Genomic DNA, 244395 nt, shown 5'->3' with positions numbered 1-244395 from the left:
AAGAAAACTTTGGAACTTTAGTAAATTATTCTAAACAGAATTTGGGCTGGGATATTATATTAGTGAATAGTAACTAATATATATTAGTATATAGTAACAAGTGTTGTTTATGAAGCCTCCTGGGCTCTAAATTTCCTCACTGGTGATAGGGAATAAGAGGTTATCTCTCAGCAGGCCAGAGTGTTCTTTTTGCATTGGCCATTTCTTAAGTAACTTTTATTTAAAATAATCAGTATAACAAAGTGGCACATTTGGAGTGGCCTGCCTTTGGCCCCTACATATAAATTGTACTTTTTTGCCCATTTTCAAAACAGTCGCAAAAGTTCTGTTGCTCTTACAGCTAATTAATTTCTTCATACATAAAACGATATTAAATTATCCATGTGTTAACCTATGTTATTTGTAGATCTAAAATGATTTGCGTGTGAAGATCATCAAACATCCGTTGAACACCTATTATCTGCAAACATCCAGGGTTAGAAAAAGTAAAGTATATATGCCAACCTAGTATTTATTGCCTTTAAAATTGAGTCTAAAATAGTTATGGATCGTCTAGTGTATATATGATGAATAAGATAATTTCTAATAAGATAATTTCTAAAAAAGCTTACAATTGTATACAATATTATTAGAAAGTTAAAGAGGGCTCATTTCCTCATTAATAAATATATACTGAAGGCATACATGTTCAGTAGCTGTCCTAGGAGCTATAGACATAGCAATAAAGCAAATAAAAACCATTGTTTCAGTAAAGGTTAAAATCTGAGGTGACAAACATTAAATAAAATATCATTTTGGGTAGCAATTAATGTAAAGGAAAATACAATGGGTTACTGGATAGACATTGACAGAAAAAGATAACGTTGTAGGATCACCTATGGGTTTGCTGAAGGGAATTCTGCAGACACAGGGAATAGCAAGCGCAAAAAACTTGGGGATAGAGCATCCTTGTCAGGCAGATGGATGTGGTTGAGGCCAGTAAGCCATTGGAGAATGTGGACTAGGAGACAGAGATTAGCCATCGTCAGTTTTGCCTTGTGGGCCAAACCTAGGATTTTGGATTTTATAAGTATGACAGGAAGTCATCAGAGGGTTTTAAAAAGAGGGAAGGCTGCGATATTGTGATTTATCATAAGAAATATATATTTGATCTTCCTCCCTGTTTCTGGCACAGAACTCCTAAAACCCTTGGAATTTTCCTAAATGCTACCAGCAATGAACCTTCTTTTGTTATTTTAATGAGGTGACTTTTAGAAAGAATGGAAGGATGGAGGCTGGTCGCCAGTGTAGCCAAGCCTGTGATTCCAGTTATAAATTTCAGTCCCACCCTCAGGCCTCCCAGGAGGTGAAGAGGGACCAGAGGCTGAATTAAATCCATCATGGCCAAGGAGTTACTCAGACATGACTTTTTGGTGATGTCTCCAAAAGTACCTCCAAAGGACAAGGTTCCCAGAGCACTCTGCTTCCAGAGAGCAACATAGAAATTTTGCCCGAGTTTCTAGCCTTCAGACTCAGGACTACATCATCAACTCTTATCTCAATCTTCAACCTGTCAGCTTGCCATACAGATTTTAGGCTTGCCAGCTCCTACAATTGTAGGAGTCAATTTCTTGAAAATCTGTGTGTATGTACCTGTGTGTGTAAAAGGGAGTGGGGTGGGAATTTATGTCTATTCGTTCTGTTTCTCTGGATAACTCTAATACAGAGGGGATAAGAGAAAGAAAGTAATAAGATATAGGATCATGAGGTGACTTAATGACAAAAGATTCCTTCTAATTGGAGGACTTCTCAAAAGGAACTAATGATTGGAGTCTGAAAAGATTCATTAATTTGTTCATCAAATATTGAACTCTTTTGAGATTCTGGGTATACAGGAGTAAAAATAATAATAATAAGCAATCCCTGCCTCATGGGGCTTACGTTCAAATGAAGGGAGAAATGAAAATGTAAATAAATTATATCTGATAGGAGGATAAGGGCTATGGGAAAATATAGGGCAAAAAAAAGGACAATAGGAAGTGATAGGTGTAGGATGGGTAATGTAAAATACCACTCTGAGGTATTTTGAGAAGATGACTTTTGAGCAAATATTTGAAAGAGATGAGAAACTAACAATGTAGTTTTCTGGGGAAAAGAGTTCTAGGCAAAAGAAATGAGCAATGCCCTGAGGTAGCAGCACTGTCACTTTTTTTTTTTTAAAGATTTTATTTATTTATTTGACAGAGAGTGAGAGAGATCACAAGTAGGCAGAGGCAGACAGAGAGAGAGGATGAAGCACACTCCCCAGCAATCAGAGAGCCCAATGCGGGCCAGATCCCAGGACCCGGAGATCATGACCTGAGCCGAAGGCAGAGGCTTAACCCACTGAGCTACCCAGGAGCCCAGGACCTTCACTTTTTAAAAGAACAATAAAGGGGCCAGAGTATCTGGAGGAGAGAAAAGGAAGGGAAGGAAAGTAGATGAGATCAGAAAAGGGTCTCCTTGGTTAGGGTCTTGAAGTTAATAGTGAGGACAGCCTTGGGATTTTGTTTTGACTGCCATGAGAAGCCATCAGTTGGAAGGTTTTGAGCAGAGGAGTGATCTGATTTATATTAAATAGGATCATTTTGGACACTATATTGAGAATTAGTATTCAAATATTTGAATATGAAGATAAATATACATAGAGACAATAGAATGAAGTCGTGGAAATGCTCAAAAAAAATTCTCAATGCTCAAAAAGATATTTTAAAAAATATTTCTTAATAATTATTCTTAAATGTATGCATCACTTAACAAAGTCAAAATTAGGGGCACCTGCGTGGCTCGGTGGGTTAAAGCCTCTGCCTTCAGCTCAGGCCATGATCCCAGAGTCCAGGGATTGAGCCCCACATCAGGCTCTCTGCTTGCTGGGGAGCCTGCTTCCTCCTCTCTCTCTCTACCTGCCTCTCTGTCTACTTGAGATCTCTCTCTGTGTCAAATAAATAAAATCTTTAAGAAAGAAAAAAAAAAAACAACAACCAAAGTCAAAATTATTCCATATTTCTACTCTTCCCCGGAAATCCAAGGACCTTAGAATAGTTCAACTATAATCACTAAGCTCTCCCATCTTCCACATGATTTTGCCAAGTATTATAGTTCCAACCTGTATTTAAACTCCTTCTTCCTTGAACACTCTTTCTCCAGTAGCCACATGCTTCCTTCTTGCATCCCCTTCAAGTATTTGCTAAAAAATCACCTTCTCAAAGACACCCACACTGATCACCCTATTTGAAATCACAGTCTGCCACCCTCACCTCCACACCCACGCCAGGGCTCCCAAACTCCTTAGCCTGATTTATTTTTCCCATAAATATTATCAGTTTATCATGCTATAGAATTTATTTATCGTGTTTACCATTTTTCCTCTCTCTCCTTTCACTAGAATCCCAGAAAGGCAGATTGCTTTGTTTTATTTCTTATGGTAGTAATCCCAAGCATCAGGAAAAATGCCTAAAACATACCAGACACTCAAAGTATTTAAGTGTGCTAAAGATTATGTACAGTCACTCTGACTGCTGTCTTGAGAATAAATTATAGGAGGTTAGGAGCAGGAGCGGGAAACTTCACCAGGAAGCTATTGCAATTAGCCATGAAATCAAGGAGTGCCATTTCAAATGCTGAACAGTGGTCATGTTCTGAAAATGTAAAGACAAAGACAACAGAATTTGCAAAGGGACCAAAGTCTCCAAAGTTCAAGGATTGAGCAATCAAAAGAATGAAGCTGTCATTAACTGAGATAGGGAAATTGTGGAAGGATCCAGATCGGGGTGTGGGACATGAAAACCTCAGTTTGGACTGTGTAAGTAATGTTAAAGTCGCATATATTATAATTCTCCATCAGCAGAGGCAGACAAATATTTTCTCCACTACTCAATAGAATTTCCATTAGGATCCTTGTATTTTCCCCCCATTTTGTAATTTAATTTTCTGCTTTCTTTTTTTTTTTAAGATTTTGTTTTTCAGTAATCTTTACACCCAACATTGGGCTTGAACTCACCAGCCCAAGATCAAGAGGCACATGTTCTACCGACTGAGACAGTGATGCACCCCCTAATTTTCCACTTTCTATTTAAAAATGGTACCTAGTTGCACCAAAGTTGATTTTTAGTAGCAAGATTTATTGACTAGGCTATTCAGTTGATATAAATAAGTATTTACTTAAATTAAATGGCATTGTAAAAAACCTTAAATCGTCAAATAAAAGTATTTATTTGAAACACAGAAATACTGGAAAATATCATTTAATGTCCCACAAAAAATGCTGGTTTATTATTGTTAGGTCCATAATCAAAGGAGCGAGACTGACGCAAAGCTTAGGTCAAGCAAAGCTTTATTTCACGCCAAGCATCGAGAATCAAACTGACCATTCGGGGCCACCTCTTACAGAAAGAGGACTCTGTTGGGGGGGGGGGGAGGGAGGCAGGGTCAGTTTATGTTTTACTGTATAGACAACAAAATGGCTGTTCAACCAGAGATGAAGCCGCTCTGGCTAAAATAGGCCCTTACATTATTAAATAACAACTGTTATAATGGATATAAAATATTAAACCAAATGAAGTTGGTTTGTATTGCAATGTAGGTAAAATAAGATCAAATGTACTCTGCTTTAGTCTTTAGAATGTCCACTAAACTGATCCTTTCTCAGAAGTTTACTTGGTTATAACCAAACCTTAGGTTTGTTCCAAGTTCATATATCAACTATGAAATTTTGTCCAGAGGAGCTACTTGGCTACCCTCTCTATTTTTATCTTTCTAGGCAATCTGTCTCCAAATGAGAAAACAAACACAAACTATTAAATTATTGTTCGGCAAAGTAATAATCACACTATGTGGAATATACAAAATGCCTGCTCTTGCTTTATTACCAGTTTCTGGAGATATGGGCAGTATGATGCTGTAGTTTATTTAAAACAATAAAACTATATATTCAGTCTGTGTAACTAATATATAGAGTTTTGTACAAGCCTGGTCCGTTTTCAGCATATTATATGTTGCTTTTTTACGTAACACTGTGCCCTGCGTCTGATTTGGATAGCAATTTAGGAGCCCACCGCAGTGATTCTGGATTGTCGGCAGAAAGCGCCCTGGATAGTTAAAACTGCACCAGAGGGCGACTCACGTTTTTCTGAAGCCCAGGGCTTTGTGATGGGATAATCCTACTCTTTGTATTGCCTAGGTTCTGGCCCCGCCCTCTCGGGGCAACCTGCGGAGCATCAGCGCCCTGAGCTTGCTGAGCTTGAGCTTGTGCAGGAGGATGGAGCCTGTAGAGAGCGTGGTCCCCAGGGGCCAGGGATGACGGCTGGCCTAGCGGTTACTGTCCACACATTCAGAGCATCCTTTGCATCTCACCATGGTTCTGAGGGAAAAACTGAGTTGCTTGTGGACTTTAGGTCTCTGTCTGGTAGCCAGCAAATCGTCTGCTAAAGTCCCTGCTATCACAGACCAGCATTTCCAAGACCAGTGCGTGGACTCTCATAACGAGCTGCGAGGCAAAGTGTGGCCCCCCGCGGCTGACATGAAACACATGGTGAGAAAGAACGGGTCTGGGATTTTTTTTCTCTGGTTCATCGTAAGGTATCTCTGGGCGATAAATCTGATGGATTCATTTATATGAATTATAAATGAATTCATTAGCTGGGCTATCCTCCCGGATAGTGATAGGAGTGGACGAGAAAGGAAAACCTGAAGCTGTCTATTGCCAAAGCTTAGCCCCCTTTGGGGCCGGGGGTGGGGGAGAAGGATGGAGGTGGGGGAATGGTCCGGGAAGGGTGGTGTCTGGGAGCTGCTTGGATTTCATCACTAAGGCTTAATAAATGTACTTTGCAATTTCTCACAACTTTCCAGAACTCGCCCCCATATTTTGGCTAGCACTTCCCAAGCCACAAAACCAAGATACTTCGTATAAAAGAAATAGCACAGTGATGGAGATTCTCTTGTCCACTTACCTGTTTTTACATTTTATGAACTCTAGGTTGTTGAAACAGTACTACATGTATAGTATTCATTTTTAAGAAATATTCTGCAAGGATGTAAATAATGAAATCAACACTTGAATAATATCAGATTGTTATTTCCATGAAAAATAATAAATATGTGAAGTTCAATTCCAAAAACATTGAACTGATGGTGTCTTTTGCAGACTTCCATCATATAGACATTAAGCCAAAAAGAGTACTCTACTGAAGTATGACCATGAAAACACTGGACTATTAAAATAATCCATAGAATTCATAATTTTTAAATAAATGCTTGACTATAAATTTTAACACAAGAAATTTCCCATGCATTTTTTCTGGCTTGTAGATATATCATTATGAAATTATGAACATAAATGTTGACAGCATAGTTTTGTTTATGTCCTATGCAGATGTTGCTACATTGTAAAACATATCTATTTCAGCTTTCTTCCTCTCTATCCAACAGAAAATAAAATGGAAGTATTATAAAATCACAACCCCGGCACTAAAGTTCAAAACTCCACTCTTCTGCTACATGGGAAAGCATATTTTGAGGGGAAAGAGATTTCAACAATGTTTGGGAAACACTGGATTAAACAAAAATAAACTAATCTCTTTAATGCAGAATTGTTAAAATATTTTAATATGTAATATGTACTTTAAACTCCAATAGGTCAACGTGGTCATTGACATGGATTTGCTATACAACAGTTTCTCTATATTTATTTGAATATCTTTCTTAAGGACTATCTTATGTCATTAAAATGCTATTTAAATATATGTACCCATATATTTGTGTGTATATGTAAATATATACATCCTATATATGTATGTAAATATTCACACATGTACATATGCATATATGTGTGTAAATACATATACACATTCTGTGTAAACACCTATAGATGCTATGTTCTTCAAAGGAAGCAATAAAAGGATATACATAATACTAATTTAAATTTAAATAACTAGCTGAAGGAGAGTGAAGAAAAGACCAGGGTGGAGAAGACATGAATGGAAACAATCCTTGTTTGCATTTACCTTGTTTTATGTTTGTAAATGTGTAGAAGCTTTTGTTATTTTTGTCCTTTAAATTTTCTGGTGCTCCTCATTTCTTTGTGCATATCCATATTTCCACCTGGTATCATTTTCCTTCTGCCTAAATGACTAACTTATACTTTAGTCTGTTGGTTTTAATCCTAGCAATTTTGTATATTATAAAAATCTTTGTTTCTCCTTATTCTTTTCTCTGTCATGTAATTTTATTAACTGTATATTTTTTCCAGTTGAACTGAAAAATAATTGACATACATCATGGTATAAATTTAAGGCATACAGCATGAGGGTTTGCTTTACCTACATTGTGAAATGATTGTCACAGTAGGTTCAGGTAACGTCCATCTTCTCATATAAACAGCTACCAAAAGAAAAGAATGAAAAAAGAATAAAAATTTCTCCTTGTGGGGGCGCCTGGGTGGCTCAGTGGGTTAAAGCCTCTGCCTTCCGCTCAGGTCATGATCCCAGGGTCCTGGGATGGAGGCTCTGCTCAGCGGGGAGCCTGCTTCCTCCTCTCTCTCTGTCTGCCTCTCTGCCTACTTGTGAGCTCTGTCTGTCAAATAAATAAATTAAATATTTAAAAAAAAATTCTCCTTGTGATGAGAACTTCTAGAATTTACTCCATTAACAACTTTACTATATACCATATAGCAGGGTTAGTCATAATCATCATTGATGTGATGTGGGTCAAGAAGGAATGATCAAGAAAGAAATCTTGAAATATTTTCAGTGCAAAAAGGAATTTTTATTAAAGAGCAGGCCAGACCCATGGACAGAAGAAGCTGCACTGGGATTGTGAGGAGCAATAAATTATGTATTTCTAAAGGGCAGGGGGAGGGCTAAAGACAACAGAAGTTTCCACTAGGGTTTGCATATGTTAAAGAGGATTTACAGGATCCTGGAGGTCTGGCTATTGCCAAGTTAAAGTTACTTTTTGCCTCCCTCAAAGCATGACCATTAAAACTGTTGTGAGTGAGGGACGCCTGGGTGGCTCAGTTGGTTAAGCAGCTGCCTTCGCTCAGGTCATGATCCCAGTGTCCTGGGATTGAGTCCCACATCTGGCTCCTTGCTCGGCGGGGAGCCTGCTTCTCCCTCTGCCTCTGCCTGCCATTCTGTCTGCCTGTGCTTGCTCTCTCCCCCTCTCTCTCTGATAAATAAATAAAATCTTAAAAAAAAAAAAAAAAAAAACTGTTGTGAGTGGGGCACCTGAGTGGCTCAGTCTTCTGCCTTCTCTTCAAGTCCTGATCTCAGGGTCATGGGATTGAGCCCCAGGTAGCAGCTCCCTGATCTTCAGGGAGCCTGCTTCTGCCTCTGCCTCTGTTCCTCCCCCAGCTTGTGTGCTCTCTCTCTCTCTCTCTCTCAAATAAATAAAATCTTTAAAAAACAATAAACATAAAACAGTTGAGAGTTTTTTTGAGGAGTGTCATACTCTTTCTCAAATATTCATCAATGGGCTGCAGATTGTATGGAAATTTAATTTTATCTGCATTTCTTTGGTGTTCATTCTCATCAACCATGTTGTACATTATATGGATAGCACTTAATTTATAACTGGAAATTTGTATCTTTAGATACCTTTCAATCTCCTTAATTTTTGCTAGATATTATCATTATGTGTAGAATTCTAAACTGAACTTTAAAAATGTTACCACAGGGTCTTCTATCTTCTCATACATTATTTGTGATGAGAAATCTGCTGGACCATTTTCTTGGTTCCTATGTATATCATATGCATTTTTCCTTTGGTGGCTTTTAAGAATTTCTCTTTATCCTTGATTTGGAGCAATATGATGTGCCCCGGTATCACATTGTTCATGTTTCCTGGGGTCCACTGAATTTTTTAGAATCTGCAGATTTTAACCAAAAGAGAAAAATTTGAGCTGTTTTCTACTAAAATATTAGAGACATGTACATTATACCGTTTGAAGTTTTCCGATTATACCGATTACATGTACATTATACCGTTTGAAGTTTTCCACAGTTCACGGATGCTCTTTTCATTATTTTTTTTTCTCAGTCTTGCTTTCCCCACTAATTTTTTTTTTATTTTTTATAAACATCTATTTTTATCCCCAGGGGTACAGGTCTGTGAAACACCAGGTTTACACACTTCACAGCACTCACCAAAGCACATACTCTCCCCAATGTCCATAATCCCACCCCCTTCTCCCCAACCCCCTCCCCCCCAGCAAGCCTCACTCTGTTTTGTGAGATCAAGAGTCACTTATGGTTTGTCTCCCTCCCAATCCCATCTTGTTTCATTTATTCTTCTCCTACCCACTTAAGCCCCCATGTTGCATCACCACTTCCTCATATCAGGGAGATCATATGATAGTTGTCTTTCTCTGTTCCCCACTAATTTTAACATCTGTGTCAGTCCTGGTTTGATTTTCATTAATTGATTTTTCTTCTCATTTGGAGTTGGTTGTATTTTCTTGCATCTCTGTATGCAGATAATTTCTTCTTTTCTTTTTTTTTTAAGATTTTATTTATTTATTTGACAGACAGAGATCATAAGTAGGCAGAGAGACAGGTGCGGGGGAGCAGGCTCCTGCTGAGCAGAGAGCCCGCTGCAGGAGCTGGATCCCAGGACCCTGGGATCATGACCTGAGCCAAAGGCAGAGGCTTAACCCACTAAGCCACGCAGGTGCAGGTGCTCCTGCAGATAATTTCTCATCAGATGCCAGATACTGCTAATTTTACTTTGTTTAGTGATGGTTATTTTTCTTTTTCTGTAAATACTCTGGACTTTTTTCCTGTCATATATTCATGTTACCTGGCATTTTGATCCATTCAAGTCTTTTTTTAAACATTTGTTGGGCAGGAAAAAATCAATCGTTTAGGGTACGAATAAATATCTCCCACACTGAAGCCAAGTTCTTTCTGAGTGCTCTACACAATTCCCAAAATTATGAGGTTTCCCGTCTGGCTATTGAAAAGAGGCACTATTCCCAAGATTGAGTGAGCATTAGGTAATATTTCTCTTGCCTTTTTGAGCAATTTCCCTGACCATGGATAGGTTCCTCAAATATATGGGCTTATCAGTTCTCTGCTAAATACTCAAGCAGGACCCTCTGAACATCTTTGGAATTCTCTCTCCCATGCAGGTCTCTCTTTCCTGGTAATTCTTTATGGCCTGAAAATTCTCTCACAGCACTAACATGAGGATTTTTTTTTTAGTTTCCCTACTCTCAGGGAGCACTGGCTTTTTTTGCCTGGTGTTATGCCTGCTGACATCTGCTTTTGCACATAGTTTTTTTCAAGTGGGAAGGTAAATCTGGTATTGGTGACTCTATCCTGCAGAAACAGAAGTATTAACTGTGGACTAAATCTTCAACAGGAGATTCTCCTGTCTTCTACTACTGATTACCCAGAAAAATTAAGCACTTCATTTCTCATGTCAATTTCTATATTTATCAGGGGACACCTGGCTGGCTCAGTTGGTAGAACATGTGGCTGTTAATCTTGGGGTTATTAGTTCAAGCCCCACATTGGATACAGAGATTATTACTTAAACTTAAAAAAAATTTTTTTTCTATATTTATCAGAAAATAGTAGACTATGATGTTATGCTAACAAATAAACCCTGAAAGTTTGCAGGCCTTTTTTTTTTTTACTTTTTTATTGATATATAACATTGTATTAAAGTGTACAACATGATTTGATATATGAATATATGGTGAAATGATTACAAGTTTAGTTAACGTCCATTACCTCACATTACAATTTCTTTTTCTTATGATCAGAATGCTTAAGATATAATTTCTTAGCATATTTCAAATATATAATACAGTGTGGTTAGGTATAGTCACATCATTATGCTTTAACATACATCTCCAGAACCTACTTGCCTTAAACCTTGAAGTTCGCACGTTTTGACCTCCTTCACCAACTTCACCCACCCCCATCTCCACCAACCACCAATATGTTCTGTGTATCTATGAGGTTTTTTTATTTAGATTCCACATATAACTGAGGTCATATAGTATTTGTCTTTCACTATCTGACTCATTTCACTTAGCATTAATCTTTAAAGAATACAGGTTTAGTATATCCCTCACATAAAGTCCAATACTGGTTGGACCATTCTTCACTCCCCCTCTTCTTCATGCAGTGCCATAAGCTGTTTATATCTTGGTTCCATCATGCCAACACATGTTTTTCAGAGTCACCATTGAGAAAGCTAGAAAATTATGTAGGTATCTGTATATCAGACCTGAAGGTGATACATGTCGTTCCACTCCTACCCCTCTGGCCAGAATTAGTCTGATAACCCTAACATGGTTGCATTAAATGTCTCAAGCACAGATTGCTTTTATGGTCATCAGATACTTATTTATTTATTTATTTATTTATTTATTTATCCTTCGCTCCCAGAAACAGAACAATTCTAGGCCTTCGCTAAAGGATAAAGTCCAATATCTTGTTCAGTTACTAAAGCAAAGCCTTAATATCTCTGAATGGTAGGCAAAACCCAACAAGGTTGGTTGTGGATACTCTTGGCCTAGTGACTATGTCTGTCCTCCACACAAAGAATATTCAATAGCAACACAAGACAAGACCACTGCACCAAACACATCTATTCAGAATGTGGGAGAATGGGAGCCACACAGTAATCATTGGTTCAGAATGATTCTGCAATCTTTAGATAGAAGAGGGTATGAAGACCTACTATACTGGGGTCCAGAATTTTTTTTTTTTTTTTTTTGATTGGAGGAGGCAGGAGTTCCCTTGTTCGTTATTTTCTGTGGTACCTAGCTTCTCCCTCTAAATTGTTCTTCATCTGTCATCCTCCTTGGCCAACTTGAATTGGGCATGGGAAAATATGCCATCTTTGAGCCAGAGCCTTTTCATGTTGCTTTCTGTCCATGGTCATTTAAAGTACCCAATATTCACAGGTTTTTTTTTTTTTTATAACAGGTTTCCAGTATCTTTGGAAATATATCTGTCTCAAAAACTCTGAAGGTCTGGGGTGCCTGGGTGGCTCAGTGGGTTAAGGCCTCTGCCTTCAGCTCAGGTCATGATCCCAGGGTCCGGGGATCAAGCCCCGCATCGGGCTCTCTGCTCTGTGGGAAGCCTGCTTTCTCCTCTCTCTCTGCCTGCTTGTGATCTCTGTCTGTCAAATAAATAAATAAAATCTTAAAAGAAAAACAAACCTCTCAAGGTCTTTCATCTGTATGTCTCCAGCCAGTTCCAAATACCAATACCCACACTTAGAGACCAGTTAGAGAAATTTTCAAGTCTTTTCTTAGTTTTCCTTAACGTGGTGCTTTTCTTGCTTAGCTTAATGCCAGTTTTCTTGAAACATGAGTTTTGGGGAAATGGACACACTAATCTGTTCTTTTGCTGTGCCACTTTTTAATCAATTAAGAAGATTTCCTTGGAGTCCTATACTTCATCTCTTTGTCCAGAGCTTTTCTAATCACATGAAAGATTTAGGACATGTGTCTCAAAGACTTTTTAATATATCATATCTTATTATATACTACATAGAAGCAGTTTCTTTTCCAAGTCTCAAAAGCCCCACATTTCTTTTTTTTTTTTTAAGACTTTATTTATTTATTTGAGAGATAAGGAGAGAGCACAAGCAGGGGAGCAGCAGGCAGAGGAAGAGGGAGATGAGACTCCTTGCTGAGCAGGGAGCCTGATGAGGGGCTCAATTCCAGAACCCTGGGAACATGACCTGAACTGAAGGCAGACACTTAACTGAGCTACCCAGGTGCCACAAAAGCCCCACATTTCTTGATTCTGGGTTTTATTTCTGCTTCCAAACTGGTATTATTTTACTCATAAAATAATTTTGTTGAACACACACTACAACCAACAAACATGATTGCTTTGTTTCCACTCTCTGCTTTGAGCTTCAAGTTCAATGGACTCGTGGTCTCCCTCCTGAGTTATAGATCACATTTTTTCAGATCTTTTGGCCCTGAATCAGATGGATTCCTGCCCATGACATAAGCTGTGTCAGTGTTTGCCAGCTAACTATTAAATTCCCCATATGATTCAGACAAGCTTACCATCATTTGTGGGCAAAAGGAAGAATAAAAATGGAAGCCTACAGTCTCATTGTTTGCTCAATAATTAAATCTTTACTTAGTAAAAGATTGTGTGGTTTCAGGGATTTCACCTAACTTGTTCACATCTGGATTTGATCAGAATAATTTTGATCATTTTCACTGATGTTAGCAGTAACCAAATTTTCATTTCTTCTGAAATAATTAAAACTCTATTAAAATTAAAAGGCAAAGTTATAATGGGTGAATTACAATTTTAAGTATTTTTTAAAATATTTTTTAGTTTAAGTCTTCTTGTATATTTTCATAAGTAAAACATTATTTACCATTCTGGTGTTCATGTCCATCTAGTGATCATTTTATAATACATCATGTGTGTAGGGGGGAAGTAGGGTAATATGTGATGTCCTATAAAATCTGGGCCCAGAGCAGGGATCCTTCTTACCTAGGTCTCAGGGTGGTTTGAGTTTAGATTTTTATTATGGCTTCACTCTACTTCTAGCACTAAGTTTTATGAGGCTAGGTTAGGCTAGGCTGTGGTATAAAATAAATCCTGAAATGTCAGTGGCTTAACAAAGTTTAATTCTTTACTGGCACAGGTTGTAGAAAAGGTGAATTAGGATTCCACCTCTTTTGGAAGTACAAAGGGGGAGCTCCCTACCCCAGCTAGATCATTGACAGGCGGTATGACAAGAGTTCCCCAAAAAGGATAATTGCTTCACCAATTTGAAGAAAAAATATCTACTGATTCTCTTCGCTATTCTAAAGTAAAAGGTTTAGCATCATCTTATTTTCTTCTCATTTCTTCCCCATATTTTTATTGAATTAATATGACTTTTATATTCAGATTGCTGGATTTTGTTTTTTTTTTTAAGATTTTATTTATTTATTTTGACAGACAGAGATCACAAGTAGCAGAGAGGCAGGCAGAGAGAGGAGGAAGCAGGCTCCATGCTGAGCTGAGAGCAGGATGTGGGGCTCAATCCCAGGACCCGGGATCATGACCTGAGCCAAAGGCAGAGGCTTTAACCCACTAAGCCACCCAGGCGCCCCCAGATTGCTGTTCTTAATTGCAAATGTTTGTTATGCTAGCTGTGACTAATAATAACACAAATAAATTTTAATATAGCAAGTGTTGGTGTGGTTGTAGAGAAACTGGAAACACTGTTCACTGATGGTGGGTATGTAAAATTGTGCTGCAGCTATGGGAAGCAATATGGAGATTACCCAAGAAATTATATTAGAACTACCATAAAATCCAGAAATTCCACTTCTAGGTATGTACCCCAAAAAACTGAAATCAGCATCTTGAAGAGATATCTACACTTTGATGTTCAGTGCAGCACTAGATACAGAAACAATCCAAGGATCCATCAACAAATGACTGGGGAAGGAAAATGTGGCATATACGTGCAATGGGATATTATTTAGCCTTAAGAAAAGGAAATTTTGCCATCTGTGAAATAAGTCAGTCACAGAAGGACAGATGCTGCTGCATGATTCCACATTTGAGATATCTAAAATAGTCAAATTCACAGAAGCAGAAAATTCAATAGTGCTTGTCAGGGGCTGGGAGGTGATACGGTAGGGGTATTGGGGAATGAGGAATTGTTACTCAAAGGGTATAAAGTTTCAGTTATGTAAGATGAATTAAGTTCTAGAGATCTGCTTTATAGAATAGTGCCTATAGTTTACAATATGGTATGGGGCACTTAAAATCTGTCAAGAAGGTAGATCTCATGTTAAATACTCTTAACACAAAAACAACACCAAGTGGACATAAGGAAATTCGAGGAGGTGTTGGTCATATCTATTACCTGGATTATGGTGATGGTATCATGGGTGTTTGCATATGTCCAAACTCATCAACTATACACATTAAATATGTAAAGTTCTTTCTATATCAATGATAACCTCAATAAATCTGATTTCAGTATTATTTTTGTTATTTGCATCATTTCTTATAATCCTTTCAGGAATTTTGAACATAGACAGTTATACTATTTTTATTACTCACCATCATTCTTTTTATATTATCCTTATAGAGCATAAATTCTGCAGTAGCATACTGACATATCCCAGCATCCTCCTGCCCTCAACCTTATGCACAATATACTGCTTCTTGCCTTACATAGCACGTAGAAGCATCATGATTATATAAGGATTTTTTTTAAGATAGTGCAAAAACTCTCAATCACATGAAACCATTACAATTCTCATTGATTTTAGTTTATATTTTGAAGAATTTCTTAGTAGGTTTTCTTATTCCTCCTCATATAGAGGAGCTTTGGTGATATGGGTGTAATTCATAATATAAGGATTTTTTATCAGAAATGCTTGCATAGGGGCACCTGGGTGGCTCAGTGGGTTAAAGTCTCTGCCTTCGATTCAGGTCATGACCCCAGGGTCCTGGGATAGAGCCCCACATTGGGCTCTCTGCTCAACAGGGATCCTCTTCCCCCTCTCTCTCTGCCTGCCTCTCTGCCTACTTGTGATCTCTGTCTGTCAAATAAATAAACAAAATCTTTTAAAAAAAATATTTGCAGAGTGTACTGGAGGTTAGGTCAGGCAGAAGACAAGTGATTGGGTTCTTTAAAAGTTAAGTCTATAAGAATATCAAATTCTTCTATTAACAAGTTAAGGCAGAATATTACTCAATAAAATTTTTCCTGAACTGCTAAAGACTTAATAGCAATTAAGTGTTAGGTGAACGTATTGCCAGATCTAAGGGGATATTAGAATACTTTTTTCTAGAAAGATGTTTAATTTTGTTTTTCAATTAGGGGGGAAATGAGCTTTATATAGTCCCTCGCATTCTAAAATGCAAATAGATTTTTTAAATTATACATACACCTAGATAATTGTACATATCATGTGTGTTTGAACTGGCTTGAAATACATGTTTTAAATGCATATAATTCCTTAGCCATCAGGTATTAATTCCTACTATTTTAAAGCCACTCTGTTTACCATTTGTAATATTAAGACTAAGTCTTAATTAGAATGAGAGTAATTTTCTCTTGTACCATACTTTGGAGAAGGGTTGATTTGGTACAAGCTATTCTACATGAAAACTATGTTTTGTTTTGTTTTATTATATTAGTCACAATACAGTACCTTATTAGTTTTTGATGTTGTGTTCCATGACTCATTATTTGCATATAACACCCTGTGCTCATTACAACACGTGCCCTCCTTAATACCTATCACTGGGCTAATACATTCCCTCATCCCCCTCCCAATTAGAACTATGTTTTAACTAATATACATATTTTTAATATATATCAGATTTAAGGGTGCCTGGGTGCTCAATTGTTTAAGTGTCTGACTTTTGGTTTCAGCTCAAGTCATGATCTCAGGTCATGTGATGGAGCCTTGCATTGGGCTTCACTCTGAGCATGGAGTCAGCTTGAGACTCTCTCCCCCTCTGCCTGCCCCCCACTTTGATATTTAAGCTGGTTTTTTTTTCTTTTAAAATGAAGAAATCTTCCAATGATTCAGATGAAAGACTAGGATTCTTACATGTATTAAGGGGAGTTGGGAAAAAAACAACAAGTTCAATGTCATCAAATTTTTCATCTAAGTCCACAGAAGCCCAACGGAAGTAGCACATTTTCAATTTTAATTTCAAAGAATAATCAACCAAAAATCCTACTCAAAGAAAATATACTTCAGGGATTACGATGAAATTAAATTTTAGTTGAATCTTTAGATTCAACTAAAATAAGTTGTCATGGGGCGCCTGGGTGGCTCAGTGGGTTAAAGCCTCTGCCTTCGGCTTGGGTCATGATCTCAGGGTCCTGGGATTGAGCCCCATATTGGGTTCTCTGCTCATCAGGGAGTCTGCTTCCCCCTCTCTCTCTCTCTCTCTGCCTGCCTCTCTGCCTACTTGTGATCTCGGTCTGTAAATAAATAAAAACTTTTAAAAAATAAAATAAGTTGTCATAAGCAGGCCTACTCTAAAAGATAGCTAAGTTCTTCAAACATTAAGGCAATGATGGAACAAGACTCTCAGAATATCAGGGATGAAGAAAGAACAAGGCAAAAGGTAAAAATATGGGTAAATACAGGGGCACCTGGGTGGGCCAGTGGTTTAAGCCTCTGCTTTCAGCTCAGGTCATGATCTCAGGATCCTGGGATCAAGCCCCGCATCAGGTGCTCTGCTCAGGGGAAGCCTGCTTCCCCCTCTCTCTCTGCCTGCTTCTCTGCCTACTTGTGATCTCTCTCCCTCTGTCAAATAAATAACTAAAATCTTTTTTAAAAAATATATGGGTAAATATAACAAAATGTTCTTCCATTATGTTTTCTAAATTATGTCAAATTTTTTATTTTATAATATTGTTTGACATGGTTCTTAATATATGTATAAGAAATATTTAGAGTAATTAATGTTGGTGGCATGAGTGGTAAAGGAACATAGATGGAAGTAATATTTCTATACTTTAGTCAAACTGGTAAAATGCTGACACCAGTAGTTTGCAACAAGTTACATAAATTATGTACTATGTATAGCAACCACTAAAACACACACACACACACACAAAACACTATGGATAAATCAAAGTAAAATCCTAAATAGTGTTCAAGAAGTTCGCAGGAAGGCAGGAAAAGTGAAATAGGAATGAAAAACAGAGAGAGAGGGGGCCTGGGTGGCTCAGTTGGTTAAGCAACTGCCTTCAGCTCGGGGCATGCTGCTGGAGTCCAGGATAGAGTCCTACATCAGGCTCCCTGCTCAGCAGGGAGTCTGTTTCTCCTGCTGACCTCTCTCCTCTCATGCTCTCTCTCTCTCCAATTCTCTCTCTCTCTTTCAAATGAATAAATAAAATCTTTAAAAAAAAGAAAAAAGGGAAATTAAAAATAAGCAATAAAATGGTAGGATTTTGCTTTAACCTATCAATAAGTACATTAAACGTAAATGGTATAAATCACATCAATTTAAAAACAATATCAGAATAGATGCTCCAGTGGGTTAAAGCCTCTGGCTTCAGCTCAGGTCATGATCCCAGGGTCCTGGCATTGAGCCCCACAGCAGGCTCTCTCTTCAGCAGGGAGCCTGCTTTCCCCTCTCTCTCTGCCTACTTCTCTGCCTACTTGTGATCTGTCTGTCAAATAAATAAAATCTTAAAAAAAAAATCAGAATGAATTTAAAAGAAAAAAAAGGGGGGAGCAAACAATATGCTATAACCAAGAAACTCACTTCAAATATAATGATACAGGTAGATTGAAAGCAAAAGGTTAGAGCTTTCTAACATGTCATACAAAGGTCAATCAAAAGAAAGCAGGAGTGGCTTTATTAATATCAGATACAGTAGATTTCAGAGCAAAGAAAAACAGAACAATATTACATAATGATACAACAATCAACTCATCAAAGAAATTTTAATAAAAAGATCATATGCCCCAAACAACAGACCTTTAGAATATAGGAAGGAAAACCAGTAGAACTGAAAGAAGAAATAAGTAAGTATTCAATTGCAAAGGGATATTTCAACAGTCTGCTCAAGAAGCAGACAGAAAATCAGCAAGAAGAACTTAATACCATTGACCAACTAGAATCTAACTACATTTATGGAACACTCCACTCAGCAACTAAGTAATACACATTTTTATGAAGCACCTGTGAAATATTAACCAAGATTGACCATATCTTGAACTATAAAATGAAAACAACAAATTTAAGACAACTGAAATTATATCAAGTATGTCCTCATACTTTATCAAACTCATACTCAATCAAACCAGAAATCTGTAGCACTGCAAAAATAAATTCTTTAAACACTTGAAAATTAAACACACTTATAAATAATCCATGGGTCAAAGAGGAAATCTCAAGGAAAATTTCAAAATATATACTGAAAATACAATATATACTCAAGAGGATGTAGAAAAACTATATCTGTCATACTTTGCTGGTGGGAATGTAAAATGTTGCAACCACTCTAATTGGTCCTTTTATTCTAAAAAACCACATGTACACTTACCATATGACACAACAATTATCTTCTTATAGCACTTTTTCTTTTTCCTTTTTTCCCAGAAAAAGGAAAACTTAACTGCTACACAAAAACCTGTTCACACATGTTCATTGCAGCTTTATTTGTAATAACCTAAACTGGTAAACATCAAAATTTCCGTCAATAGGTGAAGGTTAAACAAATTGTGGTATATCCATACTGTGAAATACCACTCAGCAATAAGAAGGAATAAAACTACAAAAACATGGAACATTATGGACAGATCTCAATGGAATTATGCTGAGTGAAAAAAAGCCAATCTCAAAATGGTCAGGTCATATCGTGACTGTTTATACAACATTCTTGAAATGACAAAATTATAGAGATGATGAACACATTAGTGATTGCCAGTAATTAGGGATAAGATGGGGGAGTGAGTATGACTTTAAAACATTAGTAAGAAGGATCATCGTGGTGATAGAACAGTTTATTCTGTATCTTGACTGTGATACTTCACAGTGATTACTTCAATTTACACATGTGATAAAACTGCATAAAACTACACACACACACACACGAATGCATGTAAAACTACCGAAATGCTAAGGTCTGTTGATTGTACCAATGTGAATTTCTTCATTTTTTAAAAGATTTTATTTATTTATTTGACAAAGAGAGAGAGACCACAAGTAGGCAGAGAGGCAGATGGGGGTTGGAGGGTGGGGAAGCAGGCCCCCTGCTGAGCAGAGAGCCCAATGCAGGGCTTGATCCCAGGACCCTGAGATCATGACCTGAGCCAAAGGCAAAGGCTTAACCCAATGAGCCACCCAGGTGCCCTAGTTTCTTCACTTTGATATCGTTTTATAGTTACTTAGAACACTATCAGTGGAAAAACCAGACAAAGTTTGCACAGGACCTCTGTGTACTATTTTTGTAAACTCTTGTGTATCTAAAATTAATTTGGAAAAAAAAAAGTATTTAAAAATTCATCTTGTGAGAGGCTGGCCCTGATCCTAGAGTTGTAAGTTTAAGCACCACATTGGGCATAGAGCTTACTTAAATTTGAAAAATTATCTTGCCAATAATACCTACATTAAGACATTGCCACTCTTGTAAAAAACTGATTCTGGACTCTATTCTGTTTCACTGGGATATTTGTCTATCCATATATTGTGCCGATACCACAATGTCTTTATGTAGATTTGTGATGTCTTGATATCTGGTACAGTAAGTCCTCTAGCCTTGCTTTACTTTTGATAGATTGTCTTAGGTATTGATGATTCTTTGAACTTCCATATAAATTTTGAAATCAACTTCCACCCCCCAAAAAAGCTACTTAGATATTTTTTTAGAACTGAATTAAATTATCAATATCCAATCCTTTACCTATATTAAATCTTCTAGTTCATAAATATTTTACATCTAGCCATTTAAGTCTTTACAAATCAATCTTAGTGATATTTTGTACCTTTTTAGGGTAGAGATTTTTTATATAATTTATTGGACTTATCCTTATATATTTGTTAACTTTGAAATTATTTGTTTCTGAAATATATATGGAAACACAATTTTGTATATTTTTCTAATATCTGGAAACTGATAATTTCACTTTTTTCCTGTAGTTTTATTTGTGTGTTCGTTTGAATTTTCTACATACCTAGTCTTGTTATCTATGAATAATGCTAGATTCGTCATTTTGCATTTTATGTCTTTTTCTTATGTATTTATAGCTCACATATTTTATTACACCACCTAACTTCTGTATTATTTTAAATAGAAATAATGAGACATCCTGTTTCCCAATCTTGGGGGAAAGCTTTCAATATTTCATCATTATATTGGTGCCTGTTAATAGCATTTTTTATTTGTGTTCTGGTTTGGGTAGATATTCTCAATCAAATTAAGGAAATTCTATTCCTGTGTGCCAAGAGGCATTTTCCCTTTTTACTTACAAATGGGTACTTACCTTGCACTTATGGTATATTTGCATGACCTGAATTACTAGACTGTGAACCCTTGACTTAATTTAAATCACATTTGAATATATTTGTTGAGTGCCTCTAATGTGCTAGGTCATCTGCAAGGTATTGGAAATTCAGATAAACTGTCATAGAGTGGGTACTAAATGGTTCTGAAGTAGACTAAAAAAATGACTAACTGTAAACATAATACCAAATATATATATATATATATATATATATATCTTATTAAAACAAATTTAAACAAAATCAGATAGCAATCATTAGAATAGCTTTAATCCAAGCAAATATGCATAATTCAATTTAAACTGTTTTATCTTTCAGAGTTGGGATGATGGTTTAGCAAAGGTTGCTAAAGCATGGGCAAACAAGTGCAAATTTGAACACAACTCCTGTTTATCAATACCATATGGATGCTATTCAAATTATAAATTTGTTGGAGAAAATATCTGGTTCGGTGGATTACGCATATTTTCACCAAAATCTGCTATTACTGCTTGGTTTAATGAAACTGAGTTCTATGATTATGATAACCTATCATGTTCCAAAGTTTGTGGCCATTATACACAGGTAAATATTTAACATTTTGTTGATTAGTTCTAATATATTTATGCACCTTTTAACAAAAGACAAATTTTTAAGCATTTTCTTTCGAGCTTCCTTTAAGTATCTAAAAAAGCATTTTCATTTGGAAGATAATTATACTGGGAATAGATTTCTATATACTAGAATTTTGGTTGGTTTGTTTGTCTTGTTTTTCTGGACTTTAAAAATCTTATTCCACAGTCATGTCACAGTGGAGTAAGATTTTTAAAGTCTCATCTCATCTGCATTGTTTCCAACAAGAAACCTACTATAATCTTTTCTTTATTCTTTTGTACTTTATGTGTCTTTGCTCTTTTACAATTCTTCCTTTATTACAAGTCGTGAGCAATTTCATAATAATGCACTGAAGTTTTCTTCATGTTTTCTCTGTTGAAGTTTACTGAGCTTCTTGGGACTGTGGGTCTACAGTTTAAATCAAATGTTGAGAAACGTTTGCCATTATTTCTTCAAATATTTCTGTCATTCTCACTTGCTACCCTCTTCCCAGAGTTGTTACTCATGCAGAAGGCCACTTGAAGTATTCCATAGTTGACTGATGTTCTCTTCTCTCTTTTCCTGATTTTTTTCTTCTGTGACTAAATTCACATTCATTTAAAATAAATGCTTTATTTTTAAGTTCATTAATTAATAAATAATTGTACCCTGTATATCTAATCTTTCATCTAGGATTTTAATCATATAGAATACAGTTATAATCATTATTTTGATTTTTTCCTTCCCAATTCTAGCATCTAGGTTAGTTGTGGGTTAGTTTCAATGGACTGATTTTCCCTCTTCATTATGGTCCATATTTTCTTGCTTCTTATCATGCTTCTGGGTAAATTTATTATATTCCCAAATTTATAAATTTTGCTTTTTTGAATGCTGGATTTATTTATATATCTCTAAATATTCTTGAACTGTCTTCTGGGATACAGTTATATTACCTAAAATTTTTTTAATTTTTTTGGGTTCTTATAAAGCAAGACTCCTGTGCATACTCTACCAATGCCCCAGAAATTGGTATTTTCCAGTGTGGCTAGTAGGAACAGCCTCGAATCCTGGGCCTGTTTAAGTCTTCACATCCTTCCTCTAGTTTTTATAGGTGGTTCTTTCCCAGGCGTCGGGTAATTTCTTCACATACATTCTGATTAATGCTCTGCTGAATTGATGATGATGACTTTCTGTAGATCTCTACAGTTGTATCATGGTGAAATTTTCACCTCCCCACTACTGTATTCTCTAAACTCCTGCCTCCTTGGTCTCCCCAAACTCTCAGCTATGCCTCTCAATTGTGAGAATCCATCAAGCATCTGCTGGTTTTCCCAGATGGTTCCTCCCATCCCACCCCCGCCCCGCCCAGCCATGGCATGAAAACTTTCTCAAAGCAATAATCTGGGACAATTGTACAGCTGGATCCTCTCCCCTGAACTCACAAAAGGCATTATCCTTTTCAAGATACCAGTGTCCAGTAACTTTATTTCACATTATTTTCCCAATTATTCTCATTATTTTGGTGGGAATTTTTGCTGAGAAGTCAAAGTTGTTTTTAAGCTAAACCAGTCTTAAAAATGTCACTGAACTCTTGGAAGCTCAATTTAAGCAATAAAAAAGGACTTTCTTCTCCAAACTTACTCATCTGTATAAGACGTATTAGTATATCGTGACTTAAAGCAAGTCCTTTTTATCAGAGGAGCTCTGACCAAAGAGATTAGCAACTTCCATGCTCCCCTTCTATTCATTCCTTGCCCGACAACAGGACACTATAAATCTGGAAACCCTTCTCAGGACAGATGTCTGCAAAGAATATGGTTTGGCTACTGCTAGGAAAATCAAAAGAATGGAATCCAAATGTTAGGTGTACTGATAACAAGCAGAATGTAATACACCTAATATGCCATCAAGACTAATTCAAGAGCCTTTATATAATCCTTCGTCTCTCTTTTGCTTCAAGTCAAAAGGAACCTGTTTCCAAATACTCCTTCTCTGCTATCATTGCAACATCAAAATTGTAAGCTCATTTCACACTGACTAATTTACACATATGCTTAAATAATTAGAAATGAGCTCCTTCTTTCTACTTGTTCAGCAACTACATCTTGCTTTATGTTCTAAACAAAATGAGTTAAAAATTTCCTGCATTTACTGTTCGCTGACATTCATATTGAAGTTACAATCAGTGTTCATGTTGTCACATCTAATCCCTTTAATGAAAGTAATACATTATAAAATAGAATAATAGAATAATAACTTTGTTATATTAAGCAAATAGAATTTCATGGAGTAGCCATATACTCATGAACCAAGTTTTAAAACAAGGTTTCTTGGAAAATATATATACTTGCGGTTGTATGGCATATTAACTTTTTGAAACATCCTAAAGGAAAAGGATCTTTTAAGAATCAAGCACAACTGATGTCAATCTCTTAAGCTACACACATGGTTAGAAGCAAAACTCATCTCTTCTCTCTTACTCTTCTCTCATCTGTTACCATTATTAAAGAAACAGTAGCCTTCTTCACTCTTTTCTCTCTCTCCCCTGTCTAGTTTTCCATAGGAGTCATCTTCCTTTTGATAACTTTGCTATTCTTTCCAACTAGACAAAAATAAAGATATGCCATCTCTGTGACAAGTATGTTTTGCAGAAGACTCATTACATTCTTAATCTCTATCCTTATCTGTCTCTTGTTTACTTAACAAAGGTAAGAATATGGTTAAGACCACAAAATTTAAAACATGATCATAAATGAAGTAAAATTTTTCTGAGAAAAAGAAGTTTTTATTATTTTCATTTATAGTCTGACTTTAATATCATTTATATAACATGCCCATGGAGGAAATTAAAATACATTTCATAAGTCATCTAGAAAAAAACATAATTTTGTTTTTATGTTATATCCTCCTTTCAATTTATGCAAATTAACAGTGAGGAAAACCTACTTAAATAGACCTCAGGAAAATAGCCTTAACAAAATAATTGTTTTAAAATTAATATTAAAAATTAAGAAAATAAACAGAGAGTAAATAGTTATGTGCATTCATTTTTGGTACCATGACAAAGACTATACCTGCTCACATAATGCATTGTTTGTATAAAGTTGTTTGGCATATTTTATTTTAAAATTCTTTCCTTTGTAGGTAGTTTGGGCCGATTCATATAAAGTTGGTTGTGCGGTAACAGTATGTCCTGGACTTGAGGGATATGAAACTGCAATGTTCATATGCAACTATGCACCTGCGTAAGTTATTTTGCTATTAAAAATATTTTAACTTAAAATACATGTTAAGAATTGTTCCCAAAATAGATTAGAACCTTACACTAAAGTGACAAGTATTTTTTTTAAGATTTTATTTATTTATTTGTCAGAGAGAGTGAGAACAGGCAGAGGGAGAAACAGGCTCTCTGCTGAGCAAGGAGCGCGATGTGGGACTCGATCCAAGGATGTTGGGATCTTGACCTGAGCCGAAGGCAGCTGCTTAACCAACTGAGCCACCCAGGCGTCCTGGGGACAAGTATATTTTTAATAAATTTGAAGTCTCTCTCTGTAGTGCAACTAAAAAAATACATTAAAATAGAAGGTGGTGAGAGAACATTACCTTATATAAAAAATTATTCCTATTATGAAATACTTAAATTTGAGAATGAAAATTATGGAAAATGTTTAACTTAAAATAAGAGAATATAAAATACATTGCCCCAGTAATATCTAAATACTTGGAACACAGAAGAGGTTGGCAGATGCTTCTCTAATATGACATAATTGAGATGAGTAAATGATTGAGAATGACAGTGAAATGCACATTCTTCTAAGAAAAGAATATCATAATTTTTAATAATTGCATATCTAAATGTAAATACAACATGAGCCTAATGGGAGTCCCCAAAAATGAAAATCTGGAACTCTAAGCCCAATAGATCTATACAAGGAAGAAAATAAAAATCAGTTAATAGTCCAACTCTTTTAAGAACCGAAAATTTTTTTTTAAGTACAAAAGTTAAAAACACAGGAAAAGAATAAAATATACATAATTTGCAAAAAGGATCTGAGATATGCCGAAATGGCTATGCAGAAGTACAAATGTGTATATCTCTGTGTTTTCTTTGGTTGCCTCTCAATCAGTAACAAAAACAAAAATGACAAATGCATACTTTAAAATGTCAGGCAAAGTTCAGTTTTTATAAATACCATAGAAATTGCAGAACTACTGAATACTTACTTATTACCATCCAAAATAGAATATATAAGGAAAAAGAATCCTAAAAAGATAAAAAGACACTGTTATCTGTGAGATAATTTAGGCAGAATTGATTTCCTGGAAGAGGCAGGCCAGAAAAATATTTTAAGAAATATGGCCCAAAACTTTCCAAGCTTAAGGAAAATTATAAACTCACAGAACAAGAAGGCTAACAAATCCCAAGACACAAGAAACATCAAGAAAACTGCACCAACTCACCTTATAATAAAATATTTCAGGGGACACCCGGGTGGCTCAGTTGGTTAAGCAACTGCCTTTGGCTCAGGTCATGATCCTGGAGTCCTGGGATTGAGTTCTGCATCAAACTGCCTGCTCAGCGGGGGACTCTGCTTCTCCCTCTGACCCTCGCCCCTCTCATGCTATCTCTCTCAAATAAATAAAATCTTTAAAAAATTTTTTTCAAAAAAAGTAATAATGAGAAAATCTTAAAAGCTGCTGGAGAACTAAGACACATTACATACAGAGGGACAAAGATAAGGATGACAGCAGATTTCTCAGTGGAAGTAATGTCAGAGAGAAAACAGCAATATCTTTAAATACTGAAAGAAAAAAAAACTGTCCACTGAGAATTCTATGTTTTGAAAATATATTTTAAAATTAAAAGAATAGATTTTTTCAAACCATTGGAAATATTAACTACATGAGGAATATATAGGATGTTTTTCTTATTATTTAATTCTCTTCCAAGGATAATTGTTTAATCAAAGATAATAGCAATGCATTGTGAGAGTCACAACTACATAAAATTAAAATATGTGATAACTATAGGATAAAGGCCAAAAGAGAAAAATCTAAGTATATTAAGGTTCTTTTACTCTGTTAAGTGCAGTAATTTAAATTGACTGTGATAAGTAAAAGATGCATACTATAGGCTCCAACTACTTAAATAATAAAATTAGTTATAGCAAAGGCATCAACAAAGCAGGTAAAATTAGATTTTAAAAAATATTCACTTAATCTAAAGAAAGGCAGAAAAAAGAAAAAGGGGAATGGACAAGAACCGAGGAGATGACTAAAATAAATAAGATGATAACCTCAAACCTAACTATATCTATAATCACATGAGGGGTGCCTGCTGACTTTTCCAGACACTTTCAGCTCAGATCATGATATCACATTCATGAGATCAAGACCCACGTTGGGCTCCACATTCAGCATGGAGTCTGCTTGAGATTCTCTCTCTCCCTCTCCCTTTGCTCCTCCGGCCCCACACATGTTCACTATCTCTCTCTCTCTCTTTCAAAATAAATAAATAAAATATTTTTTAAAAATAATCACATCAAATTTAAATGATACAAACACCAATAGAAAAGGCACAGATTCCAAGATTAGATAAGAAATCAAGTACCAATTACATGCTGTCTACAAAAGCACACTTTATTTTTTTGTGTGATTTTATTTTTAAGTAATCTTCATACCCAATGTGGGGCTCAAACTCACAACCCTGAGATCAAGAGTCACAAACTCCACTGACTGAGCCAGCTACATGCCACTACACAAACACAGTTTAAATATAAAGACAGAAGTAATGAAAAATCAACCCAAGAAAAAATATGTAAAGAACATAAGTACATGGAGGTTAAATAACATGCTATTAAACAATGAATTGGTCAACCAAGAAATAAAAGAAGAAATATAAAAAATACATGAAGACAAATGGAAAATGAAAACACAATAGTCCCAAATCTTTGGGATACAGCAAAAGCTATTCTAAGAAGGAAGTTTATAGCAAGACAAGCCTACTTTGAGAAGCAAGAAAAATCTCAAATAAACAACTTAACCTAACACCTAACAAATTAACCTAACACCTAAAAGAGCTCAAAAAGGAAAACACAACTCAAAACCAGCAAAAGAAAGGAAATAATAAAGATTAGAGCAGAAATTAATGAGATAGAAACTAAAAACCAAACCAAAACAAAAAGAACCAATAGAACAAATCAATGAAACCAGAAGCTTGTTCTTTGAAAAGATAAACAAAGTTGATAGACCTTTAACCAGACTCACAAAAAAAAAAAAGAAAGAAAGAAAGAAAGACTCAAATAAATAAAATCATAAATGAAAGAGGAGAAATAACTGATACCACCAAAATACAAAGGATTATAAGACAATATTATGAGAATCATATGCCAACAAATTAGACAACCTAGAAGAAATGGATAAATTCCTAGAAACACATAACCCACCAAAACTGAAGCAGAAAAAAATAGAAAATTTGAACAGACTGATTGCCAGTCATGAAATTCAACCAATAATCAAAAACTCCCAACCAACAAAAGTTCAGAACCAGATAGCTTCACAGGCAAATTCTACCAAACATTCAAAGAAGAGTTAATACCTAGTCTTCTCAAACTATTCCCCCAAAAAAGAAGGAAAACTTCCAAATGCATTCTATGAGACTATTACCTTGATACCAAAACCAGATAACAAAACCAAAAAAAAAAAAAAAGAGAACCATGAGCCAATAACTCTGATGAACATAGATTAAAAAATTCTCAACAAAATATTAGGAAACGGAATCTAACAATACATTTAAAAAATCATTCATCACAATCAAGTGGGATTTATTCCTGAGATACAAAGGTGATTTGGTATTCACAGATCAATATACTTGTGTCACATGAGTAAGAGAAAAGATTAAAAAAAAGGTTGTATCAATAGATGCAGAAAAAGTACTTGACAAAGTACAACATCTATTCATAATTTTAAAAAAAGACCCCTCAACAAAGTTGGTTCAGAGGGAACATACCTCAACATAATAAAGGCCATATATGAAAAACTCACAGCAAACATCATACTCGATGGTAAAAAGAAAACTGTGAGTTTTTCTCCTAAAATCAGGAATAAGACAAGGATATCCCCTCTCAGCACTTTATTCAACATAATACTGGAAGTCCTAGACACAGCAATCAGATAAGAAAAAGAAATAAAAGGCTTTCAAATAGGTGAGGAAAAAGTAAAACTTTCACTATTTTCAGATATGACACAATACATAGAAAACCCTAAACTCCACCAAAAAACTACTAGAACTTATAAATGAATTCAGTAAGGTTGCAGGATACCAAACCAAATACAAAAATCTGTTGCATTTCTATACACTAATAATGAAGTAGCAGAAAAAGGAATCAACATTGACAAAAATCTTATTTACAGAAACACCAAAAATAATAAGGGGAACCTAGGTGGCTCAGTTGGTTAAACATCTAACTCTTGATCTCAGCTCTGGACTTATTCTCAGGGTCATATGTTCAACACCATGTTGAGCTTAAAAATAATACAATAATAATAAAAGCATCCAGGAACTTAACCAAGGAGATGAAAGACTATAAAACATTGATTAAAGAAACAGAGGACACAAAGAAATGGAAAGACATTCCATTTCATGGATTGGAAGAACAAATATTGTTAAAATGACTATGCTACCCAAATCAATCTACAGATCTGATGTAGTCATTATCCAATACCAACAGCATTTTTTACAGAGCTAGAACAAATATCCCTAAAGTTTGTACAGAATTACAGAAGACCTCAAGTGGCCAAAGCAATCTTGAAAAAGAAGACCAAAACTGGAAGTATCACAATCCCAGATTTTAAGATCTACTACAAAGCTATAGTAATAAAAACAGTATGGTAATGGCACAAAAAGACACAGAAGAGGGAGCCCAAAAGTAAACCCAAAATTATATAGTTAATCTTTGACAACAAAGCAAGAATATGCAATGGGAAAAGTGTCTTCAATAAATGGTGTTGGAAAAACTGGACAGCTACATGTAGATGAATGAAACTGGACCACTTTCTTACACCATACACAAAAATAAACTCAAAATGGATTAGGTACATAAACATGAGACCCAAAAACAAAAATTGTAGAAGGGAGCACAGGTAGTAATTTTTCTGACCTCGGCCATAGCAACATTTTTCTAGATATGTCTCCTAAGGCAAGAGAAACAAAAGTAAAAAACTATTGGGGGACTGTATTAAAATAAACAGCTTCAGCACAGTCAAGGAAACAATAAAACTAAAAGACAACCTAATGAATGAGAGAAGGTATTTGCAAATGATGTATCTAATAAAGGGTTAATATCCAAAATGTATAAAGAACTTACACAATGCAACACACACACAAAACCAAAAATGGGTCAAAGAAAAAAAAATGGGTCAAAGATAGGAACAGGCATTTCTCCAAAGAAGACAGACATGTGGCCAACAGACCCATGAAAAGATGCTTAACATCATTTATAACCAGGAAAATGAAAATCAAAACCATAATGAGATATCACCTCACACTTGTCAGAATGGCTAAAATCAAAAACTCATGAAACATGGGGCACCTGGGTGGCTCAGCATGTTAAAGCCTCTGCCTTTGGCTCATGTCATGATCCCAGGATCCTAGGATCGAGCCCCACATCGGGCTCTCTGCTCAGCAGGGAGCCTGCTTCCTCCTCTCTCTCTGACTGCCTCTCTGCCTACTTGTGATCTCTGTCCATCAAATAAATAAATAAAAATCTTAAAAAGTACTCATGAAACAAATAGTGTTGCTTAGGATGTGGAGAAAAAAAGAACCCTCATATGCTACTGGAGGGAATATAAACTTGTATAGTCACTGTGGAAAACAGCATGGAGGTTCCTCAAAAAATTAAAAATGGAATTACCATATGATCCAATTATTCCAATACTGACTCTTGATTTTGTCTCATGTCATGATCTCAGGGTTGTGAGAGAGACCTGCATCACGTTCCACACTGAGCATGAAATCTGCTTAAGGTTCTCTCACCCTCTCTCTCTGCCCTTCCTCCAATACTCATACATGCAGTCTCATGTGTGTTCTCTCTTTTCTCTTACAAAAAAAAAAAAAAAAAAGACAATAGGGTTAATCAATCAAGAGGCAATCTGGTGAAATGGAAAAATTCCTCCAAGGACACAAATTGCAAAGGATAAATGAAATAAGGAATACCATAGAGCTGTGAATATATGTATAAAAATCCTAAACAAAATTTAGCAATTTGAATCCATCAATATGGTAAAAGGCTAAGAGACCTTTTTAAATGGAATTTATTCCAGGAATATAGAGGTGGCTTAACATTCTAAATACATCAATCAATGTAATTTACTGCATTAATCAACACAAAAATAAAGATCACATGATCATCTCAATAGATTGAGAAAAAGCTAAACATTCATTCCTGATATAAGGTCTTAGAAAACTGGGAATAGAAGGTAACTTCTTAAACCTAATAAAGGACAGCTGTGAAAAATCTATATGTAATATTACACCAATAGTAATAAAAAATTTCTCTGAAGTACCAGTAAGTAAATATATTAAGCTTTGCATGCCATATATATTGTTACCTTCATCTTTGCTTTCATTTTGTTTTAAATAAACCAATAAAAATATTAAAAAAATTAATTTGCTTTCAGACTGCACAGAAGCAGGCCAGACTTGGCCTATGGGTCATAATTTGCTGACTTCTAGTTTGTAAGTCTATGTTAAAAAAAAAAACTGAAAATTTTTCCAAAACTAGTAAGTGAACTTAGTAATTTCAGGATACAAGATCAATATATAAAACTCAGTTACATGTCTGTACACTAGCAATAAATAATCATAAATCAAAAAAACAATACCATTTATAACAGCATCAAAAAAATAAAAATTATCTAGGAATAAACCTGGCAAAAAACATGAAAGACTTCTACACTGAAAACTATACAATATTCATGACAGAAATTAACAAAGATACAAATAATTGGAGATATTATATGCTGTTAATGAATTAAGACTCAATATTGTCAAGACATAATTTTTATGAATTGATCTATAGACTCAATATAATTCAATAAAAATTCCAGATTTTTATGGAAGAAATTGACAAACTGATCACAAATTTCATATGGAAGTGAAAAGGACTTTTAAACCCAAATCAGGGACGCCTGGGTGGCTCAGTTGGTTAAGCGGCTGCCTTCGGCTCAGGTCATGATCCCAGCGTCCTGGGATCGAGTCCCACATCGGGCTCCTTGCTCCGCGGAGAGCCTGCTTCTCCCTCTGCCTCTGCCTGCCATTCTGTCTGCCTGTGCTTGCTCTCTCTCTCTCTCTCTGATAAATAAATAAAATCTTTAAAAAAAAAAAAAACCAAATCAACTCTGAAAAAAATTTTTTTGAAGGGCTGACACTATTTTTTTTTAATTTTTTATTTTTTATTTTTTGAGAGAAGAGAGAAGAAGCATAGGGAGAGGAAGAAGCAGACTCCCTACTGAGCAGGGAGCCCAACGCCAGGCTCCATCCCAATACCCTGAGATCATGACATGAGCTGAAGACAGATGCTTAACTAACTGACCCACCCAGATGCCGTAGAAAGGCTAACACTATTGTTTTCAAGAATTACTAATGCTAGAGTAATCACAACAACTGATATATAGTTAAACAAATAGATCAGTGGAACAGAATGTGGAGTCCAGAAATAAACCTATACATGGTGGTCAACTAATTTTCCCAAAATGCACAAAGGCAACGTAGTGGGAAAACATTTTTTTAATAAATGGTACTGGTACTGTTTGTCATTCATATATAAGAAACAAAAGCAAACTCAGGTCTATACAACATACAACCTATAATAATTAACTCAAAATGGATCATAAACCTAAATGTAAAACCCAAAATTGTAAAACTATTAGAAGAAAACACAGATGAAATCTTTGTGACCTTAAAATAGCCAGATTTTTTTAGCTATCACATCAAAACCATGACCCATAAAAGAAATAATTTGGATTTCATTAAAATTTAAAATTAATGCTATTCAAAGACACTGGTAAGAGAATAAGAAAACAACCTACTGTAGACTAGAAGAAAGTCTTTGTAAAGCTTATCTAAAAAATGGCTTATATCAAGAATATAGGATGAACCCTGACAATTCAATATTAGAAAAACTTAAAACTCAGTTTTTTTTTAATGGACAAAAGATTAACAAAGAAGACATGCAGATGGCAAATAAGCACATGAAAAAATGCTAAACATCATTAATCATTAGGAAAACACAAATTAAAACCACAATGAATGTCATTACACAATTAGAATGGTTAAAGACTGGCCAATCCAAGTCCTGACAAGGAAGTGAAGCAACCAGAATTTTCAACACTCTGGTAGAAATATAAAGTGTTACAGTAACTTTGTATAACCTGTCTGGAAGTTACTTAAGAAGTAAAATATGCATCTACCATATGATCTATTCATTCCTTTTATCCAAGGAAATGTAGGTCCATGTTAGGTCCATGTAAAGACTTATATATGAAAATTCAAAATGTGCATAGTAACTGTATTTGGAATAAACCAAATGTCCATCTACAAATGGATAAATTGACACATATTTTTAATGGAATACTACTCGTGTTATTAATGTTTTTCTTTGTGTACTCTGGGTAATTAACACTTTTTAAAGCCTTCCACAGATACAGAGATGGGGAGGAAAGCAGTTTGTTAAAATGTAGCCACTTATTTTCTTGAAAAGCAGGCATAATAGCTACCAAGTCTTATTGATACATCACCAAGAGAACTAGATAAGAACTATGGTACTGAACATAAAGCATATGTTTCTCCTTGCAATTTAAATTTTTATTGTATTTACAAAATCAAGTGATAATCAGTGTTTACAATAAGAATTTTGTAACTGTCAACATGCATAATTACACGGGGTTCACATCTAATTTGTATTTTACAGAATATTCAAGTATATAACTGCCACATGGATTAGGGACATCCTGTAAACAGTTTTAATTGTTTCCTTTTACCAAAAAAAAGGAGCCTAAAATTGGGACCAAAGTTATTTTTCCTTTCAAACATTCATGAGTGAGTGACCAAAACAACTTGCATAAATTCATGCACAACATTAGAGAAATTAATATCCATTTGGCTAATCAATTATTCTCTTTTTACAGAGGAAATTATCAAAATCGACCTCCTTACACTAAAGGAATATCCTGCTCTTTGTGTGCAGAAGAAGAAACTTGTATAAAGAACCTCTGCGGTAAGCAAAAAGGAAAAAAATAATCATAACATTCTATTTGGAGACCAGTTTCCATAAATTAATTGTATTTTAAAGTTTGGATCCTCAAGTATATAAGGAATTACTGACTATATTCCTCTTTGCTGCTATATGGTGATAGAAATCATTGGTCATAAATTACCATATTTAAACTCAGATGATCCCTCCCTACTTCACTGATTATTTTTCCTCTCAAGCTTAAGGACACACAGGAGTAAGGTATAACTGTGATCCAGTTTGCTACGATACTAAAAATATCTGTTCATCGAAATGTTTCTTATTTGTAATTGCTCTCAATCACTTCCGTTTATTAGTTATTATCAAAATAGTGACTCACGTAGAAATAATACATTAATCAATGTGCAAATTAATTGTGATTTAAAGCTAATATGTTTCTCCTCCATTTTCAATCTTTTGGTTCTCAGAACAAAGATTTTTTTTTTTTAAAGATAAGTGCATAAATTCTTGATTGAAAAAATTTTCAGTGAAACAGCAAAGAGAGGAGATCATCTGAAAACTAAAAAAAAAAACAAAAAAGAAGAAGATGATGATGATGATGATTTGGTGCCATGAGAGAAAATAGACACAAAAATAATGCATATTAAATGATTTCATTTATATAAAGTTCAAATATTGGGCAAAACTAATCTACATTTGGAGTCAGGATAGTGGTTATCTTTAGCGACCAAAAAGGAGTTAATTAAATAGAATAGGTTACAAGAAGGTCTTTCTATAACTATGCTATGTTTACCTACATGTGTTCACTTTGTAATAATTTCCATTTATGAGGCATGTATACTTTCATATTGATATTTACTTCAGTTAAACAATGAATTAGAAGTATTAGAATAATTTTAAATTTCATTCAAAGCAGTTTAAGAAATAAATTCATTGTATATCTCCTATTTGCAAACTAATGTTTTTTAGTTAAAGGGACATAAAGATAACAATGATACACTTTTTTTTTTTACCTTCCCCTTCCTGCCCATTATCCAAGCCACTGTCATTTCTTGCCTGAGTTAGTAATCTCCCACTTCTCTTCCTTCTCCAAACTGTTTCTACAGAAAGAAAATCCAGATCAAATTGTTTTCTTAAAATTCCTCAGTTGCTTCTTACTCCAGTTAAAGAAAAATATGATTCTATTCCAAGGCCAGTAAGTCCAGTTATGATCACTCTGGCTCTTGCTTTTCTCCTCTACTACTTTTGTTGCTGTTGTTGGTATCCTCCCTTTGACACACTAAGTTCCATGATTACCAGCTTCAAACACTCCAAACTCTTTCTGCAATCTCCAGCATCTCGATCACCTGGTCTGTTTCTAGTATCAAGATTGTTTGGTTTTCTCTTCATTTTGGTAACATGCTCTGTTTCTTGGTGTGGAGAATTATCTTTAAAGATGGCGACTAATGATTCCTCCCTTCCTTTACATATATGCCACTCCTCCCAAGAAAGTGGAGAATATTTCTCCTCCTCCTGAAAGAGGTCTTAATATTATTGCCAGTTCTGGCCCTACCCTTTAGAAGATACTTGCAGCTTCTGCTTTTGCTCTGTTGGAATCCTCCCAGAATTTCAGTTCCACACTTTCCTACTGGAGAGGTCTCACGGAGGAAGGCCTTGGAACAGGAGAGGTCAATTTTCTATTTCAACCCCCATCTGAGCTCTAGCTAAATGCAATTATGTCATTAAGTCCTGAAGACACTACATAGAGCAGAGTAATTGTCTTGTAGAGCCAGCCAATCCAGATAATTGTAAGAAATAATAATAAATCTTTATTGTTTTAAGCCGTTGTTCTGGAAGTTTGTGTCACAGCAGTATACTGCAAAAACACTTGGTATATGCCTAATAAGTGCCTATTAAGCAACTAACAATATGTGTAAAACAAAATGTAGGGAGTTCTACCTTTTCCTCTGCTGAACAGAGTCAAGGTTGTTCACCTTAATCCAAACACAGATTAGTCAACCCTGGGTTAGAATTCATGCAAGGCTTGGTCTACCTCTGTCTCTGTTCCAAGGGCATATATTTCCAGAGCTTTCCACTGAGAGACTGATGTGTTCACTGTTGCCTTTCCCTAAGAGGTTCTGAATTCTAATCTGCCTTACTTTAGCATTCTGAGATTACTGAAAAATCTGCTTTGCTTTCCAGAGGCTTTCAGCCTAGGATTTTAGTCCTGTTGCTCATAGCTTCAAAATTAAACAATTTAAGGGCAAAATGACCATCTTGGACTCATTCTTCTACCTTTACCTTTCACCAGGATCTTTTTTTTTTTTTTAAGATTTTATTTATTTATTTGAGAAATGGAGATCACAAGCAGGCAGATAGAGAGGAAGGGAAGTAGGCTCCCCGCTAAGCAGAGAGCCTGATGCAGGGCTCGATCCCAGGACCCTGGGACCATGACCTGAGCCGAAGGCAGAGGCTTTAACCCACTGAGCCATCCAGGTGTCCCTTTCACCAGGATCTTGAACTCGATTCTCCAATATTCTCTATTTAGTCTTAGAAGCCCAGCAAAAGCTCCAATGGTTTCTGTTTATCCAAAATCAGCCTCTGCCCGGGCAAAGCCCAGATTTTCAGCCCTAGACCTGGGCCCAAGATGAAATGAAATGGCTCCTGGGGTGGGAATCAGCTTTCATAATGTCAGTCCATTGTCTGTGGATCTCCAGCGCTGAAATCTTGACCCTCTAGTTTTTGTCGCTTTAGGAAATCTCTGGGTTCTTAAACATCATTTTGTTGTACTCTATTTGGATATTCTACTTTTACTTGAGGACTTTTTCTGTCATGAGCTTCTTCATCCCAAGATTCAAGCAGTTACCGACAATGAATCTCCACGACAGCACCACACAAGCTGCAAAGGTTACAATAAGCTTTGCTACCCGGTAGGAGGTGTTATCCCAACTTGTTTCTCTTCTAATTGTTCAGAAATCACGCAGCTCTTCCTCAACCTTCGCTCTTGCAATTAACCACGAGATAAGTTTATTAGTTCTACAGAGGACCTTGAAATTTTGGTTGGAATTACATATAAATATATTTGTAAAGAATTAACATCTTGGGGATGCCTGGGTGGCTCAGTCAGTTAGGTATCTGCCTTCAGCTTAGGTCATGATCTCAGGGTCCTGGAATCAAGCCCCGCATCAGGTTTCCTGCTCAGTAGTAAGTCTGCATCTTCTTCTTCTCCCTGTTCCTGTTCTTTCTCATTATCTCTGTCTCTGTCTCTGTCTCTCTCCAGTAAATAAATAAGTACATAAATAAATCAATATTAATATCTTTGCTGTGGTATGGTTCCACTTATCTAAGTCCTATGACTGTTGATTTGTGCTTTTTCCTCTTTTTTGTACAAAGAATATATAGCCAATATATAAAAATATATTGGCTATATAAAAATATATTGGCTATATATATATATATATATGTATATATATATATAAAGCTCTCATCATATATATATATATATATATATATATATCTCCAATACAAAAATATAAAGCCAATTTTTAGTTTTGTTGACTTCCTTTTTGAATGATGGGAGCAGATTAACAAGAGACTTTCTCCCCTTACTTTTCTGTAAGGAAACTTTATTTTTTCCTGATAACTATTATATCTAAAGCCTAGAATTATGTTCAATACAGAGTACAAACTCAAAAAGTGAATAAATGAATTAAATTAAATGAATTCTTAATAAACTATAGGATCTTGTTAAATAGAGGAAAAAAATTTAATGACAAAAAGACACAGAGTAAAATTTGGAGCAGGAGCCACACCAGAAACAAATGAGATATTTAATGGAGGGCTCTGGGTACCAAAAAGTCAACATGAGGGAATTACATTCTTTTTCACAGAATTTAAATGGACATGGCAGAATTCTACAAGTAAAGTCAACTACTTTATTTAGTTTTGTCAATTTTAGTGGTTTTTTTCCCTTCAACATGAAAGCTTCTCTAGAAATATCTTATGACATGACTTTCTGGCAGAGGGCATCATATAGATTTTTAAACACTGCAGAATTGGGGGGAGGAAACTTTCATTTTCTTAAGTTAAACTAAGTTTAAAGCCAAACTAAGTTTCCTAAGTTTATCTTATTTAAAAAACCAGAAAAGCAAGTGAATGCCCTTAATTCTATAATTTTTTTTGTCTACCTTAGGTAATAAAGAGCTTGATGAATCTGAAAGTACGTATCAAACTATTTCAATATTGATTCAATTACTTCCTCCCCTTGAAACTAAATGGAGCTTTCAACTGTTGTGTTTTATTGACAGACTATTCAGATTGGAATCCACAAGGGACAGCACCTCAACAGATATCATGTAACCCATTGTGCCTAGTTTCTGTTCTTCTTGATACTATTTTAATGGTCATTTATATATAAGAAAAGTTTCAAATGTGACAATAAATAGTTTATGGCTGAACATAAAACTCTCATCAGTTTAATTCTTTAAAACTTCTACACTCTTGTCTGTTACCTAAATTTAATGTCTGATTTTAACAAAAGATGTATTGAGTATAGAAGGGTAGCAGTAAAAAAAGAAAAAAAATTTTTTTAAATTGTTTTCTCTTTTTTTAAATTCTACATTGCATCAAGAGTCCCACTCTCTAGTTTTCTAGATTTTCATTTTAATTTTTTAATTTTTTTTAAAGATTTTATTTCGTTATTTGACAGAGAGAGATCACAAGTAGGCAGAGAGGCAGGCAGAGAGAGAGAGGAGGAAGTAGGCTCCCTGCTGAGCAGAGAGCCCGATGCGGGGACTCGATCCCAGGACCCTGAGATCATGACCTGAGCCAAAGGCAACGGCTTAACCCACTGAGCCACCCAGGCGCCCCCTAGATTGTCATTTTAATTATAGGACACTTAAAGAACATTTCGGATATCAGGCATTTTCCTTATATTCCAGTAATTTCCTTTAAGAATACCATTAATATTATTCAGAAACAAAATGTTATTAAGGAAAGTTTCAGATAGCATGTAATGTCATAAAATAGTTGGAGAAATGGATGGGAAAAGATTAAATTGATTAGTTTAATTGATTTAATTAATTTAATTGATTAAAGGGAAATCAATTAAATTTTAAACCTCTGAAAAGTAAATGTATGTTCTTTTAGGAGATTTTATTTTAAAATGTGACCTTATAAAATAACAGGATACAGACAGTATAACTTTTAAAACCTACACAACTGTAGTAGAGTTAACACCACCTCTACAAACCAAAGAATCAGTCAATTCTGCCATTTCTTTTGTCTGAAGACAAAAAACAAAAACAAAAAACAAAAGAAACTATTCAATTAATTCAGTTTCAAAAATCAGTTATGTTGAATTGTTGACTTCTATGGGCTAAACTATCTAGATCTTTTTCTTCTCAACTAAAGCAATCACCAACCTCCTCAGATATAAATATTAAAAATCATTTTAAAATTTATTTTTAAACAGACAGTTTTTAGAAAGAGAGATAGAGAGAGCAAGGAGGAGAGGAGCAGAGAGAGAATGTTAAGCAGACTCCTTGCTCAGCATGGGGTCTAACATAGGACTTGATTTCATGACCCTGAAATAATGGCCTGAGAGGAAATTAAGAATTATATGCTAACTCACTAAGCCATCTAGGCACCCCCAAATGTATTTTTAACATGATTGAGAGTTATTTTGTTTATATTGCTAAATACCTAAGTATCTCCACATATGTGGATGATTATTGCTATTCTTTAAAAAAAAAAAAAAAGCCAAATGATTTTATATTTCAAATATGTTTCTATTAGTCAAGGTTCTCCAGAAAAACAGAACCAACAGAGAGAGACAGAGACAAAGAGAGGGGAAAGATTCAATAGAATTGTCTTATATGACCATAAGCTAGCAAGTCTGAAATCTGTAAGGCAAGTTGGCAGGGTGGAAATTCAAGTAAGAGTTGCTGTTGCAGTTTTGTGTCTGAGGTCTTGAAAATCAGGCAGAATTTCTATCATGCAATCTGAAAGCAGAATTCTTTCTTCAGGAAATCTCTTTGCTCTAAATGCCCTCAACTGATTGGATGCAGCCCACCCTCACATGGAGGGTAATCTGTTTTACTTAAGTCAACTGATTGTAAAGTTAATCATATCTAAAAAATAACTTTACAACGATAGCTAGAGTAGTGCTTCACCAAATACTTGCCATCATAGTCTAGCCACACTGACACATAGAGTGTCACCACAGTCTAGCCATACTGATACACTTAAAATTAACTATCACACTGCTATTTGTCATCATCTTTATAGAATCATTATCTTTTCGGTAAACTACTGCTATTTGTTTAACTATTGCATTGTTAAAATTCAGATCCATAATTACTCCTTAACTTGCAGTTTGAAATAAGTGAAAGTTAAGCTGACACATATACATATATTTTGTGTTGTCTTCCTGGATTTTTTGAATTAAATTTTTTCATGAATAATTAAAATATCCTCTGATTTTTAATATAATCATCTCCTTATCTTCTCCAGACACCTTATTCATCCAAAAGCATATTTCCTTAAATCAGATTAACTTAAGTTCTACAGAACACATAAAAAATTAATTTTTATAGATTATATTCTCTGGGGGAGGAGTCAAGATGGCAGAGAAGTAGCAGGCTGAGACTACTTCAGCTAGCAGGAGATCAGCTAGATAGCTTATCTAAAGATTGAAAACACCTACAAATCCAACGGCAGATCGAAGAGAAGAACAGCAATTCTAGAACAGAAAATCAACCACTTTCTGAAAGGTAGGACTGGCGGAGAAGTGAATCCAAAGCAACGGGAAGATAGACCCTGGGGGGAGGGGCCGGCTCCCTGCAAGCGGTGGAGCAACGGAGCACAAAATCAGGACTTTTAAAAGTCTGTTCCACTGAGGGACATTGCTCCAGAGGCTAAACCGGGTGAAGCCCATGCGGGGTCAGCGTGGCCTCAGGTCCCGCAGGGTCACAGAAGGATCAGGGGTGTCTGAGTGTCACAGAGCTTACAGGTATTAGAACGGGGAAGCCAGCTACAGAGACAGAGACAAGGAGTGAGCTCCCAGCTAGGGGTTACCTTGAATGGGTCGCAGGCACGGTGAGCTTGGAGCGCAGCTGGAGGCCACGGAAACAGGAGTAATTGGGCGCGGTTCTCTGAGGGCGCACTGAGGAGTGGGGCCCCGGGCTCTCAGCTCCTCCAGGCCGGAGACCAGGAGGCCGCCATTTGTATTCCCATCCTCCGAAACTCTACAGAAAATGCTCAGGGAACAAAAGCTCCCAAAAGCAAACCCGAGTGGATTATTCAGCCCAGCCCCTGGTAAGGGCGGTGCAATTCACCTGGGGCAAAGACGCTTGAGAATCACTACAACAGGCTCCTCCCCCAGAAGATCAACAAGAAATCCATCCAGGACCAAGTTCACCTACCAAGGAGTGCAGTTTTAATACCAAGGAGAGCAGCAGAATTCCAGAGGAGGAGAAAGCAAAGCACAGAACTCATGGCTTTCTCCCCATGATTCTTTAGTCTTGCAGTTAATTTAATTTTTTTTCTTTTTCAATTTTTTTCTCCTCTTCTGCTAAATTTTTTTTAACTTTTATGCTTTTCTTTTTTAACGTTTTTTAACTAGTTTATCTACTATATATATATTTTTTCTTTTTTATACTTTTTCTTTATTTGTTTTCTTTTTTTAATTGTTTCTTTTCTTTGCTTTTTTTTTTCTTTCCTTCTGAACCTCTTTTTATCCTCTTCCCCCCCTCATGATTTGGGATCTCTTCTGATTTGGTTAAAGCATATTTTCCGGGGGTTGTTGCCACCCTTTGAGTATTTTACTTGCTCCTTCATATACTCTTATCTGGACAAAATGACAAGGCGGAAAAATTCACCACAAAAAAAAAAGAACAAGAGGCAGTACCAAAGGCTATGGAGCTAATCAATACAGACATTGGTAATATGTCAGATCTAGAGTTCAGAATGACGATTCTCAAGGTTCTAGCCAGCCTCAAAAAAGGCATGGAAGATATTAGAGAAACCCTCTCGGGAGATATAAGAGCCCTTTCAGGAGAAATAAAAGAACTAAAATCTAACCAAGTTGAAATAAAAAAAGCTATTAATGAGGTGCAATCAAAAATGGAGGCTCTCACTGCTAGGATAAATGAGGCAGAAGAAAGAATTAGTGATATAGAAGACCAAATGACAGAGAATAAAGAAGCTGAGCAAAAGAGGGACAAACAGCTACTGGACCTCGAGGGGAGAATTCGAGAGATAAGTGACACCATAAGATGAAACAACATTAGAATAACTGGGATTCCAGAAGAAGAAGAAAGAGAGAGGGAGCAGAAGGTATACTGGAGAGAATTATTGGAAAGAATTTCCCCAATATGGCAAAGGAAACAAGCATCAAAATCCAGGAGGTGCAGAGAACCCCCCTCAAAATCAATAATAGGTCCACACACTGTTACCTAATAGTAAAATTTACAAGACTTAGTGACAAAGAGAAAATCCTGAAAGCAGCCCGGGAAAAGAAGTCTGTAACATACAATGGTAAAAATATTAGATTGGCAGCAGACTTATCCACGGAGACCTGGCAGGCCAGAAAGAGCTGGCATGATATATTCAGAGCACTAAACGAGAAGAACATGCAGCCAAGAATACTATATCCAGCTAGGCTATCATTGAAAATAGAAGGAGAAATTAAAAGCTTCCAGGACAAACAAAAACTGAAAGAATTTGCAAACACCAAACCAGTTCTACAGGAAATATTGAAAGGGGTCCTCTAAGCAAAGAGAGAGCCTAAAAGTAGTAGATCAGAAAGGAACAGAGACAATATACAGTAACAGTCACCTTATAGGCAATACAATGGCACTAAATTCATATCTCTCAATAGTTACCCTGAATGTTAATGGGCTAAATGCTCCAATCAAAAGACACAGGGTATCATAATGGATAAAAAAACAAAACCCATCTATATGTTGCCTCCAAGAAACTCATTTTAAGCCTGAAGACACCTCCAGATTTAAAGTGAGGGGGTGGAAAAGAATTTACCATGCTAATGGACATCAGAAGAAAGCAGGAGTGGCAATCCTTATATCAGATCAATTAGATTTTAAGCCAAAGACTATAATAAGAGATGAGGAAGGACACTATATCATACTCAAAGGATCTGTCCAACAAGAAGATCTAACAATTTTAAATATCTATGCCCCCAACATGGGAGCAGCCAACTATATAAACCAATTAATAACAAAATCAAAGAAACACATCAACAATAATACAATAATAGTAGAGGACTTTAACACTTCCCTCACTGAAATGGACAGATCATCCAAGCAAAAGATCAATAAGGAAATAAAGGCCTTAAATGACACACTGGACCAGATGGACATCACAGATATATTCAGAACATTTCATCCCAAAGCAACAGAATACACATTCTTCTCTAGTGCACATGGAACATTCTCCAGAATAGATCCCATCCTGGGTCCTAAATCAGGTCTCAACCGGTATCAAAAGATTGGGATCATTCCCTGCATATTTTCAGACCACAATGCTCTGAAGCCAGATCTCAATCACAAGAGGAAATTTGGAAAGAACCCAAACACATGGAGACTAAACAGCATCCTTCTAAAGAATGAATGGGTCAACCAGGAAATTAAAGAATTGAAAAATTTCATGGAAACAAATGATAATGAAAACTCAACGGTTCAAAATCTGTGGGACACAACAAAGGCAGTCCTGAGAAGAAAATATATAGCAGTACAAGCCTTTCTCAAGAAACAAGAAAGGTCTCAGGTACACAACCTAACCCTACACTTAAAGGAGCTGGAGAAAGAACAAGAAAGAAAGCCTAAACCCAGCAGGAGAAGAGAAATCATAAAGATCAGAGCAGAAATCAATGAAATAGAAACCAAAAAAAACAATAGAACAAATCAACGAAACTAGGAGCTGGTTCTTTGAAAGAATTAATAAGATAGATTATATTCTCTGATTTTGAAGAAATATTTCTCAGAATATTAAATTGGCACTGCTATGGAAACTTGCAAGTAGTGGTATTTCTTAGAAAAGGGGGTCTCTATTTGCAGAGTTCTCTACGCTGAAGTGTGAACAGAAGCTTGGTAGCTGGAGTGCCTCTGCCTTTCTGAGTGGGGCTTCCTCTCATTGCCAAGAAGAAAAATTCTGGGTCAAAGAGTTGTCTTTTCTATTCCTTATGATCATATCCCTAGGCTTTTCAAAGGACATGTTGGGAGGGCTGACATCATTAGCCATTCTTTTACTCTGAGAAAATCTTGTTCTTAATAGTGACCTTAAGTAATTAACCCTCCTATGTCACTCAGTTTGCCATTACTATACAAACTGCTCTGGGTTTGGCCTTTTCAATTTACTGAAGGCACTTAACTCGGAATCTAAACAGTGCATTCTTTTCGGGGGATCCTCTTCTCCTACTAGGGTATCTTTGAAATTCCCACAAATTTGACTAATCACTTGCCGGTAAACTCATCAGACTCATCAGTCGTAGCTGGGCCAGGTTTATCACATTCCTACCCCTTGGGAAGGATCATAAACAGATGGCTTTAAACAGCAGTCTCTATAGTTTTTTGATTATGTATCCTTATCAGTAAAATAGACAGATAGACCGATAGATAGACTGGTCAACAGTCCTGCTTTGCCTGGGACTGAGGAGTTTTCAAGGACACAAAAAAACAGACCAAACCCAGGGCATTCCCTAACAAGTCAGGGAGTTGGTGACTCTATACTGGTGGCTCAGTGGGCTGGGCCTCAGCCTTTGGCTTGGGTCCTGGTCTCAGGGTCCTGGTATTGAGCCCCGCATCGGGCTCTCTGCTTGCCGGGGAGCCTGCTTTCCTCTCTCTCTACCTGCCTTTCTGCCTACTTGTGATCTCTCTCTCTGTCAAATAAATAAAATCTTTTTTAAAAACGTATACATATATCATTTAATTACATGTATTATGTGTAGTTTTATAATAGAGCAATATACATTTTAAATACTCAAAAACTGAACCTGAAAGGGATCACATAATAATGAATTTAAAAATAGGTGCTAAAGAGAGGTTTGTACCAGGACGATGATAAGAATCAACTGATACTCGGGATACCTGGGTGCTTCAGTCAGTTAAGCATCTGTCATAGGCTCAGGTCATGAGCCCAGGGTCCTGGGATTGAGTCCCTCATCAGGCTCCTTGCTTAGCCTATAGCCTGCTTCTCCCTCTGCCTGCCACTCCCCCTGCTTGTTCTCTCTTTTTTTCCTGTCTCTCTGACAAATAATTTAAAAAAAAAAAAAAAAGAATCAATTGATACTGTTTGTTTGCACTTGTGTCTTTACAACTATAATTAACCTGTAATTTCCTTTCAGCAAGACATGTGATCATCTGCTAATGGTTGGCTTAGTTAAAACCAGGTAATATACTCTGTAATTAAATCTACGCAGGTTGATATACTGCACAAAAGAAATAAAAAAAATCCCCAAATCATCACTCCCTGTAGAACTCCCATTTTCCCTCAGGAAAGCTATATACCATTTGCCATTGCTCTCTGTCAAAAAATGCCAAGGACTCACCTGTACACACTGGATTTGCTCCTTATCAAAATAATTCAATAAATATGTATTAAAAATGCATAACGTGCCTGACACCATACTATTGGTTAAAAATTTATTTTAGTTCTTGTCAATATAAGCAAAAATGAGGTACTGTTTATTAATAGTATTAATTTAATAATAGTAATACCTAACACTAAGTAAGGTTTACAACGTGCCAAGTACTAAGTGCTTCACATATAATAATTATATAGTCCTCTTAATCCTGTGAGGTAGATGCTATTACTTTCCATTTCTTGAACTACTAATAGGTTTAAACATATTTTTATAAACTTCATTCAGATTTACAGATATATTTTTTGAGCGTTAAGATGGTGTGAGGGAAGACTTTCCTTTGGTCAAGGAGTCCTAGGAGTCATTGCATATATACAACCACTCTAAATAAATACTGACCTCAAGAATACAAACATAATATAAATTTAGGAGTCAAAATTTCATATAAATATTCCCAGATTTATATTCAATTTTATGCTTTTGACTTTTAGATAGAGGTATACTATATTTTATTTCCTGAGGTCTAAACTCTTCCTGGAAGCTGGTTATATACAGTAAAATTTTATCTATATGTGAGAATGATAGGTGCAACATGAAATTTCCACAGTTTCTGGCCTTTTTTTTTTTTTTTAATCAATTGCCTACTTATCTCCTTTATTTTTCTAATTGTGTTGGTCATTTTCTTAGGAATTTTAAATGATTCTTAAATGTATCTTGATGGCACATCCATGATTTTAATCCTTTGATATTTATCTAGCTGATAAATATCAACTCAGTTGTTTTCTATTTACATTTTAATGAACTAACATCCATCTTTCCATTTGGGAATGTTCATCTTATTTGTGCATCATTTTGGTTTTTCTCTTATAATGGTTCTCATGCACCATTATTATAATTTGAATTTTTGGAATTATAGAACAGATCAATCAAGTGAAGACTGACATAAAAGTGAAAGAATAAGAGTAAAGTAAAAACAGCATGTCTCCTCAATAATATCTCTACGGACAACAAAATAATCTTTGGCCTATTGCATGATCATTCTTCTTAAGTGTACATAAAAAATGTATTTTTAAACTTGTTAGTTTTTATCAAAATCAGAGTGTGAATTAGAGTATTTTTCCCTAAAATTTCAATCACAATGTACAGAAACTGAAAACAATCCTAAAGACATCTGAGATAAGCAAGAGACTTAAAGTCTGTATTCTAAAATTACCCATACTTTTCAAGTGAAGACAATATCTCTGTAGACACAACAGAAAAGTAAATCAGTATTCAAAAAGAACATCTGCAGCAGAACTTTAGTAAAATAAATAATTTAGTGATAATTTATTTTTCACATTGCTTGTAAAGAAATAGATTATTCTGTCAATACACTTTAACAATTCCAATGCCTTCAAGAAATTTAATGAGTTAAATTATATCACCACTTTCAAGATTAAACAAGTTAAAACTCTTTGAGGGCTAGATGAATAGGCTAAAATTTCAAAATTCAAAAAGTCACAAGCTATAAGAACTTATGAGAAAATGAACATCTTTTAGTACCACTGGGGAGAAGAATTTCCTTTCCTATTCATGGTCCTTCTGGCTTGACTAAGAATCAAATTGTCATGAGACAGATTAACAAAAGAAAATCAAACTTGATTTTGTATGTATGGGGAATCCAAACAGACACAGAAATTCCAAAGACAGGCAAAATAAGGTATATATATCATTCTGAACTAGGGAGAAGGGAACAGCAATCTGGATCTCAAAGAGAAAAAGTGCAATTCACAGGAAGATCAAAAAGTAAATGTATAATAAATGTTTGCTGGACCTTTCAAAAACAAGGGGACAAAAAAAAAAAAAAAAAAAAAACCAAGGGGACATAGAAGACTTTGATCAAACAGACCCTGCTAGGTTCCTCCCTGTCTATCAAAACTAGGTCATAGTATAATGTAGTAATCTATGGCAATAACTCTCTTCCTGGAGCAGTCCTCTATCTAAATTCTTCATAGAGACCTCACAGTTGCAGGGAGATAAAGAGCTTTTCCTGAATCTGATGGGTTTTGATTGTTTTTGAACTCAAACTAGTCTTCATGCCAAAGTGTCCCATCTTGGGATGCCCTGCCCAAGTCCTCTGATATAGACTCTGTGATTTTAATACATAAAATGTTAAACAGTGGTTAAATAATCCTCAAATATAACATACCCCTTTAAATTTTTTGAAAAATGTATTTTAGAATCTAATACATTTGAAATGTTTCTTGTATGAAGTACATAATGTGGACCAATTCACTGAAAGACTGAATATTTTGCAAAACATTCTCAGCAAACCCAACCTCTTTCTGCACAAAAAAAAAAAACTACCTGGATTTATGGGCCCTTCCTCTGTACTTCCATTTTAGTCACTTGGGTTTAAAAACTAGCTCTACCATATACTGGCTGGTGACTTTAGACCAATTACGTGACCTCTTTTTCTGAGTTTTCCATCTGTTAATCAGATAATCATAGTGTCTGTTTCTCAAACATTTATGATTTAAATGAATTGATATTTTCCCAGCATTTTAAATAGCCCCAGATAGTTCTGGAAACACTAATGACAATTATACAATACTGTGAATGTAGCTGCCACTGAATTTTACACTAAAAATGGTTAAAATGGTAAATTTTATGGTAATGTGTATTTTACCACAATAAAAAAATTTAAAAAATAAAATAGTGCCTGTAACAAAATAAGAATTTTTAAAATAAACTAAAAGTAGCATTTACTGGGGCACCTAGGTGGCTTAGTTGATTGAGCATCTGATATCAGCTGGAGTCATGATCTCTGGGTCCTGAGATGGAGCCAGCATCAGGCTCCAAACTCAATGGGGAATCTACTTCTTCATCTCCCTCTCCCTTTGCCCCTTCCCCTGCTCATGTTCTCTCTCTCTCTCTTTCTAAAATAAGTAAAATCTTTTTCAAAAATAGCATTTACTACTCTGCATCATAATTATTAGTTTATTTGAATCACCCATAACTAAAAGATTCATATGGATAGACTACATATTTAGTTTGTTCAGACTACATATTTAGTTTGTAACTTTAACACCTATAAGGGACTCAGACATATAGGAGGTCCTAAAGAAATACCTGTGACTGAATGTGGTGTCCAGCAATAGGTTGCCTAAGAGACAGTAACTTCCTTCTTAGTATAACTATTTAAGGAGAAGTATAATGATCTCCTATTAGTGATGTGTCAGAGCGTCTGACCAATACATAGGACTAGTAAAATTGTCTAAAATTTCTTCCTAATCTAAGATTGCATTATACTACTTATCTTGTGCCTTGATACAGCAATTTTCATAATCTAACAACAGTACCAACATAATAAAGGAATTCCATCTTTCACCACATGCCACCTCCATCCCTGTTTTAGTACCTGCTTGTACTAAAACAGTTGTAGTCTTTTCAGATATCCTGGTATAATTACATGCTCTTTTCCCTTTGCTTAGAATGTGCTCTGTCACGTGTATGCTTCATATTCTTGCAGTTACGTTCTCTAGAAAGGCTTCCATGGTCCTCATAAAGGGTGTTAATTGTCCCATACATGCTGCAACAACATTTTGGTTTTATTTTTATCACATGTTAATAGAGTTACCAATTTGCTAGTTCTCTAAACTATAGGCTATTTGGCGGCAGAGTCTGGGTCTTTCTCAATTATCTAACACATTGCCTGGTAATAAACACTTATTAGAAGTATAACAGCATGAATGAAACCATCTTGTGAGGTCTACTGCTTTCAGTTGTATACATCATCATTTTTTAAAAGATTATTTATTTTAGAGAAAAAGAGACACAGAGCAAGACCATGACAGGAGGGGGAGAGGAAGAGAATCTCAAGCTGACTCCCCACTGAAAGGGGAGCCCAAGTTGAGACTTGATCCCACCATCCCAGATCATGACCTGAGCAGAAACCAAGAGTCAGAGGCTTAACCCACTGACCCACCCAGGTGCCCCTGTACACTGTAATTTTTAAAGCACATTTTAAAATATATTTTGACCAGCCAGATGCCAATGCTTTCTTTGTGGCAAACTTCTGTCCCAGTGTCCCTGATTTCAAATACCTCTTCAATGCTATGGAGCACGGTTGGTTATATGCAAATGTGTATCCCAAGCCAAATATGTGCTTTTATTTTGTGCCTAGAACTTATATTCCTCAAAGCAAGTTTTCTTCAGCAAAATGTTTGAACGCAAAGAGACCAAGCCAAAATCTGCTAAGACACTAGCCATTTTGCCTGAAAGAAAGAAATGAAAACAAAAAATGAGTTCTTACCAACTGTGAACAAGACAATTTGTCAGAGATGATGAACTCTGATATTATAGGCTGTCTATACAGATCTGGTGAGATGAAATGAAAATACTTTAACCTTAGGAGAACTTGATGTTTTCTACTCTACCCCCTACAAGCTAAGCTTTCCAGTCTTCCATTTATTCTGTGGTTCCTCACAAAAGATTATTAAAACACTAACAGAAAAATCTCAGTGAGGAAGTCTGAATTAAAGAGGAAATGCCTTTGTCCATGAGGATAAGAAAGGGTGCATCCCGCACTAAATTTTCAACTCAAGAGGCAAGAATGGAAGAAAAAGATCTACTGAATTTTCAACAGTATCAAAGAAGAATGCTCATTTCCCCTTGCATAATTAGAAAGTTCCTCAAACACGTTCATTATTCAGCAACTGGCATTCAGTACAGATGGCTCATTAATAAACGATGACACATCATGTGATATCAGAAATCAACTTTGGATAATATTTAGTTTTAGTTTTTGTTTTTTTAAAGATTTTATTTTTTATTTGACAGAGAGATCACAAGGAGGCAGAGCGGCAGGCAAAGAGAGAGAGAAGGAAACAGGCTCCCCGCTGAGCGGAGGGTGGATGTGGGACTCGATGTGGGGCTCGATGTGGGGCCAGATCCCAGGACCCTCGGATCATGACCCGAGCCAAAGGCAGAGGCTTTAACCCACTGAGCCACCCAGGTGCCCCATATTTAGTTAGCTTAGTTTAGTGAAAAGCCTGTACTCCTTTGACTCAAGCCTTTCTTCGGTTAGTTCTGCAGATTGCTATGACTCTCTGCCCCTAAACCTAGGACTTTGTTACCGCTTCTCCCTAAGCACCTCCAAAAGCAGGCCCAGCTTGCGTAGGTCGGGGTGTGGCTTGGAAGGGGCGGGCTGGCGCGTGCGCACTGGCCTGTCTGCGACGGGTGGGCCATGGAGGGTCCAAGGCCCTTTGCGCGGGAATGGTGCGCCCAATCACTTCCCCTGATGCGAGGAGGCATTTTGAGGCTGTGGCTTCTACTGCTGGATTTCGGTTTGAACGCGACACTTCCTCACGAAGAGGATGTACACTTTATCAATGAGTACGTGAACCTCCACAATGAGCTCCGGGGCAACGTCCTCCCCCGAGGGTCTAACTTGCGCTTCATGGTGAGGCTCTAAGGCGGTTACCCAAACCAACAACCTCCTTGTCACAATGCCACCCCTCAACCTCAGAACCCGGGCACGGTTTCACTGAGGTTGACGGATCGCGGGGAACAGCACTTTTAGTTTGGGTTTAAAAAATACCCTCAGATAAAAAACATGTCACTCTTCACACACGGTTATTGCCAAGATTTTGCACAGTACTGGGATTTGTAGAAGTACTCAGCTGAGGGATTGTCTCAGTCACCCATCCCAGCCCTGGCCTTGATTTTGCATTCCCTTACAATGTTGTTCTTCCTTTTTCCTCCATTTTCCCCTCCTATTTCCATTTTACACCTCATCAACTGTTCTCTTGCTACTAGTCTTTGTGACTGTCATTTAAATAAATATTCTCTTACCAGGCAATTAGGAGCTTCCAATTTATATTATTAAATGATATTACAAGGACTGTTTCCATAGACATAAGTTTTTTCTTCCCTCTGGATTAGTTCCTTAGACAAATTCGAGAAATAGGATAAATAAATTAAGGGTATGGTATTTTAAATTTATATGATATATAGCAATTGCTCTTCTAAAGGACTATGCAAAATTAAGCAAATACCAGCAGTGTATTAAAAAGTATTATCCCATAACACAGCCATGGGAAGCAATGACTAAATGCTTACAAACTTGGACTTGAGAGTTGGACTTCCTGGATTTAAATCCAGGCTCCACAGTTTACTGACTCTAAGTAGCTATAAGTAAACTACTTAACTTTTTTGTGTTTCAGTTACTTCCTTTGTGTGATAAAAGCAATAATTATGCATAAGTCATGGGATTATTGTGAACACTGAGTGAGATAATGCTTAGAAAACACTTAGAATAGGGACTAGTACATAGTAGCATGTGATATATAAACAATATGCAAAACAAAGCAATAGAAGGATAGTCCTTGGAGCATTGTTTGCAGATGGAAAGCTGTCTAAAAGGTCATTAATAGGGGAATGGTAACAGGTGTTATAAAATATCCATATTGGGGAATAATACTGTGCTGACTTTATAAAACTTGGGTAGATCTAGTTATGCTAAAATGGAACAATCTCTCTTAAGTGAAAACTGCGAAGTTGAAGGCCAGTTATATTGTGTATGGCATGATTACAATAGTATAGAAAAAAAATCACCCAATACCTACCTACCACATCCCTGCTTATATCTTATATTTGAATATGTTTGTTTATGTATATATACAGAGATAGAGAAATGTATACATAAGCAATATTTTTTAACAATTTTTACCTTTGGGGAGGAAAGTACGAGGGATATTCTAAAGAAATATTTGTTTTCTATATTTTCTATATGTATAATCTATGAAATTAAGAAAACTCAAAGGAAATCTTGGTATTCGTTTTTAGAAACGTTTATTTTCAGATATATTGGAGCATGTACAAACCATTTTGATTTTACAACTTTTTTGTTGATTTATCTAAATGTACAGTGAACTTAATGAGTCTCAAAATAGTGAAAAAATTACACAATTCTGAATATTTCTAGATAGGTAACAAGGGAACAGTATCTTGTGATATTTTCTTATATTTCTGAGACTATCCACAAAACTTTACATGTGCATCTTTTATAATATTCAGCAAGTACAACTATGTGTTAAAATTTTATATTTATAAAATATAGAAGACAAAATTTATGCCTGACTTTGTATTTTATTCCCCACATTACAATAGTTTGCATATACTCAGTATTCAATAAATAGTTCTTGGATGAATACTTTAAATTATTGTATTATTATGTAGAAAAGGAATGAGATTAAAAGTATATATTCTGAACAGAATACATGTTAGAGTGTATAACCATTTGCATCATCTAACAATATGATTTTTAAATTACAATTAGATAGATAGTCCTTTGCCTCAGGAAATACTTATTTCATTTATGATTAACTCAAGAACATTTTCCCCCATAGAAATTCTACCAACAAGCTCATAAGCACAGTTTTGAATTGTTTTCCTTAAACAGAATATGAGAACTCAAGGAAAATAATTTAGAGAACAAGAAAAAAAATGCTCATTATTATTATTTTTTCTTTGCTTTTTGCATTTTTTCAGACTTGGGATACAGCTTTGTCACGGACTGCTAGAGCATGGGGGAAAAAATGTATCCTTGACCATAATAATCATTTAGAAGAACTAAACATGGCCCATCCTGTATTTAATGGTATTGGTGAAAATATATGGGTCGGACCTGAAAATGAATTCACTGCAAGTATTGCTATCAGAAGTTGGTATGAAGAGAGGAAAAGGTACAATTTTGAAAATGACAGTTGCTCTAGTGACTGTTCTAATTATAAACAGGTATCTAATTTTTATATTAATTCAATAGACTCCTTAATTGCGTTCTATGAAGTTTTTGATTATGTTTCAATTTTATAAATAACCTCAAATGGTAAAGTTACTACTTCTCATAGAATCAAAATTCTAATCAGTCCTAGATCTTCAAAATGTCTGTGATTGCATCTATTATGTGAACCATACAGTTAAAACATTCCTTTAAATGTAGTAAATCTCATTTCCATACCCAAAAATGAAAGGTGCTTTTCTAAAAGTAATACACACTGGAAAAGGAAGAAACTAACAAAAATTATTTTTAAATTATTGACTATAGACATAAGTAAAGAACTTCTTATTTTTTGCACAGATCTGTACACATACTACTATATAGCTGATTGATTAAAACATTTTAAGTGCAAATTAATGATGTTGTTTTCCTGTCTCATCTAACAATCCACCTTTACACTTTATACTCCAGCAATACTGAACCACTTGTTATTTCCTCTATATACACTTGTTATTTCACTGTCACATTATTTATAATCTTTATACTGTGCTGAGTACAGAGAGTTATCTTACACATACATTCTCAACACAACAAGAACATAACATTATTTTGGTTTTCCATAAATATTTATATCAGGAATCAAGAAATAATTGGATTAATTTCCAAGGTGGTTTAAGGGATGATTATTTTAAAAAAAAAAAGAGATGATTATTTTTCAATCAATAGACTATGATGTCATGTTTTATGCAGAACTTAAAATCCTATGATTTTGTCATGTTAAATTCGTATCTAAGTTCCATCGAATGAATCGTGTTTCAAAGCTGTTTGATCCATTCTTTCTTCCAGAAAGTTAGAATGGTTCTCCATTGTTTTGCTCATATCAAAGTCAGACTCCTTAATACGATTTTAATAATCCCAGTAAATTAACCAAGTCTACTCCATGATCTTGTCCTGTTATTTTTTCCTCTTTAATTCTGATATCCTAGAGATTTTTGTTTCCTGTTTTTTACCTGCTTAATTCCATTTCAACTACTGCTGACATTCTCTTCTCTATTCTTTTAATATATCACTCTGTTTCTTTAAGAATTGTTTTTTTAAATTTAATTTTTTTTCAGTGCTCCAAGATTCATTGTTTATGCACCACACCCAGTGCTCCATGCAATATGTGCCCTCCTTAATACCCACCACCAGGCTCACTCAAGCCCCCATCCCCCTCCCCTCCAAAACCCTGGGTTTGTTTCTCAGAGTCCACAGTCTCTCATGGTTCATCGCCCTCTCCAATTTCCCCCAACTCACTTCTCCTCTCCAACTCCCAATGTCCTCCACGTTATTCCTTATGCTCCACAAGTAAGTGAAACCATAAGAATTTTTTTAATTCTTTTTTTAAAAATTCTCATTTTTTTATTCTTTATTCTTTTATTTTTTCTTTATTTTTTAATTCTCATTTTTTAAAACCACTAAAGCTTAGGATAAGGAGAAAAGGATACCAGAAACTGTTTCTCTCTTCCACAGATGTTAACAGACAAAACAAGTACTTTTTTTGTTACGTGGAAGTATTTGAAATACTAAAGTCCTACAGAGAATTTCTGGAATATCTTCAATCATTCTCATATTGTCACTCCAATTCAAGACATGTTTTTCTTTTTATATAAACCAGCTCTTTTATACATTTTTTTAAATTGCAGGTCCAGACTCTATTTTATTTTATAATGGAATTTCCTCAACAAAAGAAGAGAAATGCTGACTGCATTCAGTTACCCTCTTCTCTTATATTGCTTTTCCATCCTTTCTATAATCTTGATGTCATTTTTCTCCTTTCCAGTCACAACTTCCAGTATTCCAAAACTTCTCTTTTCCTTGTTCCTCTCTGTGAATAACCTAGAACTCTCAGATTCAACAGGAGTTTGAAAATTGATTCAAGGTGTAAAACTCTCTGGATCAGTGTTTCTCAAACTCTTTATCCTAAGGCAGAACCTGCTAAAGGTTTCCTAAATAGAGTTTGGGAAATGCTTCCCTAAATTTATGAGAATTCTCTACCTGCATCCAAATAGAGAATACTTCATATTCCTTAAATTGCTTGGTTAACAGTTCCTTGTGAATTGACCATATTATTGTTTATAACATGACAGTAAATGTTTAGAATCAAATTTTGTTTCCTTTGAAAATTTTATTTTAGCTTGTTTGGGACACATCTTACAAAGTTGGTTGTGCTGCTACTTCATGTACAAGAGTTGGACATATTAGATATGGAGTAATTTTCATATGCAACTATGCACCAGGGTAAGTTGTTTTAAATTTTAAAAAGAATATAAAAATAAATCGGGAATTTTTCAAGGTTAAATTTTCCTAACTTTCAAAATATTCTTCTAAATGTCTTTGTGCACTATAAAAGAATTAAATGTAAGATTCTAAAGATTTTAGGGTGCCTGGGTGGCTCAGTGGGTTAGGGCCTCTGTCTTCGGCTCAGGTCATGATCCCAGGGTCCTGGGTTCGAGCCCCACATCGGGCTCTCTGCTCAGCAGGGAGCCTGCTTCCTCCTCTCTCTGCCTGCCTCTCTGCCTACTTGTGATCTCTGTCTGTCAAATAAATAAATAAAATCTTTAAAAAAAAAAAAGATTCTAAAGATTTTAAATTGAAATAGTTTCAATTCTATATTGAAAAAAGTCATATTTTGGGCATATTGATTTAACATACAAATTAGCCAAGGATTACTTCCTTAAAGAATTTTAACTTTGTGAATGGTGCAAGTGAATGGTTGAGTTTCATTCTTCTATACATAGCTGTCCAATTTTCCCAGCACCATTTATTGAAGAGACTGTCTTTTTTCCACTGTATATTTTTTTTCCTGCCCTGTCAAAGATTATTTGACCATAGAGTCGAGGGTCCATATCTGGGCTCTCTACTCTGTTCCACCAGTCTGTGTATCTGTTTTTGTGCCAGTACCATGCTGTCTTGATGATCACAGCTTTGTAGTAAAGCTTGAAATCAGGCAATGTGATGCCCCCAGCTTTGTTTTTCTTTTTCAACATTTCCTTAGTGATTTGAGGTCTTTTCTAGTTCCATACAAATTTTGGGATTATTTGTTCCAGCAGTTTGAAAAATGCTGGTGGAATTTTGGTCGGGATGGCATTGAAAGTATAGATTGCTCTGGGCAGTATAGACATTTTAACAATGTTTATTCTTCCTATCCATGAGCATGGAATGGTCTTCCATCTTTTTGTGTCTTCTTCAATTTCTTTCATGAGTGTTCTGTAGTTCCTCGAGTACAGATCCTTTACCTCTTTGGTTAGGTTTATTCCAAGGTATCTTATGGTTCTTGGTGTTATAGTAAATGGAATAGATTCTCTAATTTCCCTTTCTATATTATCATTGCTAGTGTATAAGAAAGTAACTGATTTCTGTATATTGATTCTGTATCCTGCCACATTACTGAATTGCTATACGAGTTCCAGTAGTTTGGGGGTGAAGTATTTGTGTTTTTCATAAAAAGTTTCATGCCATTGGTGAAGAGAGAGAGTTTGACTTCTTTGCCAATTTGTATTTCTTTGCCAATTTGTATTTGCCAACCTTGTATTTCTCTTCATTGTCTGATTGCTGTTGCTAGGACTTCTAGTACTATATTAAACAACAGTGGCAAGGGTGGGCATTCTTTTCGTGTTCCTGATCTCAAAGGGGAGGCTGTCAGCTTTTCCCCATTGAAAATTATATTCTCTGTGGGTTTTCATAGATAGATTTTATGAAGTTAAAGAATGTTCCCTCTGTCCATACTTGGAAGAATTTTAATCAGGAACAGATGCTATATTTTGTTAAATGTTTTTTTTTTTAATCAGTTGAACCCAAAATGGATGAAAGACCTCAACATGAGTCAGGAATCTATCAAAATCTTAGAGGAGAGAATATAGGTAGTAATCTTTTTGACACGAGGTACAGCAACCTCTTTCAAGACTTGTCTCCAAAAGCAAAGGAAACAAAAGCAAAAATGAACTTTGGGGACTTGATCAAAATAGAAAGCTTCTGCACAACAAAGGGAACAGTCAACAAAACAAAGAGGCAACCCAGGGAATGGGAGAAGATATTCACAAAGGACACTACAGACAAAGGGCTTATATCCAAGATCTATAAAGAACTCCTCAAATACAACACCCAAATAATAGATAATCACGTGAAAAAATGGGCAGAAGATATGAACAGACACTTCTCCAAAGAAGATATACAAATGGCTAACAGACACATGAAAAAATGTTCATCATCATTAGTCATCAGGGAAATTCAAATTAAAACCTCATTGAGATACCACATTACGCCAGTTAGAATGGCCAAAATTAACAAGACAGTAAACAGCAAGTGTTGGAAAGGATGTGGAGAAAGGGGAAGTCTCTTACACTGTTGGTGGGAAGTCTCTTACATGCAAGTTGGTGCAGCCACTTTGCAAAACAGTGTGGAGATTCCATAAGAAATTAAAAATAGAGCTACCCTATGACCCTGCAATTGCACTACTGGTATTTACCCCAAAGATACAGATGTAGTGAAAAGAAGGGCCATATGTACCCCAATGTTCATAGCCGCAATGGCCACAGTCACCAAACCATAGAAAGAACCTAGATGCCCTTCAATGGACAAATGAATAAAGAAGATATGGTCCATATATACAATGGAATATAATGCCTCCATCAGAAAGGATGAATACCCAATTTTTGTATCAACATGGACGGGAAGAGATTATGCTGCATGAAATAAATCAAGCAGAGAAAGTCAATTATAATATGGTTTCACTTACTTGTAGAGCATAAAGAATAACCTGGAGGACAGTAGGAGAAGGAAAGGAAAATTGAATTGGGGTAAATTGAAGGGGGAGATGAAGCATGAGAGATTATGGACTCTGAGAAATAAACCAAGGGTTTTGGAGGGGAGAGGGATGGTGGTTGGGTAAGCCTGGTGGTGGGTATTAAGGAGGGCACAAATTGCTTGGAGCACTAGGTGTGGTGCATAAACAATGAATTCTGGTACACTGAAAAGAAATTTAAATTTGAATTCTTTCTCCTTACTTACCTGAATACCTTCCTATTATGGGAAATAACTACCTTGCAAAATAGCCTCCATCGGCTAGAGAATTTTGTGGGAAAATCTGAAGTTTTGTTATAGGTCAAGATTACATTATAAGTAATACTATTAAAATGTCCAATCAAGTGAGAAAATATCCTAATCAACATGTTAAGAAAACAGTAAAAAGAATGACTACATGCTAGGATTAAGAAAGAATTTCTGCCAGGGCGTCTGGGTGGCTCAGTGGGTTAAGCCTCTGCCTTCGGCTCAGGTCATGATCTCAGGGTTCTGGGATTGAGCCCTGCATTGGGCTCTCTGCTCAGCAGGGACCCTGCTTCTTCCTCTCTCTCTGCCTGCCTCTCTGCCTACTTGTGATCTCTGTCTGTCAAATAAATAAATAAAATCTTTAAAAAAAAAAAGAAAAAATTTCTGCCAAATAAAATGCTCTGATACTAGCCAAAAAGAAAACACAAACAAACAAACAAAAAAACACATCAGTTACTGATTACTGATTGTATTCCTCTGGTTAGGGAAAATAAGAGAACTATGATATAAATCAAATCACACTCAGAAATCCCCTTCCTGACCCTGTTTTGTGACCCTGAACACAGTCATACAAAACAAGTCAAGACATAGCGTCATTTTAAAACCTCTTAGGCTTCCTTTCATTACTACAGAATGAAAGCATTGGGATGATAACTGTTATAGGGAGAAACTTTTGAAAGTTAACTGCTAATTGGTATTGAAAATTTAGGGAACTAGGTACAGATTTAAGGGAGGAAAGAGGTTTCCTCTGAGGCACTAGTCTTCATTAATGCACTCAACACCTCTATACAAGGCACAGATTTGTCTACCAACAAGACCAAAAAAGGCTGACCATATTTAGTTTGTAGTCTTGGATGGGAGACAAACAATATATAAATAAACACATAAATAAATAACATTTAATTAGATAATGAAATATGCCATAAAACACAAGGCAAAATAAGCAGATGGAATATAGGCAAGGTAGTTGTAAGAGAAAGTGGCATTTGGCCTGAAGATGACTAAATATTTCAGATAGAAATAAGAGCATATACAAAACCTTTGAGCTTCGAATGAGTTTAGCATGTCTGAGAAATGCATAACTGGTAAGAGATAGGAGTTCAAGTGGAAAATTAGGTGACAGCTACCAAATAGCATGTTAAGGATTTTGGAACTTATCCTACGTAGTGGCCAAGGCAATGGAAAGTCTTAAACAAGTGAGTGAAATGATCTTTTTTATGTTTTGAAAAGAACCCTTAAAAAAACCAAAACATTATCCTTGCTATTATATACTGAGCACTGAGTATAGGAAAATATGGGTACAAAGAAGAAGTAAACACAATTGGATTTTTTCTATATTACAGGCTATAGACTATGGTATTCTTGTTCTTTAAGTAAGCCCTACAAACATTGTGGGGCCTACACTCATGACCCTGAGATCAAGAGTAGCATGCTATACTGAATGAGCCAGCCAGGTGCCCCTAGTCTATTTTGGATTAGGGTTTTAGAATGTGCATTGGTTTTCTTTTGTTACATAATAAGTTACCACAAATTTAGTGACTTAAAACAGTACATTTTGTTATCAAATTGTTCTATAGGCTGTAAGTTCATGCACAGCTGTGGCTGGATTCTCTGCTCAGAGTCTCAAAGGCCAGTATCAAGAACTTGACTGAGTTCTTATCTCTAAGACTCTAGGGAAGAATCTGCTTCCAAGTACATTACAATTGTTAGGAGAATTCAGTTCAATGTAATTATAGGACTTGGACCACATTTAGCTGCTGGCTCTCAGCCAGAGGTTCCTCTCAGCTTCTAGAGGCTGCCCACATTCCTTAACACAAAACTGCCCCCATCTTTAAGTCAGTAAAACCTTCTCATGCTTCAAGTCTCTGACTTCTTTTCTGTGACCAGCTAGAGAAAACTCTTTGCTTTTAGAGTGCCAAATAATTGAGTCAGGCCCACCTGGATAGTTTTTCTTATTTTAAGGTCAACTGTGCCATATAACATAAGCCATTATTAATAGAAGTAAAGTTCATCATACTCACTGTCCTGGGAATTAAGCAAGACATGTAGATACCAGGGGAAAGGATCTTATGGTCCATCCTAGAATTTTGCCTATCATAGAATGGGAATTGAGAGGAAAGGTCAGTTTCTGCATATATCATGGAGTTAATCTGGAGCTAATAATATTAGTTTATGGATTTGATTGAGGGATACATGGGATCAATAATCCAAGATGATACCTATGTCTTTAGTTTGATAAACTGGATGAATAATGATGCCATCAATTCAATAGGGAAGAACAGGAAATGTGTTTTGGTTTGGACATATTAGGTGGAAATATAAATATGGGAAATGAAATGAATCATGAGAAGTAAAAAGTTCTGCAAAGATCTGGGATAGGTTTCTAAGCAGAGGACACTACTGGCATAAAAGCCCTGAGATAGAAATAAATTACAGTCTTGAATGAAATCACCTTATGTGAGAGTATAGAGATTTATTTTAAGGGTCAAGTCCTGGAACACTACCATATTTCAAATTTAGACAAAGAAGATAAGAGGAAAATCTAAATGGTGCTGGTAAGGGGTACTTGGAAGCCAAGTAAAAAACATGAGTCAATATGCTCAAAGTGGCTAACTGTATGAGATGCCTCTAAAAAAATGAAAAGCATGAGGAAAGAGAGATGACATTTTCATTTGATAAGATGAAGGTATTTGGTGACCTTAATTACAGTAATGAGTGCAAGACTACGCTATAAGTATAGTGATAAGATGAAGCTACAAGGTAGGATTATTATACTTTCCACCCACCTGTCCCATAAGCTTTTCTTGAAATTTCTATCAACCATTTTTCTTTTGATACAAATATTGGCAAGTTTGCCCCATGAAGGATCTAGATTAGAACATACATTAGTCAACTCAGTCCAAATTTTATTTTATATGTACTCAAAGTAGACAGTAATAGCTATCTTTCATAAGAATAGTTAGCAGAAAAATCAATCCATCATAGTATTATGAAATACTGAGTAAAAATTAATATAAGAGAGACAAACTGAAAATTGGAATGTTTAGGGAACTGGATGGTACCACACCCCCAACAAAGATATAACCAGGTCCTAATTAACAGAACTGTCAATATTAACCTATATGACAAGAATGAGTATTGTCTTATATGGCAAAAGATGTGATCAAGATAAGGATCTTAAGAGGAATTGCTTAGCCTAGAATATTTAAGTGGCCCTAAATGCAATCACATATATTCATGTAAGAGAGGGAAAGGGAAATTTGGCACTTAGTTACACAGAAGAGGAAGAAGCAAAGAGATCATAGAAGAGGTTGGAGTGATATATTAATAAACCAAGGAACTTCTGGAGCCACCAGAACCTGGAAGAATCAAGGAAATCCCCCCATGAGCCTTTGGAGGGAATGCAGTCCTGCCAACAACTTGATTTTGGACTACAGGCCCCCAGAACTAGGAGAATAAATTTTTGTTACTTTAATCACTGAATTTATACTAATCTGTTAAAGTAGCCACAGGAAAGTAATACAGAATGGAAGAATAAGACAGATTTGCCATAGAGAAAATATAAATCAATGACAATCTTGAACCTCTTAGAACACAAAGATGAATAATGGAAATCAAAATATGTTTAAAGAAAGAAAGGAACTATATAGGGCAGATAAATCTATAAACTGGTGCTCCTAAGGAACAGAGAAGAATAAATGGAGTGTAAATAATAATCAAAGAAGAGAGAACGTTCCTAGTCTATAAAATACTCATATAAAGATTAAGATCACTCGTAAGGATCAGAAAAAAATGAACTGAAATAATATTTATATATATCATTTTCTAGTGATTATTATTCAGTTTCAAAGACTCAAATATTTCTAAACAAAATAAAGTAAAATTTTAAAAGTATTAATTAGACTAGCCTTGAACTTAGACATTGGAACTGCTACAATCAAATATGACCATGAAAAATTAAGTTTCAGTGATAGGTTATTTTATTAACTAAGCTAGGAAAAGATATAGTGTGGAGAAAAAGCATTTGTTTATTTTTGGACATGTTGTATCTGTAGGTGACTGCAGAGCCTTTTGTTTAATTAAATATATATTTGTGGGAGGTGCACCAAACACTGAATAGGCAAGAGAATTCCATATTTTTTAATACGGTGTCTATCCTAAAAATGCTTGTACTCTTTTGGGAAGGAAATGTGTAAAAATAAACAAATGTATAAGTAAGTAAATAAATTAAAAGGCAACATTAACAAAATGCACACATACGTATACTTTAAATAGAATAGAGTTGTTGTAAAAGCAGGTATGAAATCATAGAAACATTTACCTGAATATAGGTCTAAAGGTAAAGTAAGGGATCTGGGGTTGATGAAAACGACTTGACTCTAATGCCAAAAGAAGTAAATGATAGTATCCAAAAGTATTTAATAAAGAAAATTTTCTTTATTTAATAGTTAAGGAAATAGAGTTTGGCAGGTGGTGCCATTTTCTTTATTTCATAAACAGATAGCTAGAATATATTTTTCCCAGCCTCCCTAGAAATTTGGTGGGGTCCTGTGACAAACTTTAGCCAGTAGAATATAGGCCACTTTCAGGCCTACCCTTTAAAAACTTTCCCCATGTTCCTTCACACTCTGATCTTTTTTCATCTGTTGGCTGGACACAGAGGATCTGGTGGTAGATTCAGTTGTCCTAGAAGGTGGCAGAGCCATGGCTTAAAGTGAGCCAGTGCCCCAGGATGACTGTTCAAAGGAAAGTTCTGCTCTACCACTGTCAATACCTATACTTCTATGACATGAATTCTGCCTACCATTGCATGGAAATGGTGACGGAAGGTCAGATCAGGATGTAGTTTGAAGATGGAGCTAATAATATATGCTGATTGATTTAACTTGAGGAGTGAATGTAATAGAATAATCAAGGATGATATATCTGCCTAATTTGAGCAACTAGATGAGTGGTGATACCATTAAATTAGGTAGGGAAGGCTCATAAATGAGTAAACCTTGGGGGAATAGAAAGTGTTCTGTTTCAGACACATTGGGTAGGCAGACAACTATGGGAAATGTAAATGAATCATGAGACATGAAGGTATAGGATAGGTTCCAAAGTAGTAAGAACTGCAGGTAAAGACTCTGGGGCAGAAATGAGTTGGTCCTTCCTGAGATCACCTTGTGAGAAAGTTAAGTATAGAAAATAGAACAGAAGAAACTTAAGGACGAAGCCCTTCATCACTACAGTATTTTAACTTCAGGCAAAGAGTTATCAGGAGTATAAAGAGAGTCTAGTGAGGTAAGAGAGAAACTAGAACTGTGCTAGCATTTTTAAAAAATAACATTTAGACTTATTTTCCCACCATTTTTTAATTCTATATGAGATTGTTCTTTTTCATGTTTTTCTGCATACATAATAATTTATGATTCGATGATATATCATATTGTAATCATTTCAGACATTCTGAATAACAGTTTAAATACATTAAGGATAAACAATGCATATAACCATTTGAAGCAATGATAATATGAAGAGCTATGACAAGTTCACAAATGTTCAGTGACAACCATATCGCATTCACTGCTTGGCTATGATTTTAAGACATCATCAATGGTAACACGTATCCCATTTACAGAGATGTTAAAATATGAAAAGATATGCATCTTAGAATTATGAAATACAGTATATAACTAAAAGGAAATATCTATAAAACAATATGTATCCTTAAAATAAAAACATGTTATATGAAATAATATTTTGCTTGCAATTTAATACAACTATTTCATATTTTAAAATGTTGGCTATGAAGCACTAAATTTGATTTTATGAACTATTAAGGCTCATGACTTGCAGTTTGAAAAATAATGCCAATTTAGAATACTACTCTGATTAGATGATTGGCAGCAGAGAGAAGAAAAAGAGGTCACTGTGTAGAGTTACATGAAAGCTGTTTTTTATAACCTTGGTTACTAATGCATTTTTATAAGCTAAAGAAAGCCATCAATAAAAGAGAGAGAGGTAGACTATATTAGAACATATGAGGGAAGGGGGAGGTATTGAAGTGCAAGTTCTACACATTTACTTGTGTCTGCAAGTAAATGTAGAGAAAGCTTAGTAATGAATATTTTTCTTCTTTTCTTGTTTAATGAAGCTCATGAGGATTTAATCTATTTCATTGATCTTTCAAAAGAAAAGATTCCAGATTGATTCATACTTTCTAATTTCTTTGTTTACTTTCTATTTTGTAATTTTGAGATATTCAATCTTCCAAGTATCTTTTAGGAACAGAGGTTGTTTTTGTTAAGGTATACAACATTCCTTTATCTTTAATCCTACTCAATATTGAAGATATTTACAGTTATATAGTTTCTTCTGATTGCAACTTCTGCTGGCCCTTAGGATTTTGTGTAGTAAAACCTCTTTCTCATTACTTTCTATGGACTGTAATTCTAGGTCATTTTAATAAAACATGTTTACTACTTAATAGTCATAATAGAAAAATCATGATAGAAAATTGAAAAGAAATTAATGTTCCCATTTCTATCTTCCAGTTACCCTCCCCAATATTTTATCTTAAAAGATATATTCTATGCATATACCAAAGTATATCTGTCTTTGTGAGTGTGTGTGTGTGTGTGTGTGTGTGCGTGCATGTGCGCGTTTCCACAATTCAAACAGAAGTCTACTACACTTCCTGTGGTGTTCTTCAATTTTTTGTTTACTTAGTGATATAAACTGAAAGTCTTTCCATTTGAGTACACAAAGAGTTTCCAGATTCTTTTTAAGGTCTTTACGGTGTTCTGTTTTTCAATGAGTGTGCAAAAGTTCATTTACACAATGCTTTCAGGGTGCCTGGTTGGCACAGCCAGTTAAGTGTCTGGCTCTCAGTTTGGGCTCAGGTCATAATCTTTGCAAATAGAAAAGAACTCAGTGGGAACCCTATATTTGCCTTGGCTTTCTCTGAGAGAATTCTCGAAACCAGAGCCAGAGAAACAGAATCCAAGCAACAAATGTGTTATTTGCTGAACATAGGAAATATCAGTGGTTATTGATGTTAAGATACCTTATATTCAGGATTAGGATTCCGAAGAGGAGAGGATTGCAAAGAAGGACACCCAAAAACCTATAAAAATTCTTTATGGGTCCTTGGTCAACTCCTAAGCTACCCATCCTAAGACAAGATTCTGGAAAGATTAAATAGGAGCAGTTGCTCAGAAGCTGAAAATCCACACAGAAATTTCAGAAGCTGCACAGCACTGAGAAGATACAGTTGCAGTCTGGGCTCAGCCAAAATGGAGAGATCAGCCTGGGGACTTACCAAGCAGAACATAAAAATCCAGAAAATATGAATACATTTGATTACATAAAAATTTAAAATTAATTTATAGCTAAAGAAATACTGTAGCTATAGCCAAAGAAAAAAACAATATACTGTGAAAATATATTTGTGGAATATATGGCAGAATTAGTCTCATTAATTTGCAAAAAATTCATACAAATAATGAAGAAAAAGAGAAAACACAGAAGAATAATTTAAAGAAGATATGAAAAAGGTCATTTACTAAAAAGAAAAAATTAATCATATGAGGAGATATTCAATTTTATTCCTCACTGAAGTAATTCAAATAAAAACAAATACAAGTTACTACTTTTCACTCATCCATCTGAGATGATAGAAAAGCTTGATATTCTGCACATATGATGGGACAGTAAATTGGTATAATCTTCCTGGATTTGGCAGAATAATAAAATTTAAAATATACTTACTTTTTATTCTTGTAATATCCTTATTAGAATTGTATCATTTTAATATCTTCATGAAAATAAGCCTATATATATATGTGTGTGTATATATATATATTAAAACATATATATATATATATATTAAAACATACTGAAATGGGTATATATACACAAGGATACCCATTTCAGTATGTTTTAATAGCATGAAACTGAAATTTAAAAAATAATGACTCAAGTAAGAGCAGACTGAACAATTAATTTACCATGCATTATTGTATAACTATTGAAAATACTGGTGTCTTTATGTACCAATCTCACTTGTTAGATGAAAAAGTAAGATTCAGAACAATAATAAGTAAGACTGGGTCTCTTGTTATAGCAGCTAGCATTATCAGAAAATACACTGATTCAGAAGAGAGAAATGGGAAATTTCAGTTAGGTGTGTAAGTCTGCTCTACTAGTCATTCAGAGACCCAGCTTGCTCCCATCTTGTTTCTTCACCACTCCCTGGAGGCAGAATCTATGTCTACAGATCAAGCCCAAGTCACAGATAAGGGTTTGCTTAATCTCATAGTAAGGCAAAAGAAATGTGTTGTCTGCGTGACCATCTCCTATAGCACAAGTGGGAAGTGATGCACATCACTGCCGTTTGCATTCCATTGGATATAAAACTGATCACATGGCCACATCTAAGTTGCAAGGGAAATTGGGAAACATAACATGGTTAGCCAATAATGTGACAAGCTAAAATATTGTTATTTCTGTATTTTAAGAGATATTTAGATTGATAGCTAGTAGTCTATCACAATATATAAGTACTGAGAATTTTTATGGGGAAAAAAAACACTTGTTTCTGGTAGGAATCATAAGAAGACATTAAACAGAAGTTATCTCTGGGAAGATAGAAAGAAATGTAGAGGAAGGAGACATTTTCCCCTTTAAGTTGCCCTTCTCCCTACTTGATAGAGAGTCAGCTTCTCCCTCTCATGCTCTCCCTTCTCTTTCTCTCAAATGATACATAAAATCATTTAAAAAAAAATAAAAATAAGGTTGCCTTTTCTGCTTCTTCCTTTCCACCATATACTTACAAGTATTATACATGTATTACCTTTACTTATTTATTTACTTTAACATCAATGAAGGATATCTGGATTGAGATCAGAGAATTATTTAAGAAATTTTTAGAAGACAATAATAACAGGATTTGTAGATCATTATACTAAGTAATGAGAAAGAGGAGGGACAGTGTCCAGTCAGTTAAGCATCAGACTCTTGGTTTTGGCTGGGGCCATAATCTCATGGGATTGAGCCTCACATTAGGTGGCTTCCATGCTCAGCAAGGAGTCTGCTTAAAGATTCTCTCCCTCTGCCCCTCCCCTCACTTGCATGTATGCCCTCTCTCTGAAATTAATTAATTAACTAGTTAATTAATTAAATCTGTAAAAAAGGAAGTAAATAAAAGAGGTAACAGTCAAAGAAGATTCTCAGAATTATAATTCAGGCATGACTGGTATTGCCATTAACTGCAATGGGAAGATCATGAAATCCATCTTGAACATAATTAATTTAAGTTGGCTGTGATTTACCTGCATTGAGATGTTCAATAAGCAGTTGGTTATATAGGTCAGAAGCTCATGAGTAAGGCATGGCATAGAACAAATATTTGGAGTGCAAGACTACATAGGGTAATTGAAATCATGTGAGTAAATGGGATTGCCTAGTGAGAGGTATAAAGTAAAAAGAGAACAGGACCTCCAGAATCTTATGCCAACATTTAAGGGCAGTTAAAGGAAGATGAAGTGTGGAGAGGAACCTAAGAATGATCACACAGGTAGGAGAAAAGAAAGAAGAGTATCATAGGAGGCATAGGGGAAAGCATGTTTTTAGAAGGAAGTAGTAGTCCAAAATTTCTAAGAGGTCAAGCAAAGTAAGGACATTAAAATATCAGATTAAAGAGAAGTTCATTGATAAGCATAAGAAGAGCCATTTCTGTGGAATAGAGGAAGATGAATGAATTCTGGGCTCTTTTATTGTTGCTTTTATTTTGTTTTGTTTTGTTTTTAAAGTGGGAAAGATGTAAGCCTATTTAAATATTGATATGAAAGGTCAAATACAGATAAAACCAATTCTTTGTAAAGAACAAAGGCAGAGTGTGAGTGTGAGTGTGTGTGTATATAAATATCCAAAGGTACAAGTTCCTGAGAAAAGGAATGTTATTAAAGAAATTAGCCTTAGAAGGAAGGAGGGGCAGTTCTCCAGTTGTATTAAAAAGGAAGGAAGAGGGTACCTGGGTGGCTCAGTTGGTTAAGCAACTTTGGCTCAGGTCATGATCCCGGAGTCCCAAGACAGAGCCCCACATCGCCATCCCAACTCAGCCAGGAGTCCACTTCTCCCTCTGACCCTCTCCCCTCTCATGCTCTCTCTCACTCTCTCTCAAATGAATAAATAAAATCTTTTTTATTTTTTTTTAAAAAAAAAAGGAAGGAAGAAGGAATATTTGTCATGTTTAGTGAAAAAAAAATTCCCATGTTTCAATCTAAAAGGCTATTATATTTCACTGTGAAGTAGGACAGATAATGTCCTGAGAATAAAGGAGACAGTAAAGCTAGAATTTTGAGGTTTGGGAAGGTTTGAAAGAGTTATGATGGAAAATGAGGGAGGAAGCTGATTAGAGAGAAATAGAAAGATTCTCTACCTCCTAAAATGATTTTTTCCCAGCAACACACCCAGCAGCCTTGAAGCAGACATGGAGCATGCAGACTGTTAAGGTTCTGTCATTTTTTCCAGCACTGGGGTTTTGTCAGGTAGACATAAAGGAAAAGAATAATGGAGTTATAGGGTTTTAGCCAGATAATATGCAAAGCAATAGACCTAGGCTTTATTGAGAAGAGACAATAGGATAGATAGGGATAAATTAGACTTGCAGTACCAATGAACTTAATGAAGAAATATGACAGGAGTAAATGAGTGAGCAAGCTGCAAGGATAGGAGGCTACAGTCAGTGAATGGAATGTATGCTATCGCGAGTTCAGAGGTATAGTTTTAGGGGATAACAAGATCCAGAAGTGGCTCCAACAATTATGGAGTATTATTTGAGATGGTAAAGACATCCAGTAACAGGCCAAGCCTTTGGATGAATCATCCATAAGCACATTGTAATCATCTATGTCCCAAATTTAGGGACGAGAACAATTTTGCCTGAAAAGGGAGATGGTGACCAAGGTACCAAAATGAATGAGGCACTAGATCAGAAGGAAGATGGTATCTTGGGGAGGATTAAAGGATAGTGCAACTAAATAATATCCATATCATAGAATTTAAATAATGATCTTCTAGTGGACTTAGGCTTAGACATGTGTATAGTTACTCATTAGGCCACCCAGGCAACACAGCCTTATCTAGGGCCTGGACACATGTCCTAGAGTAGTAATATCCTAAACGTATGGCCAAATATGAGTCTAAATAGTGTTCCAGAGGATTGTTTTAACTTGATCTCAGCAAACCTCTAGGCTGATTCTTGGAAAAAGCAAATGTCTAAAAATAGAAATTTGTCTGTTTCTTCAAGTACTTCCAGGGAAGCTTTGAAATTTCAATGGAACTTGCTGGTAATAGGTATTTAATTTTCTTTTCTCCTAATCCAGGCCAATAATTCCAATTGCAATTGTGGAATTGTACTGTAGATTCGGACTTAACTTGATTTACGTTAAACTTCTTACAGATTCAGAACAAGAAAAATATTGGCATGGGAGAGTATTAGTCTGACATTTCTGGCTATATAATATAAATAGTGATATGAAATTCAAATCTTTGGAAAAGAAGACCCATTGTATTCTAACATGATGTAAATTTATTTTGGTATATATTTCTAAGTTTTCACCCTTCTTCTGGATGGCCCAGAGTGACCTAACCAGGGTCTTCTGTGCCTAATATTTGTTTTTAAAATTTTCACCTATACACTGAGTAAATAAGTATTCTTGTTAAATATTATTTCTCTGCCTATCTTCCCTCTTGCTCAACCTAAATCCTTCATATAAATTTCCCAATTTGTATCTATTGTGTGGCCTCTTTCTTACCTAGCCCTGGGCAACTGATGTAATAATTTCTCAATTCTTCCCTCTGTTCTAAACAATGAATTAAACCAAATTTGTAAAATCCCATTTAAATTTATTTGCTTGTTTATATATTTACTTATTTTTAAGGCAGACTTTGAGTAAATCATGCAGCTGGTTCTTTAGGACAATAGGCATTTCAGAACTTTACAAACTTTTCAGAAAATTAATATATCATTTCTATAGAAATTTTTATATATTTGTACTAAGCAGAAAGCAATTAATTATAAAACATTCTATAACATCATTTTGAAAGTAAATTTTTGCTACAAACTTAAATTAAAGCAGCTTTTTTTTTTAAGATTTTATTTATTTATTTGACAAGCAGAGATCACAAGTGGGCAGAGAAGCAGGCAGAGAGAGAGAGAGAGGAGGAGAAGCAGGTTCCCTGCTGAGCAGAGAGCCCGATGAGGGAGTCGATCCCAGGACCCTAAGAACATGACCTGAGCTGAAGGCAGCGGCTTAACCGTTCACTGAGCCACCCAGGCACCCCTAAAGCAGCTTTAAAACTCATTCACACTTAAATTACAGTACTTTGTTTTAAGGACATGGGGATTCATTTCAGAAAAGACTATTTTCTTGGGGGGAAAAGGAGAAGATTACATCTCCAACTTCAGTACTTCCTTAAGTCCCTTTTCTTAGTTAAATCACCTTAATAACCTAACTAAAAATTGGTAACCATATTATTTAAATGATGAAATTTGAGACTTTTTTCTAACTAAATGTTTTCTGCTTTTTTGTAGAGGATCTCTGTCGAGAAGGCCTTATAGACCAGGAAAAATTTGTGCTCAATGTAGCAGAGATGACAGATGCACAGATTTTCTATGCAGTAAGATAAAGAAAATAACTTAAACATAAAAAAATCCATAACACATTTGATGACAAGAAAAATGAAGTATTGAACACTAGTTTGTTCTTTGTCATGTTAATATTGTTCTTTTGATCAGAGTGTTGTTATTATATTAACAAAGGAGGGTTGAAACTGTATCATCTCTGGAATTTTCTAGACCACCTTTTTTGCCCTCTATTACCCCTGTTTCTTCCCCTAGCGACCTACCACAATGTCTGAAAGAAGGAATGAGAAAGAATAGTTATCTCCTAAAGAAGCTTGCTAGTTAATTCCTGAAATAGCAGCCTGTTTGAGAATGACTGCTCTAAAGGACAGGATAGTCTAAAATATTTATAAAGAGAAAAGAAGTAAAATACCACACATTTAGTAGCCTTTTCTTTTAGTTTTTATTTCCTCCAAAATATTCAAAAGATAGAAGTAGAAAATATATTTGGGTAAACTTTTCCTTAATTTTTCCAAACATAAGAGCATGTAATCCAAAAGTACAGCCACACCTGAAATATAGGATGCTTACAAGAATGTGTTGGGGGCTAAACTGAGACAGTAAGGGGGCACATTGTAATTTTGTGATAAAGAAACGAATGGACAATTTCATCATAATATCACTGCTGACATGAATCCACTCCAACATTCTTGCCCTTGCTTCTCTTGAATCAAGATGCAAAATCTTGTTCTTCCTCTTCCCCTTTTCTTTCTCCTCCTAAAAGAATTCAATCCTAAAACCATTAAGTAGGTCAGAACAAGGTAGGCATCTACACAGAGGGCCAGAGGATGTGACATATTAGAGCTTAAGCAGAATGATAAGGGATTCATACACAGTGAACATGAGAAGACAGCCTTAAACGGGGAGGACAGTGACCACATGGGGGTATAGTCTTATATAGAAGGTTAGAGTGTCTATGGAGTGAAATGGATGTCCATGAATGAGGTCAGACTTAGGGTATCAGAAACATACCAGAACGAAGAGATCTCCATACCAAGAGGGTTCAGTATGTGGTATCTGAGCCCCAGTAAGTGGAGGAGGGCATCAACATGGGGTAGGATTGAAAGCTTGGCATATAATAGGCTGGACATGTAAGGACTACATCCATGGAGGGACAGTTTGGCACTGGTTGTTTGAACCCAAGCGGAATGTGAAAAGGATTCACATATAGGGATGCCCTGGTAAGAGGTATTAAAATCTATGTAGATAAGAGAGCATCTATGTTTAGAGGCAATTTCACATGATGTATCAAAATTCAAACTAGGTGAGGGAAGCTTTAATGTGGGAGGGAGGTGGCCTGGCATCTGGAAGGGTCAGAGCCCTAGTGGAGAAACAGAGGAATCTACACATTGGAGAAGCCCAAAACTGGGTTTTACAAGTCTGAGCGGGGTGGGAGGGGATCCAAGTGGAGGATCAGCCTATGGGTTGCCAGAGTAAATACAGGATGCCCAGTTAAATTTGGACTTCAGGTTAAAAAAAAAAAAAAATATATATATATATATATATAAGTATATATATATATATATATATTTAGTATAAGTATATTCTGAATATTGCATGAGATATACTTGTCCAAGAGATATACTTGTCCAAGAAATTCTCTGTAGTCATCTGTGATTTGAATTCAACTAGGCATCCTATAAATATTTTTAAGTTTTTATTAAAATTACAGTTAGTTAACATATAGTGTAATATTGGTTTCAGGCATACAATATAGTGATTCAGTACTTCACTTAACACCCAGTGCTCATTACAACCAGTACTCTCTTTAATCCCCATCACCTATTTAACCCATTCCCTACACACTTCCCTTCTGGTAACCATCAGTTTTTTCTCTATAGCTAGGAGTCTGTTTCTTGCTTTGCTTCTCTTTTTCTTTTTTCCCCTTTGTTCATCTGTTTTGTTTCTTAAATTCCACATATGAGTGAAATCATATGGTATTTGTCTTCCTCTGACTTATTTCACTTAGCATAATACTGTCACTCTATCCACATCATTGCAAATGGCAACACCCTATATTTTTATTTGCTAAATCTGGCAACTCTATAGCCTGGTGTGGGGTATAAGAGCTCAAGCAGAATGAGGAGGACACCCATGTAGGGAAGAGAGTAGAGGCAACAATGAAATTGGAAACCTACTAGGAATTGATCAAATAAACAAGTAGATTAAGGATAATGGAAGCCAGCTTTCTCACTGTCAGAGAATGGAGTATTAAAAATGTAAAAGAAGAAAATAAAGATGATTCTTGTGAGGAATTGAAATTAGAGGTATTGAAACTTAGGGGTTTCAATAAATATAAATAACATAGATGTAAATGTTTGTATATGTATGTATCTATACACATATACTCCCTAGCTCAGAGATGGTTTTGGAGCAGTGACCTCCCACCCCCAAAGGAATGAGCAAAACTAGCACCCACATCTTGGTTTCCAAATTTGAGCCTACAGTAAAAGAAATGAGGGCTCATTTGGAGAAAGGTCCCAGGGCTGGGGCAGGGAAAATAGAAGTTAAATCCAGACCATCTGTTCATATCTAAAAGCAAAGAAGTGCTCAAAGAGTGATGGGGACATGTAGCAAAATGGACACACAGGACACAAAAAACATCTTAAAGGGCTCTTAGTGATCAAACCTAGGACAATTTGAGTACCAAAATAAAAATAAAAATTATAACTCCTTGCATATAACAGGAAACTCTGATTCATACTAATGTAAATTAATAAATTAATAAATTAGAAGTTTGATGAGGAACAATATATTACATAGTTCCACAGTAACTCCCTATAAAAATATTTCATTACTAGTGGGAAAAGAGTAATTTCACAATGGAGCAGCCCAGCCGGACACCATCCTAATAAAGTGATCCATGTGAACATCAACAGTAATTGGAAAAATCAAGACCAAAACCCTGCACCACCTGCAATGAGAATAACACAGCATCTCTTCTGTGATACTCCTGCAAAGATACATAACTAGGTCCAATCACAAGGAAGCTCAAATAAGTCCAAATTTCAGGTTTGTTTAAAAAAAATTAAAGATCTGTCTGCAAGATAACTAATGTGTTATTTTCAAAATATGCCAAGATCATTAATGTCAAATAAAGACTGAATCACTGTCCCAGACAGAAGACAATAAAGAGACGTGAAAACTAAATGTAATGCATGAATCTGAATATGATCTTTTGTTACAAAGACACCTTTAGCACAGCTGGCAGAAAAAATGGAAAGAGGTCCAAAGATTAGAAGATAGTAATGTAATAATGTTAATTCCTGATTTTGTTAGTTGTATTACTGTCATGTAGAAAAATATCCTTATTTGTAGGAAATAAATACTCTCAGATATATCAGAATGGCCACTTGCATTAAAATGGTTCAAAATAAGTTATTTGCACTTTATTTTAGCCTTTTTCTAAATGAGGGATTTTCCCCCCATTTTATTTATTTCTTTTCTTCTCAGTGTTCCAGCATTCATTGTTTATGCACCACACCCAGTGCTCCCTGCAATACGTGCCCTCCATAATACCCACCACCAGGCTCACCCAATCCCTCTCTCCCCTCCAAAACCCTCAGTTTGTTTCTCAGGGTCCACAGTCTCTCGTGGTTTGCCTCCCCCTCCAATTTCCCCCAATGCCCTTCTCCACTCCATCTCCCAATGTCCTCCATGTTATTCCTTATGCTCCACAACATTGCTGTAAAACTGATGAATAATAACTTTAGACAGGCGCTCTTGAGAGCAGCTAGGGGGAAGAGATTCCTTACATACAGAGGACAGTCCATCAGAATAACGTCAGATCTGTCCACAGAAACCTGGCAAGCCAGAAAGGGCTGGCTATACATACTAGTAGTTATACATACTCAGGGCACTAAATGAGAAGAACATGCAGCCAAGAATACTTTATCCAGCAAGGCTGACACTCAAAATGGATGGAGAGATAAAGAACTTCCAAGACCATCAAGTTTTAAAAGAGTATGTGATCACCAAGCCAGCACTACAAGAAATATTAAGGGGGGTTCTATAAAAGAAGAAAGAACCCAGGAGTGTCATAGAACAGAAATTTACAGAGACAATCTATAGAAACAAGAACTTCATAGGCAACATGATGTCAATAAAAATATATCTTTCAACAATCACTTTCAATGTGAACGACCTAAATGCTCCCATAAAATGGCACAGGGTTGCAGATTGGATAAAATGAGAGGACCTGTCCACATGCTGTCTACGAGATACCCATTTTGGAGCTTAAGGATACATCCAGACTGAAAGTGAAGGGATGGAGAAGCAACTTTCATGCCAACGGGCCTCAAAAGAAAGTTGGGAGGGGCGCCTGGGTAGCTCAGTGGGTTAAAGCCTTTGCCTTCAGCTCAGGTCATGATCTCAGGGTCCTGAGATCAAGCCCCACATCTGGCTCTCTGCTCGGTGGGGAGCCTGCTTTCTCCTCTCTCTCTGGCTGTCTCTGTCTACTTGTGATTTCTGTCTGTCAAATAAATAAATAAAATCTTTAAAAAAAAGAGAGAGAGAGAGACATTCCTTTAAAAAAATAAAGAAAGAAAGAAAGCTGGCATAGCAATTCTCATATCAGATAAATTAGACTTTAAACTAAAGACTGTAAGCAGAGATAAAGAAGGATACTACATCATTCTTTTTTTTTAAGATTTTATTTATTTATTTGACAGAGAGAGATCACAAGTAGGCAAAGAGGCAGGCAGAGAGAGAGAGAGAGAGAGAGAGAAGCAGGCTCCCTGCTGAGCAGAGAGCCAGATTCGGGACTCGATCCCAGGACCCTGAGATCATGACCTGAGCTGAAGGCAGCAGCTTAACCCACTGAGCCACCCAGGTGCCCGGATGCTACATCATTCTAAAAGGCATATCCACCAAGAAGATCTAACAATAGTAAATATTTATGTCTCCAATATGGGAGCAGCCAACTACATAAGACAACTGTTAATCAAGATAAAGAGTCATACTGATATGAATACATTAATAGAAGAGGATCTTAACACACCACTCTCAGTAATAGATCTTTATACCTTAAAGAACTGGAGAATCAACAACAAATAAAGCCAACCCCACACAGAAGGAGGGATTCTTTTAAATTAAAAAAAAATTGTTAATGCAAAACCTAAGGAAAGCAAATCAATTTGAAATTTTTTGATATAGTCAGGAAGGAGATAAGGTTCATACTGGACTATTTGTAAGAGAAATGAAGGTGATGAGATAAATTTGATTAATATTTATGGGGCAAAATTAGCAAATCTTAAAGAATAATTTGACATAGTGATGAGAAAAAAAGTCTAATATAAATACCAGATTTGGTGCAATGGATTGAGATATGAATTATATGAAGAGAGAAAGCTATGGAAAATAGATGATGGGTTTTGATCATTATTAGCTTTAAATACTATTTGATACCTGAGTAGGTAAGACTCATAAGCTTAGGGTATATTTCAAGGCTCTGTTTCAGAATCAAAAGCATATAGACAAGTCTAAAAATATAAAAAAGGAATAACTTATCCAGGTACAACACACAGAGAAAGAAAAGTAGTATACTAAGAATAGGATCCTAGGGGTGGGGGAAAAAAATGAGAAATACTGAAAGAGAATGGTGGAAACAGTGGAAGAGGGATAAGGAGAAGAGGATACCCCAGTGTTCCCTTTCATTAAAGTGTTCTTACTGACTTGGCAATATGGGAGAACATTGAATCTGGGTTTCAAAATCTGAGCCACGTGGGAGGGATCCAAGTGGAGGAGCAGCCTGTCAGTTGCCAGATCAAATACAGGGTGCTCAATTAAATTTGAAATTCAGGTAAACAAAAATATTTTTAGTATATCTCAAATATACTTATGAAGAACTGAAAAGCCACATTGAAAACAACACAAGGAACCAAAAATACTGGAAAATACAGTAAGGGATAGGGAGGTCAAGTCTAAGAAATTTAAAAGACTAAAGAGAAAATTATAAGAAAGCACTGATAAATCTGATTCCTTATGTGAATAATTGGAGCCCCTGACGACCAGAACAAAAATAATACAGCAGAAAACAAAGCAATAGATAGATATATAGGTATTCAAAGAAATAATTTTTTTAAAAACCAGAAATAGAAATTCTTGAATCCAGACATTGAATACCTACTATGGAATGTAAGCTGGAAAAAGTAAGAGGTTCCTTAAAAAATTAAAAATGAACCACATGATCCAGTAATTTCACTTCTGGGTGTTTATTTGAAGAAAATGAAAACACTAACTCAAAAACATATATGCACCCACATGTTCATTGCAACATTATTTACAATAGCCAAGGTGTGGCAAGAACCTAAGTATCCATTAATGGGTGAATGGGCAAAGAAAATGTGTTATATCTGTATCTATCATTACACACACAAAATGAATAGAATTCAGCCATATTAAAAAAAATGAAATCTTGCCATTTGTGACAAAATGGATGGCCCCTGAGGGCATTTTGCTAAGTGAAATGTCAGAGAAAGAAAGATACCATATGATCTTACTTAAATGTAAAACCAAAAACCAAGCTTATAGATACAGAGGATAGATTGATTGTTGCCAGGGGTCGAGGTGGGCAGTGGGCAAAATGGGTAAAGACAGTCAAAGGTAAAAACTTCAACTTCTAGTTATAAAATAAATAATTCATGAGGATGTAATGTACAGCATAGCAACTATAGTTAATAATAATGTATTGCATATTTGAAAGTTACTAAGAGAGTAGAACTTAAAAATTCTTATCACAAGAAGAAACTTTTATTACTATATATGATGACAGATGTTCACTAGATTTACTGTGGTGATCATTTCAGTAAATACAAATACCAAATCATTTTGTTGTATACCCAAAACTAATATAATGTTATATGTCAATTATAACTCCATTGAAAATAAATAAGTAATAAATAAATAAAATAAAAACAACCATTTAAAGATTCAAAAAAAAAAAAAAGAAAGAAAGAAAATGGATAATAATATGTGCCAGGAAAAAGTGATGCAAATTAGAGGAAAGTAAAGAATCCTTCACGTATCCAAACCAAAACGTAAAATAATTCATTGGAGTTTAATAGTCTGGGTTGAGTCAGGAAAACAGCCACTTTAAATATTCTGATAATACAGTGTTGAACATAGAAAATAGAGCTCACATGAATGGTGTAAACTCTAAGGGAGCAAAGATCACAGAAGTTGCTATGAAAAGGCGGAGAAACTATAGTTAGAAGGTCAAAGAAGCAGAAACAGAAAACCTCTTAGCTTGAAGCACCAAAATAGGTGGTTCTCAAAAACTTACAAGAAAATTGCTGCAATTCTCAAGAATCTTTGAAAAAGCTCCCACCAAACAGTCTCAGTATTTGACAGCAAAGCAGGTAGTTTCCTATTCGACCAAGCAGCCACTGGGAATCTCACATCTGTTCAGGTATCTGGCGAAAAACCACCCATGGAGAATAATAATGGTTTCTTCTTCTCTTTAATCTTCCAAATTTCACATACATCCTGTCATTGGCAAACTCTAACTTGGAGCTATACAGAGGAAGGAATTCACAGAAAGTTAGTTCCTGATTTCAGGTCTGCAACACAGGATCAACTTGACACCAGTGTGATAGAATGCTGCATTGGCAATTGACAATCCTGCATATTTTGGCTGGTATCAAACTTTTCTGTAATAAGAATTAATGCCAAGAGACAGTGGAATAATTCCTATATTGTTCTTAATGCTGTACATAAATTCAACCAAACCTATTATTCAAATACAAGCAGATAAACAAATCTTGTGGAAACACAAAGAAATTTGTGGTACATAGTTCTCACAAGCACTTTCTCAATAAACCCCTAGAAGATGGCTTTCACCAAAAAGAAGAGATGAATGGAAAATGAAAAGCTACACTGGAAAAACTATCTAGAAGCATAGTTTAATCAATAGACAAAGATTGAATTCTTAAGGCTATAATTACAAAACAAATGTAAATATAATAAATGTTGACAATATAAAATGATATAATTAATAAAACTTGGCAGAAGAAGAGAGAGATAGAAAAATGTGCTTAATTTCCCCATCTTTCATAGCAAGGGGCCAAAAGCTATTATTTAAAGCTGATAAATCAAACAATAGAGATGTAAATAGATTTAAATGTATTTAATATATTCAATCAAGTGCAAAAGTAAAAGAAGAATGGAAAATGTAGAATGGAAAATAGTGATGACAAATGAAGGAAAATCCAAGTAAGAATTATGCTAATTACATCATAGCTCAAACTAAGTGATCAACAGCTACACATACACAGAATGAAGTAGAGAAAATATAGACTTTGTGGTAAAAAAAATTTTTTAAAGGAGTGCCAAATAGAAATCATTGTATAAAATATGAAGTAAAATAAGCACAAAAGGCTGAAATAACATCAAAGATCTGATTGGTCAGTTCATCCCTAGGATTTTCTGAAGAGTGATTTCTAAATTTTCTTATAAGGTTAGTGCCAATTACAAGACAAAGCCTCTGATTCCCATTGGGCTCTCTGTGTGAGAACTCATTTATCCTCTTAACTCTTCCTAATGGAATCCAGGAATGATTTTTTGATCTTCTCTGCTCCAGTCAGCAGAGGGAAGAGATTTATTTCCTGAGAAGTATTATGATAGCTTTAGGCTAGATAGCAGAAATAATAAACTCTATACCAGGCTGCATAGTTTACTTTGGGATGAAATGAAGAGCAATGAAAAGCTCCTGAAAATAAGAATTAGATGAGGAAAGTGAGTATATTCAGAAGATTAATTTGGAATGATCTGGGGGAAAAAGAGAGATGCATGTAAGAGATATTATAAAATCCTAGAATGTTGAAGCTGGAAAAATCTTTACAGGACAGAAGTGAAATGATTCATACAAAGTGACAATGATTTAGAGACAGAATTAGTAATAGAATCCACATGTCCTCATTCCCATACCTCTATGTTCCCCCTAGCAGACTCAGCTGACTTTTACTAGAAGAGAATGTAGTACATTTTGTGATGGGCTACTGGTTGGAGGAAGCACATCAAAGATGGCAGCATGATACCTGAGGACTAGGAGAATAATGTCATTATTTTTAGAAAAATTATTTTATTTCTAGAGAAAGAAGGATTTTTATATAATTCTTTATGGACTTTCTTTTTCTTTTTAGGTAATGCAGAACGTGACCAATCCGTATGTATGTATTGTCATCCTTTATTTCTTGGACAATTTAACTACTTTATACGAAATCCAGCTTTCAATTTTATTTCTTTATTTACAGATTACCGATTTTGGTATCCCAGATGGGAAGTTCCCCGGCCAATTGTGTGTGATCCACTGTGCTTATTTATTTTCTTTCTGAGAATGTTGTGTTTTTCAATATGTATCGTAGTTGTTTTGATAATACAGTCTCGGTTTCCAAATATATTATTGGAAGAAGAAATGATGCTTGCCTCTGATCTAACTGAGGTAGGGCCAGAACAGTTACAGGAGAAGGAAGAGGAGATGGAGGAAGGAGACAGGGGAAAGGTGGAGGAAGAGGAAGAATATAAAGAAAAGGAGGAGGAAAAGGAAGGGGATGAAAAGGAGGAAGGGGAGGGAGAGGATGACGAACAGGAAAAGAAAGAGAAGGAGTCAGTGGAGGATGAAGATTTACCACCACAATAAGACAAAAGTGTAATACAAAAAATAAATAAATAAATACAAAAAGTAAAACACTGAGCTTTAATAAAAACGAATATGTACAAACCATTACTGCAATACCTTTTATTCTCTTCTTTTTCATATATTTACTCAACAAATGTAAATTTGAAAAACACAGAAACAAACTAACAAAAACATGTATTTTATAGTAAGTATTGTAAGACAAGTTCTCGGACACTGAGAGAAGGTAAAGACCTGATGACAGAAATACTAAAAAAGATTTGACCAGTCTAATTACTTTTTAAGATTTTACTGTGTTATCCTTATAAAGGAAGGAATTCCCATTTTCTAAATATGTCTATCTCTGTGTTTTAAATATTTCCTAAATGGGTTAATAAGTTTCTCAAGTATTAAGATTATACATGTTACTGTGCTTAGGATCATTGTGACTCAAGATAACCATTTAATAACTTTTGGTTTTGTTATTTTTATCATTACGCTTACAGTTGTTATTTTTTTTTATTTTATTTAAAATCGATTAATTACTATTGTAGTTGTTATTGATAGTGGTGATGATGGTGGTGATAATATTGACCATGTGATATCAAGGCATTGAATATCATTATGTATATTTGTATTGTGTGTGTTTGGGAAATAGTTTAAGTGGTACTGTACATGTTGTTAGGAGACAAATTTTTATTTCTACTTCATGTTTGCTATTTCATTAAAGCCTTGTTGTAATTCTTTATTAGGCTATATAATTTATTGCCACCAAGGACAAATAAATGTCAAAAGTTTAATTATTTGTGATTGAGCAATTTGGCTGCTTCCAAATTTATGTGGTAAAATAAAATAAAAATTTAAAAAGTTATTTGCTTACAGTTATTTAATATGTTCAGTAAAAGTTCACAAATTAGTAATATAAATTAACTACTTACTATTTGTAGTACTAGTAAGTGATCTGAATAAAAATACCTAACATAGCACACATCAAATTATATAAACTCCATATTTTTAACTTTATTATATTAAAAGCCGATTCTTAAATGGGGCAAGATGAGAATTATACAAAAACGCCCTACATTTATGTAATTTCTATGTAGTCAGCCTCTTTTCTAACCAGCTTCCTAAGAAAAAGCCTTAGGTAGTGAAAAGGGCTGGTTCTCTACAATGATTTTATTTATTAGTATTTTCTGATATTTTTATACTATTTCACAGCTTCCAAGGTGGTTTCACATAATTTTTTAATTTCCAAAACCACTCTGTAGAGTTGATATTGCTTCCATTTTTAAAATGAGAAGACTGACCTTGGATTTGTCAAGGTCCTACAACCTAGGACTCAAAACAAGTTAATGTCTGGACATTCTGATGCATTTACAAGTATAAATTCTTCATGATCCCGTGTTCAGTTCCCACTATGATTAACTTATATATTTGTATATCTAACTTCTACCCATCTAACTTTACTCTTCAACATATTCTCCAGGTAATTTCATGGAATATAACTGCTATAAGCCAGTGGTTCTTCTCTGGGGGCAATTTTGTCACCTCTCTTCCAGGGACATTTGGCAAAATCTGGAAACAATGAAGCTGTGACCAGGAAGGTGCTACTGGTATTTAGTGGGAAGAGGCCAGGAATGCTGGTAACAATCTTATAATGCCTAGGACAACCCCCACAGCAAAGAATTATCCTGTCCAAAATATTACCAGTGCCAAGTTTAAAAAATTCCCCTGTTGGCTTATCTCCACCCCCAGATATGTGTAAATAATGAATGTATTGTAGATGTTATTGTACTTCCCTAATTTCTCATTTTTCTAAAAATCGTTCTCTCATTTTCTTTCCTACCCTTCTTGCTTCACCTTTTTATATCCATAAGTTACCATGGGAACCATCATTTTGCTGTTGAGCTTCTGTCTTCTTACTTTGAAGATGGTCTACTAAGCACAGATGGGCGCAATCATAGTTTTTGGCTGGGAGATCCAGACAGACTTTCAAATGAGGTTCTCCTTGATGGCACAAGTTGTAATATGTAAAGCTCTGAAGCTGTTTAGCAGACTGCATGGAAAGAAAGAATGAATACCAACAGAGAAACAGTGAAAGGTTGTTGTCTCTGATGCTTAGTTTTATCCCAACCTTTCACACGTATTATTTTTCCAGAGTATATCCTATTTCCATCCAGTAAGTTTTCCTTAGGTTATTTTGAATAGGATTCTGTAACTGACTCAACTGATAGGACATTCATAGTATAAAGATATTTTCGTTAAAATGTCCTTTATTGGGCACCTGGATGGCTCAGCTGATTAAGCATCTGCTTTTGGTTCAGGTCATGACCCCAGGGTCCTGAGATGTAGCCCCACATCAGGCTTCCTGCTAGCAAGGAGCCTACTTCTTCCTCTGCTTCTACTTGTCACTCCCCCTGCTTATGTGTGCTCTCTCTCTCTGTCAAATAAATAAATAAAAATCTTATAAATAAATAAATAAGTAAATAAATAAATAAATAATATGTCCATTATTCTGAAACAGCATTAGCAATAATGGCACTAAAACTGAATATGTAGAGATTCTTTATAGCATCAAGTGGTCAAAGAATAGGATGTCTTTTAAAGTTTTATTTCCTAAGTCTTGGTTCTTGGTATCATACCATATCTCTCTCCCAGAACCATACACCCTATGTGCTTAGAATGCTTACTTTATTACACAAGTTATAGGTTGACTCCCTACATAAGGGATCATTCGTATGAATCTCAGAGGTATCAGGGAAAATTACCCTTACTCAGTTTCCATGGCACTGCGTTTCAGGAATATACTTTGACCAGGATTTTCTGACCCAAATGGTCTTGAGTGGAGAAAGAGTACTTAAAGTACCATATATTCTATTCTGCATTATAAAACTGTAAGACTGTTAAAATATTCTTGGCCCTAGTAAAGTAATTTCCAGCTACATTATGTGTAGTATATACTTGCCCTTGGTTTGACTAAGGGTTCGAGAAAGTGTCAAAGAGTCAGTAAACTTAGTCAATAAATACTAACAAAATATTAGGTGATCCAATGCTATCCTGAGTCCTTGATTTAAATGGTCAAGGATCAAGTACGTTATTTCTTAAAACTGGATATTAAATGGTCAAGGATCAAGTACGTTATTTCTTAAAACTGGGTAAAGGTAAGATTATTGGGCTTTCTATTGGTTCCTCAACTCCCCACAGCAATGAACTGTAGAACTGGATGGTAATAAATACACAAAGGGAGGCTGGGGAAGAACAAAATGAATACAGAATGTTCACAAGGAACAGCACAGCAATAGCAAAGGAACTAGATAGAGTCATAAGGATCTGGTGACTCTAGAGGGAGTAGGAGGATTTGCAATTATTTAGCATAGCCATGAACCCCGTCCACAACATTCAACATAATGTTGATGGGAAACCAGGTTGGCCAAAAGTGATGGGCTGGGGCAGAGTGGAGGACATCGGACATTTTCTTACCATTCCATAGCAAAAGGAATTGCCAAAAACATATGCCCACTCAATTTCAAAGTACCACCTGAGTGAGGGAACTTGATTATGGGCAGTATTAGACAAGATATCTAAAAATATTTAAATCTGAGAAATACTATTGATACTCCTGTTATTAAACAGATCTGATAGACTTCAACATTGCAGTAAGACATCTGATGGAATGCTAGCTTGTGTAATGTTCTATTCCTGAGGATCAGGACCCTCAGGAAACCCATACATGGTGGTGTTGGCTAAGACTCTTGGGGCAGGAAAGTCACACCTATACCTAGAAAAGATGTCAGAATAGGTGTCTATTTCAGTGAGAATGAACCACTGGCTTTTCCAGAATGAAAGGAGCCCAATGTAGTCAACTTGCCACCAAGTGCCAGTTGGTCTCCTCAAACAATAATGCTATGTTAGAGACCCAGAATTCATCTCCATTGTTGGTAGATTCTATATACAGAGGTACCTGGAACAACACTGATACATGAAAGTCTATGCAACTGGATCTGTATGTGGCATCCATGCATTCCATTTGTCTGCCCATCAAACTAATTCTAGGTGGGCAAAAGACAAAGGCTAACAAATGTAAATTGATGAATTATTTTGTCTACCTTGTCATTTGATGCATATGGTGGGCAATAATCTGTTAAAAAAAAAAATTCCGCCTACCATTCCCACTTCTTATTTCCATTCATATGCCTCTGCCCCAGATCTTCTTATTTCTTACCTTTCAATCCTTTTCCTTCCAAACTCCCAACCTAAGACTAGATATTTGCTATGGTCCATGTGATCATATTGATTCTCATGTCAAACCACTTGTACTTACATACAAAGTGGATACAGGTACCATTCAAAGTTCCACCCTGAAGATTTTCTCTTACTGCTGCCTGTCGAGGCTATAATGCAGTTATTGTCCATTTTCTGCTTGCACCCACATTTTGGACCAACTGATTGATAAATTAACATTTGGCTTTCAAAAATTACCTTTACCTAGAGGTTCAAGACTTCCCCACCCCCCCCATAATAGTCACAAGTGTGAACTGAGTTCTGGTAAAACATTGGTGGGTGAGATGGAGGTCTAGGTTATCTGCTCATGTAGCATACTCTTGCCCTTTGGTTCCACTTGGATTTGATCCCATAATGATGCTTTGGTTCAATGTCAACTCAGATCATGTGTCCAATAGCTCCCAAATGTGTGGATATTCCTCCCTTCAAATAGATATTCATTCAAGTAAATGTCCATGGGTTCCTTTTGGAAAATGCTCAGAAAATCTTTAAAGTGCATACTAGTGGCCTCCTAGGAACTCAGTCACCTCTTCAGTGGTTTCCTGTGTAAAAACTGGCTCAGTTCCAGTAACTAAGCAAGAGATCATGATTTCTTGCCACTTGCTTCATTGGATCACTAGTGAAACCAACTGTGCCTGTTCATGTCCTCCTGAAGCCAATGTCAAGACAGAATTAGAAGTATAAGAGATTTATTAGTTGATGCCTATAAAACTTGAGGTACCAAACTATATAGTACGGGAAAGAGGGGGAAAAAAGAGTAACTTTATAGTGGAGAAACCTGATAAACACTCTGGCAGCCAGGTGATCAAGATCAAGATCAAGATCAACAGTGGTAAGTCATGCTAACAGCATGTATCCTTGATATGATATGATGAAAATGGCATTTTACCTCTGTGGTCGTCTTCTCAAAAATCCAGTCAAATCATGAGAAAAAAATTAGACATCCCAATTAGGGGACAGTCTATAAAACACCAGTACTTCTAAAAACCTTCAAAACCTTCGTTATTTTAAAAAACAAACAACAACAACAACAAACTTCCCTTAATTCATCAAAATAAGAAAAAACCTGAGACACCATCAGTACCAAAAGGATTCTAAACCTAGACATAAGACTACTGAACATAAGATGGTATCTTGGACCAGGATCCTGAGACGTAAGAAGGGCATTAGGTGGAAACTAAGAAAATCTTAATAAGTATGTGCTTAAGCTAACAAACATGCATCAATATTAGTTCATTAATTGTGACAAATCTGCTGTAAGTTGTTAATAATAGGGGAAAGTGGGTGGGAGGTATGTGGGAACACTGTACCATATTCATAATTTTTCTATAAATCTAAAATTGTTCTAAAATATGGTTTTTAAGAAAATTAAAAAATTATGGGACATGAAAATTACATAAAATTCAAATTCCAGTGTCCATAAATGAAGTTTTATTGGAATACAAAAATGCACACAAAGGGTTGGAAGAGAACATTAGTAGATAGGGAAAAACTTCAGACTATAATGCAGATCTGACACCTGTAAAATTCAGTCAGAAAAAGGCTCAGACCACACAGTGCAACTCAGAAAAATGTCATCCCACACAAGGCAGGAAGCTGTGGTGCAAAAACCCCTTATAGAGATCTTTCGTGTTGGGAGAAGTATGTGTTGGGCAGTGTTGTCAGAATTTCAACCTAAAATCAAACCAGAGGGGGGAAAACAAATAAATAAAATCAAACTAGAAGACACAAAATGGAAAATCTCATGTCCCTTCAGGATCACAAAACTTAAGGACTGAGAGACTGGTTTCCCATAAATGGCTGATTTATAGAAAACTTATTCACTGAAAATTTTTTAAATGTATGGAGTTGGTCAGGGTTTGCCTCATATTGACCTTGGGAAATTTTGCTTATAGTTCCCGGAGGAAAAATGTCCCCATTTGGTTGGTCTTGCAAAATAAGCTGAATTGAGCTTTGTTCGTATGACTGGATGGGTTTTATCTGCTCAGGGAATTTTCAAAACTGGTCTCTGTTTTTTATTTTAACAGACTCTAAGTGAACTTTCTAAACTCTTTACATTCCCTGCCCATAAATACAGACCCTCAACAGACTCCCCTGTGGCTTGCCACAGTTTGCATGTTCTGAATTGCAAGTCCTTTGCTAATTCCCAAATAAACCAGTCTTTCTGGAGTTTTGAGTCTGCCTCAAATTACCTCTTTATCTAGGTTGATAGCAGCTATGGATTAGTGCAACTGTCATTCTCAGTCACTGACTATACTCACCCAGGAGAAGTAGAGCCTTGGCTGAGGTGCTGTAGCAAATTCCAAAGTGCTGTGGCTGGAGGCCATCAGCTAACTACACGCCTTGTGACAGGCTCTATCTTGATGAGAGATCTGAGGAACAAGCCTCCGTGTTGCCCAAGTGGGTATTCCCCTACAGTAGCTAACACCTCACATGGGTCAAAGCAGATATGCAACATAACTCGCAGCTTTTAAGATTCCGAGGAGGAGATAAAGGGGAATTAATTGTTAAAAAAAAAAAAAAGTGGGCAGCAATTCTGATTAAAGACTGTGATATTAAACTCTCCTCCATAAGGAAAATAATTCCTGGACTATGATATGAAAATTTCAATGGACAGGCAGGCTAGAAAGGTCTGAAGCTGTGTGATGAGGTCACATTATAATGTCCTGAGAGGATCAATGACAGAACTTTTCCTGGGTTTCTATATACCTGGCTCAATGCCAATGTAACTCAGATTGTAGGACATGAAACATATGTCAATACCGAGGGGAGAAAAGGATATAGCACTAAGAGTGAAAGATGGTAGGATAGCCCATTCTGCTATGAAGAGCAGAGCGCATCTATGGTGAGAATGGTGTGAGTGAGTAGGAAAACCTGCTGCTGTCACTAAGCAAGTAAGGATGGGTTCTTTACATGGGAGCCTTGGAGTAATCAAAGCTGAAAGGCATGGGTGAATTTAATGACTTGGACCCTGAGGGACATAACAGAAAACTGTTCTTCCAGCAGAAGACGGAAGGAGGGCTGCAGGAAAGAACGTTGTACTTTTTGAATTAAGGATACTTGATCCAGTTACTTGCCATTTTCCCTTTGAAAGGCAATTATAGACATTCTACTGGGCTGAATGCCTTGGTTGAGACTTTACTAATAAAGGACCCCATCAGTTTTAAGATCAAAGATGCCAGTAAGAACCTGGGCATTGTCAGAAAAGCATTTAAATAAAAAACATGCAGCTCATCAAAATAACCCAATTAAATGGGAATGATAAATTCAGATATCTGTTTGTAAATAAGGAGAAGCCATCTCCCTGGGGCTAGATGATTTACTTCTGACATTGAAGGTGTGTTCCCCACTATATGAGTCTCTATGTGCAGAAAGAAAAAACAAGATAGCGCTTCATTGCGGATGGCAATGCTTGATTGATGAAGATTATTTTTCTGAAAGAATGCCAGCTAACAGAAAATTTCTAGTAAAAGAAAAGTGGGGTGCCCAGGTGGCTCAGTCGGTTAAGCATCTGCCTTCGACTCAGGTCTTGATCCTGAGGTCCTGGGATAAAGCCTGCATTGGGCTCCTTGCTCAGAGGGGTACCTGCTTCTCCTTCTCCCTCTGCCTGCCACTGTTCTTCCAGCAGAAGACGGAAGGAGGGCTGCAGGAAAGAACGTTGTACTTTTTGAATTAAGGATACTTGATCCAGTTACTTGCCATTTTCCCTTTGAAAGGCAATTATAGACATTCTACTTGTGCTCTCTCCTCTTACTTCTCTCTATGAAATAAATAAAAATTTGGGGAAAAAAATAGGGGGGGTGCGTAATCAGCGATATGGACAGTTATATACAGTATATCTAACACAAACCCTTGCTGGGATAAGCAGATGGGATGGATAGATAGATAGATAGATTGATAAGGATTCAGTCAATGACCAGTGGTCTAACCATTTGTCTTGGCAAGTAGGACACAGGGAACCAGACTTTAAAATACTATCATTTAGATGCTGGACTTAAAGAAAAGCCATGAGCTTTTCATCTTAAAATATGGATCAGTCAGAAAAATGTATGGACGAGTCATGTTGACACCCATCAGTCACATTCAGAGGAGAGAAGTGCTAGTGACTGAGAAAACAAGATATGTTTTATTTGTGCAAGCTGTGACAGGGTTAGGTCCCTGAAATTGCTGTTGTTTTGTGTCCAGCTTATATTTTACTAAAGACATGCTTACATTTTAGTCCATTAACCTATCCCAAAGTTACATGGCTCAGCGTCTGTGGGAGTAAGAAGTTATAACTAGGTTTTCTCTGCTACTGACAATTTTGGGACATTTGATTTCATGACTGAGGCCTTGACAAATGCAAAAAAAGGCTAAAAGACAAGACTATCCATATATACAAAGCCAAACTTAGATACCAAAAGACCAAGGAATAATAGCATTTTATAGACATACGGTATAAGACAGACACAAAGGAGCAAGAAATGTAATATGAAGTGGTGCCCTCAATAATCCATCTCAACCACTAAGCAGAGGAATAAATGAAAATTAAAACAGGCACTTTAAGTAATTGTAGCCTCCTTGATCTTCATAACTGGTATGGTGACCTTTAGCAGGTATTCATTTTACATGATTGAATTACTAACCTTCCTTTCGTAGCTACAAATCTTATTTTTCTTTCCGGAAGAAGCACTGAAAGCCCTTGCCCATCACAGAACAGGAATTGTACAACACAGAAAGCCTGTCTCATGGAAAGCTGTAAATGGGCACCATGAAATCTCCATGAATAAGGAAATGTCACAGGCCACTGCACCTCTCCCCCCACTGATAAATCACACCTTATCCCTTTAAAACCCTCTTGGGGAGGCAGAAAGCCTGGAGTTGGCTTTGGAACCATAGTCTTCCTCCTCCGCAGGTGGCCAGCCTCCTGAATAAAGCTCCTAGTCCTTTTCAATCAATACTGGTCTCTGGAGTATTGAACAATGGAAGAGAAGGGAAAGTGGGTTTCAGCAACAAAATTACTAGGCAAAACATGGCAGGGGAGTTGTGATGGAGCACTAAGGAGGAATATTCCAGGTTAAAAGAATGTGTTTCAACTCACGTTGCAGGTGATAAAGGTAGATCACTAGCTGAATCGTATCAAAGAAAGGGAGTTGGCAATGAGGGGGGAGACATGAATGATGCAGCTTTCTGAATAACTTCTCCAGAGGCAACTTATTTTCATGCCCCCTACACAAAGCAGCATCTGGCTATCTCCATTGTGTCCCCAGTCTGAAATAGAAACCATCCGCCCCCTCCTCCTCTTTGTTCTTTGTACTTGGAGTGTGGACATGAAGCCATGGATGGAGCCGTAGCCCTGTGACCATGAAATAAGCATGAGTACAAAAGCCACATGCTAAGGATGGTGGGATCGGAAAACAGAAAGTGCTGGAAATAAGGGCATCGTTTTGCTACTGCAGCAGCCCTGCACTCTCCGCCTTTGGACTTCTTGCTATTTTAGAAAAATCATACCCCATTGTAGTTAAGTCACTGTGGATGAGTTGTTGTGCAGCTATCTCTCCCTTCAAAACACCACCTCAGGGAGCTCCTCTGTGAATCAGTCAGTTAAACCTCCGACTCCTAATTTTGGTTTCAGGTCCTGATCTCAGGGCTGTAAGATCGAGCCCTGCATGGGGTTCTGTGCTGAGTGTGGAGCCTGCTTGGGATTCTCCCTCTCCCTGTGTCCACCCCCCCACCCCACACTTGTACTTGAGCTCCCACACTCTCTCTTTAAAAAAAAAAAACCAAAAAACTGAAAAGAGTGAAATTTGAAACGCAGAAGACTGTGTGAAATGGACTGCTTGCTTGGAGCTCCCTGCTCATGCAAACCCATGATTTCATACCTGCATATCTTCCAGCTCAACATGAGCAGATAATGTCTTTCATAAAAATAACAAATAATATATATATTTAGTTCTAAGTTTTATGTTATTTTTGGTTTTTTTTTTGTTTTGTTTTGTTTTGTAATTTTTATTTATTTATTTGACAGACAGAGATTACTAGTAGGCAGAGAGGCCAGCCAGGGGGCAGGGGGTGGGGGAAGCAGGATCCCTGCTGAGCAGAGAGCCTGATGCAGGGCTCAATCCCAGGACTCTGGGTTCATGACCTGAGCCGAAGGCAGAGGCTTTAACCCACTGAGCCACCCAGGTGCCCATCCTATTCTTTTTGTTTTAAACGAAAGTGTGACCTACATTCTCTCAACTATTAGGGAAGTTGCAATTTGCTGTCTCATTGATGACAGCTGTTCTCCTCAAAACCCACAAAAGGGTTATTGTTGGGGTCCATTCCACATTAAAACATGTTAAGCCCCTAAGGCCTCCCTGGGCCTACTTAGCCATAGTGACTTCGTGTTACCTAGGTAGACATTTTGTTGTTTAATAAATGCCTCAACAGTTATTGATATCAGTTCCAGGTAACTATTGTTAAAACACACACCTAAAACAAGGCCATTTTGTTTATATGGGTTCTAGGTAACTATTACTAAAACACATACCTAAAACAAGGTCATTTTGTTGTTTAATAAACGCCTCAGCAGTTACTAGTATCGGTTCCAGGTAACCGTTACTAAAACATACAGGTAGGAGACATCCAATCAGCCAAAGCCACATATGTAGATGTCTGCGATTGTGCCCTATAAAAACTAGCCTGTAAGACCAAGGGGCGTCGCTCTCTTGGGAGGCGACCCTGGCCAGTCAGTCTGACTTCTAATGCTTGGCATAAAATAAAGCTTTACATAACTTTCACTTTATCTCAGCCTCATTTCCCTGGCCGGTCAGTCTAACTTCTAATGCTTGGCATAGAATAAGGCTTTGCATAACTATGTCTCAGTCTTGTTCCTTTGGTAACGGACCCAACATATGGGGGCTCATCCAGGATCAAACGACGAGAACTGAGCCAGCATCAGAATTTCTGGGAAAAACCTCCAGAGGTAAGATCTCCATATTCTGTGAGATCTGGTCTGTCTGGCTGTGGAACTCCAGGGTATGGCCCACTGGGGAGAAGCTTGATGCAGCCATGCTCCCCAGGGTTGGAGTGGATGCAAGGGACACCTCATCCTTCTTCTGGTAGATCGTCTGGGGGTCCAAGCCCCCCCCCCAGGCGGTCATCTGGGTCTGTAGGGGGCCAGGAAAACCCCCACCAGTGGGTGAGGGCCGCTGGGTCTGTGTGTCTTTGTCTTGTCTTTTTGTTGTCTGTTGTTGCTAGTTTCTAGGGGAGCAAGAAAATCCCCACCGGCGAATGTTTGTAGGGGACGGAGAAAATCCCCACCAGCAGCAGGTTCTGGGTAAGGGCCGCTGGGTCTGTGGTTGTCTGTGTCTTGTCTTTTTGTTGTCTGTTGTGTTGTTTGTTGTGTTTGAAGAAATGGGACAAGCAGAGAGTAAGGGGACTCTGACTTTCATCTCTCCATTCCTCCTAATAGATGTGGGACTTCTCCCTTGCTTATTTCTTGTGTTAATGGCTATAACTGGAGCCAACTGTGGTTGGTCTAACTCGAGACAGAGACTTTAAGGAATATTCCCAAGCAGCTGCCAAAACTCCTTTTGTTTCTGGGAAGTTCCTTGCCTTCTCTGGCCCGACCTGGACTACCTAGCCCCTCCCCTTTGCTGGTGGAGCCTTCTGGCAGCTCTTCTGTCTCCCCCTTCTGTTTCTGCACCAACTTGGGTGTGGCTTGCATAACTGGCCTCTAGACCATCCTTGGTGCTTCCTGCACCATGGCTCCTTCTCTCTTCACTGTCAAGGAAAAAAAAGAGCACCCTCTGGACCTAACACCCCCCACCCCAGATCTTCCCACCCATGTCTCCGGTAAACATTAAAAGTGGAGTGGTTCCACGTGAAATGTAAATCAGTATTTAAACTAAGTAATGTTTGTTGGTTTAATCAAGGCAGACATGTCTTTAAAGTTACAGCAGTAAATGCAAAACTTCAATCAAAGTTTCCTAAAGGTCAAATAAGCTCATGTTATTTGTTAAAATCTATTAGCAAAGAAATAACTAAACTGATGTTTTACTGTCTGTCTCAAAGTTTTAATGGGTAATTGTTAAAGTAACTTTCAAAGTCTTTCATAACCTGAAACTTTAAAGGTTTGTTTGGATGACAAGTGGAATTAAATTTGCTGGACATCTAGGTCTTAACCAAATAGGATAAAATACTACAGCATTAATTAATGGAACCAAGTTTGTGCTTTTGACTTCTTACTGCAAAAAATTTAAATCTCTTGGTAAACATGTTTTGTGCTTGACTGATTCATAAATTTGCCATCTACAGAATTCTGTTGTAATCATTCACAATTGGTTAATACTTAGCCATCACTAGAGACTAAAGTATTTCTGAGAATAAAAAATTCTGCTAACTATAACTAAGACTGATGAAAGTAAGAGAAAACAACACTATATGTAAAAAGTAGGAGATAAAAAAATAAGAAATAGAAATACATTTTGTTAAAGATAAAAGGTAATTTTTTCCTAAATGAAATAATTGTTTGAAAAAAAAATGGCTTGGGACAAAACCTAGATGCAAAAAAGTTGTAAAAGTTTTATGAAGAAAAATCTTCAAAAAAAGAAATTTTAGGTATGGTCAGAACAGATGAAAATTAAAATGAATTTTAAAATGTAGCACATCAGAATAATAAATCACATGAAATGACTCCATGTATTCTAGAATACCAAAAGAAAAACGCCATTAAGGTTTTTATTAAAAGTTTTAATGCTGTCTAAAAAACCAGAGGAAAGGCAGTTGACTGATGACTGATAGTAAGTTTAGAATAACTGCACACACAAAAAAGAGGGCCTAAGAGAGTAAGTAGTTTTATCTTAAAAATATCTGGTTGCACCAGAACATGAAAGAAAATAATAAAAACTAAACTTGAGGGTATTTAGTAAGTCATTAAAGGCTTGGGGAAAGTGACCTTTATTTGCCTTTGTTTATAGGTTTGAAAGAGAACAATGAAATACGTTGGAAATTTAACCATATTAGATCAGTTTTGCTGGATGCATTCACAGGAAGGAAAAAAAAAGGACAAATAAAACTTTTCCTATAAAATGTTTCTGTTCTTAAAAAAAAAAAAAAAAAAGACTAAAGCCCTGTGTCATGACAAATCTATATTGGTGATCCACTCAAGTATATATTGACTATTATGTAAACTAAGAAAACACTTGTATAAAAAATCTGCTTTCTTTCTGTTCAAAAAACAAAGTTTTCTTAGATTAATTGATCTGCTGTTAAGGAGAGAATATATGGTTTTCTCTTTGCCTGCCCAGAGAAACCAGTTTCTGTATTTTGTTTTATCCGTAATCCTATTTAAGCAGTGCTTTAAAACTTAAATTTTAGCAATTGTCAACAAGATTTAAATTATAAATGAGATCTCTTAGACTCATAAACCTTTTCCTTGGTATGCTAATTACTCAAAAAGTACTGCTAAACCAGTGATAAACCTTGGGTTACATATGGGTAGATGCTATAACTATTATAGAAATTCTATGCATTTCCTAAAGTTTTAACCTTTTGATAAGGTCATCACGTGATATTGTAATTATTAAAATGTTATGTGTCACAGAAGTAACCTGATTTTCTTGCGAGTTAAACTGTAAAACCATATCTATTCTGAATTTTTGTCATTTATAATTATTTTAATTCTCTTATAAAATAAATTCTGCCTTAAAGAAAATTCATATGGGAGACTTCCAGGACAAATATCTTTGATATCTTGAAATCCTGAAACTGAAATGAATAAAAATTTCCAGAACTAACTAAAACTACATTCAAACTAAACCAGAATTAGTAACATGGGACCTCAATCCCCAGTGAATGAAGAACTATTGCCCAAAGGAACCCCCTGACTGGAACCCAAACTCTGATAAAAGTAAGGAGAGTCTACGTTTCTACTGCCAGGCTCTGCTGGGAGACCTCCATGCGACTGCAAGGACACCCATAAATTTATCTAAAGTTAGTACGGTAACTCAAGATAAGGATGATTCTCCAGGGGCTTTTCTAAAAAGGCTTATGGAAACCTATAAAATGTATAGTCCAATGGACCCTGAGGTGCCCGAAAATCAGAGGGCAATAAATCTTGCCTTTGCCGGTCGGTCAGCCCCAGATATAAAGAGAAAACTTCAGAAAATTGAAGGATTTGAAGGGAAGAATTTGACTGAGTTAGTGAGAATATCAGAAAAGGTGTTTAAAAACAGAGATACACAAGAAGATGAAAAATAGACTAGAAAAATGGTTCAAGTTTTGGCATTATATGAGGCGGGGAGGAAACAAAGGAAAAGAGGTCAATGACCAGGAGAAAGGCAGGTAGAAGAGGTCAATGGAAAGAAAAGCCTAAGTACAAAGAAAGCTGGTGGGAAGCCTTAGCTTCAGATCAGTGTGCTTACTGCAAAAACCAGGACACTGGGCCAAGGAGTGTCCCAAAAAAAGATGGCAATGCTGGCCACCAGAGACTGAAGGGGCCATGGTTCAGAGCCCCTCCCCGAACCTCGGGTATAAAAATGGAGGTGGAGGGGAAATCAACTGATTTTTTGATGGATACGGGAGCCCAATTTTCATCATTGCTAGAGCCTATGGGAAAACTATCTGAGGAGGAAGACTGGGTACAAGGGGCAAATGGCATAAAGAGACATAAATAAACAACAAAAAGGACTTTAAATTTGGCCCACGGCTGTTCGCGGCTGGCAGTACTCCCTCCCCTGGGAAGCAAAGAAAGGGAACTCCATAGAACACACCTTTGCTTCCTGTCAAAAGGCCGAAACTGGGGAATACCGACCCATTCAAGACTTGCAGGAAGTTAACAAATGGATTGAAGATATCCACCCAATGGTGCCTAACTCCTATACCCTACTCTCCCTCCTGAGCCCCAAGAGAACCATATATACTGTCTTAGATGTCAAGAATACAAGAGAGTCTCAGCCCCTCTTTGCTTTTGAGTGGTCCAACCCACAGAAAGTGTTCCAAGGCCAGCTCAGCTGGACAAGAACAAATGCCCGAGTGACAGAGTATCAGGCCCTCCTCCTCAACGAACCGAAAGTGACTTTCTGGTCCCTGGCAGTGCTAAATCACGTTGCTGCCAGAGGAGCTGACTGACCACAGTACTTGCTAATAGTCGCTGAGGAACTATGAGTCACGCTTGCAGGGGACAAGCCACTTATTTAGACTTTGATCTCCAAGAAGGAGTGTGTTCACTGAGTCCAGGAAACAGGTAACGAACCAACTGATACCCCACCCCACCCACACAACTGCGGGGAGGTCCTAACCCAGGTCACAGGAATAAGGCCAGATCTCAGAGACACTCCCTCCCGGACTCTGTTCACAGACGGGGCGGATGAAAGAGGTGTGCGGGTGCTGTGATGGTTTCTCCTGAGCAGGAACTCTGAAAAGCGGCCCTGCCGCACATCTATAGGAACAACAGGTATGTCTTTGCTACTCTCCATATACATGGGGCTATTTATAAGAAAGGGGCCTATTAACAGCAGAAGGAAAAGAAATTAAAAACAAAAAATACTGGCTCTCCTTCAGACTATTTGGGACCGGAAAGAGGTGGCCATTATGCATTGCCCAGGACACCAAAAGTGGACTGATCTGGTTTTAAAAGAAAACCAATTAGCAGATCAAAGGGCAAAGCAAACAACCAGGAAAATAGCTCAAGAACTGGTTACACTCCTGGCTCCAGCCCTACCAGAAAAACCAGATTGTTCAGAGGAAGATTTAAAATATTTACAAAAATGGACTAAATTGGGGTGCCTGGGTGGCTCAGTGGGTTAAGCTGTTTCCTTTGGCTCAGTCATGATCTCAGGGTCCTGGGATTGAGTCCTGCATCGGGCTCTCTGCTTGGCAGGGAGCCTGCTTCCCTTTCTCTCTCTCTCTATGTCTGCCTCTCTGTCTACTTGTGGTCTCTCTCTGTCAAATAAATAAATAAAATCTTTAAAAAAAAAAAAAAGAGGCTATAGGTCAAACCTCTATTTAAAAAAAAAGAAATGGACTAAATTAAACTATAAAGGGGACTGAGCTAAGACCAGGACAAAAAAGTTAATTCTTCCTCGCAGACTAAAAAAAAAAAAAATAGTAAACTGAATACATCAGGGCACTCATTTAGGGACACACAAACTTAAGGAACTCACTGGCAAGCAATTTCAGGTATCTAAATTAGGGCGTATGGCTCAGGATATAGTTGATAGAGGTGCTCAATGTCAGGCAGTAGAAGCGGGAAAACTAGGATGGAAAAAAAAAAAGAAGTAAAAATCAGGAGTTTATTGGGAAGTGGATTTTACAAAAATAAAATTTTAAATGTAAGTTTTTATAGATACCTTTTCAGACTGAGTAAAAACTTTTTCTGCCAAACATAAAATAGCAGGAATAGTAGCCAAAAACTACTAAAAAATAATTCCTAGGTTTGGGTTGCCTCTCGTGATTGGGTCAAACAATGGCCCTGCAATTGTGAGTTCAGTCTCATGGGCATTGGCCAAGGCCATGGGCACTAATTGAAAACTACATTGTGCCTACCGGCCCCAGAGTTCCAGAGAAGTAGAGAAAATGAACAGGACTCATAAAAAAAACCTTGACAAAGATAATTCTGAAAACTGGCGGTGGATGGGTAGATCTCCTTCCCTTGGTCCTCCTTAGGGCACGATGTACACCCTACTTACACAAGGTTACCCCATTTAAAATAATGTTCGGGAGACCCCCTCCACTCTGCCCACGACTACAAGAGGTTGCCCTAGTGGAAATGACTAATCAGTCTGTATTCCAGTCACTGCAGGCATTACAGTCTGTCTTAAAAAGGAGCCCACACAGGGATCTGAACTGCCTACACTGAGATGGAAACGGAGGTAAAACCACAGCCTTACCAACCCAAAGACTTGGTTTGGATACACCGCCACCGAGTGAAAAACTTAAAGTCTCACTGGAAGGGATTGTTTACTGTCATCCTATAGAGGACCCGAGGGATTCCAACATCTTACTGCAGGAATAAAACGGACAAAACCTGCGGTTCCCATCCTAATTCTAGCACTAACTGATTCTTTAAAAAGTCAAAGAATTGACTAATCTCCAAAGAAAAGAGGGGATGTTGGGGTCGATTCCACATTAAAACATGTTAACCCCCTAGGGCCTGCCTGGGCCTACTTAGCCATAGTGACTCCATGTTGCCTAGGTAGATATTTTGCTGTTTAATAATGCCTCAACAGTTATTGATATCAGTTCCAAGTAACTGTTGCTAAAACACATACCTAAAACAAGGCCATTTTATTGTCTAATAAATGCCTCAGCAGTTACTAGTATTGGTTCCAGGTAACCATTACTAAAACATACAGGTAGGAGACATCCAATCAGCCAAAGCCACATATGTAGATGTCTGCGAATGTGCCCAATAAAAACTAGCCTGTAAGACTAAGGGGCATCGCTCTCTTGGGAGGTGGCCCTGGCCAGTCAGTCTGACTTCTAATGCTTGTCATAAAATAAAGCTTTACATTACTTTCACTTTGTCTCAGCCTCATTTCCCTGGACAGTCAGTCTAACGTCTAATGCTTGGCATAGAATAAGGCTTTGCGTAACTTTGTCTCAGTCTCGTTCCTTTGATAACGAACCCAACAGCTATCAGAACAAACTTGCTTTTTCATGTGTGTGATTTTATTTTGTTTCGTCTCTGCTGACTTCAATCTTAGCTATCGTATGAACTCAGACACTGTCCATTGGTAGGGTTCCCATTTGGTTTTTGATCTGGCTTCCAATCTCTCAATCCTTTCTGCTGGGTTAGCCTCTCCTAAGCTCTTAGCCCTCCTTACAGTAGGTAGCCCAATGGAAACCTGGCTGAACCTACCTATATTGGGTTAATAAAAATGGTAACTCCCTAGCAAGACTGGTTATGAAAAAAAAAAGAGGAAACAAAAATTATCAACATCAGAAATAAAACAAGGAACACTACTAGAGATCCTGGAGGAGAAATTAGAAGAATAATAAATGAAACTAACAAATACCTTTTTGTCAATAGATTAAATGATTTAGTTGGAATGAGCAAATTCTTGAATGAGTCTACCTTCAAAACCAACGTGAGAATAAAGAAAAAATCTAAGTAGCCTCCCATTAAAAAAAATAATAATTAAAAAAAGATAACTATGAAAGGTCCAAGACTGTATGTTGCTTGCAAACTAACAAGTTAGTCAAACACAGTTTCAAGGATACTAGAGAAAATACAGGACTTCTGGGTCAGAGATGAAGGACAGTATTTTATAGCAATGGTAATGAATTAAAGATTTTTAAAAACATTTTTTCTCTTTTTTCCTTTTATTTATTTGAGATAGAGTGAGAGAGAGAGAGAGAGCACAGGCAGAGAGAGAAGCAAGCTCTCTGCTGAGCAGGGAGCCCAACCTGGGGCTTGATCCCAGGACTCCGAGCTGAGCTGAAGGCAGACATTCAACTGACTGAGCCACCCAAGCACTCCCCAAAACATTTTTGTTTCTTAAATTATATTTATATTTAAGAAAGCAAACAGTCTTTTATGGCCTGTAATAAAAATACAGTTGCCCATGGAACCACAACTGGCATAACATACTAAAGATGTTTTAGCAGAGAAACTGCCAAAAGAAAACAAAGGGGGAAAAAAAAGAACTAGAACGTTGAAAGGAAACAGCAACATCTTGTTGAAACCACCACTTCCTTTGAGTTGATCAAGTTCAAAACCATTTCCTTCTCCCAAGTGAGAAATTTATTAGGCTAAAAGTGTGGAGCTACTTGAATAGTATAGATGTTAACTGGGTAAGTCTCGATGTTATGATTATATTGGCTACATTATCTCTTTGACCGTTTATATCCCGTATTCCTACCTGGAAACACTTGGGTTATGTTCAGATACCTAACGAGGTACTCACGTTCAGATACATGACAAGCTTATCTCATGAATGATTAAATCTAGCAGCATCTTACATTATGCAAATACTTCATAAACACAAGGCTTCTGATTACTTAATATAATTTGAGGTTGGGATTCTGAATTAGAGGGTATATTGACTTACGGTTTGCATCCCCTCCAGATTCATATGTTGAAGCCCTAACCCTCAGTGTGATGGTATTAGGAGACAGGGTCTTTAGGGAGTAATTAAGTCTAGATGAGGTTGTGAAGGTGGAGCCCCTATGAAGGGATTAGTGTCCTTATAAGAAGAGGAAGACGGGGCGCCTGGGTGGCTCAGTGGGTTAAAGCCTCTGCCTTCAGCTCAGGTCATGATCCCAGGGTCCTGGGATGGAGCCCCACATCGGGCTTTCTGCTCAGCATGGAGCCTGCTTCCCCCTCTCTCTCTACTTGTGATCTGTCTCTCTGTCAAATAAATAAATAAAATCTTAAAAAAAAAAAAAAAAGAAGAAGAAGAAGAAGAAGAAGAGGAAGAAGCCAGATTTCTCTCTTTCTCTCATTTTCTCTACTATGTGATGACAGAGTGAGAAGGCAGCCCTCTACAAGCCAGAAAGAAGCCTCTGACAACCAACTGAATCTGCCTGCCCACAGATGTGGGATGTCTCAGTCTCCAGAACTGTGAGAAATAGAGGTCTGTTGTATAAGCCACCCAGTCTGTATTTTGTTGTAAAACTTGAAAGGACTAAGGCAGAAGCAAAGATGGTAAGAGGTAATGTAATGAAGACAAACTGCTTCTGTGTCATAATTTAGTGGAAAAGGAGAACAGGTGTGTAAAGGGAAAAAGAGAACACAAAGGAAAGGAGAGTCAGAAAATGCAACAGAGAATGAGAAACATTTGAGTTGAGCCTTATGGGATGAGTAGGAGTTGGACAAAGAAAGAAGTAAGAAAATGAGACTTGTGTCAAAAGGAACAGAATCACTGATTCAGAGAAGAACTTGGCATTTTGTGCCTGCCGAGAAGCTTAAGGAAGCTGAATTACAGGAGACCAGTTCCTCAGGGTGGGTCAGTGGCTTAAGGATTGCAAAAGGCTTGGATACACCACTGCTCAAAATAAAAAATGTATCTCATTTAAAATGCTGAGGAACAAAACAAAACAAACAAACAAAAAAAAAACCATGGTGATGATGACCATCAACATAGTTTTTCTACTTTCTATAATTCTACTTAGTAAAAATTAAACCAACACACATTCTTTGATCAAGGATTGGCTGACCAAGCTCACAGAGAGATTCCAAAATAAGAATTTGGAAGACACTGGTGTGAACATGCTTGTGATTCCTGATCATTGGTATCTAGGCTAGATAGAAAAGGAACAAGCAGGCCAGAGTCAAGGGAGAGGATGAATGAAGGAATAAGATGAGAAACTTTTGAGTCACCAAAAGCACAGGCAGCCGATTTAGTAACAGGGACTGGGAGGTGGGAGGCAGAAGATTGTAGGAATTTAGAGGTAGAGTAATGCCAGTTAGAGTTTGGAAGTGCAGCAACCCTAGTTGATAATCCATGTGAATGATTTCTTAAAATCATTTAAGTTGAATGGGCTAAAAAGTTTGTGCAGGATGTTAGATATCTAAATGGAGACAACAATTATAGGCTATGGCCCAAGTCCTTGAGGACTTTAGGGGAGGTCTGAGGAGGATGAGGGTAAGAATGGAATTCAGTGCAAATGGATGTCATGTACTCACGAAGTCTTACTGAAGAAAGCTTGTGCAACAATGGAAGCAGCAGTAGAAACCTGGGAGAATTTTGGTCCTGACATCCTAAGATACAGAGAATGAGAATGAATAAGTGCCTTCAACCTATGTTCTTTGCCAGAGAAAAGTTGTCATTATGGCAAAGAGAAATCACGTGGTGGCTCTCAAATGGCCATAACCCAGAAATACTGGGGAGAGCTGATTTAAAACAATGACAAATTGTGGTGATGTGAACTGTCAAATGCACAGGATATGGATAGGAGTCATTGGTATAAAGAAGAGAGATGAGGGGTGTCTGGGTGGCTCAGTCAGTTAAGAGTCTGCCTTCAGCTCAGGTCATAATCCCAGGGTCCTGGGATCAAGTCCCACATGGGGCTCCCCACACAGGGGGGAACCTGATTCTCCCTCTTCCTTTGCCCCACCCCCTCCATGTATGCTCTGCCTTTCTTTCTCTCTCTCTCAAATAAATAAATAAAATCTTTAATAAAAAATATGATAAGCTTCTTTCATTTGCTGTAAACTCGAGGAAATTACTTAACACTTAATTTCCTCATCAAATATTTAGCTATATAGTACACACTTTCCAGGATACTAATGAGGGTGAACATTAACTGAGAACATGGTGGGCCATACTATAATGGAAAGTATAAGATCATGGATCTCTGTCTTGTGAAAGCACCAGGATGAACTGGCAGAAGAGCGCCACCCTCTTGGTGTAAGCGGAATAGTCCAGATAGGCTTATTTGTCTTTTCAGTGAGGGGCAGGGTAAAAGCAAAATGGCGGAAGGTGAAGGCTTGTTGCTATGGTAACTACATACCAGCTCTCAGCCTCTCCACAAGAGAGTTCCTCTTCCTGCACACAATGTGCAGTTGGTATCAAGCTCTTTGCTGAGCTACTGTGAGGCTGGTAGTGTAACCGTGGTAGCACGAAAAACAGGCTCTGAGGTTGCCATGAAGGCACTTGAGGGAGGGCACAATAAGAACTTCTCTCTTGCTACCTTCAAATCAGAACAGCATCGCTCCACAGAGAAACAGAAAAAGGAGGATCAGGCAGATTTTATGCTAAAACTGAGTTAAGTCATATTTGGACTCTTACCAAACTAAGAAATGCAACCAGAGGATGTGATGCTTCAGTAAATGTTTTCCTCTGAAACAGATCAAGCTAGGGGAAGTTTTTAGAAATGTGTATACATAATTCTTGTGTGTATATATATATAGGAAGACAAGTGTGGCAATGTTTAAGAGTTCAGAAATATATGTTACTCAAGTCTCATGCTAACATCATCTTTGAGTTCTTTTTTTTAAAAGTGACTACTCTCTTTGAGATTGAGCAGAATTGATCCCAGTGCTTATAAATTTCATTTGGATGCCATCTCTCTTGTTAAGTGAAAGGCAAAATTTAGAAGTTCCAAGTGACTTCCTTTTTGAAAAAAACTGTTCCTTGAGGTCTGTGTGGCTGAAGTGATAAACTAAAACTCAGCATGCAAAAGGATAGAAAAGAAGTACTTAATATGTATGTCAACCAGATGCTCTCCTTGATGGGACTTCAATCAGACTCCTCCAAAGTCCTGTTCTTGACTGGGCCTCAACGTTGTCCCCCACTCCCATCCTTGCCAGACCTGTATAGCCCAACTTTATCAACAATCCTATCAGCTGAGAGTATCAGGGAGCAAGAATTTCCATCCCTGCAAGGTCTTTCCGGCTGGATTAAGAATCAGAGTGACATGAGACATACAGGAGAAAATAAAATTTAATAATGTATGTACAGGGAATCCATGTAGACTAGGAAATTCCAAAGGCAGTCAAGCAAAACGAGGTATATATTAAGAAGGGAATAGAGGTCTAGGACTTCGGAGGAAAGGAATGTACTTCACAGGGGGGTGATAAGAAGAGCAGATGTTTGGTAATTAGATGCTTCCCCTGACATATAGATAGTTCACTCAGATAAAACTTATCTCTGCTAATAATCCCTGTTCTGGGAAAGAGCCCCAGTTTAGATTATTCTATCTAGTTAAGGGAGGGGCAAAAATTTCTCTTGAGTTCACAGAGAAATTGTGAACTTGCTTACCTTCAGCTCAAAATAATCTTCAACTTCAAAATAATCTCTGCATAAGCCTCCAGAGGGGCCCATCTTGAGGTAGCCTTTCCTTGGCCCCTGTAAGAGAAAATCTCCCTCACCCTTGATATATGACTATCTTTAATATCTAATCAAATTCCTCATGATATCCAATCAGTCTGGCCTGCTCTTTATAATTTTGCATTCCCCAACCCCTTCCTCAACTCTTGTTTTCTTGGCTGTAAATCATGAGTTGTCTTTACTGCATTCAGAATTGAGCCCAGTTCTATCCTGGGGACTCTTTACCCCTATTGCAATAGTTTCTAAATAAAATCTATGTTTACTGCTTCAGCTGGTGTCTAGCTCAGGTTCTTTAAGACAATATGTATAACCAGGTTCATATTTATACATTATTCCAACATTTAGGATAATATATGAACTCAATATCCACATGATGGTGTTGGAAGTATAAACTAATACAAGTTCTGAGAGGGTAATTGGACACTATATATTTGGAATCTTACAAACATCCATACTTTGTTACCCAGTCATTCAATTTTAAGGAATCAATCCTACTAAACTTGGAATAGGCTTTATATATAATATAATCATAGCAGCATCATATATGAAGAAGATAAAGAAAAACTGAAGACAATCTAAATATCCGACAATAATTTGTTACCTAAAGTATAATGCATTAATTTGAGGAAACATTGTACAGCCCTCAAAATGTTAATGAAAACTTAAAATAGCCAAAAACATACTTATAAAATGAGGATAAGTAGAGAAAAATTAGCAAGATACAAAATTGCATAAAATCATGTCCTCGTTTAACAAATAAATCTCTGCATGTCTATTATATATGTATATATTAAAAACACATGTATGTCTATGAAACGTTGAAAAGTGCACCAGAATGTTAAAAAATGGAATCTTTTAGTAGGATTTTTCCCCCCTCCTCAAAAAGTTGGGATTCTTAGTTGCAAACAAGTCATTCTGGCAAAATTAAGCAGAAAAGGCCCTTATTAAAAGAAATTAGCTGACCAGGTGACTGAGGGCGCTGGAAACACAGACTACAGTCTACCCTTCTTAGAGCAATGCCCAGGTCTGGCCAATAAGAAAACCATCACTTCTGTTGCTGTCAAGCACCAGAAGGATTTTTCTACAACTGCTGGCAACCAGCAACTCTAGAAAGCTTCCACCTTTTAAACTGCAACCCCCAGACGCTGTACATACCTGTTGCCACTCATCAGGTAATGGAAACAGTGTGGGGGCTATTTCTTCATGTTTCTCATTTCCAAATCAAAGTCTTGGAGGGTTTTGAGCAAAGGAGTGATATAACTGACTTCTATTGTGGAAGGGATGCTTCTGGCTGCTGGCAGGAGAATATAGAGTAGGGACAGGGAAGGAAGCAAGGAGTCTACTTAGGAAGGTAATGCAATAATCCAGGTTGGAGGTGAAGATAGGTTGATTGAAAAGGGAGTGGGGAGAAGTGGGTGGATTCCAGATATATTTCAATCAGATTTGCTAATGGATTACATGAAATGTGTGAAACAAAAATCAAGGGAGACTCCAATATTTGGGCCTGAGAATTTGGAAGACTGGGTCATATTATACTAAAAATGAGTAAGGAATAGGCAAGACTAGGTAGGGAGAGATAGGTAGGGGGCTATGGGATCAGGCTCACAAAAATGTGGAGGTGTAAGGAAACCAGAGATAAGGGAACAAACCAGACCCCTGCCCTAGACATGTGGGGAGAGTTGTCCTTTTTATGATAGTCATCTGTGACCAACAAAGAATGACCAGACCCTTAAAAAAAAAAAGAAGTAATCTATTAAAGATGTTATCACCAGTCCAGTCCTTACTCAAGCCAAGACATCACAAGCATGATATGACCAAAATCTCCCTGGTCAGCTCTAAATAAAAGACTGACAATGGAAGTCCTCATTGGCAACCCTGTCCAGACCCTTTTCACTCCAGAGAGCTTTTTCTGTATCCTTGTTTAATAAACTTCTAACCCTTTGCTCACTCTTCTTTGTCTGTGAGATTCATTCTTCAACTCCATGAGACAAGAACCTAACTCTTCTGCTTTAAAAAGGGAAGGATGGTATATGGAGATGACAAGTAGAAGCTGAATACATGACAGGAGCTCAACAAATATAGAAATAAAGAAAATATTTTGCATAGTGGCTAAGATGGTGGATTGGGATTTCCTGTTGGGTCTAAGTACAGCTCTGGGCATACCTTGCCTTCTTTGGTCAAAATCCTATTTTCATGAAGACTAAGGAGTCTCCCAGAGGGAACTCTGGCTGAGTTTGAACCAAAAGAAAGTACTTTAACCTTGACAGTAAGAAAAGATTCTGAACAGCATGGGGACTATCTCTTGGATTTACCTCTTAATCTATATCCCATAAGAACACAGAGAGGAGGTGTAAATAAAAACTAAAAAGGACCTGGACATGGAACCTTGCTTTAAGACCCATCCTTATGGCCTGGCTCCTTTATGGAATAGTGACCCCACAAGAAAAATGACCCAAAAAGTAGCATTGTGCCTAGAAAAGTAGCATAGACTATTGGTGGAAATGGATTTATTCACCAACTAATGGAAAACAAATCCTTGGACACCCTCTTATGAATGGTTTTGCAAGGCTTTGTGGTCCTATGTTAGTCAGTGAGAGCAAGAAACAGTGGAATGTACATTACTATCCTAACTTGATGTGGTTGGCTCTGCTTGGGGAAGAAAACTCTGGTTAGAGTATGTATTTTTTCTAATAAAGAGTTGAAAATGAAGGGATTCAGAACAAATCTCCCCAAAATATGCCACTTTGAAATGTGGACTATTTTGAACTGAAAGCAATAAAGACCCTGTGGGCTCAGGGGAATCATTCCCCCTCCCTAACTGCCTAGAAGAATCTAAACTAGGAGTCTTTATTAGAATAGAGTTATTATTAAAGGGGCACCCAGCTGGCTCGATCTGTAGAGCATGCAACTCTTGACCTCAAGGTTGTAAGTTCCAGCCCCAAGTTGGGTATAGAGATTATTTAAAAATAGAATCCTTTAAGGAAGAGGGGTAAGATGTAGAGGAGCAAGAGACCAAAATATCATCAGGTCCCAGGAGTTCAGCTAGATAGTTATCAAATCATCCTGAACACCTACAAACTCAACAAGAGATCAAAGAGAAGAGGAGCAACTCTAGGAACAGAAAATAGACCACTTTGCAGAAGGTAGGACTTGCGAAAAGGTGAATCCGCGGCAACATATGGGAAGATAGACCGCAGGCTGGGGCGGGGGGAGGGAGGTTTCTGTCAAGTGAGAGAGCAGTGGAGCACAAAATCAGAACTTTGATAAGTCTGCTCCACTGACGGACATCACTCCAGAGGCTAAGTAGGGGGTGAAGCCCTCCCAGGGACAGTATGGTTTCAGATCCCTCAGGGTCACAGAAAGACCAGGGAAAACAAAAACTAAAAGAATTTGTAAACATCAATCAGCCCTACATAAAATATTAAAAGGGGTCCTGTAAGCAAAGAGAGAGCCTATAAGTGACATAGCCCAAAAAGGAACAGAGACAATATACAATAACGGTCTCCTTACAGGCAATACAGTGAAACTAAATTCACATCTTTCAATAGTCATCCTGAATGTAAATGGGATAAATGCCCCAATCAAAAGACACGGGGTATCAGATTAGATTAAAAATAATAATAATAATAATAATAAAGACCAGAGCAGAAATCAATAACATAGAAACCAAAAGACCAGTAGAAAAAAAATCAATGAAACTAAGAGCTGGTTCTTTGAAAGAATTAATAAGATTGATAAGCCCCTGGCCAGACTTATCCAGAAGAAAAGAGAAAGGATCCAAATTAATAACATCATGAATGAAAAAGGAGAGATCATAACCAATACCAAAGAAATACAAACAATTATAAGAACATATTATGAGCAACAATACGCCAGCAAATTTGACAATCTGAAAGAAATGGATACATTCCTAGAGACATATAAACTACCAAAACTGAACCAGTAAGAAATAGAAAACCTGAAAAGACCCATAACCAGTAAAGAGATTGAAGCAGTCATCAAAAATCTCCCAGAAAACAAGAGCCCAGGGCCAGACAACTTTCCAGGGGAACGCTACCAAACATTTAAAGAAGAATTAAGACCTATTCTCCTGAATCTGTTCCAAAAAATAGAAATGGAAGGAAAACTTCCAAACTCATTTTATGAGGCCAGCATTACCTTGATCCCAAAACAAGACAAGGACCTCATCAAAAAGGAGAATTAGAGACCAATATCCTTGATGAACGCAGATGCAAAAATTCTCACCAAAATACTAGCCAATAGGACCCAACAGTATATTAAAAGGATTATTCACCACAACCAAGTGGGATTTATTTCTGGGTCACAAGGTTGGTTCAACATCTGCAAATCAATCAATGCAATACAAAATATTAATAAAAGAAAGAAGAAGAACTATATGATACTCTCAATAGATGTTGAAAAAAACATTTGACAAAGTACAGCATCCTTTTTTTTTTTAAGATTTTATTTATTTATTTATTTGACAGAGAGAGAGAGATCACAAGTAGGCAGAGAGGCAGGCAGAGAAAGAGAAAGGGAAGCAGGCTCCCTGCTGAGCAGAGAGCCCGATGTGGGGCTTGATCCCAGGACCCTGAGATCGTGACCTGAGCCGAAGTCAGCGGCTTAACCCACTGAGCCACCCAGGTGCCCCATACAGCATCCTTTTTTGATCAAAACTCCTCACAGTGTAGAGATAGAGGGTACATACCTCAATATCATCAAAACCATCTATGAAAAACCCACAGTGAATATCCTTCTCAATGGGGAAAAGACTGAGAGCTTTTCCCTAAGGTCAGGAACACAGCAGGGATGTCCACTATCTCCACTGCTATCCAACATAGTACTAGAAGTCCTAGCCTCAGTAATTAGACAACAAAAAATAAAAATTAAAAGCATTGGAATTAGCAAGGAAGAAGTCAAACTCTCACTCTTTGCATATGATATGATATTTTATGTGGAAAACCCAAAAGACTCCACTCCAAATCTGCTAGAACTCATACAGGAATTCAGTGAAGTGTCAGGATATAAAATCAATGCACAGAAATCACTTGCATTTCTATACACCAAAAGCAAGACAGAAGAACTAGAAATTAAGGAGTCGATCCCATTTACAATTGCTCCAAAATGATAAGATACCTAGGAATAAACCTAACCAAAGAGGCAAAGAATCTGTACTCAGAAAACTATAAAGGACTCATGAAAGAAATTGAGGAAGACACAAAGAAATGGAAAAACAGTCTATGCTTATGGATTGGAAGAACAAATATTGTGGAAATGTCTATGCTACCTAAAGCAATCTACACATTTAATGCAATCCCTATCAAAATACCATCAATTGGGGATGCCTGGGTGGCTCAGTGGGTTAAAGCCTCTGCCTTCAGCTTAGGTCATGATCCCAGAGTCCTGGGATCAAGCCCCAGCAGGGAGCCTGTTTCCCCAGCTCTCACTCTGCCTGCCTTTCTGCGTACTTGCAATCTCTGTCTGTCAAATAAACAAATAAAATCTTAAAAAAAAAAAAACCATCAATTTTTTTTTCAACAAAAGGGAACAAATAATCTTAAAATTTATATGGAACCAGAAAAGATCCCAAATATCCAGAGGAAGTTGAAAAAAGAAAACCAAAGTTGGTGGCATCACAATTCCAGACTTCAAGCTCTATTACAAACCTATAATCACCCAGATAGCATGGTACTGGCACAAAAACAAACACATAGATTGATGGAACAGAATAGAGAGCCCAAAAATGGACCGTCAACTCTATGGCCAACTAATCTTTGACAATGCAGAAAAGAATGTCCAGTGGAAAAAAGACAGTCTCTTCACAAATGATGTTGGGAAAATTGGACAGCCACATGCAGAAGAATGAAACTGGACCATTTCCTTACACCACAAACAAAAGTAGACTCAAAATGGATGAAAGACCTCAGTGTGAGATAGAAATCCATCAAAATTTTTGAGGAGAACACAGGCAGCAACCTCTTCAACCTCAGCCACAGCAACTTCTTCCTAAAAACATCATCAAAGGCAAGGGAAGCTAGGGCAAAAATGAACTATTGGGACTTCATCAAAATAAAAAGCTTTGCAGGGCATAGGAAACAGTCAACAAAACCAAAAGACAACTGACAGAATGGGAGAAGATATTTGCAAATGACATATCAGATAAAGGGCTAGAATCCAAAATCTATAAAGAACTTACCAAACTCAATACCCAAAGAGCAAATAATCCAATCAAGAAATGGGCAGAAGACATGAACAGACATTTATGCTATCCAAATGGCCAACAGACATATAAAAATGTGCTCCACATCACTTGGCATTAGGGAAATACAAATCAAAACCACACCAGTCAAAATGGCTAAAATTAATGAGTCTGGAAAGGACAGATGTTGGCCAGGATAAGGAGGAACCCTCCTACACTGTTGTTGGGAATGCAAGCCAGTGCAGCCACTCTGGAAAACAGTATGGAGGTTCCTCAAAAATTTGAAAATAGAGCTACCCTATGACCCAGCAATTGCACTACTGGGTATTTACCACAAGGATACAAATGTAGTGATCTGAAGGGACACAAGCACCTGAATGTTTGTAGCAGCAACGTCCACAATAGCCACACTATGAAAAGAACCTACATGTCCATCAACAGATGAATGGATAAAGAAGATGTGATATATATGTATATATATACATATATATGTAATGCAGCCATCAAGAGAAACGAAATCTTTCTGTTTGCAATGATGTGGACAGAACTATAGGGTATTATGCTAAATGAAATGAGTCAATCAGAGAAAGATAATTATCATATGATCTCTCTGATATGAAGAATTTGAGAGGCAGGGCAAGGGTCATAGGGGTTAGGGAGGGAAAAAAATGAGACAAGCTGGGATCAGGAGGGAGACAAACCATAAGAGACTCATAATCTCACGAAACAAACTGAGGGTTGCTGGGGATAAGGAGGTAGGGATAGGGTTGTTGGGTTATGGACATTGGGGAGGGTATGTGCTATGGTGAGTGCTGTGAAATGTGTAAGCCTAATGATTCACAGACCTGTACCCCTGGGGCAAATAATACATTATATGTTAACAACAACAACAACAAAATTAACAACGTTAAAAAGAATGATAATAATAAAATAAAATCATTTAAAAAAAGAAGAAGAGGGGCACCTATGTGGCTCAGTGGGTTAAAGCCTCTGCCTTCAGCTCAGGTCATGATTTCAAGGTCCTGGGATCCAGCCCCAGATGGGCTCTCTGCTCAGCAGGGAGCCTGCTTCCTTCTCTCTCTCCCTGCCTTGCTGCCTATTTGTGATTTCTGTCAAATAAATAAATAAAATCTTTGAAAAAAAAAATAAAGAAGAAGAAGAAGAAAAATTATTACCAGAGATAAATTTTATCTGAGTGACTCATGTGTATGGCAGGACAAACATCTAGTTATCAAACAGCTCCTAATCTTATGGCCCTGAAAATTGCCTTCCTCTTCTTTGAAGCCATTAACTTTTACCCTATTCTTTAGTTCAGGATGACATATATACCTCATTTTACCTCTTGGTCTTTGAACCCCTATGTACGTTCTGGTTCCCATACACATGAATTTAAATTTTATTTTCTCCTGTTACTCCATCTCCTGTTAGTTTAATTCTTACACCAGCCAGAGGAACTTTTAAAGAATAGAGGAAAATTTTTCCTCTCCAACAAAAGGAAAGTAGTAGGAATACAAAAGACTGGATTATTTCTTCCTTAGGTCAAAATAATTGAAAAGATACCACATGACAGAATCCTTAGTAATGAAGGGGAGCAAAATTTGCCACCCCAAATTACATCTCTTTGGGATAAGGATTATCTTGAGCTGGTTATATTTAAGAAATTGCAGAATAGAAAAGCTCTGAAAACTGAGTAGATATTACCCTTTTGTAGGAAACATTTACATTTGCAAGGAAAATCTCCATTTGTCAGCCTCTCCCCTTTTCTGTGCCCCCCCCCACCCCGCATAAGAAGAGAGGGATGCTATCTTTCTAGAATTTATAGAAACTCTTATAAATGGAGAAGGCAATGATTTAAATCAGCGTAAGGACCATACATACCCTTGTTTACGGTGCTTTTCCTGATAACCTCCTGTAACAGCCTTTCCCCTCCCTCCAACAAATTCTTTCTGTATTTAAGGCAGTGGCTTGGGCCATTTCAGGAAGTTACTCAGTTTTTATGGGTATCTTTCATGCATACAGGAGGTACACATGTTATTAAACTTGTGCTTATTTTCCAGTGCTAATCTGTCTTTTTATTATAGAAGGTGGCTCAGCCAAGAATCTAGAAGGGTACTAGGGAAATAATTTTTCTTCCTCCACAGTTACAAGAAAAGATTCAAGATAGTTACAGTTATGCTTGAATACACAAATATAATTAACCTCATCCTGAGAACTACATATAACCCCAAGCTCCCAGCTATCCAAATTAGACAAGACATGAACCTTTATAAAGTTACTAGTCTTAACAAGGCAATTGTTTTTTGAAAGCATATCTTCAATTGTTGAGTAGAGAAAAGAAATATATTTAAAAAGAGAGAAAAGAAATGTATAATGCAGCTGAAGACCTCAAAACATAAAAACCAGAAAAGTATTTCAGTTTAACAAATGAAACTGTCAGTATTTCTGCTTTGTATATTATCTTAGAAGAAATGAATTTATTCATTAGTAGGAGCATGTCTCTAGTCCAATGTGTTTATGTGAGAAGGACCTTTGAATAAAAACTGACATTTGCCTACCATTTTCCATTTGATCTCCAAAGATGCTTAAAAACTAATTATAAAATATCATTATGGGTAATTGAGTCCATCCATTTCTAAAATTAAGAAAATAAATAATTTACATTATTCAAATGAATATCAAATGCAGTGGCATAAAAAAATCAAGACATAAGGAATTTATTAAGAAACAAATCTAACACCATTCTGAATAATATGCATCAAAATCCATTGTCAATCTATCACAATGATTTTTATATTGTCAAGATATTTTTTTTCTAATAATTAACTTATTTAAAAGTAATTCCATAAAGTATGAAAATGTTCTAGGGTTGTTTTTTTTTTTTGTACCTGTGGGACACACATATGCATACCTATGTTATTAAAGGGAAGAAATAATAATAGTTAATAGAAGTAGTATTTATGTGTCTTGCATGAACTGAACTTCTTATTTTACAAATAATTTCTTTTTTAAAGATAGGGAAACTAAGGACCAGAGAAGTAGAAGGCTCAGTTTTACAGCCAGTACATAGGACCACCTTTGAACCTAGACAGTCTAAAGAACCTGTTGCTCTTGGACAGCTGGGTGGCTCAGTCAGTTAAGTGTCTGTCTTCAGGTCAGGTCAGGATCCCAGGGTCCTGGGATCAAGTCCCAAGAATCGAGAATGGAGTTTCTTGCTCAGCAGGGAGTCTGCTTCTCCCTCTTCCTGCCCTTCTCTCTCTCTGACAAATAAATAAATTAAAGGAGAAAAAAAAAAAAAAAAGAACCTGTGCTCAACTCCAAACAGGATTTGCAGTCAGGCAGACCCGATGTTGCCATCTCAGTAGTGCCATGCTCTTGGTCCAGGTGTTTAAGTTCTTTAAAAAAAAGTCTTAAGATTGGGATGTGTAAGATAAGGATAATAATGTATCTCCCGCAGCTACTGTGCAAGCGCAGTGAGAGAACGGATATGAACCAGCTCAGCCTGGTGGTTGCCGTCCCTGCTGCCACGTGGCCTAACTCACGTGGTTTCAAAGGTCAGGTTCTTTCCTAAATGTGTGTAACCTCATGCCATGGGACCCAGGCTAGGCAAAGACTTGTTTCCTCATCCCAGCTTCCATTTTTGATGTTATGCTACTATGAAAGCAAGTCCTAGACAAATTCTGCTAAGTGTCTAAACATTCGTGAGCAAGCAGTTACAAAAACAGTTCCGCTCCAACCATTCACTCGTATGCGAGGCTCGCCCAACACCCCTTCTCAAGTCAGGGATCCCCTCTTCAGGTGAGGGCTGACACCAGGGACTCTGTTAGAGAGTGTGCTTGGCTATCTCTCTTAAACCTCTTTCATGCCATGGCAGGGGGATATGTTCCATCTTCCCACACACCATCCACTTTAAACAGCATTCATGTTGCCAATGGAAACTGTTAACATCCTTACCCTAATTAACAAGCTCTCTGGTGTCCGTTTTCCTAACTGTATGTGAAGTGCTCCAACACCTCTGGAGTGTGGATTCCTGAGTAGAGTTCTTCAGTGCTGACTAATGGCTCCTAGGATAAGAGTTAGAGTTAACTTGGACCCACAAGCATCCAGACCACTGGCTTGTACCAAGTTATTATTGTGTGAGGTATTACCACACAGACAATACAACCGTGTCCTGTTGGTGTTAGGTTGATAAACGTTACAGTCCTTCCCCCTTTCTGGACCCTTTCCCTCCATCCGTCCCCACCCACCCGCATCCTCAATGTAGAAGGTGACTAGCGCCTCTTTGAAACAAAACATCTACAGAATCTATTAGGGATATAGTCTACATCACTTCTCCCCAAGAAATAAGAAAGTCCATTGTGGATCTAAAAAAAGGGGGGGGGGGTCTAGAACAACACAGCAAGGGTAAGATTTTTCCCGTAATGCATACAATTATCTCCAGCTATGGGAACTGTTGTTTTTTGTATTTTTTTTTTTAGAAGGTTCTTAAGTAAAACATGCAGAGATAGAGAGCCCTACCTCATCATTCATCCACAAGCCCTTTAGTCTTTTACCAATGCACGGTTTGATCAGCAGTGCATATGTGTTAATTTGTGTGTAATTAGAAAGATCCCACGGTTCTCCAAAATAAAAATGTCTTAGTTTTTTTTTCTGACTAAAAAAGATATATGCTCACTGTGAAAAAATGTCCATAATACAGAAAAGAATAAGGAAAGTTAAAAAAAAATCTAAACTGCCACTATTCAGAGATAAACACTGAAAACAAATCTTTCTTAACACACATACATACTTTTCAAGGAGAGCGTGGCAACGACCCAGGGTCAAGAGAGGACAGACTCAGTAAAGTTGTAAGCCTTCCTGAAAAGAAGTGGAGGCGCGTATTTGCAACCTAGCTGAAAGTTCCTGTTCTGAGTAAATTACTTCTGTGGGCTTTTGTTGTGGAAATGTTTTTGTTGTGGAAATTAGGAACTTCAAGGGTTTGGGGGATTGTTGAAGGGATCACAAAATGTCACTGAATTTCCTTGTTTGCAAGGTTTTATTTTTCTTGTTCTGGTGCTCAAAATTCAGTCTAGCTCACAGACTCAGAAGAAGGAGGCCTGCCTCTTACCTCAGAAGGTTTCACTGTTGACTATCACTACGTTGATCAAAAGGTTGCCTCTGAGCCTTACACTAGGAGTCTCAGGTCAGTAAAATGGAAAGGAATGCTAGTACAATTTTAGGCAGCCTGGACACAATTGAGATTGAGTATTACACAAATAAGTAATTGAGTATTTTGTGAGGTTGTTGGGGGGGGTGGGCGGCAGCAATAATTTCAGTTTAGAGTTCTGGAATGCTTCTTTTAAGAATTTCCATCAGGGCACCTGAGTGGCTCAGTGGGTTAAAGCCTCTGCTTTCGGCTCAGGTCATGGTCCCAGGGTCCTGGGATCCAGCCCCGCATCGCATCCGGGCTCTCTGCTCAGCAGGGAGCATGCTTCCCTTCCTCTCTCTGCCTGTATCTCTGCCTCCTTGAGATCTCTGTCTGTCAAACAAACAATAAATAAAATCTTTAAAAAAAAAAAGAAGAAGAAGAATTTCCATTAAAGGGACACCTGGGTGGCTCAGTTGGTTAAGCATCTGCCTTCAGCTCAGGTCATGATCCCAGGGTCCTGAAATTGAGTCCCACACTGGGCTCTTTGCTCAGAGGTGAGCCTGCTTCTCCCTCTGCCTACTGCTCCCCTGCTTGTGCTCTTTCTCTCTCTGACAAATAGATAAATTAAACTTAAAAAAAGAGAGAGAGAGAGAGAGAGAGAATTTCCATTAAAAATAATCCCCCAAGCCTATTCTGTTCACCATATCTCTTGATTTTCTAAAATACTGGTGTTTTCTAAAACCAGATCCCACCCCAACTACAGTTAAAAAACCCTTCTGTAACTTCCTATTCGATTTCTGATAAAATCCAAACCACTGGCAGAATCCAGAAGTTTTCCTTGATGTGACTCTTACCTCTCTGCCCAGTTGGATTCTAAATTCCATGAGATCTAGTACCATGTTTCTTACCAGCCCTCCTTGAAGACCATCTCTACCGAGAGAGGCAACATGCTGTGGCTTTCCCGGTTCTTGCCAAAACTTCGTATTTTCACCTTCATAGCTGGATACAAGACAGGGAAACTGAAGGGATCCCATGAGGAGGAAGGGAGGCTCTTTTTTTCCTTTGCTTCTTTTCCAGTTTCTGGTCTTACTAGGACCTACACCCCCTCCCCATTCTACACATGCCTTGTAATGCAAATAACATATGTTCTCCTTTATTATTACTTTTTTAAAGTAGGTGCAATGCCCAGTGTGGGGTTTGAATTCATAATCCTGAGATTAAGAGTTGGCATAGCTACAGACTGAGCCGGTCAGCCCTTCTACATATGTCCTCCTTGGAAGGGATGAAGAGAGAGGGACCCCTGGGTGGCTCAGTTGGGTAAGAGCCTGCCTTTGTCTCAGGGTGTGTGTGTGTGTGTGTGTGTGTGTGTGTGTGTGTTCAGCAAACTCTGCTTTTACCTCCTGCTGGCTCAGGTCTGATTTCCATCCTTCGCTAAGCCAAAGACCCTCTTGTTTGGTCTTGTGGGACCCTCGCTGGGTAACTGGACGGGGTCTGCCTGCATCAGGTATGTGGTCCCTATCCCCTCCCGTTCTCTTCCCCTCCTTACCCTTTCTTTGCTTGATCAACACCGGTCTGATTCCAGCTCAGCAAAGACATCGCTGCTGTTGTAGGAAACCATTCTGACCCTTCCCAGAATGGCTTAAGCAGCCTCTGTAAGTCCTTAGCCCCAGGTGCCGTCTTCTACCTAGACCTTCAACTGTCTGTGACCCTGTCACCACCATCTCACAGCCCCTTCGTCTCTGGACTCCCAGTGATAAAGAAAATCTGTGTTCTAAGATGGCCGACCAAGCCAGCAGGGGAATCCCAGCCCCTGCCCCAGGGCCCTTCTGGGTTCTTCTTCCTGCCCCACTTTGTGCGTGCGCCCAAAGTGCACCACGTGAACAGAAGTAGAAGTGTATCAATTGCCCCCGTCGCTTGTAGTCTGGGCTCAGACTTCTGGAGCTCACTCTTCTCTGAGCCTGTCGCTGTCAGATAAACTTCTATCTTCCCAGATCTCTGAGAGCCACTTGGTCCTTCTGCCGGGCAAGCCAGTCCAGGTTCCGTAACACTAGATCTCAGTGTTTATCTCCTATGACGAAACTCATTACCCAGAGCAGAAATTTAATATGTGTTGAGTTGATATATTCGCCGGTTCATGGGATCCTCCCAAATCCTCTCTGATTAAGGGGCTAGAAAAAGTTTTATTTGCCTCATTCAGTAAATAGGCAGCTGCTGAGGATTATAGTTTGGTAACTTGTCCAAGGTCGTACAGCTAGTGAGGAAGAGAACTTAAACTAAAATGTGGAATTGAAACAAGTGCTCTCTCTACCACTTCTCCCTCTCTTTCCCTTGGTTCAACACACACACACACACACACACACACACCCGCATCGAGAATGAATTCTGTCAAGTTACGATGTTAGCCAGATATTCCAACTGATAACGAGTCTTAAAAATAGTTTCTGAAAAGCATGTTGCCAGACGTTTATAGAAGTAAGAAACATGTTTCTATTTAACCACCAGAACCTCCGTAAAAATTGAGACTGTTATTTCTGGAGATTCTAGAATTTCCTTTGGAAATATCCCCTAACTAAAAGAAAATCTGATGCAGCTTCATAAAAATCTAAGTTAGAGTAGGTGCTGTGTTACTGAGAGCCACTGAGAAGGCGGGGATTAACAGCCCCAAAGTGGCCGCAAACCATGTAAGGAGAAACCCATTTTTTTAAACTTGTGATGAACTCATGTTCTGCTTTTTGTTTTTTTCTGAAAGCTGAAGTCCGTACCGGTGAGAGAGGCAGCCGGCCAGGACCCGCGGTGGCTCTGGGGTCCCGCCTCCGGGGACGCCGTGCCAGGCACACTGAGCATGCAAGTCGCCCTTGTGATGACAGCTTGGCTGGTTTCCGTAGTTCTCAGTCACGAATATGGAGCGAACAGTTTGCCCGACATCAAAAATGAAGATTTCATCAAAGACTGTGTTCGAATTCATAACAAGTTCCGATCAGAGGTGAAACCAACAGCCAGTGCTATGCTATACATGGTAAGGAAAAGAGCAGTGTCGTGGCAAAAGTAAGTAAAAAACAACTAATGTGTACTGACTTGGGAGGTAAATCCTTGCTAATCTGGAATGGTTTTTTTTGTTTTCATCTTGATTCATGGGTGTGGTGAATTCATAATCTGATCAAAAGGAATCCAGTTCAGCTCTCATAAGCGAGCACAGGAAGTACCTTTCACTTCTCTTTTGAGATATTTCCTTTCCTCTGGTTATAGATAGATTTTACCTTTTTTTTTTTTTTTTGGCCACTTTCTTCCCAGTTAATTTTTGAAGGTTTTGTTGTTGGTTTATTTTGTCTCGAAACTTGCTTTTTTTTTTTTTGCTGCTAGCAGGCAATTGACCTTCTCAAGAGGGTAGCATGGCGTCTCAGGAAAGGATACGATTTTGAAGCTGGTTTGGGTTTGAGTCCCAGCTCTGTGGCTGTGAGCGGGTTTTTAACGTGTCTGGGTTTCTTAGGGTAGGGCCATATTTTGTATATTAAATTATATAAACAATGTCAAACACAGCATATTCTGCATGTAATGGGTCCACAGTGAAATGCTGATCTGTGTTCCTCATTTAGATTCTGAATTCTGCACAACTCAATCATCAGGTTTTCCACTGGCCCTCTAAGTCAAACCTACTCAGCTGGAGGACCCGAGGGCAGCTGCTCCTTCTCTTTTCCAGTCATCACCCTCATTACGCTTCATTCCCCTTTCAGATTCTCACTCTGCTCACTCCTAGTATGTTGTCTGGTGACAGTTTTCATTCTTTTTGAATGGAAAGGGATGGCAGCTTGCTTAATTCAGGAGGCCGGCCACCGGGGCTGGAGGCAGACTCTGGTCCAAAATCCAACACCAGGCTTTCTGCCTCACCCAGACTGTTTTAAAGGGACAGTGAGGGGAGTGCAGTGGCCTGTAATGTTTCCCGATTCCCCCACAGATTTAGTGGTGTCTGCCTACAGCCTACGGGGCTTGAGGGTTGTGCAAGAGATTAATTCCTATTCTGTGACATGTGAGGGCTTTCTGTTCTCTCAACTGTAGGAGGCTGAGTCACCCTCTCATCACCAGCGTTCTCATGACTCAGTGTCTACACTGATCCCTCTTCAACTCTTTTTCCTCACTGTAGTTGAAAGATCTTCAAAAACCCCAATTTTCATTCTTGACCTTCCCATTGCTTAATGTTCCTTTTGGCAGACGTGGGACCCAGCACTAGCCCTAATTGCAAAAGCGTGGGCAAGAAACTGTAAGTTTGCACACAATGGACAGCTGCATTCCAACAGGCTGCACCCCAATTTCTCTTCAGTGGGAGAAAACATCTGGACTGGCTCTCTATCCCTATTCTCTGCATCTTCAGCCATCACAAGTTGGCACAGTGAAGTTCAGGACTATGACTTCGAGACTCAGAGATGCACCAAGGTCTGTGGCCATTACACTCAGGTAAGCATCTGCCCTGTATTCTCTTGAAATGGTCTCTTCAAGGGTAAGGAGAAAACTGGAATCTGGTGTTAAGCAAATATCTAGTAAGCTGCTGCACCTGTGAATAGGTAAGAGTAGAGGTTGCAAGATTCCTTTAAAAATAAGTAAGTGGAGCAAACTTCCGTAGCCGGGAGGTAGAGCTTGAAGAGTTCAGTTATGGGTGTAAACCTAATGATGAGGCTCACCAGTCTGGACAGACTTCCAGTGTTTTAATAACAGCAACCCCCCTGGGGGATTTTATTCCATTCCTGAGTCATCAGAGGACGTGACACTGAATGCATTTTCAGGGATGGGTCCTCTATGAAATTGGAGACTTGATTTGGGGTTCCAAAATTGGGAGAAATAAGAATGTCTGACTGAGGCTTCAATTTCATATCCTCCCGTTCCTGTGAGTGTGGGCGGAGAGCCCGTGATCTGTCCCAGACGACGAGAAAAACAACAGTGAGAGGCCACCATGTTAAGTAAACCATCCTGTGGCTATTCTGCCCACCAAATCTACAGTATTTAGTCCCAGTGGCCACATTCAGAGGTGCCCATTGAGTTTTGTTTGTTTGTTTATTTGTTTAACTCAAGCTGGTTTCGGTTTCTTAACCCCCTAAGGCATGTTTGCAACATGGAAACATATCCCTCTGGTAGCAACTTCTGTGGTCTTCTTACTCTGCTGCCTCCCTATCCCCACCACATTTCATTTATTTACTTTCATTTCCTGGCAGTCTTTGTCAAGCCAATAACTAAAGGGGCTGAACCCATGCCTGACTGGTTCTAATGTACAAAAATGTGATGGAATGAGGTCTGAGGGCGGAAACATTTTTTAAAAAGATTTTATTTATTTACTTGACAGACAGTGATCACAAGTAGGCAGAGAGGCAGGCAGAGAGAAAGGGGGAAGCAGGCTCCCTGCTGAGCAGAGAGACCAATGCAGGGCTAGATCCCAGGATCCTGAGATCATGACCTGACCCAAAGACAGAGGCTTAACCAACTAAACCATCCAGGCAACGCCAAAAACATTTCTAACAAGGTAGTTAACTTGGAATAATAGGTGTTTTTAAAGAGCAAAATATTGTTGGAAAAACTCTCAATGTAGTTCAGCCTTATAGAGCCTCTGGTCTCAGTGGTGTGGTTCCAGGCAAAACGATGTTGGCATCGCTATTTATTATTATGATGTGAAGGGAAGGGCATATTTCAGTGACCTTTTCACCTCAAGATTATTGTAAGCAAGGAAGAGTTATCAAACCACCAGTAGCATTCGTCCCTTTCTGGAAAATAAAAGTAAGGTTTCCCCTAGACTTATCCCATGAACCATTCATCTTGGCTTATGTTCACAAAAATACTGTAGCCAGAAAATTGATTCCATCAGAATCCCGCAAGTCCTCAAGGGCCAGAAAGCTAATTCCAGGTTGTCTACAAGGGGTACCTGGTACCATTAAACGTAGGGCTGTTTAAATTTCCAAAAATAATTGTCAGTTTGCCGGTACCGACTCCCATTCAGTTGTATTTAAGCTTCTACCCTGCACGAGGCACTGTTGTAAGGCCTCCCTGCCAACCAGAGCCTGGGACGCTCGCTTATGTCCTACCACGTTACTGAGGAGTGCAATAGCCAAGAAGTCAAAGTGAAGAGAAATGCGGGGTGGGGCAGGGAATGAGGGACACAGATGGCAGTGGCCCCTGACCCTTAGGAGGTGACCTTCTTTAGGGAGAGACATGCATGTAAGTGGATGTAATATGGTGCTAAGTGGTAAGTTGTGAGGAAACTGACTAGGTGCTGTGTGGGCTAAGAGGACGCAGCAACGTATCTGGCCAAAGGGAGGTCTGGAGACATAGGCCTTGTTTAAATAGCAGGAGCCGTACCAGTTGGTTCTTGAAAACTAAGTGAGAGTTTATCAGATGGAACAGAAAAGGAAGAGATCTCCAGGCAAAACTAACAGATGTACAGTGGGTACAAATGAGCCTTGTACTTCAGAAGAATGGCTGATAGCTCACCACACCAAGTATGAGAAGATCAAAGGACTGATCTTCTCAAAAACTGACCACAGACTTCTTTTTTTTTTTTTTTTAATAAAGATTTCATTTATTTGTTTGAGAGAGAAAGAGCACACAAGTAGAGGGAGTGGCAGAGGGGGAGGGAGAAGCAGACTGACTCCTCGCTGAGTCAGCCAGGAGCCCAATGTGGGGCTGGATCCCAGGACCTGGAGATTTTGACCTGAGCTGAAGGCAGATGCTTAACCGTCTGAGCCGCCCAGGCGTCCCGGCCACAGACTCCTAACCCATGCAAGTTAACACACTCCATGTCCATCATTCTAGGGACTAAAAGCAAGAGGAGGAAATTTGATTTTACATCATATAGACCTGAGATTTCAGAGACGGCCCTCTCCAAATTAGCAGAGCTTACTTGTAAAATTTCCCCTTAACATCTAGGACAAAGAAGGGCTCACATTTCGGACATGAGAAAACTCATTTCCTTGCATACAGGTTTTAGAGCCCATGCTGAGTGATCCTAACCTGTTCTCAGGATTAGAGACAACTACTTCCTACCCCCACTTCTGAAAAGCAAGCCTTATCCTGGACAGGGAAGTCCAGGGACACTTTGGGTCTGGGATAAAGCAGCCGCAGCAACTACTTTTAACAGAGTGTGGTACTCATTTCAGTAGTTTCAGATCTCCTTCGAATCTCACCACAAACCTGTCAGAAGCCGCAGTCATCCCAAAAGACATCCCAGTCACCAGACTCAGAGAGGGGAAGAAGTTGTTTTCCCAGATCTCACGTCCTCGCCTGTGTGCATGCAATCTCAGCTGGTCTGCGGGAGACCCCCTGAGCACCAACCCCAGTCCCCCCAGTAAAGTTCCATTTCCTCTGCCACGCATTGAAAGAAACAATCAGGAACCAGGAGAAACTCGCCAAACTGCAAGCACACGTGCGCATCGCGGGGGGAAAGGAACCGCTCGCCCAGAGAAGGTGGTGATGAAGTCTTAGAATATAGATAAGGTTCAGTGACATGGAGTTTGGAGCCCACGGACAAGAAAGAACTCTTGAGACGTCTTTCGTGCAAAATGGTGGTTTATTAAAGCATGGGGACAGGACCCATGGGCAGCAAGAGCTGTCCTGGAGTTGTGAGGGGTGGTCCATTACATGCTTGCAAGTTGGGAGGGGGTCAGGGATGGTGTTAGTCTCTAAGGAATTTTGGAAGCAAGGTTTCCAGGACCTTGAGGAGCTAGCTGTTGTTGGGGAAAAAAAAGTTATTCATTACCAGTAATAAAACCTTTTCGTGAGACCCTTTAGATGTATATCAGTGGGCCATATGCTTGGGAATGATTGTCAACACTATCTTGGAGGGTTTAGAGATAAAGATTCCAGAGGAATTGTTAAAGTAGACTTACAGGATTCTGGTTGGGCGTAGGGGTCTGTCAGGCTAGGATTGCCCTTTGCCCTTAGCAAAGTGTTCAAGTCGAGGCAGTTGAGTTTCTAGAGGAATGCCACTCTGCCTGTTTTAAGGGCTTGTCAGTGGGTAAGGAAATTTAATAATTTTTCTTCGGCCTCTGTTTCCTCTATCAGTGGTGCATTAGAACGGCTACAGCCGATGATAAAAAAAACTTCAGGTCTCCTTAAAGAAGTTAGGGGTTAACACTATCTCTGGATTGAAGAAACGACTATGTTCACAAACCAGGAAACAACCATCTCCCTTCACAAGCCGAAAAGTTCTAGCATCCCTGGCAGTGAACACTTCGGCCACCACAGGCAGTGCCAAGACAGAGCAGCTGACAGAAGGGCTGCCCAGCGTCTTCAAGCAACCTGGTGCAGACAGGCCGCCCACTTCAGGAAGACTGGCTGAAGCTCTGCCCACACAGTCTCTGGACAGAAAAGCACCATTTGCTACCACAGAGGAGGGGGAGGAGGATGGAGTTCCAGATCTTGCAGAATTTCTTTTTAAAGATTTTATTTATTCATTTGACAGAGAGGGAAAGAGAGGGCACAAGCTGGGGGCCCTATGTGTGGACTGGATCCTGGGACCCAGAGATCATGACCTGAGCTGAAGGCAGATGCTTACCCATGAGCCACCCAGGTGCCCCTGGATCTTGTGGAATTCTGATGAGGCTTCCAAGAATGAAGCAAACTGACCTGAGTCATCTTCTGAGGAAGACAGACTTAAGTTACGGGAAGCTGCTATTTTATATGATGACTGCTTTTAACAATTTTGTCCACGGATCTGATGAAATCTAGATCTCTAACTTAATTTTTTAAGCCCAAACTTCTTGGACACTACGCTCTTTTCAGTTTTTGCTTAGACACAATTCATTCTTAGCAGCTAATTAAGCTGAAGAAACCTCAGAATAAAGTTTGAAACAAGGTTAATAAAGTTTTGCCTAGTTAAAAAAAAAAAGGTAGAAGTTGTCTTCCCAGTGTCACATAGCTAGTAAGAGGAAGAGCTGGGCTCCAGATGTCAGGTATGTGATGAGGATTATATAATAGGATTTATATAAATTATATAAATTTATATAGGATTTATATAAATTTACTAGATAATTATGTAAATTATCTAGTAAAGTACTGGTACTTAGTAGCCATTAAACAAAGTTTAGATCTCTTTCATGAGCTGGTCTTTTTGCCAGTTATATTGGAGGAAGATTTTGACAGCCTGGTAAACATGACTTTAGGTTAGAATATAATGTTTTCATCCTTGCAAGAAATGTTATTGGTAGGTTCAAGACCACTCAGTTGCCATTTTAAATTCTTGCTGGAAATTACCTCAAGTGGATATTATAACCCCTCAATTATCCTTATCTTCTACTAATAAAAAGCAAGCTATTTTCAGATTTTGGCTGGTGCAGTTTGGTTGTACAGAGTGAAGACAATAGATTTAGATCCAATTACTAACTCATAAAGATGGGGTATTTCTTGACATGTTAGGTCAACACTTTAGCTCAGTCTTCACTAGAGATAGATTTGCACTGTGTAATAATTTTGGCATATTAATATGGCAGATTGGATATTTTCTTGCCTGAAGTTCACCTTTATAAAACTTGGGAATAGTTTGACTTCAATATACGGGCGGGGCAGAGCTTCAGTTTGGTAGTGCTGAGAATGCCCACTAGATGGCATCAGAGATCTCATTTGTGGCTTTAATCCCTGCTGCACTGCCACCCTCTGGAAATCGTTACTCTAATGGAACCAATGAAAGTGGGACGTGTTTCCCAGTTTGTCTATCTGGTTTTATAGATGTTGCAGTGTCACCATACCCGTGATAATAGTGCCTGGTAATGAGTCAAAAGGACTTATACTGAGACTTGAAAGATGGTAGGAAGAGAGCAGTAGCTCCAAATGAGAGACATACCTGCCCCCTATAAGTTCCCCAGATGCAATGTTTTTGTTAGAAAGGAATAAAAAGTCGTTCCTAGTTCCGCTAAAAGGGAAAGCACTCTGAAGCCTCTTGCTCAGGGCATGGACCGCCCTCACAGTACTTTGTGGTCAGGCAGAGGTAGGTTCCAACTTTCATCTATAAAAATAGGAGCCATACCTCTTTTGTGATTTATTACAAAATTAAACATGATGTTGCATGGAAAGCGCTTAACACTACCTTGGCACCAGGTGAACTCCCAGTAATCAATAGTTCTCTTTGTTTTTTTAATAATTAGCATTTCTTCCTTATCATTTTAAAAGATAAAATAAAATAAATGAAAACATACAACAGGAATCTGCCTGATACAAAGATAGTTTTCAAAAAGTTTAAAACAGAAGAAAATTCGTAATTAGAGAATAAAACATGAACATTTGCTGAGTACGTTCTTACGAGCACATTGAAAATGTCAAAAGAGGTCCGTGGAGTCGATAGTGTTATTCTCACTAAATAGTGAAGGAAGCTAAGGTCATGGTCACGGAGTGAATGGCCGAGCTGGAATATGAACTCCGTCTTGTAGCCCTGGACCCCACAAGTTGAACCCAGAATCTAAATGCCGCATTGGTGGTTCAGTGGTAGAATTCTCGCCTGCCAGAATCTAAGTGCCCATAAAGCTTCTAAAAAGAGACCAACCTGAATGGAGGATAAACTGTAGGACAGCCGTGCAATAAAGAAGTGAGCCTGACAGTACGAACGCATCTCAAATGCTGATGCTTAGTGCAAGAAGCCAGACCGGAAAAACCACATTTAAACTGATCCCATTTCTGTAACATTCTGGAAAAAGCAAAATGATAGGGACGGAAAACAGATCACTGATTGTCAGGGGCCGAGAGATCGGGGAAGAGACGACCACAAAGGAACACAAGAGAACTTTCGGGGGGCGATGGAAGTGCTCGAGGTCGTGAATATGGTGGTGGCCACACACTAGGTTTTGCCAAAATTCATGGAACTGGACACCTAAAAAGGATGGGTTTTACTGGGTGTTAATTACAAGCTGACTTTTAAAAAAGACAGACCAATTAAAACAAAGTGAATGGTAATTGACATTACACACCCTTGGAAACAAAGAGGCCAGACCAAAAAAAGTAAGACAGTAAAACAAAAGAAACAGTGTAAAATGCTAAAGATGTGTGTGTGGGAAGCCCAAAGATTAAGAATATTTGAGATAAAACAACACCTGAAGAAAGTATTCAGAGACCAAAGAATAAAAAATATAAAATGAAGTACTAAGGTGATAGCAAGAGGAAAACACAGATGACACTGCACCCAGTTAACATGTAAGTAATCACTTACAGAACCTATTAAAATATAGATTTTACTCTTTTTTTTATGGCTGAGTAATATTCTTACATATGTAACACATTTTCCTGAAGAAGAAATCCTGCTGTTTGCAAAAATGTGGATGGACCTGGAGGGCACTTTGCTAAGTGAATGAAGTCAGGCCAAGAAAGACAAATACCATCTTAAATGTGGAATCTAAATTAAAAACAAACTCTTAGAGAATAGACTGGTGGTTGCTTGGGTTGCAGGGAAGGGGTGCAAAATAGGTGAATGTGGTCACAGGCTCAAACTTAGAGTTGTAAAATAACAAGTCCGGGGTTGTAACGTGCCGCATGCTGACTGATCATGGCTAGCAATATTGTAGTATATATTTGAAAGGTGCTGAGAGTAAATCTTAGAAGTTCTCATCACAAGAAAAAAAAAAAAATCGGTAACTATATGGTGACGGGCATGTTAAATAACAACAATTAATCTAAGTAATGTTAAAGATCTAATCGGCTTTATTACCTAATTCACGAATCAGTGTTAAAGATCTAATCGGCTTTATTACCTAATTCGCGAATCAGGCAGCATCCCACCAGCAAGCAGAGGGGAACTCCAAAGGGCTATGGAAAAGGAAAGGTTTTTAAAGGCAGGACAAAAAGTCAGACACAGGAAAAAGGATTATTTCAAGTGCGGTCATCTTCCTTTGGGAAGAAAAGGGTCTTATTAGGTGGTTTACCTCATCTTCCTTTGGGGGATGGAGAGGTCCCTGGGACAAATTGGCTTATTGGTGCTGACCAGAAAGTTCCTGACTGATCTGTTGGAGACTGCATTTCTGGGGTTGCTTGGGTGGCTCAGTCATTAAGCATCTGCCTTTGACTCAGGTCATGATCCCAGTGTCCTGGGATCAAACCCCACACTGGGCTCCCTGCTCAGCGGGGAGCCTGCTTCTCCCTCTCTCTCTCAGATAAAGAAATAAAATCTTAAAAAAAAGAAAAGGTGGGGCAAGGTTGAAAGTGCAATTAGGTTAGGTCGTAGGCCCCAGTTGGGTGACATGGCCTTGCATAGTGACACCCCTTCAGGCCTGTGATTTTCTTTCTGACACAAGTTAACTAGATCTATTATGATGATCATTTCACAGTGTATAAAGATACTGAATCATTATGTTGTACACCTGAAACTCATAATGTTATATATAAATGATTCTCAATTTAAAAAAATACAGATTTCAAGGACAATTCAGTGACTCTCCTTCAGCAGGACTGAGAGGGGCCCAGAAACCTGTATTTTAAACAGGTGGACTTGCACTGAGATACAATGAATAGAAATTTAAAACTTTTTAAATAAATGCAAAAACAATTGGAAAGTGTAAGTGCAAGGATCAGGTCCAAGGATTCATGGCCATAACGAGAGGCTCTCAACCTGAGCTCGAGGCCTCCGTTCAGGCAGGGGATTCCTGTGGGAGATGAAAGGCTGATCAGGAAGGGAGCCGGTCCCTGCTGCAGGAGAGCGCTTCTCCTCCTCTAGCAGGACTCAGCAAGGGTCTGCCCAGTTGCCAAACCAAAGAGGACCGCATGCAGAGAGCTGAGGCCCTACCTTCCCTCCCTCCTGCCCGCCCAGCCTGCCTCGCCTCTCCCTCACCCACAGCCCCATCTCTAAGCCTCGGAGAAGCGCGCAGACTCAGAGCCACATCTATCCTCACTCAATTCTCTCTCCCTGAGGTTTTTCACTGATATTTTTTTTTTTTTAAGTAAACTTGAACTTTTTCCTGCAGCCACAACCAGCATTGCTTCAGTTCGGTGAGTCTTTCTCCTCTTGGGTTAGCATGTGTTGCCCTCTCTGGAAGAATTCTCCTGTCTCTTAGACCAGCTCACTGGGCTTCGGTCCGATCTCACTAAGTCAGAGCAGGTGCCCACGCTGGCTGGTGCCGAGCCCCCTCTGTCCCCACCCACACCACAGTCAAACCCTTGCATAAAGGCCCCGTGGCAGCGTTTCTCTACATTTTGTAAAGGCAACCCCCCCCCCCCGGCTCCAACTCATTCACCTCTGTATCTCCCATACTTGGCATAATTCTTGTCACAAAATTGCTCTTGAAAAAAAATGAGTAAAAATAATTTGGTATCACTGTAAAAAGGAATGCATTTAATTGCTGGTTTATCTTCAGACACTAGCTCTTCAAAAAAAAAAAAATTTATTTTTTCTTATAGGCTTCTGTGACATGAAACACTCCTGGTTAAGACGAACTATATAATTTGTGGTGCTTCATGCAAAATGAAAATGTAAAGTCCCTTGTTCAAAAAGTGGGGGAAAATTCGGACCCTGGGGTCCAGCGTGGTAGCCAGGCCGCTCTCCCTGAGGCTGCCTCTGTCCTGGGTTTCCCTCCTACGTCACTCAGCGCTCCTTTCCAATCGGCTTTGCTGGTTGATTTTCTTTTTCTCTTTATCCCATGCTCTCATTTACTTGTTTATCTATTATCTTTGCCTCCGATCTGATCTATTCCCATGTCTTCCAGATTCCTATCTCTAGCTTCACTCTGTCCCCTGAACTGTAGATGGCCACTTTTCAGTTCCAAAATCACTCTGCACTTGCACGTCTCATAGGCATCTCAGAGGTCACCGGACCTGAACAGAACCCTTGTCCATGCTCTTCCCCCTAACCCTCTTCCTTCCCTAGTTTTCCTAATCTCAGGAAGTGTTACTCAGGCCCCAAATATTCCCACTTCCTCCACACTCAAAGCAAAAGTAAATCCTTTCAGCTTTAGCTAGAAGCTGAACCATGAACCTGATGGATTCCCAGGAATGTGCCACTACCACCACCCCCGTGTGGGCCACCATCTTGTCGGCCATCTTGTCTTTGTTGTACCACTAAAACAGCCTCTCAAACGCCCTCCCTCTTTCTTCCTTTGTTCTTCTCAGTCCACTGACTTCATAACAACAAGAGATCCTCCTGAGATGGGAAAAAGAGTCTATGCTCACTTGCCTACCAGATTTCCCACAACCTGGCCTCCTGCCTCTTACCTCAACACCAATGAGTCTCCCTATTGCCTGGATCCCAGCTCTGCGGGCCTTCTGTCTGCCACTCCCACAGCCAAGCCAGTTCCACCGCGGGGCCTTTGCACCTCTGCTCCCTCGGCACGGAAGGCTCTTCCTCCCACATTTCGGTCTCTGCTCGTTCATCCCCAGTATGTCCCCTCCTCCAGGACACCTTCTCTGGACCCCCAGGCTCAGCCCCACCTCCCCAGCACTCGCTATTTTATTTCAAGTGCCAGAAATTATCTTAGTATCATTTCACACAGTCACACCCCAGTAATAATAATTCCAATTCTTATTTCCTGCTGAATTCCAAGCACCTGCATGCTCCCCGGTAGCAATGGCTCTACCTGCCAGAGTGAACACACCTCACTATGTTGAGGAAGGCCTAATCATACTCAGATGTTCACTTTATTGTCTCTCTCTTGCTACAAATCCTTATTTTCTTTCAGGTCGTGTGGGCAGACAGTTACAAAGTTGGATGTGCAGTACAGCATTGCCACACAGTCGATGGCTTTAGACATGTAACCAACTTAGCACATTTCATATGCAACTACGGACCCGGGTAAGTACCCACATCAACCTCTTTCTAAATTTTTTAAAAATCTACTTTAGAAGTATTTATTTTCCTTATGGAATATTGGGATGATAAAGAAAGTGTAAAAAAGAAAATTAGTATCACCATTAATTCTTCCACCCAGAGATCTACCCCACTAACACCTGGTACATTTTTTTCAGTGTATGTGTTTCTCTGTGTGCACCCTTTACAAGTGTTACATAAACACACACACACACACACACACACACATACAATGAGTATTTTTTTAAGTTTTTTTTTTTAAAGGTTTTTTAAAGGTTTGTTTGATGGAGAGATAGAGGGCACAAGTAGGCAGAGCAGCAGGCAGAGGGAGAGGGAGAAGCAGGCTTCCTGCCAAGCAGGGAGCCTGATGTGGGGCTCGATCCCAGGACCCCGGGATTATGACCTGAGCCAAACGCAGAAGCCCAACTGACTGAGTCACGTAGGCACCCAACATTTTTTTTCTTTAATTTGTTGCCCTTAAAATCTGGATTTTTCCAGTCTTTGGGATTCCAAAAGATTTGTTAGAAGCTTCTCTCTCTTTCCCTGAAGTAATGTTCAGAAGAAATGTTTGATAGTTTGACTGAGTGTAGGTAAGAGTGAAAGGACTAAAATCCGGTGTCATGGAAGAGAACAACTTTGACCTAAAATTCCAGAGTCAGAAAATGTGGAAAACCCAGCCAAAGCCATTAAGTCAATAAGTGATTACTTTTCATGACATTTATATAGCTTAATAGTTAAGATACGGGGTCTTGAGACTCAGTACCTTGGTTCACTTACTGTGTGATCTTGGACAAGTTACTTGATCTCTCTGAACCTCAGTTTCCTTTCCAAAAGATCAGGATAATAAAAGCAACTCTTACCAAGTAGCTGTGAAAATTCCATGAGAAGGCTAGGTAAAATACCAGGTATTTTAAAATCGGTCTTTTCTCTTCCTCAGTCCCAGGGCCCTCTCTCTCTCAGGCTACCTGGGGAAACACTACCCGGCAATGGTGATTATTTGAGAAGTATTCACAGTTCTTGTTATGGGGCACAAATGTGAAGTCTCCTGGCTTAGACTCACTTTACTTGCCTTTAGAGTTCTAAACAATAAGCTGTAAAACTTATAACCAGTTATAATGCTTCTATAGAGTAACATTAATTTATTCATACAAATAATTCACACATTCAAGTATTCAACAATATTTGTTTCCTGAGCTTCAAAGGAGAACCAGCCAGACACAGTCCCCACTCTCATGGAATTCATATTTATGGGGCAGAGAGACAACAAAAAATACAAATCAAATAACTGCATGATGATAGGAGCAGTGAAAGAAACACCAGTAACGCTCTAATTGACACTAGCAATAGATAAAATGATTTACTTGAGCGTAGGCATGAAGAGTAGAAAGGAACCAGACGTGTGAAGAACTTCACGAACCGTTGTCTGCCACAGAAATCACCTGCTGAAGCTTCTGTGGAGAGGATTCGAGAACGGACAGAGAGCAGAGGGCGTGGACCACTGAATGAGATGTGACGGGGGGAAGGAGGCAGCTCAGCCCTTGCAGGGCCGTGTAGGGCCACGGCAAATTTAACTGAATTCACATCACAATCTCCAAGTCTTTTAAGCAAGGGAGTGACAAGACTTGCTTTAAAATGGGAGATCATTCTGTTTGAGATGTGGAAAATGGATTGGAGGGTAAGGGGTGGGGTGGGGAGGTCATGGGGTCTCTCTAACAGAGACCAGTTAGGGAGGTCCTCATTTTCTGCCTTCTGAGCTGGGTCTTCTCCTCATAGGCACCCATTCCACATATTTCTAAGCGGTCCAATATCCTCCTCATATTTCTGGGATTTTCTAAGAGTGGGATGCAGGCTGCTTAATTCCCCTGTCACCTGTAACTCAAGCTCTGCGTCGGTCGTTGCCCAGGAGAGTTTTGACTCCCTCCTGGCTGCTTCAGGTCTTTCTGATCTGCATATTTCAAACATGGACACCACTTTCCCTTCAGTCCCCTGCCCTGTCTGAGCGAGGCTGTCTTGTGATTCGCGGAAGAGAGGATTACAGCACGGTAGAGGCGATGACAACCCAGACCATCAGGTGCTACAGGACCTAGTGTGCCCTGTCTTAAGGACCCTTACTCATGTTTGTCTTTTTCTTTAAAGATCTATCTTTTCCCGGGGCGCTTAGCTGGCTCAGTCAGTCAAGTCTGCGACTCTTGTTCTCAGGGTTGTGAGTCTGAGCCCCATGTAGGGCTCAGAGATTACTTAAAAAAAAAAAAAAAAAAAAATCGGTCTTTTCTCTTCCTCAGTCCCAGGGCCCTCTCTCTCTCAGGCTACCTGAGGAAACACTAACATTTCCTGCTTCTTTAGGGCCAGAATACTTTAGGGCCCTTGGTCTCAACTGTTCCTATCCAGACAAATGAGGCCTTTCCAGTAGCATTATTTCTCCTGGGACGAATTCTGCCACTTCCCTAGAATTCCACAACTGCCTTGTCTTTAGCCCGGTTTTGAAGTAGTAATTTCTTCTTTTACTTTGCAGTTTGGAATACACAATTCAACAAGAAGAATGACATAGCACAAACGATTTTATTTAAAACATTGTAGAACTTGACCACTCAATAAGTACTGTGCTTTCTAACAATGAAAGCTATCCCCATGATTAATGTGTATTTTGGAGGTTTTTTTATAATTGTTATCAGAATATTCCTTTGACTATTTTCCACAGTGTAAAGTAGGCATGAGGATGAATGGTTTCTGAAACAACCTAGATTAATTTGGAGCCAAACAAAATTAGAACATATATTTGGTGTTGGAAACAAGTTGTTAATAAAAAGTAATGTCTCGGGCGCCTGGCTGTCTCAGTCAGTTAATCGGCTGCCTTCAGCTCAAGTCATGATCCCAGGGTCCTGGGATCGAGTCCGGCATTGGGCTCCCAGTTCAGCAGGAAGCCTGCTTTTCCCTCTCCCACTCCCCCACTAGTGTTCCCTCTCTCACTGTCTCTCTCTCTGTCAAATAAATAAATAAAATCTTAAAAAGAAAAAAAAAATCGCCCCTACTTCAAGTCAACTGATAGGGATTGAAAAAAAAAAAAAAAGTAATGTCTCCTTAACTTTCTTAACTTCAGAAGTAAAACTATAGTTAGAGGAAGGGCGTCGAGTCCATGAACCTAGATTAAGAAAAAAATTAAATCTTTATTTTCACTAATCTCTACTGAAAATAACTGAATAATAATAATAATTCACACATTCAAGTATTCAACAATATTTGTTTCCTAAGCTTCAAAGGAGAACCAGCCAGACACAGTCCCCACTCTCATGGAATTCATATTTATGGGGCAGAGAGACAACAAAAAATACAAATCACTATGTATGAAGACAACACTTCAGTCACGTAGGCACTGTAGTCACGTAGGCAATGATGTGACTCTGTGTTAGTACTATCTTTGTAAGTATCAGTTCTTCTCATAGCATATTCCACTTGTTGCAGAGATCTCAAAATATGGTTGTAACCTATCATTAAATGTACTATCATCATTAGACTTCTTGTTAGATCTTGAGAAGCACAGATTGCTATATCAAAAATATTTTTAACATTTTGATAACTGTTTGAGCTTACTCAGTTTCCTTTATAATCTTACAAACTTTATTTTATGCACTTAAAAGCAGTTTTGGGGCACCTAGGTCACTCAGTCAGTTAAGTGCCCAACTCTTGATCTTGGCTCAGGTCTCTATCTCAGGGTTAGGAGTTCAAGCCCTGCACTGAATTGATTTAAAAAGAAAAAAAAGGAAAACCAAACTATTTTGAGAGTCCATAGGCTCCACCAGAACTGCCAAAGGTACCATGACACAAAAAAGTTAAAAACTCCTTTCCAAAAAATGTGAGTATAATGGCAGATTTACTGCAATGTATGTACCGGTCTCATCATTACTACTCTGAAGATATTCATGGGGATATAAAATGTCTGTGTATTATTTCACTTTCTAGTATCTGAGCTTGGTCAATTACTTATACTCTGTGCCTCAACTCTAGCTATATTGGGGATAAATAATAACAGTATCTTCCCCACAGACTACTGTGAAAATTCATTCATTCAATGATGCTTTTTATTTATTATTCATATCACATCTTTTATGTGAAAACAAACTGCACACTAGAAATTCCCCCTATCTCTCGTTCTTTTCTTTTGGAAGGCATTTAACCCAGCTAAAGGACTCATGTCCAATAAAAACTATGGAGGCTTGCTAAACTGAGAAGAGTAAATGTGAGTCATAAGACCTTAGGATGAGCAGTTTTTGGATGGTAGTGATCACACAGGCCAGACAGTTAAGCAGAGCAAGCATTGCCCTGGAGTCAGACCAATTTGAGTTTCGCTGTGACTCTGTCATGTACACATTGTGATTTTTGATGAGTTAACTTCTGAGAGCTTTAGTTTCCCTACCTGTAAAATAAAAATAAAAATAACTTCCATAGTTGTCTTAAAGAGTGAAATGAGATGATACAGGTGAAGACATAGGTTCATAGACAGACGCATAGAATAAAACTCTGTAAATATTAACAGGCTTCCACTTTCCTCAACCCTGGGCATCTGTGGACTTCTACCCTACAGATTTAGTCAGAGTCACAGTGAATTTCATTGCAAAAAAACAAACAAAAAAAAACCTCTCCTAATGGACAGCTTTTTTCTACTTTATAGACAAAGCTACCAAAGGCCATATAGAAAAGGATCTACTTGCAGCGCGTGCCCCAGAGATGACAAATGTTTGGATAACCTCTGCAGTGAGTAAAAGGAAAAAATCTACCAATAACACAATGTGTTTAAAACTATAAAACTTTCCCTGCAGAGTTAAGAATGTAAATGTTTGCTTTAACCTACTAGCTATTTTCAGGGAAGCTGGCATCAGGTAGCAATCAAACTGATGTCTTACTGTCCTGGGAATGAACATATATTTAAGGTAAATTTAAGGAAGCAAATAATATCCTTCTTATTTAGCTCTAATCAGTACAACAAAAAATGACTGTGAGAATTCAAACTGTAGACCCAGGATTTGTTAATTTCAGCAAGATCAAAAAAACTCCTGATTTGTGAACACTGATTTCTCATCTTCACTCCAGGTATAGCCACTTTTTTGATCCGCTCTTTGAGTGGTCATTTCTCCGCTGGTTCAATCATTCACCTCAGCTTTGTTAATGTGTAGCCACTATGCAATGAATCCCTTCCCAGAGTTTCAACATATTAACTGAATTTTTTTATGTTGCTACAATACTATAAAGCGTATTATTTTTCCCAAGTTAGGAAGTATAATATAGGAGTGAAAACCACACATTTTTGAAAGAGTATGACCGGGTTCCACCACTGTGACCTTGGGCAACTGTTTGAATTGATTTCCTCAATAATAAAGTGTAGATGGCAGTTATCTCTTCACAGGTTTGATGAAACAGATCAAGAAAAAAGGAAAATACTTCTATTTAGAACAAGAAACTGGCATACAGTAGCACTCAATAAATATTAACTATTATCCACAAATTCATCCTTCCTGTACTCCAAATGTTGAGTGTTTTATGCCCAAACTTTGTCACGTTTTTATGCCCGTGAACAAACCTCATGCTTCTTTAAAAACCCATGGTGAAAACTGAGACAATTATTTTTAATTATTTAACAAGTAATTATTGCCACTGGTTAGATATCTTTCCCACTGGAATCTGAATTCCAAACAGGTAGGAATTATGCCTAATTTTCTTATACCCTAGTCTGGCTGGCAAAAAAAGCACTAGTTTGAAGCACTGTTTCCTTAAAAAATACTCTTCTTTAGAAATCTAGATGGTAATAACAACTTCACAATGACAGAAGAAAGTTCCTCGAGTTTTAGCTTTTAATCTTGGAAACGAGCTTTAAATGGCCTAAAAACTGAGAAAATGAAGGCCGTGAATCAGTAATGAAAAGCCCCTGGGCCCTTAAGAAAAATGTAGGCAAACACACTAGTGTGCATGAGGGTAAAGAGCTTTTAACAGATTCTATCTCTCAAATATTGGAGGAAAAACTTCCCTTCTGGTGCTTTAGGTACTGTTGGCATGTTCAGTAAATACCCATGGAGGTCAAATCAGGATGGTTTTGCATAATGTGCTGGATATGTTAATGATACATGGGATGACTTTAGCTAGTGCAAGAATGTACATTTATTTAAATATTCAAGAACTGAATACTTATCATTGAAAAAAATGTCTATGTAAGAAAAAGTGTAACAAGCACAGCACATTCTTGATTTCATGGTATAACTGCAAAAAAGTTAAAGTATCAGCAGCTTCCTGGTAATTCACTGCAAAGCCTAGTCACAGGTTTGATGATCAGTGCTGCTCACAAACACCCCGGCCATGTCCTTGCTGGACTCCACTACAGAACTCCGCAGCAGCTCGCCAAGCACTGATGTAGAAAGGGTATCTATTTGATTAAAAAAGTATCAAGAAGGCTAAGGAAGATGTAGAATTTCCTACCTACTGTTCTGAATGTCAAAATCTGAATAAATCTCAGTGAAAAGAGAGGAATTATGACATGATGCAAACCAAATCCCTTTAAGAGAGAGGTCATGGTCTCTTTATTACTGACTGATCATTAACAGTATTGCTCTTCACAGAGAGGAACTTATTTCCAGGAAAATATGTTAATATATTGCTCACGTTGATTGTTACTAACAATTATTTTTATTTTTAAATTCTAATAGTTTGTTATTTTAATTGTATTTATTATCTGCTAGTTAAGGCATATGAAATTATTTTCCACTTACAGTAATAGTATGCAAAAAGCTTATATAGAAGGTCAATTTAAAAATGCCACATTAATATAGTACAAAAAATATTTAATAACCAATGTTTGAAAAACATTATAAGAAACTAAAATCAAGTTAATGGTCATAATTAGAGACTTAGCTTTTTTAAGCAAAATAAAATAAAGCCTCACCAGTACAAATTTTTTTCTTTCTTCCTACTTTACAGCTAACCTAAAGCGAGACAAAGTCACAGGTATGTACATAAATCATTGCTCCATTAAGATCTATGTGAATTACGTTACTGCATTCTGAGAAACAACAATTAAGGATATTTTATGTTTGTTTCACAGATTACTACTCGATTGTGCATCCTGATTGGCCAATATCTTTACGCAACAGATACCTATCTCTCTTTCTCATTGTTAGTCCACCAATCCTAATACTGAGTGCTATAATGATCCTTTGGGTCAAGCACAAATACCCTCACTTAATTCTTCCGAACTAATAAAATCCACAAAAAACACAATTCATTCACATGTTGTTGTTGTTGTTTTTTAATTAACAGTTGGGTATATAGTTCTTATTTCTAATTTTAAAACATTTCAGAAAAAAATACATTGTTGCACTAAACCCTTTATAAAAAGAAAAAAACTGTTCAACTTCCTACCTCTAGAATAAACTCATTTTTACTTTCCACTTTTCTATGAATAACCTTTGTTTTCAGGCTACCACAGCTGTGACCTTCTGTAAGGTACCCAGCCTCCGTGTGTCTTAGCTTCTAAAACTACAAAATGAATGTGCTCGATTCAGGTAATTTGAAGTACTCCACTGGCCCTCATTAGTAAAAACATTTCTACATAACTTGTGCATGCTGCTTAAATTCTAAACATCTGGCTTTCCCCACTCTCTTGCAATCTGAGGTCTTTGGTTTACCATTTTCCCAGACTCAGAAGAGTGATTAAGGGATTTAAGAGGCCTTGCTTTTTTTGCTTATGGGTTGTTTAAACATAATGTAAAATGAGATTATAAAAAGAAATAAGCCCAAATGTTTACTTGTTAGCATTAGAAAGAGCACTGCAAAGTCTGCATTTATTTTACTCAAAACCGAACGATGGGACATGATTCTATCTAAAGACTAACCAGTGGCATCAAGCACTGGATTTGATGGATAATTACAATAGTCACATCTGGAAAATCTTTATATAAAACAACCTAAAAATTACACCAAAGTCATGTTTAGGCCAAACATGCCAAAACAGATTAGGTACAATATATACAAGGTGCATATATACTACTTTCTAGCACAAAGCTTTTAAAAAACACACAGAAAATACAATAATTTATATTTATAAAGAATATTTATATTTATATAAACAGTTTTGATGAATGACACAAACTCAGAAAAATGTGATCAGAGTATTCCTTCTCACACATAGGCTACTAATGCCCTAGTATCTCAAAATCCTTTACAAAAGGAGACAGCTTAAAGAGTTCTCATCCAGGGTTTTTTTTTAATGTTACTTTTTTTTCTTCTTTTTTTTTTCATCTGCTTCCATTTTAAGCTTAACTTCTTCAGCTGAAAGAGCTCCCAGTTTCTTATTCTTTGCTTTCTTAACCTTTTCCTTGATGGCGGCCACATCAATTTTATTTTCAGTAGAAGCTAGACAAATTAAAAATGATATATGTAATTCTTTAGGTTTTACCATATAAAACATAGAGAGTATGTATTTGGTACAATAATTTCAAAGTACAGGTGAAAGGTCATGTTTTAAGATATAAAACACATGCCTAAAATATAAAACAACTGTCTAAAGTTAGACATTTAAGAGAAAACAAATGATAAAGTACTTTAAAAATATATTAGTGAAAGTACACATGAAAATGGCATTATAGTTTAGCTTTTAAACTAATTACTGAATTCAACAATATTAAAACTTAATTTCTTCCTTTAAATTGCACTTGAGATTAGTTTTGCTTATATTCTTATCCATATTTTAGAACTTAACAGTACTCATTAATATGCCAATTTTCCATTCTGCCCATTAAAATGACTTAAAATTTCATGAATAATATTAAAATGTAGCCCTTCTAGCTTCCATAATTTTAATTAACTAGTCATTAAGCTTTAGGTCAAACTCTACTTCATCTAACACCACACATAAAAACTTAAAAATAGAGGCACCTGGGTGGCTCAATCAGTTAGGTGTCTGCCTTTGGGTTGGGTCATGATCTCAGGGTTCTGGGATGGAGCCCCACATCAGGCGCCCTGCTCAGCAGCAAGTCTGCTTCTCCCTCACCCCCATCCTTCCCCCACTGTTCATGCTCTCTCTCTCTCAAATGAATAAAATCTTAAAAAAAAAAAAAACCTTAAAAATGAAGTTTTCTAATTATTAGTTCAATGAATGGCTAGTAGTACTTTTATTTAACAAGGTTTTGGTAATAAAGACAATGATCTGAGAGTATTTGGAGATCCTCCTAACAGAATCCAATCATGGAATCAATGCCAAAACCTTGAACAACAAAGAAAAAAGGAGAAAAAAATGTAGGTTTTTCTCATAATTTAAAAAGCAGTATTCAGAGCATAGGAGAATCCCAAGATAAGACATCAAACTTCCCAGCAACTTGAGTAGAGATGCAAAGCTTTTACTATCATGAAATAGCTACATTTCTAATCATTATAAAGAGAGATTAAAATGGCTACTAAATGACCTAAGTAAAACTCACAGGCTGAGTAAACTGGAAATTATAATGCTTATGACATTTTTAATTTTTACATAAGCAATGATCTACACTGAAACACAGACTATTTTTAGAGCTACTAACACTGATATAATTAATATAGGATATTAAAATAGCAATGTTATATCTGGTTTTAACCAGTAAGTCAGGTACAATGATGCCAGTGACTTCCCTCCCCTCACTGTGTCACTGGCTACTCTGGAGAATTGTTTCAGGAAGAGTACAAGTGTTACTAGTGGGAAAGAAAAAGAGGAAAGGGTGAATCAAATGAGGCTAGGAATAGAAAAGGAAAGACACAAAACTTTTTTTTTTTTTTTTTTTTTTTAAATCTTGGAGCACTCGAGGAGCGAGAGGCAGAGGGAGAAGAAAATCCTCTAGTGGACTCCTGGCTGAATACAGGACTCCTGGCTGAAGACAAAGCCTGCCACAGGGCTCAATCCCAGGACCCCGAGATCATGACCTGAGCCAAAACCAAGAATTGGCCACTTAACCAGCTGAGCTCACCCAGCTGCTACACACTACCTTTTTAATAGGTCCTAAGACCTTGTTATTTTGATAGTGTCCTTTTAGCCCAAGGTGATCAGAAATCCATCATAACAATACAGGAATCAAACTTTAAGCCACAGATCACATAAGAGAAGAAAAGCATAACCTCTGATAAGCTCTTTCTGAGAGGTATGACAACAGAGCTCAGCATCTCACTGCTTTAGTTACTTCTAAATCTACAGAAGATTCACTGCTCTAGTTTATAGCTCTCACAACAGAGTCCTACTCCAGTACAATCAGAGGTCAGGAGAGGACTGTCAATCCAGGACACTCTTAGTCCTTAGCTGCTAATAAATTATATAACACCTCAGTGGTCTCGTCCCTAGGATTGTGATCAATGGTATGTCAACAGAACTGATGAAAGATACGGTTATGTCTTTAGTTAACACTCAAAGAGATTCAGAAAAATTCCCTATTGGGTTTACTTTTCAGCAAGACTTTAATACTAATCCAATAAATGGAGAACAAGCATTTACCTTCCTTTGGTTTCACAACAGGTTTTTCTTTAGGTGGAATAAAAGCTTTGTTTCTTTCCTCTTGTCTCTTACTAAGAGCTTCTGCTTGTTTAGCCTGGATTATTAATAAGAAATACGTTAATACAATTTATCGTTAAGTAGGAATTCAAGTTTCTATGAATTGTGTTATCAATGTTGTGAACTACAGTCTTACCTTTATGGCTTCCATTTTCTGTCGCTTCTTTTGACTTGCCTTCAGAAAATATTCACCACTAGCCAATTCTTTATCAATCTGTTAAAATCAGAATTTACAATTATATCAGAAACAAGGTAAATGAGAAGTCATTCCCTGAGAAAGGCACAATGTCCTTGAGGTAAAGAGAGTGAGATCAAAAATCTATGGTCAATTCATAAAGGTAGTGACATAAAAAGAAGATGTGCTCTAAGCTGAAGAGAATACAAGCAAAAAAGCATGGAGGTAGGAAAGAAGGTGATGTGTTCATGAAATACACAGCAGGCGGTTCTAGATGGGACAGAAGATCAATGATTCACAAAGGTGTGAGCAAACTGGAAAGATTATCTGGGGTAAGCTTGAAGAAACTTGGATGCCACATGAAGAGGGTGGGCTATGATTTAGAAATGACTGCAGGTTTCTGAGAGAAATGAGGAGACCAAAGCAGCGTCTAAAAGGTACAGAAGAAAGAAGAGATAAATGCTTGGAATAAAGTAATGGCATGCAAACTGAAAAGAATTGTTTGGATTTGGTGACTAATTCAAAGCTAATTAGAGAAAGCACTAGCTTTTTCATCAAGATAGAACTGATTTATCTTACATTAACACATTATTGTATCTAAGGCAGTTAAACTCTTAATAGTTACTCTTAATAGTTACTAAGCTCTTTACAATTGCTAATCACTTAATCCTCATTAACAGTCCTCAGATGTTTTTATCATCTCCATTTTATGTAGAGGGAAACTGAGGCATGGATAGGCTAAATAAATTGCCAGTCACGAAGCAAGTAAGTGGCAGAGTAAGTCAACTGAGACATCACTATTTAAAAAAGCTTAGTCATAGGGAAGAAAGACATGATAATTCCTAACTACAGGACAGGCCATAAGATGTATAGCAAGTGTTATGAAATGACATGACAGCTGCGTAAATAAAACCTACTTTCCCCCAACAGCAGTTCCTCTGTTTGCTTCCCTTTACAGAACAGACCTCATGAACAAACATTTCCATTGTTTTATCACCATGATCATTATTTCTTTTTCCCCTCTGACCCTTCATCAAACCTCTGAAATTCAAACTCCAAATACAGGGCTGTGGAGAAGACAGTACACTGAAAGGGATGTGTTTACATGCTGACAACAAAGCATCAGTAGAAAGGAAAGACTTTAAGATACAGCCAAGGGAGGGAATCATAAAGTAAGACCCCTCAGGAGACAGGCAAAGACAGAACTCAAAGAACAGGTAAAGAAAAAATTGGTTCAGGTGGGAATAAAAAATTATAGGTGAGAGAAAAGGAAGCTGAAGAAATTCTCACTTGATGGTCTTAAATATTTCCGTAAAATAAAAAGCAATGTCATCTGCTAGGAGTGAGAGGGTGCTTTAAGAATTAAGAGAATAGGGGCGCCTGGGTGGCTGAGTGGCTTAAGGGTCTGCCTTCCTTCCGCTCAGGTTATGATCCCAGGGTCCTGGGAATGAGCCCCATGTTGGGCTCCCGCTGAGTAGCGGGGAGCTTGCTTCTCCCTCTGCCTGCTGTTCCCCTGCTTGTGTGCTCCCACCATCAAATAAATAAAATCTTAAAAAAAAAAAAAAAAAAAAAAAAAAAGACAACTAAGAAGACACAGAGAATTATCTGAAGTTGGAAACATGAAACAGTGGATTTAGTCCAAAGATAAGACTTTCTCCAGCTATGTTTACTACATTCTGGGAAAGAAGTCAAATTTTAGGACTGATCAAGTTTGACAATTTTGCTGGACAAGTACGAAAAGAAGGAAAAGGCAGCATAAAAGAAAACAGTGATGGACAAGAGAGAAAAGGAAATTGGGGCAGGGGGAAAAGAATGAAGCCAGAAAACAGGTAATAAAATGAGAGCATTGTAATTTAGAAAAAGGACGGACGTAAGAATTTAAGATTTCAAAACTAGAGCAGTCACATGGCACACAGTCACAGGAAAATGCTAAAGCAGAGTGAGACCATTAAGGGTTAAAATGTTAAATCTTTTTTATCTACAGAACAGGTACTGTGGCTGCAAGGGCACAACTGACAGCAACCACCTAGACATAGTTTACACTCCTACAATGAAGCCCCCACTCTCCACGCCCACAAACTTAGCTCAAAATAAGCCTATTTACATTTAACTTTAGTTAAATGTCATACCTGTACACACACACAGAGTCTACCTAAATTACTCTCCATAAAGTTTCTGACAAAACAGATTAAAATGGTTTCCCCCTCATATAAAGAAATTCAACATTAAAAACTGACCTGACTTTCTGGTTGTGGTGGTGGGAATGGTGTGTACTCTTTCTTGACAGTTTTTTTCTTTGGTTCCTTGCGTTTATTCACATTCTTGTGCTTGAACTGTGGCAAAAATCTTTCCCAACTTTGTGATCTTAATTCAGAATCTTTTGCCAACTCTCGTTTGATCATTAAGGTCTTTAGTCATGGGTATATATGAACAAAGTAAGAATTTTTAATATGAACAAAGTAAGAATTTTTAAGATAAATATTGTTCCTATATATAATTAAGTTAAAATGATGAGTATTTCTTGGGGCACCTGGCTGGCTTAGTCAGTTAAGCATCTGCCTTCAGCTCAGGTCATGATCCTAGTGTCCTGGGATCGAGCCCCACAGTGGGCTCCTTGCTTAGCAGTGAGCTTGCTTCTCCCTCTGCCTACTGCTCTCCTTACTTGTGCTGTCAAATAAATAAATTAAATATTGAAAAACAAAAACAAAAACAAAAAAACCTCGAGTAGTTCTTAATCTCCTCAGTAGGAGCAAAACAGTTCCATAAAAAAATAGTAATCTCAAATTAAGCACCAGAAAACCATTAGAAATTTAGATTAAATGCAGAACTTCTGGGAGCTCAGTCAGTTAAGTATCTGCCTTCAGCTCAGATCATGATCCCAGGACTCTAGGATGGAGCCCCAGAGTGGGGTGGGGGGGAATGTCCCTGCTCAGCAGGAAGTTTGCTTCTTCTTCCCCCTGCTCCCATGCGCACACGCTCTCTCTCTCTCAAAATAAAAATAAATAAATTAATTTAAAAAAAAAAAAGAAATGCAGAACTGTTCAAATAAATTGAAATGAGAATTGAGATGAGACTAATTCAGCTTTTCATCCATTAGTTCATTAAAACTATTAAAACTCAACTTAATAGGAGCAGGAGAGTTCTTAATTAGCAATGTTCCCTGAAAGCAGGAAGTTTTTCATAGTACTTTATCACAGGGAAAGAAAACAAACACACATTCTTCTATCAGATAAAACCAATATTCTCACAACTCTCCCACTCCATTTGAGTTTTGCACACAATGGAACATCAAAGGATGCAAACCAAACATCAGCTATAAGACAAGCTCTCTTTATTTCTAATGTCCCACAGCAACTCAAAACCACTCTTTCACCCCAATCTATGAGTGACTCTGTAACTTCATCCAATTTAAGGGGACTGCTTAAAAAATACCCCTCACAAAATAGCTCATCACAGCATGATTACATTTCTAAGTGTAATCATGAATGCCATGCACACAGTGATATAACAGATCTCTCAAAAAGTTTATAATTTGAGCATTAAATTTAAAAAGTTTTAATACAATCTGATATATTCAATCAATTTAACATAAAAAAGCCCAATTCTGAAAGATCACATCTTTAAATATAGTAATAGGCCTATCATCCAAGAAAACTCGATCATTGCCTTCTACGACCAACTCTATAAAGCTTATTTCCTTTGTATTAGAACTATGTCGTACATTCTAAGATCCCCTTTCAATAGTTTTCAGACTGCACACCACAGAGACTTACATCTCCAAGGATGTAACTACAGGACTAGGGTAGAGTTCAGTGGGCTGAACTCTACCTCTAATTTACCCTAAATACTTCTGCTTTATCTGTTTGGTGCATTTGGCTTCCGTAAAAGATTTAATTTCAAGAAAGGAAATATTTCTGTAGCTAAAAGAAGTCTGACAACCACTGTTATAGTAATATATAATTAACTCACTTTAATGTTATAAATTGGATGAATATTCTTCATAGTATCTAGAACTACTTTTCGAACCTGAAATTTGCAAAGAAAAATGAATTAGTCACTTACAAAGATTTTAATGAACTAAGTGGAAGGGGATTAATAAACGAACCGGGCAAGGACTACCCAAATGAATATAGTAGTTACTTCAATTGCTTTGAGTGACTTTTAGATCTTTTGTTAATAGTCAATCTCTCTTGGATGCAATGAAGTTTCTCAACTTTACTGCTAAAATATAACATACAGAACTAAAATAAAAACGTTTTGGAAGTGTGGAATTTAGGGAGAAGGCAGCTAGATTTAAGGTCAGAAAATAAGTGCTCAAATAATGGGAATGCCACTTGATAGGGGAAAGTCACCTAATGTCCTGTTCCAGCCTTCTCATCTGTAGTATGGAAATAAAACTACTTCAAGGCTCTCCTGTGAAAATTAAATAATATATTTAGACTTTACAAAACTGTAGGGTATTCTATATATATGTTATTATTGCCACAGGAGAAAAGGGCAGATAACTTATGAGAAAGAGGTCCAAGAGAACTGCTATTATAGGTCCTGGAAATGAAATAAGACCTTGCAGCCAGATCCAGACAACCAAAGCAGTTAACAGAAACTGTAACTGTTACACAGATTTTCAAACGAAAGACATTTTCAGAATCTGACCTCTACTGGTTTATATAGGTTACTGCAAATCACCATTTAATTCTCTCATCACTTGTGCACATGTAACTACGTATTTCCCACATGTACTACAGACTAAAATCTTAAATAACCATTTAAAATCTGTAGTGGAAAGAAGGATGATGTGCAGACCTTCTAATATGGAAATGGATACCTCTTCAGTTGCCAAAGGTTGGCCATAATATGTTAGGATCTAGGAGTGATGATTCCCTCAAATAAAAGCACAAAGTTTTTACCAATGGGAAATCAAACAAAGCACATTCTAAAAAACAGTAATTGTTAAAACAGTGTATTATCCAATGAACTATTATAACCAAATTACTTAATTTGTTCTCTGCTGAAAATTAATGGAAGACAGTAAATAGTTCTCACCTCTTTTAAGCCACTAAAAGGTCCAATGACTGAAACCGTGTTTCCCTGAACCATAATATAACAGTTTGTTAAGAGTTCCAAAGCCTGTGTCAGAAGAATAAATTGGAATTCAGTACACTGAAAAACTAAATGACAGAGGAAGACACAAGTTTTCCACTGATAAAACGTACCTTCAATGTAGATCCTTTGGGACCAATGAGGCGTTGTCTTCTTTTTACAAATCTTTCTTTATTTCTCACTAAAGAACCTATTTTAATGATGTCACACGCAACATCATCCTGAAGAATTCGTACGGCCTTTTAGAAAAATGAAGAAAATATTTCATTAATATGCTCTACAAATACATTTATTTTGAAGGCCCAGGTTAATGAAATCAAAGCAGAAAAATGAAAACTCTAAGGAGGGATGCAGTGTTATATATGTTATTTCTAATGATGCAAATAAAGTGAAGTTTTCCTAATTCTAAAGTTACCTGTTCAAATGAAACACTCCTTGCTAAAAGTTTTATTAGGTCTCTGGCTCTAATGATGATATATGGATCAAAAGTCTTCTTTGTTGTACAAACAGTCATACTGCCCTCGATCAGGTCCAGGGTTGCATTAATATGCTGCGAAAAGGAAAGAGCAAATACGTAACTGTCTAAAAATCAATTCAATTTTACATAATTATAGAGCTTAACTTAATCAAACTATTAATTACTGTAAATTAAGCTGTAATTCGATCAACTTCCTCCTTGAAGCTGAGTAGTTGATGTAAATAATGAACACCTGATTACTTTCATATTTGGAAGAATCTAAGAAACGCAGGCAACTGAAACCATTTATACTTACTTGGCTTTAGAATACTTTGTACTTATTGGAATAAAGATTATTTCCAGTTTAAAAAAATCTCTATCAACACAAATGAGGCCACAGTTAAGACCTAGGGTAAGAACGTAAAGCTACATATAGTTCACCTATACTGGATGCAGCTCTGATCTGCCATCTGCTCCCTAGGGATGGACTTTCTTTTTCAAACTTTCTTCTCATTGGTATTAGCTAAATACAAAGTAAAAACAAATTCTCACATGTTCAGAAAGAAGCAATAACTGGAAAGTTACATATTAACTCTTAATAGGAAGAACCAGATTTCAACAAAGCAAACTAAAATGTCATTTTCTGACTAAAAGCATACTCTGAAGACTATTTCAATGTATTGAGTAATGAACAAATCAACATAAGGATGGATCTCTATGAGTTTACAAGAGTCCAGTCTAAAAATACACAGGTAAAACAGCTTGTGGTTTGCTGAACCGTCCTAATACCTAACAGGCACAAACAACTCCAGAGCAGTCGCATAGTTGAGGAATACACTTTGTATCACTACTAGTGTGTGCACAGTGCCTACATACACACATATAAATGAATCAAAAGTTTCATAAAAATGAAACTTATCCTTACCATATGTAATATATTATTTCTTTCTTTCTACTTATTTATTTTGGGGGCACATCTTTTTTTAAAGGCTTATTATATCCACTAAACGGACTTCCTACTCCACTAACAAGTTTCAATCCACAGTTTGAAAAACAAAAACAAATATGTCGTCTAGGGAAAATGGCAGCAGCAACATACAGGGGAAAATTGACCACATCCCCATCTTCCATTTAAAATGAAAATTAAGAGGGTGCCTGAGTGGCTCAGTGTTAGGCATCTGCCTTCGGCTCAGTTCATGATCCCAGGGTCATAGGATCAAGCCCCACATCAGGCTCTCTGCTCAGCAGGTAGCCTGCTTCTCCCTCTCCCACTCCCCCTGCATGCGTTCCCTCTCTCACTGTGTCTCTGTCAAATAAATAAATAACATCTTTAAAAAAAATGATGACAATTAAGAAATCATAGAGGAACATGCTTCAACTCAAACTACACAGAAACATGGCAATATCACAGTACAGAATAGAATAGGCATCCTGAAACCTGGAGTTCACAGGTGAGTTTCAGAAAGTCCATGAGATCCCTAAAATTCTAAAAGTATGTGAATTTTTCAAAGTTATCTATTACTCAAGAAATTAAAAATAAGTGGAATATACAAATAAACTCCAGGGGCGCCTGGGTGGCTCAGTGGGTTAAGTGTCTGCCTTTGGCTCAAGTCATGATCCCAGGGTTCTGGGATCAAGCCCCACATCCGGCTCCCTGCTCAGTGGGAGCATGCTCATGCTTCTCCATGTCCCTCTTGCTGCCCCTCCTGCCCCCCCCCCACAGCCACCTGTGCTTATTCTGTTGAATAAATAAATAAAAGCTTAAAAAAAAAAGAATAAAGCTTATATCTGGCTGTTTAAAATACCGAGGAAACCTGCTGGATTAAGCATCCAGCTCCTGATTTCAACTCAGGTCAGGATCTCAGGGTTGTGAGATAGAGTGCCATATAGCACCTGAAGTTCGGCGCAGAGTCCGCTTGGGATTCACTCTCTCCCTCCCCCTCTGCCACTCTCCCCAATCACACATGTGCATGGGAACTCCTGCGCTCTCTCTAAATTAGATTTTTCTTAAAAACAAAAACAAAGAAACCAAATTAGCCAGTTATGCTAACACTTTAAAAAAATGAGCATACTTATTTAAAAATAAAGATATAAGAGCAAAATCTCAAAGAAATATATAAAATGTGCATACATGTTCATTCAAGGCTTTCTGAACCAATGGCCAACACTCTTTCAAGTAAGCTTCCCTATATTTTGGGAACAAAGTTGCAAAACTACTCTCCTCCAAGAGTCCTCTGGGATTGTCTTCTTTGGAAAAAGCTGGTTCCTTCCAACCATCAGGAACAGTGAGGAGTTCTGATTCATCTAAAGAGGGGAAGAAACTTAACAAGTTAAGATTTTATCCTTCTTTCAGACACTTTTTTGAACACTTATATGCATACATTTACATGTTTTCCAGAACGTTCCTTGTAATTCCAATTCCCATGCTCTTTAGACTATTCAACAAAGAACATGCCTCTGTCATTATTACCAACACACTGTATTAAAATTAACTGTATATATTTCCACCTCCTAAAACAAAGTTCCTGAAGGGCAGGAACCCTCCTTGGATTCACAGTAATTCACATATGCCTGACAGAGAGTGGGGTACTCCAAAAACTTCTATTGCACTACACTATCAGAATTAGAGATCCAAACACCATTTTGTTTACATGAGTATTTTCAATATAACATTTTGGACTTTGCTGAACTGCAGTCTGTGTGTGTGTGTGTACGTGTGTGTATATGCATAGATAATTGTGTTTGTGTGCACACACACATACATAAAGCTTAAAAACTGATATTCTGCTGTATATTTTCAGTTACCAATCACTGGTATAGAGTTTTAGACTTTCCAAAAAGTTTTCATATGCCTTATTTCTGTATACACCTTCATCATGACAATTGTGAAAGGAAGTAGGAAGAACCAGTATTATTTTCCCCATTTTATAAAAGACATTCAGTCCAAAAAGATTACTGACTTGTCTAAGGAGACACAAAGGTGATTCAGTCTAGGTCTCCTTTCAGTGAAACAAAATGTCTCCCAAGGTCATAAATTGATCTCCCACATCATTTATTAAAACTCCTGGACCCAGATTTTAGATTAAATCTAACAGCTATGCTTTAATTGAGTACTCCTCAAAGATATGACCCAGAGGCCTGCACTGATCAGCATAGAGTAGGAATTAGGCAAAAATGCAATTCTTGGGCTCCAACTCAGACCTATCAAATCTGAATCTCTGGGATGAGCCCCAAGAATCTGTGTTTTAATAATCTCTCAGGAAATTCTTATGCACACTAAGTCTGAGAAAAGGGCCTTTGTAGTTCATGTTATCCACCACGGGTAAACTTGCTTCTCTGTCTTATTCTCACATTTCTACTTTGTTATTTCTGGTTCAAATCACAGAGAATTAGGTACTCTTCATACATCACTCACTTCTCAAAATCCTTTAAAAAACAAAAAACCTCCAATTCTACAACTGTAATTACTTAAAATGCATATCTTACCAAGTCTCTACCAATTTAAACACTTCAATAGCTACAAATTAAAAAAAAAAAAAAAAACCTAGCAAAAGAAATATACAGGAGTTTCACAATAAAGTGCAAATAGCTCAAAATGAGCTAATTACGCGTTAGTAATGAAGAAAGTTCCAATTAAAACCCCCACCAGACACCATTTCATACCTACCAAAATCAAAGAAATTCAAAATGCAGATTTTATCAAGGGTTGGTGTGGATGTAGAGCAATGAGAATTCTCATTCACTCATTCCCACTAGTGAAAATATAAACTGACACAACCCCATTTGGGAGAGATTTAGCACTACCTGCACATAACCTAACTTTCATGGATCTAATCCCATTTACATAATCTGGAGAGAACTCTTAACATGCAAACCAGGAGATACACACAAAGATGTTTATAGGAGCACTGTTTATAATAGCAAACAATGGGAGCAATCCAAATGTCCACCAACAGTAGAATGAGAATATAAATAAGTGTATATTCATAAAAGGAAATCTCATCAATATCAAATGAAAAGAATAAACTACAGCTACAAGTATCATTGACTCAAGAAGAAAAAAAAAAAACAAAAACACGTTAGCCTAAGAAGCAAGAACAACGTCTACAGCCCTCTTACATTCATATACAAGTAAAAAACTGACAAAATCAAGCCACTTTGTGGATTGGTAGTAAAGATGACGCAGAGAAGAGAAGATCGAAATGATTCAGGATGGTTACCTCATGTATTGTCAAGGAAAAGACTAAGATCTGAGAGGTGCTCCTAGGAGGGTCTGGAGTATGGGGTTTTTTCTGCCTAACGGTATTAAGTGCTCCTTTCTCACAGGCGGGGTTTATTCTTCAAGCTGTACATGGACTGTACTCTGCTATGCTACACAATTAAAAATAACAGAACCCCTTTAATACTTCCCTAACTCCTTTAATACTTCCCAAGGTTTTCAACGCTTCCAGTAAGACTACTCGGGTCTTGGGCCAGTTCGTTATCCTCTCTTCCTGTCGTTCATACCGAAGAAAACGTATAAAACCACACTACAAAGACGGCAACTTCAAAGTAAGGCAGTCGAACATTAGAGAATGAGTCGTGCCGTCTAATATATTAGCCGTTTGACGAAAAGGCATAATGATAAATACTCCAAAATTTCACTAACGGACAAACTAGCGTGAAGAACACGCCAGACAGCTCCTTCTCCTTATCTGTCCCACTCCTTTATCATCAGCGCTCACTCATAGGTATAGCCTATCACTTACTTGACCGTCATATAAATATTATCAATGAATGAGGGAGTGACTTCAAGGTTAGACCGCTTGCACTCTGTGGCCAAACCCTGGAGGTCGGGGTCCTAAGTAAGATATCGGGACGAGAGAAAACTACGGTAATAAGCCCGTTCCATCTCTCATTTTGTCAACGACTTGCCGCCACCGCCGCGAGAGTAAGGTCCGGCGGTGTCCTCCACAATTTCTTAATTGTCTTTTACGTAAGACAAACTCTGCAGCATCTTTACCATGAAAGGCCTCCAGCGAAAGCGGCTAGGAACACGTGGCTGGCACCGTACCTGCCAGTCGGTCCCGCGGGCCTGGCCATCATCCCCAATCCTCAGCAATGATAGCTACTCAACTTCACAGAACACACTCAGGCAGCACTGCAAGCCCCCAGCCAGCGAAAGAAAACAACTGTAACTCAGTATCCAAAAATCAGGTTTCAGTTCTCGCTCAAACTTACCTCGGTTCTCCGGCTTCGGCTTTTTCTTACGAAACTCACTTTTCCCGTCCGCGATAGCCTGTCCGTTTACAGAGGAGGACGCCATCTTCGAATTGCTTCCGGTGTTACCGGAAGTAGAACTGTTCTTAAATCCTACCGGATTTGGGTACTGAAAATCTGTCTACTAAAAACGAGTTCCGTATAATTTAGACGAGATCCGCGCAATCTCCGTGCGTGCGTACGCTAAAGTCCGCGTTATTTGCACAAACTACAAGCGCTTCTCCTACATAGCCAATGGACAGCTGGAGACTTCTTTCCCAGGATACATAGCAACACGGAGTTTAGTTGCATGCTGGGAATTGTAGTCCAAGACTATAGGCAAGTTGGAAACCTTATTACCGTAGTTTTCTCTCGTCCCGATATCTTACTTAGGATCCCGAACTCCAGGGTTTGGCTACAGAGTGCAAGCGGTCTAACCTTGAAGTCACTCACTCATTCATTGATAATATTTATATGACTGTCAAGTAAGTGATAGGTCGAAAACATATGATCGTTCACGGCAGGGAGTGAAAGAGCTACCATTTATTGTGAGACTACTTTGTGTCGGCAGTTTATTTGCATTTCTAATTCTTAAAATAACACAAACAAACAAAATTCTCTAAACTTGATAATTTTTTGTAAGATAAGTTTTAAAAGTCTTTGTTTCTGATGGTAATTCCCTAAAGTCGTTCTAAGCCAGAAGGATAATAACTGACACTTCGGGGTGGTTCGCCTCACCTAAGATTTCCCAAACACCTCAAGACGTGAAGTTCATCACTACTACAAATTTTCACACTTCTAAAAAATCTAAAAGTGGTTAGACTGAAGATGAGACTTCTTTTGATGACCGATCTTACTATTTGCCATTTCTAAAATTTTCTGCAGCACATTTAAGGAAAGTCTTTGATACGTTTTATATCTTGGGTTAGTGAAACTAGAAATGTTTATGTGAAATCCACCCTTGTGTGTCTTCTATAAAAACTTAGATGTACATAAGGTACATATATAAAACAGACTTAATTAGGGACAGAAGGTCCCTAATTATGGATTATGTTAAGATTTTTTTTCCCCCTGGGGCGCCTGGTTGGTTCAGCCAGTCAACTGTCTGACTCTTGGTTTCAGCTCAGGTTATGGGTCCTGAGATAAAGCCTCATGTCAGGCACTGCACTCAGCACCGGATCTGATTGTCACCCTGCTCTTCCCCTGCTCTCACACACTCTCTCTTAAAATAAAAAAATAAAATCTTAAAACAACAACAAAAAAAGAGGTATGTCTTTTTTTTTTTTTTTTTAAGATTTTATTTATTTATTTAACAGACAGAGATCACAGGTAGGCAGAGAGGCAGACAGAGAGAGACGGGAGGAAGCAGGCTCCCCGCAAAGCAGAGAGCCCAATGTGGGGCTCTATCCCTGGGATCATGACCTGAGCCGAAGGCAGAGGCTTTAACCCACTGAGCCATTCAGGTGCCCCAAAAAGAGGTATGTCTTATAAACAGCAGGCCATGATCTCATCCCTATATTGTTGCAGTTTACTCAAAAAGCAACAACAAATCCTGGGGCTCCTGGCTGGCTCGGTCAGTAGAGCATGTGACTCTTGATCTTGGTGTTGTGAGTTCAAGCCCCAGGCTGCATGTATAGATTACTTTTAAAAAATTTTTAAAAAAGAATCAATGACAAATTCCTATAACAGACCAAATAACAACTGGGGAAAGTTATAAATTGAGAAGCAATTCCTTCAGTGTTTTCAGGAATCCTATGAAGCAGGTTTTTATTACTGTTATTTTAAAGTACTTTTAAGGTACCTGGTGAGCAGGACATCAAGCACAGGCAGTCTGATCATTAGCAGCTTCAGAAAGGCTACTAAAAGGATTAGTTGTTACAAATGTGCTGGAAGAAGGACTGAGTTTTCAGCCTCACAGCTTTTGAAGTTGAGGGTATTAGTTCCTCAGTGGTCTCCAGCAGGCCTACTCTGCAGTCTTTGGGTTTGTAGTAGTAGAGTTAATCCAAATATCTGATAAGCATATGATGCTTAACTTCACTACTGTATGAAAAGCATGTAAACATAACAGTGAAATATCACTTCTCACCCACTAGACTGGGAAAAAGAAATAATAAATACATATATTTTTAAATGATAATCTGATGGAAGAAAGTGTACTCCCATACACTGCTGGTGAAAATGCAAACTGTCATTGCCTTTTCGAAAAACAATCTTAGCAATATAAAATATGGACATATTTTTCCACAGTAATTCCACTCCTGGAAAACTGTCAACTAGAAGTAAAGCACCATTCCATTGAATGGATGTATAACTGTCAATTACTGCCTATGTAGAAGTAGTTCCCTGAAGGAACTATGGAGCCACACCCACTAGTCTGTTGCCAAGTTTCCCACCCATCCCTGTTTGGTTTCCTATAACAGGAAAAATAATCTTAACTCTGACTCTACACATGGAAAATGCTTAAAAAAAAAAAAAATCTTCCAGGCGCCTGGGTGGCTCAGTGGGTTAAAGACTCTGCCTTTGGCTCAGGTCATGATCTCAGGGTCCTGGGATCGAGCCCCTCATCGGGCTCCCTGCTCAGCGGGGAACCTGCTTCCTCCTCTCTCTCTCTCTGCCTGCCTCTCTGCCTACTTGTGATCTCTCTCTGTCAAATAAATAAATAAAATCTTTAAAAAAAAAAAAAAGCTTCACATGTGGTACATACCCAGTAGGTGTTAGCTATTATTTATTTATGGTGGCGGAAAAAAAAAAGCATCTTGACTATCAATTAGAGATATAGTTAAATAAACTGATATTATTTCACAGTGGTGAGATATTATGCAACCATTCATAAGAATTAATTAAATCTAATGAAGATATTACTTAAAGGCATTGAGCCAGATACAGTACATAAATAAATTGTTATATGTTATTATTTATATAATTATCTCGTTTTAAAAATAATTACCCCATTTTGGGGGCACCTAGTGGCTTAGTCAATTAAGCGTCGAACTCTTAGTTTTGGCTCAGGTCATGAGATCGAGCCCTGAGTTCAGCTCCATGCTAGGCATGGAGCCTGCATAAGATTTTTACTCTCCCTCTCCTTCTGCCCCTTCCCCATCCAACTTGCATGCTCGCTCTCCCTCTCAAAAAAAAAAAATTCCCGTTTTTATAAAGCAAACCATTCAATAAATATTTTTGAGCATTTCAGGTTCTGTTCTAAATACTTGGTTCTATGTGCTAGATATAATAACTATATGTATGTGAATATATGTATGTGATTATACAACAAAAGATTTGGAAGTCTACACATCAAGGTTACAAGTCTGGCTATCATAGGGATGAAGGTAGAAAAGAAAAAGGAAGTAGACAAAGACTTTAAAAATAGGTAAAAAAAATAATAATCTTTAGAAGAATAATGTCAACAAAAGTAAAGGAGTCTGCATGAAAGCCTAGAAAACCTGGGAATCTAGGAAAGACCAAATTTGAGAAACATATTCAGCCAGTCTTGGAATGTTTGCTGTGCAACAAAATGTTTCATGTGTCATGGTGTTGGAATAAAATATGCTTGCAGGATATCAACTGCTTCCTTCAAGGCCCCATTTAGTAAACTCTGTAGACATGGAAAATGATGTGTGTAAATACTTAACCAACCTCTTTTTCTTCATATGTAAAATGAGAGAGTTGAGTTAGATTATTGCTTCTTTAACTTTAGCCAATCTCAGACTCACATGGAGGGTGACCCCATTCCTAGTTTATAGTTCAGTAAGTCTGAGAGAGTGCCCAAGAATTTACAGCCTGGAATACAAGGAATTATCCAACCCCAAAATGTCAATAGTGCCAAGGTTGAGAAACGTGTATCTACAGATGTTCTTAATTTCTGTGATTCTACTTTAAAAGGCTAGTAAGGACTTTATTCTAAACCAGGCATGCGATGAAAGCAAAGTTTTTTCCCACTTTTTACCTACCTAGGGCAGAACTTGCCTAGTATCAAAGCCAAAGTTTCCAGATGGCTGTTCATTATTTATGCTGGGCTCCTTGGTGGACAATCCTGCTCCATTTTCCTCAACTTTGCCTGTTATTCTGGAATCCTGTGGTCTCATTACCAAAACGATGATACTGGTACATACAGTGGATGCTTGAGGCCTAGAGACACTCATTACTGCTTGAATATTAGTCCCTCTGGGCCCCAGGCCCACAGAACATTAATATTTCATTGGGCCTCTCCTACTATTTCCAAGGCAATCTCCCATCTTTCTCTTCTTGATTGTTCTTATTGATAAGCAACAGCTTTGATTTAATTTTCAATTAAAATATTCTTCTCCCTAAAGGAAAGCTGGAACACATTTCATGATATTAGGTTCCACCAAAGCAACAGAAGGCTTTTTAATGCATGCATGAATATTCAAGATTTAATCAGTGGCATGTGAAATGTATTGATACTGCTGAGAATTATTATTTTATGCAAATAGAACAAGCAAACTACAGTCTTTTATTTGTTTACATGACACCAGGAGAATATCTGAACTTCTCTATGCAGATTTCTAGTCATTTGTTAAATCTATATGCTTCTCCCATCCTTTAGACAGTGGTAACCACAGATGGCCCTTGATGAAATGAATTTTTTTTTATGAAATGAACTTTTAGATTATTTATTTCAAACATTTAATGGATCTATATTTAAACAAGTCATTTCATGATGTTTATAAGAGGGCAACATGGCTTCTCCATTGTTTCAAAATCTCGAATTAAAAAGTGTAGCTATCTGATACACTTAGAGACTGGAAATTAGAGTTTAACACTACATTTTTGCTTTTGATCGTCTATTAGTGACTTTAATTTCTTTTGGTTTATGAGTCCCTTTACTAATTTGATGTAATTAAGGGACTCTTTCCCCAGAAAAGCACATGTATTGGGGTAAACATATCATTTTACCTATAGTTTGATGGGATGCTCACTTTTCTGTCACATGCTTTTATAAAACCTCTAGAGGATCAAGCCATCAGGTTAGGTTAAGGACCCTTGCCTTAAAGCAACACAGGAAGAATGTCTCAGAAGCCCAGATCTGATCCTATGAGCACTCAAGTCCCCTGCTCTAAGAATTCTCCAGAAGAGGCAGAATTAGAGTTTTAGTATGCTTTAGTACTTGCATATAAGTGTACTTCTCAAGATTCCTTCCACTGGAAGTAATAGAAAATTAACCTCACAAGTAAAAAAGAGGATTTATTGTCCTACATACCTTGGAACTGGACCTAAGACCTCAATAATATCATAGATACATTCATGCTCTTACTCTATAATAATCTCTCTCTCTGTCCATCTGTTGGCTCTTTTTTCTGTGCTGCCACAAAAACACACAATGTGTACTACAGTAAGTATAGCAAATTATGCAGGGGATTAATAGTTTTTCAGGTTTTACCCATCACCATCTCTCATTCCCATGCCACCATTTCTTTAAAATAAGTCACATACTTAAAGAATTACTTAGCCCCTGTCACAAGATAGAGGAATTATGTACTAAAATTTTAGTGTGTGTGTGTGTGTGTGCGCGTGTGTGTGTGTGTGTGAGTGTAGTAACTCCATATTTGCTGTGAGGATTTTAAAATGTATTAATTGATCTACTAGGCTGATTTATATTTCTCCAGGCATTTGCGGTGATACTGAAAAGGTGATCTGCTATAATTGTGACGACTTGGTGTAACCCTTTTTTATAATTATTCTCTCATGGAGCATATTTCCCTACAGGAAATAGCTACATGTTTTTTCTTTTAATTTCGAAAAGAATAAAAAAAGAAAATGCAAGGAACAACAATATATAAATACATCATTCAAGAATCCCTCTACCTAGGTTTAATAAATACAAATTTCATTTATCATTTTGGTCCCAGATTTACACTAATATTTCTATCATAAAATTTCACATATATGCAAAATGAAGTCACTCCATAGTCTTGTTTCTCTCTTTTCTAGAAGCAATAACTAGATGTTTTGATTTTTAAGAACTATTTCCGACTTAGAAGGAAGCAGTAGACTAATATAACAAATGCTTTTGTGGTCATAATTAAACTTAAGGCATAAAATATTTTCAGTTAAATCCCCTGTCCACACCTCCCTAATCTCATCCCCCCTACCAGAGGTGATCACTATGCCAAAATAGGTGCCTATAATTTCCATGTATATTTTTGTTTATATGGCTGCTATACACACATGTAATCTCTTAAAAAGATAAACTGGGCTTTCGATATTTTACATGTAGCACATTTATACATTAAACATTAATAAACTTGTATATAAAATATATCATATAAATATTTTATATTAATTATGTACAGATAAATGCTGTATGTACTCCTATAACTTGCTATTTATTTATTTGGAGAGAGAGTGTGTGTGCGAGTGGGGAGCAGAAGCAGGAGGTGGGGGCAGATGGAGAGGGAGAGAAAGAATCTTAAGCAGCCTCCATGTCCAGCAAATTCTGTCACGGGGCTTCATCTCGGGACCCTGAGATCATGACCTGAGCCGAAATCAAGATTCTGAGACTTAACCCACCGAGCCACCCAGGCACCCCTGCAACAACCTGCTTTCTCATGGAATAGTTTGTTTTGAGGTTTACTCATGTTGAATCTGTGTGCTTCTAGTTCATTCATCCATGGTATGTATGTATGTATGTATGTATATGTATATACATATACATACAACCTTTGAATTCGTATGTAAAAGACATGGCAGCTTCAGTCTTGGTTTCTTCCTTTCTCTTGCTCTCTCTCCCCGACAGCTTGCTCTGGGAGGACCCAGCTGCCATGTCTTGAGCGGCCCTATGGGGAGATCCAAAGAGCGAGGAACTGAAGCCTCCTGCCACCAGCCTTGTGAGAGAGCTTGGAAGCACATTCTCCTGGCTGGTCAAGCTGTCAGATGACCAGAGCATTGCTGATTCCTTGACTGCAGCGTCCTGAGGCTAAGCTGCTCACAAGTTCCTGACCCTTGGGAACTTCATAAATGCTTGTTGTTGAAACCTGCCAATTTCGGGGGTAATTTTTACACAGACATAACTGGAACAATATTGAAGCAAGCCTAAGTGTTCAACAAAATATTTATGAGATTTTGATTAGGGATATGTACATGAAACTTTCTCAGGAGGAATATTTTTCTTTGGTTCTTGCCACTAGAGGGCAAAATGTTCATAAAGCATGGCTTGGATAAAGAATTAAAAGGCTTTTTCTATTTCCATGGAACCACAGACCGTCTGAGTGGGGGGGGGGGACCTTAAAGATTAGCTGGTCCAACTCCATTAATTTACAGATGAGGATTCTAACACCCAGAGACTTTAACTGACTAGTGCAATGTCACCCAGACTTGGATCTAAATGTACAAAACTCAGCTGCATTTAAATATGCAGCCCCAGTAACTACTAATCAACCCTGTTGTTTTTTAAAATCACTAGGTGTAGAATAAAGAGAAAAGCCTTTTTAAAAACCCTCTATTTCAACTAACATATTAGTATTCCCAAGATCAAAAGACTTGTGATAATAACCATTTCCATTCATTGGGTGCCAATTATAAGCCACTTACCGTACATTATGTGCTATGTCTTTTCATTTCATTTGTACAACAAAACTTTGAAACATATACTCATCAATGCAGTATCTGGTCCAAGGACATAGAGCTAAAAAAAAACAAAACAAATATGAATCTGATACAGGTTAAATCTCATTACAATAATTTTGGGGGGCACAAGTCATAGTGTCTGATTATAACAGAAGTTTGTTGTTTCTGGAAATCACTGAGTATGTTGATACCTGTGAGTGGCTGCCTCATAACAATGGAAAAGAAAAAATGATTTTGATGACTCACTTTTTAAAAATTAATTAATTTATTTTTAATAAACATATAATGTATTATCAGCCCCAGGGGTACAGGTCTGTGAATTGCCAGGTTTATACACTTCACAGCACTCACCATAGCACATACCCTCCCCAATGTCCATAACCCCACCACCCTCTCCCTACCCTTCTCCCTCCAGCCCCGCTCAGTTTGTTTTGTGACATTAAGAATCTCTTATGGTTTGTCTCCCTCCCGATCCCATGTTGTTTCATTTATTCTTTTCCTACCCCCCAAACTCCCCACGTTGCATCTCCACTTCCTCATATCAAGGAGATCATGTGACAGTTGTCTTTCTCTGATTGACTTATTTTGCTAAGCATAATAGCCTTTAGTTCCATCCACGTCATCGCAAATGGCAAGATTTCATTTCTTTTGATGGCTGTATAGTATTCCATTATATATGTATATATACCACATCTTCTTTATCCATTCATCTATTGATGGACATCTAGGTTCTTTCCATGGTTTGGCTATTGTGGACATTGCTGCTATAAACATTCGGGTGCACGTGCCCCTTTGGATCACTACATTTGTATCTTTAGGGCAAATACCCAGTAGTGCAATTGCTGAGTCATAAGGTAGCTCTAATTTCAACTTTTTGAGGAATCTCCATGCTGTTTTCCAGAGTGGTTGCACCAGCTTGGTATTCCAAGTTGCACCAGTTGGTATTCCTACCAACAGTGTAGGAGGGTTCCCCTTTCTCTGCATCCTCGCCAGCGTCTGTCATTTTCTGACTTGTTAATTTGAGCCATTCTGACTGGTGTGAAGTGATATCTCATTGTGGTTTTGATTTGTATTTCCCTAATGCCGAGTGATGTGGAGCACTTTTTCATCTGGATGTCTTCTGTGCAGAAATGTCTGTTCATGTCCTCTGCCCATTTCTTGATTGGATTATTTGTTCTTTTGGTGTTGAGTTTGCTAAACTCTTTATAGATTTTGGATACTAGCCCTTTATCTGATATATCGTTTGCAAATATCTTCTCCCATTCTGTCAGTTGTCTTTTAGTTTTGTTAACTATTTCCTTAGCTGTGCAAAAGCTTTTGATCTTGATGAAGTACCAGTAGTTCATTTTTGCCCTTGCTTCCCTTGCCTTTGGCAACGTTCCTAGGAGGAATGATGACTCACTTCTATTCTTCCCGGAGAGGGGTTTTTTCCCTCTCATTCTGTTTCTCTGTTCCTGTCTCTGTCTCTGTCTAATACACACAGATTGCCCCTCCCCTTCATTTTAGCGAAACGGCTGTGTGATGTTGGAGAACTGTCCTAGAGCTTGACTTTGTTGCACTTTCTTCATTTCTAAAATGAGAATACACCTAAATCCTTCAAGCTCTCAAAGGGATGCTGTGATGATTAATGAGGAAGTCTTTCTGAATCTTATTTGATTTTGCAGAAGGCAGGTGTTTAATAAAGCTGAGGAATCATTTTAATGGCAATTAGTCATATTTTAGGACATATGGGCAGGTATTTGGCAGTACTGACTTGGCTGGAGCTGTTGCCACACCAAAGCAATGAAGTAAAGTCAACATGTCAGCAGCATCGAGTTAGGTGAAAGGAGGGCATAATATCTTCTTAACCCACACACGGCTTTGTTCATCATCCCTGCCTGGCGCACACTGGCATGTCGTCACAGCATTTCCAATGCAGTTAGGCAGGCAACCTTAGGAGAACCACCTCATTGCCGTGATTTATAGTGTCCAAGGAGAGCCACCACTGACGCTCCTCTCCTCATACATGCATGCCACTCACACCAAGAGACTGAGCCTAGTCCTCCTCCCCTTGACTCTGGTCTGGCCCTGTGACTTACTGAGACCAAGAGGAGGCTGTGGGTAGGACTTTGCTAATTCCAAGTTGAGCCTTCGGAGAAGTGGCAGTTTCTGCTTTCTCTTACTTGGAAGAGAGCCGCAGGGTAAGAATTCAACCTCCCTGAGACCACTTCACTGCGAGGAAATCCAAGCTAGCTATGTGAAGAAAAAGAGACAGGGATGTGCCTGGCCAGCTCTCGGATGTTCCAGTCATCACTGCTTGTGTTCTGGACATGAAATGAATGAAGAAGCAATCTTAGACATTTCAGCTTCAGTAGACAACATTTGGAGCAAAAGAACTGTCCCTCCCAATTACAGAAACAGAAAAGGTAATAAAAATATCTGGTGGTGTTAAGTCACTATGTTTTCGGGATGTTTGTTACACAGTAATAATGTCCCTGATCTCATGGTGCTTACATCCAAACTAGAGAAGACAAATAACAACAACCGTAACAAAAAGATTATTGCAGCTAATGATAATATAATTGGGAGGTGGGTAATGTGGATAGCATCATCATTGTTTTTCTAAGGTTGCTTTTCTGATGCATCAGCAATAAACTAATAGACAACAAGGAAAAGGATGAGGCAAAAAAAAGAGAGAGGAAGAAAGAAAATGTTGCCCCTGAGCTGCTTGAAATTCAGTTTAATTATCTGCAACTTAATGAGCGGCTTCTTGATAGGAGTATATACTATACTACTATACTAATTGTTAGTATATACTCACAATTCATGATTTGGGGAGCACCTCACCATTTGGGACTTAATGTCTGTAGCTTTTCTAACCCTGAAACAAATCTAATAAGAGAGGTGTTCTTCCTCCTACTTTATTAGCTTCAGGGAAGGTAAAGACGGGAGGTACTAGCATTGGAGGACAAGTCGTGCTGTTCTGCGCGCTGCCTACTGACACAGTCCCTGAGACAGGACCATTGTCCCACTCAAAGAAAATGTTTTAATTAGGAAAGAAACAAGGAAATGTATATTTTATAGTCCAAAGTATCTGGAAGTTTCAGTTACCGTTTTTCTTTTGAAGGAAGGGCATTTTTCATAAGAACATTCTAAATGGAAAACCACTCTTCTTTCATAAATAGCATGGTTCTCTGTGCTATGCTATGAGTCTACTGCTGAGGTACTAGCATATTCTTTTAAAATTAGTGGTGACTTCTTTTGAAGGTAGGGACTCTGACTTTTTTTTTTTTTTTTTTTTTTGCTTCTTCATCCTCTCACCTAAAATTCTGCCCCTAGTACATGCTTCATAAATATTTGTTGAATGAGCAGATATTGGATTAAAAGACAAGGATCTGGATTTGAATCCCAGCCCAGCTACCTACTGGCAATGAGTCTCTGGTCAAGTTACTTAATTTTTCTGCATTTCCATGGCTCTCAATTGTACATTAGGAAAAACAACATTTTACATGGTTGTTTGTTAAAAAATTAAACAACAACACACATACATAAATTCTTACTATATATACACACACACACACATGAATACACAGTGCAATTAACACAGAGCCTACATGTGTTTGAAGTTAATTAAATGTAGTTCTTTCCCAAAGTAGTTATTTGCCTTTAGATAGAATTGTGAGGATCACTATAACCTGAATGTTTGTATCTCCCATCCCTCCCACCACCCACCCCAAAATCTTATGTTGAATCCTAACAACAGGTGATAATATTAGATGATATTCGAAGGTGAAATTAGATATTAGATATTATTAGATGGGGATGATATTAGAAGGTGAAGCTTTGGGGAGATGATTAGAACTACCCAGGTGAATGGGATTAGCACCCTTCCAGAAAAGGCCAGAGAAAGCTTCCCTGCCCCCTTCCATCTGGTGAGGACACAGGGTAAAGATAGCTGCCTATGAATCAGAAAAGTGACCCTCACCAGACACTGAATTTACAGGTGCTTTGATATTGGACTTCCCAACCTCCAGAATCCAGAATTGTGAGAAATCAATTACTGTTGTTCATAAACTACCCAGTCTTTGGTATTATTATAGAAGTCTGAACAGACTATAATAATCACTATTGCTATAATTCCATTTAAATGTACTTTTTATTTAAATTGTGACTTTTCAAACTCTGCTTTCATCTAAGATAAATTTCTTATTTGACCAGTATTAACTGGTAACAGCTGAGTATCTATTATCATTTTTCAAGAGTCACTATTTTGGAAACTTATTATTTGTGGGTTGATGATGTAGTGATGAAAATTTGCTGGAGCAAAACAGTCAGAGGGACAGAAAAGGTGCAACAAACTCGACTCCTTTTACAAAATATAGGTCTGATGCCAGAATGGCTAATCTCAAAACGTCTGAAAGAGGACTTCAACGACCTACTTCCATTTTGACCTCTGTCTATGCTTTCTAAGTTCTTTCCAGCTTATCTTTTTTTTTTTTAAGATTTATTTATTTATTTAAAAGAGAGAGATCACAAGTAGGCAGAGAGGCAGGGGAGGCGGGGTGTGGGTTTGGGGGAGGAGGATGGGGAAGCAGGCTCCCTGCTGAGCAGAGAGCCCGATGTGGGGCTCGATCCCAGAACCCCGGGGTCATGACCTGAGCTGAAGGCAGAGGTTTTTACCCACTGGGCCACCCAGGCGCCCCTCCAGCTTATCTTTTAACCAAAGCAAAAATCCAGGCAGGCAAAGCATCCCATGATGGGAACTGAAACTATCCCCTCAAGCAATAAGGAATGCCATGAGGCCAGCAAGACCCTAAGTGACTGACTCCAGACAAAGATCAGCCTGCCTTTTACTGCCTACCTGTACCTACCCACCATCTTTGTCCATTTTCTTTACATAACCTAGAAGAATTTTCAGTGTGCTAGAGACAGTCTTGGGGATGTTAGTCTGCTGTCTTCCTGGTGCTGGTCTCACTGAAATAAATCCCTCTCCTGTTTCACCACCACTTGCCTCTCTGCCTCTGGATTTTTTCAGTGACAACAGGCAGAAGCTCCGCTGTTTGGGACCCCCAGGGCCAGGTGCTCTTGCACCCTTGGGCCTGTGGTCATGCTGTGGAAACTCATTATGAAGTCCTGCAAGGTAATGGTGCCTGGGTGGCTCAGCTGGTTAGGCGTCTACCTTCGGCTCAGGTCCTGATCCAGGGGTCTTGGGATCCAGCCCTGCATCAAGCTCCCTGCTCAGTGGGGAGCCTGCTTCTCCCTCTCCTCCCAACTCCTGCTCTTTGATATCTCTGTCTCTCTCTCTCAAATAAAGAATAAAATAAAATAAGTCCCATGTGGTTGAGGGGTAAGTGATACAGCTTTGTGATGAAGGATATTTGGAAGGCAGGCAGGCAGGCAGGGACAACGATTCCCCGCTCCCCCCACCAAGAGGAAACCACCCTAAAAGGATTTTACTACACCCAGGAAGGAGCCCTCCATCCTTTCCCATGTGTTAGATAGGTGACAAAGATCTGATTGGGTGACAGGTGCATTCATCAACAAGCCTATAAAACCCCCCAACGTAAACACTCTGGTAGCAACCCAGGTACTCTCCCTCTATGGGACATTTGTACTGTTGCTTATTGAACTTTGTTTTGCTGCCCACCTCCTCATCTGGTCCACCTCTTCTATCTCTGAAGCAGTGTCACCAGCTGAGGACCCCAAAGGAAGGCGTTGCTTTGCTGCCCACTACGTCTGGTCTACCTCTGCCTTCTTCGGAGTGGCCTAAGAATCAAGGGCACTGATGTTGCAAAAATCCTGCAACACTTGCTTAAAAGGGGCCCAGTTGGAAACTGAAAAAATATATATATTGTCAATGAAAGGTAATCGTAGAGAGAAAAAATATGACAATGTTTTTTGTCTTTTTATGTTTAGTATGTATCTGTGGAATAAGTGCGTGACTAACTACTGATACAGAGCTTTGAAAAACTCGAATAAGAGAATTACAATTTTTAGAGCATGAGCTTTCTTTCTTTTTTTTTTTTTTTTAAGATTTTATTTATTTATTTGTCAGAGACAGAGGGAGAGAGAGCGAGCGAGCACAGGCAGACAGAGAGGCAGGCAGAGGCAGAGGAAGAAGCTCCTACGGAGCAAGGAGCCGGATGTGGGACTCGATCCCAGGACGCTGGGATCATGATCTGAGCCGAAGGCAGCTGCTTAACCAACTGAGCCACCCAGGCGTCCCATGAGCTTTATTTCTTAAGATGAGAACCCATAATGGCTCATTTACTAGTATTTTAAACAATTGATAGTGAAATAAAATTATGGTTAGAAGAGTCACTTTAACACTGAGAGCCACTTGTTTTAGACAATAACTTAACAGGAAATAATATTCAATAAAGGATAATCTCTGTAAGTGGTTAGAAAACAGAGCCTTTAAGAGGATTCAAACCTTTTCTTCTCTAACCACTAGGGAGAGCTTTATCTGGGCCAGGAGTTGCTGAAATAACCTTTCTGAGCTTTCAAAATCTATATCATTTCTAATTCTATGGTGCCTCATTCTGCAGTAAACATAAGGGTTTATAAAAAGATTTAGAAATAGCAACAACAAAAAATAGAAACAACAAGTGATAACTCTTTCTGGACTGTATTCTTACCTTGGATAACAAAGGACAGATTCCCAACTCACACACTTGGCTGACCAGCCAGTCTGCAGTCTGAGATGTTCTCTAGTCCCCAGCAATCTAGACAGTGATGTGGAAATGTTGGGGTTTGGAGCCAACAGTAATAGAATTCTTGAGACGTCTTCAGTGCAAAAAGGCTTTTTTGTTTTCATTTTGTTTTGTTTTCAGGACATGTGGACAGAAAGAGCTGCACCGGATTGGAGATGAAGACAAAGAAATTTTCCAAAAGGATTTTCATATGCTACAGAAGATTCTTGGGATCCTGGCTATTGTCAAGCTAATAGTGTTTTTTTTTTTCTTCTAGGAAAGCATTAACACTGAGATAGTCGGGAGTCCTTAGCGGAATGTCCTACTCCGCCTGCCTGAGTATTTGTCAATGGAGGGCAGGTTATAAGGAAATTTTATTTTATCTTCCTTCCTCCCTTCCTTCCTTCCTTTTTTCTTCTTAAGATTTTATTGATTTATTTGACAGAGAGAGACACCGTGAGAGTGGGAACACAAGCAGGGGAAGTAAGAGAAAGAAAAGCAGGTTCCCTACTGAGCAGGGAGCCCGATGTCGAACCCAGGACCCCAGGATCACAACCTGAGCTGAAGGCAGACACCTAACGACTGAGCCACGCAGGCGCCCTTTTATCTACATCTCTTTTGCCTTTGTTCTCCACACCAGACAGCATCTCTGTATGGAATAAAATCGAGCAGAACAATTTTCTCTGTAACTTTTAAAACACTGAGACCATCTCCCAAGAGTAAGCCATTAAAAACCAGGTAACCAGCAGACCCCCAAGGATATGGCCAAAGTCACAAAGGTGTTTTTATCACCGGGCACTAGCTGGGTATAAGCAATAAGGTAGGAGACTATGTAAACTGGCTATACATTCCTTACTGATGGTGGAGAACAAAGACAAAAGGAGTGTACATAGAATTAAATGTCCTTATAACCTGCATCCCATTGGCAAATACTTGAGACAGGCAGAGAATGATGACATTCTTCCATGAACTCCTGACTGTCTCCATGTTAATGCCTTTGTAAAGGACAAAACATCCTTAGCTTGATAATAGCCAGGCCTCCAGCATCCCTAAAGTCTTCTTTACTATATCAAAATCCTTTTGGAAACTTACTTTCTCACCGCCTTCCCAACTTTAAAGTATATAATCAATCACTGCTCACAATCCCAGTGCAGCTCTTTCTGCCCATGGGTCCTGTCCCTGTGCTTTAATAAAACCACCCTTTATGCACCAAGATAAAGTCTCAAGAATTCTTCGACCATTGGCTCACAGACCCCATTTCAAATCATACCATATACCACCCCAGATGGCTCAATGAAGAGTCCTCAGGACTTACCATGACAGATACCAGTGTCATCTTATTAGCTCTGCTTTTAAATGTCCACCCAGAATTTCTGGGTCTTGGGGCACCTGGTTGGCTCAGTGGGTTGAGCCTCTGCCTTCAGCTCGGGTCATGGTCTCCAGGTCCTGGGATTGAGCCCCGCATTGGGCTTTCTGCTCAGCGGGGAGCCTGCTTTCCCCTCTCTCTCTTCCTGCCTCTGCCTACTTGTGATCTCTGTCATGTGAATAAATAAAATCTTAAAAAAAAAAAAAAAAAATTTCTGGGTCTGTATTGTTGTCAGGTAAACAACATCTCAGAGTGGAACAATTGACTGAAAATACATCTCTGTTTCCATTCGTTCACAGATTCACAAATAGGAGGGACTTAAATTCTCCTTGGTTCCAGAAAAGTGGGTTATGAGAGGGTCAGGAACAGAATAGGTAGTAAAATCTTCCTCAGTCTAATACTGTATTGGCCCTTTACTCAGTTTCTGCTGATGACCAGAATCACAAGGGCCTTGAAAATGCTGGTGACCAGGGAAAAAATCACAATCTCTGTCAAGTGTCACCTAGCATCTTTTAGACCATCTAGGCTTTAGTTTATCCATTCTGTTAAAAAAAAAAAAAAAAAATTCAGGGACACCTACGTGGCTCAGTTGGTTGGACATCTGCCTTCAGCTCAGGTCATGATCCCAGCTTCCTGGGATCGAGTCCCCCATCAGGCTCCTTGCTCAGCGTGGAGACTTCTGCTCTCTTACCCTAACAAAATCTTACAAAAAAAATTAAACCGAGCAAGTTTTAAGATCTAATTGACTTGTTAAAGCAATTCACGGATTGGGTACCTCAGATCTACTAAGGACAGAGATACTCCAAGGGATTGTACAAAAATGGAAGGAGGGTGAGGCAAGGAAGTACCAGCAAAAGAAAAGAAAGAATCCTTTCAGGCCAAAGCATTGCTGGGAAGGGAATAACAGGGTTTTTATCATGCAGATTACCTCACTAGTCTGACCAGAAAATTCCAGATTGATTGTTTAAAGGTCACACTCCGTGGGGTTCCCCCAGTGGCTCAGTGGGTTAAAGCCTCTGCCTTTGGCTCAGGTCATGGTGTCCAGGTCCTGGGATGGAGCCCCGCATCAGGCTCTCTGCTTAGCAAGGAGCCTGCTTCCCTTCCTCTCTCTCTCTCTCTCTGCCTGCCTCTCCGCCTACTTGTGATCTCTGTCAAATAAATAGATAAAATCTTAAAAAAATAAAATAAAGGTCACATTCCTGGGATAGGTTGAAACTATAATCACATCTTGATTTACTGAGATAGGGTGGCCACAATAACTCCATTTGGAGTTTGTCATTTTTTTTAATAATTCCATAAAAATACACAGAGTACCTATACTAGCCCCAAAATTGTACAGGGCCCTAGAAATATGCACTGAAGGAGACATAGTCCCTACCTGCTTGAGAGCTTACAGTGTAGGCATGAAAGACACTAAACAAACGCTTACGGTAAAGTATGGGAAACACAGTTGTATGGGAGTACACAGTAGGAGTGTTGCTAATTCTTCCAACTAGTAAAATAGTAAAGGATACCAAAGCAGTCCTCATCTGGATGTCCTAGTACATAGGACCTGATTTCCTGGTCTTCAGTCTCCACAGATGAGATAAGAAAGCTTAGGCTAAATTAATTCTAAAGATCCCTTCTGAAGGCTGCTTTTAGGCAAACAGGCATGAGTGGTGGAATATAGAAAGGGGCCCATAGTGCCCCCTGACTGAATACAGACAGGTCTATCAGATGACCCACCTCAGAATATCCAGAGGCCCTCAGTGACCAATGAGCTACTTACAACCAAGCACAGTTAGTTACCAAAAAAAGGAGAATTCCATACGTCCCCATACTCCTCTCACCTCTGCTGTCCTGCCGGAAGCTTCTGCCTCCTTTGTTCTGCCTCAAGTGAATCCTTTCTCTCACACACATATACACACGCACACACACCTGCAGCACCCGGCTCCCTTCCAGTCATTGCCCATCTCCATCTGATTGGGAAGTCACCACACCTTCCATTAGTAAGGTGCTAAAATTTTACTCAAACCTCCCTAATCCCAAATGGCATTTTCTTTTTTTTTTTTTTTTTTTTTTTTTAAAGATTTTATTTATTTATTTGACAGAGAGAAATCACATGTAGATGGAGAGGCAGGCAGAGAGAGAGAGAGGGAAGCAGGCTCTCCGCTGAGCAGAGAGCCCGATGCGGGACTCGATCCCAGGACCCTGAGATCATGACCTGAGCCGAAGGCAGCGGCTTAACCCACTGAGCCACCCAGGCGCCCCCCAAATGGCATTTTCAATAACTTTCTCAGAAAGAATAATTTGAGGATTCCTTGGGATCTAAGTGCAAACAATGATTACATCTTTGGCTGTTGCTAAAGTGGCAGCCATGAAGCTCTAGTTCAGAATCCTGAGACGCTCACTCATCTCTATGGGAAATACCCTGTAATTAGGTCCCTGTGGTACAGCACATGGTCTTCCTTTGAGTTTCCCAAAGACCCCCTTTCTTGTGTGTGCACCAAGCTGGGTGAATACTACTATCTTCTGGTTCACAGCAAGCTGTCACATGTCCCAAAAGTGCCACCTCAGCTAGCCAAGTGCATTAGCATGAATCCCGAATTATTCTTCTTAGAAGCTTCAGAGCCAAAATGAGGGATGAGTGTGTGTGTGTGTGTGTGTGTGTGTGTAATTAGACATGTAGAAACATCCTTATCCTTTCCATAGTTTCCAAGGTAAATATGCAAAAGATTTCCATAGTTGATGCTGTAGTATGTCTCTTTCAATACCGCTTCTAACCCTTCTCTCTTATACTATTGAGGCTAGGCAATGAATATGTTCAACTCCCAGCCTTTCTTTCCTCTCAGATTAGCTGTATAGCTCAATTCTGGCCTATCACATGTAGATGGAAGGCCCTTGAGACTAAGGGCTTCTTGCTGCTTGGAACATGCCTTTGATGACTTGAAGTACAGCAGCTTTCATGAAACTGATGTCGTTTGAAGTAAGATTCAGAGCCAACCACCAAGAAAGAATTCCTGAGAAATTTTTGGTGCATAAAGGGTGTTTTGATTAAAGCACAGGGCTAAGACCTGTGGGCATAAGATGCTGCAGTGGGGCTGTGAGGAGTGGCTGATTATATAAGATTTTCTATCCTATGGAGTGGAGAGTATTGTTAGGGCTCCAGGAAATTGAGTCTACTGGTTTCTGGAGATTGCTTTTTTCTTGTAAATCATTAAGACAGTTGCAAACTGATGGAGACTCCTGTCCTGCGTGACTGTGACCTCTATCAGTTAACCATTTATTCCCCTTCCCTTGTTCTTGAGCAGCCAGGGGTGCCTGAGGAATGATCACACATATCCTACCTGGGGGTGTGGGGTGGGTGGGGGGTGTCACTAGGTGTTAGCTTTGCCCTCAGCTTATTTTTTGCTCCCTCATAATGAGCACGAAAGTTATCACTAAAATTGAAGGAGCAGGAGAAAAAAACAAAATTAATTCTTTGGTGGCATCCTAGAGATGCTGCCTCAGCCTTGCTCCATCTACAGTAAACTTGGTATTTTAAATCTTTATTGGGTTTTTGTTTCTCAGAGTTGAATGTCATCCTACTGCTCAACTTCTAATAATAATGCTGATCATATATAAAAGTTTCATACATAGAAACTTTAGAGTTGCCTTGTATTTGGGGCACCTGCCTGGCTCAGTTGGTAAAGCACACAACTCGAAATCTCAAGGTTGTGAGTTCAAGCCCCATGTTGGGTGTGGAGCCTACTTAAAAAAAAAAAAAAAAAAAAAAAAATTTCATTTTTTTCATAGCATTTTATCTATGCTATGTTTTGATCAACTATGTGATTTCTCTTTTATGTTTTGATTAAAATAAACTATGTGGCTCTCAGCTAATTCCAAAGTTCACTTTCACCCTTAAATAACAAAGCCTTGTCACAATTTAGAATATATTAAAAAAGAAATCTGGAATTGATTTAGGAAAGAACGTAACAGAGACATCAGTATAAAAGAACATTTTCAAAATATGTCCAACACACACTGCGTGTATGTTTGTGCATGTGTATCTCCCAGGATCACTAAATTTGAATAGACAAAAACTTTTCATATATAATCCTCTAATTTCTCTAATTTCCTGTAATTTCTCTTTTTTAAGGTTCTTTACCTTTTTTTTTTTTTTTTTTTTTTTTTTGAGAGAGAGAGAGCCCATGAGCATGGAGGTAGAGGCAGAGGGAGAGAGAGAATCTTAAGCAGGCCCCAGGCCTAGCACAGAGCCCGACACAGGGCTCCATCTCATGACCCTGAGATCACAACCTGAGCCAAAAGCAAGAGGTAGACTTTAAACCACCTGAGCTACCCAGGTGCCCCTCTAATTTCTTTTTGATAGTATCCATTTAACAGGTATATTTTCCCAAAACACTGTAGGATCTACAATGAACAAGTCATTTGCATATTCTTAAGAAGTCATTCTTGCCCTAAGGAGGCCCTAAATCCACAGAAAATGCCAAAAGCACACACTATGTTCCAAGTGGTAAGAGCTATCCCAGAAAGAGACATAGGGCTGTGAGTAGGCGAATCCAGAGGGGTTTACAGCTTTCTTTGCCAAATACTGTGAGAGAGATGAGGGCTGCAGAGGAGGGAACCTAGAGAGCCTGAATAAAAGGTATAGAATAAATATAATAGTCACCTAGTACCCATTACCTAAAGAACAGTTTGCCATGTTGGTTTTCAAAATTCCTCACCCTTCACATCCAATGAGTATCACTGTTCTAAGGTTGGTGCTTGTCTTTCTCATATATATCTATATTTTTATAACATACACAAACACACATAATACCATACAGTATAGTTTTGTATGAGTTTAATTTATGTAAGTATTATATGGAACATATTTTACAACACCCCCTTTTTACTTAATATCTTTATTGTTTCTGCAACTTATCCATGTTGGTATGTACACCTGTCATTCATTTAGTTTAACTTCTAACACTATATGAACATACTCTGATATATTTTTTTCACTCAATAGACATTTCTAGCTGTTATTATTGCCACTATAATTGAAACAATGGACTTTCCTATATAATATCGTCTTTCTCAATGTACAGGAATTTCTCTGGAAATAATACTTAGAAATGAAGCATAAAGTCATAGGTGAAAGTTAAATTTCAACTTTCATAAATACTACCAAATTGCCATGCATAAAAACTCCCGTTTCTTCACATCCTCACCAAAACTGACGCTCATCCTTTAAATTTTATCAATAGAATAGTCACAAAATGGTATCATGTTGTGTTACAAATAACTTTTTGCTGTATATAGATTTTCTTTTTGCTTTTTAAATGGTGTCCTTTAACTTTTTAATATAAGTTGTAGAACTCTTTATGATTTATGATTTTTATGTCTTGTTTCAATTTTTTTTCCTTCTTCATAAAATGTGATTATAAAATATTCTCATTTTTTTTCCCCAAAGGCTTTCAGGGTTTTATTTTTACATTTTTGCCTTAATTCCCCTCAATTGTTTTTCATGTGTGTTATAAGGTGGGAATCAAATTGTATTATTTCTAAGTAGAAAACCAATTGTCCCAGGAATACTGACTAAACTGTTCTTTCTGGTGGCTCTGTAATGCTGCTGCTATCATATATTAGTTAGTGGGTCCTAGGTGACTATTACATTTATTCTGTATCTTTTTGTATGACGAAAATGTGTCATAATTTTTTAAAAATATTTTATTTATTTATTTGACAGAGATCACAAGTAGGCAGAGAGGCAGGCAAAGAGAGAGGGGGAAGCAGGCTTCTTGCTGAACAGAGAGCCTGATGCAGGGCTCAATCCCAGGACCCTGGGATCATGACCGGAGCTGAAGGCAGAGGCTTTAACCCACTGAGCCACCCAGGCACCCTAAAAATGTGTCATGATTAAACAAAATGTAAACAGAAATTGACTTTTAAACTTTGCATACATGGGCTTTCTAGTCTGTTTCATCAGTTTTTGTTGTTGTTGTTGTTGTTGTTGTTTTTAGCCTATCCCTGTACTAACACCATGCTTTTTTTTATAGTTAGTAATCCAGTAGGAGATGTTGTGCATCTTGTCCTTTTAAAAAATTGTTTGGGTTACTCTTGTCCCTGTGTTAATTAAATGTTTAAAATCTGTTGTCTAATTATACACATTCTCATACATACACAAACACACAGCTATTGGGATTGGGATCTGATTTAAAATTAATCTGGCAGGAACTGACATCTATAGGACATTGAGTTTTTCTATCCTTAAACATGGTATAATCTCCCCCACTCATTTATGTCTTATTTGATGACTTTCCATAACATTGCTTACATGTCTGAACTTCTTTTAGGCATCGAAATTTTTATTTACCCACCATCCTGCTCTCTTAGCATTAAAAACATTAATTAAACATTATAAACCAAATTTAATCTTTTTTTTAAGATTTTATTTATTTATTTAACAGACAGAGATCATAAGTAGGCAGAGAGGCAGGCATAGAGAGAGGAGGAAGCAGGCTCCCTGCCGAGCAGAGGCCTGATGCGGGACTCAATCCCAGGACCCTGGGATCATGACCTGAGCCAAAGGCAGAGGCTTTAACCCACTGAGCCACCCAGGCACCCCAACCAAATTTAATCTTTTTGATCCAGGGTTGTGATAGCATCCATCATGTTATAAAGAGGTGACAGATCTATGCCTGCTTTTATGATTCTCTGGCTCCTCTTAACATCTGGCTGTCACTTCTCTTATTCTTTTTTGGCTGTTCCCTAACACTATAGTCTAACCTCTGTAAAATAGAAACTGAAAGTACTAACCTCATTTTTCTCTTACACAAGAGAATTCCCAGCACTAAGGCAGGTTCTCAGGGGCATTCAACTCCCCACAGTTCCTTCCTGCTCTTTGAGACAGTTCATTCTCATCTGTCGTAGACTGAGAAGCCAGTGAACCAATAAATTTAGACCATGTGTACAAAGTCCATAGGCCAGGCGATGGCCAAGGTGGTAAAGTGCATGCACTTTGTGACCACCCATTTTTGAACATTTGTATAGGTATTCTGAAGTACCTAGCAATTGTGTTCCTTTTAAAAAAATGATATCTTTTAAAATTACATTTTCTGTATTATAATTAAAATTATAATTGACTGTTATATGTTAATATTGTATGTAGCAAGCATTCAGGATACTCATTAATTTATAATTTTAGTTGTGGATTCTCATGGGATTTTAGCATAATCAAAATGTAGTCTCTGTATAATGGTGGTTTTGTTTCTTTCTTTTTAATCCTTAAGATTTTATTTCTTTTTCTTCCCATGATGGTTTGGACATTCAATATAATGTTGCATAGAAGTATTGCACATTGTTTTTAAATATCTTTCAATTAATCAAATATAACACACATGCATACATATATATTTGTTTATATTAAGTCAATACCTATTTAGATTGAATTATATGTTTCTACATTTCTTTGCTCACACTGCCCCTCTCACTCTATGGATTGAATTCCTTTCTCACTGAAATATATCTTTGAATAATTCTTTCAGTGTGGGTGTGTGAGTGCTAAATCCCCTAGCCTTCTTTATATAATATCTTTATTTCATTCTTACTCGTGAAGAAATTCCCTTGGATATAGAATTCTAGGTTCACATTTTATCAGCATCTTATGAATATCATTCAATTGTCTTTCTGCCTTTACTGTTGCTGATAGCAATACTACTATCAATTTAATAATTATTCCTCTGTAGGTAATCTGTGCTTTTCCCTCTTGTTGCTATGAACATTTTTTCTTAGTGTCTTTGGAATTTTGTAGTTTACAACAATTATCAAAGTATCTATCAATGGATTTTCTTTCAAATCCAAATGTTTTCTGTCTATAAATTCGTGTTTTCATTAACACTGAACATCTTAATCTGTTTTCTCCCTAAGTATTCCCCAGTCTTTCTTTTCATTTTTGCAACTCCACTTAAAACTTTGTTGATCTCACTGTCTTTCTTTTCTCTCTTTTTTTTAATTAAAAACATTTTTTAGAGAGCATGTGTGGGTGTGCATATTTGCACGTCACAGGGAGTGGGGAGGGGCAGAGAGAGGGAGAGAGACAATTTCAAGCAGACTCCATGCTGAGCATGAGCCCAGTCAAGCACGAGGGCTCAATCTAACAATGCTGAGATCATGACCTGAGCCAAAATGAAGAGGTGGACACTTATCTGTCTGAGCCACCCAAGTACACCCCTTTTTTTCCCCTCTTAACCATTCTTTGATAATTGGTATCTCTGTACATCTCTGTGCTTCATTCTAATCTATTTCCTTAGAATTGCCTTCCAATTCATTGTTTCTCTGGTAGCTATATAATTTCTGTACATTTTATTTGTTTTTTTTTTCCTTCTAAGTATCCTTTATTCTTGGTTTCTAGACCTTTTTTTTTTTTAAGATTTTACTTATTTATTTATTTGAGAAAGAGTGTGCACGAGCAGGGGATGGGGGAGGGAGAAGGGAACAGAAGGAGAGGGAGAAGCAGACTCCCTGTTGAGCAAGGAGCCTGATGCAGGAGCTTGATTCCAGGACCTTGGGATCATGACCTGAGCTGAAGGCAGATGCTTAACCATCTGAGCCACCCAGGTGTCCTAGTTTCTAGTCCTTTTATCTTGTGAATGCATTTAGCATTTATTTTACAGTCTTTTTTAGACTGTTCTACTAGCTCGAGTTCTTATAGAGTGTTAATTCTCCTAATAATTGTATCTGTTAATTGTATCTCTCCCACATAATTGCATACAGATATACAAATTATCTGTATAGTAATTTTTCCTACTGTGATCTCATTTTCAACTGAGGATTTTTTTTTTCTGCTGTAAGATTTCTGAACATTCTGTGTTTTGAACTATTTGTACAAAGCTTCTGCTAGTTACCTCAAGGTGTTCATTTATTCAGAGTTACCTTGTTATTATTTTCAACCTAAAGAATCCTGCACATAGCTAGCAATATACAACTGGATTTCCCACCAATATATGACAGAGGTGTTTAGATTTTCTGGTAGAACTTTGTTTCCACTCAGCTTTAGGCCAAGACAGACTATGTCACTCATCTAGGTACCATATACATGTAAAGTCATCTCAGTAATGCAGTATCTGAACTCAAAATCAAAGACCAAATTTGCTGTCCTAACAGGGACATCAATAATACTATGCTGCCAGCAAGGATCCTTTTTTTTTTTTTTTTAAGATTTTATTTATTTGACAGAGAGAGATCACAAGTAGGCAGAGAGGCAAGCAGAGAGAGAGATTGAGAGAGGAGGAAGCAGGCTCCCTGTCCAGTAGAGAGCCCGATGCAGGACTTGATCCCAGGACCCTGAGATCATGACTTGAGCTGAAGGCAGAGGCTTAACCCACTGAGCCACCCAGGCAGCCCCTGCCAGCTAGGATCCTTTAAGATATCAGATTATAAAACTGTCAGAATGACTGTAAGTTTTCTCTTTCTTTCCACTGATTTAGGATTCCCTTTCAATTAAAAAAAAAAAAATCAGCCATACATTTGTGTTTGTGTGTGTGCATGTGCACAGACTTGTCTGTATATTGTGTTGTATTTTTTCTAGCATTTCCAACTATTTTTCACTAGGTTGGTCTGCATTATTGACAGAAACTGGGAGGTTTGATTACTTCTTGAATACAGAGAAACTTAGATTATACAAAACATTCTTTTTCATGCAACTTGTTGCATTTAGCCCCCAGTGCTAAGACAAATAAGCAAGGTTCTCAGCCATGTGCTTACTAATGACTGTTTAGACCCATAGATGCATTTCTAAATCCTGATTTCTTAGCTAAAAAAAAGGGCTCAAATGAAGTTTTTCATAAATAAATGTTCAAAAGTTTATACTATAGTTGTAGATTCATTGCTCATACATTATAATAGCTATTTTTCTTCTTTTTTTAATTAATTTATTTTCAGCATAACAGTATTTATTATGTTTTCACCACACCCAGTGCTCCATGCAATCCGTGCCCTCTATAATACCCACCATCTGGTACTCCAACCTCCCACCGCCCCCCGCCACTTCAAACCCCTCAGATTGTTTATCATGAGAGACTATGGACTCTGAAAAGCTATTCCTCTTCTGAAGATATTTGAATCATGTCTTGGGTCACTGGAGGCAAATTAAGTACATCAATAAGGAGTTCTTGAAACATATCATTATTTTCCAGGAGAATGAATGGTTTTGGTTGAATATCATTTGTTTGTTTTTTTTGGGGGGGGGGTGGCTAAATATTTTATTTATTTATTTGACAGAAAGAGAGAGATCACAAGTAGCCAATAAAGCAGGCAGAGAGAGAGAGGGAAGCAGGATCCCCACTGAACAGAGAGCCCGATGCAGGGCTCTTTCCCAGGACCCTAAGATCATGACCTGAACTGAAGGCAGAGGCTTAACCCACTGAGCCACCCAGATGCCTCTGATTGAATATCATTTGTAAATAAGAGACAGATAAGATATCCTGCTTTTACCAATAAAGTGCCCATCTTAAATACCTTTTTTTAAAAGATTTTATTTATTTATTTGACAGAGAGATTATGAGTAGGCAGAGAGTCAGGCAGTGGCGGGGTGGGGGAAGCAGGCTCCTTGCTGAGCAAAGCCTGATGTGGGGCTTGATTCCAGGACCCTGAGACCATGACCTGAGCTGAAGGCACAGGCTTATTAACCCACTGAGTCACCCACGTGCCCCTAAAGTGCCCACCTTATTAAAATAAAAGTAATGGGTATTTTTAAAAAATTTAAATTTCCAAACTTGTCTACTTAATGTAGAGACCCTAAAGAATATTGATCTAATGTCATTATTTAAAATCCATTCTTTTTTTAAATTTTATTTATTTATTTGAGAGAGAGTGAGCACATGAGTAGGGGGAGAGCCAGAGGGAGAGAAAGAGAATCTCATCTGGATTCCTCACTGAGTGTGGGGCTTAATCTCATGGTCCTGAGATCGCAGTCTGAGCTGAAACCAGAAGTGAGGAATGGCCAGATCAGGGAAGACCTTGAATGCCATGCTAAAAACTTCAAAATTTATCCTGGAGATGGTGGAAAGCCATTGGAAAATATTAGGCAGGGGAGTGATGTGGTCAGATTTCATTTTAGATAAATGATGAATTTGAAGGGTCAAATCTAAGAAAAAGACAAATTAGGAAGCTATTCTACCATTCTAGGCAAAAATATTCCCAGTCCAGATAAAGGACTATAGCAATGTGGATGAAGGTAGAAGCAAAAGAGCTGAGAAACATTTAGGAAGTAAAATCTTCAGAGCTTGGAGATTGATAATATGTAGTCAAGAACTTGAGGTTAAAGAATTCTTAAGTGACTCCAAGGCTTTTGGCTTCAGTGATGTAGGGGACGGTGGTGGTATTATTATTATTATTATTATTATTATTATTATTATTATTTGTATTTTATTTTGTTTAAGTTTTCTTCTAATTCCAGTTAGTTAACATACAGTGTTAACAGTTTCAGGAGTACCATATAGTAATGCAGCACTCCATACATCACCTAATGCTCATCACAAGTGCACTGCTTAAGCCCCATCACTTCTTTAACCCACCCCACCTAACCACCTCCCTTCTGGTAACCATCAGTTTGTTCTCTATAGTTAAGAGTCTGTTTCATGGTTTGCCTCTCTTATGCGCTCTCATTATTTTCTCTCTGCTTGTTTGTTTCTTAAATTCCACATATGAGTGAAAGTCATACAGTATTTGCCTTTCTCTAACAGCCTTATTTCTCTCAGCACCGTACTCTCTAGCACTATCCAGGTCATTGCAAATGGCAAGATTTCATTCTTTTTTATGGCTGAATAATATTATGTGGCATATATCTATTCCATATCTTTGGGATAGTGGTATTATTAATTGGGATTAGGAGGAGAGCAGATGTGGGGAAACTAATGAGCTTTAAATGCCTAGAGAATCCACATGTACAACGTTAATGCCCAGGAGAAGGGCTAGAGAATGTGATTTTTGCATCATTAATATATAGATATGTCAAACCACAGGGGAGCCAAGTATATCTGAGGACAGCATGCAATGTAGAAGTGACCTGGGATCTAGAACCTAGAAAGCATCAGTGTTTGAGAACAAATGATGAGATAAAAGGGAAGTATTAAGAGGAGAGTCCTAGAAGTCAGAACACAGAATTTCAATAAGGGTGTGTGTGTGTGTGTGTGTGTGTGCGCGCACGCAGTGGTAATGCAGGCCCCACTTGGATACTTATAAGATATATCAGTTTGCTATCTTCACTCTTCGTAAGAGCTGATGGGTAGCTGGGACTCTGCTAGAAATAGACATTAACAGCAAACAAACAAAACTTTGAAATTCTTAGGCAGATAGTTTCAGCAAAGAATGAGAATTTCATCATGGATCTCATTTTCCCATCAGCCAGCAGGATGCCACCATTATTGTTAATAGTTATTGTTAATAGAAAAGTTAGAAAGCTCTCTTGAGGAGAAAGCCATCACTATACCAGTAAAGTAAGTAACTAAAAATCCCTACTATTACGTAAATTGAAAACCAGGAGGCAAATTTTAATTAAAAATATTTATAGCAATGGAATACCAGCTGCTAGTTTCTCTCACCACTCATGAATGTGTTTTGCAGCTGGCTGTAATTCTCTCTTATTTCAATCAGCTTTACCAATAATAACAGCTGTTCATTAGGCAAGGTCCATTTTATTAGCACCCATGTGATATGCAGTAACTGTTAAAGAAGTCTTTAATATGAATGTTTTTTAGGAGAACCACACTAAGATTTGATGGACCATTGTTTAAAGTAGTTTTGTTTCTTTAAGTAAGAAAAAGATTCCTAGGACCTTAAAAGTGTCTCCATCTTCTGAAAGACTAAAACATTTACATGCATTTCCTGATCTGCTCATTGAACACTGTAAGAACATCTCAGAACATATTAAACATAACAGGAAGTGTGGTTGGGAGATGCGAATGAGTATATCAAGGATGAATTTGATGCAGTATTTCTGGTGTTTCTTAAAAGATTGTGTCCTTAGAAATATTAGCAATCTCCCTCATCAATGCAAAATACCTCTGAGTCCAGGGGCTAATCAAAGCTGTTTGTTGGCTTGTTTTGTTTACTAACTTGGCCAGCATTTTTGTGTCTAGTAAGACATTCTGTTCTACTTAGTGGAAAACAGAAAAGTCAGAGAATGCAATGAAATGAACTACAGTTGTTTAGACCATCAACACACATTATGATAAAGACTTTAGCAAATTGTTGACCCCCATTAACAGAAGAAAAAGTGATGCCTCATTAGAAAAGGACGCATAGTAGAACAGGCTGCTCAGAGCTTGGGTGAAGGTGACCTTGCCCTGATATATACTCATGGAGATTAAAACAGACTTGATTAGTATGATTTAATAACAGAAGGGAAAAATGTTTTCTCAAGAAAAATATACCGGATAAGCAAAAAAAAAAAAAAATCTATAAAATATTAGCAGATTCTAACAGAATTCCTATTCCAACTGTCAGGAGACAGCAGTAGCAGAATTGAAACTTTGTTTTCTTAAGCAGATCAAAGATACTGTCAAAGGGACAGCTCATGTTTTTCTGTGTTCAGGATGCCTTTGGTATATACTCCTTTGTAAAATATATCCCCAGCTTCCACTTATTAGAAACTATCATGTATGGAATTTAGCTACTCACCAAAGGTCAACTTAATCCCTTGTAAAACACAAATGTCTTATAAATTAAACTTTTTTTTTTACCTGAAACATCTATTGAATTATTAAAAAGAAGGACACAAAAACAAATCTTTTTTTTCTGACTGACACATTTGCTTGCTTGCTTGATTGACTGACTGATTGATTTATCAGAGAGAGAGCTGGAGAGAGAAAGCACAAATATGACCTGACCTGAAGGCAGGCACTTACCCAACTGAGCCACCCAGATGCCCCTGACATGTTCCTTTTGGCCAAAAAAGAAAACAAAGAAGGATGTTTTAAGGTAGTTTTCTAAGTGCTTCTTACGTATGAGTAATCCTTTCTGAACAAAATAAAACAGATTCTGAGGACCAAAGAGAGCAAGCCAGAAGCAGGAGACTGGAAACCAAGCAACCTGAGTCTGACCACAGTTTTCTTATGGCCACTCTAACACCCACACAGAGACCCAGCTCAAGCTTTTAGGGGATCAGTTGCAAAAATCTGACTAAATGTGCAGCCAAGGATCTTTCTCCTTATCTGTCTTTATTTGATGGGAGAGGAATGAAATTTGATTCATTTTCTATTTACAAGAAAATGAAGGGGCTCTAGATGACTTTAAAGGGCTCTTCCTGTTCTAATTTTCTTCGAAAACATTGAGCGCCTCCATCTGAGTTGCTGTACTAAATTTACATGTGCAGGCATAGAAATAGTCAGTAAGCCAAATTTACTTCTAAATGGGCCAGAAACTTCATTTTAAAATAGAGGAGAAATGGCAGGAAATAGGAATGAAGCCAGAGCAATTTAAAAAGGAGAAGAGCATTTGATTTTTTTTTTTTTTAAGAGGAAAGTGGTAAAACAAAATTAAGAATAAGACAGAGGAGAACTTTTAATAGTGGGATACTTTCGTTATTTTAAAGATTTTATTTATTTATTTGGGAGATAGAACATTAGTGGAGGGGAGGGGCAGAGAGAGATGGCAAATCAGGCTCCCCATAAGCAGGGCGTTGGATGCGGGGCTCAGTCCCTGGAAACCAAGATCATGACCTTGAGCCCTCCAGCAGACGCTTAAGCAACTAAGCCACCCAGACATCCTTGTTATTTCATGTATATGCTTAGAATAACTGACTGGTTTGAAGCAATTTGACTTTGCTTATTTTTAGGGCAAAGCAAAAAATACAAATATGAGACTTGAGATAACAACAAGCAGAAATGATAATAACAGAACTCTTCATTCTGTTAAGTTTCACTGGACATCCCCAATGAGACTACTTACTAGCTTCTGTGTAATCCTCATGTTTATAAATGGACAAGCTTATGATTCTCTGATCGGATCAAGACAGAATAATTAATGTGTGCAAAGTGCAAGTGGTTATCCCTGCTCTAATTCTGTAAACACCAGGGGGATTATCAATTAAAGATGCCCTCTCCATCTGCTATGAAAACATTCACATGTTGGAAGCCTGCTGAATTTTTATTATTCCAAACTCCCTGTTTCCTAACACTCTCTTCTACAAACTGTTTCTCAGTCTTGGATAAACTTCTTTGAACATGATACACATCTTGGTTCATGAAGTTATAAGTAAACCATAGTCCTTGGAGCAAAAAAGGATGTAGTTGAACCCATATGATATACATCTCCTGTTATCACAACAGAGTTGTACGACACTAAAGGCCAGTTTTTCCCCCATCTTTTTACACTTTTTTAAGCCCACTTGTATCTGTATGACTTTGTGTCTACTTTAGCTCTATTGCTTTTATCCTTTAATTGCACTGCTTTTGAATATGCAAGCTATACTTCAAAAAAGGTAGTCATAGCACTTCTGTAAGAAGTAGAAAGAGAAGAAAGAAATAAGAGGTCAGGTAGAAACAAATGGTTAGTTATTTCTTTGTTCTAAATTTTTAAAAAATATTTATTTATTTGAGAGAGAGAAACAATGAGTGTGAGGGGCAGAGGGAGATAGAGAGAATCTCAAGCAGATTCCATGCTGAGCGTGGAGCCTGACCTAGTGCTTGATCCCAGGACCCTGTGATCATGACCTGAGTGGAAATCAAGAGTCAGATGCTTAACTGATTATGCCATCCAGCTGCCCCGCTAATTATTTCTTTGTTTTCCTTTTTTCTAACTCTTACTCCTGGCTCTCTTTGGATTGTGGGGAGGGGATGGAATGAAAGGGGAAAGAATTCTAAGCAGCCTAAACTGAAAAGAATCTGTGGGGCTTGAACAGTAATAGAGATATAGATAGATATATATAGAGAATAGAGATAATGAAATATAAGTCAATGTGCATTAATTAGCTCTAACAATTCTATCCTAGAACTCTGTAAGTTATTATGAGGAACTGAGTCGGAAAAAAATCTGGAATTTAGAGTTTCCTCTGCTTCTAAAGATCTATTCCTTTATTCATTTAAATGAAAACTGAGGCAAGCCTCAATTTCAAAGTTTCTGATGGGGTCATGAGTTGGGGGCTTGTGTCAGGCTCCACGCTGGGCATGGAGCAAACTTAAAAAAAAAAAAAAAAGAAAGAAAACAAAACAAAAAGTTTTTGAGTAAATTAAAAATATGTCCAATTATTTATAAAGAGTGTCAATTCTGTAGATAAAAAATTACAGTTGACTTACCAATCTTGGTCTTAGATTCATTCTGTCTGAAAACTTTGTATAAGCAAAAAATACCCTTTACTCATTAGTAGGAAAAATACCTTGCTTCATGTACTTTCATCAAGTATTTAGGGACCTTATATCATTTTTATCTAGTAAACAGCCAGAGGTTTGTTGTATTTCTGGAATATTTGATTCTCAGCCTACAGTTTTCTTCCCAACTCTATAAAAAGCTAAGGATTGGGGGAAAAAAATAGTTGGGGAGAAAAAAACCCCCAATAAACACTACTTTCGGACACCAGTAAACATTTCATGTACATTGTTTGCTAACACAGTGTTAGATACTGTGTGATAAGGAGGGAGCTACTAAAAACTAAGACTATTAAATTCACTGTCTAGGTGATGAGATCAATATACTCAGATCAGGGGCACCTGGGTGGCTCAGTGGGTTAAGCCTCTGCCTTCAGCTCAGGTCATGATCTCGGGATCCTGGGATCAAGCCCCGAATCGGGCTCTCTGCTCAGGAGGGAGCCAGCTTCCTTCCTTCCTTCCTGTCTCTCTCTGCCTGCTTCTCTGCCTACTTCTGATCTCTGCCTGTCAAATAAATAAATAAAAAGTTAAAAAAAAAAGATATTAAAATATATATATATATACTCAGATCAGTTGGGTGGAAAATTGCACCAACGAGATGTGTTGTTAAGTAGAACTTTAGAATTCAAAGGTTGAAGAAATCAAGATTGAACCCTGATGGGTATAAAAAGACGATCAAGAAATCTTGAAAACAAAGGAAGAATGAATGTTCTTGAAATGATTATCATTATTTTCCTATCTGGAAGAGTAGACAGGATGACATTTGGGGTACAGAAAAGAGAAAATCAAGATCATGGCTGAATCAAAGGGTAATAAGGACCAGAGTTGGCCAGAGTAGAGCATTTGGGCTGGATCTCCAGAGTAGACAAAAGAGTGAGGAGGGATTTTGGAGGACTGGAGGTCATGAGAAGGAGTTGAGGCAGAATAGAATCTAAAATTTGTTTTTGTAGGTAGTGGGCAATTGCTGAGAAGAAAAAAAAAAAAAAGCAGCATGGAGATACCAGATTACTGAATTAAGGGACAAATGATTTTAGTCAGACAAAATTAAGGAAGTGAATTATTCCAAAGAAATCTGGTCTTCTGGATTTCTTCACTTGCATATACTAAGGCTCTTTAAGAATCAGCTGATGTGGATTTACTTAATAAATAATGAGGGGGGCCTGCATGGCTCAGTGGGTTAAGCCTCTGCCTTCGGCTCGGATTGTGATCTCAGGGGCCTGGGATCAAGCCCTGCAGTAGGCTTTCTGCTAGGTGGGGAGCCTGCTTCCCTCCCTCTCTCTCTGCCTGCCTCTCTGCCTACCTATGATCTCTCTCCCTGTCAAATAAATAAATAAAATCTTTATAAATAAATAAATAAATGTAAAGGAGGTTTCATGGTATATTAGTATGTGTTGAAAAAAATCGACTGTATGCCAGACTCCCTTAAATCATCCTCACAATATGTCATGGTATGTTAATATACACCTGTGTGTTAACTTTACAGATGGTTAACTTACTGCTGGTCCAAGGTCACAGCACTTAAGTGATGAGCAGAACTTGAACTCAAGTCTTGCAAATCTAAATCTCATTCTCTTTCTGCTGTTTTATTTCAGGCACTGAGTTTAATATTTACATAAAAAACAAAGCATCAGTGATGCACCATATATGCTAATGTTTTTATTTAAAAACTTAGCTCTGCATAATTGGAGACAAACATGTAATAATTTTAGGATTTTTAGTAATTCTCTCAAATCAAAAGTAGGCAGACTTTCAGATACTTAAGAAACAGCCAGTAAGAAATCAAATGTTTGATAAATAAATACCTATTTAAAAGTTTATTAACTGGCATGTTTATAAAAATAAATTTTCATTAAAAATGGAAGTTTTATTGTTTGAAACAATTTTTTACTTCATGAAAGAATTAGGTTAGAATAGGTAGTACATTTGACTCATTCTTAAGAGGTGGATCCTACAGAACATAATCTTTTTCACAATCAGTTCTTATATGTCCTCACATTAATCCAAGTTTTGAATGTGTAGCATTAATACAGATAAAATTAAGGGATATATCTGATTCTTTCAACAAATATTTATGAAATGCCTAATATGTGAAAGACAGATGTGCTACTGGGCTCTGAGAAAAAACAGATTTTACGAATTTGGAGATGGTTTGACAGACAGCAACCAAAAATATAACACCTCAAATTCATCTAGGACTCAGACAAGTAAGAAAAAGAAATGAAACAGACTTTATATAATACATTAGGAAGTGATTCAATTTAGATTATATGTATATAAACACCTCCTCCTTTGAAAAAACTAAATTTCAAAGTAACCTTTGAAGACAGTGGTTAATATTTTTTTTTTAAACTGGCTTGCATATTTGGATGACCAGAGACAGTTATGTGCTGGTAAGTGTTTTATGATTGGCTCTTTGGAAACAAAGTCTTGAATTATAGTATTTGCCTATTTCTGTAGGCCGTGGCCTACAGAAGCCACAAGAGGGATGTTGATTTTTCTAGCCACTTGGCCCTTTTCAAGCTACTAGAAGGATGTTATTGAATATAAGTAGGGAAGAGATGCACAGTAGCTCCCCATAATGCCATCTTTTTCCCATGCAGATAAAATACACATAAATGCCATCCAGAATACAGGTAATAGTAAAATACGTAAAATAATGAGTAAGTGATGAGTTTTGAGTATTTATCAACTTTGTTTTTTAAATATAAATTTTAGTCATTTTTTTAATCCATTTTTTAATATTGGCAGCATTTGACAACCAGATCTCAAAATTCCTAAAAATTTAATTGGCTCTTGTGAGCTAGTACAAATTGGCTTTAGCACACCAATGGAAGACCAAGAAAAAGAAAGCAGGCATGAAATGTCACAAGAGTATTTATCTAGGCAAAATCAACAACTCCTAACCTGTGAGAGTCCTATGTAGAGTGGGTCAATTAGATTTTCATTAGTATTTACTGAGAATTTACAAACAGCCAGGCAGCTCTTTATGTTTAATTTTTTATTTATTCTTCACAATAATCTTCCAAAGTGATATTACTGGCATCACTTTTTAACAGATGAGAAGCAGGCATAGAGAGTGAAAACCTTTCCATTAGGAAAGTCGGGATTAACTCCAGTTTTGTTTAGCTCAAATGCTCCTGCTCTTAAAAAAGAGCCCTCCCTCCCCAACCTCATGAGAGACCCTTCAAGGATTACAACCTGCTAAGCCACTCAAAACTCCAACTTAAAGGAGTAGTGAATTTGCTCCTCTGTCAGGAGGGCCTTAATTAGTAAACATCATGTGGAATAAATAAATTACAAAGATTGAAACAAATTTCACTCTTCCATCTACATTCTAAGAATGTACACACTCCCCCGATTACTATGTTCTTTCTTTTCCATGCACTGATTTTCTCTGGGGCTTTCCAATTCCCAAAGAAATAAATGCAATTTGGTAAGGCTAAATGTCCCCCACCCCGCCTCAATTTGCTAGATTTCTGACTACTCTGCAAAGAGTGGGCTCAGTTCGTGTCTGCCTGTCAGAGTGATTAATTAGATTTAATTTCATGCTGTCTTCTCCGCCGTCCTGTCCCTTTCCCTGATGACTAATAATTCTTCCACAAAGTCGAAACAAATGGCCACGGTATCTAGTTTTTATTTTTGGAAGTTTTCCCCAGCCAAAATGCATAGAACCTCTTCACAGACAGCAGTTTAGAAATTCCTGGCTAGGATTCCTGCCCTTAACAGCCGCACTTGATACGGCTAGATGGCCCGTTGACTGATATCCTGGGCGGCATCGTGCCAGATCCAAAGTTGTGAGGCTATTTGAATCAAGAATCAGCACCGGGCAGTGATAAATATAGATGGGCAGCCTACAAAACAGCTCTGCGAGGGGCCGTATCTTCTTCAGGAAGTGCCTTCGTGCCAGCACTAAAGCATTAACACCACGTGTCTTTTTCTACACTTGACATCTGTGAACACTTAGAGTGTGTGACAAAAGGAGGAAGTGAATGAGAGTGGAATGGAAGACAAGGGTTTATAGGTGAAGCTAGCAGACCAGAGAAGGATGAAGAGCAGCTGGGGCCCGGAAGTCCGTTAGGAACTCCGCCTCACTGACTTTTTCAGTATGTGGTGTGAGCATTAACGATGGGTGCCTAGTTTCAAGGCCAGAGCTTAGCACAATTGAAGAAAAAGGTTAGGAATTGGCAAGTTGGACCTCTGTTTCTAGCCGTGCCATAGAGACCCCAAAAGGATCCATTAGTCAATATGCCACACAGCCACCAGGTGTGCTTTAGGATAGGAAGCAGACCCTTCCCAGTGAATTAAAACATGTCGTGAACCCAGATCATTGGCATCTCAAGGGGACAAGAAAACACGGCTGTTCAGAAAGTTCCAGACACCCAGACAAGCTTGACATAGCTTTAATAAGTTCATCAGTGCAATGAAGATGTCTAGTAGTCTAAATATGCCTGTGAACATGGGAGGACTTCAGATTTGGGACTTGTGGGACTGAAACTCTGCCCTGTGACTAATTTAAGGCTCCTGAAGGTTAACAACTGGCCTGGTATCATTTTACAGATAATCCTCAATTTCCTTATCTGTAAACTGAGAATAAAATTAAAATATCCCTTGCAGTGTTGTTAGGCTCAAATGAGATCATTTATGCAAAGCATTTTTAAATGCTAAAATCCATTACAATGATCATTGTGCTTGCTTCTTTGTAAAAATGAGTTACAGCACTAACCATCATCAGTCCTATTTAGAAATCATGTAGAAAACACACTCTGTAAGGCACGACTCTAGTATTGGTACTATAGTTGTTTTTATTTTTTATTTTTAAAGAAAATTTTATTATCTTCTTAATTAAAGATTTACATACTAATTTTACACACACACAGAGAGAGCAAACACACAAGCCCGAGGGGTAGGGACGGGGGGAGAGATTCTTAAGCTGCCTCTGCGCTGAGCACACACCCCTCCCCAGGGCTTGATCTCACAACCCTGAGATAGGACCTGAACTGAAACCAAGAGTCAGACACTTAACCAACTGTACCACCCAGGCACCCCTACAGTTGGTCTTAAATTGGTAATGTTTAAAAGAAGTCATCTTGAGGTACTATCCCTTCAGACTAACAAGGAAGTGTTTATACTTTCTATAAAGTCATCTCACTGAGCTACTTTCAGAGCCTGTGTACAAATTGAAGAAAAAGTCAGTCCCAAAAAAAATCACTGCTCATATATGACCCAAAATAGTCTCTGTTTTTCGTTGTTGTTGTTGTTTTGTTTGTTTTGTTTTGTTTTGTTTACCTGACATTAACTCTAAATGACTTTTGGCTCAGATACGAAATTATGCTCACCCTCCAAGGAAGATATTTATATTTTCTGGTAACAATTTCACATAACCTTATTGGATCATTATATTTGTGTCTCTGGGGTAAATACGCAGTAGTGCAATTGCTGGGTCATAGGGTAGCTCTATTTTCAAATTTTTGAGGGACCTCTTACTGTTTTCCAGAGTGGCTGCACCAACTTGCATTCTCACCAACAGTGTAAAACAGTTTCCCTTTCCCCTCATCTTTGCCAATATCTGTCATTTCCTGATTGTTAATTTTAACCATTTTGACTGGTGTGAGATGGATGTCTTCTTTGGAGAAATGTCTGTTCGTGTCTTCTGGCCATTTCTTGATTAGATTATTTGTTCCTTGGATGTTGAGTTTGATAAGTTCTTTTAAGATTTTGGAACTCAATCCCAGGACCCCGGGATCAGGATCAGAGCCGAAGGCAGCGGCCCAACCCACTGAGCCACCCAAGCGTGATCTGGGGGTCCTGGGATTGAGTCCCGCACCGGGCTCCTTGCTCAGCGGGGAGCCTGCCTCTCTCTCTGCCTCTGCCTGCCTCTCTGCCTGCTTGTGTGCTTTCTCTCTCTCTCTTTCTGACAAATAAATAAATAAAATCTTTTAAAGATTTTGGATACTAGCCATTTATCTGATAAGACATTTGCAAATATCTTCTCCCACTCTGTCGGTTATCTTTTGGTTTTGTTGACTGTTTCCTTGGCTGTGCAAAAGCTTTTTATTTTGATGAAGTCCCAATAGTTCATTTGGCCTTTGTTTCCCTTGCCTTTGGAGACAGGTCTAGCAAGAAATTACCTAGCAAGAAACTGGGGCAGCCAAGGTCACAGAGGTCACAGAGGTCACAGAGGTCACAGAGGTTGCTGCCTGTGTTATCCTCAGGATTTTAATGGATTCCTGTCTCACATTTAGGTCTTTCATCTATTTTGAATCTATTTTGTGTATGGTGTAAGGAAATGGTCCAGTTTCATTCTTCTGCCTGTGGCTGTCTAATTTTCCCAACACCATCTGTTGAAGAGACTGCCTTTTTTCCATTGGATATTCTTTCCTGCTTTGTCGAAGATTAGTTGACCATAGAGTCGAGGGTCCATTTCTCTGTTCTCTATTCTGTTCCATTGATCCATGTATCTGTTTTTGTGCCAGTACAACTTTGTAATAGAGCTGGAAGTCCAGGATTGTGATGCCACCAGCTTTGGTTTTCTTTTTCAACATTCCTTTGGCTAGCAAATGGCTTTTTAGAAAACAGAAACAATGTGGTGGTAAAAAAAATATGAGGCCCGTAGGTATATGGCTTTATCGGTGTGACATTATTTTCAGATTTTAGATTTATCTTCCAATCTTAAAAATTAACCTTATATTGATTCTATTTTCTCTCAACATGCCAAAATTAATTCCTGGCTACTCAATGTTTCTTCCTCAGAGAAGCCCTCATTCTCTCCTCCGTCCACTATGAACAGTCTCTTTCTGGGCTGCCAGTAGCACTTGGTTTATGATACTATTCTAACATTAGCACATTATCTTCTATTTTATTGTTTTGTGTGTGTGATTGACTGACTGATTTATATCAATCTCTAGTTTACATGTTGGGAGCTTCTTAAGGTTTCTTACTGGTTTCCTGGTTTCTCTTTCCTAGCACCTAGCATGGTGCCTGGTACATAATAAAGTATGTTCAATAAATACTTAGTGAATGAATGGATGGATGCAAAAAAAAACTAAGTCATGAGACAATATAAATAAACAAAAATGAGTTTATATCATCTTAACACACTTCCAGCCTGACCAAGTACTTATCTGCTTACTGTCTTCTCTTTATCTCAGAAAAGCATCAGGCATTTTGATTCTGGGTGTTCTGAAGAGTACAAAGTCATGCCACCTCAGAAGGACCAGGGTTGAGGACACTGCATAAGAGTTATTGTTGAAGCTAGAATTATTTTTAGTACTTCTGTTTAGTTGAATGCATTCCTTGTGGGGAATTTAAAGTGCTTCATTCACATGTCTGTGTAATTGCCACAATCCTGTGAGCTGTGTACAGATACTATTATTGCCTTATTTCATGAATGAGGAAGCTGGAGAAGCTTGACTCATTTAAGGCCACTGAGGTAGCTTTTAGGAGGAGAAAAATAGAACTGCTTTTCTTATTCTTAGTGTTTCCGTTGTATGGAACTGTCGCCAGTGTTAGCACTGGAGTAATCAAAGCTTGACTGCTAGTGAGAGACTCAGACATTCACTTGGATACTGACCCTCAGCCCTTGTACCATTCAAAGCTGCCACAATTGAGAACATACTGTGTCAGATCAGTTTCACCCTGATATGGAGGGCCTGGAGCTATCACTGTTGGTTCCTTCCCTAGGACCGGCTACATAATTTGCAGCACTCAGAGCAAAGTAAAAATGCAGGCTCCTTGTTCAAAAATCAAGAATTTCAAGAAGGATTCTGCAAAGAACTAAATCCTCCTGGAGTTGCACACTAATGAAAGTCACTTTATCTTTGCTGTTCTTCTGTTACTTTACAAATCCTCCTGAAGTGTTAGGTAACTATTGCTCCCATCTTCCCGCCTGCTTCAGCAACATCTTAATCAGAATATCCTCTATGTTGGCATTAGGGTGAAATTTCCAAACTAAAAATCTATTGAGGTTCTTGCTTTGTTTAAAGTCTTTCAATGATACCTCATCATCTCCTGGATAAAGTAGGCCATCTCTTTCAGTTATCTGTTGCTACATAACAAACCACCCCAAAACTCAGCAGCTTAAAACTGCCACCATATATCTGCTCACAATTCTGGGTTCCACAGCTTGTCCCTTCTCCCTGTGGTACTTATGGGGCAATGTCACATGTTTGTGTCAGGTGACAGATAAACCAGGGACTGGCAGGCCCCAGATGACTGTTGCCCAGAGCTTTCAGCTGGGGTGCCTTAGTGTTCCTCCACATGGACTTAGTTCTTTCTTAGGTGGGCGCTCCAGCAGGCTGGCGGGACTCTTCTCCTGAGAGAAGATCAGCATCTCTGGATTCCAAGAGAGGAAAAGCAAAACCCAGAAATGCTGTCTAAGGCCTCAGCTCCTCGTACAACATCACCTGTTCCCCATTCCGTTGGTCCAAATATTAGCACACTACATCTTTTAAATTCTCTATCATGGGGGCATTTTTATTCCTATTTTAGAGATGAGACGACTGGGGTGTTCAGGAAGAACCTGAATTGGGATTCAAACTCAGGTATGCTTGACTCCAACACCCATTAACTTTTCCTGATGCCACATGGCCATGTCAAAATGTGCCTTACTTAATGTGATGACTTTGTGACTTCCCCGGGGCTGCTCCCTTTTCCTGAAAACCTCCATCTGCACCTTCTCTCTTCCTTGTTCTTTTCATCCCTCTTCTCCATGTACCATGGAAAAACCACATACCCAAGTCTTCTTGAAAACTGTGGTTCCCCTAGGCAGTTAGGTGACGCACTTCATTAACCTATACAACAACACTCTGCTTTTCTTTTTCTCTTTCCTGATCATTTGTTCCTTCAGCAGAGGAATCTTATCTTGCCTCGCATCTCCCTGACTGAGTACTGTGCTTGGCTATTTTTTGATAAGTGACTGGGGAATGGAATTTTTTAAAGCATGTTAACTTTGACAATTAAGGTCAGATTCCGGCGTATTATTAATTGTCCCTGAAATAAGCAACAGAAAGAGTCAAATAGCCAAAATGATTGTCCGTATCGTTTCTGAAAATCTTTTGCACCTCAAATTGCACCTTCAGGCCATTCATCCATTCATTCATTCATTCAGAGTCTAGGAGGCAGGGATGTTTGTTTGATTTTGCTTTATTCACTGTGGAAACTCCAGAACTTGGAAGTGACTGGCACATAGTAGGCATTCAATCCGTGTCTGCTGACTAGATGGATAACATAACCATCCAAGGAGCTGCCTCCGGAATTGCGTGTCCTTGATTCACTTCTGCAAGATTCATTTTCAGCTGTATACCGCAGTGGCTCTCTGAAAACTGACTAAGCCACTAAGTTGGAACGTCTTGAAGCAAAGTTTCATGCAGCCTCAGAAGAAGTCAGAGAAATAAATCACAGGAGTCCTCTACATTTGGTGACATTCAATGCTCACTTTATTGTGATATCACAAAGGCCAGAGTAAAAGGATATGGAAAAGGGACCTGAACTCTCAGCTCTAAATAAAGAACCATGTCACATATTTTATCTGGGCTCCCTGGCTGCCTAACTCCATGTGCCCTCATCCCTCACACTCTCTCTCAGGCAGGATGTGATCTAATGAGAAGGCTGGCTCCAAGCACCAAAATGCGGTCATAAAATTTGCAGTTTATTGCCTCCTGTCCACATTTTATCATCAGGGAGATGATGGAAGTTCAGGAGGCAGAGAAATGCTAGTTGTCCAACTTAGGCTTCATGTACACCTATACAGGTGTTTTGTTCTCTTCCACATCTGATATCTCCGAATAGACCAGAAGCACTGAGTGACATTTGGGTGAATTCTTGCTCCTATCGATAGACTCTAACAAAAACGTCTTGCTTTGTTTTCAGCACTCCACATAGCTGTAAGAAAATGCCTGTCTCACACGTAATTAATTCTCAGCTGTCAGCGTGAGCACAATGATGCTGGTATAACAGGCCGATGCGGAAATAAGTAGGGATGGAGTTCACAGTGCACAATAAATATGTCACCCTCTGAAAACCATCTACTATCTACTACTGTTCTTCCTTTTTAAGTGTTTCTTCTTCCTCTTCTTCTTTCTCCTCCTCCTCCTTCTTCCTCTTCTTTTTTAGATTTTTTAAAAAATTTATTTGACAGAGAGAGGGACAGCAAGCAGCAGAGGGAGAGAGAGAAGCAGACTCCCCACTGAGCAAGGACCTGATGCAGGGACCAATCCCAGGATTCTGGAATCACAACCTGAGCCAGAAGCAGATGCATAACCGTCTGAGCCACCCAAGTGCTCCCTTTTTAAGGGTTTCTAATGAAGGATACATTTTGATTCTTTATAATTAGTTCTTTGCTAATCTTCGTAACTACTTTTACTCTACAGAAACCAATACCAAATACATGTCTTAAGGTGGATTTTTGTGCTATAATTGTCATGCCTAAAATGTATGCCCAAGGAGGAAAATTACTACTCTCTGGGGAATGGTCTAAACTAGTCCAACAATTTGCTTGAGGAAAGCCTGAAGTAGTAAGACTATTTTCACTTGTTTTTAAAAATAGAAACACATGCAGCAGCATGATACAAGTTCAGTGTCCATGGAGGTGCTGCATCCCAGCCAGAAGACATGAAGCCCTTAGTTTTTCATCAGAATTCATTCAATAATAGTTCAGTATTGGGAATCTCCACGTTCCTACTCTCTTTGGTGTTCCTAGGCTCTAATAAGTACAGGTGTACACTTTGCCATTTAATTAAATTCTGCCAGGATGTTATTTATGAGAAACCAATTTGGGAGTTGTTTACCTCATTGTGGCCTTCTTTTTGTTCTCCATTCAGGATTCTCCCCCACCTTGGGCACAAGACAGTACATTTGTTTTTAGAGATTTGTATTGGGTTTGCCTCTGCAAAGAAGTAATTGGATTCTCCATTGATTTTTTGACCCCTGTTCTAACCTCACCCATCACCCCTCCTCTAGCCCAAGGGAGATCTGAGCTTTGTTTATGAGCAAAAGAGCTGGCAAGAGTCAACTGACAGGTCAGGGTCAGGCGGTCATGAAACACTGGGATCAGGTGGTGGCAGCTTCAGCGTCTTTCACAGGACACTGAGCAAGAATGAAGACTCTAGGGCACCTTTCACAGAAAGCAGAGGTGAGGATTATATTGGCTGTGCTGAAGCCCCCATTGGGCACTGTTGTGTTGCAGAAACATTCCCAGCTGTGCAGCTGACCTGGTTTATGGAAGGATGGAACAGTTTATGGTAGAGATCCTCTGCAAATCATTTTCTAAACTTGTAGGGTGTTAGATATAATCTATGAAGCAATGAAAAGTATGACTATTTCACAGATTATCTCCCAAGCTTAGCTTCCCAGGAGTTCCCCTTGTACGAGTCTGTGGTTTACACTCCTTTGGGCATGGAGGTCGGATCACTATTTTGGGAAATGACAGCAGGAACAGTCAGCTTGGCTGTGTTCATGCTCTTGAGTGTATATAAGCAGTCACAAAATTTGGCTTCTTGATGTGAAATAACACCTGATACGGAATGGTTCCCCTAAGGAGGTGTCAAACATAAAAATTCAACAGAGGAGAAGAAGCACAGTCCAGCTGAGCAATCACACCGAGCAACGACTGAAACTGGTAAAAGTGAGCACTATCATGATTTTTAGTTTCCCACATGTTCTACTGAGAGATTGGTTTGAATCTTGGTTAGGGAAAAAAATTTTTTAAAGGTATTTTTTAAAAATATCAAATGTGGGGTACCTGGGTGGCTCAGTGGGTTAAAGCCTCTTCCTTCAGCTCAGGTCATGATCCCAGGGTCCTGGGATGGAGCCCTGCATCAGGCTTTCTGCTCAGCGGGGAGCCTGCTTCCTCCCTCTCTCTGTCTGTCTCTCTGCCTAGTTGTGATCTCAGTCAAATAAATAAATAAAATCTTAAAAAAAAAAAAAATCAAATGTTTACTTAAGTGTGTGTGAAGGACCAGAGACTATGTTAAATATTTTTCAAGCATCATCTCATAGGTTCCTGATTAAATTTTTTTGAGGAAGGCTTTCTTAGGATCCCCATTTTACAGCTCACAGAACTGAGGTTTAGAAGGGCCAACTAACCAAAGAATGGTTTACCCAGGTCTGATTCAGTTGAATGTCCCCAAACCTTAACTGACAGACCTTGTTCAACACTCACTCGTAATTTCAAAGTCAGGCATGACACCAAACAAAATTAAGGCACAATGATCTGGAAAATGTGAATTGTCACTGGACCCCAAAGGGAGTTTAGAAAGGCAAATCCTGAATTATCCCATTAGATAGCCGGCTAGACTTGAGTTGTATATGAAGTTGAAGAAATTTACATGTCTGTCCCACATAGCGGTTAATTTCGGAGTAACAAGTTTATTAGTATGAAACTCCTTCCTTTAAAGTACTGATTTTCAAGAGTACAGGCTATGCGCCCTTTTTCTTGTTTTGCCTTTCACCTGGGTGCTTATGGGACCTATGCCATGCCACAGGCAAGGCCTCTTTCCCCTTCTGTTCAGCAGTGTGTGACGACCTGACGCTGTCAGATAAAGACAGATATCCCATCAGAGTCTTTCCTTCAATTTCTTCAATTCACATTGTTAAAAGGGTCAATTTTGCCCAGGAAAAGCACTCAGTGGGTTAGGAGAAGGCACTTCCCAAAAGGCTCGCAGTGCTAGAGACTCAATGCTTATTCTAAAAATTTATTTTCTCCACTAGAGGACAGTGCTTGAAAGAATAATAGTCCTTACCTCCGAGGTTGGGCAGTACTGAGGACTGCAACAATCCCCTCATTGTTACTTCCCCTAACCCACGTGCCCAGCACATAAAGAATTTATTTCTTTGGAGGAAAAAGGAGAAATAAATATGTTTGCTCTAACATGATGCAGAAATCAATGATGATGCTGTTTTAACTTGCTGAGCAGGGAGCAAAAGAAATGCCAGGAAAATGTAATATTCCGAATTGCCAAAGCAGAAATGAAAGAAGACATCCTTATAAGTGTAGGTGAAATCCTTTGACAATAAATTCTTAAAGAGAGGATATTTGTTGAAGCCCTGACCACAGGCTCAGAAAAATCATCTCTGTTGTTTTGGTTTGATCATTGAATTTACTGTGAATAACTTACTTCAATAAATATCTTTTTTTCCCTTTACCAGTATAATAGCCACACATTGTGTAGGGGTCAAAATACAAGCTCAAAAGATGTATAATGTTATGTAATGGTTAAGCTATGCCCTTTGAAGGAAGAGATGAGTGTTGAAGTCCAGTGATTAAAGCTATCTGAAGATGGATTTAAAGACTGTTGAACCTAGCCAAGGACCCCCTTCTGGTTACCTGCTCAAATCTTAAAGTAAGAGTGTCACTAATTAGATACACTGCCAACTTGGAGGCATTGTTTCCTTAAACCATAATTAAAGCTCACATTCCCCAGGGCTTGATCTCTGCTTTCATAAGAATGACAGGGACTCTGAGGGATTAATTGAGGACTGCCTACTTTTCAAAAGGGGCTTGTGGGGGTGGGGGAAAGGGAAGAATAATAGATCGAGAGAATAAAGTAGTTTATCAAATGTACCAAAGCCAACCTCTCTTTTTTCCTGGAGTCAGCCCAGATGATTCACCAATCAGCAAGGAGTTATTGAGTGCCTACAGAGTCATAGAATTGGAGAATATTGGAAAACCTGGCACAGTTCTGGGAACTGTTAAGAGTTTATAAAAATTATCAACCTTTTCCCTGCCTTGAAGGAGAAATAAGTAAACTCATCAATACAAATGGAAGACAAGGGATACTGGGAAAGTGGAAAGGAGTCAGACATAAGGATGAGGGAATGGAGGGCACTGCTCCTATCTCAATTCCATAAAACAGGGTACTTTCCCTCTTCCTTCCCTTCCATAAAACAGGGTACCTTCCCCTCCCTCAATTAACCCTTCACTTTCCTACTCAGAGGGTAACTCAGTCTGAGGAGTATCCACTCAGTAAATACTTTCATTCACTTTCTGCACTTGGCTTGGGAATAGTTCCAGACACCCACAAAGCAAGATTAGTAACAAAACTCACTGTAGTCTAGACGATCAGGATTTTTGTTCAACCCTCACTAGCCATGAGACTCTGTATGGCTCTGCCCAGGGCAACAAACCAGTCTCTGCAACACCAACACAGTTTTCGTCTTTGTGGAATGAAATTGCAAATACACCCACGTCACAGGATTTAGTGTGTGGATGGACAGGAAATAAGGACAGAAACCACTCTGAGCCCCTGACAGAGCTCTTTCTGTTAGGGACCCACCATGATCTCACAGACTTCACTAATTTCAAAGGAACAGGCTTTATTCAGCCTTCATTTTGGAAGTACAAAAATTTAGCTCCAGATAAATGGAGACCTGATTATTCACATTTCAAAGGATCCAACTTTAAAAAGCTTTCAAGCAGGACTTTTTTTTTTTTTTTTAAATAGGCTCCCCCCGTCCCCCAATGAATTAGCTGTAATTGTGGAATGCTGGATCTGGAAGAGATTTTAGAGATCTTTTAGGCATATACACTCATGCCTCCCAATTTACAGATAAGGAGTCAAGAGCAGATTTTTTTAAAAGCTGGATTCTGTCCTATAGATCAGTCAGCTGAGAACTAGAAACTAGAACTAGACACACAAGATTACAATCAGATGTAAAGATAAAGTGACTCTAAAACCATCACATGATCCATGAGAGTTGCTCCCAGTTCTATCTTCTATGACTATTCAGAAATATATTTATAAGAAATATTGGAGCACCAATACGAAGAGTAACAAAGAATGTGTGCACAAATACCATTTATTACAGGCAGTCACCAGCCCACCAGGTTATTTCTAGTCTTACCAAAATCATCATGTCAGTAGAATGCCTCCATGTCCTTCCAATCTCCTTATTAAAAATGCATTGAATTTGTTTTTCTCCTACACAGAAAGATAAGGTTATTAATTACAGGAACTGCTTATCAGCAAAATGTAAAATACCAAGAGAGTCATTTGATGGTTTAGCTAAAAAGGAAAAGAAATGGAGGAAGGAAGAAAGTCAGAATAAAGGAAAGCTGAGGGAATGAAATATGAAATCCTTATTCATGAAGGATTTCCTATTTGTAATTTGAAATATTTCCTGGAAAGGATGCTCTCATTTTAAAAGCAAGGAGATGCTGCAGAATAAGTATATATGTAAACTGCATTTAAAATTAAAGGAATAAACCATTATATTGCCTTTGCTAGAATTTTTCCACACGAAAAAGATGACCTTGCCTCCAGGATCCCTGGCAGGTTTGTGGGTGGCTGGGAGGACACTGGGGGACGAGGCAGAGAGGACCTCAGACGTCACTCTGAAAGCCGGACTTCGATTCCTGTATAACCCTGTCAGTAACTGCAGTTTGGGGGCATCTTATATGGTGAGAACTTCTTTTCAATGTGATTTAAAATAAATATGCTGCAACAGAAAGCAGGGGATTATCTTCTCTCCAGAAAACAGAAAAATAGAATGCTCAATTCTATCCACTTGGACATGTGTTTGGAGCATTGCTGTTACACGGCCAGCCAGCTCACCGCTGTTGTTTTCTCGCCTGTCAGTCAGAATGTCGGGCAAATGGATTCTCAGAGTTGGGTGTTACTCAATAACCTCAGTCTTGAAACAGCCTGTGTTGAGGCTAGATCCACTGGCATTTAATTTCTACATGTCACAGTCACAGGTTTAACTTCCTCCGCAAAATAAATTAGTGAAAATCACTTGTACTGATACAAAGGTTTTCAGCCTAATTCATCTGAAATGAACACATATTCACCTGAAATACACATACACATATAGTAAATTTAATCACAGCCCCTAATTTAGAGAAACAGACAGTTAGTATTTGGGGGCCATTACACTTCCGTTGTTTTTACTTTAGTAGAAAGCAAAATTTTGAATGTATCTCTGGGTGTGGTGCAAAAGGAGTTTAAGTTCACAAAGCCCTGTGGCTCAAAGCAGTAGTTTTTATGTAGAACTACAATGTTCTATTTATACTGTATATCTCTTTATCTACCCATCTTTTTATCTATTAAGAGTAGTCTTCGGGGCGCCTAGGTGGCTCAGTGGGTTAAGCCGCTGCCTTCGGCTCAGGTCATGATCTCAGGGTCCTGGGATCGAGTCCCGCATCAGGCTCTCTGCTCAGCGGGGAGCCTGCTTCCTCCTCTCTCTCTCTGCCTGCCTCTCTGCCTACTTGTGATCTCTCTCTGTCAAATAAATAAATAAAATCTTAAAAAAAAAAAAAAGAGTAGTCTTCAAAACTCTCTCAGCTATAGAGTCTTTAAAAAAGGTTACATTTGAAAATGTAACATAAAAACAAAGGCCCTCTGTTAAGTGCCTCGGAAGGGCCCACAGCCAGGCGGGCTCTGCCTCTCCACTCCACCCCCCACTCCACCCCTCCGCTGCTCCACCTTGTATTTAGAAAAGGGTTAGTGGTGACTGAAGGAATGGCTTGTGATCCCATGGTGGCTGCTTCAGGCGATCCCAAGAGGAAATGGCTGCAGACCTGTCTGTGTAAAAGTCAGCAAATAGGCTGCTTCAGCCTTTGCCAAACCAGAGATAAATAATTCACTATCATTAACTAATTAAAATATACAATCCCCCTTTTTAATCTGTACTGACTGGAAACACTATTTACAAACACTGTTTAAGAAAACAAAATTAGCAAACACTCTAAATAATATATCTTATGTGTTAAACATTGCCAAATCATAGTTCATGCATAAAAAAAGGACATCTTCTAAGCCAGTGAAAAGTAGAGTAGTTCAGTAAGAATCCATTGTTAGCTATTTACAAAGAAGATATCTCAATTTATATTCTACACTGCAGTGGGAGTGGACTACTTTTAATGTATTTGCTTGTATTTTAATTTCAGTCTATAAAAAATACCTATTTGGGCTGTTGTTGGATATTTGTATAGCTGATCAAGTGGTGTTTAATCATGTATTTGAGTCAGTGTTGGTCTGGGACTATGAGTTCTCGGAAAATAGGACTCACAGCTGCTTGACTTCAATTCTTGGCCAACTGCTGTATGTATTAGGCACCTAGGGATGACTTTGGAGTCACATCCTTTTCTGTTGCTTCCTGTTCCTCCTTGTGCTCCTTCCGATACCGGATCAGATTTTTTTAAAAGAGCAAAGCACTTCCCTTGGTAAAAAGACTGCATCTGCAGAACTTTCCTCTTGAGCATCTGTCATGCAGGCCTGAAAACTCCATCAAATGCTGTTGATATATGGCTCTCAGCAAATAATTCTGAGAGACTTTGAAGGTGTAGGAGCCCCAGTGGTTGTATTTTACTGACAAAGTGTTGTTGTTTTTTTAAACTAAACATCGAGTCCTAGGGTTTAGCTCATCAGATCATTCAAACTGCCAAACTTTATTACATCCCACTGACTATATTATAGTGAATATGAGATATGGATGAGACAGGTGGGTAGAAAAGTTACGATTCTGTGTGACAATGGAACTGCCAGGTCCAGTGTTTTCCTAAACATAGGCTCAACTTCCTTCTGAAGTCTTTGCAGATTACATCTGATGGCTAGGTAGGTGCCTTCTAGACCAGGAAAACAATGTCATCAAAACCCCATTCTTCGACTGCTGCTTCAAGGTAGGGAGTCTTTCAAAAGTCCCTTCAAGTTCCCGAGAGAGGCTAGTTCTTTGAAACTTACAGGTCAGTAAATTTGGATTGGTGCATTGGCCCTGGGCAATACAGTAGTTTCCAGCCCTTGGGCAATCACATCAACCAGGAATGTTCTTATCATTTATTAGATCTATAAGGGCTCATACAGATTTATATAAGCATTTGCTTGGAATAACTGGTGATCCATTCACTCATTTACCAGTACATTCTGTAGACGTTGAGTGGGTGCCTGAGATAGAGTACGCAATCTGCCAGGTTTGGGTTGCAATAAACCCTTCTTTCCCGAATGGTTTATAGGTTAGAGCTACAGACACAGAAGTAAACAATGAGGACTGGTAGTGTACAGGCAGAATATGCACAAGGTCCAAGGGGGACCTAACACAGCCTTGGATGTGAGGGTGGCACTAAGCTGAGCTGGGCTTTGGGAGGAGTGTATGAGAGGGTGGCGAGAGCGAAGGTAGGGGAGATAAGCAGCACCAGATTTTAAAGGGCCTTGTACACCAAATTAATTTATCTGACTTTCATCTGCCATTGTGTTTCTCAAGACATTGATATCCTGGTGTGGCCCATATCCCAGAACCACAGGATAAACAAGAAACGTCTTCCTGAAGCACTGGTTCCAATTAGTGGTGAGTAATCTAAAATACTTGTTACTAAAGGAGTAGAATGCAAAATCTGTGCACAGTTTTAAGATAAATATGAATTCCTGGGACATTTTGCTTGTGGTGGGTTACTTGAGGTTGTATGTTTAGGCCCACCCTCTCCTCTACCATTAGGGAGCCCTTGTGGAAATGGTTGCAAAGCACACTTCAAGGAGTTACTGAAGGGTTTTAAGCAGACCAATGACAGGAGCCGATCGGCAGTCAGAAAGACTCCAGGCCACCAAGAAGATAACCAGAGAATGGCGGCAGAAGAGAAAGTGGAAGCAAGGCGAGCAGCAAGGAGGCTCTTGTAGCCACCAACATGCAAAATTATATTGGCACTAACCAGCGCAGTAGCTGCAGGGATGCAAAAAGTGATTTGCAAGACATTCTGGAGATAGAAGCAGTGGCATAAGTATTGATTGATTCATTTAATAAACATTTATGGAGTGAACCATGTTTCAGGCATTGTTCCAGGTTTATAGTAGGGAGTAACATGGAAAAGATCTCTGCCTTCTAAGGCGTATACTCTAGTGGAAAAAAAAAAAGAACAAAACAAGTAAACAGGAAGTTTACTTAATCATATAAATAAATAAATGTTAAATTCCCTTTAGAAAATGAACTGGGCAATGGGATGTTGCCTTGGGGAGCAGATAAGGTGATCGGAACAGGGATTTGCAGCGTGAGTGGGGAATGAAGGCCAACATGATGGGTGAGTGACAGTGTACTACATTGAGAACTGGAGCGCAAGAGAAAAGGAAGACTTGAGAGGAAACAGTGTTGAGTTCGGTTTAGGAGATCCAGGAGAACATGCCTGAAAGAGATATATGAAGACAGGAAGATATATATGTCTGTATCAGATATGCAGCACATACTCACATACACTCACACACACATATACACACAGTCACATCATACAGATATGGGGAAGTACTGAAACTAAAGATCCAAATAGTAGCAATACAAAGTGAAGGGGAGATCCTAGAAACTTCTTAAGCATGTGCTAGGGTTTGAATGAAAGATAATATATTTGTTAGCTAAAGAATCATCATCACATAGGGAATGGATGCCATATTTCCTCACATTCAGTACATATAGTCCATGCTGTCAGGGTCTGATCTGATGAATGCACTCCTTTGCTTTTATTAGTGGAAGTTTCTATAAGTGTGTGCAGAGGGAGCTCAGTGGATCACCCTGTGCTCTCCTTGGGGATATCTTCTAGACATCACTTCCTCACTGTCCACCTGAACTTCAAAAAGACACCTGCACAGTCCCTAGAGAGACTCCAATATAATGAGGCCCATACCCAGCAGCTCGGGGAAGCCATTAAGATAATGAGAGAGTCTGGTGTTCTTCCTTGCAAGTTCCCTAGAGCCCCAATTATGGAATTTAAAACCCCCAATTCCCAGGATGTGTCGACATTGAAAAACCCCAGTTTTGGGTGTTTTTTTTTTTCTTTTTTCTTCCCCAGACATTGTGAGACAATAAAATCCTAGTCTGGAAAAGGAGGAAGGCCAAGAAAGTTTTTCTGGGAAAAAGTAGAAGAACAGTACATAAACAAGTTTTCCCCTCCGACAGTCTTCCATTGTAGCCGAACGTCTTACTTCAACTCCTGTTACTTAATCATGTTAGCATTTACATTGACCTTTACATTGGGTTTTTGGCTGGAGAGTTTTCTGTGAGGCAGATTTAGCTAAGGAAGTGCCTACTGGTTTATGCTGAAATCCTTCATAATAATAAAAGCCACAGACCTCAGTGACGAAGTCTTCCAACATTGACAATTAAAGAACACCCCACCTTCAAGAAAAAAAAAAGTGCCTTCATGAAAGGACACTTTGAGTAAATGAAAGTGTCTTTTCTGATGTGAAGCTTTAAATAGATCTTTTCATGGATTATCCTATTACAGGAGATGAAGATGAGTGATTCTTTCCCAGTCATGGGGTTATATGTTAAGAGCAGACTTAAAAACCACAGTGTGCTGGCCAAGTCCCAAAGCACAGACATCTTAGGAGGATGTGGTCCTGTTGAACTGGTAACTGGTTATAGGGAACAAAATGAGAAAAGCTGGATGTTAGAAGAAGAGACCAGGATATGAAATAGTACAAGTTTATCCAAAAGCCATATTCTGGGATTGAATGCCCTCATCCTTGTTTTTCTGTATTTTTTTTCTCTTTTTTAACATGCTTAGAGTCTCAAAAATTCCTGGTGTACACCCACACTCCAAGGCTTTTTCTGTACTCATCTAGGCTGCCATGGCACACACATCAAAGAGCCCCTAATTTTCTAAGTCTACATATGAGGGCATAGCTAGTGACCAGGTAAATGTGCCCATTTAATGCCTTTCTCTGGGGGGAGTGGAGGGAATCGGCTACTCCATGAATGCAATTCTATAAGATACCTTTCCAAACCAAAGAACTGGATGTAATTGTCAACTTATTTTTTACAAAGAGTAAGCAACAAGCCACTCAGATGAACTACCGATGGCTACTGTATGTCAGCACCACATTGGGATAGCATGTTAAAACAGTTTTAATATTCAAAAGAAATCCTGACATAGTATTTCCAGTTTAAACATATGATAAAATTGAAATTTAAAATTTTTCATTTGCCTAATACATGTCATTTAATGCTGGTAGGAAGAATATCCCAACTTGGGATTCTTTAACTCAACAGACATTTTTCCCTCCTATAAGTTCTCTCCATCTTGTCAAAGAAAGCCCGAAAAGAAGATGAACAAATTAAAAGAAGACCTACAGCAAGAGGAAGGGATGCCATGTTGGGAGAGTGAGCTGATCACCATTAGGAGCAAGAAAGGGTTCATGGGTTGGCTTTCCCTTGGTGAAGTCACCACTACTCTGGGCCTGGGTCTCAGTCTTACAAGCTCTAAAATTTAATAGGGTCTATATTCCAAAGTATATTCTTTTCACTCTTTCAAACATCATAAAGATGTGTATAAAATCAAAACAATCTTTAAATTTATAAAAGGAGAACTATAACACCCCAGTGGAATGGATGGACAATCACATTCACTGACCAACACATTCTCTTCCCATAGATTAGCTTTATGAGATGAAAAATTATGGTCAGGGTAACCAAGATTTTATATATTATTCAAAAATATACCACATTAGACTCTGATAGCCACCCAACCAATTAGGAATCGATTACTTAGGCTGAATAATCAGTTGTTTTTTGACTAATGGACCAAGATTCAGTTAGTCTTTACCATTTGGATCGCTGCCAATGTTTGCCTCTGGTTTTCTCCTTTCCCAGTGACTCTGTGGCTAAATAATTCCTCCTTAAATCTCTATACTAGCACAATTAATTAGACCATTGACAATCCTTGACAATCCTTGAGTCAATCTTTTTAAGGTTTTGTGTGTGTGTTTTTTAAAAGATTTTATTTGTTTATTCATTTGCGAAAAACAGAAAGTGAGCATGTGCAGGAGTAGAGAGAGACACAGAGGGAGAAGCAGACACCCCACTGAGCAGGGAGCCCAATGTAGGACTTCATCCCAGGACCCTAGGATTATGACTTGTGTCCAATGCAGATGCTCAACTGACTGAGCCACCCAGGAGCCGCCTTTTTAATGTTTCTTCAAAGACATTTATATTTAGTCATTATATATTTACATCACAACCTTCAGAGAGTAGTCCAAACTTTATCCAAATCTACCTTTCCACCTCCCATCTAGGGGAGAAAAGAACCTTTTGGAGGCCTTAACTGTATCTGAGAAAATACCAAAATACAATTGTCATTAGATTGACATAATAAATGAAAACTAAAATAATAGTGATTCTATATGTAAATGATGGTTTATTTGACACAACTGTCCCTTAATCTGATGCCTTAATAAGTAAAATTTCAAGCAGCTCATTTGTAGCATAAAATTATCATTCTAAAGAAAAATTTTCTCATGAGTAGTCATACAAGAATTAAAAATGCTGCCACCAAGTGAATTTGTTAAATTGTACTCTGACTGTTTCAGGGCTTCAATTTAATTGTCATCTGTCTATAAATACTGGAGAAGAATATGCCATCACTTTAATGGCTAGCAGTTTTCCAGTTGTAATTACTCAAAGACAGGACAGCACAATGAAGGCTGCAAACCCGTTCACAAAGGATATGGTTTATGTGTGAAGTAAAGGAAAGGCATGGAAGAGGAAATATTACTTTTAAAACCATTACAAATATCAGGAAAAGATTAGGAAAAGATAGTGCCATTGAGTTGATGAGGGTCACATTTCAACATATAATTACAATTCCACTTACAGAGAACTGTATCTTTCAGTAGCAGACATCACAGAAACTCATCAAATCTCAATCAGACTTATAAATATTAGGGAGGAAGGATGGATAAGAGGAAATTACTGAGAACAGATCACTACTTTTCTAGTGGATGAGGTAATGATGTTAACGGAACCCCAAATGCCTGTTGTTCTGTTCCAGTGCAATAGAAGCAGGACAACTTTAGTATGAATGGAATGGTGCCTCAGAGAGCCCAAATTGCAGGTAGAGTAAGCTCAGGGTGTTGCAATCAAGGAACAGGAAAGAGACCCTTTCCCAGAACAACTCTGCCCCTTATTCGCTGCCAGGGAAATTCCTCCCTGGAATTTCTCCATGACAGTGCTATTTCTATTCAGATTCAAAATGCCATTCAGAAAGAAAGAACATTAAGCAGCTGCCAATTATTTACTTTTCAGTGGGAAATTATTTCACAACATTATTTCACAAAAGTTTATTTATATACCAGGCCCTGGCATAGGCACAGAGGATACAATATGGAATTAATACAGATATGATTCCTTGTCTCGTGAGTTAGAGTCTAGTTGGGGAGACAGACATTAATCAAATAGTCCCTAAAGAATGTTTCGTTGCAGCGAGAGATAAGAGCTGTGCAGAAGAGAAAGCTGGCCTAAAAATGCATATGACCTCATCGAAGCTGGAGTCTTAGGGAAGTTCTCTAGGAAGTGATCACTGAGCTGACTGCTAAAGATGGAACAGGAGACAACTAGGTGATGGGAAAGATGGAAAATCATTCTGGACAAAATTACAGTATGTTCAGTATCCATTAAAAAGGAACATTATTCAGCCAAAAAAAGAACAGAGGACCAATACATCCTCCAACATGAATGAACCTTGAAAACATTATGCGAAGTGAAACAAAACAAGCACAAAAGGCTACGTATGGTACGACTCCATTTAGATGAAATGTACCAAATAGGCAAATTCACTGGATTGCAAGGGAATTTTTTTCTTAAGTAGGGTCTGTATCAAGCATGGAACTTAAGTTGGGGCTTGAACCCATGACCCTGAGATCAAGGCCTGAGCTGAGATCAAAAGTTGGATGCTTAACTGACTGAGCCACCCAGGTGCCCCTGTCTAATAAGCAAATTCATAAAAACAGATTAGTGGTTTCCAGGGTCTGTGGATAGGGGAGAATGCAGAGTGACAGTTTAGTAGGTACGGAGTTTCCTTTTGGGATGATTTAAATGTTCTGAAACTCAGTAGCGGTGATGGTTATACAACATTGTAGATGTACTAAAATGCCCCTGCGTTATCTACTTTAACATGGTTAAAATAGCGAATTGTTGGTTATGTATATTTTACCACAATTAAAAAAGAAAAAAGCATTCTGTCCAAAGGCCCTCCTATCAGGGGTGAGCATGCTTCCTTCCAGAAACTAAAAGATGGCCAATGCGGACAGATGGTAACATGTGGAAGGCAGTGTGGGTGGATGACAGAGACTCAGAGCCGGTGTGGGCAAATGGCAGGAGCAGCAGAAGAGAGACAGAGACTGGAGAGCTAGGCCGGGACAAGAGCTGCAAAGGCATAGAGACCATGTTAGAGTTTTGGCCTTTATATTAAGAGCAGTGGGAAGCCACTGAAAGTTCAGGAGTGGTGGGGGATGTTATCCCATATGTACTCTGAAAAGATAATCATATATCTAATAGAGTCGATTTTTTTTTTTTTTTACTTTGGATTTGTCCTTTATTGAGTTTTTTTTTTTTTACATTTTTAATATAATTTTTTATTTTTTATAAACATACATTTTTATCCCCAGGGGTACAGGTCTGTGAATCACCAGGTTTACACACTTCACAGCACTCACCAAAGCACATACCCTCCCCAATGTCCATAATACCACCCCCTTCTCCCAAACCCCCTCCCCCCAGCAACCCTCAGTTTGTTTTGTGAGATTAAGAGTCACTTATGGTAGAGTCGATTTTTAAAATTTATTTTTCTAAGATTTAAAAAAATTTTTTTAAGTAATCTCTATACCTAACATGGGGCTCGAACTCACAACCCTGAGATCAAGGGTTGTATGCTCTATCGACTGAGCCAACCAGGTGCACCAAGAGTGAGTTTTTATACCTTGAAAGTCAGATGTGGTAAAAAATGAGATGAAGGATGGGTTAAATGCACACAAGACAAATGCTGCCTCCTTCCCATTTTTTTATAGGGCTAATTTTGTCTGTATCTGCTAGATATTCATATATAGAAGCCTCAGATCATCATAATGAATGAGGATATTTCAGAGTGAGCTAAAGGAGAAACTGATGCTGAGTAATCATGTGGGCTTGAGTGTAATGTGGTAAATTCTCTTAATATGGGAAAGCAGAAGAGTGGAATAGCAGACATTTCATGTTTTTTTAAGATAAGGGGCCTAACTGGTGCTCAATACAGAGGTTTATAAAAGTTCTTCAGGGAGAGGCAATGAGGAGCAGGCCTCATGGGAGCTTGGCATCATCAGTGGCAATAATAGGTTTTCCAGGTTTCCAAAGTTAGTCAAGTCACTTGAAGATAGACAACAGCTTCTGGGTAGCTCAGTGGGTTAAAGCCTCTGCTTTAAGGCAGAGGCCTTCGCTCAGGTCATGATCCCAGGGTCCTTGGGATCGAGCCCTGAGTCGGGCTCTCTGTTCAGCACGGGGCCTGCTTCCTCCTCTCTCTGCCTGCCTCTCTCACTACTTGTGATCTCTGTCTGTCAAGTAAATAAATAAAATCTTAAAAAAAAAAAAAAAAAAGATAGGGTGCCTGGGTGGCTCGGTGGGTTAAGCCTCTGCCTTCGGCTCGGGTCGTGATCTCAGGGTCCTGGGATCGAGCCCCACATCGGGCTCTCTGCACAGCAGGGAGCCTGCTTCCCCCTCTCTCTCTGCCTGCTTCTCTGCCTACTTGTGATCTCTCTCTTTCTCTGTTGAATGGATAGATAAAATCTTTAAAAAAAAAAAAAGATAGACAACAGCTTCTGGACTTGAGATCACTCCTGGAATGATGGACTTGCCTCTCTCAGCATCCCCACTGTGTGTGCTGCCTTGGGGTACAAACAAGGCTCTTTCTCAGTTTAGAGAAGGAGCTTTAGGAGTAGATGTGCTAATAGATGTTAGAAATGTGGGGGCTGATAAATAGATAATATGGCATTGTGAAGGTCTGTGTTCATCCATTGGTTTGTTCCTTTCTCATTTGGCAAGTGTTTATTCAGTATTAGTGTGTGGCCACTATTGTTGGCCACACTTATCCTATGAATCAGTTTACAAGACTAACAACCCCAATTGGGTCATCTTATATAGTAACAAAGAAATTACAAGTAATGTATAATTTTACAGATAAGGTACATAAAAGGAACTTGCTGTTTATATCATTAAGGCCAGAACCTATGCACTCTTGTTTGTTAGATTTCTAGCATAAGAATTATTTTCTTGGGGCACCTGGTGGCTCAGTAAGTTATGCGTCCGACTCCTGATTTTGGTTCAGGTCATGATCTCAGGGTCGTAAGACCAAGCCCTGCCTTGGATTCCATGCTGGGCATGGAGCCCCTTAAGATTCTTTGTCTCTTCCTCTGCCCTTCCCCCTGCTCACACACAGGCTCTCCTCTCTTTCTCTCTCTCTTAAAGGGAAAAAAAAAAAGTTTTCTCAATGGACATAGTCTTTGAATAAATAAGTTTAAAAAACTAACTTTTTAAAAAAAAAATAACCTCTTGCTCTGATGTCATATTTCCATCACTTGCTATTTTTGGCCCCTATGAAAGTTTTTTTTTTTTTAATAGTATCAGGATGTGCAGAAACCTCAGGTAAAAGTTTGAAAATGGGTTAAAAAGATAAAGACTTCTTTTTTTTCTATTTATGTACATGTAAACTGTATCATCATAGTCCGCTGTAAGATGTAAGATTTTCAGACCCACATTACAAAAAGAAAATAAAATGTTCAATGAAATCCCACAAAAAAAATTTCCTTGTGAAAAGAGTTCTCAGAAAAGAGAGTGGTCCAAGTTCCCATAGCAATAAAGCAGCACTGCATAAAAATCCCCAATATCTTGGCTGTTACTATCTAGCTCCATAAGAGAAAGCCTTTCCACTGTGGCAGAGAACAGATGGGCTGGAGCTGCCTCCTTTCTGTGGAGATGAAGATTGGTCAAAAGATCAAGAGACAATCGAATTGAAACGTTTCCTATTGACTCAAAACCAAGAAGCCAGGGTAGGAATGAAGGGCCACCCAGTGTTCAAGAAGTCTAAAACTCCAAAATGAATAGCAATCTCTTCAACACAATTTTATGATTTAAGTATATCTGAAAAATAGATGTCAAAGGAAAAAATATTCATTTATTTTCTTCAATTAGTTATGACCATAGTAACATATATGATAAATCTCTAATAAGGGATGCATTTGCTTGAAAAATTGGAAAATAAAACTTAACACTAAAAAAAAATAAAGAAATAAAACATTGTCAAGAAGTTGACTCCTTAGTACCTAGAAAAGACTGACAAGCTTCTCGAAATGCTTGCTCTGGAGTGAGAGAAAATTAGGAAGGCAATAGATACCATGTAGATTCTTCCAGCTGTTATAGCTCACTGACACTGATAAGCTTAAATTTAGAAGGCATGTTTTCTTAACTGAGTCATTGATACCATTCCTGTTATTGTGCACAGTTAAGTAAGAGAGTTGTAATAACCCAGGGTTCACAACCCATAGCTTCTCCATCCACAGGCTTTCAGGGGTCTGTGAGCCCCCCACCCCACCAAATTTTATGATAAATAATATATGATGCATTTGTATTGTCTCAACTCAGCTAAGTTGGAACGATGTTCTCCAGAATTCCCTTCTCTATGGATTTCTAGGATAGTATGAGCCTCAAGAGAAATTCTATACAAGATTGAGAATGCAGAAGCAGAGCTGTAGCCACTTTTTTTTTTTTTTTTTTACTTTTTAATGCTTGAAAGATGCACTGTTGGAACTCAGGCATGTTATTACTTATCTGCAGGCTCACCTTGAGGGCCTGGGGCAGCAGCTGGGCCTCTGCCAGATCCTCCTGCTGGATCAGCTTCCCTGACTCTTGGACCAGATGCGTATTTAGCTCTGTGATGGAAGGCACCACCTTCCCTTTTATCCAACTTGTCTTTGCTTGCTCTACTTCACATCCATCTTCTTTTCCCAACTGCCTGTGGACTTCAGGTGCCAGCACTAGACAAAGAAATAACTTTTCACCCTGACTAAGACCTCCTAACCAGCTCCCACAGTACAGCGAAGTCAAATACCTATAATGAATTTTAATTTAATTTAATTATTGATTATTTACATATTTGTAATTAAGAAGTACACATAAATATACATATGGTTTTGCTTAAATCCTCATACACTGTATGCCAAAGAATAATTTTTAAAAAGCTAGAAATTTAACACTCATACAGTTACATTGTGAGCATAACAAACTTACTTACTTTATTGATGAGGAAAAGAGCAAGGCGGCAAAGACTGTTCAAACAAAAGATGCAAGAAATTGTCAGTAAGAGAAAGAATGCTAGAATATGATTCATTAATTAGATTAAAAACTGGTTAGTGTACACATGACAATCAGAGTATAACCTTTAGGATCATCTTCTTTTGGGGAAAACCATCTGCACTTCAACTGGACAAAAAATCATTTGTGCCTTATCAATTTTCTACAAGTTAAAATGTAACTTTAAAACAAGTGGGCCCTAATCAATAATAAATAGTAAAGCAGACAAATTATATCCCCCAGAGACAAGCTTGTAAGATGCTGTTCTAGCAAGCTTTGAAGTGGCATAGTTGTCCTTTTGCTTTATTTCCACTTTGGATCATTTTTTTTAGATTTAATTAATTTATTTATGAGAGAAAGAGAGTAAGCAGAGGGGAGAGGGAGAGAGAATCTGAAACAGACTCCACACTGAGAGCATAGCCGCTGGTGGGGCTTGATCTCATGACCTGAGCAAAAACCAAGAGTTGGACAATTAACCGACACAACCATCCTGGTACCTTTGGACAAATCTTTTTGCATGTTTACATATATTTTTCTGCAGAGAACAGCCATTTTCTACATTAGAGGGATTTGTAATATTTTTTAAAAGAGAGTAAGAACCACTGAACTAAAAGAGCAGAAGGTAATTGATCTTATTCAAATTATGCAATAGTTGGGAAAATAAGAAAACCTGTCTAATCTCAGAAGTTGTTATTTAGCTGAATTTTCTCCTCTCATTGCTAATAAAATGCTCAGATTTCCCACATTTTTAATAACAGCCATAAAATTTGTTTGTCATTACTTTAAGATTCTACTTTCTCTATTTTACTAACGCTATAGCTTCACTGCAGGCTTACTATGCAGCAGGCTCCTCTGACTACAGCGTCTCTTTGAAGCCTCATGGCAACGCCTTTATGTGGATGTGACTGGCCTCCTGCTCCAAACAAGGGAGAGAGCCCAGTGGGTTGCCTAAAGCCACACTATAGAGATTTGACCTCGAGTGTTTCTCCACTTTTTATGCTCTATCATTTACCCAGTGCTATGCCCTGTCATTTATTTCAGAAAACTCCTTGAAAGATAAATGTTTACTTCATATTCAGTGTTTATCTTCTTTGCAACCAGTATGTCATGTATGCAAACCACCTTGTTATCTTGGGGACTGACTCATGAGAGCCCTCGTGTGTTAGTTCTCTGTCTCCCCCTTCTGCCCCCTTCCCCCTTTCTGCCAGTCCCTCACAGAAAGGGGTAATAGGGTTTTACTTACCTTTTATCTCTAGGCAATGTTACATTTTTAAATATTACAGCTAGAGAAATGACTTCAACATCTACTTTTTCAAACCCAAATTCACCTCTAAATTCCAGACCTGCATTTCCAACAAAATATTAGGTTTCTTCATGGGATAGCTCTCAGGCATTTCAAGCTGTGTTCCAAAATAAAAGGTACCTCCACCATCTTCTCCTTTCTCCCCACCCCTTTCCCCCACTCTGCCCCTGGAAAGATACTCAAGTTTCTGTGTTTCCTGGTGTTGGCCAGGTCACCATAGTGTACGTAAGCCCAGGGTGCAGAAATACAGGAGAGCATGAGGACACACTTTCTTGGAACATTAATTTTATCCACTGGGAAGTAAAGCACAACATTATTCCTCCCTCTAGATACTTGGAGGGCTTATTCTCTTGCCTTTTAACATTTTAAAAAAATTTTTATTTATTTTATTTGACAGAGAGAGAGAGAGAGAGAGGTCACAAGTAGGCAGAGAGGCAGGCAGAGAAAGAGGGAAGCAGGGTCCCCGCTGAGCAGACAACCTGATGTGGGGCTTGATCCCAGGACCATGAGGTCACGACCTGAGCCAAAGGCAGAGGCTTAACCCACTGAGCCACCCAGGTGCCCTGCCTTTTACATTTTTGATACAATGTCACCTTTCCAATGGTCCTGACCAGCTGCCTCATGTAACATATACTCTGTAGCTCTTCCCCTTTCATTTATCCTGCTCTTTTGTTTTCCTCTAGCATGTAACATCTAATAACACCCTATATAATTTACTTCTTTATCATGTTTATTGTTACTGTCAGCCTCACCTCTCAAGAATGTCAGCTTCACAAGGGCAAATATTTTTGTTTCATTTACCAAATTATCACCACCGGATCCAGGGTAGGTCACACAGTTGGCAGTCGTGTAAATATTTGTTCAGTGAATGAATGAATCCATGAATGGATTTTGTAGCAAAACAAGCATAGCTATATTTTGGTGTGCATGAATTAAAGCATAACATATCAATGAAAATACTTAAGTGTTCTTTGTAACTTGGTACATATTTTTCACTTAAAAATTTTTAAAGGAAAACTTTTGACACTACAAAAAAATGGAAATCTGTATCACATGTTTGAAATAGAAGGAAACTCTACAAAGATGTGATTATTAACATAAATAGCATAAATATACCACTTAAAACCCGCAGGCCGCTGGTGGCAAACACTGTCGTATACTTCGGAAAATATTAGTCTAAGACATTTAATAAAATTTTAGATTAGATGTCACTAAGTCCTAACCCTGGAAGGGATTGCAGAAACTAGCTCATTTGCAGAAATAAAGATACAGAAGTTGAGAGAGGTTTAAGTAACTTATTTCCAGCCATATAATGACAATTTGGGGTCTCTACCACCTTATTAAATGGCTCTCATGACATGTATTTACGTGTCTGTAACTGTGCCATTTGCAATTAAACAAATCCTCTCTGGCATTTACCTGCCTCTGAGCTTTTATTCATCTTGAACACTTCCCTCTGCCTTTCTAGCCCCTTCACCGCCACAGACTACATTCAACTAGAGTACCACCTTCTCCACGAATGCTTTATTTGTATTTCTTTTATCACATGTATTTGTCCTCCTTTTTTTGCATTATATTTTTGCATTGTATTACTCTCTTTTGTACTTGTTTTGGATTTCCTACTTTTCTTGAGCTTCAGTAGAGAGTGTGAGTACAGAAACAGTCTTATTTTTACACTCTTCCAGTCTTATTTTTATACTCTTTATACTTTAGGATACCAACCATTATACCTTTCTAAGAATTTGTGCTTAGTAAGTTTCTTAAAATGAGCTATATTGAATCTTGTTGCCATTTGGGAACAAAGCTGTGGAAAATGTGTGCTGGTGGTCTTTCTACATTATGGGGCCCATCTGTTTGCTATTACCTGTTTCCCACCTACTGTCAATACCAACCTAAAACTCCATCTGCTACTTCCTCTTCTCTTCCAACCTGACTTGGCACTAAATCTGTCAGACGCTACCTCAGATTTGTCTAGTCAGCATTACTTTGCCTTAACGATTTTTACTAATTACTAAAGGTCCGTTTGATTCTATTTGCCTCTTGAGAGTATCTAAGATGTGAGCAAGGTAACCAATACTGAATTCAGGACGATATGTCAAAACCACTTGGGAAAAAAGTACTAAGCAAGCATTCAGGTTTGAAATTAGAACCAGCATTACAGATGGGAGAGTGTGACCTTGGGAAATCAATTAACCTTTCTGGTTTTTAGTGTTTTCTCCTTTAAGATGAGAGAATTAGGTCCAGTGTCTCTAAGGTCCCTTCTGAATGTAACATCGCTGGCAGCAAATATTCATCCTTTATGACAGTCCTAATTCCATTTCAGCTCCATTTCCTTCACCAATCTTTCCTGACCTCTATCACTGTAAAAAAGGAAGCCCTTATTTCAATTCCTACAGTGTTTAATTCTCAACTATCTTACAGTAATGCCTTATCCTGAACTGTAGTCAAGTTAGCTGTGGTATTCATGTTAGCCTTACTCCATGACACTGACCCTCCCTTAAGTTATGGGTTCCTGAATGCACTAATGGCGTCCTTGTGACTCCTCCCCACCCACATGACTAGCAGAGAAGGTTATAGATGGTATGCACAGTACCTGCTGAATTTATTGACTGAGTAAATGAGTGAGCAAACTGACTGAAAAAGTATAGTATCATGATCATTCCATGCCGAAAGAAATAAAAACCCAAAATGCTACTAAACTAATTGTATAATTAAAGAAATTTAAGCTAGGGTTATGAATTTTGGTCACCATGGAAAGCTACTCCAGAAAATCAATGTTTAACTCTAATAGCAACAGACAGCATGTTGCTTATGTAGATGTACTGGCATGTATAGAAGGAGAAGCCATGCTACAGAGTGATCTGGAGTTCACTGGTGGCTGCCTGGCTTTCATCTGTGTGACCTTGGGAAAGTTATGTCACTGTGTCTCAGCTTTATCTTCTGTATTATTAGGGGATCTAATTCCTAGAATAACTGTGAGAATTAAATGAGTGCCTGGACCATATTAAGTGTTCAATGAATGTTCACAGTTATTTTATAATCAGTACTGACATATTTTAATATGTCTATCCTTAGGACACAAATAGGAGTAAAAACGAAAGCTTTCTCCTGAGAGCACTGTGAGACTTTTCTTTAGATCTTATGACAATCGAGTATGTTCTACTTACATCAAGAAAAAAAAATCTTAACTTAAAAATAGCTAAAAAGCATGGAGGTATTTTAAAAGTGACCTGGATTCTTACTCATCCCAAGCCAGTTTATTTTTCTAGTTTAAGAACCCTACAATCCTTGCTTGTCAAAAAACTGGCATAATATGAACTGCACACTGTACTTATCTTCTTAATGTAGGCACATCAGGCAGAAAATTAATGAGTAAGAATGCTTCAGAAAGCACATTCTAGAATATTCTTTAAAAATATCTTCCTCTTGAAAAAAAAAATCTTCCTCTTGGAAACAACCACATGATTTTCTTAAATCTGTCATATGATGAGAGGGCAAAGACAGTGATTTGCCTTCTGGCTTTACCACTTCCTAGCCACAAAAAACTGAACATGTTATTACATCTTTTAAACATCAGCTTCTCCATCTGTGATATAAGAATAATAACAACATCCTCACTCGAAAGATTATTGTAAGGATTAATTAAGATCACAAAGAAGGTACTGAGCAGAGTGTGTGAGAGACAATAACTGATCAATACATGGGATAGCCATTATTATTTCTGGTGAATTATACCTGAAGTTATATCAATAGGCTGGCAAATTTTAAATCCACTTAGGTATACTGCATTTCATAAAGAGGTTCCAGGTTTCTACAATACCGGCTGATTGAACAATCTCAAGATTTTTTTTTTTTTTTTTTTTTTAAGACAGGCAAATTTTTGTTTGAGCAGTGGATAGTCTTTGTAACAAGGTTTATATATCCTGGGATTGCGATGTCACAACAAATCTCACTATTATCTTTCTCATTGCTGAAAAGCTGACAGTCCACAGAATTGCTGCCCTAGATTTAAACAGTTATCCTTTCTGAGCAAGAAGAAGAATGAGATATTATTGCGAGGATATGGGAGTGTTCCTAAGACAAGAGGATGTCCAGTGTCTTGCCTGGCAAAGGGCGTAAACCCTGACAGAACCTCCACCAACAGCATCTGGAGTGGAGGGGTACTTCAAAGTCAGCATATGCATCTACATTTCCCTTTCTACAAGTTAGGGAAAGCATATGAAAAATCCAAGAGCATAGCAGAATTCAGTGATAATACAATAAGCTTTCAGGCAACTTAAACTATATGGGGTATCTCTTGAAAAAGAGGGGATTAGAACTTGAGCAGATTGAGACAAAATTTTTTTTAAGATTTTTTTTTGGGGGGGGGGGTGTAGATAAAGTTGATGATTTAAGATTGCAAAGTGCCAAGGTGAAAAACAATCCCAGGTTTAGTGATGAGCAGAGAAATGACCTCTAATTTTTATGACCCTCTTGAGCTCTGCTTTAATTCACAACATTTCCACTGACAGCTCACTGAACTGTGTATGTGATATCTTTTCATTTCCGCACAGAAATCATACTCAGAAGCACACAAGCTGTTTTAAAATGTCAGCCTTCTAGCTAAAGTTCTAAGACACAATAATAGGTCTATGATTTCTTCATATATTTCCATAAATGGCTCCTATGTATGGAACTTTATGAAGCCAAGTTATAATAAACTTCTGTTATGAAAAACCCATTACCTATTAACAGCCCCCATCACCCAGTCTATGCACAGAGATGGAGAGCACAGAGAAATGACATTAAAGGGAAATGAAATTGTTCAAAAAGGTGGAGCAAGAGACATGAGCCTAGCTCTACAAATTCAAGGTCCTTGGAGTATAACTGTACCTCATTCATATTAGGTCATTATGCCAGAAAAAGCTGGGGAGCACTGAGAACCATGGTACTTTTAGTGCTACAGTCATGTGTTATCTCTCTGTCTTTCTATACCTTTCCTTTTCCCTCTCCAGCCCCCATCCCATTCCTCCAGCTCTCAGTCTGACTCTATCCCTCAAGTGAAAACTATTATTCAAATGACAAAAGCAAACCTGTTTGAAGAAAAATAATGAAGCTTCTCTTTTCTTCCAATCTATTGTTCTTCTACAGTTGTGAAAGCTATCATATGATTCTTGTACTGCAGAATACCACTGAGCAGTACCATGACTCTAATAGATACTTTATCAAGCAGTTGCTTCAATTATAAAAATCATCTAGATTGGGTAATCAGATCCCTTTAATTAAGAAGCCTTTTCTAACCATCATTGTATAGGAAGGTATGAAAATGGATAGATTTGAAACTGTATTTATAAACTATATTTATTGCAGGCAATCTAGAAATTTAGAGATCTGGGAGACAGTCTGGCAGAATCTTTTTATCAAAGGACAGCAGAGTCTTGGAGGAAGAGCTAAGAAGAAAGGCAGGGTCTAGAAGGTGGCATGTGGGAAAATGGGCCAGAGCATCAGGGTAAAATGATTCTGAGGCAAGAAGGTACTGGCTATTCCAGTTATCATGTCCTAGCAGCACGGACTCACTTCCTGAGAGCAGCCTCCTTGAGTCTACAACATCAACCATGTTCCCTCTGCTAGTCTTCCCCATAGCACCTGCAGTCTTCCTAGTAAAATTATGTACAGTTGATGTGTTTACCAGCTGAATGCCTGTTTCTTCTCCTTGACCAGTGGCTCTCGAGCCCAGGCATCATGCCTGTTTTGTTTCCCACAGTCTTCCTACCACCCAGCTTATGCACCTGTTGAATGAATGAACCAAAGAATGTATGAATATCAGGGAAAAGGGGGTGGGGGACGATAAAAAGAATAAAAACCAAATAATTGAGTTTACTGAGAAAAAAAATCAACATCTCCTTTAGTTTCAGTTACATTCATTAAGGTAGGACACACCCCATTAGTGCATGTCAGACAACAAGCCTCCAGAACTTTCTCACAGATATTGGATGCCACCAACAGCACCAAAGATGCTGCCACTAGGAAAGGGGAGGGGAAGAGAACACAGCTACACATGTGCTCTTAACAGCAGTAAGAGAAAGCAGTAAAGGAGAAAAGAGCTCAGTGCTTGGAAGAAAGGTAAAAAAATGGCCAAGGAGATTATTCTTAGAATTCACACAAGATACTCCAGGAAACTCTCAGAATTATTTGGGAAATTTTGAGAAAAGCTCAAAAATTACACTTACAAATTTGTTTTGAGATTTTTTTTTAAGTTACTAATTGGAATTTGTTTTAATTTTTTTTGCAATAATCTTTACATGGAAAAGTCTTAATATTTTTATTGTGATATATATATATATATATATATATAGTGTTATAAACTACATTAGTCTTTGATGTAGTGTTCCAAGATTCATTCTTTATGTACAACACCCAGTTGTAATCACACTTAAAAACAATTAACTGATAGGTTGCTAAAATAGAAAAGCAGTTTATAAGTGAGCATGTATAATTTAATGCTTCTATGAGCATGTATAAGAAATTTATAATATATTCATTGTAGTTATTTCAAGAAGTGAAGTTATCAGTGATTGTATTTATCTTGTCTACCTGTACTTTTTTCTTTTTGAAAAAAGTACTTTGGGGGTGCCTGAGTGGCTCAGTTGGTTAAGCATATGACTTCATTTCTGCTTAGGTCATGATCTCAGGGTCGAGAGATGGAGCCCCACATCAGGCTCTGTGTTCAGCAAGGAGTCTGCTTGAGGTTCTCTCCCTCTCCCTTTTCCCCTCCCCCCACACCTGTGCATGCACGTTCTCAAATAAATAAATCTTAAAAAAAAAAAGTGCAGAATACCTGGGTGGCTCAGTCCGTTAAGCACCTACCTTCAGCTCAGATCATAATCCCAGGGTCCTGGGACCAGTCCTGCATTGGTTCCTTGCTCAGCAGGGAACCTGCTCCCCACACCCCACCTGCCACTCCCCCTGCTTGTCTCTCTCTCTCTGACAAATAAATGAAATCTTGATAATAATAAATTAAAATAAAATAAAATATTTTAAAAAGTGCTTTAGGGTGCTTGGGTAGCTCAGTTGGTTAAGTGTCTGCCTTCGGCTCAGGTCATGATCCCAGAATTCTGGGATAGAGTCCCACATCAGGATCCCTGCTCAGTGGGGAGTCTGCCTCTCCCTCTGCCCTTCCCCCAGCTCATGCTCTCTCTCACCCTCTCCTTCTCTCAAATAAATAAAATCTTAGAAAGGTGCTTTGCTTTTTTTTATTTTACTAAGTGGAAAATCACTGAGCAATCGTAACGAATCTTTAATATATTTACACTACAGCTCATGTTTATTGCAGCATACAAGGAAAACACAATTCCTATCCAATATAGTACAGTTCTCACTGTATACCACACACAAACACACTAATCCATGAGTTCAATGGTGCTGCATAATTAGTGTTTTTCTGTATGTCTAATTTTCCCCCATCGAACAAGGAATCCCTTTGCTTATAAATATTTTAAGAGTTTTAAAGGCATACTTTTTGTGGGAAGAATGATAGAAAGGAAAAACAAATTATGTTTTTTTCAGTGTGCTAACTTAAGAAATGGAGAGGAAAAGGGATAAGACGACAGGGTCACTTATAAAAACAGAGACCCAATGAGCGAGCAAGACAACACAAATGTACAGTTCCTATTTCCTGTGCTCTTTTCTACTGGTGAACACTCATATCTCACCTATTTGTGATTCCCATTTAAGCAGAAAATAAAGGTTTTCTGGAGGGGAAGAAAGTGAATATGATGGACAGTGGAGTCGCATAATGAATAATATACAGCTTTCTGTCTAGCTTAGGTGGGAATGGTCCCTTTAAAAATGCCATCTTCCAGGCGGCTGGGTGGCTCAGTGGGTTAAGCCACTGCCTTCGGCTCAGGTCGTGATCTCAGGGTCCTGGAATCGAGTCCCGCATCGGGCTCTCTGCTCAGCAGGGAGCCTGCTTCCTCCTCTCTCTCTCTCTGCCTGCCTCTCTGCCTACTTGTGATGTCTCTCTGTCAAATAAATAAATAAATAATCTTAAAAAAAAAAAAAGCCATCTTCCGCTGAGCAGTATGACCCACAGGCATCTCTTTGCCTTTGCTTATAGCAGCTCTTCTGCCTGGAACATGAGCCCTGCTGCCTTCCTCCTTGCTCCTTCTCATCTATCCAAAGAATATCGACATCTGCCAACTTTGGACTATGCCCTGAGGAATCCATCGCCATCAAAAGGAGCAATAATTTGAAGTGTGGAAAAGTAAAGAAAACCACCCAACAGATGTTCCCAATATAAGAAAAGCCCAAGATTGATTGCTTGCCCCCACCCATCCCCAGTTTTTGCTTTCCATCAAGTAGTCTTAGCTTCAGTGGCATGATTGAATAACATTTAACAATAAACGTTTTTTGGCCGAACCCAAAAAACGAAGAGTAAACTTTCTCAAGTGCCCATTCTTTATAGTGCTAGACCTTGGACTAGAGAAGAATACCTTAGAAACTTTGAAGGGAAAGCCTCGGGCCTTTTAAAATGAGAACTGGTGAGTCACAGAAATAAAGGAAGTTGGCTTTACTGGAAACAGTTTCCAAATCTGATGCTCTCAGTTTCTCATTGGGCCCTATAGCCATATTAGGAATATTTCCTCTGTCCACAAAGTGGCTCAACATAAGAGTGTGTCATCTGTTGATTATTGCTTAACAATATTCCCCCTAATAACAGCTGAAGATCCAACAAAAACAAAACAAACAAAAAACCCCAAACAGAAAGCTAGCAGTCACTATGAAAAAGAAGATGGAAAAATATAAAATGTACACAGAAATGGTGGGGCACATATACACCACATCTAATTAGTATGCAGAGGGACTTTGGGATGACTTTGGAACAATGAGTGACCAAATACCTCTTTTCCTACCAATCCGTTAAAGCCTAAGAACTTCACCAAACAACTTCCCTAGCCCACTGCATTAACCCAGGCAGACATAATCATCCCAGTTTTGGAACTCCCAGAGCACTTTGGTCTTATACCAGAAACACACTGTGAAAATGAAAACTCAGTATTAGAATTAGATGTGCTCTTGCTAGGACCCCAGGTACCAGGCAGGCTCCTCCACTTGCAAAGGTGTCTTACCCATCTTGGTTTTCACAGTTTCTGGCTTAGTTGCTGGTACTTGGGAAGCCTTAATAAACAATTATAAATGACAGAAATCCAAAGAGAGCAGAAATGCTTCTTACTGTCATATGAATGGCTAATGTTAGAACTGTGATGGAGAGCCTACATCCTGATTCTTCCACACACAATGTCCAAGATATCTAATGTTTCCCTGAAGGATGACTCTACTCACGTCATTTTCCTGCTCAAAAACAAGATTAAAAACTTAAATGGCTCCCCATCACTTGAAGAAATCTGGACTCCTCTTAATATCTGCTCATCATCCCCAGTGCTCTCCATCACGGCTCCATTGCTTAAACCAAAACCTAGGAGTCATTTCCCTCCTATCCCTCCTGTCTTTGATGATCAAGTCCTAGCAGACCTGCCTTCAAAATACAGCCAAAATTTGTCTACTTCACTCTACTTCCTCTGGTACCCTCCTAGTTCAAGGTACCAGCACTCCTAACTCAACCATCCAAATAGGCTTTTCATTAATGACTGAAACGTATCTCCCTATTTCTAGCTTTGCCCATCTCAGATCCATTTTTCATATAAAAGAGCAATAGAATATGCTTTTAAAAAATTGTCCATTTACCTGCTTGGGAAAAAAAAATTAAGTTGATAGATGTTATGTAATCTGTTGCAAAGTGTAATATATACTGTAGACTATTGTCAAGATTCCAATATCATATATATGTATATTTTTAGACATATTTTAATTGTATTTTCTAGGGCTTTCATTAAGACCATCAGGCAACACTTATTTCCTCTCCTTTTTTTCAGCAGCAGAATGTGATTGTGTTTCATCACAACAGATTGTGCTGTTTCCCACTTCCTCAGCCATGTGACACCTTAATGAAATAATTTAAGGTCTCAGAGCTTAACATGATACTGCTTCTAGATGACATCTGTGTTGTAACAGTTGTCTACAATACTGGAACCTCAAAGATTAACTAGGAGAGGGAATCAGCAGCACAAAAACTCACGCAGGGAAGTGTTTCCTGGAGCCTCTCAAATCTGGCAAGACTGATGAATGGAGCTAGAAGAGGCTTTGTTTTTTGGACAAACAAACTATAAGTGTATTAAAAAAAAAAGCCATGGGAATAAAGTAGAATTTTATGTAATACAGACACCCTCCAAAACAGTTCTAGCCTTGACATTCTAACTGAAATTTAATAGAATGAAGATGGGGGGAGGGGAATTAAATTTTTCTGAGTTACTAAAAGTAATCTCAAGAAAAACATTCCTTGAAAATGTTTTTTAACATACACACAACCAACACACATGTTACCTAGAAAGATTGCAGAGGTTAATGACACCAGATGGTGGTGAGATGAGGAAGTTCTTCAATATAGCCATCAGGAAAGCAGTTAAGAGTTGAAGTCAGGCTGGCCTTCTGGTTAACAGATGTACCATTCAAATGACTGTTAAGCTATTGAAAAGAAAAGGGGAAAGAGAAGAGAACAATGGAGGTCCTCCTGTGATATAGAATCTCTCCATGTAAATAGTACTGATAATTTAATGTCTTAAATACACATTTCTAGAACAAGTTCATAATAGCAAGGTACAACATACTTGAGAAATTATCAGAAATAATAGGTTCAAAGGTGATTTCAACAGATGGGGGTCTTATGAATCCTTTGAAGTCATGAAATAGCAGACAACATAAAGTGAATTAAAAATTTTTTTAAATTAATTAATCTATTTAAGAGAGTGTGAGTCCTGGGCGAGGGGTAGAGGGAAAGAATCTCAAGCAGACTCCCTGCTGGGCACAGAGTCTGACTCAGGGCTCCATCCCATGCCCTCGAGACCATGACCTGAGCCAAAATCAAAAGGCACCCATGAATTTTAAAAATTTTAAGAAGAAAATGAGTTGAAAGAATGGAGCTTCATGGCAATTGGAACAATCAACTGCTCACTCCCACTGCATCTGAACACTGCTATGAACACACCTTAAACAAGTTTTCTCTCATTTTCTAAAACATATACAGGCTTTTGTCATGTTTCCTCACTGACTTAGTAGATCATTAAAATTCCAAATTCATACTGATACAGACAACTGGATTACTAATCCAGTGAAGTGTTTTTGTCATGAAAGGAAATACACAGACAAAGCCAATGAGAACTGTGTCCTCTAGTTTCTTAAAGACTAGCAGGAAATACATGGTATGTTCATAAATACATCTGTGTGGGCAGACCTGCCACATATGGTTGGGTAAGTTGTGAGGCAAAACCTGCATGGTCATCTAGTCAGCCTGTAAATAAAGGGATGGACAATAGGAGTGCAAAGGAGAGAGAAGTTTCTTGCACGTGGAAGATCAGGAAAGGCATCCTGGAAGAGGAGGTGTTCAAGTTGTGTGTGATGGAAAGGATTTAGTTACACACATGCTGGAATGATGGTGAGAAGCATTCAGCCAAAGGAAACGGGCTGCTTCTGACATCAGTGGCCCAAGTCCATTAACTGATCCCCGTCCCGTGTAGTATGGTCAGCGTATGTCGCTCTGCCCTGACCTCTTTGTGGGACTCCTTCACATACCTACCTCTTCCTTTGCCTCATTCTCCCTCCAACCCCACCCCGATTTGCTCAGTTAACTCACTTTCAGATGTCAGCTTGAGCTTCACTGCCCATCACCTACTCTCCATCTCCATCCCAGGCTCAGATGAGCATTACTTCAAATGAAATGTCCTTATCGACCTCTGGGCAGATCTGCGATCACACTTATCATGTATGTTTTGAACAGTTCTTTTATTTGGTTCCCCTGAAAATTGTAGCCCCCCTAAGGGGAAAGGCTGTACTTACCTTGTACACAACAAATTCTCCAGGGATTAACACAGTACGTGATACCTAGTAAAGGTTCAGTAAACAGTGCTTATGTCGATATTTTGCTATATCAAATTCAATTAAAATATGTTTTGTGAGAAAGGGGCACCTGAGACATATATCAGGTTTTCCTGTATAATATAGCTTCTTTCAAAAGTGCCTTGATGTTCAAAAAGGAGAAATCACAGTTAGTAAGATTACATATCTCTTTAGGTTTTTAAACTCTGCTTTTAGAACTTTGGGGTTGATATCCAATTAAATAAATAAGTCATTTCTAGCCTGCCTGCCACTAATCTCCAATATAGAAAGAATTTTTAAAAATGTACAAGTTTCTGTTCTTTTTTTTTTTTTTTTTTTTTGTTTTTTAATGTATAGTGAGTATATGACAAGCCAAGGAACTTGGGCATCATCCACCAATCCATCCATTCAACAAATATTCTCTTCACGCCAGAATCATTCCAGGCATTGGAGATACAGTTGGAAACAGGACAGAAAAGATCTTATAGGGGTGGGGGAGGGGAGATAAACATGTAAACAAATAATCCAAAACATTTGGAGATGGGGTAAGTACTATCGAGAAAATAAAATGGAGTTTGTGGTAAGAGATAGGAACACGAGATGACTTAACTTTAGGTGGTCTGAGAAGCACCTTTGAGAAAAGGGCATTTAAGAAACAGATGCCAAAAAGGAATCGGGAACATGAAGAACTGGGGAAGAATGTGCTGGGGTCGGTAATATAAAATTTTAAAAGACAGTGTTCAGACATTTCACTTCAAGAAGTACCAGTAATTAGGGGGCACCTGGGTGGCTCAGTGGGTTAAAGCCTCTGGCCTTCCGCTCAGGTCATGATCCCAGGGTCCTGGGATCGAGCCCTGCATCGGGCTAGGCTCTCTGCTCGGTGGGGAGCCTGCTTTCCCGCTCTCTCTCTCTCTGCCTGCCTCTCTGCCTACTTGTGATCTCTGTCTGTGAAGTAAATAAATAAAATCTTAAAAATAAAAAAAGAAAAAGAAGTACCAGTAATTAGGTATCATCTAGGCTTCCACAGAAATCCTCCTTCCCTGCCTCCCTCCCTTTCTCCCCCCAGAATCAACATCTCATAATGAGAGGAGCAAGTCCTTGAAACAGGGGAGGTGATACAGAAGTTTTTATTTTTCTTTCCTTCCCTACTTCCTATTTAAATAATTCCAAAGAGCTCCTCTTTGTTCTTCTCCCAGCCCTGAGCCAGTTAGGTTTCTCGCTTGTAAACCCCTGAAACTGACCCTGGCTAATTTAAGATGAAAATAGATTACCAGAAGGTAATAGGGATTTCATTCATCTGATCAAAATGCTGAAGAGTCAGCTTTAAAAACTAACAAGAAACAAGGGGACCCAGCCAGACCCACATAGCTAAATCCCTGACAGCAGCACTTGCTTAGGACCCAGAGCTGGGCACTGCTATCCACGATCCCCACTTCTGTCACTCCTGTCAATGGCTGCTGCCTGCCAGATTCTGGATCCCGACTCACTCCACCACCACTGCTCCCAAGAATAATCTCTCAATGTCCTTACATCTTTGCATCCCTCCCTCCAGATTCCAAGGAATCAATAGCACTACTGGGTATTTAACCCAAAGATACAAATGCAGTGATCCAAAGGTACAGCTACACCCCAATTTTATAGCAGCAATATCCATAATAGTCAAACTATGGAAGAGCCCAAATGTCCATCAACAGATCAATGGATAAAGAATATGTAGCATACAAACACACACACACACACACAAACATGTACGTATACAATGGAATGCTACTCAGCCATCAAAAAAACAAAATTTTGCCATTTGCAGCAACATGGATGGAACTAGAGGGTATTATGCTAAGCAAAATAAGTCAATCAGAGAATGACAATTATCATATGATCTCACTGATATGTGGAATTTAAGAAACAAAACAGGATCATGGGGAAAGAGAGAAAAAATTTAAATGGTATAAAATAAGAGAGGGAGACAAACCATGAGACTCTAAATCATAGGAAACAAACTGAGGGTTGCTGGTGGGGAAGAGGGTGGAGGGATGAGGTAACTGGCTGATGGACATTAAGGAGGGCACATGATGTGATGAGCATTGGATATTATATAAGACTGATGAAGCACAGACCTGTACGTCTGAAACCAATAATATGAGAAAGAAAGGAAGAAAGAAAGAAAGAAAGAAAGAAAGAAAGAAAGAGAGAGAAAGAATGGGAGAAAGAAAGAAAGACCAAGGAATCCAGTTGATCAAGTCTAACTCCATATGCTAACACCTCAGTATTCTCATCTTGAAATTGGGTACACTGGTAACCATCTCACAGTGCTACTGTCAGGATTAAATTAGATAATACAGAGTCTCACAATAGCTGTTGTTTGTGTTGTTTTCATTTCTAATTGAGCCCTCAGGACACTTGTTCTTTGGGATAACCAAAGTTACCACTTGTGACTTTATTCTGATTCTAATTGTTGCTGTCCATCACAGGCTTCCATCCTGTCCCATTTTGCCAATTTATCACTCTTTTACTCCTTTATTTTCTGTTCTGTCTCCTGTCTCATTTTCTTTTTCTTTTCTTTTTTTTTTAAGATTTTTTATTTCTTTATTTGACAGAAAGAGATCTCAAGTAGGCAGAGAGAGAGGAGGAAGCAGGGTCCCTGCTGGGTAGAGAGCTCCATGCAGGACTCAATCTCAGGACCCTGAGATCATGACCTGAGCCAAAAGCAGAGGCTTAACCCACTGAGCCACCCAGGTGCCCTCTTCTATCTCATTTTCTGTAGGAAATCACAATTTTCAGAATTACATATTGGTATTTTATAAATATCACTAGCCAATTTGAGAATTTCCTTGATTTTATGAGGGAAAAGAATGTCTCAGGCAGAAGTATCAGGGCTTTGGTTCTTCTCTGCCATATTTTAAAATTATGGCTTTGTTTTGTTATTGAAACCAAATAGTTATTTTACTCTTGTTTTTCTTTTCTAAGTCCAGAATCAGCTTAAAAGCCCAGGGGTTGCAGAGGACTATTCACTAGAACAGAGTTTTTCAATGTTAGCACTACTGACATTGTGGGCTGGGGAGTTCTTTGTTTGGGATCTTGTGCATTGAAAGAATCTAGCACCATTTATGGTTGCCAGCATCTCTCCTTTTCCCTACCCCAGTGTCACAACCAAAAATGTTTCTTGGGAGCTAAAATCAATCTGGTGGAGAGCAACCACCAGGGACTTGACGAAGTGATTTATATCTATGCTACACTTATGTTCACCATGACACTTTTTTCTAAACAGCATTCAAATGCTTTGCCCCAACTTCGGTGACTTGGATCACTTCCTTGAACAAATGAACTAACTTTTTCCACACCTAACCATAGGCTATATCTCAGACCTCATGCTTTGGTGGCAAGAGTGACTTAGCTTAGAGTGTATATATGGATCATACCCACATAGTTCTTTTTTTTTTTAATGCCCATATAGTTCTATTAAGAACTTTCATATAGCAACACAAATGTATCCTTTTCATATACAACTTGTAAGCTCACTGTCATTAAAATATCATAACTCTTTCACTGTAAAATACCATTGATTGTAGGACTCACCTTAACTCTCTTTTTGCTTGAAAAACATTGTATTGAATGTTCATAATCTTTTCAGCTTAATTAACCATAAATAGTACATATATTTGCATTCCACCTTAATTCTCAGGGTTGCACTGAGAAATAAATACTACTCATAAATAAAAACTACTCATAAATCCAAGAGTAGTTTTCAAATGTGAAAATACATCAGAATCATTGTGGAAGATTATGAAAATGTATATTCCTGGCCAGTGTCTTTATAACTTCGAGGATAAGCAGTAGAGCCCAGGGATACAGATAATTCTAGATAAGCATCTCAGTGAATCCTGAAGCAAGTAGTCCATCAACATACGTTTAGAAAGATTGGTCTAATTCTTCTTCACATTTAAAATATAAAGATTTTTCTAAATCACTCTTGCCCTCAGCAGCCGCGTAGACCATCCATGTTTACCATACCAATAACACACTGCTTTTCATAGTCTTGATCATGATCTTGAGACACCCTAAATAGTACCAGGGATTCATTTGAACTTTCTATTTAGCTAAATTTGTAGTTTGCTTCTAGTAATTAAATTATGTACCACTGGGAGTTAAATAGCTTATTTTGTAAGCCCACTGGGACTTTTCAACAGATGAATGTTTGAGGCTGTGGTGCTAGACTTCCGTGATGCTTGTATTGGCTAGACCAGTCTTTGCTATCTTGGAAAATTCTCTATTCTCCCTACTTTGGCACTTTCTATTGTCTTTCAATTTATCACCTGGGGCAAAGCAGATGATCTTCTGGATATAAAATAATTTTCATTTTAAGACTGCATAATAATACCAATTTTAAAAGAAATCTTATATGACAGGGATTTGAGTTTAACTTAAAATTCACCAGACTGTGATGTTACCAATGTAAAACACTTATTGAGGTGACAACTGATTGATCAATAGCTCATATACATGTGTCTAGTCACTGACAACTACTTATCAACTTGCTTTCTCCCTGGTGGCTGAAAATTTCATTTGATATTAATTATAAGATGCATCTAGATTTTATATGTAATCAAAGGTGATAAAAGGTATTTTACCATAAAAAGCAGTTCTTATGATTAGGATTTTAAGTCTAAGTTTTACACTTCTGATCAGTATACTCTTTGAGAATATTAAAATGATTAGACAGCATCATCTGAACAGGGGAATTGTGCCTCTTACAGAATTTTTTTTAAAACAAGAAATTTTACTTTTGCATAAAAGAAATAGTAAAATTTCTGAGTTAATGAAGCTTTTATTTCTATCACACAAATTAGTATATATAAATAATCAGCATATTCTTAGTGTGCTTTTATTCTAATTAAAAAAAGCATAAGCTAATTCAATAATTCCTTTTTCCAGACAAACTGAAGAATCAGCCAGAAGATACAGAAACAGAAAGCTACAGGACTAAGTCTGTAAACAAAGTAAATACCAGAAATTGATGGATTGTGTCTGATTTCAGAAAGGCGTGTGCCACACTGATACCCCAAGAATATGTCCCCAAATTGACTGTTTCTATCCATAATATGTGCCAGTGCTTATTTTATTCAGTAGGTTCAGAACCATCTGACAACTTGCTTTTACTCCAAAGACAGTACAAATCAGGGAGGCAGAAGAAAGTGCACATGTTTCCTTACTCTGGGCTGTTCATCTTATAAACCATCATTATTCATCCACACAAGCTCTCTGATGAGTATTAGCAGAAAACACAGGTAGACAAGAAAGCTAAGAGTAACAGACTAAAAGGACACAAATGAAGTATCTCTGAAGGTAACTAGGTAATTGGTATCTTAGTTTCCTTAGGAGTGCCCGTCTAAGTTGGAAAACATGTCTTCTGATCTGGCCAGATTACAAGAAGGTGGTAGAACCTCTGCCTTGAAGAATACCATCAACACCAAGAAGTCTTCTCTCCTGTTTTTCTGTAGAGTCTGGCCTCTAATGTGTTATGGTAAAGTGAGCGTGGGATTTTGTCAAGTCCAGAGGTCCTGAGATTTATTTCTTGGACTTGGAAAACCTTGGTCCATCTGTAGAAGCTAAGTCAGAGCTGAGAGCCCCCACAATGGAGGTGAAATCTCAGGCACAACCTACAGTGGCAGTGAGCAGCCCCTCCCAGTCCCCACAGTCTACATACAGCTAACAAGGGCCAAAAGGATGGCGGTAAAAACTAGAATAAGGAGGAGGGAAAAAATGGGGACAAAATTGCTAAGAAAGGCTAGCCAGGACTTGTCAATTTTTAAAATGGGAAAGGAAAGAAAAGGCAAAGAACAAAACAAAACAGAACAAAAGTGCTTTGCTTTTTTAAGCCTGGGAGACTATGAATAGAGCAATGGCATTAATAGCACTAGGAAAGTCAGGAGGATAAACATCTGGGAGCTCAAAGATGTGAGAAGTTTTTGATTTATTAAATTTGAAGGGCCAGTGTAGTTGGAAGTGTCCAGTTAGCTAATGAAGGAATAGAAATAAAACTCAAGGGAAGATTCAGGAATTTGCACAAAGATGTCAGTGGAAACTCCCGGGACAAAATATAGGGACTAATGAACAGGTGGCTTAGGATAAGAGGTTCCAAAATACTCACATTCAGCACATAGGAGAGGGAAAAGAGGCATCTTGAGAAGACAGACAGAATTCTGAAAGTATGTCCAGAAAGTTGCATCTCAGAGAATCATATTTCAAGGAAAGGGCTGGTCAGCTGTGTCAGTGATGGGAAAACCTAAGGCAGATGACAGGATGATGAACACAGTAGAAAGGAATTAAAGCAGCTTGTGATTAGTTGAAGGCAAATTTGGAGGAAGATCATTTGGTGACTATCCTCCAGGGATTGTGCCAATGACACCTTATATTTCATCTCCAGTTCAGCCTGAACAGATGGCACAAATGAGAATCTCTTCATATGAGGGTTTCATCTGGATTTATAGCCCAGTCAGTCCCATTTCTTTATTTGCCTCCAGAAGGGCTGGAAGCAAAACCCTGCCTGCATTCCCAGAGGAGGTAGAGTAAGGTTCATTAGCAAGATGTTTGGGATGGCTTTGCTTGCAGTTTTATGAAGAAACTTTATGAATTAGCAGTGTAATATGTAATGTAGTACACTCTCTTACCACTACAGATACATGTTTTGGTGCTTTCTAATATAGCTATATTTTAAACGAAATATAATTGGTTTCTGAGCTGTCATATTTCAGCATCTTTAATTAAGCTACTGAAAGTAGGATTGATAAAATTATTTTTATTCAAATATTAAGAGATGGTTTCCTATGAGTAATACAAATATGGTACTTTAATTTCCAAACTTAGCAAATCCCAAACTAAACCTTTTAATGATAATAAATCTTATTAGACTACACTGAAATCCCCTCTAGTCTATGCCAGAAGTTTGAAATAAAGCCTGAAATAAACACCTATATCATTTCAAATTTCCTTTTTGATGTATGGCACTCCTCTGGATTTAATGTATATGTCCTGAATTTTATTATTGCTATTTCAAATGCCTTATCATATTTTACTATACTCTATGATGTGGTGAAAATTTGTGAAAAATAAGACTACAGTTTGATTAATTATAGTCCAGCAGTTATAGTTCTGCCTTTGAATTAATCAGTGATTTCTTTTGTTATGACATCAGTATTCCTTTTATAGATATTTTTTAAATGGATCACTAGTAATCTTACATCTCATAGTTATATCTGGTTGTAAATGATAGAATACTACATTGGACTAACCCTAGGATTCTCATGACTAAAAGTCAGCAACCAAACACAGCACAGGAATGTGGCTGGGTTCCCTGACTGATCTAAAACCAGGGCTTTGTCTGTACTCCTTTCTGCTCTTATACTCCACAGTTATTCCCCTGAGGACTAACTTACTCTACTCCCCAGTCAACACACAAACTATGGAAAGCAATAGCTCCCTGATTTATGTATTATAATTCAGGAATCTAGGGAGAGAGTAGTCTTCTCTCTCTCAGTTCCAATTTTAGAATTCTGAAGCAAAAGACTGGCTATTTTCTTAATCAGCTGTTGTTCAGTCTTAGGTGAATCAACTGTGGCCAACAAGTGGGGTCCAGAGAGGAGATTGGAATTTTTGATGCAACCTATCAACTGTGGACAGGAGTCATAGATACATTGGACAAAATGGCTGCCCTGAATCTACAGCCATTATGACCATGAAGGGGAAGTAGTTAGAAAAGTGGTGTTGGCTAAAACATGCTGTACTTACAGAGTGATGAGATAACCTGTTGATTCAGTCACTTAAATTTTTTAAAAGTTATCTCATTTGCTTAGAAGAAAACTACAACCATAACTACCATTTGGGTCTGTCCAGTTAGTTTTATTTTAGAATGTTTTTATTTGGGGCACATGCAAACACACTGTGGCTGATTTTAGTTATTACTGAGGGACTCTTATGGAAAACTGGGTGAGCCGAGGGACACATTTTTAAAAACACAGAACAGCCAGTCTTAACCAATCATTGATTGAGAAGGATGGGAAGGGTGTAAGTGGGAGTCTATTAGCACTGCCTCTTCTGCTTTGCTTCTTTGTGCCTGGAAACCTGGCAGGACACCTATTAGTCACCTCTACAGACAGCAAAGCAGGAAAAGAAAAACCATGGACTGCCTTTGGACTTCGCATTGTATGACAGTTAATCTCTTGACCTAATTTAAGCTACCCTGTGGTATTCTTCTGGCATTCGCAGCTGACATTACCAATGGATGCAGCTATCACAACATCAAGAAAGTATAAAATATTGTAAGTCTGTGCCTTGGTACCTGAGGTTATTAATTTCTACTGTAAGTCTTTTTCCCCTTTTGGGAGGTATAGAAGACTGAATAATGGACCCTCAAAGATGTCCATATCCTATCCCCAGAACCTGTAAATATGGTATCTTGCCTGGTGTGATTAAGTTAAGGATCTTGAGATGGGGATCAGAGTCAGAGAGATGTCCATATCAAAGCAGAGGTCAGAGAAGAAAGAAGGTATGACACTGTTGACTTTAAAGATGGGGGGGAGGGACCATTGGTCAAGAAATGTAGACAACTTCTAAAGACTGAAAAAGACAAGAAAATAGATTCTTCCCTACAACCTTCAGAAGTGATGCAGCGCTACAGACACATTTTAGGTTTCTTACCTTCAGAATTGTAAAATAATAAACTTTCATCATTATTCTACTTCATTGGTGGCAATTTGTTATGGAAGTGGTAGCAAACTAACACGGGGGCTTTAATTAATGGCAGTATAAACACACTGGACTCTTGCTAGAGTTCCCAAAGATTCACTCAGCCTCCTGTCACCCAGCAGATCCATTTCAGGACACTTCAGGGGCAGCATGAGACTATGTCCTTTCACTAGACTGAAATTTTCCTCTCTGATCTAATAAGATTGACATTATAGACCTGGAGGCAAATCTGGCTTCTTTATATCCATAATTGGCTTTTGAACTCCGTTTCCTAGAGGTTTTTGTGACTAGGTTGTATCTACTGAGTGGAAATTTCACTCATGTGACATTTAATATAGAACTCTCTGAATGCATGATTAATTTTTGCATACCAGATATTACCTCATTATCAGATTTACAGAAAGTAGCAATGTAATTATAAAGCAGCTATTTTCAGCACACTCTGCCAGGTTATTTCTCTGCCAAATCATTATGCCCTGAGAAACAACACGTGACACTATTGAAAACAAGTCGAGTCTTGTGAGCAATCAGTTCAGATAATTGCATCTTTATTATTGACAGTTCCCTTAGGACTCTAGGGTCTCATGATCTGTTCTGCTCTGGGAATGCAATTCATTAAGGTTTCTATCCTGAGCCAGTTTTAATTAAACTGTCCTCCTTTTCTCTTTAGCTCCCGATAGTTCATTTTTCTTAGCAGGTCTTAGTTGGTCTAGAAATCTAGCTGTTGAGCTAATCTGAGACCCCCTCCTATCTATCATTTTGATGAGTCTCTTCTTGGCTTATAACTTCAGCAGTTTATTTAGCTGAATGAGCATAAAATTTACCTGCTTCCACAAAAGGGAAAAAAGAAGAAGAAAAAAAATGCCATTTAGCATCTCAGTTTGCATCTTTTAGAAAATAAAACGGGCATTTGGAGACATTCATAAGCTGATACCATGTTTGTGGCAATAATACTAGATGATGAATTTAATATCCTGAGTACAGATCAACTTTTAGTTCTCTTTGTTCTGAAATTAAACAGCCTGTGATTGATTGATATGCTATGACATATATGATAGATGGGTTTCTGGAAGTTTCATAGTTTTTCATCCCTTTTCCCATGGGATTCTCTTGACTGGCTATAAGCATCCTTTATTTTATGCACAAAGTGAAACAGATTTGTTTGTTGATTGTTTATTTTTACTGAGAAGCAATAACATATAATGCATCTCTTGTTGGTTGCCATTATCAGTTTTCAGAGTAATAACTTTGTTTTAGCAACACAGGTTCTCCTTCATTGTGGGTAAGAAAAAACAGTTTCTTTGTTCATCCAACAATCTAATAAATATTCATTAAGTGCCTTCTTTGTGCAAAGCCCAGTACAAGGCAATGCATAGAATATAAAATGTTGAAAATAGGCTCGACTTTCAGGCAATTCACTAAGTTAGGTTATACATGTTAACTTTCTTCTCAAATTGCAGAAGGACTCCTCAATGCTACTGCATTCCTCATTACAATGTTTGGGAGAGAAGATCTGAAAACAGGGAGTCTGCAGGAAAGGTGATTAGATAGGAGGCATTGTCTAGTCATGAGGTACTATGGAGACAAATAAGATAATAGAATAAAGAGAAAAATGATGTTATAAAATACGTTTAGAAGGAAAGAATTGAAAGAACTTAGTAGCTGATTGGTTATGAAGGTAAATATGTGGGGAAATATAAAATTCTTTTCTTTTCATTTTTAAAAATACTCATGACTATTTAACCAAAAATTAAAACCTTGTCTTATGGGATTTAGGAAAAAATATGAAGTATGTATGGAAACTCTAAAGCGTTGAGTAGAATAAATTATAAAATTGCTACATAATGTGAAACAGTACAATATTTTAACTAAGCTTTGAGAGGTTAATCTATTTTAATTCCTACAGCAACCAAAAAAAAAAATAATACAAAGAGGTAGAGCTGAAAAGTGAATAGGTATATTCAAATGGGATTCTAAAAATTATTCAAATAAGCTAAAGGAAAACAGAAGGACCTACAGATAGCCAAAAATAAAATGGCAGACCCAATCCAACTGTGTCATTAAATGTTAAAGGATTCCATTGGGTAATGAAAAGTTTTTTGCTAAGTGGCACTAGAACAACTGGATATGCATATAGAACATACCAAACTTCATTCCCTATTTCATGCCATACACAAATATTAAATTTGAGGCACCTCATATACCTAAATGTAAAACCCAACTTCATAGATTTTAGAAGAAAAGATAGGAGAATACAGATGGGCCACAGAATGCACTATCAATTAAATAAAATTGTTATCCTGCATCAAGACTACTTATTAAAAGATACTATTAAGAAATGAATAGGGAACCTACATACTGAAAGAAAATATCTGCAAAACTGACATCTAGGATATATAAAAAGATTGCCTCAGGAATAAGAAGACATACACCCCAATTTAAAAAATAAACAAAAGATTTGAATATACAGTTCATAAAACAAGATATATAAATGGTCAATAAACACATGAAAATGCTCCCCACATCATTATTCATCAGATAAATGCAAATTAAAGCCACAGTGAAATTTCATCCTATGACAACACCAAAATGATGAGGAGGATGTGGAACAGCCGGAACCTTCCCACACTGGTGGGAATGTAAATGTAAATGTTAAAAGAGTACACTTATGAGCACTGAGTAGTGTACAGAACTGGTGAATCTCTATATTGTACACCTGAAAATAATATCATGTTGTATGTTAACTCCAGTGAAATTAAAATTAAAAATGTAATACAAAAAGAAAAATAAGATTGGATGATTTGCTCTACTGGATATCAAGATTTATTATAAAGCTCCAATAACTAAGGGGGAAAATGGACAAATATACCAACAAAACAGAAAAGAAAAAATACCATTGCACTTATGGACTTGATATTCAACAATGTAAGCATTAAGAACAGTAGAGAAAGTTCAATGTTCTGAACAAATGATTCTGGGCAAAGTAGACAACCACTTGGAAACAAAACAGAATTTTAATCCTGCCTCCCACATATATAAAAATCAGTTTCAAATAGATGACAGACAATACAACAAAGTTTCTGAACAAGAATAGGCTCATGATCTAGGCTATGAAGTGGGAAATAAAAAACACTGTGCAGGAAGAAATGAAAAATTTAGATTAAAACTAACCTCCTTTCATCAAAGACTTCCAGAACATGAAAATAGGAGAGGATATTTGCAAGACATAATAAGTAATAAAGGGATTGTATCCAGATTATGATGAACTCTATAAAGCAATAAGAAAATAGGCAACAATATAGAAAAATAAGCAATAGACTTAAATAGGTTTTCACTAAATAAGATATCCAAATGACCATACACACATGATAACCTCATCAGGCATTGAGAAAATGCAATTATATCTTATTGTGGACCCTGTACAAATCTATCAAAATGATAACATGAAAAAGATTGATAATACCTTGTGTTCACGAGGACATGGAACACTTACACATTGCTGGTGAGTGTAAATTGATACTAACCAACTTTAAAAGACTATTTGCCATTATCCATTAAAGTTGAAAATATGTAAAAACCAATGATGTGGCTCTTCCACTTTTAGGTACATACCCATATAAATATATGCATATTTTTAGCTAGAGATGTACAGCATGAATGTATTCACATTATTTGTAATAGCAGAATTAGAAACATCTCAAAGGTTCACCTATGGTAGAATAGTAGAATATGTGATATATTCACGTAGTGAAATAATCTATAGCAATAGAAAGGAAGTAACTACAGCTGTATGCAACAATAACATGAATGTCATAAATATAATGTTAAGCAAAGGAAGTTGTATACAAAAGAAATTGCATACTGTAGGCATTTATAATGCTCTCAAAAACCAACCATTCCTGAGGTCTGCTCCCTTCCTGGAGGCAGCCTATATCCAATCACTGGTCCATGCTGGATGCCAAAGGACCACTGAATGAAGTGAGGCTTTGGCTGTGATTGTCACCCAACTCCTCCTTCTACCCCAGAGTTTTTCCAACTCAGAATTATTGACTTTTTGAGCTTGCTAATTCTTTGTTAGAGAGGCTATCCTATGCATTATAGGACATTTAACACTATCCTTGGCTTCTACCCACTAGATGCCAGTATATTAACACATGTTGCTAAATATATCCTGGGGTATAAAATCTTCCCTAGATGAGACCCATGGTGCAATCCTGTATCCTTCAATCTCCATGAATGTTGATCCTGACAGCATTTCCCAATAAACAAATCACCGAATCTCTGGCACACCCTGATGAGTTCTGTTCATTTAATAAACCATTTACACATATGTTTATTGGTAAATTATATGTGTACTATGCAACTATACATTATATGTTATAGAGTATAATTATAAAACATAAACAAAAATAATTGAAGAGGAGGAAAAAAATAAATATAATTAATAGTTCTAGCATTTTCCCTGCTCCCCAATAGAATGTTCATTGGCACCTCCTAGAAAGCCTAAACCATACAGTAGAAACCAGTGCCCTAGGAGGTGGGAGGGAACAGCAAAAGAAATGTAGGTAGAGGCATTAGCCTTAGTCACCCACTGAGGCAGGAAAAGAAAGGAGAAAATAGTTACAATAAACACTTGCGGGGGGGGGGGCAACAGATACATGAAAAAGTACTCACCATCACTAATCATCAGTAAAATACAAATCATAACACTGTGACATAGCACCTTATATCTGTTAGAATGGTTGTTCTCAGAAAGACAGGAAATAGTAGGTGCTGGCAAGGATGTGAAGAAAAGGAACCTTTGTTCACTGTTGGTAGGAAGGTAAACTGGTATAGTTATCATAAAAAATATAGAGGTTCCTCAAAAAATTAAAAATAGAACTACCACATGATCCAGCAATTCTACTTCTGTGAATTTATCCGTAGACAATGTGAACACTAACTCAAAAAGATACATGCACCCCATGTTCATTGCAGTACTATATACCACAGCCAAGAGATGGAAACAACTTGTGTCCATCAATGAATAGATAAAGAAAACATGGTGTGAGTGTGTGTGTGTGTGTGTGTGTGTGTGATGCAATATTATTCAACCATTAAAAAGAAGGAAATCTTTCCATTTACAACAACATGAACAGACTTATGCTAAGTGAAATAAGTCAGAGACAGTCAAAAAAACAAAGAGGCAACCCACGGAATGGGAGAAGATATTTGCAAATGACAGTACAGACAAAAGGTTGATATCCAGGATCTATAATGAACTCCTCAAACTCAACACACACACGAAACAGGCAAACATATCAAAAAATGGGCATACAAGACATACAAATGGCTATCAGACACATGAAAAAATGTTCATCATCAATAGCCCTCAGGGAGATTCAAATTAAAACCACATTGAGATATCACCTTAAACCAGTTAGAATGGCCAAAATTAACAAAACAGGAAACAGCATGTGTTGGAGAGGATGTGGAGAAAGGGGAACCCTCTTACACTGTTGGTGGAAATGCAAGTTGGTGCAGCCTCTTTGGAGAATAGTGTGGAGATTCCTCAAGAAATTAAAAATAGAGCTTCCCTATGACCCTGCAATTGCACTCCTGGGTATTTACCCCAAGGATACAGATGTGGTGAAAAGAAAGGCCATCTGTACCCCAATGTTTATAGCAGCAGTGGCCACAGTCGCCAAACTGCGGAAAGAATCAAGATGCCCTTCAATGGACTAATGGTTAAGGAAGATGTGGTCCATATACACTATGGAGTATTATGCCTCCATCAGAAAGGATGGATACCCAACTTTTGTAGCAACATGGATGGGACTGTAAGAGATTATGCTGAGTGAAATAAGTCAAGCAGAGAGAGTCAATTATCATATGGTTTCACTTATTTGTGGAGCATAACAAATATCATGGAGGACAAGGGGTGTTAGAGAGGAGAAGGGAGTTGGGGTAAATTGGAAGGGGGGTGAATCACGAGAGACTATGGACTCTGAAAAACAATCTGAGGGGTTTGAAGTGGCGGGGGGTGGGAGGTTGGGGTACCAGGTGGTGGGTATTAGAGAAGGCACGGTTTGCATGGAGCACTGGGTATGGTGCAAAAATAATGAATACTGTTTTTCTGAAAATAAATAAATTGAAAAAATTTTTAAAAAATAGAGACAGAAAGAAAATTCTATATGCTCTTACTTTTATATGGAACCAAAAAGAAAACAAAAAAACCCTGTGCTCATTGATACAGAGAACAGATTAGTAGTTATTGCCAGATGTGGAGTGGAGTGAGTGAAATGAGTAAAGAAAGTCAAAAGGTACAAGACTTCCAATTATAAAATAAATAAGTCCTGGGGATGTAATGTACAGTATGGAGACTATAGTTCACAATACTGTATTGCATAATTGGAAGTTGCTAAGAGAATAAATCTTACTCATCACAAGAAAAAAGAAATTTTGTAGCTTTGTGGTAACAGGTGTTAACTAGACTTATTGTGGTGATCATTTTGCAATATAAACAAATATCAATAATCATATTGTACACATGAAGCTAAAATAAAGTTATATGTCAATTATACCTCCATTAAAAACTAAAAGTTTGGGGGGAATGATAACAGTGACAGGCAGCAAGATAGAAAAAGTAGTCAGTGTATATCCAGATGGTATTGATTGCTTGACCAGGTATCAGATAAAAGGGATTTATGGCTAAACATACTTGATTATGACTGCAAGCTACCCACTAAAATTCTTATAAAAAATGCAATGAAAGTTTAAAAGCTAGCTAGAGGAGTAAAAGTAAAGATAAGATTATTAATTAAAGGTCAGAAGGAATTTCTTTTAATTGTATCATTGTTGAATTGAAAGGTAAATTCTTGAACTTTGCAACATAATCTCTTAAACTCTAAACTGAAATTATTTCATCACATACTTTTAAGTGCATATTAAGACAGCACTATACTATTAGAAATAGAGACATTATTAGAAATTCACACAGAAACAAATAATGTAATGAGAAACTTCATCCCATGATCAGTCCATTTTAGATGGAGTAGTAAAAACATATAATAGAAGTTTTGAATAATCTAAGTAATAATACTGAACATGTGTTCTTTTTTCCTCTGCATTTTTGTTTAAGGCCCAAGTTCTAACCTCTCCCAGAGTTTTTTTTGAGTGAGCTCCAAAATAATAATCCATAAATTCTCAGGGACATGGCACTATGGGCTGAATTGTACCCTTATCCCCAAATTCGTAAGTTGAAAAACTAACCCCGGTACCTCAGAAGTGACTGTATTCAAAGGTAGAGCCTTTTAAAGAGGTAATTAAATTAAAACAAGGCTATTAGGGTGGCCCCTAATGCAATTTCACTGGTATCCTAATAAGAAGAAGAAAGTGGGACACAAAGAGACCTGGAGCACACACACAGATGGATGAGCACATGAAGAGGTCAAGGAGACTCCCCAGAAGAGACTGAAGCAAATAAATAAAATATTAAAAAAAAAAGAGAGAGAGAGAGAGGGCGCCTGGGTGGCTCAGTGGATTAAGCTGCTGCCTTCAGCTCAGGTCATGATCTCGGGGTCCTGGGATCGAGTCCCGCATCGGGCTCTTTGCTCAGCAAGGAGCCTGCTTCCCTCTCTCTCTCTCTCTGCCTGCCTCTCTGCTTACTTGTGATCTCTATCTGTCAAATAAATAAATAAAATCTTTAAAAGAGAGAGAGAGAGAGAGAGAGACTGAAGCTACTGAAATTTTGATTTTGACTTCCAGCGTTCAGAACTGGGATAAATGTTTCTGTTGGTAAAGCCACTCAGTCCGTGGTATTTCGTTATGGCAGTCCTTGTAAACTGAGGTAGAGCCGGAGCTATCCTCACCTCAGTGTTCTTTTTTTTTATTATTTAATTTTAATTCTAATATAATTAACATACAATGTTATATTAGTTTCAGGTGTACAATATAATGATTCAACAATTCTCTATATTACTCAGTGCCCATCATGTTGCCTCTATGCTTTAAAATATTATGTATATAAAAAAAAATAGGCAAAAGAAAAGCTTAAGAGTAACTTGATATTTTTGTTTGTTTGTTTTAAAGATTTTATTTATTTATTTGAGAGGAAGAGAAAGAGCATAAGCCTGGGGAAGGGGCGAAAGAGGCAAAGGGAAAAGCAGACTCCCCACTGAGCAACAAGCCCAATGAGGGGCTTGATCCCAGGACCCTGGGATCATGACCCAAACTGAAAGCAGATGCCCAACCAACTGAGCCACCCAGGCACTCCAAGAGTAACTTGATTTGAACTTTTTTTTTTTAGGTAGACCAGAGTGGAAGAGGGGAACAAGATTGATAAGCTTAACTACCTAAAACAAAAGAGCCATCAAAAAACTAATATTTATTGTAATAAAATTCTAAGCAAAACTAAAAGCCAAATAAAACAGGAAAATTATTTAATCTCCGTAGAAATCTTAAAAATCAACTTTATGTGAGTTAAACGTAAACCTTAGATAAAATTGATATATTCCTAGAAAAACAGAACTTACCAAAACAATCTATATATATATATATATATATATATCTCTTCTATGTATTATAACCATTGGACAAATTGCATCAACATTGCAAAATCTATCTACAAAGAATAAATCAGGGGAGATGGATTTATAGGTGAATTCTTAGCAAACACTCTAAAACCAGATCATTCTATTCATATAAAAACCCTTCAAGGGGCGCCGGGGTGGCTCAGTGGGTTAAGGCCTCTGCTTTCGGCTCAGGTCATGATCATCGGGCTCTCTGCTCAGCAGGGAGCCTGCTTCCCCCACTTCTCTCTGCCTGTCTCTCTGCCTACTTGTGATCTCTCTCTATCAAATAAATAAATAAAATCTTTAAAAAAAAATGCTTCAAGAAAATTTAAAAAGAGGAAGCAAACATTTTCCAACTGAAATTAGTAGGAAAAAGCCAAAAAACATGAGGCCAACTTACAGAAGAAATGCAAAGAACAAATAAACATATTTTAAAAGATCCAAATGGACTAGTAAGCTAAAATTCAAATTAAAACCATAATTAGATGCCATTTTCGCTTCTCAAATTTGTAGTTATTTTGTGGGTGTAGCATGTTGAGGACTGGTAAGAGAACAAACTGTTACAACTTTTATGGAGAACAACCAGAGAAATTTGGCAAAATGTATTAAAAGCGTTTATAAAAATATGTTTTTAAATACAGTGATTTTCTACTTATAGAAATGTATTTTCAGCAAATCAGAAAAGTGGACAAATGGGTATGCTTATTATAATATGATTAAATAAGAGGAAAAATTGATGAAGATTTTAATATTCCTATATGAGAGAATGATTAAATATACCCCATTACATACATTCAAAAGAGTGGTTTGCACCATATAACTATTACATTTTCTTTTTTTAAATTTTCTTTATTTTTTCAGAGAGAGGGAGAGAGCATGCAGAAGTAGGGGGAGTGTCAGGCAGGGGGAGAAGCAGGCTCCCTGCTGAGCGAGGAGCCTGGGATCATGACTCAAAGAGAAGGCAGACTCTTAACCAACTGAGCCACCCAGGCATCCCCAAATATTACATTTTCAAAGGATATCTGGTGAACTAGAAAAAAAGATAATGATACAATAACAGATAAATTTTAATCTTGGTTTAGCCACCCATTAGATTATGTCTTCCTTTGCAGCTGCTTTACCTATAGGCTCAAAAGTCTTCTTTTGAGGGCTCTTGTCTTAAATAAATGAGCTTATATATTTAGTATGCCTACCACAATTCTAATATAGTACATTTCCATAAAACTTAGATCCTGAACTCTTACTACCTGAATATTATCTTTTGATCTGTTAGTGTTGATCTTTTTGCTTAAGATCAAATTGATGTTACGAGTATTTCCACTATGACCAATTAAAACCTAGTTCCATAAGACCCTATCCTTGTAAGGTAAATTTAAAATGACATTTGGCACATCTGAATACAAAATTACATCTCCCTTCAGGCATAATTAATTGAGAGGAAATAATTCATCCAAAGAGGACTAAAAAATGTATTACCTAAGTTAACAATCATTTGACTGATCTTACTAATCATTTCAAAGTCAAACCAGTTATACATGGACACAAAGTGAGTCAATTTATTAATTAGATAATATCCTAATTGTCCATCTTATTGTCCATCAGTAATTTTTAAAAGCACCAAAAAATGCCATATTGTTATAAAAGGCAAAATAAGAACATTTTTTGTTAAATTATTTCATAAACTGTTCTCACATGTTCTTATTTTATTTAAGATTAGGTAGAGTTTCACAGAAGTATTAATAGAATCAATAAATAGTGATAAGTAATCAGTATTTGCTGTTGATAATTTTTTGTATTGGTTTTACAGAGTTAATTATAAAGAACCTGAGGGGACACCAGGCACCATGTTTCTAAAATATCTGGCTTGTTTAAATATACACAAAACCGTATTATACATTTATACATAAATATTTTAGATTAAGACACTGTTTGTATAATGACTTTGACCGGCCTATATTTCTACAATTTTAAGCAAATATGCTTTGTTGTGAAACCTTGAATTAACTAAGAAAACATCTCAGTGTACAGAAAGTGATTTTTGGTTTTGGGGGCATAATGTTCTGTTTCTATCACAAAGCTGAAGAACTCAGAAGTGATGTTTGCCTGACTGTTCTTTTCAGCTGAATGGAATGGAAAATTACACAAAAATTAAACAAAGAAACGGTCTTGACTTTCTCAATTGCTTGGAAGTGGAACTGTTTATTCAATCATTTACATGGTGGCCCTGGACCACAGTGCCCTTGATTAACATAAACTATTCTCCGGAGGTGTAAGAAAAGCAGCTGGAAGCATACATTTTCTTCACTTTGTCCCTGCTAAACTCCATCTGGTCTGGATTTTTGCGCCCAACAGGTTTTGTGGTTTCCACCATTGTCTTTTCATGATCCAAACATCTTTTTAGAATATGGATCAATGTCTTTCACTTCCTTACCTAAAATCTTCAAATGGCTGCCTGTTGTGCTTAGAATAAAATCAGAACCCCTAACTACAGCCTACAAGGCCCGACAAGCTCTGTCCTCTGACTTCATTTTACAATCCTGCCCACTTCTACACTAGGATCTACCCATACTTTCCTTTTTACTATTGCTGAAACACATCAAATTCATTCTCACCTCAGGACATTTGCTCCTGCTGTTCCCTTCACCCAGAATGTCTTGCCCTGAGACTTGCCTATAACTG

At 37.9% G+C, this 244395-nt stretch overlaps 4 protein-coding genes and 2 long non-coding RNA genes across 11 annotated transcripts; 3 read left to right on the top strand and 3 right to left on the bottom strand.

Moving 5' to 3' along the window:
• Positions 1-5217: 5217 nt before the first annotated feature.
• On the top strand, positions 5218-38244 carry GLIPR1L1 (GLIPR1 like 1). Its single transcript, XM_004752402.3, has 6 exons — positions 5218-5548; positions 21309-21554; positions 24708-24808; positions 33750-33838; positions 37986-38012; positions 38101-38244. The coding sequence occupies exons 1-6, from the start codon at positions 5372-5374 to the stop codon at positions 38208-38210; spliced, it is 750 nt and encodes a 249-aa protein (XP_004752459.1). The 5' UTR covers positions 5218-5371; the 3' UTR covers positions 38211-38244.
• A 12366-nt stretch (positions 38245-50610) lies between these two features.
• GLIPR1L2 (GLIPR1 like 2) lies at positions 50611-81365 on the top strand. The gene is made up of 6 exons (XM_004752403.3): positions 50611-50835; positions 52926-53171; positions 55331-55434; positions 70826-70911; positions 80056-80082; positions 80167-81365. Exons 1-6 carry the CDS (start codon positions 50620-50622, stop codon positions 80550-80552), a joined length of 1065 nt encoding a protein of 354 aa, XP_004752460.1. The 5' UTR covers positions 50611-50619; the 3' UTR covers positions 80553-81365.
• Positions 71332-106963, bottom strand: LOC123388828. Of its 3 annotated transcripts, none has more exons than XR_006603339.1 (4): positions 103481-106963; positions 101404-101478; positions 78198-78427; positions 71332-71632 (listed from the first exon to the last, which is right to left on the bottom strand). It is a non-coding gene; the product is annotated as an uncharacterized LOC123388828 (long non-coding RNA). The 3 variants fall into 3 exon arrangements; XR_006603338.1 differs by lacking the exon at positions 71332-71632 and having other exon boundaries at positions 77893-78427; positions 103481-103567; positions 104705-106963; XR_006603337.1 differs by lacking the exon at positions 71332-71632 and having other exon boundaries at positions 77893-78427.
• On the top strand, positions 91613-136886 carry GLIPR1 (GLI pathogenesis related 1). Of its 3 annotated transcripts, none has more exons than XM_045069094.1 (8): positions 91613-91755; positions 96133-96228; positions 117623-117889; positions 119080-119322; positions 129495-129607; positions 134289-134371; positions 136583-136609; positions 136707-136886. In XM_045069094.1, exons 3-8 carry the CDS (start codon positions 117716-117718, stop codon positions 136859-136861), a joined length of 795 nt encoding a protein of 264 aa, XP_044925029.1. In that variant the 5' UTR covers positions 91613-91755; positions 96133-96228; positions 117623-117715; the 3' UTR covers positions 136862-136886. The 3 variants fall into 3 exon arrangements, with proteins under 3 accessions (XP_044925029.1, XP_012911498.1, XP_012911499.1); XM_013056044.2 differs by lacking the exon at positions 91613-91755 and adding an exon at positions 96000-96018; XM_013056045.2 differs by lacking the exons at positions 91613-91755; positions 96133-96228 and adding an exon at positions 114813-114927.
• LOC123388827 lies at positions 110879-116713 on the bottom strand. Of its 2 annotated transcripts, XR_006603336.1 has the most exons (5): positions 116420-116709; positions 115782-115872; positions 113700-113809; positions 113051-113140; positions 110879-112380 (listed from the first exon to the last, which is right to left on the bottom strand). It is a non-coding gene; the product is annotated as an uncharacterized LOC123388827 (long non-coding RNA). The 2 variants fall into 2 exon arrangements; XR_006603335.1 differs by having other exon boundaries at positions 113051-113809; positions 116420-116713.
• On the bottom strand, positions 135752-151284 carry KRR1 (KRR1 small subunit processome component homolog). Its single transcript, XM_004752390.3, has 10 exons — positions 151127-151284; positions 148038-148210; positions 145865-145999; positions 145563-145688; positions 145393-145476; positions 144319-144375; positions 142587-142757; positions 140311-140388; positions 140118-140211; positions 135752-138016 (listed from the first exon to the last, which is right to left on the bottom strand). Exons 1-10 carry the CDS (start codon positions 151209-151211, stop codon positions 137874-137876), a joined length of 1146 nt encoding a protein of 381 aa, XP_004752447.1. The 5' UTR covers positions 151212-151284; the 3' UTR covers positions 135752-137873.
• Positions 151285-244395: the final 93111 nt, after the last annotated feature.

Source organism: Mustela putorius, unplaced genomic scaffold, assembly GCF_011764305.1.
Source record: "Mustela putorius furo isolate JIRA1106 unplaced genomic scaffold, ASM1176430v1.1 tig00003911_pilon_pilon_pilon, whole genome shotgun sequence".
Classification (NCBI taxonomy): Eukaryota; Metazoa; Chordata; class Mammalia; order Carnivora; family Mustelidae; genus Mustela; species Mustela putorius.
Note: the sequence above shows the minus strand (reverse complement) of the source record. Positions and strands in the feature narration are given on the sequence as shown.

Coding starts and splice junctions, on each gene's coding strand:
- GLIPR1L1 (XM_004752402.3), top strand. CDS start 5,372: ATGGTTCTGAGGGAAAAACTGAGTTGCTTGTGGACTTTAGGTCTCTGT. Junction 24,809..33,749: donor ATATGCAACTATGCACCTGC/GTAAGTTATTTT, acceptor CTCTTTTTACAG/AGGAAATTATCAAAATCGAC. Junction 38,013..38,100: donor AGAGCTTGATGAATCTGAAA/GTACGTATCAAA, acceptor TTTTATTGACAG/ACTATTCAGATTGGAATCCA.
- GLIPR1L2 (XM_004752403.3), top strand. CDS start 50,620: ATGGAGGGTCCAAGGCCCTTTGCGCGGGAATGGTGCGCCCAATCACTT. Junction 55,435..70,825: donor ATATGCAACTATGCACCAGG/GTAAGTTGTTTT, acceptor GCTTTTTTGTAG/AGGATCTCTGTCGAGAAGGC. Junction 70,912..80,055: donor ATGCACAGATTTTCTATGCA/GTAAGATAAAGA, acceptor TTTTCTTTTTAG/GTAATGCAGAACGTGACCAA.
- GLIPR1 (XM_045069094.1), top strand. CDS start 117,716: ATGCAAGTCGCCCTTGTGATGACAGCTTGGCTGGTTTCCGTAGTTCTC. Junction 117,890..119,079: donor CCAGTGCTATGCTATACATG/GTAAGGAAAAGA, acceptor TCCTTTTGGCAG/ACGTGGGACCCAGCACTAGC. Junction 119,323..129,494: donor TCTGTGGCCATTACACTCAG/GTAAGCATCTGC, acceptor ATTTTCTTTCAG/GTCGTGTGGGCAGACAGTTA.
- KRR1 (XM_004752390.3), bottom strand. CDS start 151,211: ATGGCGTCCTCCTCTGTAAACGGACAGGCTATCGCGGACGGGAAAAGT. Junction 148,211..151,126: donor GCCGAAGCCGGAGAACCGAG/GTAAGTTTGAGC, acceptor TCCCCTCTTTAG/ATGAATCAGAACTCCTCACT. Junction 140,389..142,586: donor CACCACAACCAGAAAGTCAG/GTCAGTTTTTAA, acceptor TGATTTTAACAG/ATTGATAAAGAATTGGCTAG.